The sequence below is a fragment of the Leucoraja erinacea genome, chromosome 25 (assembly GCF_028641065.1).
Source record: "Leucoraja erinacea ecotype New England chromosome 25, Leri_hhj_1, whole genome shotgun sequence".
In the NCBI taxonomy this organism is placed as follows: Eukaryota; Metazoa; Chordata; class Chondrichthyes; order Rajiformes; family Rajidae; genus Leucoraja; species Leucoraja erinaceus.
Genome location: NC_073401.1, coordinates 24,882,145 through 25,126,740, shown reverse-complemented (window position 1 = coordinate 25,126,740; position 244,596 = coordinate 24,882,145). Strand labels below are relative to the sequence as shown.

At 42.9% G+C, this 244,596-nt stretch overlaps 4 protein-coding genes and 1 long non-coding RNA gene across 9 annotated transcripts in view; 2 read left to right on the top strand and 3 right to left on the bottom strand.

Moving 5' to 3' along the window:
- Window positions 1–4,947: 4,947 nt before the first annotated feature.
- On the bottom strand, window positions 4,948–80,104 carry acads (acyl-CoA dehydrogenase short chain). The gene is made up of 10 exons (XM_055655267.1): window positions 79,920–80,104; window positions 76,384–76,547; window positions 68,346–68,495; window positions 66,479–66,590; window positions 63,445–63,596; window positions 54,355–54,525; window positions 37,361–37,498; window positions 35,170–35,265; window positions 15,721–15,777; window positions 4,948–6,536 (listed from the first exon to the last, which is right to left on the bottom strand). The coding sequence occupies exons 1-10, from the start codon at window positions 79,954–79,956 to the stop codon at window positions 6,384–6,386; spliced, it is 1,230 nt and encodes a 409-aa protein (XP_055511242.1). The 5' UTR covers window positions 79,957–80,104; the 3' UTR covers window positions 4,948–6,383.
- Window positions 80,105–87,701: 7,597 nt separating this feature from the next.
- On the bottom strand, window positions 87,702–121,801 carry unc119.1 (unc-119 homolog 1). The gene is made up of 5 exons (XM_055655266.1): window positions 121,466–121,801; window positions 97,086–97,199; window positions 94,809–94,917; window positions 92,185–92,357; window positions 87,702–90,886 (listed from the first exon to the last, which is right to left on the bottom strand). Exons 1-5 carry the CDS (start codon window positions 121,653–121,655, stop codon window positions 90,774–90,776), a joined length of 699 nt encoding a protein of 232 aa, XP_055511241.1. The 5' UTR covers window positions 121,656–121,801; the 3' UTR covers window positions 87,702–90,773.
- Window positions 121,802–121,984: 183 nt separating this feature from the next.
- LOC129709136 (uncharacterized) lies at window positions 121,985–137,621 on the top strand. Its single transcript, XR_008725465.1, has 3 exons — window positions 121,985–122,448; window positions 136,084–136,241; window positions 136,446–137,621. It is a non-coding gene; the product is annotated as an uncharacterized LOC129709136 (long non-coding RNA).
- Window positions 137,622–152,663: 15,042 nt separating this feature from the next.
- Window positions 152,664–196,679, top strand: mlec (malectin). Of its 2 annotated transcripts, XM_055655265.1 has the most exons (6): window positions 152,903–153,030; window positions 168,189–168,281; window positions 170,626–170,804; window positions 185,679–185,858; window positions 187,534–187,591; window positions 192,946–196,679. In XM_055655265.1, exons 3-6 carry the CDS (start codon window positions 170,640–170,642, stop codon window positions 193,170–193,172), a joined length of 630 nt encoding a protein of 209 aa, XP_055511240.1. In that variant the 5' UTR covers window positions 152,903–153,030; window positions 168,189–168,281; window positions 170,626–170,639; the 3' UTR covers window positions 193,173–196,679. The 2 variants fall into 2 exon arrangements, with proteins under 2 accessions (XP_055511239.1, XP_055511240.1); XM_055655264.1 differs by lacking the exon at window positions 168,189–168,281 and having other exon boundaries at window positions 152,664–153,030.
- Window positions 196,680–222,507: 25,828 nt separating this feature from the next.
- The window catches only part of LOC129709132 (calcium-binding protein 1-like), an 85,025-nt gene continuing 62,936 nt past the window's right edge, over window positions 222,508–244,596 (bottom strand). For all 4 annotated transcript variants that reach the window (XM_055655263.1, XM_055655261.1, XM_055655260.1 and 1 more), the window contains 5 exons: window positions 240,027–240,057; window positions 233,676–233,819; window positions 230,802–230,911; window positions 228,233–228,380; window positions 222,508–227,535 (listed from right to left, as the gene is read on the bottom strand). In XM_055655263.1, the coding sequence (XP_055511238.1) occupies window positions 227,510–227,535; window positions 228,233–228,380; window positions 230,802–230,911; window positions 233,676–233,819; window positions 240,027–240,057 (459 nt within the window). In that variant the 3' untranslated portion in view covers window positions 222,508–227,509. The remainder of the gene's footprint in view (window positions 227,536–228,232; window positions 228,381–230,801; window positions 230,912–233,675; window positions 233,820–240,026; window positions 240,058–244,596) is intronic.

Here is a 244,596-nt window from a genome sequence, read left to right as displayed (position 1 = left end):
TAATCGGTCTGCAAACTTGTCTTTGGAAAAGCGAGGATTTACGACATCATAGAAACTTACAAAATTCTTAAGGGGTTGGACAGGCTAGATGCAGGAAGATTGTTCCCGATGTTGGGGAAGTCCAGGGCAAGGGGTCACAGTTTAAGGATAAAGGGGAAATCCTTTAAGACCGAGATGAGAAAAACATTTTTCACACAGAGAGTGGTGAATCTCTGGAACTCTCTGCCACAGAAGGTAGTTGAGGCCAGTTCATTGGCTATATTTAAGAGGGATTTAGATGTGGCCCTTGTGGCTAAAGGGATCAGAGGGTATGGGAGAGGTACAGATACTGCAGGTATCAGGATGACCGAGTGCAGGCTGGATGACTCCTCAGTCAAGTCAATGTTTTATTTCTATAGCACAACTTTCAAAAAACATCCCACCTCATGTCACAAGGTTGCATTCTCTGATCTTCTGTGCAGGGTCCCGACCTACGTTGCTACATGCAGTGGTATGTCATTTTTGTAGATCTAACAATACATACGTCACAAATACAAAACACGTACTAGCTCTACCCTCAGAGGACCTCATAGCACATTTAAAACGGTCGGGAGTAGGTAAATAAGTTTTAAGATCTAGACGTAAATAAAGAAGCTCTCCCTCAGAGGATGGACGGGGGGCAGTAGGCTCGATGAGTTCTGATGAGGAGGGATGCTGTTCCATAGTCTAGGGGCTGCAACCGCAAAAGCGTGGTCACCCCTGAGCTTATACCTGGACCGCTGGATAGTCAGTAGCCCCAAGTCGACCGACCTGAGGGACCTGGAGGTAGAGTGGTGGGTTAGCAGATTTTAGATGTAGGTGGGGGCCAGCCCATTAAGGGCTTTGTATACATAAAGGAGGAGCTTGAAAATTATTCTGCCAGTGGAGAGAGGCCAGGATCGGGGTGATGTGGTCCCTTTTTCAGAAGTCTCGCTGCGGCGTTTTGGACCAGTTGCAGGCGGGACAGGGATGATTGGCTGATGCCAGTGTAAAGGGTAAAGTACTAAATAACTACGATACAACTATGTCCGTCTCTAACACCACCCCGGGCACCGACGTAACCCCGATAAAGGGGCAAGCATCTGACTCGGGCAAAGCCCTCTTCCGCCTGGCGCCGTGACTCGCGGATGGCCAGCTTGGCCAGGCCTAGGAGCAACCCAACCAGGACATCTCCGGCCCTGCCCACTCCCTAGATCCCATCACCAGTCCTCTGGTCTGCTGACAGCAGAGCCGCTCCTCCCCCTAGGGGCCAGAGGTGGAGTGGCGGTGCTCCTTGCCCTCCGGACCTTGGCCACAATGGACGCTCTACTGGTCCCTGGTCTTTGGCATGTGGGAATGAACCTACGCAGTCACAGAGAGAACGTGCAAACTCCATACAGACAGCACCAGTGGACAGGATCAAACCCGTGTGTCTGGCGCTGTACGGCAGCGACTCTACCCCCCCCCAGGTTGTTTAGAGATGCTTGTCTTTTTAAATGGTGTAGTGTGAGATTGTAAAGTTTGGGATTATCCCAGTGCTCCTGCTTGTGTGGCTTTTGTGCTCATTGCCTGGAAAGAATGGGGTACTGTGCCTAAAAAATCCAGATGAATAACCTCTAGAATCAGGAGTGCTTCATTGCCAGATGAACAATAAAACTCTTACTTGCCGCAGCATAACATGCCTGTATACACGATACACAAATAATATGTTAATTTAAAAAAAATTAACAACCATAATACTGGTGCAAAAACCAAAGCCCTCGTACAACCAAAGACCCGGGTTCGATCCTGACTACGGGTGCTGTCTGTACGGAGTTTGTACGTTCTCCCCGTGACCAGCCTGGGTTTTCACTGGGATCTCTGGTTTCCTCCCACACTCCAAAGACGTACAGGTTTGTAGATTAATTGGCTTGGTATAATTGTAAATTAGCCCTAGTGTGTGTGTAGGGTAGTGTCAGTGTGCGGAGATCGCTGGCCAGCACAGTCTCGGTGGACTGAAGGGCCTGTTTCCGCGCTGGATCTCTAAACTAAACAAAACAATCCATTGAAGTATATAGTTGGCGAGGTTAGTGTTGTGTAGTATTTATGAGTCTGATTATTGTTGCCTGCTCTAATGGTTGGCAGTGAGTGTTTGTATTTTAAACCCTTGAGTCCTTAAAATCTATTAAAGTATGATACAGGATCAAAGTTACAAATATAAATCAAATTGACAGACGGCACCAAGCTGTTCACCATCATTATAACTCGTTCACACCAGATACCAATCCTATTATTTCTGGTAATCTCTGAGACTCACAGCCTAATAATTATATTTTCGATTAACTGGGCATACATTCACTCCAACCTTAAATCAAGGGATTTAAAGTGAATTAAATCATCCATTATCTTTAATATTAGGCAGTTTCTATCTCTACGCCAGCTCACTTTCCATTACAGCATTGCTCCAGGATGATTAGATAACTTATGCTGCTGTACAGATATGTGAGTCTCCCGGTTTCCTCCCACATCACAAAGATGAGCGGGTTTGTAGGTAAATCAGCCTAGTGGATGCTAAAGTGGAGTAACATAGAACTGGTGTGAACAGCTCATCGATGGCCAGCGTGGATTCTGCGGACCAAGGGGCCTGTTTCCATGCTGTATCTCTAAACTAAAATGTTAAATTGCTGTTAGTACGAAATTAGTACGAAGGGACTGCAGATGCTGGTTTACACCGAAGATAGACACAAAAGGCTGGAGTAACTCAGCGGGGCAGGCTGCATCTCTGGAGAAAAGGAATAGATGACATTTCAGGCTGAGTCAGGGGAGAGGGAAACTAGAGCTATTAAAAGGTACAGGACAAATCTGAGCCGACACCGATAGCCATGGAGCCCACAATGGTCCATTGTTGGCTGTGGAGAAGGTGATAACGAAGGCATACAAAGAGTGAAACTGCTTCCTATTTACTGCACAGATGACTGCTGTGCAGGAGATTAAAACATCTCCTTTGTTTATTGCAGGCTTTATGAAAGATGCATTCAGCAGCGGGAAAAAAAGGATTTTCACTCGAGACCAAGTCAATGTTCATCCATCAACCAGCGGTGTTACAATCGAAAACGCACACATGTTCGACTGCGCTTCATGACAGACTTCCTGGGAAATGCAGTAATAGGGTGGTGGGTGTATGGAACGAGCTGCCAGAGGAGGTAGTTGAGGCAGGGATTATTGCAACATTTGAGAAACAGACAGGTACATGGATAGGACAGGTTTAGAGGGATATGGCCCAAACGCAGGCAGGTGGGACGAGTGTAGATGGGACATGTTGGCCGGTGTGGGCAAGTTGGGCCGAAGAGCCTGTTTCCACACTGTATCACTCTAGGAAGACAATGTGACTGAATCTTGCATGCACTGTTGTTGCCTGATACTTAAGTCTGTCACCAGAAACCTGAGAACTGGAGACTGGCCTGATCCTCAGTGCCTTCATCTGTTAACTGAACCAAGAGCGGAGGTCCACCTCTGAGCCTCTGCCTTTCGCTGGTGTGACAAAAGGAGGAGTGACCATGGAGAACATGATCGTGTGTTAATGATGGATGAATAAATAAAAACATGACTGAGCATATAAACTAAGAGACTTGGATCCAGTTACAAGTTAAACAGTGAAAGCGGATCATATCAATATCATGTGTAGGAAGGAACTGCAGCTTAAACCCAAGATAGACACAAAAGGCTCGTGTAACTCAGTGGGTCAGACTGCATTTCTGGAGTTTAAGAAGGAACTGCAGATGCTGGAAAATCGAAGGGAGACAAAAATGCTGGAGAAACTCTGCAGGTGCAGCAGCATCTATTCACCTATCTATCTGCCTTGTGATCTTATACATCTCCACACTCCAAGCCATATAGTCTCAGCCTGCCAAGCCTCTCCTTATATCTCAGCCCCTCAGGTCCTGGCAACATCCTTGTAAATCTTCTCTGCACTTTTTCCAGCATAACAACATCCTTCCTGTAGCAGGGTGGCCAAAACTGAACGCAATTCTCCAAACGCAGCCTCCCCATGACGTGGACAACTGTACGAGTTGTCCTGATGCCCTGCTTAAATGATAAGAAGGTGATTAAATCCTTAGAAGTAAAATGGGACATTGTGCACTTACTTCTGAATCTTCCAAGCATCCTTGATCCCTCTCCTGCTTCTGACGATCAAAATTCACCATCCAACCTCATAGATGGCCAGATAATGTTCCAATTGCATTCATCCTGCTTCTGAGAGCCCGTATGGAAAACCTGCCATCTTGTACCTCAGTGAGTAATCAATTCATGGACAGGAATTGTAAATTGACGTCTTTAGCCTGTTTGGGACAGCTAATATCAAGTGATTACATAATCCCGAATTCAATTATATCTTGGTTCAGACTCCCTCCTGATGCAAAACGTCTCCTAGTTTAGTCCGATCTGATTCAGTTCATGATTATTGGGATCATATACCAGGGTTTTGGGGAGAAGGCAGGAGAATGGGGTTGAGAGGGAAAGATTCAATCAGCCAAGATTGAATGGTGGAGTAGGCTCGATGGGCCGAATGGCCTAAATCTGCTCCAATAACATGAATTTATGAACCACCGCATCTGAAGAAGGGTCTTGACCCGAAATGTCACCTATTCCTTTTCTCTAGAGATGCTGTCTGACCCGCTGAGTTACTCCAGCTTTTTGTGTCTAACTTTGATCAAACAGTGTTACTGTTTATATCACTTTTGACTAAAGAGTTAGATTTAGCTCTTAGGGCTAAAAGAATCAAGGGACATGGGGAGAAAGCAGGAATGAGGTACTGATTTTAGATGATCAGCTATGATCATATTGAATAGTGGTTCTGGCTTGAAGGGCCGAATGGCCTCCTCCTGCACCTGTTTTTCTACGTTAACCCCAAAGATTCTGCAATAAAAATCGTTATTTAACTTAAAAAGTATATAAAATCAATAGTTTGCATGTCTGTTAAAATATATCGTTTATTTAATTTGTTCTTCAACAACACACAATATTTTCAATTACCGATTCAGCAGCAAATTCCTTTAAGTAATTATGATAATATGCTTTCTGCGACTTCAATGACATTTTAGTGGAAATTTCAGTTGCTAAATAATAACACCAAATTAAAAGATGTCAAGGGGAAAATATGTTTACCAGCTCCTTTCTGCCTGACTGAATAAGAACTCAATGACATTTTATAAAATATAAATTGATGTGCATTGGCAATGAAAATGAAAAATCAAACGGAATATCATTATAATATCCACAACATAGGGAAGATTGCCTTCATACGGTTTTGGCAACTTTTTAAAATCTTGTTTATAATTTTGGATCTCATGAGAAATCATCTCCATTGCTGATCCCTTCAGCTTCTGTACCTCTATACCATCGTGAAGTGAACTTTAGGGACTTCAGGGCCCATCTGGTATCCCAAGTGAAAGGAAGAGAGCAAATAACGTCAACTTTCCAGCTACACCAGGTTGTTGGCGGGGAAGAAAATAAATCAAGGTGACTTCAATTGGATCGAAAGCCACTGATGGTTTCAACTCAAAAAAATCATTCTTTCCTTTTGATTTGAAGTGTGATCAATATCCATGGAGCTCTCTCTTGCAACGTTTGACATCATAGTTCAGCCTGTGTTACCTCCTAACAAATGTATTTCTGATTTGCAAACAAACATCTCCATACTTGGGATGCTCAGGAAGCACCGGCCCGGACTGCATCTGGAGTACTGTGAGCAGTTCTGGACCCCATATCTGAGGAAGGATGTGCTGGCTTTGGAGAGGGTCTGGAGGAGGTTTATGAGAATGATCCCAGGGATGATTGGGTTAACTTCTGATGAGCGTTTGACTGCACTGGGCCTGTACTCGTTGGAGTTTAGAAAGACGACGGGGAGGGGACCCCATTGAAACGTACCGAATAATGAAAGGCCTGGATAGAGTGGAGGTGGAGAGGATGTTTCAATGAGTTGGATAGTCTAGGACCACAGGCCAAAGCCTCAGAATAAAAGGACGTACCTTTAGAAAGGAGATAAGGAGGAATTTCTTTAGTCAGAGGGTGGTGAATCTGTGGAATTCATTGCCACAGAAGGCTGTGGAGGCCATCAATGGATATTTTTAAGGTGGAGATTGATAGATTCTTGATCAGTACGGGTGTCAGGGGTTATGGGGAGAAGGCAAGTTGAGAAGGAGAGCTAGATCAGCCATAATTGAATGGCGGAGAAGACTTGATGGGCCGAATGGCCTAATTCTGCCCTGCAACTTTATAAACTTATGAACATATCAGAGTTTTATCACAGAGCAACAGTATTGGATTGGAATCACAGTTCCTGTCTATCATTACAGTTACATTAAACGTTTTTTAGGTTTGTTAATTGATTATTCACAGGGACATCCTTAACCTTGGTATGCTTTTAATAACTGGCCGGCTATGACCAGACGCTGGATTTCACTGGTTCCTTCATAGATCTCGGTTATGCGAGCATCGCGATAGTGCCTCTCTGCTGCCATGTCCGTTACGTAGCCCATACCTCCGAGAATCTGCATGGCCTAAACAAACGGGGAAACAGAAATCAAAACCAGTTATACAACCGACAACACAGTAAATAAGGCTGGCCTGTTAAATAGTCCAACGTGCATTTCGTAGGGGTTTTATGAGAATCAAGAATATATATTTTTTAATGCTATACTTAGAAGAAGGTAAAAGACACAATCGGGCTCTGTATATTAGGGACATGCTGGGGAACCCACAAATCTCATTTATCGATTACAAGTCGTTAATTTCTGTAACCATTGCTAGTCAAGGTGTTGGAACATTAATTTCAATACATTAACAGTAGAAATTAGGGTCGAACGGTGGCGCCGCGATAGAACTGCTGCCTTACAGCGCCAGAGACCCAGGTTCGATCCTGACTACGGGTGCTGTCTGTACGGAGTTAGCACGTTCTCCCTGTGACCGCGTGGGTTTTTTCCAGGTGCCCCGGTTTCTTCCCACATTCCAAAGACGTGCAGGCTTGTAGGTTAATTGGCCTCTGTAAATTGTCCCTAGAGTGTGTGGGATAGAACCAGTGTATGGGTGATTGCTGGTCAGCGCTGACATGGTGGGCAGAAGGGCCTGTATACACGCTGTATACTAGACTAAACTCATAGAAAATCACAGTGGGACCCAAGTGAACTGAGCTATATTTCATGAGCCCAGTTGTGAACTAGTGACGTGAAACTCTACAAGGAATTTAGAATCAAGTCACTTCAGTAGATTCTTGAGGTGAACTGCATTAACACACCTAACTGGAAACAGCTCAACAATATATCTAATTCAGAGCAAAATGTGAGGCATAGAAACTTGTTTCTTCCAACTTACTGTTCTATAAACTCAAATACTTTGAAACATTCCATAACTAACAATGCAAAGGGCACTTTAAAGCTGGCAAGATTACATTTTATAACTTTAAAAATATCCAGGATTTTACACATCAAAACACATAGTTGAAGTAACACAGTTGCCAAACTATGATTTATGTACATAAATACATGCAAACTCATCACACACTGCCATATTTGATTATTTGCATTGTGTTTTACAATCTTATTCACAGCAGCCAAGTAGTTTGAATTGCAAATGCTTGCCAACATCTGTAATGATCTATGAGCTTTATTATAGAATTTACAATTCAGAAATGTGTTACTTAGTTCTGCAACAAGGTTTTATAGTCCACTCGACTCCATTTTATAGCACATTTCTAGAGATTCCCAAAAGCACTTGTGTTATTTTGAAGTACAATTACTGCTTTTCACCCGTTTCCCACTGGTGAAAGTGCCACTTATAACCCATAGTCCATTCCATGCCCCTCCCCCAATCCTGCACTGAAAGGCAAAATAGATAATATGCTCAGACTCTCATACCCCTCAGCTTCCGATTTGGCACATGAGTATTCTTAACCGACAGTGAGTTACATATTCGTAGAACATAGAAAAGTACAGGCCCTTTGGCTAACAATGTCTGTACTGAACACAATGCTAAACTCTCTCAAAGAATCTCTGCAAACAGCAGATCTGTTTCAATTGTTCATCCCAGTTTGGCAAAAGAATAAATCAGGGAAGGTAGTGCATCCGTGGATAACAAGGGAAATCAGGGATAGTATCAAAACAAAAGATGAAGCATACAAATTAGCCAGAAAAAGCAGCCTACCAGAGGACTGGGAGAAATTCAGAGTCTAGCAGAGGAGGACAAAGGGCTTAATTAGGAAATGGGAAAATAGATTATGAAAGAAAACTGGCAGGGAACATAAAAACTGACTGCAAATGTGAAGAGAAAAAGATTAGCTAAAACAAATGTAGGTCCCTTGCAGTCAGAAACAGGTGAATTAATCATGGGGAACAAGGACATGGCAGACCAATTGAATAACTACTTTGGTTCTGTCTTCACTAAGGAAGACATAAATAATCTGCTGGAAATAATCTGCCGGAAATAGCAGAGGACCGGGGGTCAAATGAGATGGAGGAACTGAGTGAAATCCAGGTTAGATGGGAAGTGGTGTTAGGTAAATTGAATGGATTAAAAGCCGATAAATCCCCAGGGCTAGATAGGCTGCATCCCAGAGTACTTAAGGAAGTAGCCCCAGAAATAGTGGATGCATTAGTGATAGTTTTTCAAAACTCTTTAGATTCTGGAGTAGTTCCTGAGGATTGGAGGGTAGCTAATGTAACCCCACTTTTTAAAAAGGGAGGGAGAGAGAAAACGGGGAATTATAGACCAGCTAGTCTAACATCGGTAGTGGGGAAACTGCTAGAATCAGTTATTAAAGATGGGATAGCAACACATTTGGAAAGTGGTGAAATCATTGGACAAAGTCGGCATGGATTTACGAAAGGTAAATCATGTCTGAATCGAATCTTATAGAATTTGTGGTGTATCTGGACTTCCAGAAGGCTTTCGACAAGGTCCCACATAAGAGATTAGTATACAAACTTAAAGCACATGGTATTGGGGGTTCAGTATTGATGTGGATAGAGAACTGGCTGGCAGACAGGAAGCAAAGAGTGGGAGTAAACGGGTCCTTTTCACAATGGCAGGCAGTGACTAGTGGGGTAGCGCAAGGCTCAGTGCTGGGACCCCAGCTTTTTACAATATATATTAATGATTTGGACGAGGGAATTGAATGCACCATCTCCAAGTTTGCAGATGACACGAAGCTGGGGGGCAGTGTTAACTGTGAGGAGGATGCTAGGAGGCTGCAAGGTGACTTGGATAGGCTGAGTGAGTGGGCAAATGCATGGCAGATGCAGTATAATGTGGATAAATGTGAGGTTATCCACTTTGGTGGCAAAAACTGGAAAGTAGACTATTATCTGAATGGTGGCCGATTAGGAAAAGGGGAGCAATGAGACCTGGGTGTCATGGTACACCAGTCATTACAAGTAGGCATGCAGGTGCAGCAGGCAGTGAAGAAAGCGAATGGTATGTTAGCATTCATAGCAAAAGGATTTGAGTATAGGAGCAGGGAGGTTCTATTGCAGTTGTACAGGGTCTTGGTGAGATCACACCTGGAGTATTGCGTACAGTTTTGGTCTCCTAATCTGAGGAAAGACATTCTTGCCATAGAGGGAGTACAGAGAAGGTTCACCAGACTGATTCCTGGGATGTCAGGACTTTCATATGAAGAAAGACTGGATAGACTCGGCTTGTACTTGCTAGAATTTAGAAGATTGAGGGGGGATCTTATAGAAACGTACAAAATTCTTAAGGGTTTGACAGGCTAGATGCAGGAAGATTGTACCCGATGTTGGGGAAGTCCAGAACAAGGGGTCACAGTTTAAGGATAAGGGGGAAATCTTTTAGGACCGAGATGAGGAAAACATTTTTAACACAGAGAGTGGTGAATCTCTGGAATTCTCTGCCATAGAAGGTAGTTGAGGCCAGTTCATTGGCTATATTTAAGAGGGAGTTAGATGTGGCCCTTGTGGCTAAAGGGATCAGGGGGTATGGAGAGAAGGCAGGTACAGGATACTGAGTTGGATGATCAGCCATGATCATATTGAATGGCGGTGCAGGCTCGAAGGGCCAAATGGCCTACTCCTGTACCTATTTTCTATGTTTCTACGTTTCTATGTCCTCTGAGTTTGTTTCTCAATATCAGCAACTCAAAGGACTTCAGTAAACCGGGCTGTGCACATGCCCAAATCAGCATTAAGGAAAGTATCAGCAACAAACACATTGACATAAGAAAACACACCAATGTGTGGGAAAGAACTACAGATGCTGGTTTAAATTGAAGATAGACACAAAAAGGTGACCTGTCTTCTAAAGAAGGGTCTCAACCCGAAACGTCACCTATTCAAATGCTGGAGTAACTCAGCGTCTCTGGAGAGAAGGAATGGGTGACATTTCTGACTTCTTCGGACTGATGTCAGGGGAGTGGGCGGTACAGAGACAAAATGTAGTCGGAGACAGTAAGACTGGTAGGAGAACTGGGGAGGGGGAGGGGATGGAGAGAGAGGAAAAGCAAGGGCTATATGAAGTTAGAGAAGTCAATGTTCATACCGCTGGGGTGTAAGCTGCCCAAGCGAAATATGAGGCGCTGTTCCTCCAATTTGCGCTGGGCATCACCGACAATGGAGGAGGCCCAGGACAGAAAGGTCTGATTGGGAATGGGAGGGGGAGTTCAAGTGTTGAGCAACGGGGAGATCAGGCGGACTGACCGCCAATGCCTTCCTTAGCAGGCGAAGAAGCATGTCTGTACCAACCTGCTTCAATTTCTACATGTATTGCAGAAAGCATCCTATCCAGATGCATCACAACTTGGCCGAGAGAAATACAGAGAGTTGTGGATGCAGCCCAGGCCAACACACAGAGCAGCCTCCCCTCCATTGATTCCATTTCCATTTCACACTGCCCCCTGGGAAAGCAGCCAATGTAATCAAGGATCACTTACACCACCGTCATTCCCTCTTCTCCCTCTCCCGTCGGATAGAAGATACAAAAGCTTGAAAGCACCAACCACCAGATTCAGGAAGAACAATTTCCCCACTGCTATCAGACTACTGAATGGACCTCTCATAAGCTACGGGTGTAGTCCGATCTCTCAACCTACCTCACTGCCGCCCTTACACTTTAAAAAATATCTGCACTTTCTTTATACCTGTAACATTGTATGTTGTAATACTATATTCTGCACTATGGTTATTTTTTCTCTTTGCACTACCTTGTATATGGGTTGTTTGTACTCCTGCATGGTATGTTGACTGGATAGTATGCATACAACGTTTTCTCACTCGATCAGTGACAATATTAAAACAATTCCATTATTAACTGCGATTAGACTCCCAAACTAATCACCTCTTTCACACTCCCTTCCCAGAGCTGCTGCCACAGAATCCTACTCTTAACTACGCAGGGCGGCATGGTGGCGCAGCGGTAGAGGTGCTGCCTTACAGCACTTACTGCGCCAGAGACCCGGGTTCGATCCTGGCTACGGGGACTGTCTTCACGGAGTTTGTACGTTCCCACCGTGACCTGCGTGGGTTTCCCCCGGGTGCTCCCACACCCCAAAGACGTACAGGTTTATAGGTTAATTGGCTTGGTATAAATGTACAAATTGTCCCCAGTGTGTGTTGGATAGTGTTAATGTGTGGGGATCACTGGGCTCAGACACAGTGGGCTGAAGGGCCTGTTTCTGCGCTGTATCTCTAAACTAAACTGAACCAAACTACACCTCATTTGGTTATTCTGTTATTGCACACCAGGGTTAATTTCTGCGCGACTTTAGATTGCACCACAATCTCTGCACCATCTGCTGTTTTGCATTTGTCATTGTATTTATTACTTTACTTGTTATCTTTATAGTTTACGCTATAAGCTTCATACGGACAAGGAATTTCATTGCACCCTGGTGTACATGACAATAAACAAATCGAATGTATAGATAGACACAAAAATGCTGGAGTAACTCAGCGTGTCAGGCAGCATCACTGGAGAAAAATAGGTGAGGCTTCGGACTCAACGTAATCCGACCTGAAACGTTACCTATTCTTTTCAGATTCAGATTCAGATTCAGATTCAATTTTAATTGTCATTGTCAGTGTACAGTACAGAGACAACGAAATGCATTTAGCATCTCCCTGGAAGAGCAACATAGCAAATGATTTGAATAAATAATAATAAGTGTCCGGGGGGGTTGGTGATTGGCAGTCACCGAGGTACGTTGTTGAGTAGAGTGACAGCCGCCGGGAAGAAGCTGTTCCTCGACCTGCTGATTCGGCAACGGAGAGACCTGTAGCGCCTACCGGATGGTAGAAGGGTAAACAGTCCATGGTTAGGGTGAGAGCAGTCCTTGGCGATACTGAGCGCCCTCTGCAGACAACGCTTGCTTTGGACAGACTCAATGGAGGGGAGCGAGGAACCGGTGATGCGTTGGGCAATTTTCACCACCCTCTGCAATGCCTTCTGGTCGGAGACAGAGCAGTTGCCATACCATACTGTGATGTAGTTGGTGAGGATGCTCTCGATGGTGCAGCGGTAGAAGTTCACCAGGATCTTTTCCTCCAGAGATGTTGCCAGTTACTCCAGTATTTTGTGCCTATATTTGGTATGAGCCAGCATCTGCAGTTCCTTCCTGCACAATCTAATATAGAAGTAACTGCAGATGCTGGAAAATTGAAGGTAGACAAAAGTGCTGGAGAAACTCAGCGGGTACGGCAGCATCTATGGAGCGAAGGAAATAGGCAACGTTTCGGCCCGAAACGTTGCCTATTTCCTTCGCTCCATAGATGCTGCCGCACCCGCTGAGTTTCTCAGGCACTTTTGTCCACCTAATAGAGAGTGTCTTTCTTTTGAAGGAGGCTACTTTGGCCAATCTAACAATTTCACTGGCTTGTCAGAAAACGATGCTGATATCAAAAACATTTTTGCTTTTTAGCTCTTCCTATTTATATTACCGCACAATTATTTAAATTTAGTTTGGTTTAGAGATACAGTGGAGAAACCGTCTGCGGGAGTCTGCGAATCCCTGTACACTGGCGCTATCCTACACACTGGGGACAATTTACAATCTTTACCATAACCAAATAACCTACAAACCTGTACATTTTTCTGGAGTGGGGGAGGAAACTGGAGCACCCGGAGAAAACCCACGCAGTCACGGGGAGAAGGTACAAACTCCGTACAGACAGCACCCAAAGTCAGGATCGAACCTGTGTCTCTAACGCTATAAGACAGCACCACTACCACTGCACCACCGTGCCACCTCTGCATCTTCATCGTTTGCAGGTTCTCAGCAGGTTCGTTGCTCCAGTCCCAGGGTAAACTATCCAAGCGAATGCATTTTATGATATACTGTAAGTATCTACAGTCAGCATTACGTAAACCAAAGAAATAATGAGAGTCAAAATGCAGAAATCAGGGTTACATTCATTCGAAGGAGCTCTGTGTGAACAGAGATTTCATCATTCCTGTGTAATTAATCAAACTTTCTTGGCAATTGCATTTCATTTCGATTGTTAAGTGTTTCAAAAACCTTTCCTTTTTCGCTTTCAGATTTTATTAATGCGAGCCGCCAAAATGAATTTTCCCTCTCAGTATATGTTCCTTTTGTCTTTTTTGCACAATTTAGAATTCATTTAAACAAAAAAAAAAAATTTGAGCCAAATTTCTCTCATCGTCTGTTTCAGAGTCAGCAGATGCTTTAAATAAATTACAGGCAATACATTAGTTAACTCTAGAGAGGCTCTGGCCCATTGACTATTTATAGTTTTTTTTATGCTTCAAGAAGCGAACCAATATGCATTAAACAAAAACCACATTTATATCTAATCCAGCAGTAGATAGACACAAAATGGTGCAGTAACTCCATAGGTCAGGCAGCTTTTCTGGAGAAAAAGGATGGGTGACGTTTCTGGTCAGAGCCATTCTTCAGTCTTGAGTCAAAATGAAGGTCATCCATCATTTTTCTGCTGCCTGACCCGCCGAGTTACTTCAGCACTTTGTGTTTATCTTCGGTATAAATCAGTGTCTGCAGTTCCTTCCTACACATCTAATCCAACAGTGTTGGTTTTGAAGAAAGTATCCGGGCTGTAACGCGGAATAACGCATACCCAATAAGCGAGTTTGGTATCCCGAAAAACGCAAGGAAACTTTGGAGATTTGGCAAAGGTCACCGCGATAAACATTCTCGGGTGCTGAGCTGCTGCACGTATACAGAGCTGCGTTTCATCCGTGGTCAGGATCCAACCCGGGTCTCTGGCGCTGCAAGCGCAGTTGAATTGCTACTGGACCGTCCCCATCCCCTCCCGAGTGTCCCATCCCTGTCCGGGGGCGGCTGGAGATGTCCGCGATGACCCTGGCCTGACTGGACACCGGCCCGGAGCAGTGGCGGACCAGGCTTACAGCCAGCGCGGAGAAGGCGTGCTAACTTCCTGTCCCGCAGTGTTAACCGACAGCCCTGGGCTGACGGGACACAGGCCCGGAGCAGTGGAGTTAGCGCTTCTTCTCCAAAGAAGTACAGGTTTGTAGGTTAATTGGCTTCAGTAAAATTGTAAATTGTTCTGTGTGTGTGTGTGTGCGTGTGCGTGTGTGTGCGCGTATCCTGGTCGGCTCGGACTCAATGGGCGTGTCTCCACACTGTACAGTAAACTAGCATCTGAGAGATTATGTCTGAACGCCTCCAAGTCAGAACCCTACCCCAATGTTGTGCTCACCTATCATATTATTATCTGACAATTGTATTTGATTTTCTCTTTCATTTTAGCTTTTTTGAAGCTTTCAACGCCATTTCTGTTTTAAGTTGAGCTCAGAGATCGGGCCCTGTGTATCACAGAGAATCTGCTTCCAAAGAGCGTCCCAGACGTGAAGCAAATGCCGAGCATATTTGGAATTATGTAGGAGTGAAGTCGAGGGTGAAGATGTACAAATGTGAAGGCAAATTCACAGAACATTAAGGAGCTAATCGTGCATTTCTAATGGCTTGCCACTTTGCCGACCCTCAATAATTTTAGTGATGAAATCTAACATAATAGCCCAGAAAAACAACGACAGGATACAAACTTTGAAATACGTGCACACAGAACTTTCATAGGATTTCACTGTTCCCCAAAATATTCACCAGGTATCAGAGTGGGCAAATGCCACCAGCATTGCTCTGTAACTAGACGTGCAGAGATGGGGAGCAAGAACTGAACCATTCTACTATCTGAAGATGGGTCCCGGCCCAAAATGTCACCCATCCTTTTTCTCCAAAGATGCTGCCTGACCAGCTGAGTTACTCCAGCACTTTGTGTCTACCTTTGGTATAAACCAGCACCTGCAGTTCCTTTTCACCCTCTACCTTACTGGAAACCCTCAAACTATCTTTAATCGGACTTCACTGGACTTTAACTTGCATTAAACGTTATTCCTTTTATCCTGTATTTGTACATGGAGAACGACTTGATTGTAATCATGCTTAGTCTTTCTGTTGACTGGATAGCACCCAGCATAAAAGCTTTTCACTGCACCTTGGTACATGTGACAATAAACTAATCCAAATCATCTATATCCCATTAGACGCGTACCCTAACCATACTACAAATTCTGATTAAAATCAGAACTAGGGAATCAGATGAGGAACTCACTGCACGGGGAAATTCTGGTGAGAATTAGCAGCCACACCCTATATGGGCATACCATTTTACCACAAAATGCTACAACTGACCTAATGCATGTTGCAATCAAAACTAAGCAATGAAGAACCTCAACACTTACTTTATGAGCGATGGATGTTGCAGCCTCTGATGCTGCCAGTTTGGCCATTGCAGCTTCCTGTAAATGAGGAGGGAACATGTCAAAGCATCAGTAGCATTTTAATGCACGCACAATTTATACATTATGTTCAGACTTCACTGCCAGTTTCAACATTTATAGTAATGCTAATATTAAATATACTCTGCAACTATTTGAATACATTTCTACCCCGCTTTAAGTGGCAGGACCGGATCCGGAGAACGTGATGATGCCTTGGTCTCAGGTACCCGTTTCTTGGGTAAGAGACTCAATTCTACCGTTTGATGAATTCTGCAGTTGTAGCAACAGTGAACCAACTGCACAAGTGCCAAGGCTCTTCATGTTTTTTTTTTTTACGTTCAAAAGCTTTTGATCATCACTTTCCGTTTCTGGCCAGTGTTTGTCCCACAGGTCTGTACAGATGGTCTCGGATGCTCAGTAGGCTTGCAGCTGTAATAAAACAGTAGCAGGCGGGCGGCAGCTCTCTGTATGCACTATCAGTGTTTCTTGCAGTGGCAACATCTCATTTATTTTACAGCAAGTCAGGGCTGCCGTTAGTTATACAGCGTTATTAAATAGACAAGAGGATGCATTGCCTTTAACTATGTGTCTATTTTCCCCCCATTAGATGATACACTGCAACCTGGAATGCTCTGTGTATTTAGCAGCCTATTAAGAAAAACATAAAACCTTATGAAGACAATACAAAATGTCAGAGGTTCATTAAAGTGACAGGGGCTACAATAGCTCCTGAAACCAGAGCTGACAAATACCAGTCAATTAACAGGTTTGAACATATTAAAATTATAAATAGAAAACTGGTAAGGTAGTAAAATGTAATATACAGCTTTTCAAGATGATCACAAGGGCCTATAATAAATCGTGACCAAGCCGTGATTTCCTTAGAAGGCTTAAGAAGTCCAGCTTGTCCCCAAACAACCCTCGCTAACTTCTACAGATGCACCGTGGAAAGCATTTTATTGGATGCATCACAGCTTGGTTTGGGAACAGCTGCATCTCAGATGGCAAGAAATTGCAGTGATGCAGCCCAGACCATTGCACAGACCAACCTCCCTTCCATTGATTCTATTTATGGCTCATGCTGCCCCGGCAAGGCCAGCAGCATAATCAAGGACCAGTCGCACCCTCTTCTCTCCTCTCCCATCAGGCAAAAGGTATACATATTATGAAAAACGCACACCTCCATATTCAAGGATAATTTCTTCCCAGCTGTGACCAGGCGACTATCAACCAGAGAGTGGTGCTGAACTACTATCTACCTCATTGGTGAATCTCGGACTATCTTTGCAATCACGTATTGTCTTTCCACTGACCGGTTAGCATGCAACAAGAGCTTTTCACTGTACCTCGGTACACGTGACAAAAAACTAAACTGATTTAAAGATTTATTATGAAACTAAATGACCGCGTATTCTACACTTTGATCAGTAACAAAACAAACCCGGAAGTCCAAAACTTTTCAGTCACATTCATCATAAGGATGTGTACTCCACTTTAGTTTTTCTAAATTCGCCCATGAAGACCTTCCACGGTTCGAAATGAGCCCTAATTTTCACTTTTCCCCATTTTATTTTAAAGATCAATTTACGAAAAAGTCATTATTTGGGTGGAAATTGACATAGTACCTTTGGTGTATCTGAACGTAAAGAGAAACTGAATATTAGCGGACCAGTTTATGTGGGGGACGAGTTATAATTTAAACCAGTCATACAAATATATCAAAGAAAGAACCAAGTTGAGGAAAATATGCTTTGGATAATTTTACTGAGGCTGCTTACAATGACCAAGGAATTTTTGGGGGGGATGTTTTTGGTGGAATGGAAAATACACTCTTTATTATCTACCTTTGGTTAAAGTTTGAAAATAAAACATGGTTGTCTTGGCCATGTGATCATCAGGCATTGCTCCAGCACTTTTGATTGAGGGGAGAAACAGCACATTCGGCTTTTAAACCAGCATCTCACTCTATATCTCTATCGTCTTTATCTCTCATTTCCCATTCCCTGACACTTGGTCTGAAGAAGGGTCTCGACCCGAAACGTCACTATTCCTTTTCTCCAGAGATGCTGCCTGACCCGCCCAATTACTTCAGCTTTTTGTGTCTATCTTTGGTTTAAACCAGGATCTGCAGTTCCTTCCTACACACAGGAGTGGCACGGTGGCTCAGCGGCAGAGTTGCTGCCTTACAGCACCAGAGACCCGGGTTCGATCCTGACTACGTCTGCTGTCTGTATGGGAGTTTGTACGTTCTCCCTATGACAGCGTGGGTTTCCTACGAGATCTTCAGTTTCTTCCCACACTACAAAGGCGGACAGGTTTGTAGGTATATAGGCTTGGTGTAAATATTAAATTGTCCCTAGTGTGTGTAGGATAGTCTTAATGTGCGGGGATCGCTGGTCGGTGTGGACTCGGTGGGCCGAAAGGCCTGTTTCCCTGCTGTATCCCTAAACTAAATATTCAGCTTTTAAACTCCCTTTAAATGTGACTAAAATGTCTAGACTCGAACATGATATAGCTAGAGGGGCTAGTGGAATCAAGGGATATGGGGAGAAGGCAGGCACGGGTTATTGATTGGGGATGATCAGCCATACAGAATACAGTTCTCTGCTTTGGAATGTAACATGGTACAATGTCTGCAAAAGGTAGAAGTGAATTGGCCAGTACCCCAGCTTATAGGAGATGGGGAAGAAGCTGTTCCTGAATCTGGTGGTGCGTGCTTTCGAGCTTCTGTACCTTCTGCCTGTCTGGAGTGGGGAGAGGTGGGAATGACCGGGATAGGAAAAGTGTGGAGTTCAGGGAGAAAGTAATGGCCGGAAGCTTGTGGCCCACCACTTGGCAATTGATCAGCCATGATCCACTAGGGGCGCTGCCCTGGCAGCAGCCTCTACCTACAGCCTGTATGTCATTTCCATCTTTTTTTATTATTTTTAGTTAGTCTAAAGTCTGTTTTAGGGGGAAACTTTTACTTTTCTATGTGGGGGAGGGGGGCAGGGTAAGGGGGGAAACCGTTTCCCACTATTTCTCCGAGTCGCGTCCTGCCCCCCCACCTCGCGGCCTAGAAGTGGATTGAGCGGCCTTTCCTGCCGGGGACCGGGATCCGGACCAGGGCTGCTACAGCGGCGGCGCAGCGCTGGAGTCAACGCGGAGCGGGCGATGCTTACCCGGGTCGCCGTTTGGAGCTCCGGAGCATTGGGCCGCTGCTCCAACATCGTGGAGCTCTGGTGCAAACGCGGGCGGCGCTGAAACGGCAATCGTGGAGTCCTGGGGCGCTGCAGAGGGCCTACAGCAGCAATCTCCACCCGGCGCGGCCTGCGGACTTTGGAAGAAGCTCTGGGGCGCCTTGCAGAGGGCCACGCAGCAAATCTCCACCGGCGCCGCCGACTCCGGTAGGAGGGGGCCGACTCTGGTGTCCACGCCGCTGAGGACGTTCCCGCAGCCCCGACGTCGGACTGGTATCATCCCGGCGAGCGGTCCTGGACATCGGGCCGCCCGTAGCTGCAACTGCGGAGGGCTTGGGTAGACCCTGACCACGGGGAACAGTGGAGGAAGAGACTGACTTTGGTGCCTTCCCACACAGTGGGAAACTTTGGTTCTGCTGTGTGGGGATGTTTTGTGTTGAATTCTATAGTGTGTTGAGTCCTGTTTATTTTTATTGTATGGCTGTATGGGAATTAATTTCACTGTGCCATCTGGCACACGTGACAATTAAATCTATCTTGTATCTTGTATCTTGTATCATATTGAATGGCGGTGCAGGCTCGAAGGGCCGAATGGCCTACTCCTGCACCTCAGATTCAGATTCAAGTTTAATTGTCATTGTCAGTGTACAGTACAGAGACAACGAAATGCACCTAATTTCTATGTTTCTATGTTTCTATGATCACAATGAATGGCGGCGCTGGCTCGAAGGGCCGAATGGCCTCGTCCTGCACCTATTTTCTATGTAATGCTGGTCAGGAGCTGCAAAGAAACAAATGCCAGAAATTGTAAACATTGTCTTAGATGGAAGCGCTCACAAAGTAACCACTGAGGCATTCGATCAAACATTGCAGGATCTTAGACACAATAATAATTTAATGGGAGGTGTTACTTCAGTGTTAGCTGAAGATTTTGATCAAACGTGAGCAGTAATTTTACAAAGCAGATGGGACCAAGCAGATGAATTAAAAGCCTGTATTAAAGCATCACATAACTTGGAGAATGTTAAACAATCACACTTGAAGAGCAACATGCGGGGGCATTTGTCTAACAATCCAACTGTGAGAATTTGCTTTGAATTGACTGAAATTAGGAAATGTGGAAATTAAACAGTAAAGCTCAGCAGGAACCATTTTGATGAAAAGCTTGGGCCGAATTGCAGCATCCCTTCATGATCTGATGCACGCTGCTTTCACAAATGTCACCCAATGCTATTTGAATCATCAATGGTTGTGTGAAGGAGCAATGCAGTGCGGGCCAATGCAGTGCAACAATGAAGTCTCAAAGAGGCTGTCTGCTTTCAAAGTCTCCAAAAAAACTCATACGATATAAATCAATTAACATGGTGACAGATATTGATGAGGCTCTACATCTTCCTGTTTAATTTTTAGACACACTACATAACATAATCATAAACTAAACTCATGAGAGGAATAGATCGGGTAAACGCAGTCTTTTGCCCAGAGCAGGAATCGATAACCAGAGGGCATGCTTTAGTTTAGAGATACAGCGTGGACACAGGCCCTTAGGCCCACCGAATCTGTGCCGACCAGTGATCCCCGCACACTCACACTATCCTACCCTAGCGGGGCCAATTTACATTTATTACATGCCAGTTAGTCAACAAACTTGTACGTCTTTAGAGTGTGGGAATAACCGGAGTTCCCGGCGAAAAACCCGCAGGTTACAGGGAGAACGTACAAACTCCATACAGACAGCACCCGTAGTCAGGATCGAACCTGGGTCTCTGGTGCTGTAGAGCAGCAACTCTACCGCTGCACCACCGTGCCGCATACAAACAATGGGTTTAAGATGAGGTGGGAGGATTTCATAGGAATCTGATGAGTAACTTTTTTTACACAAAGGGCTGTGAGTGTATGGAACGAGCTGCTGGAGGAGGTAGTTGAGGCAGATACTTTCATAACATTTAAGCAGCATTTAGACAGGGAACCAGAGCCCTCGGAGGAAAACCACGTGGTCACTGGAAGAATGTGCAAACTCCGCAGAGACAGTACCTGAGGTCAGGATCGAACCCTGGTCTCCTGCGCTGTGAGGCAGTGGCTCTACCAACTGCACCACTGGGTCACCCCGGAAGCACAAAGTACTTTATATTCCATTAAAGACAAAGAGTCCTTTGAAAAGATACAGTGCACTTAAGTTGACTACTAAAAATGCCAAGATACAAATTGCATGAGACGGTGCAGTGAAATAACGGTCCAGTTGACACCTTTCACAGAAATCCTCTCTCAATTCCAATGCCTCCAATCCACATAATGGGCTTCTCTGATGTAATATAAAACCGACCCAGACAATCAGCCAGCCTCTCAACCCTTTGCAAGTCAGTCTATAAACGACAAAACAGTAATGATACAGATTTAGATGTTTTCACCAATTAAATTCATTCTGGGTAGATAAGGCATAGTTTGACCTTGAATCCCAGATGCAGCTTTAAAAACATCGACTTACTGTGAGTGTGTTATCTCCTTGATCACATATAATCCAAATAACAATCAGAGCATCTGAACTGCTCTGCTGCTAAGAGACATTACATTGTAAGAAAACATTACCCTTCTAATCCAAATGTAATACTTGAGGACGTAGGAAAGGCATGCTCTCTGTTAGATCATTGGAAAGAGGCGCAGGATCTGACCATTTAGCCCCTCGAGTCTTCTCTGCTATTCAATGAAATTTCAGCTGATTCTGATTATTGCTCTCAATTCACCTTTCTAATCCCTTTAACCCTTAATTTCCCTTTGGCCTAAAAATATTTCCAGACTTTTAGGCCCAAAATCCACGGCGGCAAGGTTTCCAGCGGTAGAGTTGCTGCTTTACAGCGCCAGAGACCCGGGTTCGATCCTGACTACGAGTGCTTGCGGTACGAAGTTTGGGCGTTCTCCCCGTGACAGCTTGGGTTTCCTACGAGATCTTCAGTTTCCTCCCACACTCCAAAGACGTACAGGTTTGTAGGTTAATTGGCTTGGTATAAATGTAAATTGTCCCTAGCGTGTGTAGGATAGTGTTAGTGTGCGGGGATCGCTGGTAGGCGCGGACTCGGCGTCAGCACAGCCGTCTGGATACTCCGCGCTGTATCTCTAAACTTAATTAACCTTGAATATGACTTGGAATTTAGAATTTTCAGGGAACTAGGGAATTCCAAAGCTGAAAATCCTCAGAGAAAAACTTACTCCCACTGTCTAGCATGAGACTATGTCCCCTGGTTCCAGATTCCCCATCAGGAGAAACATCCTCACTTCATTCAATGAATCTTGACTCAAAATGCTGGAGTAACTCAACGGGTCTTAGGTATGGAAGCCTGAGATTTCCTTGAAGTTGCTCTTGTAGCTTAGTTTAGAGATACAACCCGGCCACCCAAGTCCACATCAATCATTGATCACCCATTTATACTAGCTCTATGTTGTCCCAATTTGTCATCCACTCCCTACACATTAAATGCAATTTTACATTGGCCATATAGCCAACAAACCAGCATGTGGTTAAGATGTGGGAGGAAACCGGAGCACCCAGAGGAAACCCACGTGGTCATAGGTAGAATGAGAAAACTCCACACAGACAGCACTGGAGGTCAGGATTGAACCCAGGACACTGGCGCTGTGAGGCAGCTATTCTACCAGCTGCGCCGCTGAGCTGCCCCTGTTCTAGCAGAATTTAGAAGGGAAACCAAAGGGAAATCCTTTATAATGACCGGTACATTAGTGTTCATAGTCATCTATAATTGTGCCTCTGAATCATGGATGGATACACCATCCAGTTTGGTTTAGAGATGCAGCAGGGAAGCAGGCCCGTAGTCAGGATCAAACCCGAGTCTCCGACGTTGTGTGCGCTTCTACTTCTTCTTTCGTGTGGCGTGCACAGCCTAAAGTTGTTGGACAACTTGTTCTATTTGATCTTCCGTTTGTGCACGTCGAGTTGTTTGCATCAATCGAAACAGGGCGGACCACGTGAAGGTTGCAATCTTCCACCCCCTCTGTGCGCTGTAAAGCAGCAACTCTCCCGCTGTGCCACCGTGCCACCCAGATCTCTGTATCTCTGCTGGCTCTTTGAAAAAGCTATCATTCCATATCATTTCTCCTTAGCCTTAGAATTATCCCCTTTCCAAATGCACACTTTCAATTGATTCATGAAAAGCATTGTTGAAACTGCTTCTGTAACTCTTTTCAAAGGCAAGATCACCAAAGGCCAACTGTTATTCCAAGCCGAAGACAGACACAAAACGCTGGAGTAACTCAGTGGGTCAGACAGCATCTCTGGAGAAACGGAATAGGTGACGTTTCGGGTCGAGACCCTTCTTCAGTTTAAACCAGCATCTGTAGTTCCTTCCTACACATAGCTAACCCAAGCCACTGTTATTCAAAGACTGGAACGCACACAGAAAAAAAGGATCAATCATAGCAATGGTATTCATTGATGGAAGAGAGACCAGATCACTCATTCAGAATAACTAAAAGAAGAAAGATTTTCAGAATAGCTCACCGTCTTTACTAAAAGCCACAGGCAGGTGAAGCCTGCAAACATTTTTAAAAAAAAATCATATCTATGGAAGAAAATAACTCTTGGAAATAGTTAATGTCCATAAAAAGACATCACTGATCTGAATGGTGGGTGAGCCTTGAATGTGAAAAGAGCATTGTTGCTTAGAATTGTGAGTTGCATTTTCTAACGAGAGGCTCAAGTAGAGGGATCCGACCCGAAACGTCACCTATTCCTTTTCTCCAGAGATGCTGCCTGACCCGCTGAGTTACTCCAGCTTTTTGTGTTCATCTGAAGATAAAGGTACCGATAGATGCAAGGCATTACTTTACAGTGCAGTCTAGAATGTGAAGTTGCCTTTGCCTTGGGTTGAAGTCAAGGGGCAGGGGCAGGGGCACCGGGGAAGAACCTGGCGAGGAACGTTGTCTCTTCTAAAACACAATGGTCATGCAGCAAAGTATCTCTCGAAAATGAAATTAATAGAAGCACAAGTCAGCTTTTCCAGACTGAAGAAGAGTCACGACCCAAAACATCACCCATTCCTTCTCTCTAGAGATGCTGCATGTCCCGCCAAGTTACTCCTGCATTTTGTGTCTATCTTCAATTTAAACCAGCATCTGCAGTTCCTTCCTACAAATTAATTTGGACTGCAGCTTGCTACTTATCATTCACCTCTTTTTTTGAATAGGGGTATTATATCTGCAGTTTTCCAATTGCCAGCAACACTCAAGAAACTGGAACATTTTAGAAAATCACCATAAATATCATAAACTGGGTAAATATCATAAACTGGGTATTCAAATGACGTCACGCGCTCTAGACGGCTGTGCTGACGCACGAAGACGCGTGATGATGCGCGCGACCATCGCACGTCCGTCACTACCGGCCTGTCACGTAAATGACGGCCAAGTGGGACAGGCCCTTGAGAGCTCTGCAAATGTAATCTCGCGCAGGGAGGCAAAATTCCACTAACACGGTCTTCATAAGTAATTATGGTCCCTTGCTGTAGATGAAAAATGTGCAGATGCAAGCATGGTAGCACAAAACAACTCTTGAACAAATTTGAGGGACATAAGGAATTGCAGATGCTGGAATCTTGAAAAAAAATAAACAAAGTGCTGTGAGAAACTCAACGGGTCAGGCAGCATCTGTGGCGGGAATGGACAGGCAACATTTCAGATCAGGACTCTTCTTCAGACTCCAGATCTCCTTTAACTATTTCCCCTCTCACATTAAACCTAGATCCTTTAGGAACCGCAGTTTATGATTTATACCGAAGATAGACACAAAGTGCCAGAGCAACTCTGCGGGTCAGGCAGCACCTCTGGAGAAAAGGAAGAGGTGACGTTTCGTGTCGAGACCCTTCTTCGGTTTAAACCAGCATCTGCAGTTTTAGACTCCCCCACCTTTAGAAACTGAAGAATAATTGTAACTAAATAAACTTCCCTCCACACCATGACAACTCAAATTGTATCTCAGTGTGCCAGTTTGCCCCAAATAATGGACTGGAGCAGTAATCAAATCTTCAGTCAGCTTTCATTATGTTTCCAATAAGGGATGCTACCTGTGGTTACTGAAGCAGGCTTTATCTTGTCCCTTAAGGAGGGGATCCATCTTCTGTTTCAAAACCCCTTTGCAAAATACTGTCACCCGTTTTGATAACTGTTGCGCAGCTAAATTCTGGATGAGTAGGAAGGAACTGCAGATGCTGGCTTATACCGAAGATGGACACAAAGTGCTGGAGTAACTCAGCGGGTCTGGCAGCATCTCTGGAGAAAAGGAATAGGCGACATTTCGGGTCTGAATCCTTTTTCAGACTGAAGTCTGAAAGTCTGAAGAAGGGTTCCAACCCGAAACGTCACCTATTCCTTTTCTCCAGAGATGCTGCCTGACCCGCTGAGTTACTCCAGCACTTTGTGTCTAAAATTCTGGATGACGTTGATCACACTGAGCTTGCCCCTTTCATCGCAGAGGCCTTCTGCCAGTGGGTAGCTACGAAATGCTGGAGTAACTCAGCGGGACAGGCAGCATCTCTGGAGGGAAGGAATGGGTGACGTTTCGGGTCGAGGCCCTTCTGCAGTTCTTTCCTACACACATCTTCTGCCAGTAGGCTGTGCTATCTATCCGCAACACTCTGAATCTCTGCCTTAGATTTGAAAAAGTTTCCAAAGGGGCACATCACAAGGAAACGCTAAAAAAAACAATGTTATGCCTATGTTCCCTAATATTAATTTGTGCTCAGATCATTAATGCATCATTCCACAATGTGTGTTGAGATAAACAAAAACTTGAAGAATATAATCCTTACAAGCTTACTTAAACCTGGAGTATTATGATTTCTATATTCTGTCTGTGGAAGCTGAGGCAACAAAGATCAATGTTCCTGCTGTTCCTGGTTTCTTTTCGGCAATTCTATACAAAAGCCTTCAGATGGATGCCTTGGTATTATCTACAGTTCATGCTGGTATGGACTGAATAGTTTCTGACACAAAGAGGCCTCTGTAAAATTCAATGGCATGCTCAAGAAAAAATAGAGACTTAACTTGACTAAGCTCTATAGGTTTTTGCAATGAATGGTGGTGGTGGTTCTGTTAAATCGGAACGTTTGCTGGGGAACTCCGAGGCTTCTTATCTGCAGACAAGCAGAAGGGATGTGGTAGATTCTAAGGCAACAACAGGTAAGGAGGTGGGAAACTTTGGGGACAGTGCTTCTTTAACAACTGCAGGTGTTTGTAAGTGATTTAACACGCAGCTGCCTCCCGAGCACACAGCTGAGGATGACAAAGGAACAATTATACAGGGGTATCGTGAGGGCAGCTGTGCATTGTGACTGGGCACAAAGCCAGAGCAGATGGTTGTTCAAAGTTGTGTCTTTAGAAAAAAGCCGTGAACAGAAGACAGCTACTTAGATCATTTTACATTTGCATGATGATTGACTTAATGAGTTATGGATCACTGTGCGTGCTGTGTTCTAGTTTTAAACATTCATTCACAGGATGTGCATGTCATGATCAAGGCCAGCAGCAATTGCCCATTTCCAATCTTCCTCGTGAAGATGTCAAAGAGTCCGAGCTGATCGGCACAGAAACAGACCCTTTGGCCCACCACATCCATCGCAACAGGGCGCAGCGGTAGAGTTGCCACCTTACAGCGTCAGAGACCAGGGTTCCATCCTGTCCACGGCTGCTTGTCTGTATCATGGCGTTTGTACGTTCCCCCCGTGACCTGCGTGGGTTTTCTCCAGGATCTCCGGTTTCCTCCCACACTCTAAAGACGCACAGGTTTGTGGGTTAATTGGCTTAGTACAATTGTAAATTGTCCCTCGTGTGTGTGTAGGATAGTGTGAGTGTGCGGGGATCACTGGTCAGCGCAGACTCAGTGGGTTGGTTTAGGGGCCTGTTTCCACTCTGTATCTCTAAACTAAAGTAAACTTTTTGTCTATCTACATTGATCCCATTTGTTCCATATCCTTGCTTTTTTTAGTGCCTGTCTAAACCTCTCTCAAATGTAGTGACTGCTTCCGACTTCACCACCTCTTCTGCCGTGAATTTCAGAGGTCTACCATCAAAGGGATCTACAGGAAACGCTGCCGCCTCAGAGAGACAGCTAATATAATTAAAGATACACACCACTCTCATCTGTACCACATTCTCATCTCATTGGGAATGTGGTCGAGGCGCCTGAGAACTGTGACCTCCAGGTTCAAGAACAGCTTCTTCACATTAACCATCAGGGTACTGAACTGCATTTCACAACTCTAACTACAACCCTACCTCAGCCAAAAACTTAAGTGGGCTTTGTTTAGGTTGCACAATGTACTTCAGTTTATTTTTTTTTAGTTTCAAGATACCGAGTCACGCCGGCCAGCGATCGATCACCAGTATACTAGTTCTATACTAGTAAACAAAAGCATTTCACTGAACCTCGGTACAATAACCTAAACGAATTAACCTCATCTAAGTGAACATTATGTGAGGAGAAATCTTTGTTAAGAAGCAATAAATTACTATAAACTATCCTGTTAGTGACAAGAAATTGGCCACAGCCTTCAATTCCCCGAGATCCTGGAAAGTCCCCCAATACAGCAGCTTATGCATACATCAGTGTTTATTTTGTGAACCAGGTTTCAGTGCAATCTAAATATAAATTAATGGAAATGTTCCACCCACCCCTAGCTTATTTGAAAATGCAACAATGGACCTCACATCCCCTCATACTGCACAGACAAACTATTATACCGAAGTTTATATTTGACAATTTCAGTTTTTATTATCGGATTTAATCTGGTCTTGAGGAAATTGGTATTCCAGTCAACTAAGCACAGTTAATATTTTGCTGACAATTCTGAACTATGAAATATCTCAGTATCTGTTATGTATACAATGCCAAGGGAGCATATTGTCTGCATTGGCTGATTATTTTGCTGATGGGTTTCCTGAACTGGTCGACAGTAGATAAGTTGAACAGTTAATTCAACCTCCTAGCAATTTTCAGCTGCAACTTTACTAATTTAATTTCAGAATTTCATTGCGCTCTCTGTAATGTGTTTCCAACTCCACTATTTTCTAGATAAGACACAAAAAGCTGGAGTAACTCAGCGGGACAGGCAGCACCTCTGGAGACGAGGAATGGGTGAGGTTTTGGGTCGAGACCCTTCTTCAGACTGGTTAGGAATAAGGGAAACGAGAGATATAGACGATGATGTCTATTCTGGGCTCTGCCCCTATGCATCCTCAATTGTTGTTGCTCTGCCGTTAAGTCTTGGGCCTGAACCCTCTAATAACCCCTTAAAGTGCCACTGCATCCTTTAATATGTTCCTTTATGACTCTTCCCTTTCGTTTCATTTGGCTCTCCTGCTCAATAACACTTGCATGTAATACAATTTTCTATATTAAAAGCTGCTATAATGATGTACTTTATTGTCACAGTGAAGATCTAGGGGAAAGATGATTTTCTAAACGCTTTCAGTACTCACCTGAGATGAGATGAAAGCAATACTTGGGATTGAATAATATCCCCACAGAGTGCGACATGTGGAATGAGAACACAAACATTCTGTTCAAACTCGTCATATTATTAAATAACCCTATTCCCTCTTCTGATAAAATTCTGCCAGTTTGTATTCATTCCTCGAGTAAAGTAGGAACCAAATTGGAACTAAACAGATATATCTTTTCAATCCACTCGATTCTTTGCTCTAACGGTAAACCCTCTATACCGGAAAGTCAAACCTATTTTCTCATGTGTATAAGTAAGCACAAGCAGGGGACTACCATTCAGCCCATCTAGGGTGACATGATGGGGCTGATCATCATTTCTCTGCTTCATCACCATTTCCCTTGAATCTTCCAAGATCCAAAAAATTATGAATCTCTATTTTTGAATGCAATAAATGACCATGCAACTGGCAATCAGGTTATCAGGTAACTGAACCATCCTCACACAACTAGATAGCAGTTCTGTGGGTTTTCTCTGGGTGCTCTGGTTTCCTCCCACACTCCAAGGTCATACAGGTTTGGAGGTTAATTGGCTTTGGTAGAAACCGTAAATTGTCCCTATTGTGTTGGATATTGCTAGTGTACAGGGGTGATCGCTGTACGAAGAAGGGTTTCAGCCCGAAACATTGCCTATTTTCTTTGCTCCATAGATGCTGCTGCACCCGCTGAGTTTCTCCAGCACTTTTGTCTACCATCATTAATTATCTCTTTCCAGTTGCTACAGAATTAGACCTACACGGCCTGCACCTAGATGATTCCTCAACGTATTGATCCAGAAGTCAATTCTTTTTCTCTCCCTCTCCATCATTCATCAAGGAGAAATTTCTTATTCGAGGCAGTTAACTGAAAGCGAAACAAGTTGTCTCCAGCAGCAACGTGTGAACAATAATGGAATTTACAGAAATAGCTTTCAATCATACTTTGCAATGTCACAACTTTGAAATTGATCGTTCCTTTTCATTTCAGCAATGAGTGTTTTGTTATTATTGTGAGCAGGGCAGATCAGGAGCAATTCCATCCGGGGGGGGGGGGGGGGAAACACCCCGGCATTCGAATTTTCCATTTTGTCAGATTGCAAAAAAAAAAAAGATGTTTTCTGTGTATTATATAATTGCAGCTGTGTTTCTGTAGAACGCAGCATTGTAGCTTTGAAGATTATGTCAGAAATAATCAATTGCTTGCTCAGTTCACAACTGCTCCCTCAGTCGTCAAAATAAAAGGAACAACACTATTTTTGTAAATGTGATTAAACGGTAACCAAATTCCACATCCCAGACATTACTTATTAAGTTTAGTTTAGAGATACAGGGCGGAAACAGACCCTTCAGTCCACCGAGTCCGCACCGACCAGCGATCCCTGCACATTCACGCTGTCCCACACAGACTAGGGACAACTTACACTAACACCAAGCCAATTAAGCAATGTACGTCTGGGAGGAAAACGAAGATCTCGGAGATAACCCACACAGGTCACGGGGAGAACGTACAAACTCTGCACAGACAGCACCCGTCGTCGGGATCGAACCCGGGTCTCCGGCGCTGCATTCGCTGTAAGGCAGCAACTCTACCGCTGTGCCACCGTGACACCCCCTGGGGGGGGGGGGGGGGGGGCACAACTCAGTGCACATTCACCCGGTGATCATGTGGATTTATTCCCGATGCCCCGATTTCCTCTCACATCCTGAAGACAAGCGGGTTTGTGGGATAATTGGCCTCTGTAGATTCAGGGACAGTTTCTACCCAGCTGTTATCAGGCAACTGAACCATCCTACCAACAACGCGAGGCCATAAGGTCAAAAGGAATAATAGAATTAGGCCATTCGGCTCATCAAGTCTGCTCTGACGTTCAATCATGGCTGATCTATCTCTCTCTCTCCCAACCCTATTCTCAGTGAGTGAGCGGCCTAGTGAGGGACAGTTTCTATCCAGCTGTTATCAGGCAACTGAACCATCCTACAGGGTACCAACAACGAGAGGCCATAAGGTCAAAAGGAATAATAGAATTAGGCCATTCGGCTCATCAAGTCTGCTCTGACGTTCAATCATGGCTGATCTATCTCTCTCTCTCCCAACCCTATTCTCCTGCCTTCTCCCCATAACTCCAGACACTAGAGCAGCCCTGAGCTACTGTCTACCTCATTGGAGACCCTCGGACTATCTTTGATCGGACTTTACTGGACCTTATCTGGCACTAAATGTTATTCCCTTTATCATGTATCAGTACACTCTGGATGGCTGGATTATAATCATGTATTGACTTTCCGCTGCCTAGCTAGCACACAACTAAAGCTTTTCACTGTACCTCGATACACGTGACAATAAACTAAATTAAACTGAACTCTGTAAATTGCCCCCAGTGTGTAGGGAGTGGTCCATGGTCAGTATGGAGTCGGTCGCCTCAGGTCCTGTTTCCATGCTGTATCTTTAAACTAAACTAGTCATATTTCCTAGGTGGGACACAGTGGTGAATTACAATAAGGTATCCTGCTGCAGAGGGATCTCTGTCACATCCTATTCCATCCTTACCCAAAGTTAGCATCCAAGCTGTCTCAAACTAAAAGTTGGGCAGCACGGTGGCGCAGCGGTAGAGTTGTAGCCTTACAGCTCCAGAAATCCAGGTTCGATCCTGACTACGGGTGCTTGTCTGTATGGACTTTGTACCTTCTCCCTGCGACCACGTGGGTTTTCTCCGGGTGCTATGGTTTCTTCCCACAGTCCTGGACGTACAGATTTGTAGGTTATTTGCCTTCAGTAAAAATTGTAAATTGTAGGATAGTGCTGGTGTATGGGGTGATGGCTGGTCGGCGTGGAGTCGGTGGGCCCTAAGGCCTGTTTCCACGCTGTATCTCTGAGGTTTACAGTCTAAAGCAGTTTAAAACGAAGATCGAGGGTAACAGCTCAGATTGATGTTCATCAGAGGTAATTGCAGTTTCATTGTCACAGTGGTGTAGAACAAATGCCTCGGCACAAACTAAATTAGGATATTCTGGAAATAAGAACTATTTTTTACAGCACGCTATCAGGGAAGCTGCTAATGGCATTTTTTACTATCCAAAAACAGGATTAGAGTGCGAGGGCAGATCTTTAATTGCAAAAACATCCAAAAAAAAGCATTTGCAGCGAAGGTCATAGCATGGCAAATGGAGCAGAAATTTGGAATGTTATTTCTCCCTCCTAAATAGAAAGACAGACGTACAATTATACTGCACCTTTCACAATCTCAGGTTTTAACGTGTTTTATAAACATGTCATTTTAAATTGCAACCGCTGTTGTAGTGTAGGAAGTGTGGCAAGGAATTTGCACGCAAATAATATTTTGTGCTTTTTTTGGGAAGATAATTGTAAAATCGTAACTGCAACCCATCGGAGACTGATTAGTTCAGTACAAGACTAGCCTGCGCTAACAGTCACACTTTCCTCCACAATCCAACTCGTTATCACACCAGGGATAGATAACACAGTCCTCCAGCTGATTAGTGCACCAGTGACTGCATACTCTAACTTGTTGCCACGGGGCGGCACGGCAACGGGTGCGGCCCGGCAGGCAGGCAGGCAGGCCCAAAGATACCAGAGGAGCCGAGGCCCTGCACGCCGCGGACCGACGACGACAGAGGACGGCTCGCCACGGACCGGGAATCACTTGCCGCGGACTGTGGACCGGTAAGACGCATATCACGGACTCCGAACTCGGGCCCCAATGCCACCGGCAATGACCAAAATCGAGGAGGGATGTGGAACATGTCGGAGTCCCTGGGGGCCGAGGTCACGAACAACAAAGGGGACCCAGAGTTGGGGGGAGGGGGCCGCCGAGAATGAGACGGAGGAACCAACAATATTTACGGGTACTTTGTAACTTTGTCTGCGCCTTGTGGCGACTCTTTTGTGTACTGTGTATGCAGAAACGTAGAATTTCACTGTACCATCACGGTACATGCGACAATGAAGTGTCTGCCTATCTACAGAACCAGCGACTGCATTATTCTTCTTGTTACCACACCAGGGATTGCACAGTCCATCTCATTACTACACCAGGGGTCACACTGCCCATCTTGTTGCCACGCTAGGGGCTGCATGGCCTAACTCATCATCGTAGCAAAGACTGCAATGCCCAACTCATTACCACATCAAATGCAGAATCATAAAACGTACGCATTCTGCATCATTTAATCCCACTCCTCTGTTTCCTTGCTAACCTTTCAAGTTACCTACCTTTCAAAACTATTCCAATTGATTTTTGAAAGGTTCCATGGAATCCTATTTCATCAATCTTCTAAGAAGTGCATACTAAATCATAACAACCTTCTCTGAGGAAAAAAGCTTTCCCTCATTTCCACTCCTGTTCTTTTGCCATAGTTTTCTAACGAGCTCTGGTTATCAACCTTGGTTGGCAACAGTGGCGCAGCAGTACAACATAGAAGAATCGGAAAGCACTTTCGACCATTAGGGAGACTGACAAAAACCTCCGGGAACCGCACGGAAACCTTGGGTGGGGCGCAAAGTCTCCAGAGGTTTCCGTTCAGGTTTCCCAAGTGGGACAGGGGCATTCCAATGCTTACAGCACCAGAGACCCAGGTTCGATCCCGAGTAGGGGTGCTGTCTGTACCGAGTGTGTACTTTCTCCCCATGACTTGTGTGGGTTTTCTCCGAGATCTTCAGTTTCCTCTCACGCTCCAAAGATGTACAGGTATGTAGGTAAAATTGGCTCAGTAAATATTGTCCCTAGTGTGTGTAGGATAGTGTTAATATGTGGGGATCGCTGGTCGACATGGACCCGCTGGGCCTGTTTCCTCTCTATCTCTAAACTAAACCCACTAAAGAAGCAGTTTTCTTCGGTCAAAGCTCCTCTTGACTTTGAGTGCAAATACTTAGCTTCTCAATGATCTTCCCTGTTCCAGAGAACATTCCCAGCTTCTCCATTCTTCCACTTAAGTGAAATCATCCAGCTCAATATTACTTGAGAACACCTCCAATACCCTCTCTCCAACACTTTAACAAAGTGTGCTGCCCCAGAATTATACACAATGTTGCTAACTTGCTAAAGTTTTAATATAAATATCATGCCTTTGGTGTTCAATGCCCCATTTAAAAAAAAAACAAGATTCTCATATGCTTTCTAAACGTCCTTATCATCTCCCTCTGCCACCTTCCAACTTTACTGAATGTGTATCATGTCTCAGTACACTGGCAGCCCCAACCAAGCAGCATCATTTAAATCATCCACCTTCTTTCTCCAAAATGTCCATCATTTCACATATACACATTAAATTACACCTGCCATATGTTGGCCTATTACACCATCTGTCTCTATTCCGCTGCAACCTGCTACTATTTATTGTATTATCAAATAAACCATCTGCAAATTGATAAATTGAGTAGCTAAATTAGTTGCTTCTATTTTATAAATTCTTCACTTTATGCTACCAGTGAAATACTCTTTGAGAATACACACACACACAATATATATATATATATATATATATATAAACTTCTCAAATTAACTCATTTGTCTACGAGGACACTTTGCTGATTCTCTATCATACATTTTTATTCCATCATTTTCCAAATAATAAATAATTCTGTGCTTAACAATAAGCTGCGGTAATTTTCCATCACTGGTATGAGACCAAAGGGCAATCATTTTGTTTATCCCTTTTCTAGATAGACACAAAGTGCCAGAGTAACTCAGCGGGTGAGGCAGCATCTCTTGAGAAAAAGGATGGTTGACGTTCCGGGTTTGAAGAAGAGTTCCGATCCGAAATGTCACCTATTCCTTTTCTCTTGAGATGCTGCCTAGCCCGCTGACTCCAGCATTTTGTGTCTATCTGAAGGAAAAGGCAGCTTTGGGTGCCACACGGGTTTACAGTGGGTCAGACAGCGTCTGTGGAGAAAAAGGATGGGTGACGTTTCAGGTCTGAACTCTTCTTCAGACTGAAAGTAGAGGGGAGGGAACTAGAGGTAGGAAAAGGCCAGAACATATCAGGGCCAGCAACAGATGACCAAGGAAGGGGGCATCCACAATGACTAGTAGGATGGGTGCGGGGGGTGAGCGGAGGGAGGGAGTGCAGGGGTTACATGAAATTAGATAAATCAATGTTCATACCACTGGGCTGTAGGATGCCATGCAAAATATGTGCTGCCATTCTGCAGTTCCTTTCTACAGAAGGTAATACCTAATTGGGATGTGTAGGAAGGAACTGCAGATGGTGGTTTAAATCAAAGATAGACACAAAATGCCAGAGTAACTCAGCGGGACAGGCAGCAACTCTGGAGAGAAGGAATGGGTGAGAAGAAGGACGTTTCAGGTCGGGTCTGAAGAAGGGTCTTGACCAGAAACATCACCCATTCCTTCTTTCCAGAGATGCCCCGCTGAGTTACATCCTTTTTGTCTACCTAAGAGAGATAACAGTTTTGAGGTTCATTTTGGAAGGAGATGAGGAGAAATTTCTCTAGTCAGAGGGTGGTGAATGTGTGGAATTCTTTGAAACAGAAAGGCTGTGGAGGCCAAGTTAGTGAATATTTTTAAGGCATAGATATTCTTGATTAGTACAGGTGTCAGAGGTTATGGGGAGAAGGCAGGGGAATGGGGTTGGGAGGGAGAGATAGATCAGCCTTGATTGAATGGTGGAGTAGACTTGATGGGCCAATTGGCCTAATTCTACTCCTATCCATTATGACCTTATGAAGATCAAAGCCGTGTCATGGTTTAACATGAGTTTCTTGTATTACCTTTACATATGATTTTCCATTATCCTTCAGCATAGCTGCTCTCCACGTCAACAAGCGTGCACTCTCCAGCGCCAGGCCCATATCAGCTAATTTGAACTGTAAACAAAATAAAATTTAAGTCACCCGCACTGACTATTCCAAAGCACAGTTTTTTAATCAAAGATTTTGCAGATGTAGGTCAGCATTTGTGCGCTGGGTTTTCACAACAGGAATGGAAGCCTGGAATCTCAGTGATGGATCTTTCAGTCAAATCACAAGTTATTTCCCAAAAGGTCAGTGGGTCACAGTGAATTGGAAGGAATTCTGGACAGAGAATTATAGTGAAACGTGCAGCACAGAGCAGGTTATTTGGGCCACTGCGCCTGTGCTAGTTCTTTAGGTGGGGCTACCTAATGAGCACAATCAGCTGCCATGTATTATTTGTAGCTTTTAGTAATTATCCACTTCCTTTTTGAACGACAGTACTAGACACACTTTCCAACTTCCTCTCAGTGATACATTCCAAGTCGTGACTGGCTTCAAATAAGACTTCTTTTTCCACCAGATTCTTTTGCCAATAACCAGAGAAGTCTGGAGCACAGGCTCTCTTTTTTAAACTGCAACAAAGCAATTGAGAGTTTTGATCGTCAAATCTCCTCGTGATCTCAATAGACAATAGACAATAGGTGCAAGTGTAGGCCCTTCGAGCCAGCACCGCCATTCAATGTGATCATGGCTGATCATCCCCAATCAGTACTCCATTTCTGCCTTCTCCCCATATCCCCTGACTCTGCTATCTTTAAGAGCCCTGTCTAGCTCTTTCTTGAAAGCATCCAGAGAACCGGCCTCCACCTCCCTCTGAGGCAGAGAATTCCACAGATTCACAACTCTCTGTGAGAAAAAGTGTTTCCTCGACTCCGTTCTAATTGGCTTAACCCTTATTCTTAAACTGTGGCCCCTGGTTCTGGACACCCCCAACATCGGGAACATGTTTCCTGCCTCTAGCGTGTCCAAACCCTTAACAATCTTATATGTTTCAATAAGATATCCTCTCAACCTTCTAAACTCCAGAATGTATAAGCCCAGCCGCCCCATTCTCTCAGCATATGACAGTCCCGCATTCCCGGGAATTAACCTTGTAAACCTATGCTGCACTCCCTCAATAGCAAGAATGTCCTTCCTCAAATTAGGGCACCAAAACTGCACACAATACTCCAGGTGTGGTCTCACTAGGGCTCTGTACAACTGCAGAAGGACCTCTTTGCTCCTAAAATCGACTCCTCTTGTTATAACTTTTAATCTCATCCCTCCTGGGGTCCGTATTTTTCTGCACCTTCCCAAAGATAAAGACATCTTTCCTAATATGTAGCGCCCAAAACTGGCCACAATCGTTTGGGAACTTTTTTTTTTTTTTTAAATCAGCTTTTGCATACATTACCCGTATTATTGAGGACCAGGGGGGTCCTTTGTCTTTCCATCACTAAGGATTTTGGAACAGACCTTCGAGTTTTTATACTCTTGCGGCCTTTTTGCCAGACTATTTTTAACCTCTCCTCATAGTTCCTACAAATTTCAAATTTCTTTGGATGAAATTATGTCTGCAATGTTTCAACAAAATTCATCATTCCAACGTGAATGTTTTTACTCCCGCATATTACTTCCATGAGTTTTGAAACCAGTGATATTGTAGAGTAAAACAAAGAACTAAAGGGCTACGATCCAATCTAAGCCTTGCCATTGTTTTGAAGGAGATATGCCAACGTTGGAAAAAGTCACCAAAATGTATATTTTTGTAATACTAGAGTCTAACTTTGGACCAACTTGCCCACACCAGCAACATGTCCCATCTACACTAGTCCCACCTACTTGCGTTTGGCCCATATCCCTTCAAACCTATCCTATCCATGTTAAAACTGTCCTATCCACTACTTGAGGGTTTAAATTAAAATCTGTAGGTAAATCTCTTGCCGTGTTCACTGAACATCCTTTTTTCTGAAAACTTTCTAAACAACCTAGCGAGGGAGAGAGTCTGATAGTTTCTCCAAATTTATATTTTTGTGAAGGCAGGAGAATGGGGTTGAGAGGGAAAGATAGATCAGCCATGATTGAAACGTGGGGTAGACTTAATGGGCCATATGGCCTAATTCTGCTCCGAGAAGTTCCGAACAGAGAGGTGGGTGACCTTCCTCAGGAAAACTCGAGCTGATTTTACCTGTATGGCCTGGAGTTTGGAAATAGGTGAGCCAAACGCCATCCTTTTCTCAGCATAATCCACAGCACAGTCCAGGGCTGCATGTGCGATCCCGAGGGCCTGTGAGGCAATACCAATCCGACCAGCATCCAGTGTTTGCTGAAAGACAAATCGCAAAAACGTCAAAACGAGAAACACTGTTGTTCATTTGTGCACCAAGAACAAGAGTTGGACTGGATCATACATGCCTTTAGTCAGCACCAGGTTGTATGCTTATAGAACTGTAGAAGGGGCAGCACAGCGGCACAGTGTTAGAGTTGCTGCCTCACAGCACCAGAGACCTGGGTTCGATCGGTATGGAATTTGTATGTCTCCCTGTGACCACGTGTGTTGTCTCCAGGTCTCCCACATTCCAAAGATGTGCAAGCTTGTCGGTTAATTGGTTTCTGTAAATTGTCCCTAGTGCGTAAGAAAGAACTGGTGTCCGGGGGATGGTTATATGATCTAAACCTAAACGTCTGTGATGAATTAGAGGTCAGACGCCAATGCATGCCATCTCCTTCACCACTAATCACCAACACGTCAAGCTGAGAGGGAAAATGCGCTCCATTAATGTTAATGATGGTTGGCTTAAGAATTCTTAGAGGTGCCTCAGGATCCGTTGCCAGAGGATGTGTCACCTCCCGTGGTCCATTCTGTTTCATAGGATAACTCTTGGGCATGAAGGATCAGCTCAGCTGTAAACGTGACTATGTTAATGTGGGCGGGCAGACTTTGCAGTGTGAGGTTCACGTGGCCTGCCACAGCCAAGATGATCGACTCCATTATGGAATGTCCTGACAATTGACAAACTTAATTTCCTCAAATTAAAGGCAAACAAGTTTAGACACTTTGAAGTTAAATTCCTGTCACGATAGCAAGATGAATAGCTACTTTGGCCATTCCACTCACTCAGAAGATGAAATGATACAGATTCATGAGCAAAGCTGATCTGAGTGAGATGTCAGAAATGGTTCAGTAATATGGAAACGGATCAGTGCATGCAAACTGTAGGCACGGCATCAGGTGCCAATATTGAGGCAGAATATTCAGGCACATTTATGGGCAGCACAGTGGTAGAGTCGCTGCCTTATGGCACCAGAGACCCAGGTTCGATCCTGACTATGGGAGCTGTCTGTACGGAGTTTGTACGTTCTCCCTGTGATCGCGTGGGTTTTCTCCGAGATCTTCGGTTTCCTCCCACACTCCAAAAATGTACAGGTTTGTAGGTTAATTGGCTTGGTTGTAAATGTAAAATTATCCTTTTGGTGGCAAAAACGGGAAAGCAGATTATTATCTAAATGGTGGCGATTGGGAAAGGGGGAGATGCAGCGAGACCTGGGTGTCATGGTACACCAGTCATTGAAGGTAGGCATGCAGGTGCAGCAGGCAGTAAAGAAAGCGAATGGTATGTTGGCTTTCATAGCAAGAGGATTTGAGTATAGGAGCTCTTATGTCTTATGAAGAAAGACTGGATAGACTTGGTTTATACTCTCTAGAATTTAGGAGATTGAGAGGGGATCTTATAGAAACTTACAAAATTCTTAAGGGGTTGGACAGGCTAGATGCAGGAAGATTGTTCCCGATGTTGGGGAAGTCCAGGACAAGGGGTCACAGCTTAAGGATAAGGGGGAAATCTTTTAAAACAGAGATGAGGAGAACTTTTTTCACACAGAGAGTGGTGAATCTCTGGAATTCTCTGCCACAGAGGGTAGTTGAGGCCAGTTCATTGGCTATATTTAAGAGGGAGTTAGATGTGGCCCTTGTGGCCAAGGGGATCAGAGGGTATGGGGAGAAGGCAGGTACGGGATACTGAGTTGGATGATCAGCCATGATCATATTGAATGGCGGTGCAGGCTCGAAGGGCCGAATGGCCTACTCCTGCACCTAATTTCTATGTTTCTATGTTTCTATCCCTAGTGTGCGTAGGGCATTGTTAACGTGTGGGGGGGGGGGGGGGGGGGGGGGGGGGTGGGGGGGGGGGGGGGGGGGTGGGGGGGTGGGGGGGGGGGGGGGTGGGGGGGGGGGGGGGGGGGGGGGGGGGGGGGGGGGGGAAATCGCTGGTCAGTGCGGGCTCGGTGGCACCAACAGCCTGTTTCTGCACTGTATCTCTAAACTAAATTAATCTAAACCTAAATGAAAAGTCACACTACATACTATCAGTTCAAGTTAATTATCTGAAAAAGTGCTGTTCTTCCGTGTTCTGCACCCTACACATGTTAAAATAATGACCCCCTTGGATACGGTTCCATAATGGTTGGCTATGGTTCCATAAACACTGATCTTCCAGTTACCCATTCAGTAGCTGTCACTGAAGAGTGAAGACTGTTAGTGAACACAATAGGCTATTTGACTCCAGGAAAGAAGCACAAAAATTAAAAAGATGTAGTACGCTGAGATCATTCTTGAAAATATACCAGAATACCGACATAATTCCGCAGTTCATAGAGAATTTGGAACAGAAAATATAGGTTTAAATATCATGTAAAATCATTTATCAAATCTACAACTAAAACTGTTTGACCGCATGTGTAATCTTTGAAGCTTCAATGGTTTATAAATGAAATGGCAGTTATCTCAAGCTCTTGTTTTGGTCTGAAAGCTGGTAAAGTATGTTTACATTTGCAAACTTCTCTCCCTAAACACTAATTAAGCATGGGTTGGTCCCAGACTGCGCTTACTTACAGGAATTAAACTGTGCAGCGGTAAAAGGCTTGGCCAAAATCCACTGCAGCAATTGAAAACGCACAGGTCCATTAAATAGGATAATACTCCTGTTGTTACAAGAGAACATCCAATTTAATATAAGCAAGTCTACACCACAATTCTCTGGAATTGTATAAATCTATCTTCTGAGCTGCAATTACATTCAGCAATTTGTTGCAGGGCATTTATCAAAACAGGAATGGGAAAACAAAATCACAGGAAGTAATTTAGTTAATACTGAAGTCTATTCACTTATTATGCAGGTAATCTCCCAGCAAGGATTTCTGGATCTTGTTGCAAAAATACCTGAAAACAATCAAAAGCTCAGCTGTAATAATACAGGACGTACAAATGTTGTAAATGAAATCCTCTTTGCTGCACACACTATTATTTTTCATTTTCCATTTGTCTTTTCATTAGTATAATTGTATTTAGAGATCAGTATACTCAATTCTAGAATGAGCCTCAATACTTAAAAGTTCACATTATGAAATATTGTATTACTTTTCTATAGATGAGATTATCTTTTGAGGGAAAAAAAAGCCAACAGGTAAAATATAATACTCAGGTTGAAAGATTCCCTCCCACAGCATGCATTTGTGATGGTTACTAGATCGGTTCCAGTATTGTATCCACATTTGTGCGCATACTACACTGGACCATTATCACTGAGGGTGTTAGGGCATGCGTGGCTAAACCAGATAGATACAAAGTGCCCGAGTAACTCAGTGGGTCAGGCAGCATCTCTGGAGAAAAAGGATGGGTGACGTTTTGGGTTGGGACTCTTCTCCAGACTGGAAGAAATCATCATAAGATCATAGGATAGGACCAGAATTAGGCCATTCAGCCCATCAAGTCTACTCCGCCATTCAATCATGGTTGATTCTTTCCCTCCTAGCCCCATTCTCCTGCTTTCTCCCCGTAACCTCTGACACCCGCACTAATCAAGACAGGTTTGATGTCAATGACTGTGCAACATTGACTTGGTACCACCACTGTTATCTGGAGCTTAACATTCCAGCTGAACCCTGCACAGCTGAACATGGGGGGGGACTGCAGGCCAATTTATACATTATCAGATCCATGCAGGTTAATTTCTAATTTATTTCAAATGATTCTTGCTATGATTGTACAAGTGATCTCTAGAGGGAGCTGTGTGCCAGATGGTGACATCACTGCTCCAACTGCAGGCTATTATACAAACCAGATGAATCTCGACTGATCTGCATTAGTGGCCATTTCCCATGGCAACTGCACAAGAAGAACAAGCAGACATCCAAAGTAGTCAAGAGTGTTTATTGTCATATGTCCCAAACAGAAGGATGAAATTCTTACTTGCTGCAGCACAACATTGTAAACATTGTACTCTGTAAATAATATAATAAACGAGAAAAAGTTCACTGTGTCAAGTCAAGTCAAGTTTATTTGCCACAAACACATACGAGATGTGCAGTGAAATGAAAGTGGCAATGCTCGCGGACTTTTGTGCAAAAGACAAACAACCAAACAACCTATAAACACAATCATAACACACATATTCTTTTACATAATAAATAATGGAAGGAAAAACGTTCAGTAGAGTTAGTCCCTGGTGAGATAGGCGTTTACAGTCCGAATGGCCTCTGGGAAGAAACTCCTTCTCAACCTCTCCGTTCTCACCACATGGCAACGGAGGCGTTTGCCTGACCGTAGCAGCTGGAACAGTCCGTTGCAGGGGTGGAAGGGGTCTCTCATGATATTGTTGGCTCTGGAGTTGCACCTCCTGATGTATAGTTCCTGCAGGGGGGCAAGTGAAGTTCCCATAGTGCGTTCGGCTGAACGCACTACTCTCTGCTGAGCCTTCTTGTCCTTGGCAGAGCAATTCCCAAACCAGATGGTAATGTTCCCGGACAAGATGCTTTCCACCGCCGCTGCTTAGAAGCACTGGAGGATCCTCGGAGACACTCTGAATTTCCTCAATTGCCTGAGGTGGTAAAGGCGCTGCCTTGCCTTACTCACGAGTGCTGAGGCGTGTGATGCCCATGTCATATCCTCGGATATGTGGACTCCCAGATATTTAAAATAGTTCACCCTATCCACAGGATCCCCATTTATCCTCAATGGAGTGTACGTCCTCCTGCACATGTGTGTGTGTTTGTATATATATAGTCTAGAAGGGTCTCGACCCAAAACGTCGCCTATTCCTTCTCTCCATAGATGCTGCGCATTTTGTGTCTATCTTCGGTGCGATAAATATATTACACCGAAGATAGACACAAAGTGCTGGAGTAACTCAGCGGGAAGTAATGAGTGACACCTCAGGTTGAGTCTGAAGAAGGGAAGCAAACTCCTAAGTGTAGATGGCGTAGAGTCCTCTTAGCAAGTACCCTAATTTGTTCAATGTGTTCAGACAGCAAATCGTCTACACAAACCTCAGTGAAGAAACATTGTATAGATGTCCGTGCTTGACAAAGGCTCCTTCATCTTACTGCAGCCATACCTGCAATCTCTAAACAAGGCATGAAAGACGCTGCCAGTAACTGGTAATGCTTCTGTGACTATGAATGTTAAAGTATGGGTATTGCCTTCCAATTTTGCAGGGGAGATTAATGGCATTCTCCATCCAGAGATGTTGCTTTTTGTTTTCTCTTGTCGGAAAACAGCAGATGGAACAGCCACATGGCTTAGTGAGGATTGACTGCTTCTCCATGGTGCTGGAGCCAGCTAATGCTTGGAGGCACCACATGCCAACTCTGGAGAGGCACCACAAATTAAAGTCATTCCAATCCCATCATGTCCATCTGGTCTATGGCTGTAGGTAGACACACAAAGCTGGAGCAACTCAGCGGGTCAAGTAGCATCTCTGGAGAAAAGGAATAGGTGATGTTTTTGGTTGAGACCTTTCTGCATTTGGCTGTACTTGGTACATCATGCACATCAATGCTCAGTGCACTGACAACAGTCATGCTGCCTTCGTTTAGCAGATGACCACAGCAAACTGATGATTGTCTACCTGGCAACAAGGGCAATTCACCGATAACACATCCTAGATTCTGGTATCTTCATTGCCTTGATTACTTTGGAGGACCCAGCAGATTTATAACTAAAACCAGACCTAATTGAACACTCGCAAGACACCAACTATTGTAATGCTCCTCTGAGTTGTTTTCCAACCTACAATGCTGAGAACTACAGACGTTGAAACAAGGAATTGCAGGTGATGGTTTACACAGAAGGACACAAAATTCTACGAGTCAGGCAGCATTTCTGGAGAACATGGATAGGTGACTTTTCGGATTGAGACCCGAAGCATTACCTATCCATGTTCTCCACGAGATGATGTCTGACCCGCTGAATTACTCCAGCACTTTGTTTCATGTAAACTATATTCAGCACTCTCTACCTTTCCCTTTGCTCCATCATATAATACTTGAGTTTGATATTATTCCATCTATGTTTTGTATATCTGATCTGCTTGGATGGTATACATGGTGTCAACATTTTACTCTATCACCTTCCACGTTGATGAAGAATACACATGGATATAACCAGTAAACTGAAGCACAGAATTAGGACTCACTGTACTTTAAAAATGCAATCAGCAGATAAATGCATAATACTGCTGGGAAGTTGCAGATCTGGGCCCATCAGGAGTTGCTGGGCTACAGGTGGAGACTAATGCAGAAGATGTACATAATTTTTAGTTTTGTTTAGTTCAGAGATACAGAGCGGAAACAGGCCCGCTAGCCCACCGACTCCGCACCGACCAGCGATCCCCGCACATTAACACTATCCTACATACACTAGGGTCAATTTACATTCAATGCATGTGCCGCTGAGTTACTCCAGCATTTTGTGTCTATCTTCGGTTTAAACCAGCATCTGCACATCTGTTAAACCCTGATCTTGGGTACTGTACATGTGGAGTCTGCATGTTCTGGTTTCCTCCCTTGTCTCAAAGATGTGTGTGTGTTGGTAGGTTAATTGACCACCAGTGTAAATTGCCACTAGTGCGTGATAGAATTGGAAGGTGTCGATGGGAATGTGGGCAGAACAAAATGGGGTTAGTGTGCGGTTAGCATAAACGGGTATTCCATAGTTGCTGTGGATTCAATGGGCCACAGGGTCTGTTTCGACCGCTGTATGACTATGTTTGTATAATGGTTTTACAAATAAATGTATCCTATTGTGCTTCAGACAAAGCAACCTACCTTCCATAGACTCCATTTATTCCCCACGCTGCCTCGGCAGGGCCTCTAGCATAATCAAGGATGAATCGCACCCTGGCCACTCCCTCTTCTCCCCACTCCCATCAGGCACAAGGTACAGAAGTGTGAAAACGCACATCTCCAGATTCAGGGACAGTTTCTTCCCAGCTGTAATCAGACAACTGAACCATCCTACCAACGACGAGAGAGCAGTCCTGAACTACGATCTACCTCATTGATATGATATGCCATTTATTGTCACTATACATGTACAGTGACACTGAAAGCTGCTCGTACTCAGTGTATACATACAATTTAGCACAAAAAACAAGAAACAGAAAAACAAAAACAGAAGGGAGAAGGGGGGGGGGGGGGGGGGGATAGGTGCACAATTCTGCGGCGCTATATACATATATACAGATGGAAGTCCGGGTGTTGGGCTGTGAAGTCAGTGCATGTGTGAATTTGAATTAAGAGTAGTTATAATTTTCGGAAAGCAACTATTTCTGAGTCTATTTGTCCTGGATTTGATGCACCTATAGCGCCTTCCAGAGGGCAGCAGGTCGAACAGTCCAAACGCAGGATGGGAGCTGTCTTTGATGATCTTCTTTGCCCTGCTAAGGCAGCGGGAGGTGTAGATATCCATCAGGGAGGGGAGAGGGCAACCAATGATCTTCTGCGCTGTCCTAGTTACCCTCTGAAGCCTCTCCCTGTCTGCCATGGAGACCCTCGGACTAACTTTGATCGGACTTTACCGGCTTTATCTTGCACTAAATGCTTTTCACATTATTCCCTTCATCATATATCTGTACATTGAGAACGGCTCGATTGTAATCATGAATTTTCCTTCTGCTGACTGGTTAGCATGCAACACAAGCTTTTCACTGTACCTCAGTACGCATGACAATAAACTAAACTAAACTTATGATTTGTATTGAAAATAATGGTGGGACTAACAACATTTAATGTCATTATGGAAACAAGATGAAATGAAAAAAGGGAAAACTAGTCCAAGCTTCCCTGCTGCTTTATTGTTTCCATTCTAACAGTTGAAAGACCAACATTAAAACCCATACAATGGCATGAAGTACCTGTACTTCCCAGCTAAATGCTTCAGTAAACATTAGGGCTGGTGCGTTCAAGGGCTCTTCATTTTTAAATGGTTGATTCGTGTTTTATTTACAGATAACAAGTTTGCTGGCACTGAAAATGTTATTTTTGCCGTTGAAGAATATTTTGATCCGATTTAACCATTGTTGGATTATTTTCAAAAATGCTGCCCGTTCCGAGTAATTCCAGCATTTTACTGCTTTTGTTTTTAGCACTCACAGATCATGGTTTTCAGTCATGTTAATGTCCCAGCTGATAAAATTTTGTGCAATGACCCTCTAAAGCACACGATACAAATCTAAACAAAAAACACTTATGACAAGATTTCTGCATTCACTGCGGAGCCCCTCTATGCAAGAACACAGAAATAAGCAGGTTCTACTTCAGAGAGAAGAGCCTACATTGTGGGGGTGGTAACACTAAGCAAGAGGAAGGTCTGATTTCTGTACCAAAGGTTACAAATAGTACAAAAATGCAGGATGAGGGTTGATGGTTCAGAATCCTCCGAATAGTTCCCTTTGATAAAACAGAATTAAAAATAGTTGATTTGGCTCTTTGCTGCCAAACTCTTTTTTCCTTCTGCCCTGTGGTCACATATACACAGTTGAAAAGCGTGAGCAAAATATCAAAGTAAACTAGCACCATTTTCAACTGCTAACAATGGGCCCACTCTGTGAAAATCTATGGCAGCTGCTAAATACCATTCATAGATCCCCCTCCCCCAAACACCTTGACACACAAATTCTGCGCTGTGCTTTTCATTTGTTCTCTTTGTGTGAGTGCTGGTGCTTGGAGATTGAAGCATCAATTATTAACCTCAAGATTCCCAGATTTTATGTACCTCAGATAGATGCGGAATAAATGCAAGTCTGCTTTTCTCCCCACCCCGCATGTTTTTGTTTCTCTTTTCCGACACAACCATTTTAGGTCTGCCGGATTGCACTAAATGTTAGGTCAGTAAAGCCCCGAATGCAGCCGGTTTGCAAAAATGAATAGGAATAAGGATAGGGCTCGTCGCTGCGAAGGAGGGCCCGGCAGGCCGCAGCCTGCAAGGGAGAAGCCATCGAGCTCGGCCTCGAAGACAGAAGAGTTGAGGAGGAGGGAAACGTTGACGGAGGCGGAGGAAAGGGACCGACTGGGGAATTGCTCCGGTGTCTGCAAGGATGGCAGCAGGAGGCACCCCCGGGTCACAGAGGTGGTCGGGTGGGCGAGGAGAGGGACATCAGTTTGCGGGCCGAGCTGGTCGAGGGCGATGGAGGAGGCCCTGCAGAAGCCTGGGCCTTACCTGGATCGGGAGTCGCTCCAGTATATAGAGCGTGTCGGACGGACTTTGGACTTTTGCAAATGGTGCTAAAATATGGCGACCCGTCCATGTGTAAGCTACGCAAAAAAATGTCACTGTGCAGTGAACATGACAATAAAGAACTACTCAACCATTAAACCATTGAGATCAAACTATAAAATAAACTCCAGATCAGCAAAAAGGGAGGAAGTGCCACCTGTTGTATGAACACAAACAACTTAGTTGAGTTTAGACTAGAGATGCAGCGCGGAAACTGGCCCTTCGGCCCACCGTGTCCATACCGACCAGCGATCCCCGCACACTAACACTACCCTACACACACTATGGATCATTTTACATTTACACCAAGCCAATTAGCCTACAAACCTGTACGCCTTTGGAGTGTGGGAGGCAACCGAAGATCTCTGAGAAAACCTCCGCAGGTCACAGGGAGAACGTACAAACTCCGTACGGACAAGGACCAGTAGTCAGGATCGAACCCGGGTCTCTGGCGCTGCAAGGTTCTACCGCTAGGCCACCTTGCCACCCATGACAGCTAACGGACAGTTCCAGGTTGCCTCCACTTCCTTCAAAGCAGCAATATTTCACTACAGGATTGATGTTCTGGTGTGGCAAACAGTGCCTTCTTTTCCACATCAACAACTTTCATTTATCCGCTCCCTTCAATGTAATAAAACAACTCTTGACACTTCACAAGAGCATTGTCAATAATAATTTGACACCAAGCCACATTAGAAGTTATTAGGACAGATCATCAAAACATTGTTTGTGTGTTTTTTTAAAAGAGCAAAGCAAGAGAAAAAAAAGATATTCACGGTAGATGATGCCCCAAAGCGCTTTATCATTAATGATGTACTTTCATGCGGCCATTATTATCTCAGTATCTCCTTTATTAACTATCTAAGATCCTGTAATATAGTAAGCCATTGAATAAAAACAATGCTATGTAATGAAAGAAAGAGTGTACATTGCCAACCACCATCTCGAACTGTGACTTCCTTCAAAACAAGCGACCTGCCTTAGATCTTTCAAAATTGCACTTTTGTAAGATGTGATGCAATCCTTACAGAGTCGACAACATTAACGCAATTGTGGACGGCACAGTGGACTGGCGGTAGAGTTGCTACCTTACAGCGCTGGAGAACCGGGTTCGATCCCGACTATGGGTGGTGTCTATACGGAGTTTGTTCGTTCTCCCCGTGACCGTGTGTGTTTTCTCTGAGATCTTCCGTTTCCTCCCACACTCCAAAGACGTCCAGGTATGTAGGTTAATTGGCTTGGTGTATTGTGTAAATTGTCCCTAGTGTGTGGAGGATAGTGTTAACATGCAGGGATCGCTGGTCGGTGCTGATTCGGTGGGCCAACCACCGAGGTAACTCTGTACCTCGATGATTGACAGTCAGTCAACCCCCCCCCCCCCCCCCCCCCCCCCCACCGGACATTCTTCCCCCAGAAAAAATGCACTACTAAGACTGTATGTATGTATATATATTTATTGCTCGTATTCTATGTTCGCTCTTCTGGGGAGATGCTAACTTCATTTTGTTGTCTCTGGACTGTACACTGGACAATGACAATAAAGTTTGAATCTGAATCTGAAAGGGCCTGTTTCCTCACTGTATCTCTAAACGAAACTAAAATAATTGATGTCAGCCTGATATAAGCATGTTCACAAAATGATACTCTCCGGACAACGTACCTGACTCCTCCATCACAACCACTAGGCACATCCTATCCTAAAAGGAATGGTTGTACGGTGGGAAATAAGATGGGGGATCCTCCAAATCAACTCCAGATCCTATGAATCTCATGGCATCAAATAAAATATGGGTAAGAAAGACTCCTGCCGATTGCCACCTACTCTCCTCTCTCCCTTGTAAATATTAATCTCGAACTGTACACCTCTGCAACAAAAATGGACCCTTGGTTAGATACAGGTCCACTACTGATTTTCCAGCGCATGGAGGTCAGGCAACTCCATTATTCCGGACAAAATTACGACAGCATTGTGTGTGGCGCACTTTCTTGTGGGATAAGTGCCTCCATGGTGAAAGGGGTCATTTTTAATTGTTAATTCTCTATTTCTCCCCGTTCTGTTGCAACCTTGTCGTGGTCGGGGAGCTTGTGTGTCTCAGTGACGCCCAGACCGGGAGATCCATCTCCTGTTAGGGGTCTCCCATGCTGGACAGGTCGAAGGGTAGAGGCGAGACAAAGAGCGATCCACTGGTCCTCCAGGTTGGAGGTTGAGCACAGGGCTAACAACCCTGTCTCGTAAAACAAATATGTTACGGAACCAGCAACTGAAAGAATCAACACTACTGAGTGGAGGACCTTCATTGTTGCCCTACATGCCCGGAGACAGAATAAGGCAGTAGGTAAGTAGGTAAGTAAGTAATCCTTTATTTAGGTTTCTAGCAGTCAATGGTGCTTAAGAGACACGGGAGAGGTACAATTAGTTAGTGGGTCCGATTGTTGAACTATTATTACGTGGACCAGCAAAATGGAGCATCCGGCAAGGCTCTGGAACCAAGGGTGTTGGAAAATCCTTGGTGCACCAGTACCCATATTTTATACAAAGAGAGACTTGCAGGACATACAAAGCTCATTGCATCATGCATTGGTGTACAATAAATTGGAAAGAGTCTAATGGAAGGGAAGATAGAGAAAGGCAAGGAATTTCTCTCTCTGAAAAATCTTTGAAGAGGGTGCTAACAAATAACACATTGTAAAGCAAGAACAAGTCTAAGTATAGACCTTGTATAGTATGAACTGTGTATGACTCAGCAGTGACAAAGAATCCGAGAAATAGCACAAAAATAGAACGACAATCTCAGATTGGAAACTCTGTACCTTAGCCCATACCTCCTCACCAGGCAACTAAAATTAAAATCGTAATTAATGTAAGAAACTTGGCGAATTAATTCAGTTCCACTAGCTAGCTTTCATGCCCAAGAATGCTATAAAAAAAAAGTTTGGTGTACCAATAAAGATAGGATGTTAAAAAGAGCACAGAGGCATGCTGTACTGAACACTTAATCTTTTGAACATGACAATGAAATGCCTTGAATTATGATCCAGAGATTACAGATGCATTTTTTCAGTTGCTACACGGAGAATCCAACCAAGCAGTACTTTGTTTATGGTCTCTGGCTCCAACTTACATTCTCACGCCAAGGATAGATCTCTGAATGCATGGTTATGCTCGTTGTATTCCTTGTCTAACCCAAGAAATACCTAAAGCCATTTGACAGAACATATAGGCAGAGGTTTATGGAGTAAATATTGAGTGATACAGTGTAGAAACAGGCCCTTCAGCCCAACATGCCCACATCGGACAACATGTCCCCACTAGTCCCACCTTCCTGCATTTGATCCATATCTCTTCAAACCTGTCCTTTCCATGTACCCGTCTAACTATTCCTAAATGTTGGAATAGTCCCAGCCTCAACTACCTTCTCTGCAGCTTGTTCCATGCACCCACCACCCTTCGTGTGAAAAAGTTACCCCTCAGGTTCCTATTAAATCTTTTCCCGTTCTCCTCAAAACGATGTCCTCTGGTCTTCGATTCACTTACTCTAGCCAAGAGACTCAGTGTATCTACCCGATCTATTCCTCTCATGATTTTATACACCTCTATAAGATTACACCTCATCCTCCTGCTCTCCAAGGAATAGAGTCCATGCCTACTCAACCTCTCCCTATAGCTCAGGCCCTCCAGTCCTGGCAACATCCTAGTAAATCTTCTCTGTACCCTTTCCAGCTTGACAACATCTTCCCTATTGCTTAGTACCCAGAACTGCACACAATACTCTAAATGCGGCCTCATCAAAGTCTTATACAACTGCAACATGACCTCCCAACTTCTATACTCAGAATAGTTAAATTGAAAAACCAATTTGTAGCAAAATTAAAAAATTAAAACATAGCTTTCATGAAGCAAAATGTAATTTAAAATTATGCCTTTACAAACAAGCAACAACATTATATTACACCAGTCTGAAGAAGGGACCCAAAGCAAAACGTCACCTATCCATGCTCTCCAGAGATGCTGCCTGACCCACTGAGTTGTTCTAGCACTCTTTTTTTTCACAGCATTATATAATATTGTACTCTGTAAAATGATCAGAACAAGCTCATCTTAAAGCAGCACTTCTATACCTAGAAAAAAAAAATGCTGGAGTAACTCAGCGGGTCAGGCAGTATCTCTGGAGAACATGGATAGGTGATGTTTCGGGCCACTGTGTTACTCCAGTACTTTGTGGGTTTTTTTCCTGTCAATAAGCAACTGTAGTTCCTTGTGTCTGCACTTATACCTTGCCTTTTATTTGGTGGGTAGATCAGGATATGCCTACATGAGGTTTGCTGGTGTAAAGAAAATTATTTCAAAATTGAGGAAGATTGTTTTTATTACCAGGAAGCCTCAACATTTTCATGCATTAAACATCTCGATGTAAGCTTTTTCTTGCAATTAATTATCTTATTCAGGTCCCAATAAAGACTGTGACCTATTGTTGAGGGCATGCACTTGTTCCTCTCAGATGCTCAATTACACAAGTGCTTGGTTTGCAAGATTCCAACAACGGGACAACCAAACTTTATCCCAACCATGGATCGACTGGGCTTGTATTCACTGGAATTTAGAAGGATAAGACGGGGATCTTGTAGAAACATATACATTTCTTAAGCGATTGGACCGGCTAGATGCAGGAAAAATGTTCCCGATGTTGGGACAGTCCAGAACCTGGGGTCACAATTTAAGAATAGGGGGCAAGCCATTTAGGAGTGAGATGAGGAAACATTTTTTCACCGGTGAGTTGTGAATCTGTGGAATTCTCTGCCACAGAAGGTAGTGGAAGCCAATTCACTGAATGTATTCAAGAGAGAGTTAGATATAGCTCTTAGGGCTAACAGAATCAAGAGATATGGGGAGAAAGCAGGAATGGAGTACTGATTTTGGATGATCAGCCATGATCATATTGAATGGCAGTGCTGACTCGAAGGGCCGAATGGCCTATTCCTGCACCTTTTTTCTATTTCTATGTAACCACATTCATTCACTTAAAGCAGCAAAACATGGAGGCCATTTGCACAGCCCTATTGCATGCAGTACAGTTGTGCAGCAGCAGAACTGCTGCCATACACGCTTGAGACCAGGTTCGGTCGTCTGTTCCGAGTTTGCACGTTCTCCCTGTGACTGCATGGGTTTTCTCCGGGTGCTTCAGTTTCCTCCCACTTTGCAAAGGTGAGCAGGTTTGTAGGTAAATTTGCTTTTGGAAATTGTCCCCAATGTGTAGCATAGAACTAATGCATAGGAGATTGCTGATCGGTGCGGACTTGGTGGGCTGAAGGGGCTGTTTCTCTAAACTAAACTATTGGGTTTTTTTTAAATAGTTCCACAAGTTTGATAATCAGACCGCTGTAGATATCACCTTTATTTAAATAAATCATGATTGATATATCTCACAGATAGCTATTCGTCATACTCTTTGTGAAGTTCAGCCCTGAAATTTTGAACTGAAAAAACATAACAGCTTTTTGGAAGAGTAGAACAGCCTAATTTATGGTTATGTGCTGAATATTCTTAATTTCTGGCAGGGGGAACGTGCTCTCTCTAACTATGCTTTCAAATCCTATAACTCAGAGGCTTTCAACATTTGCTAATTTACACATCTAAAAATGTTCAAATGGAGAAGCAAATTGCTTTGGAAACGCTATCACAAGAAGACAAAAAAAGCTCAGTGGCTCAAGTAGCATCCGTGGGGACGGAAGCAGAGACAACGTTTCCAGTTAAGAAGCTTTCATCACAGCAGGCAAAGTGAGAAAGCAAGTGTGATTTAAGCTGTTTAAGAGGGGGGTGTGGAGAGAACCAAGGCAATGCCTGTGGTAGTGGGGTGAAGACTAACGTCATCAAAGTAACATTACTCAAAAACTGGCAGCTGGAGACAAAAAAGACAAAAACCCATCAAAATAGAAACATTCAGACACTAGTGAGGAGAGGAAAATAAAGTATGTCAGCTTTCTTCCTCTAGGCTCACCTATTATTTCCCCGTTTTTCTCTCTTACAGCTCCCTCCATCCTTCTCCTTCCCACGTGTGACCTCTATACTTTGACCCTGCGCTCTCACACTCCTTCCGTTTTTTCCCCTTTGATTTTTCATTCCTCCGGACTCTTCCCCTTCCCTCTCTCGCTTGTGCCCACTTCCACTTCTCGTCACTTCCTCGGCTCTTTCTCGCTCTCTCCTCTGCATCCCCACAGCCCACCCCACTCACATCCCCACTAACCCACTTGGCACCCTCTGTCCCTCAGGATTAGTTCTGTTTCGTTAAGTGCCCATTCATAAGGCCCTCAGTTTTGTTATCAACATCTTATGTGGAAGCTTATACAGATCCAGTTTAGTTTAGTATATTGTCACATGGATCTAGGTCCAGTGAAAAGCTTTTGTTGCATGCTAAATCATGAGAGGAATAGATCGGGTAGATGCACAGAGTCTTTTACCAGGAGTAGGGGAATCGAGGACCAGAGGACATAGGTTCAAGGTGAAGGGGAAAAGATTTAATAGGAATCCGAGGGGTGACTTTTTCCACACACAGGGTGTGGGTGTATGGAACAAGCTGCCAGAGAAGGTAGTTGAGGCTGGCACCATCCCATCGTTTAAGAAACAGTCGGACAGGTACATGGATAGGACAGGTTTGGAGGGTTATGGACCAAGCGCAGGCAAGTGGGACTAGGGTAGCTGGGATATTGTTGGTCGGTGTGGGCGAGTTGGGCCGAACGGCCTGCTTCTACATTATATCACTCTATGACTCTATGACCAGTCAGCATATATATCATCCTTAGACAAATGTTCATGTACCACGTTAGTTATTGCTTTTAAAAATTCAGCTAATCTCGTTAAGTTTGACTTGACATTTACATATCAATGTTGATACTCACACCTTTTCCAAGCACTGAGATTCAGGGGGAAAGTTTGCATACTTTGCTTACATTCTTATTGGTTTCCTAATAATATTAATAGCTAAACTGAAATAATACTGAGAAACTGTAGATGCCCTTTTCTTTTAGGTGTTAATTCTCATTGCATCAATTCCCGAGCAGATGCATTTTGTTACACATTTTGCACTATATTTGTGTATTTTCTTTGCATTCATACAAAGTTTACTAAAGAGGAAGTTATTCAGCCACCTCTCTTGGAACCACCTATCATTAGCTCTTGCCCCATCCCTTTCCCTCACCTCTCTCTACAACCTCCCTCTCTCTACTCCATCAGCCTGAAGAAGGGTGCAGACCCAAACATGGATAGGTGATGTTTCAAGTTTCGGGTCAGCACCCTTCCTCAGACTGATTGTAAGGGGGAGGAGGGTGTAAAGCTGGGAGAGAGGAGAAAGCAGGCCAAAGTGTGCCATCCCGAAATGTCGCCTTCCCATGTTCTTCAGAGATGTTGCCTACCTCACTGAGTTACTCAGGCACTTTGTGCTTTCTTTGGAAAACCAACATCTGCAGTTCCTGGACATGGTGCTGCTCACACAACGATTCACATTACATTGTTTTAGTGTTCACACCTTTGATTACCGAGGTGAAATTCCGAAGATTCGAATGTCAGTCTTGTGATATTCCAAACTTCAATCAAAACAAATTATATACATAGATGTTCAAATAGTATAAGCTCATACCATGGCTATTTTGAATCCAAGTCCTGGTTCACCCAATAGATTTTCCCGGGGAAGTCTGCAGTCTTCAAAAATCAGGTTTGCAGTGGAGGATGCTCGAATTCCCAATTTATCTTCTTTCTTTCCCAAGGAGAGCCCTGGTGTGGGCATTGGAACCAAGAAAGCACTTATTCCCTGTAAACATATTGCAAGAAAAACTCTTAATGTACAACAACATATGAAAACTGAATATGTAACATTTGTTTTCAGTTTCTCGCTCACAATAATCTGCAGCACACAATATTCGGTGGCAAAGTGGAGCAGTGTAGAGTTGCTGCCTTACTGCACCAGGAACCAGGGTTTGATCCTGACTATGGGAGCTGTCTGTACGGAGTTTGTACCTTCTCCCTGAGACCGCGTAAAATGTCTCCAGGTGCTCCGGTTTCCTCCCACTCTCCAAAGACGTACAGGTTTGTACTTTAATTGGCTTTGGTATAGTGGTAAACTTGTCCCTAGTGTGTTAGTGTACAGGACAGGGATAGTTGGTCAGTGTCAACTCGGTGGGCCGAAGGGCCTATTTCTGCACTGTATTTCTAAGGTCTAAAGTAAAGTCTTATTCACCCTTATCGCATCTCCCCCTTTAATACCAATCTCCTCTGGCACCATAAGCATCTCAAAATACCATTTAATCTAATTGCTTGCTTGACAGAGATGGATATTTATTCATTATGTGTGGAAGGCCCACCCTGGGCAAGTTTATTTATCAGTTTCTCGCTGGCAGGATCAAAGGCTGGGTATGCATAACTGATGCAAAGGACTATTAACGAGAACCACAATAAACAAATCGCAAGAATATTGATTGCAATCGATCTACGGTGTCCAGTGGATGTGACAATGTATCAATAATATACGAAAGAAGAAAATTAATAAATGTAAACAATGGACATAACCTGAGATTGTCGGCAAAGATTATTTTTTTAATACAAACATGTATTGAAGGCCAGAGCTATAGGGAGAGGTTGAGCAGGCTGGGACTCTACTCCTTGGAGCACAGGAGGATGAGGGGTGATCTTATAGAGGTGTACAAAATTATGAGAGGAATACACTGGGTAAACGCACCCTAGGAGTCTCTTTCCCAGAGTAGGGGAATCGAGAACAAGATGGGTGCATGGGTGAGTGGCGGAGGGGGGGAAATACTTAAAAGGACAAAGAGGGGAAACCTTTTTTACACAAAGGGTGGCCAGTGTATGAAACGAGCTGCTGGAGGAGGTAGTTGAGAGGTACTATCGCAACGTTTAAGAAACATTTACAGGTTCATGGATAGAATAGGGATATGGGCAAAATGCAGGTGGGTGGGACTAGTGTAGATGAGACATGCTGGTTGGTCGGTGTTGCCAAGTTGGGTCGAAGGTCCTGTTTTCTCACTGTGACTCTACGACAGACACAATCGGGAATATACAGACAGCACAAATTAGTGATGTAAGTGCATTGCAAAGGGTGGAAAAACATCAACAAGAAGGATAATTCTGGCATTAAGATTAGTGCCTAGCTGAAATGCCGAGGTTAATTAAAGAGCAATTTTTAACTAAACAATGTCAAAATCCAAGCAGCGATGTGTTATTCCGAGTCAAACAAAAAAACTGGGTTGAAACTGTGCCATTGCATTTTATGTGAGGACATCATTTACTGGTTTAAGATGAATTCAAACCAGTCTTTTTGAGGTGAAAAAAAAAATAAAGATCTCAGAAATGATAAGGCGAAGGATGCTAACCAGTCCATCAGCCTGTTCTGAAACAATTTACTTTAATCCACCTCAGCTCTGTATGTATTTTTTCATTTTCACATACTTCACAAATTCGATTTGAAACATTGTTAAATTGAACAGCCCTAGAAAATGTTCAGCGGGATCAAATGTGCAATTGAGCTGCCTACTCGTTATCCTGATTGCAGCATCCAGTATGCCTGACTGCCTTAGTGAATGTCCAGAGGCCCAGTGTTATGAGCGGCTTGCATTAGTTTAATGGCAGGCTGCACCTCCAAAATGGGAGATGAGCTACAGCTGGAACAAGTCATGGCAGTCAAGAGAGTCAGAGAGTATTTTATCGTCATACGTTCCAAAACGGAACAATTCAATTCCTACTTGCAGCAGCAGAACAGGTTTGTAAACACTGTACTCTATAGATAACACGACAAACTAACTAAAAAAGTTCAATAATAAAAAATGATATAGTGCTAAATTAAAATAAAGTCAGGTCCCAGTGCAATCCAGGCAGCTCTTGGTCATTTGGGAGTTTATAGTGTTCAATAGCCTGATGGTTGCTGGAAAGAAACTGCTCCTGAACCTTGCATTACAGTTTTCAGATTCCTGTACTTTCTTCCCGATGGCAGGAATGAAATGAGACATTGTCAGGTTGCGCAGGTCAGTATCGATGGAGGACTGGGCAACGTTCTTCACTTTTTGTGATTTATTTCGTTCCTGGGCATTGAAATTGCTGAACCAGGCCATGATGCAACCAGTCAACGTGCTCTCGACTGACCGTACACCTGTAGAAGTTCAAGGGGATCTTCAAAGGGAGTAGAGGTGTGGTTGGGCATTCAATAGTCATTGAGGCACGTCACCTTACTCTTCTTGGGCACCGGTATTATGGATGCCTTTTTAAAGCAGGTGAGAACCTCAGGCGTCAGTAATGAGAGGTTGAAGATGTCTCATTAGCCAGTTGGTCCGCGCAGGTATTGAGAATGCAACCAGGTACACCATCAGGTGCAGACACGTCATGAGGGTTCACCTTCCTAAAGTCACTCAAGAGATCCAGATATCAGTGAAGATCAATGTCAGAAGTTCGGTCCCAAGGACCTGGATGCAGGCTACACAGAAACCTGATAACAGAGCATATGCACAATCAACAAGAAGGAATAGATCTCCGGATGTCATGTCTGGCAAGCCAAGCTAAGACTAACTTTCTTCAAACATATCGGGCTTGAAGGGAATAAGAAGGCGCCAAAACATGGCGACTCTTGTGTGCGGACTTGGTGTGGTCTACTACCTTACTTAGTATGATAGTGGCTCATATATAGCAGGATTGTCACTGAACTGTATGCAAAATAAATAATAATTTCATTGCACTTAGGTACACGTGACAATAAAATACCATTGAGAGAGACATTTATATATTCCTTTAGATTTCTTCCCGCTCCATTAATGTTCATTCTCCACCTAGGTGATCCAAAATCCCCAAACATATATTGAAACATGCAATGGATGGGAAACCAAATTGCTACAATTCTGCATGCCTTTTGTGTTAATTTAACCAAGTGAAACTAATGCAAAATCATTACCAGCCGGTACCAACTAAAGCTTGGTATCATGGAAAAGGCATTACAGATAATGACCTTAAGGACTAACTGACTGTTACAGCACATTAAGCAGATCGACCCTAGAAAACACACTATAACAATAAAAGGACCAGTTAGCCAAGCTGGAGCGTGTATGTAATCAGAATCCTCTACCCTGTCCATTTATTTTCGAGAGGGAATGTCCTATCTGCCTAGCAATGAAATTACACAGTTTTCCATATCTGCCAATCTTGCATTTCGACATTAGACTTCAGAGATACAGTGCAGAAACAGACCTTTCGGCCCACCAAGTCTGCACCGACCAGCGATCACCCTGTACAGGAAGGGTCTCCACCCGAATCGCCACCTATTACTTTTCTCCAGAGATGCTGCCTGACCCACCGGGTCTGCGCCGACCAGCGATCCCCACATATTTACATCATCCTACACACTCTAGGGACAATCTTTACATTTACCAAGCCAATTTACCTACATACCTGTACGTCTTTAGAGTGTGGGAGGAAACCGAAGATCTCGGAGAAAACCCACGCAGGTCACGGGGAGAAAGTACAAACTCCGTACAGACAACACCCGTAGTCGGGATCGAACCCGGGTCTCTGGCGCTGCAAGCACTGTAAGGCAGCAACTCTACCGCTGCACCACCCAAGGCCTCTAGCTTTGAAATAAATGCAATTGCATCCAACAGTCCTTGCTCCCTGTCATGCTGCTATCTGTCTTGTCAACAGGGTTCTGGATCAACTTCCAGCCTCTCAGCTGCCCCACTACTGCTTTGGATCCCACACAATTGTCAATCTAATTCAAACCCTCCCGAGTAGCACTAACAAATTTGTCTGCCAGGATATTAGTCCCCCTCTAATTCATCTGCAGCCCGTCCTTCTTGAATAGGTCACCCCTGCCCCAGGTGAGATTTCAAAGATCCAAAATTTTGCACTCCTCAGTCATGCAATCATCTGTCCTATTCGTACACTCACTAGTACGTGGGACTGGGAGTAACCCTAATGTAACTGCACTCTGAGTCCTGATTTTTAACCTTTTGCCTAACTCCCTATATTCTCTCCGCAGGACCTCATCCCTTGTCCAACCTATGGAAAGGAATACTTTATTGTCACCTGTCACACGGCACACTGTAATTCTTTGCTTGCATACCCAAGGTATGCAAATAGCGGCCACCTACGGCACTGACAAAGTTACAACATGCGCTGGCTCCTTCTTTGCTCCCCCCCCCCCCCACTCTCCCCACACACACCGGGTCCCCTTTTGTTCCCCCCCCCCCCCACGTCGGTCACCTATACCGGGTCCTCCGTTGTCCATTGTCCTTCCCCCTCCCTCAAGACAGTGACCCATGTCATTTATGCACATCAATTTCCGCCTGCTCACCCTTTAGAATGTCCTGCAGCCGCTCAGAGACATCCTCGACCCTGGCCTCGACAAGGGAGGCAACTCACCACACTGAAGAAGGGTCTCGACCCGAAACGTCACCCATTTCTTCTCTCCAGCTGAATTACTCCAGCATTTTATGTCTATCTTTAGTTTAAACCAGCATCTGCAGTTCCTTCCTGCAACCCTCTCTGGAGTCCTGTTTGCGGCCGCAGAACCTCCTATCTGTTCTCCTATCAAGGCATTTGCCAATCAGTGTACGGGCACCGCAATATTTGGAGAAGGTTGCAAACAGTTGTACGATGCACCGATTTTAACTTATCCACATCATTGATCTTCCTATTGTTGCAAGAGTTATATCTCTTTGAGGGCGACGAAGTAGTTCAAAAGCATCTTGTTCTTTGTCTTAGTAATTGTTAATCTACTTCTAACTTGGCCTATAATAATATTGAATCCTCCAGGAAGATAAAGCTGCAATAGGTCACGTCCATGCCCTTTCACCATAACTTTTGATTCTCATACCGATTAGATTAAATTCTTGTTTTGCCAGTAACACCAGTTTGCATTTAAGTATTTAGGTTAATTTAGGATGAATGTCTCATGTGATATTAAATGAAAACTTTACAGAAATGTTTTTGATTTTTGAAGATTATGGAGTTTGAATAACACTTTAATTGGGCACATCTAAGGGCAATCTTATCTGTTGAACAAATGATACATCTTCATTTCCATTGTGATAAAACTAAACAACACGCTATTATTTATCACGTCTCTCAAGCTGATCTTCTGGGCCTCTCTGTCTGGACACACAATAAAAATGAGCAAAGGATTTTGTAAAACAATTATCAATCACTCCACCTCAACACAAAAGGCTGACCATCGGAGGGCATAGTGGCGCAACGGTAGAGTTGCTGCCTTACAGCCCCAGAGATCTGGGTTCGATCCTGACTATAGGTGATATCTGTACGGGGTTTGTAAGGTCCCCCTGTGACAGCTTAGGTTTTCTCCAGGTGCTCTGGTTTCCTCCTACTCTCCAAAGACGTACAGGTGTGTAGATTAATTGGCATCAGTAAAATTGTAAATTGTCCCTAGTGTGCAGGGTAGTGCTAATGATCGCGGGTCGGCGCGGACTCGGTGGGCCGAAGGGCCTGTATCTCTAACGTCAAGTCTGAAGTAAAGAAAATAAAGATTATACTGTGTGAAGCAGTAAAATAAAAGATTGTTGCTACTATCTAACCCTTTTCCTATTTTTTTTTAATTTGGCTCGTTGAGAATAAAAACCTGTCAGAGAGTGCCATCTGCTGGTTTTATTTATATAACCTCTATTGGATTCAGCAATGGGTTAGTCTTGGACTAATCTACAATTTAACAGTGAAGGAGCATCAAGTCTATCAGGACAACCAATGATGTATCATGATTACATTTATCGAAGGTGAGAGTGAGAAAAATAGTCATAAATAACTTTCGAGATTTGAAAAAGGGAGACTTTAAAGGAACAAGTCAGAAAATAACCACAGTGTAACTGTCAACAGGTAAAGGTAGAGATGATAGCGTTAAAAGGAACATCTGGTAGAATACATGATATGTACCTAATCCTAGCGGAGAAGTGCTCTACTTGGCTTACTAGGCAACTTCATTCATCTGGAGATGCGATACAAAGTGGGAAATGAAATTAAAAGGTTTATAAACATATCCTGTAAGAACATCTATATATATATACATTCATATATATTCTTATACATTCTGTACTGTGTTATATATCTTTTTAGCAAAGTATATAAAACACAGCATAGAACTACAAAGCTTCTATCAGAGCTGCAGAAAGAGAACACAAGAAAAAGTATCAATAGACAATAGGTGCAGGAGTAGGCCATTTGGCCCTTCGAGCCAGCACCAGCACTAACAAAGTACATGTGGAAAAAATTATTAGTGAAGTATGGGATGAAGAAGACAAGTCTTGCCACTTTAGTTTCCTTTACCTCTTCTGAATAAATTGCGTGGAGAATTAGAGATACAGCCCAGAAACAGGCGCTTCGGCCCAACGAGTCCACGCCAACCAGCTAGTCCCGCATGCTTACACTATCCTACACACACACGAGGGACATTTTACAATTATACCAAACCAATTAACCGACAAATCTGCACGTCTTTGAACTAAGGGAAGACACTGGGACACCTGGAGAAAACCCCACGCAGGCCACAGGAAGGACGTACAAACTCCGTACAGCCAGCACCCGTAGTCAGGATCGAACACGGGTCTCTGGCATGTAAGGCAGCAACTCTATCGCTGCGCCACACATGATCAACAAATTTCCTATGATCACTTCTTGAAGAAGCAAACTTATAATTCTGTGTCTGTCTTTTTAGAAAGAAAAATGCAAGGCATCACTTCCAGATCTTCATTGGCTTCCTGCATGTGGATTCACTTCCATTGTTTCTATTCCTTTGGCTTTTATATTCACACAAGGGAAATATGTATTGAAAAATATCAGAAAATGGAAGGGAAATTGGATATTTTTGAAGCAAAAATGTAGACATTCGGATGAGAAGAGTAATGCGGCAGAATGATTGGGGATGCAGAATCTTTGGAAGATGTCAAGTTACTTCCCAGGGGAAGAGCACCAAGCAACACTTCCGATGGGGTGGTTTTTAGAGAGCAATGCAACCTCCGAGATCAGTCGTTCTTTTTCAGATCCTTGATTAGTCAGCAACTGATGAAAGGCTCAGACTCACTGCTGGCAACTTAAATCTTGACTTTTAAAGGACTTTTTATCTATTTGATCTGAGAATTGTGTTTAAAAAATATCATGAAAATGTTCAAATGACACCAGTAATTTTAATTGACTGTTCCACATCATTAAGCAATCAAGCATATCAACATGCATATACTTTTGGTACATCTATAGAATAACTATTCACACTGTGCACAAACAGTATACCCATGTATAGTCACATATACTATCTCCAATGTGTACTGTCTCCTATGGTGTAGGAAGGAACTGCAGATGCTAGTTTACACCGAAGATCAAGATACAAAATGCTGGAGTAACTCAGCGGGTCAGGCAGCATCTCTGGAGAGAAGGAATGGATGACTTTTTGGGTCAGTCTGAAGAAGGGCCTTGACACGAAATGTCACCCATTCCTTCTCTCCAGAAATGTTGCCTGTCCTGCTGAGTCACTCCAGCATTTTGCGTCGATCTTCGATGTACTAACAATGGGTTACATACACACAGGTTTCTCTATTTTTTAACCAGTGCCATTCAACACACGTCTACCTACAGGGCAGGGGCAACAGCTGTATGTTATTCCTATCACTTTAAAGTTGCATACAATCTTGTTCATCCAATATCATCATCACTCTTTCATCATTCCGGAGTCAAAACATTGGAAACTCCCAGCTCTGCGACACTCTCAGATCGTCCAGGCAATATGGGCTACAATGGTTCAACAAAGACTGCAAGTGACTGAAGAACACAAGGCAGCGCAGTGGTAAAGTTGCTCCCTTGTACCTCCAGAGACCTGGGTTCAATCCTGACAACGGGTGTTGTCTGTACGGAGTTTGTTCACTCTCCCCGTGACCGTCTGGGTTTTCTGGTTTCCTCCCACATTCTAAAGACGTGTAGGTTTGTAGGTTAATAATTGGCTTCTGTAAATTGCCCCCAATGTGTAGGATGTGATCGTTGGTCAGCACAGACTCGGTGGGCCGAAGAGCCTATTTCCACGTTGTATCTCTAAACTGAATATCGGAGGATACTGGTCTTGTTGGTGATGCGTTCATAGAAAAATATATTTGAAACCATCCATACCCAAATGTGCAACTGCCCATACAAACGGTTACTGAAATCAAAATACAAGTAATTGGAAAGTTCTCACTATACATTATCCACACCTACCATGGCTTTTGCCCTACTCTTAGCTACAATTGCATTTTAATTCTCTATATAAAGAACAAAGAACCACAAACCAACGTTATTTTTCTACTTTCTCAGTATTTAGTATTTGGTTTGCAAAGATAAGTTCCTCACAGTGCACTATCAACAAAAAATACAGGGCTATTTCAAGACAGTAAAAAAAATATAGGAAATGGTCTACAACATTTTCACAGAAAGCACCCTGAAACGCAGGGGAATTCTTGCTGGTATGTGTAGAATTAAAAATAAATGGCATTATTAAAAAAAAGTCACTTCCTCGTGCAACTTCCTGGCGCTATGCACACTGCCAGCATTAACCTTTAAAAGAATATACAAGTTCAGTCATAAATCCAGCCCAGCAGTATGTTTATTTTTAAACTGCAATAATCTGTGTGCACCATCATTAGACCAATGCCACTTCCAAATAGCCCCTGCACTGGGGAATCTGCTACCACATGTCGCTTCCACTTACCTTGTGTTTGAGTGCTTTGTCTGTGGTGGCAAAGATAATCGCAGCAGAGGCATCCCAGCTATTTGTGATCCAGGCCTTGGTGCCATTGACAATCCAGTTGTCGCCATCTAGCCTGGCAGTGGTCGAGGCTGCTCCCGCATCACTTCCATTGCCTGAAAGCACAGGGCCACAGTGTTGTAAGGCTCTGTCAGCCTCTAGCAAATATTCATTTGCACATTGTACCTAAATTTACTTTTGGGCAATTGAAAGAATACTTTAAACTGAGCAACCGGATTGCTTTTTAAAAAAAAGTTAGGTTGTATCTTAGAGCACAAAATTCTTCAAAGTAAAAACATCCCTAAGCTAAAAAGCACCAGTTCCAAGTCTATCATATTAATTGGTTGAAGTAATTCCGTGATCTCTGTGAACTTATTATATAGCCTCTTCATGAGAGGACATTTAGCTGGACTGTGCATTTTTTCTCTCAAAATCGATTTTCTCTTTTGTTGAGTTTGAGGGTCTCCAATGAGGTAGATAATAGCTCAGCTCTGCTCTCTAGTTGTGGTAGGATGGTTCAGTTGTCTGATAACTGAGAAGAAACTGTCCCTGAATCTGGAGGTGTGCTTTTTCACACTTCTATACTTTTTGCCCGATGGCGGAGGGGAGAAGAGGGAGTGCCTGGGATGCGAATCGTCCTTGATTGCGCTGATGGCCTTGCCGAGGCAGCGTGAAGTATAAATGGAGTCAATGGAAGGGAGGTTGGTTTGTGTGATGGTCTGGGCTGCGTCCACAATTCTTTGCAATTTCTTGCGGTCTTGGTTGGATTTGTTCCCAACATGCTGTATATTTAAGAATCTTTCCAGGGATGCAGGACTCCCTCTGCAAGATTATACTGAAGATACAGGGATAGTTCGCCTTAGCATAACAAAGGTTGATTTGAGATTTGTTCAAGGCATACAAGATCAGGATGGGTTCAGGTAGAATAAATGGAGCGGAGCTGTTCCCAATCACGGATTCATGAACCAGGGAATTCAAGTTCATAGAAATATACAGGAGCATGCTTGAATTTGTTTTCAATATACAGAGAAAGGAATTGAATTTTGTATGGAATGTTCAACCTGTAACAGTGATGGAAACAATCAATGAGCCTTTTTTTTAAAGTTGGAAGAGCTGCTGCCTCACAGCACCAGAGACCCAGGTTCAATCCTGACCTCATCTGTGTGTGTGGAGTTTGCATGTTCTCAATGTGACCCCGTGTGTTTCCTTTGCGTGCTCTGGTTTCCTCCCACATCCTGAAGGCATGTAGGTTTGTAGGTTCATTGGCTTCTGTAAATTGCCCTTGGTGTATGAGTGAATGGGGTGAATGGGCAAAGATGGTCGGTGTGCACTTGGTGGGCTGAAGGGCCTGTTTCAATGCTGTATCTCCAAAACTAAAACTAAACCGATTGGCCTGTTGAGATAAAATAATCTACAGGACCTTGGGAAGCGTAAACAGAACATACTGAATTGCTTCATAGGGAATGAACAATAGATCTAATAGACTGAATTGTTTCTTTCTTGCTATAACGATCCTGTGATTTGACATACTTTACAACTAAACCCACATGCACAACACCACAACTGTTCAGTTCATTCCCTAATGCATTAGAATATGCCTTAGTCTACTTCCTAATACCGCACATTGTTCTATTTTGTAGAATCAAGGAAGTGCAAATGCTGGTTTAATGCACAAAAGAACATTCAGTGCTGCAGTAAATCAGTGGGTCAGGCGGTATCTCTGGAGAACATGGATAGATGCTGTTTTTGGGTCAGAGTGGGTAAGGGTCCTGACCCGAAACGTCACCCATCTTTGCATCATTTTATTTTCCTTGGTAAATAAGCGAGTTTGATAAACGCAAGGAATCATGGGATTTGTCAAAGGGTCAAATGCTATAAATAAATATTGAACAAAGCGCTGCAGATACAGTGAGTTTGGGTCCGATTTTTGGTCTTTATTCAAGCTTGTATTTGTCAGGGGACAGATAGAGGGGGCAGATGCTAGGGGAGATGGGGGGGGAGACTGGGCTGGCGGAGAGACATTCTCAGCAGCTGCATGCACACAGACCTGCGCGTCATCTGCAGCCAGGATCAAACCTGGGTCCCCAGTGCCGCAAGCGCTGCCGAACCGCCACTGGACCGTCCTGGTCCGGACCGATGGGACACCAGCCCCCAGGCCCACAGCCAGCATGGAGAAGCGCCATCCCCAGCTCACCTCCACCTCTCCCGCCGGGCCAACCGACAACACCAGTGGCCCCAGGCCCACAGCCAGTGTGGAGAAGAAGTGCCAACTCCAGCCCAACCCCGCTCCTACTAGAGGAACCCGCTCCTCGATGGGCTGCTACAGCGCCACGTGCCAGTTCGCCTACGGCCTGGCCAAGCTGTGCTCCCTCAACCGCCATGGCTAGTACAAGACGGAGTCGTGCCGCACCTTGCACACCACCGGCTTCTGCCCCTACGGTACCCGCTGTCACTTCATCCACAACCCCGAGGATGTGCGAGGGCCCCGGCCTCACCTGCACTAGAGAGCCAGGCTGGGCTCAGCCTCCTCTGGTCCAGCGCTCGACTGGGTCGCGCAGCAGACAGCCTTCAGCCCCGACCTGGAGTTGGAGCTGGCCCGGACTCTGGGCTTGGGGCTGGGCAAGGGAGGGGGAGAAGGTTGCTGCTACCGCCAGCACCACCAACAGCAGCAGCAGCTCCAGCGGGCGTCCGGCCTGCCCATGGCCTGCAGGAGCCCGTCCGCAGACCAGGACGACTCCAGCAGTAGCGGCCCCGAGTCGCCCTTCTTTGAGCAGGGTCGGCGGCTGACCATCTTCAGCAGGATCTTGGTGTCGGACTGAGGGGACGGGGGTGGCGGTGGTGGACTGCCGGCCAACCTGGCAGAGTTGAGTTGGAGCCACTGGCTGCAAGTCCAGGGCCATCCCGCCAGCCCAGAGCCCCCTCGGATACCTCCGGACAGGGACGGGACATACATGTATTGACTCATTGCACCTGTGCTCATGCATATACTATGACCTACCTGGCTCGCTCAGGCCAAAGCAGCCAATTTTGGTTCCATCTGCGAATGGGGTTACCCACTTGCGCTTTTGCTCTTCAGAACCAAATTTCAGAAGCGGGCCTAAATACAATGACTGGAAGAAGAGAAAAGCATGGATTTTAATGCATTTTCAGCAAATAACATAACAGCAAGCTGAACATAAATGCCAAAATGGCTGGGAACAAAATAAAGAGGAACAGCATAAGGGATAGTAAGGTTACGAGGCAGAAGATGGCTCGGAAACTATCCAAAGGAGCACATGAAGAATCTAATGGGCAGTAGAAATGAGCAGAAGACGAACAGTTTTAAGTTTTAAAAATACTTTGCGGCATCAAGTTTCTGGGAAACACCACCCAGCAAGGACCTGACAAGAGAGATTGGGAAGAAATTCTGAGAAAATAAACCAAAACTAAATCTGCATTGGATCACTTGACCTTGGCCTCAACTCTGCATTTTTGGCTATTTCCCATACTCTGCACTCCCCATCAGTTCCAAATACACCATTATCTCTGCGTCCATTCCTCTTAGTGGTATAGAATTCCAAAGATTCACTGATGCACAACACCTCTATTATTTTTACTTTATTATTTTTGTGGCACGGTGGCGCAGCGGTATAGCTGCTGCCTTACAGCGCCAGTGGCCCGGGTTCGATCCTGACTACAGGTGCTAGTCCGCACGGACTTTGTACGTTCTCCCCTTGGGTTTTCTCCAAGATCTTCGGTTTCCTCCCAAACTCCAAAGTTGTACAGGTTTCTAGGTTAATTGGGGCTTGGTGGAAATGTTAACGAAATGTCCCTAGTGTGTGTGTGTAGGATAGTGTTAGTGTGCGGGGATCGCTGGTCAGTGCGGACTCGGTGGGCCGAAGGGCCTGTTTCCGCACTGAATCTCTAAACTAATACTCAAATATATGCCATCTCTACAACAGTTTGTCTCTCTCTGGACCTTCTCACCACCTCGGGTATATTTGCTTCACTGTCACTCGCCTCCAGTACGTACACATTCAGTGCCACGGCAACTTCATCTAGTGCCCATGTGTGCAAGTTCAGCAGAAAGCTCAAAGTGTTTAGAACTTACAAGCCTAACATGTTTTTAATTTTCCAGCCACCTCTCCCCCCCCTTATTGCAACCTCTTCCAAACAATGGTACTCATACCAATTACAACATACCTTCTGCCTTACTGAGTTGCTCAGGTGCTCTAACCTTCTCACCTGAAATCATCGACAATGTTTAGACCTGTTAACTTCTGTAACTTTGTCGGCATCAAAACACGGCGTCACTTGTGTACTGCCGAGGTGAGGTCGTCTGTATGATTTTACCGGGTTGTATGCGAAGCAAAGCATTTCACTTTACTTAGGTCCATGTAACAATATTGAATCATTTAATCATCATTATTGTCACTAACATTTCTTAGTTTCTGTGTCTTTGCTCCTCACTTATAACCAAGTGATAGCACTCAGGGAAGTTAAAATAAAAATCTTTCTAAACAGTATCAGAAAAACATCAATAATTGTGAAATATTCAAAATGTAGTTGAACAAAAGGGTGGTGGGTGTGTGGAACAAGCTGCCAGAGGAGGTAGTTGAGGCAGGGACTATCCCAACAATTATGAAACTGTTAGATAGGTACATGGATAGGACAGGTTTGGAGGGATAAGGTCCAAACGCAGGCAGGTGTAGCTGGGACATGTTGGACAGTGTCGGCAAGTTGGGCCGAAGGGCCTGCTTCCACACTGTGTCACTCCATGACTATATGACTCTAAATTATTAATGACTCTAGTGTTCATTAAGAGAGTCCTGTGCTGAAACAATGCTTTGATTATGATTTTTGCTTGATAGACATGGCGGACTCACGTTATTTACACTCATGATGACGCCAGTGGAAGCACAGCCTCGGCTTATCTCTTCCATGGCAATGGCATATGCCAGATAATCCAATCCTGCTCCACCATATTTCTCCGGCACATCCATTGCCAAGAGCCCAAGTTCTCCCATCTTCTTTACCTGGGGAGAGCAGTATGAAAAGGTTCTTAGGATTGCAAAACCAAAACGCATTCAAAATTCATGGGTCATTCACAGCAGAGACAACTTGTTCAAGTCAAGTCAACTTTATTGTGATAAACACAAATACGGGAGGTATAGGTACAATGAAAAACGTCAGCAGCAGCATGGATCACGTAGTCCAACGGTACAATGGAATGGTTTCCACTTCTGTTAAAACAAATAGCATTATAGGACACCTTTCCGAACTTCAGGTCATCCCAGAAGCACTTTTCACACAAATAATTGTTTTGAAGGATAAGTATTGTTGCAGTGTGTTTGATACATCCTTTATCAATTCTACGTTTTGAAATGCAACCTATTGAATCACTTGCTCCAGTACATCCTTTCACGTCCACGGGGAATGTTCTGCCATTAATATTTTAACAATCATTATTATAAGACTACCTATTGCCTTCCAAGCAGCATCGCAGAAAATTGTGTAGACGATTAAATTATGTTTGCTGGGAGTGAGATGTACTTTAAAGCATGATGTGACAGTTGTTGCAATGTCATGTGGTAAATGGAATAAATGAATTCATGATAGTCTCCTCAAACTATTGGATCATAGGGTCATATAGCACGGCAACAGGCCCTTCAGCCCAACTCATCCATGCCGCCCAAGTGCATCTGTGGAGAAAATGGATAGGCAACATTTCAGGTGGGGACCATTCTTCAGACTGATGGAGTGGGGGGAGAAAGCTGGGAAATAAGTTGGGGTGGGACAAAGGCTGGTGAGGGATAGGTGGATACAGGGGGGTTTAGATAGGCAGATGAGTGGACAAAGGTTAGAAATGAAAAGGGGACTAAAGGGCGTTAGATATGAGAGAAGAGGAGTGAAATGTAAAGCCGAAGGCAAGGGTATAGGTGGAAGGGGACATGGGGAGAGGGCAGGATAGTGGGTGAAATTAGTGCATAAAGGGGTGGAAGGGTGGCACAGAAAATAGGGGAGGGTAAAAGAAGGGGGTTACCTAAAATTGGAAGATTCATTGTACATGCTGTTGGGTTTTAAGCTGCGCAAGCAGAATATGAGGCTCTGTCCCTCCAGTTTGGAGGAGACAGGACAGAAAGGTCGGCATGGGAATTGGAAAAGGAGTTAGCAACCAGGAGCTCCAGCAGGCATGGCGGACCGAGCGCAAAATTGGCCAAGTTTCTGTAAAGGAGGCCACAATGAGAGCACCAAATGCAGTAAATGAGGTTAGAAGAGGAGCATGCGAACCTCTGTCAGGTATTTATAAGCTGGGATAAACATAGAATTCCCAATTCCATGAAGAGTTTATTATTTCATTAAAAAGATTATTTAATATTTGCCTGAGGAGGAGCATCAAAGGGATTTGGGCATTGATTTTTTAAATGTTTATGCATTGTACTTTCTAATGGCACAGCAATAACTGATATAATTTGGCTTTGTCAAATGGGACTACTTATAAATTCTCTAGAGAGGACATTCCAACATTACCACAGCATATAAAGTCATGCAACGGAAGTTATTGACATGGTTTACACACATTGCACTCATATCAACCATGTTTCATCATCACCCTCCATGCTGGTTTCATGATCATTGTAAATTTCCGTAACGGCATGGCTCCCAAGGCCCTGCAGGAGTTGTTACTGCAATAATTACACCGTAAGTTGTGAATGGCAACTAAGCCACAGGTATACGAAAGTCAAACACCCGTGGGAGGCAGTGATTCAGTTGCTGCTGCCTTAGGACCAGGGATCAATCCTGACTACAGGTGACCAGGTGGGTTTTTCCCGGGTGCTCCGGTTTCCTTCCACACACCAAATATGTACAGATTTGTAGGTTAGTCGGCTTGGTATAATTGTAAATTGTCCCTAGTGTGTGTAGGGTAGTGTAAATGTGCGGGGATCATAGTTCGGCACAGACTCCATTGTCCAAAGGGCCTGTTTCCACGCTCTATCTCTAAACTAAACTAAAATCAGTTGAAGGTACACAAAAAAGCTGGAGAAACTCAGCGGGTGCAGCAGCATCTTTGAATTGAAGGAAATAGGCAACGTTTCGGGCCGAAACCCTTCTTCAGACTGATCGGGGGCGGGGGGGGGTGGGGACAAGAAAGGAAAAAGGAGGAGGAGCCCGAAGGCTGGGGGATGGGAGGAGACAGCAGGGGGACTGAGGAAGGGGAGGAGACAGCAAGGACTAACAAAATTGGGAGAATTCGATGTTCATGACCCCAGGATGCAGACTCCCCAAACGGAATATGAGGTGCTGTTCCTCCAATTTCCGGTGCTGCTCGCTGTGGCCATGGTGGAGACCCAGGACAGAGAGGTCGGAGACGGAGTGGGAGGGGGAGTTGAAGTGCTGAGCCACCGGGAGGTCAGCTTGGTTATTGCGAACCGAGCGGAGTCATAAAATCAGTTGAAATTCCTTCCCCACCCTATTACACGAAACGTTGGGCGTTTGCACATGGATCCTCAATGAGGATATAAGAGTCCATTCTAAAGCTTCTTGTTGTGATATCTGAGCATGGCAGTCCCTTTAAGAGAGTGCAAAGCCAGACCCAGTATCTAGTGTAAAGAGACTATATGCAAGTTCCACAAGCTTCTGCTTATTGTTCTTAATCTTACAACACAGAAAGAGCTTGGAAATAGTTGTTTTTTTTAATTATTAGTGGTGCAAAGGCAATATCTAACCAAATATCCCCCCACTTGTATAAATAGCCAATTTCAAAACTACACTTGGTAGGATACTGGTATCGTTGCTTCATTTTCTTAACCTCTTCCACACAGCATATTGTTCACACTTGTGAAAAAATCTTTTAATTCAATTCTTGTGGAGATTTCTTAAGCTTTCTATCCCTCTTTGGGTGATTCTATTTTTGTACACAATTAAGACAGGGATTATATTAAATAGGATTTCCCTGTTGCAGTTTCCATCTCAGGGTCATAAATCCACAGGGAGTGTCTCAGCAAGACGGTACATGTGCCATTTTCCCCAATCTGTTTATAAATTCATTGTTCTCTATTGAGATTTAGGAAGAAGCCAAGACTATTACTTGCTCCACACACAAAGGTCAAGCACCAATTTTCAAAGTCATTTTTGGCAACTGGCCAACTGTTCAATGCCCATGACCTATTATCTGCTCCTTGCTCTCAATCAGCTTTCTCCATGTACTGCTAGATTTGTGTCATGAAGGAAAGGAACATTCATTGTGTGTTTGACACACACATTTAATTACATAAGACCCGTCTGTGCACCCCATGCATATTTAATTCACGCAAGTGTTTTGGTCTCGTGAAAAGGCACTATGTAAATGAACTTTTCTTCCTGGCACATTTTGCTCTGGGTATTAAAAATGCTTGTAAAAATTCAAATTTATGACCTAATATTCAGTAGAATATAAGAATATATTAGAATGCATTTATTGTCATTCAAACCTAGGTTTGAACGAAATATAATTTCTACAGTTTTTTACATTACAAAGCAATCCAAGACCCACACTTAACACAGTTTACATAAACATCCATCACAGTGAGTCTCCAACATCTCCTCACTGTGATGGAAGGCAAAGTCTTTATCTCTACCGTTTGTTCCTTCTCCCGTGGTCCAGCAGTCCAACTGCAGTGTTGAGGTGAACTGGGGCTCCGATGTTAAAGCCCCCGGCGGGCGATGGTAAGTCCTGCGGCCGTTTAAGCCACGCCGGGCGATGTTAGGCCCCGGCTCCATGTCCTTTAAAACCCGCGATTCCAGCGGGAGAAGTCGCCGTTGCGGAGCTCGGAAAAGCGGTCTCCCACCAGGGACTTGGAGCTCCCGATGTTCCTGTTCACCGGGTCTGCGGCCGGTGCCTCCGAACTCCAAAGTCGGGTCGCAGCCGCACGCCACCACAGCTCTTCCCGCTCCGGAGCTGGCCAGCTCCGCGATCTCAGTTCCGCAGGCTCTGCAACTGTAGCCCTCGGCCGGAGGTCACCGCCGGCTCCACGATGTTAGGCCCAACGACATCCGAGACCCGACAGGGAATAGTCAGGTCCCCGCACAGGGAAGAGATTTAAAACGGTTTCCCCCACAGCCCCCCCACCACCCCCCACATATACACAACTATAAAAAAATAATAAAAACTAACTCAAGACATACATTTAACAGGACAAAAATAAAAGAAGACAGACGACTGTAGTCGAGCCGCTGCCGTTAGGCGCCACCACTCCCACATTAAGGCATAACCTAGAAATATAGTAGGTGCAGGAGTAGGCCATTCGGCCCTTCGAGCCAGCACCGCCATCCAATGGCTGACCATCCAAAATCAGTACCCCGTTCCTGCTTTCTCCCCATATCCCTTGATTCCGTTAGCCCTAAGAGCTAAATCTAACTCTCTCTTGAAAACATCCATTGAATTGGCCTCCACTGCCTTCTGTGGCAGAGAATTCCACAGATGCACAACTCTCTGGATGAAAAAGCTTTTCCTCATCTCAGTCCTAAATGGCCTACCCTTTATTCTTAAACTGTGACCCCTGGTTCTGGACTCCCCCCATCATCGAGAACATTTTTCCTGCATCTAACCTGTCCAATCCCTTAAGAATTTTAGATGTTTCTATAAGATGCCCTCTCATCCCTCTAAATTCCAGTGACTACAAGCCTAGTCGCCCCATCTGTGCTGGTCACCAGTTGTGTCCGCTGCGTGTCTCTGCGTCATCTCAGCGGGTGACTAAGATCGCCAGTTGTGTCTTCAACCAGTGATCTTGGTCACACACCACGGAAGCGGGCCAGTGGAAACAGGGAGTAGCATGGAAACTCTGGGAAAGTTGAGGAACGAAATAGGTGGTGGTGTGCACCACCGGGAATGATTTAACGGAGCCATCCTTCCAGAGAAGGAGAGAAAAATAATTAAGAGAGAAATTAAGTTTCAATTTAGCCAAGAACAAATGTACTGAATTTTGAAAAATAGCTATGATGTGTAAAACTCTTAAATAGCACTGTGAGGAATGTCTCTGGCAGATCATTGAGTCTGATCTAGCTAATGATATGCCATTACCCACAAGATGTCCATCTGATGGAATGATATATTAAAGAAAGAGGAGAAAAACAACTGTGCAAAAGGTGCAATGTTGAAAATTCAAGTCATGGAGTCATACAGCAAGGAAACAGGCCCTTTGGCCCAACTCACACATGCTGACCAAGATGCCCCGTCTAAGCTCACCTTATTTGCCTGCGTTTGTCCAATATCTCTCTAAACTTTCCCTACCAAGTGTCTTTTAAATGCTGTTATAGAAGTTATTGCAAATATCTCCTCTGGCCGCTCTTTCCATTAATTCACCACTCTCTGAGTGAACAAATTGCCCATTAGGTTCCTATTAAATCTTTCCCCTCTCACCTTAAACCTATGTCCACTGGCTTTTGATTCCCCTACCTTAGGATAATGACTCAGCGCATTCATTCCATCTATTCCTCTCATGATTTTATGTACAGGATTTTATTTTTATTTTATTATGTCAGAAGTTACATGCAGCATCTTGCATATTACACCACTATTTATTCACCTCTGTGACCTGGTATTATCCAACTGAAGCCCGATACTCCTTCAGACTGGACAGTCTGAAGAAGGGCCCTGACCCGACCAAAGATGCTGTCAGACCCACTGAGTTACTCCAGCATTTTTCTGCACACCACCATCTGTAGTTTAGTCTCTCATTCCTACAAGCCCAATACTGCAGGCTGTCCCCAAGTAATGGAACGGGATTACGATTAACAGGCCTCCATGTATCAATTTTATCCATGTCGGAAAATCACTCAGCAGGGTACCATTCAACCACAGCAATGTAACAAGTGGCATCAAAAGGGCGATTCTAACTTGTCTCTTTCAAATCTATTGCAGATTAAACCACCAGGCCCACTCTCTCTATCTCTTCCTCCATTTGATTGGAAGACTTGGTTTTCACCAATGCAACATAAATCTTTAGCTGAACGGAGAAAATTTTACGTCATGATTGTGAGAAATACAAAATGTTAAAATGTACCACGTTAAGCAGCATCTGATAAATGATTAGATTTGTAATCGAGATAGTGTTGATCCAAGGTTCGAGTGGAACTTAAATGTTCATTTTTTTCCTGTTTATATTTCAGATTTGCACCTTTGAGTCATTTTTATTCATCTCAACATCAGCTTTTACAGTATTTTGCTGCTTTTAATATCCTCCCGATCCTAGTGGAAGAATTTTAAGGTTATGAACTGTTGGTTCAGGGCAGCATGGTGACGCAGAGGCAGAGTTGCCGACTTACAACGCCAGAGACCCAGGTTCATAGAAACATAGAAATTAGGTGCAGGAGTAGGCCATTCGGCCCTTCGAGCCTGCACCGCCATTCAATATGATCATGGCTGATCATCCAACTCAGTATCCCGTACCTGCCTTCTCTCCATACCCCCTGATCCCCACAAGGGCCACATCTAACTCCCTCTTAAATATAGCCAATGAACTGGCCTCAACTACCCTCTGTGGCAGAGAGTTCCAGAGATTCACCACTCTCTGTGTGAAAAAAGAGTGGTAGTTCGATCCTGACTACGGGTGCTCTCTGTAAGGAGTTTGTATGATCTCCCCATGACCATGTGGGTTTTCTCCAGGGAGCTCCGATTTCTTCGCACACTCCAAAGACGTACAGGTTTGTAGGTTAATTGGCTTCTGTAAATTGTAAATCGTCCTAGTGCGTAGGATAGTGCTGGTGAACGGGGATCCCTGGTCGGCGCGGACTTGGTGGGCCAAAGGGCCTGTTTCTGGGCTGTGTCTCTAAACTAAACTAAACTAAGTTCGTTAGGGAAGTTAAAGAACAGTGCCAGCAATGGGCTCGCTATAATCTGTGAATGATTGAAGTCTGACTTACAGATGATGTTGGTGTGTTGTTCAATCTTAATTACTGGGAAAGACAGGAAGACAATAAGATCGGTATCTCTGTGGACAGTACCAACTGGTTGAGGAAAGATTAGACAGTGATTTAATAAATGAGAAAATCAATTGCTCCCAGCTAAATCAATCATGGACAGTAAATAGTTTACGACATCTATGAAACAATAATCCAAAGATTTTAACTCTGCAATTAAATAGCTTTCAAAAACAATCAACCAATCTCCCTTGAGAAATCAGTCAATGCAGTGTGGTATTAAACTAAACAGTCCATTTAGTCCTCACATCAAGCCAAAGGTCTGTGCTGGGTTAACAATGGGTTAAAGAAAAAATCTTTGTCCTGGCTAGAAATTTGAAAAAGTAAAAATCTCTCTCATTATTCATAAATGAGTAATTTGACCCTGCTGGAATGTAATGCGTCTGAAATCATATCTCGAGTCTGCTGAGAATGACTTCAAATCCTTTGATTGAAAAAACTCTGTTTATTCTGTGTCTGTTCATTTTAATCGGCCATTTATATCTTATAAAAAATCCTGGTTTAAAGAGTTGTGAGTCTGTGGAATTCTATGCCTCTGAGGGTGGTGGAGGCCGGTTCTCTGGATACTTTCAAGAGAGTGCTAGATAGGGCTCTTAAAGATAGCAGAGTCAAGGGATATGGGGATAAGGCAGGAACAGGGGTACTGATTGGGGATGATCAGCCATGATCACATTGAATGGCGGTGCTGGCTCGAAGGGCCGAATGCCCTACTCCTGCACCTATTGTCTATTGTTTATTCACCATCATCTATTTATGATACTGCAAGTAAGTTGCAAAATACATATTTTGCTGACATCATTCTCTCCAGACCACTTTCATGTTTAGAAATACAGGCATGAATTGAGGATGTGGGTTGACTGGGAAGGGAGAGCAATAGAGACCCAGATACCAATGGTGGTGGCGTGGGAAGGATTCCATCCTTCAGTTTCCGTCCGCATCCATGGGTTTGTTTTCAGAGATCGTTACCTGTTCCGCAGGAAATTTGTGTTCTCTGTCGAGCTGCGCAGCAACGGGAGCAAGTTCCTTTTCTGCAAAGGCTCTGCAGGTGTCCCTCAATAACTGATGGGTTTCTGGGAGCTCAGCCATCTGGTAGACAGTGTGCAGTCGGCGTAAACATATTGGTTTCACGGCTGGAAGGAGAAACGAAAACACACAAGATTACAAGAAACAACAGGTAACATTTGCATTGCCATCTCACAGCAAAATCATGAATATTCTGAAATTGTCCGATTCATTCATCCATGTTATGGTTAGCAGGACGATGATGGATGAAGATCAAGTATGGCTTCCACCGTCCTCTGAGGCAGACCATTCCATAGACTTGTACACCACTGAGAGAAAACAATGGCATTGTCCATCTTAAATAGCCAGCTCATTTTATGAACCCAACATTGTGTTGATCTAGGTAAGCCCACATGAGGAAACATGTCCTCCTTGTCAACACTGTCAATATCTCTTAGGATCTTATGTTTCAATCGTGTTTTGTGTCGTTCTTCTAAAGAATGCCAGTTACAAGCTTAACCTGCCCAACCTAGGCTCAGAGGTAACCTTCACTTCCCGGTTATAGTCTAATAAACCTTCTATGTTTTTTTTTATAGAAACTTACAAAATTCTTAAGGGGTTGGACAGGCTAGATGCAGGAAGATTGTTCCCGATGTTGGGGAAATCCAGAACAAGGGGTCACAGTTTAAGGATAAAGGGGAAATCATTTAGGACCGAGATGAGAAAAACTTTTTTCACACAGAGAGTGGTGAATCTCTGGAATTCTCTGCCACAGAGGGTAGTTGAGGTCAGTTCATTGGCTATATTTAAGAGGGAGTTAGATGTGGCCCTTGTGGCTAAAGGGATCAGGGGGTATGGAGAGAAGGCAGGTACAGGATACTGAGTTGGATGATCAGCCATGATCATATTGAATGGCGGTGCAGGCTCGAAGGGCCGAATGGACTACCCCTGCACCTATTTTCTATGTATCTATGTATCTATGAATACACACTTCCAGTCATGATCGGCCCTAGCACACTAGACATATGCTCAACAGGAGGTTGTACTTACTGACTTTAATTGCAATGTAATGTTAGTTTTAACCTGCATCAACATAAATTGGAACACAAGGGTCCAGACCACAACTGAATTGAAATACTCACAGGAGCCCAACACATCACTCCAAAGATGTACTGGTTTGCACACTAATTCGCTTGGCAAAATTGTAAATTGTCCTTGGTGTGTGTAGGATGGTGTTAGTGTGCAGGGATCGCTGGTTGGCATGGACTCGGTGGGCCGAAGGGCTTGTTTCCGCGCTATATCTCTAAACTAAACTAAACATTCCATTGACGTCAGAGAATCATGCAGGAACAGCTTCAGAAGTGACTTCACATTGTTCACACACCTCCAGAGACTACCCACACTGTTGTTAAAAACTGTCAGGGACACACGTGGTGCAGCTTCTAGCTGTCCATCTGCCTTTTCAGTGGTAACACTGCACACAACACTAGCACTATCGTACGTCCTAGGAACAATTTACAATTTACAGAAGCCAATTAACCCACGTCTTTATATTGTGGAAGGAAACTGGAGCGCCCGGAGAAAACCAACATGATAATAGCGAGCATATTATCTGGTTGCACCATGGCCTTTTCCGGCAACTTACAGTAAATGCCCAGGAGTGAAGAAGTGGTGAACACTGCCCACTATTGAAGGCATTTACACAAGTCGCTGCCTCAAAAAAACTGCCAGCATCATCAGAGACTAATACCACCCTGGCCACACACTCATTTCACTCTAGCCATCGGGAAGAAGATATAAGAGCCTGAAAACTTTAATATCCAACTTCTACAACCATCAGCCTATTTAAGGGCCTGTCCCACTTTCACAACTTAATTCAAAACCTCTGCCGAGTTTAAAGGACCTAAAAAAAAAATCAAGATCGTGGTAATCTACGAACTCCTACGACTTTCCACGACTATGTTCACAAACTTCTACGGACTACTACGAGTATGTCTGTGAATTCCCACGATTATTTCAATGCCCTCCTTATGAGTAAAAAGTTGCAATTTCTTTCATCCCGACCATTTTTTTTACTCGTGGACATTTTTCACCGGTCGGGAAAAAACATCCCGACTTACCCGATGCCACAGGCACCTACGCTGGCATAACAAGCCGCTACGATATATCTACGAACTCTTACGACCTCCTATGGACTTGTTACAAACATTCTGCAAGTTTGAATCAAGGGGAAAACTTGGGAGAATTTGTGAATAACTCGCGAGAGTGGGACAGGTCCTTAACACTATAACCTCCAAATGAGCTCTGAACTAGACTTGGGGGCATTGGTTTTGTATTTTTGAAGTATTATTGTTTGTTTGTTTGGTGTGTATATACATGTGTAGATATGTATATATGTGTGTGTGGGTGTATATATGTATATGTGAGTGTATACGTGTATGTATGTATAGGATGGAACTGCAGATGCTGGTTTAAACCGAAGATAGACATCCAGCTGGAGTGACTCAGGTGGTCAGACAGCTTCTCTGGAGAAAAAGAACAGTTGACGTTCTTTCGAAAAGTGTCCCAAGTCAAAACGTCACATGTTCCCTTTCTCCAGAGATGCTGTCTGACCCAATGGGTTATTCCAGCTTTTTGTGTCTATCATCATGTAGGTGCGTGTATGAGTATGTATAAAAAAAGAACTGCGGATGCTGGTTTAAATCGAAGGTAGACACAAAATGCTGGAGTAACTCAGCGGGACAGGCAGCATCTCTGGAGAGAAAGAATGGGTGATGTTTCGGGTCGAGAGTCTCGGCCCAAAATGTCACCCATTCCTTCTCTCCAGAGATGCAGCCTGTCCCGCTGAGTTACACCAGCATTTAGTGTCTACCTTTGTATGTATATGTGTAAATATATATGTGTATATATATATATGTGTGTGTGTGTGTGTGTGTGTGCATATATATATACACACACACATACATATATATGTGTGTGAATGTGTGTGTGTGTGTATATATATATATATATAAAACACTAAACAACCTGATTTGATGAATTAGGGCAATCACCACCGATTTAGACAATTAGAGATACACACGGACACACACATGTGTGTATATGTGTATATATATATATATATGTGTATATATATATATATATATATGTGTGTGTGTGTGTGTGTGTGTGTATTCTGATTTTTTTTTTAATTTATTATATTGTTTGCAGACAACTTTGTTTACTCTGTCGTGCTGTTTATTATATTGTTTGGGACATATGACACTAAAACACTCTTGACCTGAAGCGTGAGCAGTTTGTTCTCGCTCCACAGACGCTGTTTGACCGGCTGAGCGTTTCCAGCATTTCTGCTTTGACTTTTCATGGCCAGGCCTCGACAGAAACTGCTCGCAACCTCTCAGCAGCTCGCACTTCCATCCTCGCTCTCCGCCATTACCGACCCCGCGTCCCGGCCTCCCGCGTCCTTTACTAACAAGCCCGCTCCGTGGTGTCACACTCACTGGCAGCTGCGGCGACTCTACACAACAGTGAAGCCATCGGGCCGGGCCTGGGCCTGGTGCAACCAGCCGCGCGTTCCCCCCTCACTCCGCGCCCGGGCCCTGCGTTCCGCTCACAAACACTCGGCCTGAACCCTTGGTCCCTCTAGAGTTGCGGAATATCGCGGTGAAACTAGTTATTGACGCAAACAGTTTTGATTTCTCCAACTTCAAATGACCTTTGATTTCCCTGTCCCTCCCCCGCCCTAGTTCTCCCACTAGTTTCACTATTGGTCACATCCAGGTTCAGGAGCAACTTCTAATTGTCCTTCTGATTAATTTTTCTGTTTGTATGCCGGGTTGTCACCCCCTCAGCCAACAATGAACCATTCAAAAATGTCCATGAGCTTTGTCTGCTTTGATCTGTCGTTTTCACACCTTACCCTCCCATATCTTTAGTCTCCCCCTCCCGACTCTCAATCTGAAGGAGGGTCTCGACCAAATCTCCTCTAGTGTCTTTGGTCTCGACCTGAAATGTCATCCATTCCTTCCCTCCAGAGATGCTGCCCGGCCCGCTGAGTTATCAAGTCAAGTCAAGTCAAGTCAAGTTTATTCGTCACATACACATACGAGATGTGCAGTGAAATGAAAGTGGCAATGCTCGCGGACTTTGTGCAAACAAACAAACTTACTCCAGCATTGTGTCTTCTTCACCAGAGATGCTGCCTCACCTGCTGAGTTACTCCAACATTTTGTGTCTACCTTTGATTTAAACCAGTATCTGCAGTTCTTTCTTACACATCTACAGTACCTTCCTACACGTGACTATGCGTTGCTATGTGAAAAGGAGGGTCAGATAATATCTCGAGAACTGGTGTTGTAAAGCGAAAACAAAACATGCCCTACATCGATAGAACAGGTTTAGAGGGATATGGGCCAAACGGAGACAAGTGGGAAAAGGGAAAATAAATCTATCCTCTCCTGATGTGAATGTCCCATTTATAGATACGTAGAAAATAGGTGCAGGAGGAGGCCATTTGCCCTTCGATTGTGATCAGCCATTCTTTGTGATCATGGCTGATCATCTACAAACAGTAACCCATGCCTGCCTTCTCCCCATATCCCTTGATTCCCCTAGCCCCTATTAGATAATTCTCTTTTAGATTAGAGAATTAGATAAATTCATCCAGTGAATGGGCCTTCTGTGGCAGAGAATTCCACAAATTCACAATTCTCTGGGTGAAAATGTTTTTTCTCATTTCAGTTTTAATGGCCTCCCCCTTATTCTCACCAACAGACCTACCCCACCTCCTCTGCCCACCTGCCTGTCCTTTCTATAGGACGTATAACCCGGAATATTCAGCTCCCAGTCCCGATCCTCTTGTAGCTATGTCATCCCCACAATGTCATATCTACCAAAAGCTCATCCATTTTACTTCTTATACTTTGTGCATTCATATATAATAATTTTAATCCATTACTCACCTCACCTTTCACATTGATTCCTATTACACTTGACCATACTCTCCTATCCCTTCGTGAGCTTTCTTCCCCGTTAATTTTGGTGTCTTTCGTAACTTTTCCGATACTCTTTCCCTGTAACTCCATCCTTGTATTTCCAATTTATCTCCTCCCCCACTATCTAGTTTAAATCGACCCGTGAAGCAGTGGCAAACCTGCCTGCCAGAATTCTGGCCCCCTGCCTGTTAAGGTGCAACCCATCCCTTTTGTGCAATTCACCCTTAACCCAAAACAGATCCCAGTGGTCGAAGAATCTAAATCCCTGCCCCAACTCCTTAGCCACACATTCAGATCCCCTATCTCCCTGTTCCTGCCCTCACCAGCACGAGGAACTGGAATCAAACCGGAGATAACCACCCTGGAGGTCCTGCTTTTCAGGCTTCGTCCGAACTCTCTGAAGTCACATTGCAGAATCTTCCTCTTCTTCCCCACGTCATTTGTGCCGACATGCACTACCACTTCCGGCTGCCCACCTTTACCCATGAACATGGATGAAAACATGGATATCCATGAGGATGCCCTGCAATCGGTCCGTGACGTCCTGGATCCTGGCACCAGGCAAGCAACACACCATCCTTGAAACCCGCTTGTTGCCACAGAAACCCGTCCCCAAGCTTCTTTCCCTTCCACATCGTCACCCACCTTCTCTCTTCCAGTTTCTTCAGTGTAACGATCTCTCTGTAGGTCCTGTCCATGAAACTTTTGTTTTCCTGGATATTCCCGAGGTCATCCAGTTGCCTCTCCAGTGCCCCAACACAGTCCTTCAGGAGCTGAACCTGGACACACTTTCCACAGCTGTAGCAGCCAGAGGCACCATCAGTGTCCCAGACCTCCTACATCCTGCAAGCATCACACTGAATCAGCTTACCTGTCATTTCTTCACTGCGCCTCACCCTCTGCAACTTCTGGCGTAATCTCCTGCCTTAGCCTCCTCGCCGAGGACTCTCGAGCCAAAGACTCGCACTTTTCTCATAAGACTCTCAAACCAAAGACTCGCACTTTCCTCACAAGGCACTTCCCTCGACAAGGCCGCTCCACTAGAGCAAACGTTGCTTAGATGAGCTGATAATTTGACTAATTTGCTAACTTACCGATTTGCAAATTAAATTCCTCAGCCAATTCCCGCACTCACTCCTTCACCTGCCGCTCCTTTGCCGACCTTGACGGTATTTAAAGTTTTATAAATTGTTTCTGCATCCCCTCCAGTGTCTCTTTCTTAAACTGTGGTATGATAACTGCAGAGAATAGTCTGCAAGTGTGGTCTTACTTAAGACCTGCTCTCTTTATGTTTCAAAGCGAGTTAGTTTTCTATTCTGTCTCTTATCTCCCATTTCACTTATTCTGGCCTTATTTATTAATGCATTATTGGGTAGCTCAATGCACCCTTATAACAATTTGGAAACATTATTATCTTTCAAAAATGCAATAAGGCTAGTCAAACAATATTTCATCTTTTGACATCTGTGTTCAAAATTTATTATCATCATTTTCACCCTTCTATATTCTTTTATAAGGATTCCATTATTTTTTTTTCTGCCACCATTATCACTACACTGATTGTTCTGCAATTCCCTAGACATGTTCTGTCAGCCTTCCTAAATATAAGAATTGTTTGCTATCTGCCAATCCTCTGGCACAACACCTTTTACTGATGAATTATTAAATATGTATAGTATTACCTCTGTGCTATTTTCCCTAGATTCTTCTAAAAAGCATAAATGCAATCTATCTGGACAAAATGATTTATTCTGTGAGTTTGATTAGTGTATTAAATACGTCCCTTTTTTCTATTGAAAATGCACCATTTCATTATTCATCTCATCTTCCAATATCACGATTGCCTATTTAGCTCCCTGGTAAACATAAAAGCAAAATGATTTAATACGTCTGTCATCTTCCTGTGGTTATCTGTGGCATTGTGCTATCTGTCTTCTAATGGCCCCATTCCCATAACTATCTCTCTTCAATGTGCTTGGAAGATATTTTATTATTCCATGTTTCTTGATAAATAATTTTACAGTTCCTGAGCCCTCCCTAATATTATTTTACTTCTCCCTTGCTCTTTTCATCTTATCTATCATCCGCTTTCTACATACTCAATGTGAACCTCTTTCCATGTGTCAAATTTTTCCCATGTGTTTATTTATCCATTGAATCTTGCGTTGAGACTCAACACGTTTTTCCATCGTCAGAAAACATCTTTTCAGTTGAACACTTAAAAAAAAAAAATGCTTCCCACTGTTAAGTATGATAGTTTGCCTACACTGTTGTCATCATCAAGTTCTCGTCATGAGTATTTAATGTATTTGAGATTAAATATTGCATTTAATGGCCAATCTGGATTTTGATTCTGCAGGTAGACACAAAATGCTGGAGTAACTCTGCGGGACAGGCAGCATCTCTGGAGAGATGGAATGGGTGATATTTCAGGTCGAGACCTTTCTTCAGACTGGTGTCAGGGGAGTGTGCGGGACACAGATAGAATGTGGTCGGAGACAGTTAGACTGGTGGGAAGAACTGAGAAGGGGGAGGGGATGGAGAGAGAGGGAAAGAAAGGCTATTTGAAGTTAGAGAAGTCAATGTTCATACTGCTGGGGTGTAAGCTACCCAGGTGATATACGAGGTACTGTTCCCCCAATTTTTGCAGGGCCTCACTCTGACAATGGTGGAGGCCCAGGATAGAAAGGTCAGATTGGGAATGGGAGGGGGAGTTAAACTGCTGAGCAACCGGGAGATCAGGTAGGTTAAGGCGGACTGACCGGAGGTGTTCAGCGAAACGATCGCCGAGCCTGCGCTTGGTCTCACCGATATACAAGAGTTGACACCTGGAACAGCGGATATGGTAGATGATGTTGGAGGAGGTGCGGGTGAAAGTCTGCCTCGCATGAAAAGACTGTCAGGGTCCTTGGATGGAGTTGAGGTAAAGGAACAGGTGTTGCATCTCCTGCGGTTGCAGGGGAAAGTATCTGGGGAGGGGGTGGGAAGGGACGAGTTAACCAGGGAGTTGCGGAGGGAACGGTCTCTGCAGAAAGCAGAAAGGGGTGGAGATAGGATGGTGTTGAGGTATGTGGAAATTAATTCAGTGGGACATGAACAAGCAGAAACAATGGGTCTGCCGGGGCAGTTCGGTTTTTGGATTTTGGGAACAAGATAAAATCGGGCCATGCGGGACTGGGGAATGATAAGGTTGGAGGCTTTAGAAGGCAGAGAACCGGAAGTAATGAAATATTTTAATGGGGGGGGGGGGGGGGGGAAAGCAAGAGCAGTGGGATTTTGATTCTGCGGGATAGGTTAATAGGTTTATGCTCATAATGTTAACTTGAAACTTTAATATCTCATCAATATTAAAAAAAAGGTGCATTGTTCGAGTCTCCCACATGATTGTTTTTCATGATGGGATCTTGTCAAGCCTTCCATCCTGTGGTAGATAAGGTATGAGGAATTTGCAGAGATGTGATCTGTGAAGTGTTTTTTAATGTCTGGGAAAAGTGATGTTATAGGAGTACAAAACTTCGTAGAGAAGCAGACCAAGACAACAACAGCTGCTCAGATGGTCTTTACTCCTGCATCCCAAATGGGTAATACAAGTTTCTGCAGAAGTTGTCAGGGATATCACTTGCATGGTTTTTAATCTAAAATTAGATTAGAATTATATTCAGTCAGAAATCTCCATTGGCTATTATCACATAACTAGCAAATGCAAAGTTGAAAATGAAAAATCTTTATTACTATTCTGTTGTGACAAAATAACATTTTATACAAACAAGCCACCTATCACTTTAAAACATGAAAAAACTGATGCCGATGTTACAAAATACAGTTCAACATTCTAATGCAATTACAAAGCATTCAGTCACAGATGTGAATTTATGCATTTTACATTTCCTGTGAAAATATTAAACAAATTATCATTCAAAAATATAATATTTACTCAGCAACATTTATTACCCTTCATAAAAGCCCCCAAAATACATTTCACATCACCAGTTCAATTTGGTACCAATGTGGAATGGGCGAAGTTTTGATGGAACAATTAAAAAATAAACAGTGTTAAGATACAAGTGAAACACTAAACATATTAGGGATAGATTTTGAAAACCATTACATCAAGCACATCTCCAAACTGCCTTATTTTTCATGCATTCTCAATTAGTTTTAGCTTTAGAGACTTGTTCAAATGAACATTTTAGTTTCTGTGAAGTTTTGGTGTAAATAGCCCATGGGAAACAAAAACGAGTTTTCAATTTATATGTATAGTTTGAACAGCTTGTTCATTGCAGAGAATCAGACAAATGAGCGATAAATGTTAACTGCTCTCACTTGCTGTATCAAATCTCATCTATATTCTGTCAGCACATGCCCACTTGCCAAGGAAGAAGAAATTATACAGCAGATATTTGTACCCCTACAAACCTTTTCACCAACAGAAACAGCTCCACTTCATATATATGGCATTGTACCCCTCCATAAACAGAAGCCAATGGACACAGAGTCAACAATGCAACTGCAATTCAAATAGGCTAATGGTCACACCTGGACATTTCAGGCACACATTTAGCTATCCTCTGGAAATCTAGTCAATTGCGGTTGAAACTTAGTGGATATACTAGATATTAAAACAGGCGGCTCGATTTCACGTTGCATCATAATATCGGACCCATGCAGAATGAAGCCAGGAAACAACATATGAAGGTTAAATTATCCAAAGTTTCAGTCTTCCAAAGACAAGAAAGCAATCATGCGTTTTTTCTGAATGTGGACTTAATTTTTGCTGGTTTATGCATTGACTCCTTTGGTAATATAGCTTTGAAGCAGCAAAGTCGAAAATCTTGTACAACTCATTAGTTTCACTGGAATGCTAAATGCAATTATCTTCCCTGTGCGGGTTAACTGATTTGGAAGTCAACTTGAAAAGTAAATCAAATCAAAAGATTAAGATTTTAAATGTATTTGATGACTTTTCTTAATCTGTGGTAAATAATCTTAACTATTTTCCTTCCATGGTTAACAAAACATCTGAGCTGTCCTGGGCTTTTGTGATCTTGTCTTAAGATAGAAAAAAGTATTCAGAATTAAGTGGCAGGCATTAGTCCACTAGGGAATTAGGAAATATTAATCTCTAAGAAATTCATGGGTCAAGTACATTGCAAGTATCTCCACCTCATTTCCACTCTCTCAACATAAAAGTAAAAATTACATAGCTTTCCTATTACAAATAAAGCACTAAGTTGTTTTTACGCCTTGAAAACGTAACAAAGGTCTTTAAAGAGTAGTAAAACTATTATCTGATGGTCTATTATTAAAAGAATTGTAATGCTTAGTTGAAGACAAAATTCCACTGCAATGGTTATGGAACGGATATAACTGTTCTGGGATGAAGTGAATAAATCAATTAATCAATTAATCAAATTCATCGCAAAGAATTGCAATACACCAATGCAATTATAGAAAATAATAACTCTCCATCACTGAATTTTATATTTACTGCAGATGTTAAATTAATATAATTTGAAAAGAGTGGCTGGCCTACTCCATGACGCCAACGGCATCGCTGATCATACCTTTTCCGATTCTTGTCAGAACAATTTTTTTTTGTTTAGATTAATCTTTCTGAAAATAAGACAAATGCTGTTAACTAATGGCAACATACGCACAGAAAAATAACATTCATTTCCCACCAGCTGAAAAAACTGCTTAATGCTGTTCATGTTATAATTTAAATTGCTGCTGACAATATGTTTGCAACGAAACAATTTCATAAGCACAAGCTAAAAAAAAACACACTGGAATTTAATTTCCCCCCCTTTACTTACTTGTAAGACAATATTAGAACGCAAAGGGTAAAAAAAGCTGTTCCAGTGTGGAATCCACTTAATTCATGATGGGGAACAAAGTCTCAAATGGCACCAATTCAAGTCTCTCAACATGGAAAAATTCACATAAAGGGATAAAAATGTCATCAGAATTTGTAGTAGCAACTTGATGGAACAATACAAAAAACCCAACATCCACATTGGAAATATTCATAAATCGTTTATTAATTTGCATCAGGCTTACATTTGGAGGAAAAATTGAGTGAAAATGGAGAAAAAGATTCCAAATTGAGGAAAACTCCCTTAGGAAGCCTGTCCAATACTTCCAAATGAAAAATTGCAACTGAAAAGGTATCAGGTGAAGGAAGATACTCAATTGCTACTCTGGAATGTGTATAAAGGGGTCGTGGCATTTCAAATTTGCGTAAATATGTCTAAAGTTAAATGGACAAATAGGTGAAAAACAACCAAATCACACACATTGAATTTTATTATACAAAAAAAAAACAAAAGTAAAAAGAATAAAGCCCCTAATGCATTTCCTGCTGATTTCTGGCAATGCCAGATACAGCACAGAAATACTAGCAATATCCACAAAGTTTCTTGCCAGAGGTAGATGAGAAATCAGAAGTATACAGTAAAAAATATAAAAAGGTGCAAAACTACCACAGTGCACCAGCTGACACAATAATAATGTTCTTGATAAACTATGGAAAAGATTTTCTAAGTTTCCTTACCTGTCTAAACAAAATGTGTGATCAAACCAAAATAAACTGCAAGCTTCTGCACAAAATTTGTTTCACATGGGAATTATTATTTGGTGCTCAAGTAGATCGGTACAAGGAGCCATGACATTCAAACCCGTCCTAGATTAGAGAAGCTATTGAACAAATTGAATGGAGAATTTAAATTTTCCAGTCTTTTAAAATAAACTTATTTCCTTCAGCTCGTCATCAATTTCAAAAAAGCAGCAACCAGCCAACTTCAATATTTCATGCAGATCAGCAATTCCCCCAAACCCTTGGTTCAGCGGAAGTTTAAATTATCCACATTCAAGGTCTTATGGTTTTTTTAGTGGTGTTGGGTAAATCTCTTGGGATTTTCTTTTGTTGAATAGTATGTAGAAAAGTCAGCAACAGAAAGATGGAAATATGTGGCTGATTGGGGAAAAAAATGTTTTAATGGTTATAAATTTAAATGTTGTAACTTATTTGCCAAGATCAGTGGTCCCAAACTACTAAAATATCTAATTGAACTTGTATTTATCTTCAAGGGACATCAACCATTGTGATTCCTGCTGTGCTTACAAAAAAAGCAAGTACCAACAATATCAATGCACTTCTGGCTTCCAAGTATCAGGAAGTCTCAGGAAAATTAGCAAAATGCAATGGTGTAAAATGATAACATAAAACCATTGATAGCATTAAATCACACAGAGAAAGTTCTTAATGTCAACATCTCCAATAATATCAGCTTTCATTTTTGAAATTGAAATATTGTTTTAATTACCTAGAAATGATTAACATTGCTCCACCCCATCTGTACCTTGACTATTCAATGACCTGATGGTAAAATTGCCTATTTAAAATGCAAATGAAATCTGACTGGTGAAAATACTGGGTAGACACAAAATGCTGGACAAACTCACCGGGTGAGGCAGCATCTATGGAGAGAAGGAATTGGCGACGTTTCGGGTCGAAATACTGACAGGAATATCGCACTAACATGTTCAGAGATTCACATTTTAAGTTTAACCAAGTGTGAAACAACCATCCCACTATATTTAACAAAGCCCACAATGACTAGGGATTATCTAAACTTTATTTTAAATTGTTCACAGAACAAATGCAAGCAACTCTACATGTGAACTAAGATGAGCATCACTCGGACTGAACTGGCATTCAAAGTAGCCCCAAACAGCCTCTTTCTTCTATTACTGTAAATTGGAGAAATATAAAATTCTGCTCCATTCAGAATGATATCAGTGCATAGATACTTATACTAGACCTTTCTGGCACTTGCAGTCTGAAATTTAAATCAGAGTGGAATACCTTAAATTTCTGCAATTAGTTCTAATAACCCATAGGTTTAGAACTCTCAGTTGCTTCTCACTGCAAGCTAAAGCATGACATATTTAGCTTTAATCAGGTTGTATTGTTATAAGATGCAAACTAAAATTAACAAATGGGCCTCAAGTTTCAGGCAGATATGTTAAAAATATAAAAACTATGCTGTGTGCCAAAGATAGCTTTAACAGTTCTTTTAATTTAAAGCAGACAGACACTAAGAAATATGAAATTATTTAAGTTTTATCTAAATTGTGCCTTTAATATAAATCACTTACAACATTGGTAAATACATTCAAGTCATGTCAATGGAATTGTATGGAAATCAGTCATAGGCTAAAATAAGTACATCTTAGCACATTTTGACCATTTTCTTGTATCCCTTATAACCAACTTTTCTGAGTTGTGAACTACGGTACAGAACCTCATGGAATTAGAAGAGAGATTTGCAAGTGATAAAGGAAATTAATGAAGCTAATAAATATTATTATATTTCTGTTTTGAAACTTCAAAGGTTAATCTTGGATTGAGATATTGACTTTCATATAGCACATGCACGAAAATCATTTTCTCGCTGGTTGAGGATTGATAACTGATGTGGCAAGTAAGAAAATTAAATAAATCCACAAACCTTTGGTGGCCCACAATAGTTTGGACTATCACAAAACTATATTGCTCAGTAATGCTCTAAATAGTTTCTAATAGTGCTCACTTTGTTACTCACATTTAACAATTAATATGAAAAACCATACATGGACATAAAGGATTAGATCCTTAAAGGAAAATGATATACAATGTCTGATTTGGAAATCAGGACAAGCAGGTTTTGTGAAGAATGTTTTTCTATGTAAAAATAAACAATTTTGCAAACGTCTTTGCATCTAATTCTTTGAGAAGACTTAAACTCCACCTGGTGATAAATATGTAACATTCAATGTAAATATTCAAGTTCAGTCCTCGATACTGCTCCATGGAAGATTTGAAGTACTGCAGTGTGGTCACAAAATAAATGGATTCTTGTTAGAAAAATGTGCACTGTAACAGAAAGAAGGTGGCTAAGCAGCCTGTAACCATTTTTTGTTTAAATGGAAATTTATTTGGACCTCTAATCAAACTACGTCTAGAGTTTTCCACCCATTCTTGAACATAATGCAAGGCCATGTTCAAACTCAGTGGCGTGAATCTTTTACGATAAATACAGAAAAATATAGGTACTTCTCGGATGTGGAGTCTTTCATCACAACTAGGCATTCATTTTAGATATGGGAAACATTACATATACACCAATGGATGGAATTCCCATATCAAAATCTGAATCATCTTAGTAAACTTAACTGAATTAATTCCCTCTGGTGCAGAATGCATAGAAATGATAAAAGATAATTGATTCACACAGCCAAAAAGCCAACCTCTTCATTATCAGTGCAAACAAACTGAATGGGAGGTGTCGCTGCTGAAATATACATTTTGCAGATTCACTACTGTCCTCCATTATATGCATAATCAGCCTTGTTGTGCATGATCAACTTGCCATCAACAAAGTAAAAACTGTCGGATCGTGACTCATAAGGATTGTCCACCATCTCTTGAACTGCAAAGAAAGAGAACGCATACATTAGCAACGTAATAAAAGTTCATTGAATACATTAAACCCCCAAATGAAAATAATAATATTTTGAACTATTTAGAAAGCAAATACTTATTGTATAATAAAAAAAAGGGTATTTTGTCCTCTTATTAGCATTCTGCTACAGAGAACCCAGGATCCATCCATTGTCTCTGCACCTTATTGCCATTTTGGGCTGCAGGGTGGCACTACACCGTTTCCATAGCTCCAGCAACCCAGGTAATTTCTGACCTCCAGTGAGGTGTGTGGAATTTGTATCTTCCTCCTGTCCCCCCTTGTCTTTCCCCCTGGGTATTCCAGTTTTCTTCCACATCCCAAAGGTTAACTGGCTGCAGTTAAGAGCACCTAGTGCAAAGAATATGGACCAATAATAGTGCACGGGTTGCAAATGGGCATGCGTGAGGGGATACATTACAGTGCGAATGGGACTGATGGGATTGGTCTGAAAGCCATGATTTTAACCAGTGGATCTACAGTAGACCGAGCTTGAACAGCAGAAGCGCAGATGCATCAAATACACAAAATTCACGAATCGAAGTTACGAAATAATAAAAGTTATTCCAGGTCATTGAGTCTATGTACTTGCAATACTGCTGCAAGCAAGACCTGTTGTACCTGTACCTCGCTGCATATGTCAATAAGGATGACGTGACTTAAAGATTAAAAAACAGTTCTGCAATGAAAATTAATGTCAGATTTTCCCCCCCATAATTTAAGGTCAGAATAAGATTACATAACAACACTTAATGCAAATTAGAAGATGAAATTGAAGGTAAAAATCTAGTAAAGGCACCGAGTCAAACCATTCGTTATCTTGCCTCAATGAAAGAGGGCGGCATGGTGGTGCAGTGGTAGAGTTGCTGCCTTACAGCGCCGGAGATTCGGGTTCGATCCCGACTACGGGTGCTGTCTGTACGGATTTTGTACGTCCTCCCCGTGGCCGCGTGGGTTTTCTCAGAAATCTTCGGTTTCCTCCCACACTCCAAAGATAAAGGTTCGTAAGTAATTTGGCCCGATGTATGTGTAAATTGTCCCTCGTGTGTGTAGGATAGTGTTAAGGTGTGGGGATCGCTGGTCGGCGCCAGACTTGGTAGGCCGAAGGGCCCTTTTCCACACCGTTTCTCTGAACTAAACTAAACTAACAGATGAATTACCCACACCATAACTTTTTAAAAACAGACACCCGATATTTAAATGTTTTCTATAAAACACAGGTAAATGTTGTAAAGTTGCAAAGGTTTTTAGAAACTAGGAATACATACTGATTTCTTCAGAAAGTTGAGGGAATTCATATATGTGTTCGCATGTGTTTCTGCTGTTAGGAATACAGAATCCAAAGTCAAAATCGAAACTCTTCAACAGCTTCTCCCTGAAGTAATGTCTTTCAATCATTCTGAAGCTATTCACAGCCTTATCCCCAACAGTAAATTCTACCCTGTGAAAAAGGAAAAGGCAAAAAAAATACATAAGGAATGCAAGAACTTTGTAGAAAGCTAAAATGAAACAGTAACTACACGCATGTAAACAATACTGTTTTGATCACAAATAGATTTTTCAATACAATTATAATAAATCTGGGGTACAGGAGCTTCAGGAGAGACATGGGTGTGGAAAAAGGAGGAGGGGGGTTGCATTGTTGGTTAAGGAGAATGTCACGGCTGTGTTCAGAGGTGACATTATGGATGGTTTGTCCAGTGAGGCTATATGGGTGGAGCTGAGGAACAAGAAAGGGATGATCACCTTGTTGGTGTACTAAAATCATGAGAAGAATAGATCGGGTAGATGCACAGTCTTTTTCCCCCAGAGTAGGAGAATCGAGGACCAGAGGACATAGGTTCAAGGTGCAGGGAAAAGATTAAATAGGAATCCGAGGGGTAACTTTTTTTTACACAAAGGGCGGTGAGTGTATGGAACAAGCTTCCAGAGGAGATAGTCGAGGCTGGGACTATCCCATTGTTTAAGAAACAGATACATGGATAGGACAGGTTTGGAGGGATATGGACCAAGCGCAGGCAAGTGGGACTAGTGTAGCTGGGACATTGTTGGCTGGTGTGGGCGAGTTGGGCTGAAGGGGCTGTTTTCACACTGTATCACTCTCTGACTTACTAATCAGAATGCTTCTTAATTGAGTACCAATATGCTGCACAGGAGCAATAAAATCACAAAGCATCACCCTTGATTTAATCAAGATTAAGTTTTAATGTGACCGCTACAAATTATACTATATTTTGAAATTAAAGACTTTTTAATATTGAATGCATATTCTGAGAATCAGGTGGACCAAAATAACTTCAAGTACCCCCAGAAGCAGCAATGTGAACAACTTTAAGCATAAATAACACACTGTGCTTCTGGCAGGCAGAGAAGAGGGGTTTGATGTTGTTAGTGGAGAAGATGGGCATTATCCTTGATCTCCATAAATAATATTTGAATAAAGGAAAGCTTTTGGCAAAGATGTGCAAGGTTTGTTTAATGAACATCAGTCAGATTTAATCATGAATTCTATGCAACACTTGAGAGAAGAGATAAACAGCTTTTTGATTAAATATTTAACGGTAGAATCTATGATTAGCATTGTGTATATATCACTATCTTTCAATCTTCAAACATGACATTGACATCTCTCATCTTGTATTTATGTACAGTACTATGTGATCTGTTTGGATAGCTTGCAAAACAAAGCACTTCTCTGTAACTCGGTACAAGTGGCAGTAATAAACCTCTAGCAGTTCCCACCTCCCAAACTAGCTGCACCAGAAGAAACTGCACCAGAAGAAACTCACCACGACTTTGTCTGGGACAATTAGGGATAGGATATACATGAGGACCTTGCCATCAATGCCTATATTGCAAAACTGAATAAACTCAGACAATTTGTTTTATTATTTTAGATTTCCAGCATTTGCAATCTTTTTTTGATTTTCAGACCATGATAAATGGTTGTTTTTTTACAAATTGGAGGATGGAAGGCAGTGGTGTTCCCCAATGGTTAGTGAGTCTGTTTTGGGCATACAGAATGACATTTCAAATGTCCGATGATACCAAACAGAGGGAAAGAGATACAAATAAACGGCAACAAAACGCAAAAGCTGGCAGAGCAGCCAGGAACATGGCAAATGAGGCGATGCATTTTGGCAGAAGGGATTGGTGTAAAGGTGATACGAACTAAAATGGTGCGGCTCTGTTAAAAGGGGGAAAGCAATGTCACCAATGGCTTAAGTTTGCTGCAAACAGATTTGAACTGGCAGTGGCTGGACTACAAAACCTAGATGCAATTGATTGAGAGCTATTTCATCGTTGTCTGAAACGTGTTTTAGCACACCTGTAACTCATGGTGCAGCTCTATCAGTTTTGCAGCTCAGTTTTAGCTTCACTTACTGTTGTACACTGCACATCCCTTTGCACTCCCCATTGAAATAAAACTAGTCCCAAGGTTTGTGGATGATGGCAGAATAATGGATATGCCACCCATTACCAATCGGTGTTGAAAACAATTTTGCCCACAGGGTCCAATTCTGAGCTTCCAGTTCTGTTTTAAACCTATTCCATTAAGCATTGCAGCAGTTCCATTCAGTAGAATAATTATTCCCTCAATTTAAAGGCAGGACTGAGCATGACAATGTATGTTATCTTCCATAGTCAGGATTGTGAGGTCAACTCTTCTGCCAAATCTACTTTAGCTGTGTAAGAAGGCAAGGTGGGTGAAGTATGCTTTTCCATCTCTCAACAATAGGCTGGAAAAGGAATACACGTACTCCAAGATGGTGCTGGATATTTTCTCTAATCGCTGATATCACGCTGCAAACAGTCCAAACACGACTGTATGCATATGCCACAAGTAATTCTGACTCAATCTTAAGCGTGCAAAAAAAAGTGAACAACTCACGTTGCACCAACTGTTCTCAGTCTCAAGAAGGCAGGAGTGAACTGGTAACGAACAAACCGTCCAGAACTAGAATCCGTTCCGCCATTTTCATCGTCCTCATCTTCCAGCTCTGACAAAGTAAATTTGAAATTCATAGAGTACAGTAATATTTTGTAAACGCCCTGCTGCAAATTAAATAAAAAATCTATGACAAACTGATTATGACAAATTAAAATGCGATACAAGTAGACCACTGATTTTCCAGCACCCTTTGTTCCTGACTCGTGCCTGATTATCCGTCTTGCCGGATCAACGGTCACATAATAATAATACTTCAACAATATTCTAACCCACTAATTATATAACCCCCCCCCCCCCCTCCAATGTCTCTAAAACACCAGGAACTGCCAGAAATGTATATAATTATAATAATTAAAAACAATTAACTCTTTCGATACGGAGGCGGCATGTCTGTAAACTCATTTACATGTATACGTGAAAGAGCGCACGCCACGTGCAATGTCATCTGTGGTCGCCCAATGAACAAGTCTGGCAGTGGTGGGAATTTCAAGTGCTCTCTCCTAATTTTCCCCACCACCTCTATAAAATTTAAAAACACATGTTGAGAGCAAATTGTTTTAATTGTATGCAAGTCTCCACACCCCTAAGGGAGATCAGCCCATTTGGAGCAAATTTAACATTAAACTTGTATCATTTCCAAATAAACCAAGATTACTCTCCAATAATCAGCCTCACAATCAAATTAAATTTCACCCATGTTCTAATTTAGGCACTTTATTCCTAGAAATATATAATCCGTCTTCGTAATAGTCTGTTTAAACATTAAAAATTGGAGCTGGTATAGTCTGTGTGTAGCCTGTTGAATCTGCTCCAACATTCTGTCAGTTCATGGTGGGATTGATGGCTGGACATGATTCCTCTTTCCTGCCCTATTCCCATAATCAGAATTTCAGGTCACTGACCTCTCACCAGAACAGATGAAAGGTCATCAACCAACAACTTAAACTCTTGCCCTATTCCATGGCTGCAGCCTTACACAGTGTTATACTGCATTTCTCGGTTTTATTTAACAGTGTCACATCATTTAAATCTTATTACCATTGATTCATGTAAGACGTATAACATAGAATGAGGCCATTTAAACAACTACATCCACTCTGGTGTAAGATAAAGCTTCCTCACCTCATTCTTCAAGAGAAACGCTTAGTCCATATCGCTTCAATTCTCAACACTTCAAATACACACCCACTTATCTTTCAAATGTAATGACATCTGCACTAAAAACCCTTCAAGTCAGAGAGTTCCAAACTCCTACCCTCTAAGAAATATTCCCTTCCTAATATTCTTTCTACACATAATTTAAAAACTATGCTCCCTAGTAATATATAATCCATCATTGTAATAAACATGTCTTAAACATTAGAAACGAGAGCTGATATGGGCTGTGTGTATATCTATGGAAAACTGGTAGTTCGTATTTATTTGATCTTGATCCCTCAATTTGTTTTTAAAACACACCCACGTCACTCTTGAAAAGAAAATACCAAACGATCAGACGTTTCCACACTGCAGCAGTTTTACAGTCCTGACATCACTGTGCTGGGACTTCTGCTGTTCATGATACATATAAAGGTACACAGGTTGGCTGGTAAGTTTGCAGATTACACCAAGATCACTGGGGTCTTGGACTATGAGGAACACTGCCAAAGTATACAGCAGTGTATAGATTAGCTACAGAAATTAATGGAGAAATGGCAGATGGAGTTTGATCCAAGGAAGTATGACATTATTTAATCTTTTGAATGCTATTGGGCACATCTTATCGCTTATAAACTAGCAGAAACCAGGAAGAGGTGGGAAAAAATTTAAACATTAAGATTGAAAATACCTGTACTAAAATACTAAAACATAAGTATATTGAAGGAGAAAAACTGGACATGAAGAGATTATATTTACATATTTAAATAAGATCCAAAATTCAAAGCATATATTACAGCAATCGGATTGCTACCAATTTCCAAACAGTTTTGTTATATTTATTTTTCACCATCAATTTGGCAAAGTAGAACATAAAAACTTTCATCAAAATGTCAAACGCACTGAAGCCAAAAGTGCCATGTATGTAAAGGTGGATAGACACATCATGCAAACAATGAATAAAACTATCACTCTCAAAACTGGCACCATCAAACTCAAATATTGAATCACATGAAAGAAAGCTATCAACAATCTTTTGGCTTTAAAGATTGTAGGAGCGCACTCACGTGTGTTACATACCAGAGGATGGTGGCTTGGCAATTTCAAACAAAACGGTCCCAGTTTCCATATCTCGAATCTTAAACCGTGTGAAGTCAATACCATAAATGTTGTCTTCGGGCTTGCACAAGTAGGCTGGAAAATAATTTTAGTTGAAAGTTTGTCTGATGTAACAAAGTTACCCGAACTTGCAGCACAACTGAAAAGTATAAAACATTTTGTTAAACCTAATTACTCAGCTCAATTAATCAATATTTGTCAGAGAAAATAGTCAAGGCAGGTATAACATTTAAAAGACATTTGGACAGGTACATGGATTGCAAAAGTTTAGGGGGACATGGGACAAACAGAACTAATTTAGATGGGGCATGGACCAGTTGGGCTTAAAAGCCTGTTTCCATATTCTATGACATAATTAAAATGACTTTGATCATGCATGGCAAATTCAAACCAGTATGTACAGCACCCTCCATAATATTTGGGATAAAAGACCCATCATTTATTTATTTGCCTCTGTACTCCACAATTTGAGACTTATAATAGGAAAATAAAAAATAAAAAAAATCACATGTGGTTAAAGTGCACTGTCAGATTTTAATAAAGGTCATTTTTATACATTTTGGTTTCACCAAGTGTTTATACATAGTCTCCCCATTTCATGGCACCATAATATTTGAGACACAGCAATGTCATGTAAATGAAAGTAGTCACGTTTAGTATTTTGTTGCATTTCCTTTACATGCAATGACTGCTTGAAGTCTGTGATTCATGGACATCACCAGATGCTGGGTGTCTTCTCTGGTGATATTTTGCCAGGCCTGTATTGCAGCCATCTTTAGCTTATGCTTGTTTTGGGGGCTAGTCCCCTTTCAGTTTTCTCTTCAGCATATAAAAGGCATGCTCAATTGGGTTCAGATCAGGTGATTGACTTGGCCACTCAAGAATTGACAATGATTTAGCTTTGAAAAACTCCTTTGTTGCTGTAGCAGTATGTTTGGGATCATTGTCAAGTCAAGTCAAGTTTATTTGTCACATACACATACGAGATGTGCAGTGAAATGAAAGTGGCAATGCTCGCGGAACAACAAAACAACCAAACAAATTATAAGCACAATCATAACACACATATTATTTTACATAATAAATAATAGAAGGAAAAACGTTCTGTACAGTTAGCCCCTGGTGAGAAAGGCGTTTACAGTCCGAATTGCCTCTGGGAAGAAACTCCTTCTCAACCTCTCCGTTCTCACTGCATGGCAACGGAGGCGTTTGCCTGACCGTAGCGGCTGGAACAGTCCGTTGCAGGGGTGGAAGAGGTCTCTCATGATTTTGTTTGCTCTGGAGTTGCACCTCCTGTTGTATAGTTCCTGCAGGGGGGTGAGTGAAGTTCCCATAGTGCGTTCGGCCGAACGCACTACTCTCTGCAGAGCCTTCTTGTCCTTGGCAGAGCAATTCCCGAACCAGATGGTAATGTTCCCAGACAAGATGCTTTCCACCGCCGCTGCGTAGAAGCACTGTAGGATCCTCGGAGACACTCTGAATTTCCTCAATTGCCTGAGGTGGTAAAGGCGCTGCCTTGCCTTACTCACCAGTGCTGAGGCGTGTGATGACCATGTCATATCCTCAGAGATGTGGACTCCCAGATATTTAAAAAAGTTCACCCTATCCACAGGATCCCCATTTATACTCAATGGAGTGTACGTCCTCGGATGATGTGCCCTCCTAAAGTCCATGATCAGCTCCTTCGTTTTTTTGATGTTCAAGAGGAGGCTGTTCTCCTGGCACCAGAGTGCTAGATCAGCCACCTCCTCCCGGTAGGCCTTCTCGTCGTTGTCTTGCTGTAGAATGAATTGCCGGCCATGAGTTTTGAGGCATTTGTTTGAACTTGAGCAGATAGGATGTGTCTATCCACTTCAGAATTAATTATGCTACTACCATCAGCAGTTGTATCATCAATGAAGATAAGTGAGCCAATACCTTCAGCAGCCATACATGCCCAGACCATAACATCCCCACCACCGTGTTTCACAGATGAAGTGGAACGCTTTGAATCTTGGACAGTTCCTTCTCTCCTCCATACTTTGCTCTTGCCATCACTCTGATTTAAGTTAATCTTTGTCTTATCTGTCGACAAGACCATTTTCCAGACTGTGGTTGCTCTCGAGTACTTCTTGACAAACTGTAACCTTGCAGTGTAGCCTCAGTATTTATGCTCATGAAGTCTTCTGCAGACAGTGGTCATTAACAAATCCACACCTGACTCCTGAAGAGTGTTTCTGATCTGTCGGACAGGTGTTTGGGGATTTTTCTTTATTATAGAGAGAATTCTTCTATCATCAGCTGTGGAGGTCTTCCTTGGTCTGCCAGTCCCTTTGCGATTAGTAAGCTCACCAGTGCGCTCTTTCTCCTTAATGATGTTCCAAACAGTTGATTTTGGTAAGACTAAGGTTTGGCTGATATCTCCAACAGTTGTATTCTTGTTTCTCAGTCTCATAATAGCTTCTTTGACTTTCATTGGCACAACTTTGGTCCTCATGTTGATAAACAGCAATAAAAGTTTCCAAATGTGATGGGAAGACCGGAAGGAAAGACTAGGTGCTGAGAGCTCTCTTATACCTGCATGAATGAGGCAATTAAACACACCTGAGCAATTACAAACACCTGTGAAGCCACGTGTCCCAAACATTATGGTGCCCTGAAATGGGGGGGACTATGTATAAACATAACTGTAATTTCTACATGGTGAAACCAAAATGTATAAACATACCCTTTAATAAAATCTGACAACGTGCACTTTAACCACATGTGATTTTTTTATATTACAAATCTCAATTTGAGGAGTACAGAGGCAAATAAATAAATGATGGGTCTTTGTCCCAAACACTATGGAGGGCGCTGTACTTCAAACCCTGGATCAGGCTGGAGAAAAATTGCAAAAACATTATTCAAGAGCTTTGTGCTAACTATGGGAACAATTTTTGTCATGACTATTTTTCTGCAAATTACTTTTGAGGTTTGCAGGCTACAAATACGACTGAACTCTTAAATAAAAATGGAATTACTGAGGTAGGGAGGTTGGACAAAATGTAATCAGTCATGTTGTGCACACTTTCGGTACAATGGAATAGATTTGACCAAAGACAATTCCTATCATAGGTTTCGTGCAGGAAAATTGTACTAAAAACAGATTGGCAATGATTTTATTGAATCTTACAGCTGGAAAAGAAGCTTCTATTTCAAATGTTCTCATTTCCCAATAAATGGCAAGGCACTCTTCATGAGTTGCATTCAATTGAGAACACATATTTCCTGCCAGCATCTCACTGTGTGCAAACACCCTGGCAGTATTCAGCTCCAAGCTGAGGTGCAATTTTTTTTGCATGGTGCAAACTAATCTTTCAACATTCCAAGAAGTAAAGCAAGATTCTGCAGATGTTGGTCACAAAACAAGCTATAATCTTAATGAACAGAAGAGCAGATATTTAGGCTGAATCCTCAGGAGCTCCAGTTTCCTCCCACATTCCAAACACTTGCAGATTTGTAGGTTAATTGACTTCTGTAAATTGGCCCGAGCGTGTAGGATAGAACTAGTATATGGATGTTCGTGGTTGGCCCAGATTTGATTGGCCACTGGGCTTGTTTCCACACTGTGTCTCTAAAACTAAAAAAACTTTTTTTAAATTGCAGTAAGGCCATGCTGTTGTTGAGGAAGTCCTATTTATGGTTTAGTATTGCACTCACAACACAAGTTAATAGTTTCCAGATTCTTTGAGTCATTTCTTGCATAACTCTTCTCACTGTACTCTATGATCCATGCTTAATACTGACTGAAAGATCTCTCACTTCAGCAGTAGTGACTCACTTTTTCGAAGCTGACCTAGTTGTCCATAAGACCATTTCACCCTCCACTTTCAGATTTCTATTGTTAGTTAGGGGAGCTGAAAATAAACTTCCTGTTGAATGAAATTTGAAAGCTTCACAATTACTGGAAATATTTTGGCACCATTGTAATGATTCAATCTTTTTTTTTGATGTTTGACATTTGCAAACTTGCCATTACAAGGGATCAAAAGTATCTGAATTCCAATGTGATAATTCCAACATAATTGAAATCACTGGACTGGTTTTGCTTCAATGTTTAGATAGAAGACTTGGATGAAATCGATTCACTTTGAATCTGCAATTACATTGCATTCAACAGTGCATATAACATTAAAAGGCACATATTAGTTCCATTTTCATGTAAATACTTACCAAATCGATCTAATTGCTTCACCAGAATATTAATCGTCAGCATTTTCCAGCATGAAAGCTGGTTTATTTTGTTTCAACAGTAAATTTGGATTATAGCGTATGAGCTACCATAATTTATTATATTGCATTCAGGACCATGGCAGAGACAGCATTTTTAAAAAGATGATTTAATATATTTGATTCAGATGATATTTGTAGAAATCCCAGGAAATATTTTATCATGGAATGTACAAAAAAACATTAAACTTCAGCTTTAAATCTGATGACTAAATCCATTAATAATTGCCGACACCAGGCTCCCATGCCAAGATATATTAAATACATTCGACAAAACATGGAAATGCCTTTCTTGGTACAAAGCATAATACGTTATATTTCCTGCTTGGTACAGAAAGTATATTTTCTTCAGGTACAAGAATCCTGTTTTTTTTTTAAGAAACTATTTTCTGCAACCTTGTGTGTGCACCCGATTGTGAACAGACGTTATATCTTTCCTCAGCATCAAATATTATAGTGGTTTACCTCCCAAAGCAATCCTGGTATCAAACCTACCCAAGAACTGATTTCACAAGACTATTTTGACTGTAAACCGTTACGGTTAATGGGAGTTCTACAAAGGGGGAAAAGACATTAATTCTGCTTCTACAAATTAAATGACGATTTGTTCAAAAACAGCTTACATGGCAGGTGTCTCTTTATTTAGAGCAACTTCATGAATGGCACATTTTCGGGGGAACCAGCTCAATCACCAAACAACTCAAGTTCTTTTTATTATGAATTCTCTAAGCTGCCCAATCATTTGCTGTATTTACAGCCAAATCCAAATACACCATTCTGCAAACTTAACTTTACTTCATTTCTCCACAAGGCAACTTTAAAAAAAAAATCTAGTGTATTCTATTATATAGGACATGGACATCCAAGACTGTTCAGAGCTTTTGTTTAAATGCAAAATAAAAAGGTCTGGATTAAAAATTCATAATTACAATACTTATGTTTCTTTACCCAGTTAACCATGACAATGATGATCATTTATGCTTCATTACAAAGTCCAGGTTCTTATGGCGGATGGGGAGCGATATCATGAGAGAAGACGAACGACAGTATGTCCAACATCCAGCATTCATCGAATGTTACAGAAAATGTCACAACTATTTTCTGCCAAATAAATGTTGCTACTTTCCATAAAAATCACCTAGAATACACCTTCACTCATCATACCTTTTCAACAAAATTATTTAATTTCATTTCCTCACCTGCAACAATCCATCTTACCATTCATGAAAAGCACCACATAAATTCCATTAATATCTTTTTAAATTATTAAAACAGCTTATCATTGCTCAAAAACAATTTACAGTGAGGAAACATGGCTAACAAAATAATATCACCTATAAAATAAGAAAAACTTGCTCCAGTCAATGTTCCAATGAAATTGAATTATCTTAAATCATGACACAATGTGGCTCACGTTGCCTACTTCATTGTGGTGTGTACAGCTCAAAAAATGTATTTTCCGATGCGCAAACCTGTGAATGGGTGATATACATAATTGCACTGCAGGATACCTTTCAGTTTGTGGAGGCATTCTATAACCACAATTGTGCTTTACTGAAATTGCACATAAACGACTGGTTTTGTTAACCATTAAATTGTCATGACCCGAGTCAAGGCTGATTAATATCACAATGGATAACAACATAGGGCACTGAACTGGATTCTCTTGCCACCCAGCGAGATTGCAGCAGGTATTTGGAGTGACCTCAAACACTTACTGCAAGGTTATGTTCAGTACTGATAAGGAATCAAGGCTCATCAGACAAAGAGGATTTCTGAAATCCCAATTAATCAGCATCAGGTTTTTAGTTTAGTTTAGAGTTACAGCGTGGAAACGGGTCCTTTGGCCCACCGAGTCTGCACCGACCAATGATCACCTGTACACTAACTCTATGTTATCCCAGTTTCACATCCTACACACTAGGGGCAATTTACAGAAGCCAATTAACCTATGTACAAATTCTGTACTGACACCACCCATCCCGGGTCTCTGGCATTGTGCAAACATATTACAGGGACTGACTGTACCAAAAATAAAGCTCTGTGATGGATTCAGATACATGGTTTTGCAAATTTTTTTGCAAGAATTTCAACATAATAGAAATTGACATTAGTTTTCTCGTTCCAACTTTGCCCAATTCATTAAAAGAATACACCACAAACTGAAGTTACTTTGCATAGAGCAATGTTTAAAAAATGTAGAAACACTTTCTTCAGTTCTGTTCTCCGGAGATGCTGCCTGATCTCCTGTGTTACTCCAACCTTTTGTGTCCTATTGTTTAAAAACAGTTACCTTACCAGAAGATGGACCTCAGCAATCAAAACACTAAAGACCACAGATGTTGGGACATCTGAAAAAGTAAGAGAAAACACTACAAACACTCAGTAGGTCTACCAGCATTTGACTAAAGGTCTTCAACATGAAGTCTATGTCTCTTTACACTGATATCATCTGACATTGCATTAATATTCCTTTCACACAGTTAGTTACAAGGATTGATGTACATAGAATGAAAGTAGGTTAAAGATAGAGAAGGAATGGGTGACGTTTCAGGTAGAGACGTCAGACTAGCAAAGGCAGATTCGGGTCTCGACTCGAAACGTCACTCATTTCTTCGCTCCAGATATGCTGCCTGTCCTGCTGAGTTACTCCAGCTTTTTGTGTCTATCTTTGATTTAAGCCAGCTTCTGCAGTTCCTTCTTATACCTTTACATGAAAGTATATCATCTGGTTCAGGAAGTGAATTACTGGTCACTTGCTGAATGCGTGAATGTTGCATTAGTTTTAATCATAGAATAGTATAAATTTGTTCCAATGTGTTACACAAAGTTACATATTTCTGCTGTGAATTTTCTTGTTGCAACATTGAATCTCAACCTCCAATTTAACTTCTCAATGGAATGGAACAACTCAACAGGACTAACAGAAAACTGTTCACCCTATGTCACCGCTACTCGAAAGTGAAGGACACACCAACCTCTGTGGTAGAGCTGCAGTAGAAACATTGCAAGTCATTGGTGGCTTGATCACTGAAGCAAATGAAGGATTGTACAGCATCTGCACCATTAAGACCTTGCTGTACAGTGACAATAACTGCCCTCTGACAATAACTGTTCATGCCAAGACCCTGGAAACAGTCCTCTTCCCATACATCAGGAGCTGTCCCGCTGAGTTACTCCAGCTTTTTGTGTCTATCTTTAATCTGCAAAGGCAGATTCAAATTAGCATACTGTCAAACATACCATACACAGGGTACAATTAAATTCCTTGTTCACACACACCTCATAGTAAACAGTACACATAAAGTAAAGATAAATACAAAAATAAAAACAAGTGCAAAACAGCAGAGTAGTTCAAGTTTACAGAGTGAAAAATATTAGCTGTGAGCTGTGACGCTATTCCCTAGATTGATGTCTGGGCTGTTCTGTAATTCTCAGCGCCCCGAAAGTCATACCAATATCAAACTTGACTTTTTAGTATATTGAAGGTTATTCTTGAAACCTCAGATCTGGACTTTAACAGAGTGGGAGTTTCCCTAATCATCTAAGGTTTCTGGTTAAAATCGACCTTAACATACCAAACTAAAGAAAAATGCACCAATATGTTGAACTGATACATTTCTTTTGATTTCCAATGAATCCACATACATACCAGACAATAATACATTTAAAAATCAGGCCAGAAAATGAAACTCAAGCTTCAAATTTTAAAACTTATCTCACAGGGTAAAGTTAATTATTATACTCTATTAAACGCTGAAGGTAAATCTATAGCAATTTAGGAATGCAGAGCCTATTAATCTGAAACAGAGCTTCCTTTCTCTCTCATCCAGATTAATTTCACCTCCTGGTTGCTAATCATTTTACCTCCCCTCCCCATGTTGACTTTTCTGTTCTTGGCCCCTTCATCGCCAGAGCAAGGCCACACGCAAACTGGAAGAACAGTGCCTTGTATTGTGCCTGGGTAGTCCACAACCCAATAATCTGAACATTGAAGTCTCCAATTTCAAGTCATTCCCCATCCTCCAAGGAACGCATAGAATTATAAAAGGACTGGACAAGTTAGACACAGGAAAAATGTCCCATATGTTGGGGGAGTCCAGAACCAGGACCTTATTAAGAATAAAGGGGAAGCCATTTAAAACTGAGATGAGAAAAAACTTTTTCACCCAGAGAGTTGTGAATTTGTGGAATTCTCTGCCACAGAAGGCAGTAGAGGCCAATTCACTGGAGGAATTTAAAAGAGAGTTGGATAGAGCTCTAGGGGCTAGCAGAATCAAGGGGTATGGTGAGAAGGCATGCACGGGTTGCCGATTGCGGATGATCAGCCATGATCACAATGAATGGCGGCGCTGGCTCGAATGGCCAAATAGCCTCCTCCTGCACCTATTTTCTATGTTTTTATGTTTCCTAAGCCAGTGCACACACATTTCTCCCAACATCCTGCTCCCTTTCCCTCCTCTAGACACTCATCTTCCACCCTTGGCATTGCCAAGACCCCATTTCACTTTTATCCCCCTCAATCACCTTCCACCCATATCCCTCCTTCAGCTTCTTTTCCACCTCCAGCCTTTGTCCACCAACACCATCCATCTCCCCCCCCCATCATTTGCTAAGATCTGCCCCATCACCACCTCTCTTTTTCAGCTTTCACCCCAACTATTCCATCAGTCTGAGGAGTCCTGACCCGAAACGTCATCTGTTCATTCCCTCCACATATGCTGCATGACCCACTGTTCCCTCACTTTGCTTTTTGCTCAAAATTCCAACATCTGCAGTCTTTTATGTCTCCACATAGTGTGCATTATTCTCTTGATTCCAAGATAGGATGCAAGGGGGAAAAATGGTCGCAAGTGGCAATTATATTGCTACATTAAGTGTACAAAAATCAAAGTTTAAAAAGGCTGCAGTCAATAAATTAATAATACATGAATATAATAATGCATAAAATTGATTTACAGCTGAATTTCCAAACTCCAAAATTTACCTAGGTAAATGTACTAACGCCAACTCCGTGACTCAATATTCAACTGACAGCCTACAATACTATGCCTTGAAAAGTGTAAGCTGCTTTCCAAATGTTACACTTTATTGCAAGTGGTGGCATAGGCTTACTTATTGCAGTAATATTGATCCAAGTGTTCTTCAACCCTCATAAAATCTTCCTGTGCCATGGACTTTTTGCACTAATATTGGGGTTTCCAACGTATTGGGTTTTGTTTATTATGTTATCTAAAAGCACTGTATTTATTGATCTGTTGTACTGCAACAAGTAAGAATTTCATTGTTCCATTGTCGGCACATGACAATTAAACACTCGTGACAAAATTAAGCTTCAATTTTTTTTTTTTTTTTTTAAATGGACCAAAGAATGCCCTTCAAATTTAAAGAATTCATCTACTAACTTCAATTCGAATAAAATGTTAAAAACTAATAGAAAGTATAGGGGAAGGAAGTTTGGTTGTGCTAGCAATCTCTTCCTCTCTCAATTGATTCAAATCAATCGCAATGGAAAGTTTGCATCTCATTCCCACCTACTGGAAGATTTTAATGGAGCTACTGTATGATTTATTCTATAAAGTTCCAGCAAACATCGCAAACCTCTGCCAATCTCATATTCATTGGCAATCTTCTTTATTAAGGCATATCAGGATGACAAATGCGAGGCTCTTTTTCCATCCCCAACCTTGACAGATTTCACTCTGAAGATAAAAAAAAAGCTTATAAAACATTCCACCTTTTCTTCAAAAAGACACACAAAGTGTGGCACAATGTTAAAGATAACAATATGGGAAGGGACAGCAGATGCTGGTTTACACCGAAGATGGACACAAAAAGCTGGAGTAACTCAGTGGATCAGGCAGCATCTCTGGAGATAAGGAATAGGTGAAGTTTCGGGTCGAGACCCTTCTTCAGACAGAGTCAGGGGAGAGGGAACCGAGAGATATGAAAAGGTACTTGGAACAAATTAATGAAAAAATTGCAAAAAGGCAGATCAAAGCCAACAACGATGATCAAATAAAGATGGAGCCCACAATGGTCCATTGTGGGCTGTGGGAAAGGTGATGATGAGTAATAACTGGGTTTTGAGTTCATCATGTTAGCAAAATCACTGACGGTAAAGTTCACAATTTAAAGATTACATCTGGTACTAAACCACTTAATGGTTTGGTTGAAACGCAAGAAGCAATTGGGTTATTTTAAACATGGATGCAAATATCAGGCAGGTTTCATTGGTCACTTTATATTAAGAGCTATTAATGTTTAAAGTGTAATTAAGATTTTAAGATATCAATTCTGCCACATTGGCCAAGATCAGTTTAGAAGAGTTACTCATGTGCAAGCTATATTTCAACTGATGCCATCATTTATGTTGTATAAACATATTTAGGATATCGGCTTACAGAACACAAAGCTGGCTTTCAGTCATTGCGCGGAGCAGAAGGATCCAGATAGCCAGACCAATGTTTTGTGGAATAGCTACCATTTACAATGCGAGTTGACTACAGATGACCTTTTGAAAAACAAAGAACACTTTGAACCAAAACAGAAAATGCTGGAAATTCACAGGAGGTCAAACCACATCTGTACATAGAGAAACTGGGTCAACATTTTAATTCAGAGATATTTTGTCTCCATTCGAAAAACATCAATGTTGTTTCTCTTTCCACATGCCTCCTGAACTTGAGTACTTCCAGCATTATCTGTTTCAGTTTTAGATTTCCAGCAACTGAAGTTGTTTTGATTAATGCTCAGAACCAATTGAGAGCTATCTTAAATTTTTCTTCCAAAGTTGGTCCACAATTGAGCAAACATTAAATCCTAAAAATCTGAAATCTTGACTTGGTCTTCCCTCAATTCTATCATATGAGCTATTACGAGAGGTAGGGCAAGTTGTGACTATTCCTTGGAGCACAGGAGAATGAGGGCTGATCTTAGAGCTTTTACAAAATCATGAGGAATAGATTGGGTAGACACACAGAGCGTCTTGCCCAGAGCAGGGGAACGGAGAACCAGAGGACATACCTTCAAGGTGAGGGGGGAGAGATTTAATGGAAACCAAGGGATAACCATTTCACACACAGGATAGTGGTTGTATGGAACAAACTGCTGGAGGATGTAGTTGAGGCAGGTACTATCACAACGTTTAAGAAACATTTAGACAAGTATATGGATAGGACAGGTTTAGAGGGATATTTGCCAAACGCAGGTAGGTAGGACTAGTGTAGATGGGATATGTCGGTCAACGTGGGCAAGTTGGGCCTGTTTCCACGCTGTATGACTCTATGATTCTGACACTAATAATACACCCACCCATGATGCTCCCTTAGCCAGAGTTCAAATAAATCCAAATCCTAAGATTTATTTGCTCGACAGAATCCCTCTGGGCCATTATAAATATCTACATTGACAAAATTGCAGTTAGAGTTCACGCATTTTCTTTCAACTATTCAAATGGTTTGCAGGCTGCAGTTAAAATTGGAAGATATTTTAACAATCACTTACTGATCAGAGTTCAAGTCCTAGCAAAGCAGGTGTGGAATTTGAATAATCTAGAATTCGAAAGAAAATATCTCGAAGTAATGCAAAAGAAACCACCAGCCCGAATTATAATGTCTTCCTGCAGTGTGTGGTTGATCCCTGACATGGCTTCACATTTAGGGATGAGCAATAAATGCTGGATTTGCCATATTCTGAAAAGTAAATTATACTGCTTCCAGAATTAAAAAAATACATAAATATTGAAGTGAGGTGAAAGGGTGGAATTGAAGAAAGTTTCCAAAATTGGGTATAAACATTGGTGAGATAATCTACAAGCAATTCTCAGTACTCTCACTTGCTCTTATGCAAGCTATATTTCAACTCAGTCGTTCATTTTGTATAAACATATTCGGCATATCTGCTTTAATTACCTGAAGTACATAATCTAATTCTAGTGCATTCAATACTTTATGATCTCTGCTCTTCTGTATAACCTGCTTCATATTCTGCAGGGATAAACTCAAGCACTCAATTCATGGATTAATAAAAACATGTCTTACATGGCATTCAACATCAACGTAAAGATCCGTCAAAATTATCTTCTCCGGGTGCTCTGTCAAAGACTGACATATCCAAGACTTGGCTTTACATTAACATTCCTCTAGTCATAGTTGCCATGTAAACTATGTTTACAAGCCATAGCTTGCAATAACCATAAACTACAGTCTCATATGTGCTATTTAATGGTGAATTTTACGGCCTTGCAAATACTGCTACACGTTCAATTGTAGATAAGCATACATCATCATACAGAAGTGAGGCAATAATTTAAGCTTAAGTTCATTGCAATAACTTTGCTGTTGCCTTAATGGAACTGATGTCTTCAAAAGGCTTCATGTGCATTATTATATGCATCTATTCATTGAATCCCAACAATTCATTACACCAATGGGCTTGTAAGAAGGAATCACACACAACGAAAAGGATGTCGATGAATAATAAAGTGTTTTTGAAACATTTACTGTACATGAGGATGTGTAGAGTGAAATATACTCTGTTTCAGCAAGTAATTACACAATGTTAAAGCTGATCCTCGGAAAACATACTGGGACTACATTGCCAGTAACACCTCCAAGCTCCTGGACAGATGGGTCTGCCGCAGGATCCTCAATTTTCTGACCCGCAGACCACAATCAGCCATGATTGGTGATATCCTTCACAATATTTGTCAACAATGGTACCTCGCAAGGATACGTTCAGTTTCCAAGTTTTCAGATAACACCACCGTGCTGGTTGGATCATGAACAATGACAAGATGGAGTACAGGAAGGAAACTTAGTAATATGGTGTTGGAAAAACAACATCCCCCTCACTGCCAACAATGAAGGAGCTAATCATCGACTTCATGAACCCTGTTGGAGTACATGCCCGATTCAGCATCAATCATGCCAAAGTGGAAATGGTCGAGGACTTCAAGTGCCTTGGTGTAAATATTACCAACAATGTCGTGAACCTACGACATTGAAGTGACAGTCAAAAAGACACACCAACAACTGTACCTCCTCAGGAGTCTGAGGAAATATGCCATATCTCCAATACCTCTTATAAACTTTGACAGATGCACCGTAGAAACCATACCTTCAGCTTGCATCACAACTTGGTTTTTAACAAGCTCTTCTCAAAATTGCAAGAAATTGCAGTGTTGCAGATGTATTCCAGGTTCTCACACAGGCCAAACTCCTCACCATTGACTCCATCTACACTTTACACTTCCTCGGGAATACAGCCAAAATAAAAGACGTCTCCCACTCCAGTCATTCCTTCTCATTCCCGCTCCCACTGAGCAGAGGACATAGAAGCTTGAAAGCAAGCAACACCAGACTCAGGAACTGCTTGTTCCCCTCAGTTTCAGGCTTTTGAGTGGTCCTCCCAGGGTGCAGTTCTATTCTCCTCAACCTCTGGGCAGACTGATTCTCTTCTGTCTCATTGCGGACCTTGTCTCTGGAACTGTTGCGTTACAACGCTGAGAATTATATTCTGCCCTCTGTTTCTTTTCCGTCACTCTACCTATTGTACTTGAATTTGGCTTGATTATATTTATGTGCACTATTTGACTGGATAATAGGCAAAACAAAGATTTTCATTGTACACGTGACAATGATAAATCTAAACTGAGAATATCCACACATCAGCCAAGTGTAGTTTTGGATTAGCAGCATCAAATCATAGCGTGACTATTCTATTGAAAGGTCATCAGCCTGGAATGATAATCTTGTTCTTCTCTCCACAAATGCTGCCTGATCTGCTCAGTATTTCAAGCATTTTTTGTTTCCTCTCATAATTCTATTACCTATAGTATTTTGTTTGGGGGATAAAGTTTTGATAGCTTGACAGTAAGCCGCGCATATCAAGACGGTCAGCAATTGGCCTAGCAAGTGACCAAATCCACAGAATGCTACCAACAAAATTTGCAAACCATGCCAATAGCTGTGCTAACTACCTTCATAAGGTCCAACAGAACATAATAGAGATATTTGCTGTGGGTATAACTGCTGTTGTTATGCAGCAATATCACCAGATATATGTTTTGATAACATAAACCACTGCTGAAATTGCTATAGTTTCACCTCTTGCAAGAATTTGTGTAAATTCATGACATTAAGAGTTATCTAGTCAGCTGCCAGCAAATGCAAACATGTACATTAGGTTTCTATTACCTTCAGACTTGCCTGGCATTTTTAAGTACCCTCGTCTTCCAATCTTAATCAAAAGCATCTGACGATTATGAGCCTTTCAAAAGGCCTTCAAAATGCCTGGCTGCTTATGACATTTCCATTGAGCAGCCTCCTCATGTTAAATTTAACTTGCACAATTATTTTGCTCCCTTTAAACAAATTATCAGGACTGCCATAACTACAAATGGGCTTACCACAGAAATTTAAGTGCAAATACACTTCGACTTTATATTTGTTTAAAACCCATAACTATACATACTTCACACCAATACCAAAATAAAAATGTGTTTTCAATCATCAGTAAAAATTTTCATTTCCTAAACAGGACTACCACTTAGGAAGTTAGGTGTGTGAGGGTTGAAGAATCATATCAATGAATCATAGCATATGTCACATTAGGCAGCAAAAAAAGGGCTTACTTTTCAATAACCAAATATCAAAAGATAGAACAAGAATTAGAACAAAAATCATAAGGGCAGGTTGTGTATGATGTAAGAAACTACATGGATTGTAGAGTGCTGAGCTGAAAGGACCAATGCTCAAAGAAAAGTACTAACTTTAAACAAAATCTCCTCTGTGGTAACTATAATCATCTGTAAGCACAACTTTCTCTTTGGTATGAAGGCAATGCGTTTCAAGAACGGTCTCCTGTAGAATTGATTCACTGATTCTGTGACCAATCACACTCCCACATTTAGCTAAATTTAGTTGAGCAGTGTTAATTCCATTGTGATTACTGTATTTTTAATTACAACCTGGTTCAGAACATTTGATAGCTTGCTATTTTATGGCATTCCAATTCTCTGACATTTAAAAATCCACTTAAATCAATCTTACGGTACTGTTAAATGACAAAATTCATGCTTCAGTGTAAAATATAGCCCATAAATGCACAGTGACTCATTGTGGGTGATATTTCAATTAGCTACCAAATGTCAAGTTAAACTTGTCAGGTGCTATCAATGAAAATAAGGCAAAATAAATAAACATTATTTTCTGAAGCCATGGGAAATCCATCAAGAGCTAATCCCAATTTCTTTACAATGTACAAAACCATCTTCCAACACTATACATAATGTGATAATATCTTAACGTCTGTATTTGTAAGAGCTGTTCAGAGATGATATCACATATAGGGGTTAATATCAATCTATTAAGAAAGCTGCCATATCCAACTCTCACATATAACATTAAACATTCCAATAAGCTGCAAACCAAGACCTCATCCATTTCAGCATCAGAAAAATCAATACAAACTGATTTGTAGCTAACACAGGATTAATACAGAAATTAATCATCAGTACAGCATGGTCAGAAAATATTTTAACCATATAAATTAAAGTTGGTAATCAAATTATCTCAGATGTAATTAGACTTTTCAGTACCAAGACATTAACAAGCAGGTTTTACCCAACAAATCTGCAAAGATCAAGGGCCTATTCAACAACTGCATTATTTTAATTTAATTTTCTCACCTCTCCCAAAGCTGCATCATCATGGCAACTCATGATGCATCATCCAATTAACCTTTGTCTGTATGTTTAAGAAAGAACTGCAGATGCTGGAAAAATCGAAGGTAGACAAAAATGCTGGAGAAACTCAGCGGGTGAGGCATACGGATTTTTTCTGTGTGAAATCTGTGTAGCAATTGTCAATGACTAATTAGCTAATTGGATATATCATCTGACCAAAAGCCTCCATCATACACAAACAGGTATTTTCTACAGGAACAACTACATTGCAATCAGAAGCGGATTTTCCCAAGTAACTAAAATGCAAGCACACCCCTCCTCAAGATACGTTTGGTAAACTGAAAGTAGGCCAGCAATGGATTCTAGCCTAAATGTCACAGATTAGGCAGCTCTGGAAAACATGGATAGGCAACATTTCAGGTCGGGGCTCTTCTTCATACCGCATCTGCAGGTGAGGGGAGTATTTGATTGGCAAATGGTTGGACAAAGGCCAAAGATTTTTAAAACGTGAGAGATTATGTAGTGAGGAAAGATAATGCACAAACTGTGAAGCCACAGCAGGGAATGTAGGGGAAAGGGAATGGAAATGGAAAAGGGTGCACATTAAGATGGGGCACAGGGAAAAAGGGAAAAAGGGGAAGGGAGAGAGGGTTGTTTGTAGGCCAGTTACCTAAAACTGGAGAATCCAATGATCATACCTTTGGGTTGTAAGCTACTGAGGAAGTGGATATGAGGAAGTGGAATAACCTAAATATCATTTGTTATCACGCGCAAATTGTGTTTTCTAACCACCATTTAGGTACACAGCAACCATTCTACTCACTAAGAAATTTATTTCGGATTCAAAAATTAAAATCGAGATCACAGCAGTTAATCACAAATTGAACTTTCGCCCCCTACTCGGTTTTAGAAAGCATAAATGGAGCAAAACGTTTAATTTGCAAAAATAAAAGCATTGTTGATCTACCTCCAATTATCACCAAGTAAACTATTGCAAAAATAGGCTCAAATTTGCTAACATAAACACCAATGAATGGATCACAATTTTTTTTAACTGCTTGGCTTCACACGCTTGCATATATTTTATAACAAGCAGGTATTACAGGTACAAAACCACGTTCCAAAACTTAAATAATCAGATGCAAATTTCAACAATACATTGTTTTATATTTTTAGCATCATGTCAATATAATTACTTTTGCATATAAATTTAATAAAACAAAAATAAAATATGTTAAGAATAAGCAGTGTGTACTGCTTTGTACAAGACATTGGTGAGGCTACACTTGAATAACGTGTTCATTTTTTGTAACCCTGTTCTAGTAAAGTTGTTAAGCTGGAAGGGGCGCTGAAAAGATTTAGAAGGATGTTTCCAGGACTCGGGGGGCCACGCTATAGGGAGTTTGAACAGGCTAGGACTTTCATTCCTTGGATCGCAGAAGAATGAAGGGTAATCTTATAGCGGTGTACATAATCATAAAAAAATAGATTGGGTAAATGCACAGTCTTTTACCCAGAGTGGGGGAATTGAGAACCAGAGGACATAGGTTTAAGGTGAAGTGGGTAACATTTAATATGAACCTGAGGGGCAACTTTTTTGTTTACACAAAGGGCGGTAGGTGTACGGAACGAGCTGTCGGCAGAGGTAATTGAGGCAGGTACTATCACATTTTTAAGAAACATTTAGACAAGCAAATGGATAGGATAGGTTGAGGGATATGGGCCAAATGCAGGCAGGTGGGACTAGTGTAGATGGGACATTTTGGCTTGTGTGGGCAAGTTGGGCCAAAGGGCCTGTTTTCACATTGTATGACTCGCAGTTTTAGAAAGTGGTTCTGCACCAGTAACCATACCTGCTCATTAAAATAAATGCAAAAGTACGAAGCCAGGTAATTTATAAAAATATCGCGATCCTTTTTTATTGGATTTAGGTTGTCATATCTGAATATATCCTTTTGTACTCTCTCTCGTTTACTAGATGGCAAATGGAAATAGATCAGCAATGCCTTTACTTTTGAAAATTAAGTGTCTTGGTAAAGAGGTTCCAATTGCCTTTCTGATCCCAAAGGCATGCTAGTATGTAGGCTATTTGGTGGGTGCAATGTTAATTGGCATGTGAGAGAATGGAAAATAAGTATAGGAATGGAGTTAATGGGAATGTTTTAAAAGCCAGTGCACATTTTATGTCCAAATGGTCTTCCTTTAGTATTATTATTTTTTATATTTATTTCTATTTTTTTATTGGGGGAAAAATAAAAATAAATATGGATACAGAAAATGTAAGTTTAGTTTAGAGATAAAACTAAAGACTCTGCCCACAGAGTCCGGCAGAGGTAATTGAGACAGGTACTATCACATGTTTAAGAATCATTTAGACAATCAAATGGATAGGATAGGTTTGAACCAGGCCCGTCGGCCCACAGAGTCCGTGCCGACCAGCGATCCCCATACACGTTTACTATCCTATACACCAGGGACAATTTACAATGTTTTACCAAAGCCAATTTACCTACACCTTAAACGGGAACACCCGGAGAAGATCCACACGGTCATGGTGAGAACCTATAAACTCTGTACCGACAGCACTCGTGGTCAGGATTGAACCCGGGTCTCTGGCGCTGTAACGCAGCAACTCTGCTGCTGTGTCACCGTGCCGCCCCCATGTGACATGAACGTCTGACGCTCCATATCTCTTAATATTTGTTTGTATTTATGTCTACTATGAATAACTTTACATTTGATCTCCATTTGCTTTGACCATTGCATGCATTTATTCATTTATTTATATTTTAATGCTTCATTTGCCGCTTGGCTTTGAGTTTCTGACAAATTTGAATATTGGTTTCTCACCCATCTATTTGAGTATTCAGCAATTACCTCGTTATTCCATCCTGTCTCCTGCAAAGCCTAATCTAGTCAATCATTTTCCTTCAATTCTACAATCTTTAACTTTAGTTGATAGTTTGTTTTGAGCAAGAGGCTTTCTTTATCAAATTCCTTCTGAAACATGCTATAAATAACCATAGATGTTCCCCTGTTCATTTATATATTCATGACCATAGCATGATGGTGCAGTGGTTAATGCCTCACAGCTCGAGAAACTTATGTTCTGACACTCCCCGTGGATAGACCAATAGCAACTATGAGGAGTTGATGGAAATATGGGGGTAAACAAAATGGCATTAGTGCCGTACTGGTACAAATAGGTGCTCGAAGATCAGCATCGACTCAATGGACGAAGATCAGTAGGACTTTACAAATGTATACATTTCTCACAATCAGTGTTACAGAGTGGAAGGAAACCATTTGGCCATGTCAGCTCTATGCTAGAGCAATCCAGTTTATCTCACTGCCTCACTCTCTCCCAGAGGCCTGCAAATGCACTTTAAGCACTTTGCCTGCATCCTTTCAAGCACTTTACCTGCATCCTTAAAAAAAAGTTGATTGATTTTATACATGCAAACTTTCCTTTGTAATTCTTTGTTGATTTTATATAAAGCAGAATTTTTTTCCAAGAGGTTTAGTCTTCAATTACAAACTTTAATTTCCCAGTAGCAACAAGTCTAACTGATCTACAATTCCCTGCTTTGCTTTTCTCTTTTCTGAAAACAGGAAAGTGGCATTACACAAACATCTAATAATAAAACAGCGAACAGCGCAGCCAAGGAACAGGCCCTTCGACTCACAATGTCTGTGCCGAACATGATGCCAAGATAAACTAATCTCATTTGCCTGTACATGATCTACATCCCTCCGTTCCCTGCATATCCATGTGCCTATCCAAAAGCTTCTTACACACTACTATCAAAAGAGAGCTCTAAAGAACTTCAGAAGATTATAAGCTTGGGTGCTTGCAATGTGCTCACTGACCCCAAAAAACAAAAGTATTTATAAACTACTTTAACATAGCAAAGCATCCCTAGTCTTTTCTAAACTGCATAATCAAAATAAAATTTGACAGCAAACCACAAAAATGAAAACATGATTAAGAGTGTGGCCAGTAGGGTGACAATTAAGAAACAGCTTCAAGAAAACTACAGGTAGACACAAAATGCTGGAGTAACTCAGTGGGACATGCAGCATCTATGGAGAGAAGGAATGGTGATGTTTCGGGTCGAGGCCCTTCTTCATAGGAAACTATGGAGAGAATCACGTTTTTTTTAGATTATGGAAGCTGAATGAAATGCTACCAAAGTGAAACACTTAAATTTAGGAAAGCTCAGAGGGAGAGAGTTGGAGACAGCCACCTCAGAGATGCATAGTGCTGGAAGAAGTGACCAACAAATGGAGAGGGCAAAACCAAAGTGTCATTTGACGGCAAGTACAGGTATACAATCTTTCTCACTCAGGTAGGAACTTATGATTATGAATAAATGGAATGATAAATTAAATGAGGCAAAGAAAAGAGGATCATTGATGACATCAAGATGACTGTGGATAGTATGAAGGAGGGTGGAAAGAAAACAAAGGAATATAAGGTACCTGTGGTGGTTTCTGGCAAATCAAGGGGATAAAATAAACAGACTTATCGATGGTGTGGTCCAAAGATCATCTAAATATTCAAGGAGGAAATTTCAATTCTCATGATTTAGAGGCAGTGGATGAATGAGAATGGGGTAGAGATAAGTTAGACAAAAATGCTGGAGAAGCTCAGCGGGTGAGGCAGCATCTATGGAGCAAGGGAATAGGTGACCTTTCGGGTCGGGACCATTCTTCAGGCAAGAGATAAGTATCATCAGCAGGTTTGTGGAACATGATAATGTATGTGCTGGAAGACTAAGATGGCCACTGTGGCAAAGAATACAGCTGGACAAAAAAAGAGCAATATATATCCTGTGACAAACACCATCAGTAGGGACATGAGAATAGATTTAACAGTATGGTGGCAGAACGGAAACTTTATTTTGGAAGATAAAATTCTGGGAAAGAGGTGTTACATCACATTCAAAAACATTGAAGAAGCAGATATTAAAGGTGATGCTGTTTCTAAGAGAGTTCACAGGTTAATGGAGATTATAATTGATGAAAGAAAACTTTTAATTATAATACCTAACATAAAAACCAGCGAAAAGTTGAATGGTTAGCAGTTTAGTGAGAATAATGTCAAAAGAATAACAGATCGATATGTGAACAAGATTAACTTGGAATGTAGCAGAGAGAGTAGGGAAAGCTACAGTGCCATCTTAATGTTTGGGACAAAGATCCATCATTTATTTATTTGCCTCTGTCCTTCACAATTTGAGATTTGTAATTTAAAAAAAAATCACATGTGGTTAAAGTGCACATTGTCAGATTTTATTAAAGGATATTTTTATACATTTTGGTTTCACCAGGTAGAAATTACAGCAGTGTACATACATAGTCCCCCTAAGGCTAAGGAAGACCTCCACAGCTGATGACAGAAGAATTCTCTCTATAATAAAGGAAAATCCCCAAACACCTGTCCAACATTCAGAAACACTCTTCAGGAGTCAGGTGTGGAATTGTCCATGACCACTGTCCACAGAAGACTTCATGAACAGAAATAGAGGCTACACTGCAAGGTTAGTTTGCCAAGAAGTACTCAAAACAGCAACCATAGTTCTGGAAAAAGGTCTTGTTGACAAATGAGACAAAGATTAACGTATATCAGAGTGATGGCAAGAGCAAAGTATGGAGGAGAGAATGAACTGCCCAAGATCCAAAGCATACCACCCCATCTGTGAAACAGTGGTATGGGTGTTATGGCCTGGGCATGTATGGCTGCTGAAGGTACTGGCTCACTTATCTTCATTGATGATACAACTGCTAATGGTAGTAGCATAATGAATTCTGAAGTGTACAGACACATCCTATCTCCTCATGTTCAAACAAATGCCTCAAAACTCATTGGTCTGCAGTTCATTCTACAGCAAGCCAGTGATCCCAAACATACTGCTAAAGCGACAAAGGAGTTTTTCAAAGCTATAAAATGGTCATTTCTTGAGTGGCCAAATCAATCACCCGATCTGAACCTAATTGAGCATGCCTTTCATATGCAGAAGAGAAAACTGAAGGGGACTAGCCCCCTAAACAAGCATAAGCCAAAGATGGCTGCAATGCAGGCCTGGCATTGCATCACCAGAGAAGACACCCAGCAACTGGTGATGTCCATGAATCACAGACTCCCAAGCAGTCATTGCATGCAAAGGATATGCAACAAAATACTAACTATGACTACTTTCATTTACATTACATTGCTGTGTCCCAAGCATTATGATGCCCTGAAATGGAGGGAGTACAAGTATAAACACTGCTGTAATTTCCACATGATGAGACTAAAATGTATAAAAATGGCCTTTATTAAAATCTGACAATGTGCACTTTAACCACATGTGATTCTTTATATAACAAATCTCAAATTATGGAGTACAGAGACAAATAAATAAATGATGGATTTTTGTCCCAAACATTATGGAGGGCAATGTATTAGGTCAGGTTTAGAGCTGGTGTAATCTTAAAGTTTGATTCAGTATTGGTATCGATGATGCAGAGCAAGGGGGCAAGTGGCAGAAGCACTTGACAAGGAAGCTTCACATTTAGAGTAAAATAATTCCATTTTGCACATTATTGTGATGATTGGAGAATTCTGGTTCAGAAAGATTCAATAACAATTCTTCCTTCAGGGCCCTAGGATCTGAACCATCTGGGATTTGTTTCTTGTGTCATTATTTTCTTTATGACTTAAATATTTTAGCCATTTCCTTTTCCTTTTCCAACAGTATTTTCCATGAGATTTTCCTTTATGGAAAGGATAATTGTAATCTAATTTTTCAACATGTCTGCCATTTCTTTGTTTTTCAAGAACAACATTACATCATTTATAGAGTACTTCTCCCTACTGCTCAATTTCCTCCCACATCCCAAAGACCTGCTGGAGTGTAGGTTAATTATCTACTAAAAATTACTCTTAGTATAGGAGGGTGGCAGGAGAGTTGGGAGATTTGACGGAATAGGGAAAAAGTGGGGGAAACCAGACCAACAGCAATGCTCCAAGAACAGACAGAGATTCAATGTCCTGAATGCCATTCTATGTCATAAGAAATTATGGAGGACCAAACCACCTTTATTTTGTAAAAATAAAAATGTTTAAGATCATTGTATTGATTTTGATATTATCAATTTCCCTATTTTACTTTGATATCCATCCTCTGCTTCTTTTTCAGGGCCCACATCATATTAAATTGTTTTTTGATTACACAATGCTGATCTGTTTCATACATTAAGAGAGTTTTAGGGTAATTATGAATGGTCTTTATTCTACCAAATTAGAGTAAATTTTACTGAAATCCACAATCTTAGTACCTATTTTACCTTTACAAACATTAAAGTGAAGCTAATCATGAAGAAGTCAACTTTACCGACACCCAAAATATTGGTAGCCGTTTTATATTTTGTTTTCAAACACTAACTCCAGGTGCTAACCACAGGATAAACAATATACATAGCTGCTGAAACAACTTGAAAATGTAGTGAGATGCTACAAATTCTGCTTTCATTACTGTTTGTTCAAATGTTCAATTGTCATATCACCAACAGCCTGTGGCAGTATTAATAAAAAAGGACAGTGCTTAAATAACTTGTATTTTAAGTGTGTCAATGATGTCTAAGTGGAAGTTCTTCTATCTTTTATTGAAAAGGGGAGTACAAGAAACCATGCCTTGGTAAGATTCACAATAATTTGGCAGTTTCAAGTTTTGAATATGTACACCACTTTCCAACATTGAGCATAATTCATAATATCTTGCATGTTAAACACCAAATTTGCAAATTAGGTTGAAGGTAATTTTGATGTATTGACCAAGGCCAATATTGTTCTTTGATACCATATTCCCTTGCACAATTGCACTTGCACTTCCAGACTGGAGTCTGTAAACATTTTGCTATAAAATATTTTTAAATAAACTAATTTTTCCACGTTATCCTAGATATCTACTGTAGATTAGAGTGGATGAGTATGATTAAAGTTACATGCAACGCTAATTTATCAGATAACCTGATGCAGAAATTTAATTAAAAACAAAAAAAACCTGGAAAGGGCTGATAGTGGGAAAGGGTTGTTGCTTCGTGGGTGTCTTCCAGGACGTTTGAATTACTACCTTCCCGGTAGTTACTGGGAATAACCAAATCTGAACGGAATATGTATGTTGAGCAGCAGCGCGCTTCATTTAATGGATCGGAATAAATTAATTAATGTGGATGTACATCAAGAGTGCCAAATGGTGAGGAGAACTGCGGCTGCGTTACAAGCCATTTGGCATTGCTACCGAGTTTTAATGGGGATCTCCCCATGTCCAGGGCCTAATTGGGGATAGCCCTGGATACCCGCACACACCCACCCACCCAGCCAGACACCACCCGCCAGGCTGAAGCCAACTCTTACACTCGGTGGCATTCTGTAGGCACAGTACGTTGATCGGGCTGATGCAGTCCTTCTGCAACAACTCGGCTTCGGTGACCGGAGTCATCACGCCGTCGGGCTCCGGGTTCTTCCTGCTCTTTATCCTATTGAGCACGCTGCCTCCTTGCTTCTTCATCTCGTTATCGTCCGTCTGGTTCTCCGAGTTACTCATCGCGGCGACGGTGGTGGTGGTGGCGATGGCCCAGGGAGGAGGGGAAAGTAACTTCGAAGCGCTGGCAGCCGACGCTCCGAGCTATCCCCTCCCGGCCCTTGTCCCTCCACGGCGCTCACTGCCCGTCCTGCTGCCCAGTCCAGCGGCCCCGGGAGCCCGACTGCAAAATGGCGGCTGGTCGGTAAGGCTCGGTATCTATGGAGAGGCGGCGCTGGGGTCGCCGAGGGGTCACTCTCGCCCAATCAGACGCCGATCCCGGCTCGGCGCAGAGCAAGATAGGCAGTGGGGACCTGCTGGTTGCACAGGGCATCTGGCACTTTGCATCTTCCCAACACAAGTACCTGCCTACCTCCCTCTGTGCTGATTCTTCTTCTTCATTTTACTCTTAACTTTTACTCTGCTGGCTCAAGGATATACAACAAGCACGAGAGTAGCTAAAGTATGTGGAGAATTCGTTTCAAGAAAGGGGGAAATGACAGAAATGGTAAATAATTCTTTTGGATCAGTCTTCTGTGGTGATTATTCTTCTTCATTTTACTCTTAACTTTTACTCTACTGGCTAAAGGATATACAACAAGCACGAGAGTAGCTAAAGTTGTGGAGAATCAGTTACAAGAAAGAGAGAAATGACAGATTTTTAAAAAAATTACTTTGGATTGGTCTTCTGCAATGATTCTTCTTATTCATTTTACTCTTAACTTTTACTCTACTGGCTCAAGGATATACAACAAGCACGAGAGTAGCTAAAGTATGTGGATAATTCGTTTCAAGAAAGGGGGAAATGACAGAAATGGTAAATAATTCTTTTGGATCAGTCTTCTGTGGTGATTCTTCTTCTTCATTTTACTCTTAACTTTTACTCTACTGGCTAAAGGATATACAACAAGCACGAGAGTAGCTAAAGTTGTGGAGAATCAGATAATGGCACATTCATTCCACTAGCACTCTATGTGCAATGTGACGAATAAAACCGTATTGTATTGTATTGCTTCAAGAAAGAGAGAAATGACAGATTTTTTTTTAAAATTACTTTGGATCGATCTTCTGTATTGATTATTCTTATTCATTTTACTCTTAATCTTTACTCTTTGGCTCGTCAAGCAAGAAAGTAGCTAGAGTATGTGGAGAATGTGTTGCAAGAAAGGGGGAAATGACAGAAATGGTAAATACTTATTTTGGATCAGTCTTCTGTGGTGATTATTCTTCTTCATTTTACTCTTAACTTTTACTCTATTGGCTCAAGAATATATAACAAACACGAGAGTAGCTAAAGTGGAGGATGACTAGAAAGTTAGTTATGAGAAAGAGAAGTGACAGAATAATTAGATTGGATCAGTCTTCTGTAATGATTAATCTTATTCATTTTACTCTTAGTCTTTACTCTTTGGCTCATCAAGCAAGAAAGTAGCTAAAGTGGTGGACGTATGTGGAGAATTAGTTGAAAGGAAAATTACAGAAATTTTAAATAATTTTAGATCAGTCTTCTGTGGTGATGACACTTATTCATTTTACTCTTAACCTTTACTCTTTTGGCTCTTCAATATTATAACAAGCAAGAGAGTAGCCAAAGTGGTGGATGCGTGTGGAGAATTAGTTATAAGAAAGAGAAATGGCAGAAATTTTAAATAATTATCTTGGATCAACCTTCTGTAATGATTATTCATTTTACTCTTAACCTTTACTATGCAGGCTCAAGAATATATAACAAGCAAGAGAGTAGCTAAAATGTTGGATGAACGTGAAGATTTAAATACGAGAAAGAGAGAAATGGCAGAAATGTTAAATAATTATTTATTTTACTCTTAACCTTTACTCTTTTGGCTCGTCAATATATAACAATCTATTATCTAAATGGTGGCCGACTAGGAAAAGGGGAGATGCAGCGAGACCTGGGTGTCATGGTACACCAGTCATTGAAAGTAGGCATGCAGGTGCAGCAGGCAGTGAAGAAAGCGAATGGTATGTTAGCTTTCATAGCAAAAGGATTTGAGTATAGGAGCAGGGAGGTTCTACTGCAGTTGTACAGGGTCTTGGTGAGACCACACCTGGAGGATTGCGTACAGTTTTGGTCTCCAAATCTGAGGAAGAACATTATTGCCATAGAGGGAGTGCAGAGAAGGTTCACCAGACTGATTCCTGGGATGTCAGGACTGTCTTATGAAGAAAGACTGGATAGACTTGGTTTATACTCTCTAGAATTTAGGAGATTGAGAGGGGATCTTATAGAAACTTACAAAATGTTTAAGAGGTTGGACAGGCTAGATGCAGGAAGATTGCTCCCGATGTTGGGGAAGTCCAGGACAAGGGGTCACAGCTTAAGGATAAGGGGGAAATCCTTTACAACCGAGATGAGAAGAACTTTTTTCACACAGAGAGTGGTGAAACTTTGGAACTCTCTGCCACAGAGGGAAGTCGAGGCCAGTTCATTGGCTATATTTAAGAGGGAGTTAGATGTGGCCCTTGTGGCTAAGGGGATCAGAGGGTATGGAGAGAAGGCAGGTACGGGATACTGAGTTGGATGATCAGCCATGATCATATTGAATGGTGGTGCAGGCTCGAAGGGCCGAATGGCCTACTCCTGCACCTAATTTCTATGTTTCTATGTTTCTAAGAGAGTAGCTGAAGTGGCAGGTGAACATGGAGAATTAAATAGGAGATAGAGAGAAATGTCAGATATTTGTAATAATTATTTTGGATCAGTCTTAGTACAAGACATAAAAAATATCCCAATAATAATAATAGATTATGAAACCATATGATATGCTTGCCTTCATTGGTCGAGGCTTTCAGTATATGAGTCAAGATTTCATGAAGCAGCTTTCCAGGGCTTTTGTTAGGCTGCATTCAGAGCATTGTGTGCAGTTCTGATCACCCCATTTCAGGAAGGATATGGAGCCTTTGGAGAGTTTGCAGAGGATATTTACCAGATGATACGGAACTCTCGTACGAGGTAGGGCCAAGCGCAGGCTAGGCAATCGTTTCGCTGAACACTTCTGCTCAGTCCATCTAAACAAGATCTCCCAGTTGCTAAACACTTTAACTCCCCTCCAATTCCCACATTGACCTTTCTACCCTGGGACACATCCATTGTCAGAGTGAGGCCCAGCGCAAATTAGAGGAACACCTTACATTTTGCTTGGGCAGCTTATGAAACAGCGTTATGGTTTTGACTTCTCTAACTTCAAGTAACCTTGCTCTCCCTCTCTTCATCCCTCCTCCTCCCAGTTCTCTGACCAGTCTGGCTTTCCCTGATTACATTTTATCTCTGTTTGCTTTGTTGATGCTGTGAGAGGCTATTGGGAACAAAATTCAAACAATTGGGGAATGAGGAGAAAATTACTAGCTAAAATAATTGGGGTCAATGGCCTGGGCCTCCTGGCCTGCATAATTGACACTTAATGTAACTGGCTGCAGAGTTAGTGAATGCATTGGTTGTACTCAGTCAATGATGGAATCCATTATTAAGGACATATAGAAAATCATAACACAATAGGTTTAACTTTATGACAGATACATTTTATTTGACAAATTTGCTATAATTCTTTGAGGAAGTAGCAAACGGAGTTAGAGGGGAACTAGTAAATGTAGAGTTTGGTTTTGGTTTATAATTGTCACATATCCTGAAATACAGTGAAAAGGTTTGTTTGCACGCTATCTGGTCAAATCATCCCATATGGTGCACATGAATTGGTTCATATGTTTGCAGACAACACCAAATAACAACCCTTCAGACTGCCAAAAGCTTGTTGTTCTGCAAGTAAATAAGAACTGCCATTATTTTAACCTGCAGGAAAGAACTGCAGATGCTGGTTTAAATCAAAGATAGACACAAAATGCTGGAGTAACTCATGTAGCAACTCTGGAGAGAAGGAATTGGTGACTTTTTGGGTGGAGGCCCTTCATGTTGATTATTTAAACCTAATGAGTTTAGAGATCATGTTGGAGATTAATATTGCATGTGCATTATTTGTGATGCTGCATTTGGAAAAGCTGTGGGGATAAAGATACCAGCACAAACAAAAATCCTGCCAAAATATCAGGGTTGAATTTCCTGGTGAGTACTTAGACACCCAGAAATGGATACTATATTGCTGTACTGTGGATTAAGCCGATTTTCAACTGTTCAGCACCTGTTTTTAGAATTCTGTAAATGACCCTTTCTATCCACCCTCTCCTCCTCCATCACTGCCAATTTATATTCTACAACGGCAATATCTGTGCAATACAAAGTAGCATCTCAATGGGTCTTACATAAAACGAGGATGTTGGATCTAAATTTTCGATCCCAAGCATGCTATTGCTCCAATGCATGATACTGCTGGACTATTATCCTAATAGAAGCACTGATTCTGAAATATTTAATTAGTGTTCTCCGAATCCAATGCTGTGGTTTCTTCTAATAATATTTTATGCCCCTCCCTCCATAATTTCCCCGGTGGGATGTCAAGCAAGTTCCACTCAAACCAGTGGTTTTCATTAAGTGTTTGTTTAGAAAAGGCTGGTTCATCCCCTCTGGGAGTCTATTAGTTAGGTGTTCTTTATAATAAAAATCCTTAAGTGATTTCAACGCGACACACTGGTCCCTCAGCATCATCCACAACCGACTGTTGTGGTGATCATTCCTGGTGCTGATGAGAGTCACAGCAGGAATAAGTATTTTGCTGAACAGCTCTTACTCAAGGTTGTTAATTAAATCACCCAGTTCGAGGATGTTTCTGTCAAAGATGCATTTCCAGGGATTTGGAAGGACAACAAAAGACTAATTAAAGCTATAAATAGAATAATGTTCCAATGCTTAGGTGGTTAATCAGTGGAACATTGTACAGACATGTGAGAACGACCAGTTATGCATTGGAATAGTCAGTTCAGGATGAAGCTGTGGCCTGCATGGGTGATTTCAACAGCAGTTGAGCTAATATAAGGCAAGGATGAGAGTTTAATTTAGTTTAGAGATACAGCATGGAAACGGGCCCTTTGGCCAGTTACTATGCTGGCTATTCTAACAATTTCCACATCCAAAAAAAATGTTTAAATGATTAATTACTAATTATTTTCTACAAGCATATATAAGATTATCAATTTCTCTGATAAATATGTGCATTGACATATTGAATTTATAGATATAGATAAAATTGTAAGCACATTGTTGATGGAACCATACAAGGTTCAAACAGCACTGAGCTAATGAATTATCTTTGGTGATAATCGATAACAGACAAAAGCTGAACATGTTTTTTATATCATTACTTTGTAAAATTTTAACAGGTGTTAACTTGATCTCTGTTAAAATAACATACGGAAGAAAGCTGGCGTAATGTGTTAGCTGTTCATTCATTGATTCCACCAGCAGCAATCTCTAAATTGGTGACAATCTGGTGGTTAGATTGCCTATTTGTCAGGTGGAAAGTGGTTTTGTGGGGCCTTAGATAATCGGTGGGGTGGAAGACTGCAACCTTCACGTGGTCCGCCCTGTTTCGACGAATGCAATCAACCCGGTGTACAGAATCAAATAAGATCAAATAGAACAAGTTGTCCTACAACTTTAGGCTGTGCATGCCATACGCAAGAAGAAGAAGATGGTAATCGGTTCAAAGTTTAGTTTAGATATACAGTGCGGAAACAGGCCCACCGAGCTCACACCGACGAACGATCCCTGTACACTAGCACTATCCCGCACACGAGGGACATTTTACAATCTTTACCAAAGTCTATCAACTAATAAAGAAGAGTAAAGAAAATAATAAAGAAGATAGATTGGGCCGTACAGGCTGAAAGATTACAAGCTGGTCCCTCTCCAAGCACTTCATCCGTTGCGCTGCAACTGGTCCACGACTAATGTAAGAGTTACGTCTCACAGACCTTTGCATAAGACAGATGTTATGTGTCAGAAACAGAAGTGCTCCTGTGCACATGTAAATGTGTGCATCAACAGAGGTTCTGCTTTAAAACCCCGAGCTCCAGCTTCTACCACTTACCTCAAAATAAAGAGGAAGTTACTGAGGCACATAAACCTACCATCACATAAGAAACTGGAGAATTTGGATATCAGGAAGAAGATACAGGAGCCTGAAAACTGTAACGTTCAGGTTAAGGAACAGCTTCTTCCCTACAACCAGGCTATTAAACATTAAACCTCCAGATAAGCTGAACTACATAGACTTGGGGGCATTGGTTTTGTCTTTTTGCACTATTATTGTTTGATTTTATGTATACACACTGAAAATTTTCTCATATTGTTTACAGAGTACTATGTTTACATAATTTTCTGTTGTGCTGCTGCAAGTAAAAACGTCATTGTTCTACCAGAGACATATGACAATAAAATACTCTTGACTCTCAAAAACCCATGCAGTCACAGGGACAGTGCACACTCTACGCATACAACACTGGAAGTCAGGAATGAACCCAGGTCACTAGATTTGGTGTGACAACAGCTCTATTAGCTGCCATCTTGCTACTCCAAGCTTAGTTATTCTTTCTCTCTTAATGTACTTCTAAAACATTTTAACATTTTATTTAGAATCAAGGAACTGCCGATGTTGGTTCATACCAAAGATGGACATACAGTGCTGGAGTAACTCGGCGGGTCAAACAGCATCTCTGGAGAAAAAGGATGGGTGATGGGTCAGGACCCTTCTTCAGACACAGGCACACAGACTTAAACAAGCACACAAAAACATAATTTATACATAAATCACACGGAATTCTGCAAGACCAATAATAAAAGACTACAAAAACAAGTCTACTTGATAAACGTAGCACTCTTTAACTGTGGGGAAATGGCCAGAGGAACAGCACCTCATTTTGCTTACATCTCAGGAGTATGAATATTGATTTCTCTAACTTCAAGTAACCCCTTCATTTACTCTCTCTCCCCCCCCCCCCCCCAAATCACACCAGCTTTTCGTTATCACCCAGCAAACAGCTAACAATGGCCTGTTTCCTTTATCATTGTTACTTTTTTGCATTGCTTTCATTTGTTCTATATCTCTCTACAGCATCGTCTATATCTCTTGTTTCTCTTTCCTGTGACTTTCATTCTGAAGAAGGGTCTCGGTCCCAAACATCACTCATTCCTTCTCTCCCGAGATGCTGCCTGCCCCGCTGAGTTACTCCAGCATTTTGTGTCTATCCTTGTATCTACAGAAATATATAATACTTTGGAAACATAATCATTGTTGTTATGTAGGAAACACAACAAACAGAACATTTTGAAAGTAGAAAAAGTACCCCAGAAATAGCAATGACTAATGACCAGATAACTTGTTCAATTGCAGATGACTGAAGGATTAGCAATCTATGATGAACTTGGACAGACTCCAGTCCTCCCATTTAAATAGAGCCTTTGCCTCTTTTACATCTGCCTAAGAGAGCAGAGCAGGCCTTGGTAAACAAAAAGTTAGAAATGGGAAACGGCAACTTAATCGGCCTTGAACCCATCCCCTTTTGGTTTTAACAGAGACAGAATATTGCTACCAAACTATGCACTGTAGTTGGGCCGACTCTTAAAGCCTTTTCAAAGTCACAGACACTTCAGCACAAATAGTCCATGCTGACCAAGAAGTCTACTTGAGTTAGTCCCATTTGCCTGCATTTGTCCTCACAAACCTTTCCTATACCTGTCCAACTGTCTTTTAAATATTGTAAAGGTACCTGCCTCTAAAGCTTCATCTATCACCTTGTTCCATATACCCATCCATATACCACTGTGTGGTAAAAGCCCCTTGTCTCCTTTTTAAATCTGTCCCCTCTTACCTTAAATCTATGCCTTTAAGTATTAAATTCCCCCATTCTGGGGGAAAAAGACTGTGACCATTAATTCACCTTCTGTACGTCCCTTGTGATTTTATAAACCTCTATAAGGTCGCTCTTCAGCCTCCTACAAAACAGCCGCAGCCTCTGCAGCCTCGTTTTATAACTCAAGCCCTCAACAACTGGTAACATCCTTCTAAGTCTTTTTTTGCACTTTGCTACTGCTCAGCGACCAAAACTGCACACAGTACTCCAAATGTGGTCTTGCCAATAACATGGGCAGTTCTATGATGTCCCAACTCCTGTAGACAATCCCTGACTGATTAGGCTCACTTAAATAAGTTCATTTTAAATAAACACACAAGATTAGAAACCCTCCAGTCTTCTGCTACTCCCACTCTGTCTAATGATAATGCTAATATCTCCACTAGAGCTTCTGCAATTTCTTCCCAAGCTTCATACAATGTCCGAGGAAACACTTGATCAGGCCCTAGGATTTATCCAGCCTTATATGCCTTAAGATTTCCAGCACGTCCTGTTGTAATGTGGATATGTTCCTATTTTAGTGGTCCTTTGCCTTCTTGTAACATCGCTTCTATTTTTAACACTTGTTAGTCGGTTTCCCAAGTGTTTTCGGGTCTGAAAGATCAAAATGTATTCTTGTAAATCATAGAATTATTCACACTCATTTACTTACAGAAATCTTTCTGCTGCTCCACACACCACCACCAACCCCACAACTCCTTTCAGGAAATCTGAAAAAACGTACCGATGGCACATTTGTATATAATTCCTCTGTGTCTCACCATATCTGATCTTTTGTGTATTTCTATTTTTTTAAAATATTTTGACAGTATTTAGTTAAATTTGCAGAAAACCTGTACTGTGCTTATCTGTCCAGAGGCATTTCATAGCGTGCTACATCAAAGGCTTTATGGAAAATAAAGCTCATGGTGTAGATGGTAACATATTAGCTGAATAGAAGATCAGATGACTAACTGGAAAAGGTGAAGAGACATAAATGGACCTTTCTTTCTGTTTCAGTTTAATTTAGAGATACAACGCAGGCTCTTTGGCCCACCAAGTCCACGCCGACCATTGGTTCCCACACACACTGGGGATAATTCACAATTATACTAAGCCAATTAACCTTCAAACGTCATTGGAGTATGGGAGGCATCCGGAGATCCCAGAGAAAATGCACGCATGTCATGGGGAGAATGTACAAACTCCGTACAGACAGCACCCGTAGTCAGGATCTAACACTGGTCTTTAGCGCTGTAAGGCAGGAACTCAATGTCTCAATCTAAAAACGTTGACGGTCCATTTCGCTCCATGGATGCTTCATGGAGTACCTCCAGCAGTTTTTTTTTTTGCAGAATATTATCCTCTTTTGTTAAGGGAATTGATTAAAAAGGTAGGAATGCTTTGCTTCAGATATGTCGGACATTGGTGAGACCATATTTGGAGTACTGCAACACTATTGTTCTCCTTGTTTAAGGAAGGATACTAATGATTTTTTTCTGCTGTTCAGAGGTTTACCAGACTGACATCTGTAGTTTACAAGACTGAGAGGAGGACGAACCTTTGATGGCACTAGGCCTGTACTCACAGTAGTTTAGAAGGATGAGGGGAGACCACATTGAAACTTGCCATAATAATGACAGGCCTGGACAGAGTGGATGTGGTGAGGGTGTTTCCACCAGTGGGAGCGTCTACAAGGGCACAGCCTCAGAATTAGAGGACGTACCATTAGATAGGAGATGAGGAGGAATTTCTTTAGTCAGAGGGTGGGGAATCTGCAGAATTAATTGCCACAGATGGCTGCAGAGGGCAGGTCTGTCGCTATTTTTAAAGTGGGGATTGACAGATTCTTGATTAGCAAGGGTGTCAAAGGTTATGGTGAGAAGGCAGGAGAATGGGGTTGAGAGGGAAAGATTGAATGGTGGAGGGAACTCGATGGGCTGAATGACATAATTCTGCTCCAGTGATTTATGAACTTTATGAAGTTATGAGACTTGACTGAAAGATACGTGATCCTGAGGACATTTGACACGGTGAAGATATTTCCTCTTGTGGTTAGATTCTACATCTTGGGGTCACTGGGAGGAAGTAATCAGCGAAAAGGCAAGGATGTGTGGACGTTATTCATCCCCCAACGAACAGGATGCTGATTACTATTGAAAGTCGTGGTGAACTATGACTTCATATCTGTGCGGTTCCACCACTTGGGCATCGGCTTAGTTTAATTTAGAGATGCAGCATGGAAACAGGCCCTTCGGCGCAACAAATTCGAGCCAACCAGGGATTCCCGTTCACTAGCACTATCCTACACATTAGGAACAATTTACAATTTTGACTGAAACCAATTAACCTATAAACCTGTACATCTTTGGAGTGTGGAAGAAAACCGGAGCACCGGGAGAAAACACACATGTTCACAGGGAGAACGTTCAAACTCCATACAGACAATACCCGTAGTCAGGATCGAACTTGGGTCTCTGGTGCTGCAAGGCAGCAACTCCATCACTGCGCCACCGCGCTGGCCCAGGATATTAGCAAAGGAATATCATCATCATCATCATCATAATCATCCTTTATTAGCCAAGTACGTTTTGCAACGTACGAGGAATTTGATTTGCCATACAGTTTTGCTAATAAAAAGCAACAAGACACACAAAATACATTTTAACATAAACATCCACCAGAGTGACTCCTCCACATTCCTCACTGTGATGGAAGGTGAAAAATAAGTTCAAATCTTCTCTTTGTTCTCCCTTTGTTCTCCCAGTCGGGGGCCTCGAGCCTTCCGTTGTCAGGGTGATCTTGGCTCCCGTAGCAGGCGGTCAGGCCCTCCACGTCGGGGTGATCAAACTCCCGCAATGGGGGGGGGATCTCAGCTACCTGCGCCAGGCGATCAGACCCCTGGAGGGGCTGGTCAAACCATCTGCGACTTTGGAGCTTCCCGACATCAGTCTCTACCCAAGACAGTGAGCTCCTCGATATCGGAATCCGCAGGCCGCGGTTGGAGCGCGATCCCAGGCAAGGGGTCGCAGGCTCCGATGGTAAGTCCACGGCCCTGCGGTGGGGCTCGAACAAGGCTGCCAACTCCAAGATGTTAGGCCGCAGAGTGACTGGAGATACGATCCGGAAAACAATCGCATCTCCGGCAAGGTAAGAGATTGAAAAAAAGTTTTCCCCGACCCCCTCCCCCATCCCCCACATAAAATAAACCAGAGAACATGAACACAAACTTTTAAAAACACACTAAAAATAACAAAAAAGACGAAAAGACAGACAGACAGGTGAGGCTGCCATCGCCACCTGGTGGAATATCAGTTAGTGTTTTCGTGAGTAAGGTGTTCTGTTCCATTTAGCGTTTATTTCTGGAGAAAAGGCAATGCCACAGGGACTCTGCAGGGTCACCACAGAGAGTTGCATTTACTGTTGGCAGGTTATGTTTCAGTCTGAAGAAGGATCCAGACCCGAAACCTCACTTGTCTATCCCCTCCACAGATGCAGTGTGACCCGCTGAGTTCCTCCAGCACTTTGTGTTTTGTTTGTGTTCAAACAATCTGAGTTGGCAGTACCTCAAGAACACAAATTAATGAGCATGACATTATCCGACCAAAGGTAGACAAAAATGCTGGAGAAACTCAGTGGGTGAGGCAGCATCTTATATATACGGAAGGAAAATTGCCGTGTATGGCGGCAGATAGCCAGTCGGTATCTATAGTCCGAGCTGGGTCCGAACTGGGAGGTAGGGAACTGGAGCTGGAAACCATGAGGTACAAGATGGAGGCGCAGGCAAGTCCCAAGAAAGCATACGTGGCTGTGGTACCGGGTCTGGGTTAGGATGTGGTCATAGAGTTGGAGGGAAGGGGGAAGCACAGAGGGGGGGAGGCAGTGAGAGAGGTGGTTGTTAAACTGTCTTTGGAGGGAGGAGGAGAACTTCTTCAAAGTAGACATACCTTGAGGAGATTTCGCAGTGGAGTAGACAAAATGTTTAAGAAGGGACTGCAGATGCTGGAAAATCGAAGGTAGACAAAAATGCTGGAGAAACTCAGAGGGTGAGGCAGCATCTTTCCAAGGTATCCTAGCAAAGATACCTTTTACTCTTAAGTCTGCTCAGCAACCTCTGATAAGCAGTGGGGAGGAAGAGTGAAGCGAGTATTTGAACACTTGTGCATACGTAGGCAGACCACTGACATTTTAATATCAATTTTGATATTTTAATCAACTGTCCAAAAAGCCAGCTACGATTTTAATGGTGGATTTTAAGACCTTGGGTTTTAAGGTTTTAGATGCCAATTTTAATGGTTTAATTTAAAAACAAAAACTAAATTGTTTTTCGTTTGGTTTTCTCTGACCAAAATACTTACTCGCAGTTGCCTCTCACTATTTAGGTAGCTGGGTATCTAGCAAACTAACCTCCAAAACAACTTAACAAGCATCAGACAACATCAGACAAAGTGCTGACTTCATGAGAGGACGAGGGGTGCTTGAAGAGTAAATATCAGTTCTGATGAAAAAGAATAGATGACTCAGTTGTTAGCCATGATTCAAATACGGAAGAAACCTTTACTGCTATTAATTTTAATAATATAGTATTGGTTGCTGGTGGGGTAACTATCTGCATTTTCTGATAGAGGTGTAATTTTTTAGAACAGCTTGAGTGTAAATAAGGTCTCAATTGCGCTGCCTTTAAGTGGATTGTCTATTTTAGTTGACAGGAAAGGCACTGTTTGCGGTGTATAAAATCATGGTCGAAGATTTTGAGTTTACTGGTTGGTCCTGATACAATAAATGGTACTGGAAGTCTCCAGCGTGAATGAGGTAAAGCTAGATCCATCAAGAAGGAGAATTTTTGAGCCTAGAGATTCAGTACTTTGGCCCAGCGAGTCCATGCCGACCATTGATCAACCATTCATGCTAGTTCTATGTTATCCCGCTTTCTCTTCCACTCCCTACACGCATGGCGCAATTTACAGAAGCCGATTAGCCTATACACCCACATATCTTTGGGGACATGGGAGGCACACTTGGGAGGAAACTAGAGCACGTGGAGGAAAGCCACATGATCATAAGGAAAACATGCAAACTCCACATAGACAGCACCCAAGGTCACGATAGAACTGGGTCTCTGGTGCTGTGAGGCAGCAGCACTACCTATTGTACTGTCATACATTTCAATTCAGAGGCAAAGAGAGGGTTTGCTAGGCAGAGGGATGAATATTTAAAAACACAAAAACAATTGGCAGAGACTAAGAGAACACTAACTAGCCAGGTAATGGGCAATCCTGTTAACATGGATTGTCCTTCAGGTTGATATTTTAGAACAATTTTTTGAATCTCAATTTATTTTAAGCAATTACCAAGCAGATATTGCTAAGTTTAGCCTCTGTTTAACCCAGGCCAATAAAGAGGATTGATAACACCATGTAATGCTGCCAAGATTGCACTCGTGTTATGAAGCTGGCATCGATGATTTAGAATTGGAGGTCATGAAAATTGAATGAGATATTTTAGTGCAGCTTTATTTTTTAGAAGAGAAGACACTGATTGCTGGAGTAACTTGGTGGGTTAAGCAGGAACTCTGAAGAACATGGATAGGTGACGTTTTGATTCGGAACCCTTTTTTTAGACTGATTGTGGGGGGGGAGGGGGGAAGAAGGCTAGAAAAAAAGCAGGGGCAGGACAAAGCCTGACTAATGATAAGTTGTGAGATACAAGTGCGTGGGGTGGGGGGAGGTTACAGGCTGATGTTTGGACAAAGGCCAGAGATGGAGAGACAACATATGTAAAATAAGGATTGACGGGTTGCAAATTGTGAAGTCAGAAGAAGGAATGTAGGTGGAAAGGGAGGGGGAAATTCAATGTTACTAATACATAGAAACATAGAAATTAGGTGCAGGAGTAGGCCATTCGGCCCTTCGAGCCTGCACCGCCATTCAATATGATCATGGCTGATCATCCAACTCAGTATCCCGTACCTGCCTTCTCTCCATACCCCCTGATCCCCTTAGCCACAAGGGCCACATCTAACTCCCTTTAAATATAGCCAATGAACTGGCCTCAACTACCCTCTGTGGCAGAGTTCCAGAGATTCACCACGCTCTGTGTGAAAAAAGTTCTTCTCATCTCGGTTTTAAAGGATTTCCCCCTTATCCTTGAGCTGTGATCCCTTGTCCTGAAGTATTGTTCCTAATGCAATATTGTTCCTAATGAATACATACCCAGTTAAAAGTCATACAGTAAATAACTTTACTGTAAGGACTCCGCAAGGACTTTGTTCCATTCCCACAGTCCCTCCGTCCCTATTGCTTTTGGCCTGATGAGATATTACACACGGGTGCCTCTGAAACATCTTCCTTCTTCTTTAACCGTGTCTTCCTTTCCACCAGTTGCCTTTTTGAGCTTGCAAAAAGCATACACCGAGAAATCAATGAATATGCTCACCTGGATGCTGTCCTTGCACAGCAGTTTGACATTGTTCAGCTATCATTTTCTGGCTTCCTTGCAGGTGCAAGGGGACATGGATTTAATTTGAGTTTCCTTGGTGTCAAGAATTTTAAAAGATTTTTCCCTCCAAAGTATCCAGGGCTGCATTAATTGGAACAATAGTAATATTACGATATATTTATGGACACTTGATACATTACTTTCTTCTCTGAAGATAGACCCAAAAAGCTGGAGTAACTCAGTGGGACAGGCAGCATCTTTGGAGAGAAGGAATGGGTGACGTTTCGGGTCGATACCCTTCATCAGACTGGTACACAAAAATGCTGGAGAAACTCAGCGGGTGCAGCAGCATCTATGAAGCGAAGGAAATAGGTAACGTTTCGGGCCAAAACCCTTCTTCAGACCCCCCCCCCCCCTCATCAGACTTCCTTCTCTGTTTTATCACGTGAATTTTAATCTTAAAAATTAAAATGATGATGTTTTGAATTTTTGCAGTCATTGTGATTTTTCATTTTTATTGTTTCACATTGGGTAATAAAGGTATTTGTATTTTTTTCTCAACGCATCAAATGGCAGCATCAAAACTGATGATTGGTTCAAGCCCCTCCCTATCAGGCAAGAGGAACAGAAGTGTGAAAATGCACGCCACCAGATTCAGGGATAGTTTCTTCCGAGCTGTTATCAGGCAACTGAACCGGCCTATCACCAACTAGAGAGCGGTCCTGAACTCCTATCTACCCCTTTGGAGGCCTTTGAACTGTATTTAATTGGACTTTATTTTGCACTAAACATTATTCCCTTTATCCTGTATCTGTACACTGTGGACACCTTGATTGTAATCATGTATAGATTTTTCACTGACTGGAGAGCTCGCAACAAAAAGCTTTTCACTGTACCTTTGTACGCATGACAATAATAAACTCAGATAAACAAACCCTCATCTTGGTTGTCGTAGCTCTCTACACTAGAGCTTATGCCTCAAGATTTGATTCTGATGCAAGACCTGCTTGAAGGACCTGTAGAGAAACTACTTACAAAATCTGAACTAGTGTTGTGTTCATATAGAACATAGGATGGTACAGTACAGGAACGGGCCCTTTGGCCCACAATTTTGTGCCAAACACGACGCCAAGTTAAACTAATCTTATCTGCCTGTACGTGATCCATATCCCTGTATTCCTTGCACTTCCATGTGCCTATCTAAAAGCCTCTTAAATGCCACTGTTGTATCTGCCTCCACCACCTCCCTTGGCATTGCATTCCAGGGCCCCACAACAGGTGTGAAAAACCTGCGACACACATCTTCATTAAACATTCCCCCTCTCACCTTATAACTATGCCCTCTAGTGTTGGGCATTTCCACCTCTGGAGAAAGGTTCTGACTTACTGTCTATGCCTATCTATCTCTTATAATTTTATATACCTATTCAGTCTCCCCTGAACCTCTGACGTTCTAGTTTACAAAGTTTCAACAATCTTAGTTTACCAAGATCTCATTGAATTGTGAAGCAAACTTGAAGGGCCTACTCATGTAAAATACACATCAATTTTGAACTACAAGTGTTAAAGTTGTCTGGGTGGGTTTACAAGCCAGTCTTGCTCAGACAGAGGAATGTGTAAGGAAATAATAATGTTATGGTTCATGCTCTCACTGAAGTGGACGTTCGACTATTCTGCTCTCTCATTTATTGCCACAAATTTAATATTTCTTATTTACAATTTGGACCAAGTACTCGATCTTAAAATCTAAAATCCATCCACAGATCCGGTAGGCGGCGCGGCTCTGGCCAGCAGCGGCCTCTGCAGCCTGTCCGCGTTTTTTTTATTATTTTCTGTCTGTGGTTTTTTTATGTAGTTTTTGTTATTTTATGTTGGGGTGTGTGTGTGTTGGGGGGGGGGGGGGGGAAACTTTTTGAATCTCTCCCTGCACTGGAGACCCGACCTTTTCTCGTCGGGTTTCCATTGTCGTTGAGGCCGCAACGAGGAGCGGCCTCCAACAGGAAGAAGCCGGGGACTCAGGTGCCGACTCACCGTTGCCGTCGCGGAGCTGGCCGGGTCCGGAGCGGGTGGAGCGGTGGAGGAGCGCTGCTGCTGCTGCTGATGCTGTTGCTGCTGCTGCTGCTGCTGCTACCGGAGAGTCGGAGGCTCCAACGGCAGGTCTGTGGACGGCGGCGACAGGAGCCCGCGGGTCCCTGGAGGGAGACCGCTTTTCGGGGCTCCTGCAACGGCGAATTCTCCCGCCCGAGTTCCGGGGTCGAAGAGCTCCTGGAGCGGGGCCTACATCACCGCCCCGCGCGGCTGGAATGGCCGCGGACTCTGCGAGCGCACACCGGGGGCTCCAACACCAAGACCCGGTGTGCAACCTCGCACCACCCGGCGTGGCTTTAATGGCCGCGGGACAATCGCCATCGCCAGCCGGGGGCTATGACTTTGACTCTGACATCGGGGGGGAGAGAGTGCAGTGGAGAGATAAGTTTATTTGGCCTTCCATCACAGCTATGTGATGGATGTTTATGTTAAATGTAATTATGTTGTGTCTGGGGTCTATTTGTGTGTAATGTATGGCTGCAGAAACGGCATTTCGTTTGGACCTCCGGGTCCAAATGACAATTAAATTGACTCTTGACTCTTATTAGGATTAATGTTTTCAATTTCGGAAAGAATGTAGGAAACATTAAAAATGCATTAGAGGTGCAATAGAGGTCAGGAAATGGGGGAAAAAAGAGTGGGGAAAGGGGGAGAGGGTGGCACAGTCAGCCAACTCCAAGAGCTACTGCCTCACACTTCCAGTGACCCGGGTTCGATCTTGACATCTGGTGCTGTCCGTGAGTTTATACGTTCTCCGTCTGCATGTGTGTGACCTTGTTTCCTCCTACATCCTAAATATGTTAAACTGCCCTTCGTCTGTAGATGAGTGGTCGAATCTAGGCGAGAATTGATGTGAACCTGGAGAGAATAAAGTGGGTCAGTGTATAAAGACTCAACAGCCAAAGGTCTGTAGCCTCCTTTTGCTCTGGGATTTTATTTCATTCTTCACGTGTTTAAATTATAATGTTTTATTATTAATTGTCTACTGTATATCGTGTTGTTACTTGCGAGCAAAGCACCAAGGCAAATTCCTTGTATGTATACATACTTGCCTAATAAAATGTATTCAATTCAATTTAATTTAATATGAGGGCTTGATAGTTAATGTGGACTCAATGGGCTGCATCTCTCTTTAACTACTAACACTAAACAGACTCCAGTTGGTGATTTAAACATTCTTGTTGGTTATATTACGTAGGCTAATCCTTTCTATGTAACTTACATGCACATTGCTTGATTACATTTCCAAATCTAATTATCGCTGTTTCTTCTTCTTCTTGCGTATGGCATGCACAGCCTAAAGTTGTAAGACAACTTGTTCTGTTTGATCTTCTGTTTGTGCACGCCAGGTTGATTGCATTGAAACAGGGTGGACCACGTGAAGGTTGCAATCTCCCACCCCATTATCGCTGCTGTGTAAGTAACCATTATATGACTTTCATCTGTAGACAGATAGAAAGTCGTGTTCCTCTTACATGTCAAACAGAGAACAGCTTCCCATTTTCCATTTATATCTTTACAGTTAAGTATAGCCTTTCATGTGTGTCAGTATCTTTTACACCTCATCATGGTATTCAGTGCTTGCTGGCAAGAATACGTTTATAGCGTTTCTGATTTCTACGGGTATCATTTCAAAAATGTATTGACTTTATTCCTCCAGAGCAAACCTTCAGTGCTTTGCACCCAGCTGGTTCTCTAGGGTTTGTCCAAGATGAAGTTACTATTACTTGCACACAGACTCAGCAGAAATTCCTGGCTTAAGTGTCAGTAGTGACTCAGCTGGCAGCAATCCTCCCTCTAGTTCAGAAGGTCAAGAAAAGTCTGTCTCACTTCAAAAATGTTTGGAAGAGTTCCATTAATACTTGAAGAGGAGCGGGAGTTCTCCTTGCCATAAACAAAGGATAACAGATCAGATAACATCCAAATTGAATCATTTGAACAAGTGCTGTCTGTTGGAGCTTGTATTGCACAAAATGATGGCCGTGTTTCTTAAAAGTAAAAGTAGTAAGTAGAGGTGACGCAGCGGTAGAGTTGCTGCCTTCCAGCGCCAGAGACCCAGGTTCGATCCTGACTACGGGTGCTGTCTGCATGGAGTTCGTACATTCTCCCTGTGACTGCGTGGGTTTCTTCAGGTGTTCCCACACTCCATAGCTATGCAGATTTGTATGTTTATTGGCTTTGGTAAGTAGTAAAATTGTTGCTAGTGTGTATAGGTTAATGTATGGGGTGATCGCTGGTCGGTGTAGACTTGGTAGGCCAAAGAGCCTGTTTCTGCGCAGTATGTCTAAAGTAAAGCCTAAAACAGAGCTATATCAAAAGATACATCTGAAGAAGGGTCCCGAACTGAAATGTCACATATCCATGTTCTTTAGAAATGCTACCTGACCTGCTGAGCCACTCCAGCACTTAGTGATTTTTTTAATCAAAAGACATTGCTAGCTCGAAGGGCTGAATTTATCTTTTATCCATTGGTGTGAAACATTCTGAATGGATCACGATCTGGTATCAGAACCGGGTCTTCCCGCAATCAATTTTTCTTCTCAACCCAATCTACCTGCCCCGTCCCATCCCATGCATCCTCCTTCCACATTCCATCATTAGCCAATCCACAGTGATTCACGGCTTTCCCCGGGCACTCCGGGTTTCCTCCCACACTCCCAAGGATGTACAAGATTGTAGCCTAATTGGCTTCGGTAAAATTATACCTCATGCCCCTCGTGTGTATAGGATAGTGTTAATGTAAGGGAATCGCTGGTTGGCGCAGATTCGGTGGGCCGAAGGGCCTGTTTCTGTGCTGAATAGATAAACTAAACTAAATGAGGTGCTACCTCAAAAAGGTGCAATTATCATCAAGGATCCTCACCCTCTGAGCTACGGCCTCTTCATGCTGCTACCATCAGGTACAGAAACTCAAAATCACACACCACCAGGATTATGGACTTAAGATTTAACATATTTTATGAATAATAGAAAATCTTATGTCCATGGACAATCTTTTCCACTACAGGTGCACAACCTTTTATCCGAAGTTCCAAATAACGAAAAGCTCCGAATAGCGGACATTTTTTCAGTCCTTGAAGAAAGGTCCTTGAAAACGTTCACCGAGGGCGGCCCGCAGAGGTGACAGCGGAACCTCCGGTCGGGCCTCAAAGAAAGGGGAACTAAATCCCCATTCATAAAAGAGAAGGTGAGGGTATATTGCGCGGGAGGGTTAATAATTGACAATATGCTGCTGCCTGCCCGCTGAGTTAAAAAGTTCCCACGGTAGACTCACGATACACAGTGTATCGTGAGTCTTGCATGAGAACTTTTTAACTCGGCGGGCAGGCAGCAGCAAATTGTCGCTCCCTTAAGTTTCACCCCACCTACACCCCTCTGCTTCCCGGCCATGTGTGTGACCCCTTCCCTCCCCTCTCCAGCTCCCCGCCCATTGCATCGGCGCGGGGGTTTTGCACTGTCTTCACGTCGGAGCTAGTGCCAGTCACCGGAGACGTCAGGACCAACGGGACACCGGCCCCCAGGCACACTGCAAGCACGGAGATCCCAGAGACCCACAGCCAGCAGCAGCCCAGCCCCGCTCCAATTCCAGAGGAACACGCTCCCCGTATGGACAGAAGCTGATGGTGTGCAAGGTGCGTCTTGGTCTTGAGGTTGCGGATGAGGGGGCGCAGCTCGGGCTGTGGCCTCTCCGGCCACCCCCCTGTACAGGAGCTGTGACTGGGAACTGTGGGGTTGTTTGCAGTTGCAGAGGGAGGGGGCAAGGGCAGTACAGTTCCCAGTCTCAGCTCCATTCCAGAGGGGTGACCGGAGACGTCAGGACCAACGGGACACCGACTGCAAGCACGGAGATCACAGAGACTCACAGCCAGCAGCAACTCTAGCCCAGCCCCGCTCCAACTACAGAGGAACCCGGGTTGCGGATGAAGGGGCGCAGCTCGGGCTGTGGGCGAACTGCCACTTGTCGCTGTAGCGGCGCATCGGGGAGCGGGTTCTTGTTGGTCCTGACGTCTCCGGCCGTCCCCCTGGACAGGAGCTGAGAGATGTCAGGACCACCAGAAGCCGCACCCCGATGCGCCGCTACAGCGACAAGTGGCAGTTCGCCCACAGCCCGAGCTGCGCCCCCTCATCGGGACACCGACCCCCAAGCCCACTGCAAGCACGGAGATCCCAGAGACTCATAGCCAGCAGCAACTCTAGCCCAGCCCCGCTCCAACTCCAGAGGAACCCGGGTTGCGGATGAGGTGCCGCAGCTCGGGCTGTGGGCGAACTGCCACTTGTCGCCGTAGCGGCCCATTGGGCAGCGGATTCCTCTGGAGTTGGAGGGACAGGGAGACACAGCGGCTTTTGAGAATGGTGGGCAATCACTTCCAAAGTTCTGCCCACACAGTCAGTACACCTCTCCTACACTTGTCTCCCGCACTAAGATTATCTCGCAGAGAATGATCCCAGCCTAACCCTCCCTATTCTCTCCTATTCTGCAAGAAAAAACTACATTGAAGACTCAAACTCGCGATCGAGTAACTGCCGGGATCGAGGCGCAAACTCGCGACCTTGCGGATATGAGCCGAGCACTCTACCACTGAGCCAGCCGTTAAAATCTACGCTAAAAATCTTCCATTCCGAAAGCCGAAAAATTCTGAATTACGAAAAGTGTCTGGTCCCAAGGCTTTCGGATAAAAGGTTGTGCACCTGTATACGAGTTTATATTTTCAGATTTATATTTGAGTGAAAGGAGGTTGTGTATGGATGGATTGTAAAAATAAAAAATAATGTTTGTACTGCACATGACATACACTGTTAGTAAATGCAGAAAAAAACAAATGTAATGGATTCTCATTGCAATAATAACAAACTTGAACAATAAACGATGAACTCCCACTGTATTAATAATGAGTTCACATGATAAAAGAGATGGATCTCAAAATAAAATTGTTTGATTCCTAGCAAAAGCAGAGGATTCTCACTGTAAAAAATCTTGGATTCCCACTATAAATATAATAGGCTTTCACAATAGAAGTGTTGGATTGCTACAAGAAAAGTCCTTCAAGATTCCTTCAGGAAAAGTATTGAATTCTACTATGTATGACGGAATCCCTTCCATTGTAGAAATAAAATCTCACCCAATATTGTTATGATGGACAGTATGATTTTATCTGGTGAAAACAGCAGTTACAACACTCAAAATGATAGATCCTCAATCTATTTCTGATGGACTGTCATTAAAATCTTATCAACTTCATTGCAAAAGGATTTGAGTATAGGAGCAGGGAGGTTCTACTGCAGTTGTACAGGGTCTTGGTGAGACCACACCTGGAGTATTGCGTACAGTTTTGGTCTCCAAATCTGAAGAAGGACATTATTGCCATAGAGGGAGTGCAGAGACGGTTCACCAGACTGATTCCTGGGATGTCAGGACTGTCTTATGAAGAAAGACTGGATAGACTGGGTTTATACTCTCTAGAATTTAGGAGATTGAGAGGGGATCTTATAGAAACTTACAAAATTCTTAAGGGGTTGGACAGGCTAGATGCAGGAAGATTGTTCCCGATGTTAGGGAAGTCCAGGACAAGGGGTCACAGCTTAAGGATTAGGGGGAAATCCTTTAAAACCGAGATGAGAAGAACTTTTTTCACACAGAGAGTGGTGAATCTCTGGAACTCTCTGCCACAGAGGGTAGTTGAGGTCAGTTCATTGGCTATATTTAAGAGGGAGTTAGATGTGGCCCTTGTGGCTAAGGGGATCAGGGGGTATGGAGAGAAGGCAGGTACGGGATACTGAGTTGGATGATCAGCCATGATCATATTGAATGGCGGTGCAGGCTTGAAGGGCCGAATGGCCTACTCCTGCACCTAATTTGTATGTTTCTATGTAACTCCGGCACTATAAAGCATTGGTCTCCCAGAGAATTACTGTGGGAACCAATCATTTTTACAATAAGCAATGTGAAATACACCCATTCAGAGTCTTTTAAGAATGTCAACGTAGGATTGAGTAAACGTAGGATTGAGGAAAGTTTACAATTACTAATTTATTTGCAAGCCACTTAAGGCAAAGTTTGGTTTAGTTTATTGTTGTCGTATGTACCAAAGTACAATGAAAATCTTTTGTTGTGTGCTATCCAGTCAAAGAAAAGTTTATGACGATCATACCTACGTCTTCAGCATAGAGACGTAACCACAAAGAAGGTGTGCTTGTTCCTCCCCCTCCATAGAAGTTTAAAGACATTCGGCATATCACCAAATACCCTAACAAACCTCTTTGGATGCACTGTAGAGTATGCTGACTGGTTGCATCATGGCCTGGTAAATAATTTCAATGCAAAGCAACACTAGAAACTGTAGAGTGCTGGACTCAGTCCTGTCAATCATAGGCACAGTTCTCCCCACCATTAAAAGCATCTGCTTGATGCAGTTGTTACCATCAGGCAGTAGAAGCAGAAACCTGAGGCACCGGGGGACACCATCAGGTTCAAAAACAGCTACAGGTCCACCAACAATTTTCAGGCAACTGGTGGTCCAGCACCTTCTTTGATCCTGACAGGTCACCCCGAAAATGTGGCGCCGAGGCCACAAAGGGTGAGACGGCCAATCTCGACCTCATCGGGACTTTCTTGCCAATCCTTGACGGGTTGGATTTGCCCCCGGCATCCAGGGCTCTGGAACTCCAGCTTGGCTGAAATCGGCAGATCCGTTCCCATAGCTGACTTCTGCAGCTAACTTTCAATCTCAGCACCTCAGCAGCCTAGGCAGACCATCTTCGTACCGTTGGACTCCTTGTAGAGGCCATGACCTGTTTGTCCAGCAAAATGGAAAATCCAGAAAGGCTCTGGAACAAAGAATGCTAGAAAATCGGTTCTTGAACTAATCTCCATAATCATAGACCTACCCTGACAATGTACTGATGTCTTGTTGTTTGCAGTTTTTTTCTTTTCACTTGTAGAAATTACGTATAATTTATATATGATTTATGTATAATTGATATTTTCATATGTTGTCAGTCTATGTGCTTGTGAAGATGTGCAAGCAAGACTTTTCAGCATACTTGCGCATATAATAACAAACTCGACGTGAGTTGACAAATTTATTTTCAAGCCACCACACCATATTTTAATAGAATGTTCAAATCCGGTACTTTTTCTAAAGGAATCAATTACTTTTATTGATCGAATGAGTTACTTTCAACCTAAGAATTTCTCATTTTTACTAAGGGTTTTTATCACTACTACTGCATTATCTTCACTGATGTGAGAATCGTTTGCTGTCAGAGTAAATGGATATATGGTGTCTAGAATTTGAAAAAAAAATGCCTGCTGATACTTATGTCTCAATGTTAGCGAAGAATATATATTTTCCTTTAGTTTAGAGATACAGTGCGAAAGCAGGCTCTTTGCCCCACCGTGTCCGACCCCCCCCTAACATTAACACTATTCTACACACACTGGGGTTACGGTTAACCCCTTTTTTTCCTTTTTCAACCAGTAATAGCGATGAGTTGCTGAAGTGGAAGGTGATGGATTTCCATGGTGAAATAGATCGATCCACATAATAAAACAGATGGATTGCCATGGTACATGTGATGCTCCCTCAAAGTAAAATTGATGGATTCCCACTGTAGAAGTTACAAATTAAACAAGCAAAACTAATGAATTTCTGCAGAATTAGTGACGGACTGTTGCAATAAAAGTGATGGATTCAACACTGGAAAATGCTGGCCAGTCACGTTGTTGGTAATCAACTCATGGTAAAGCTGCAATTCTCTCAGTAAAGTGAACAGATCCAACTAATAAAAGTGATTGATCCACAAAGTTAGAGGTAATGAATCCTCACAGAAACATGTAGGAAGGAACTGCAGATGCTGGTTCACACAAAATGCTGGAATAACACAACGGGTCAAGCATCTCTGGTGAAAAGGAATGGGTGACGTTTCAGGTCGAGATCTTCTTCAGACTCTGAAGTTAGGCCTCGACCCGAAACGTCACCCATTCCTCATCATATAGCAAGTGGTGGACTCCCAGATTCCAGTGTTTTACACTGGGGGTCACTTGAAGATCCTTGATTAGTAAGGGCGTCAAAGATTATTGGGAGAAGGAAGGAGAATGGGGTTGAGAGGGAAAAATAAATCAGTCATGATCTAATGGCAGAGCAGACTCAAAGGGCTAAATGGCCTAATTCTGCTCGAATGTCTTATGGCCTTTTTGCAAATTTGCATTTGTAACCTTTTCCATAAGTCTCTCTCTAATTCCAGCTATTTACAATATATATTAATGATTTGGATGAAGGGATTAAAAGTAACATTAGCAAATTTGCCGATGACACAAAGCTGGGTGGCAGTGTGAACTGTGAGGAGGATGCTATGAGGATGCACAGGGTGCCTTGGACAGGTTGGGTGAATGGGCAGATGCAGTTTAATCTGCATAAATTCTGGCTGAGGCGGGGACTTTAAATCTTGACCGCCGGCCTGCGGCCTACAACAACTTAAAGCCGCGGTCTCCGGTGAGGAAGAGCCGATCCTGGACTGACTCTGGACTCTGGTCCTGTCCACGGGGGGGAAATGGAGGAGGACTGGCCAAATTTTTGTGCCTTCCACCACAATGATGAATGCTGTGGTGGATGTTTGTGTTACATTTTGTGTGTTCTTTATTATGGTATCGCTGCTGACAACCCAATCCTTGCCGGGTCACTGCTCGTGCGGTCGACCGGTAGGTGCAGAGAGTAGCTTTGAATGTTTGTCTCTTCGTTGATTGTGTCTCTTTCTTTTTTTTTTTAAAAAGCCACTGTAATGCGCCCTTTTAAATTGCCCCTCGGGGATGAATAAAGTGCTTGATTGATTGATTGATTGATTGATAAATGTGAGGTTATCCACTTTGGTGGCAAAAAACATGATAGCAGATTATTATCCAAATGGTGTCAAGTTGGGAAAAGGGGAAGTACAACGTGATCTGGGGGTCCTTGTTCAATAGTCACTGAAAGTAAGCATGCAGGTATAGCAGGCAATGAAGAAAGCGAATGGCATGTTGGCTTTCATAACGGGGAGTTGAGTATAGGAGCAAAGAGGTCCTCCTGTACAGGGCCCCAGTGAGGCCACATCTGGAGTATTGTGTGAAGTTTTGGTCTCCAAACCCGAGGAAGGACATTCTTGCTATTGAGCTAGTGCAGCGTAGGTTCACGAGGTTAATTCCCGGGATGGCGGGACTGTCATATGTTGATAGATCGGAGCCGCTGGGCTTGTATACTCTGGAATTTAGGATGAGAGGGGATCTTATTGAAACATATAAGATTATTAAGGGTTTGGACACGCTAGGCAGGAAACGTGTTTGCAATGTTGGGGTAGTCCAGAACCAGGGGCCATAGTTTAAGAATAAGTGGTAAGCCATTTAGAACGGAGATGCGGAAAAACTTTTTCACACAGAGTTGTGAGTGTGTGGAATTCTCTGCCTCAGAGGGCGGTGGAGGCTGGTTCTCTGCATTCTTTCAAGAGAGAGTTAGATAGAGCTCTGAGGGATAGTGGAGTTAAGGGATATGGAGAGAAGGCAGGAATAGGATACTGATTGTGGATGATCAGCCATGATAACATTGAATGGCTCGAAGGGCCGAATGGCCTTCTCCTGCACCTATTGTCTATTGATGTTGTTGAAATAGCTACAAGGTTTTTTTGTTTGAGTTTCCCAAATGATTAGCTCTCCTAGTAAAACAATTGTCCATAATGGTCCTTGAATGTGTGGATCTGCCACAGAATGAAGTCAAGTTGGGGTCCGGGTGAGCAAGGCCCGGACCTGTGTGAATCCCTGGTTGGAACATTATGAACTCTACCCCATCCTGAGGTCATTGCTAGCTCTAATTTGTTCTGGCCTTTTCTCACTTCCAGCTCCCCTCCCCAACCTCTATCTTTAAGTCTGAAGAAGGGTTCCGACCCAAAACATCAGCTATTTATTTTCTCCAGAGATGCTGCCTTACCCGTTGAGTTACTCCAGCATTTTGTGTCCGTCCCTAAGCGACAGTGGGTTATTGGATTTATCCTCAACTGAGTCGTTACACATTACAGTGAACAAGAAATCCACTACAGACAATTAATGGTTCATTTAATTTATTTATGATCACACATAGAGATACAGTGAAATGCTTATTCGGCACGATATCTATTCAAATCATACTATACACGAGTACAATAGAAGAAAGAGACAAAGTGTCAGATAACTCAGAGTGTCAGGCAGCATCTCTCGAGAACATGGATAGATATTTTGGGTCAAAACTCTTCCTAAACAGGAAGATCCCCTTGCTTACAAATATCTACATTCCCCTTGAACTTCTTTCACTTTGATGCCTCGGTTTCACACCATACCCTTCCATATCTTTGTGTCTCCCTCTCCCCTGACTCTCAGTCTGAAGAAGGATCTCGACCCAAAACGTCACACATTCCTTCTATCCAGAGATGCTGCCTGTTCCGCTGAGTTACTCCAGCATTTTGTGTCTATCTTTGGTGTAAACCAGCATCTGCAGTTCCTTCCTACAGGTAATACGTGAACACAGGTAAGGGGGGCCTTTTGATTGCCCGATGTAGGAGGAACCCAGATGCAACCACCTATCTGTCAATAACTCCCCTTCTGCCTGTGTTCACCTGTAAACTACCATGCTTTGTCCTGTCGCTCCTCCATTCTAGCTTTATGCCCCCTCCCACTAACCCCTTACAATGTCTGAAGAAGGGTCCTGGCCTGAAACATCACCCACCTATGATCTTCAGAGATGCTGCCTGACCTGCTGAGCTGCTCCAGCATTGTGCCTTTTTCCCCCATAGCTAGACACAAGAGACTGCAGATACAAACAAAAAGGCACAACGTGCTGTAGTATCTCTGGAGGACATGAACTGGCGCCATTTAGGGTCGGAACCCTCCTTCAGACAGGTGACCTTCTTTCAGGGGAACCTTTTTTCAGACAGGGCACCCTCCTTCAGACAAGAGTCCGCCAGCACATGAGAAGTTATCTCATTGAAACATACTGAATAGTGAGAGGCCTGGATGGAGTGAATGTGGAGAGGATGTTTCCACGAATGGGAGAGTTTAGGACCAGAGGGCACAGCCACAGAATTAAAGAACGTTCCTTTAGGAAGGTAATGAGGAGGAATTTCTTTAGTCAGAGGGTGGTGAAACTGTGGAACATTGCCACAGACGGCTGTGGAGACCAAGTCAATGGATATTTTTAAGGCAGAGGAGATTCTTAAGATAGACAAAAAATGTTGGAGTAAGTCAGCGAGACAGGCGCATCTCTAGAGAGAAGGAATGGGTGCTGTTTCAGGTGGAGACCCTTCTGCAGACTCAGGGGAGGGGGATATACTGAGATAAGGAAGTGCAAGGTGTGAGAACAAGACATCAAAGGGGGCAGAGATCAATGAAAATGTAGAATAGACCATTGTCAGCTAGGAGATAAAATGTAAGAAGGGACAGTTAGACTGGTTGGAGAACTGGGAAGGGGGAGGGATGGAGAGAGAGGGAAACCAAGGGCGACTTGAAATTAGAGAAGTCAACATTCATATTGCTGGGGTGTAAGATCTGTTTCATTTGTTGTTACCTTCTCCGAGCTAACAACAATCTATTCTGCATTTTCCTTGACCTTCACCTCCTTTGATGTCTCGTTCTCACTTCTTTATCTATCCGTATCTCTCCCTCCCCTGACTCTGCAGGTCCTTCCTACAGAGATAGATTCTTGAGCCAGAAATAAAAACAGCTTTTTTTGCACGAGCAGTAGCTCTACTCAACAGCCAAAAGTCTGTAGCCTACTTTTGCTCTGGTATTTTATTTCATTCATCACATGTTTAAATTATAATGTTTTATTCTTAATTGTTTACTGCATATCGTGTTATTACTTGTGAGCAAAGGACCAAGGCATTCCTTGTATGTATACATACTTGGCTAATTAAATTTATTCAATTCAATTGATTATACGGGTGTCAGGGGTGATTGCGAGAAGGCAAGAGAATGGGGTTAGGAGGGAAAGATAGATGAATGAATGAATAAGTTTATTGGCCAAGTATTCACATACAAGGAATTTGCCTTGGTGCACCGCCAGCATGTGACAACATGACATACAATTTAAGAAAGAACTGCAGATGCTGGAAAAATCGAAGGTAGGCAAAAATGCTGGAGAAACTCAGCGGGTGAGGCAGCATCTATGGAGCAAAGGATTAGGTGACGGGTCTCGACCCGAAACGTCACCTATTTCTTCCGCTCCAAATAGCGATGATACATAACCTACCTTCAGCGGCGCTCCAGATCTGCCACTGACAGTGTGTGCGACTCCGAAGCCTTTGAGGGGGGGACGGGATTAAAATGCAGGTTTGTGTTGCTTGTCGGAGAAGGATTTCCCTGGGCTGCTAGTTGATGAAGAAAAATCGATCGGACTTTCGTTCCCGTTTTTTGTAATAAATCGCTGGACGCCCTCAACGTCACGGATCGCAATATCAGGACAAAACAAACGGTAAGTTGTTTATTTCACATCTAATCTTGCTTCTTGGGGTGGCTTTAGTCTAATTTTACGATGCGAAAATGTTATTTAGGCCCCATACGAATCGGCCGTGTCTTGCCTGCCGATATGGGCTTAAAATTTACGGCAATGGCAACATTCCAATCGATCACATTCCAGAAACTTTCACATTAAAGATGATTAAAATTCTCTTTTTTTTTGGACAATCATGTCATAAGAGCATCTAAATCGTCTATATCTTGTGTTATTGTCTATCCGTAATCAATATTTTTATACTAAATAGCCACAACAGTTTTAGTCACATGTATTGTGCAAAAAATAATAATTTGATTATATTGAGAGTAGATGTTTCTAGATTAATTTATGGGAATTAAACATTAAATTCCTACCATTTGGCGTATGTTCATAACAGTGAGATTTAAAAATCATGTTATATTGTGAATTCTTGTATGAATGGGGTCAGTTTGTTATTTGGATACTTAGGCTATTTAAAAATGTTAGCCTTTTCTTAAGAAATCGATAGATGTTTAGATCTAGTTATTGAATTTAGATGAATTTAATTGATTAGATGAATTTAATTGTTTTGATGAAACTGATGAATATTAATTTTTTGTTGGGTATTTACTATTTGTTTTAGCATTTAACTTTATCATTTCGATGTTTTTTCTAAAACTGCAAATAATAACTTGTTTCTGTTAATGCTGTTCAGTGTTTTTTTTCCTTTACATTTTAAACAGATGTCTATGAAGAAGAAATGCAAATTGTCGATCCAAATGCCCAGCAAAAGAGACTGATTTAAACAAGATTCGCAGAGATTATTTGAATTTGGGCTACTCCAAATGTGATGATCTGCAGGACATTCTTAATGGGAAAGTAGTGGGCAGAAATTAAAGTTATTTTTTATGCTTTATCTGATGGGATCAATTACAGGCTTGATTTTTTAAATCTCAAAATATTGTAACATTCTTACTCCATGGATGCTGGAGTTCTCCAGCATGTTGTTTAAGAATAGTTAGAGATGAGGTTAGTCTAGAGGAGGTTAGACTCCAGCATGTTAGTCTACCTTACATGACATAAAGTGACAGTGAGCAATGACACATAAAACTTTAGATCAGCCATGAATACACGCTAGAATTCAGAAGATTGAGGGGGGATCTCATAGAAACGTACAACATTCTTAAGGGGTTGGACAGGCTAGATGCAGGAAGATTGTTCCCGATGTTGGGTAAGTCCAGAACTAGGTGGTCATAGTTTAAGGATAAGGGGGAAGTCTTTTAGGACCGAGATGAGAAAATCATTTTTTACACAGAGAGTGGTGAATCTCTGGAATTCTCTGCCACAGAAGGTAGTTGAGGCCAGTTCATTGGCTATATTTAAGAGGGAGTTAGATGTGGCCCTTGTGGCTAAAGGGATCAGGGGGTATAGAGAGAAGGCAAGGTACGGGATACTGAGTTGGATGATCAGCCATGATCATATTGAATGGCGGTGCAGGCTCGAAGGGCCGAATGGCCTACTCCTGCACCTATTTTCTATGTTTCTATGATTGAATGGCGGAGTCGACTTGATGGGCCGAACGGCCTAATTCTACTCCTAGAATTTAAGGACTTATGAACTTACTCTCTGGCCAGTTTTCTTTCTTTCTTGCTTGCTTGCTTTCTTTCATTCATTCATTCATTCGCTCCCGCCCCCTCTCTGCACCGCCATAAAGTGTGCGTTGGATCCCTCTGGTTGGCCGAGCGGGACCGCTTCACTTTACACAGAGGGGAGGGGGAAATGGAAAGGCAGAGTTGAGAAAATCGAGCAGAGAATGCCACAACATGCCTGCATCTCAGGAGAAAAAATCGGTACGAATTTAAATGACATTGTATTTTATGCGGGATGTCATTCACCAAAGCAATTCAAGAAGATGGGAACATGGACTCGTACTCCTCCCCCTCTCTCTCTCCCCGCGCCCTTGCCCCAGTGATCCCACTTCCGCATTCGGTTGGAACTTGCCAACGGCCGCCGCTCCCGCGCAACCGAACTTGCTCGCGGAGAGCCCGCCCCTCTCGCGCCGATTGGCCCACCCCCGCCCGCCCACGGCCAACCTCCGCGGCCCATTGGCCGAGCGCGCCGTCCATCACCCAAGCCGCAGGTCGACCCGCCGCTATCAGGTTAGGTTGAACTTTTCACCTCAGCCTGCGAAAAAAAAAAATCTTTTTTTTTGCACCGGGGCCTTCCTTGCAGCAAATAATACACCCCCCACCCCTCCCCATCCCACCCCCCTCCCCCCAAAGTCAAGCTTCAAACCGAACGTGGGGTTTTATTTGCTGTTTTTGGTCTTTGAATGGTGGAGACGGGGCGGCGGTTGCTCGGCTCGGCTGCTGCTCCCGCCGAGGCTGGTGGTGGTGGCGAGGAGATGAGGAGAGGGAAGCCATGCAGACGCAGCTCACATTGCCTGTGGTTGCTAACGGCGGCCTTGGCGACGGCTCGCTGCTGCCTCGGTGCGAGTGCCCAGCCCGACAAGGTGGTGTGGGCCATCAACGCCGGCGGGGAGACTCACACCGACGTCCACGGCATCCAGTTCAAGAGAGACCCGCTGGAAGGCAAAATCGGCAGGGGTAAGCCATGGTCCACGGTCGCAGGCCCGCGGGGGTGGAGTATACAACATTTAGTTTAGTTTTAGTTTGGAATATACAGCCCCTTCGGCCCACCGAGTCCGTACCGACTAACGATCCCCGCACGTTAACACTAACCTACACACACTAGGGACATATTTTTACTTATGTATGCCGAGCCAATTAACCTACATACCTGTACGCGTTTAGAGTGTAGGGGAAACAGAAGTTCTCAGAGAAAACCCACGGAGGTCACAGGGAGAAGGTATAAACTTCGTTTCAGACTACACCTGTAGTCGGGATTGAACCCGGGTCTCTGGCGGTGTAAGGCAACAACTGTACCGCTGCACCACTGTGCTGCCCTTAAATGTGAAGGGGCCGGGGGGAGAGTTGGGGTGGTGGTGGAGAGAGTATTTATCGCACCGAAAAGGCCATGTGTTTCTTCCCTTTACTAAGGGGGTCACAGCTTAAGGATAGAGGGGAAATCCTTTAGGACCGAGATGAGAAAAACTTGTTTCACACAGAGAGTGGTGAATCTCTGGAATTCTCTGCCACAGAAGGTAGTTGAGGCCAGTTCATTGGCTATATTTAAGAGGGAGTTAGATGTGGTCCTTGTGGCTAAAGGGATCAGGGGGTATGGAGAGAAGGCAGGTACGGGATACTGAGTTGGATGATCAGCCATGATCATATTGAATGGTGGTGCAGGGTCGAATGGCCTACTCCTGCACCTATTTTCTATGTCCAACCAATGCTGCTGGAAGACTTGCATGGTTGCAAAATCAATGCCCCCCCCCCACATAAAAAAAAACTTTCCAAATACTCGTGTGTAGATTAAAAGTAAAAGCTGATGGTTCCATGGAGAGAGAAGCAAAATCACAGATCAATTTTCCTCATTGATCAGTGAATCTCATGTGGAGATTGGTTTGTTATATAAATTGATCTACCCCCTTTTTATATGCTGCCAAAGGTTCAAAAGGTAATTGTTTTGGAGTCTCCAGTCTAATACAAGGACTGGACTATAAAAGAACTGGACAAGCTAGATGCAGGAAAATGTTCCCAATGTGGGGTGAGTCCAGAATCAGAGGCCACAGTCTTAGAATAAAGGGGAGGTCATTTAAGACTGAGGTGAGAGAAAAAACGTTTTCACCCAGAGAGTTGTGAATTTATGGAATTCCCTGCCACAGAGGGCAGTGGAGGCCAAGTCACTGGATGGATTTAAGAGAGAGTTAGATAGAGCTCTAAGGGCTAGTGGAGTCAAGGGATATGGGGAGAAGGCAGGCACAGGTTATTGATAGGGGACGATCAGCCATGATCACGATGAATGGCGGTGCTGGCTCGAAGGGCCGAATGGCCTCCTTCTGCACCTATTTTCTATGTTTCTAATACGGATGGAGCTTTTGTGTTGAAAATCTGCTTTGCAACTACGTTGTAAATGTAATAGTAATTGCAAATGTAAAAATGTTAAAATAGCCTGCAGATATATGGAGAATGGAACACGTGCATTAATAATTCTTGTATTTGCATATTAATCCTGTAAATGGAAAACTAGTTACTCTTGACAATTCTTACTGGATTGGCACACTACTGAAAACCATTCTCCTCTCCCCATTCTGTGCAGCATGGCATTCTTTTAATTGGCTGTTAATTTGCTTCCATGAATGGCATTTTGCTATTATTGATTATTGTGCAAAATACCATGACCATGACACTTTTCTTATATGAACAATCGCACCATCTCCACACAGATGTTAACTTGTAAGAACTTGTAAGTATTCCTTGGGATTACTCTGTCATTCACAACAATCATCTTCCCACTTTCTACTCAATTCATTGATAGAATTTTGCACACTAAGGTAATCAATATTAGTGTTGCTTTATTGTTATCACATTTACTAAGATATGGTGAAAAAACATTTTTTTCGTGCTATCCAGTCAATTCATACCAGATGCAAGTGCAACAGAGTGCAGAATACAGTGTGAGTTACAGACGAAGTATAGATAAGAAAATATGCAAAGGATACAACAAGGTTGATTGGAGACATGGACGATACTCCCAGTTTATGAGGAATCCAGTGACAAAGTAACAACAGGAAAAAAACTTATCCTCAATCTGGTGGTACATACTTTCAAGCTTTTGTATTCTCTGTCCAGCTGGAGAGGAAAGAAGAGGGAATGACTGGAATATAAGTAGTCCTCAATTCAGTTGCTTTCCCAAGGTGAAGTGAAGATGGATTCTGTGTTGGAGTGGGGAGAGGAAGGCTGGTTTTCATGACGGATTGGGCTGCATCCATAGATCTCTGCAATTTCTTGTGGTCTTGGGCAGAGCAGTAACCAAACCAAGTGGTTGTGATGCATCCCAGTAGGATGATTTCTACAGTGTATCTCTAGACATTGGAGATGCTGAATTTCCTTATTCTTCTGAGGAGGTAGAGGTATAGGTGTGCTTTCTTGGTGATAGGTTCAGTGTAGTTGGACCAGGATAAATGTTGGCAAATTTTTATGCCAAGGACCTTTTGCCATCTGCAATCTTGTAAAATGTGCTCCAGAGGAATTTGGCTGCACAGTCGAATGCATAAGGAGTACAGTAAGGAGCTGAGAATGCATCCTTGTGGGGAACAGGTGTTAAGAATTATCCATCTTGAGTTTTGAATGCAATTGCCGATTGAGTATACACAGCCATCTAAGATAATGAGTTCCGCACCCGTGCAGAACTCATGAATTTCATTAACTTCACCACTAACTTCCACCCTGCCCTCGGGTTCACTTGGGCTATCTCTGATACCACTGTCTCCTTTTTATTTTATCTCTCTGTTGCCGTCACACGGACAGTGTATTGATTAATGTCTAGCCCAAACCTACCGACTCCTACAATTAACTGGGCTATACTTGCTCAAACCCTGCCTCTTGCAAATACACTATTACCTACTCTCGATTTCACCGTCTCCATTGCAACAACTCTCAAGATGAGGCTTTCAATTTTAGGACATCCAAGATGTCCTTTTTTTTTTAGTAAACTTTGTCCCCCCCCCCCCCCTGCTGTCTTTTAGGCATTAGAGATACAGTGTGGAAACAGGTCATTAGGCACGCTGAGTCTGTGCTGACCAATGATTACACCAGCACTACCCTAGGTACCCTACACACACCAGGGACAATTTGCAATTTTACAGATACCAATTAACCTACAAACCTGTATGTCTTTGGAGTGTGGGAGGAAGCCGGAGCACCCAGAAAATACCCACGTGGTCACATGGAGAACGTACAAATTCCGTACAGGCTGTACCATAGTCGGGATCGTACCTGGGTCTCTGGCTCTGTAAGACAGCAACTCTACTGCTGTGCTGCCCAGATGGATCACTTGCCCGCGTCTCTTCCGTGTCCCGTAGCCCTACTCTCGCTGCCCCCCCCCCCCCCCCCCGGTCAGTAGGTCAAAGCCCCCTAGACCTCGCCTTTCACCCCATCAGGCTCCACAACCAGCACATCATCCTCTGACATTACCGTAACCTCCATTCACATCTTCCCATGCCTATCCCTATCCACCTTTTGCAGAGACTGCTGTCTCTGCAACTCCTTGGTTGACTCGTCTCTTACCACACAAACCACCCCCTTCCTGGGTAAGTACCCCTGCAACCGCATGAGATGTAAACCCTGTCCTTATAATTCCTTCCTCGCCTCTATCCAGGAACCTATCCCCATACCTGGAGAAAAGACTATGTGTTCATCCTATCTAATCCCCTCTTGTGTATATATACACCTCTGCACGATCACCCCTCAGTACCCTACCCTCCATTGAATTAAGTCTGAGCTTGCCCAAGCTCTTCATAAATATTTTTTGTATTCCTTCCAGTTTAATTCACTCAGTTCTAAATTGCCTGCTTTTACATTAGTCACTGCTGTCATCTCAAGACCAGCCTTTTACCTTCAGCTAAAATTTTTATCTGTTAATCCTTCCCTGTCTTTGTCTTAAAGCCCTATCAATATCCTTTGCTATTCAAGTTATCTGGATATTGGTCTCAGCCCAGTTTAAATCACATCCATCTGAACAAAAGACATCTTGCTTCTTCCCACTATTGGCGTCATTAACCTATGAACTGAAATCCCTACCTCTTTAAGGCATGTGTTTAAACGTTTAATTTGTTTGATGTGCCAGTTTCTGTGGCTTGAGCAGCAATCTAGAAATTCCTTTTTCAATTCTGTATTTTAGTTGTACTCAGCCTGTCAGATTGCCTCAGCAATTTATTTCTTTGGTACAGTTGGTTCCAAAATAGACCACCTCAAAGAATCCTTCAATCAATCCGAATCAGTTTGAAGAAAGGTTCCGACCCAAAACGTCACCTATTCCTTTTCTCCAAAGATGCTGCCTGACCCACTAAGTTACTCCAGCTTTTTGTGTCCACCAGTCCTCCTTAACTCTGAAATTATCCGGAATTAGCTGTGGAGAATAGTATTTTCCTTATTTTGTATTATTTCCTAGCATTTTTTTAATTTCACTTCTTTGCTCCCAACTTGTTCCATCATGTTATGGTCAACTTTGTATATCTGTACACAATCTTTACCAATTTTCAATGCCTGCTTAGCTATCCAAAATAGTTTTCTGTTACTGACTGAATGCCGAGGTGATTTCCTCCCACTCTCTGCCACCAATGATCTTATTTGCTCAAACTGCAAGAAAGAGTAACTACAATGTCGCAAACTGTTTCAAGATACTTCAACCGCGTGATTGGAAAAAAAACATTTGGTTACATAAGGAGATGTTAGGGCAGAAGAACCAAACGTAATCTAAGAAAATGAGAGCAGAAAAATTGAGAGGTTTCATTCAATACTTCCAGAGTTTGAATCTTTCACAGCTGAGGAAAATATAATAGTTGCTAGAACAATTAACTTCGTAGGTGGTCAAAAGACCTGTAAAAATTTGAAATCTGGAAAAGAATTGTAAATTTAAGCTGCCGCTGAAGAGAAAGTCAACATGTGTCAATAGGTGCCGGATTAGTTAGTGGAGTAAATCAGAGTGTAAACAGAAGGTGTTTAGATGACCTCCAGATTATAGAGAAGCAGAATAAGGAAAGTCAGTGAAAGGACATTGGAATAGCTGAGGCAGGAGATAAATTGGACTAGGAGATCTGTGGAAATGAAAAGAGTCCAGGGGTGTTTAATTGTTCTATGGACTGGGACCAGAACAATAAAATGCTTGCTCACTGCAGTTTTGTAGACATGTTAAAATGCTACAACACAACAAATAAATATGCAATAAATGAACAATTTTAACCAGGCAAATCAGACGATGATAGTGCAAGCTAAAGTGTGTAGTGTAGCCTCAGTATTGCAAAGTCCATTCTAGTTTGGTGCTATGGTATAGTTGTGGGTAGGGTTGGGCCTGCAGGTAATGGTTCTCAGGCTCCTGAACCGTATCCCCGGTGTGAGCAGTGAGATGAAAACATGGCCAGGGACTGTGTATCCTTGATATGAATTGCCGCCTTGAGGCAGCACCTACCGTAGACCCATTCGAAGGTGGGGAGTCAATACCTGTGATAGATCAGGAAATGTTCACCGTTTTCTGCAGCCTCCTGAGCGTTTTCGAAAGCTTATCTCGATGTCAAAATTGTGACCAAGTATGTACATTAACCGGTTTACTGTCAGATCATTGCCAGGGAGAAGCATGGAAGTAATGTCAAAGGAATGTATTTTCTGCTGCTTTGCTGGATAAGCATTCTGCCACTGTAAAGAAAGTGGAGAGCTTGAGACGTGGTGTTCTGGTATTGCTGATGATTTCAGAATAGATGTGAAAACTAATGCTGTGCTTTTGAATGAGGAACAAATATTTGGGGATATATATGGGAGGGAGATGAGAAGCAATGTTTGGTAGGGAAAGTCAAATTAACAATGTAGGAACAAGGATCTGTAGGTGCTGATTTACCAAAACAAAGACACAAAATGCTGGAGTAATTTAGCGGGTCAGGCAACATCCATGGAGATCATGGATAGGTGAAGTTTTGGGTTGGGGTCCTTCTCCAGACCGAAGAAAGGCCCCAACCTGAAACACCACCTATCCATGTTCTCTATGGATGCTATCTGACCCACTGAGTTACTCCAACCCTTTGCCTCAACATTGTTAAAAGATACAAACTACTGGAATAACACAGCGGGTCAGCCGACATCACTGGAGAACATGGATAGATGACGTTGTGGGTTGGAACCCTTCTCCAGACAGAAGAAGGGTCCCAGCCCAAAGTGTCACTTATCTGTGTTCTCCAGGGATGCTGCCTGACTCGCCGAGTTACTCCAGCACCTTGTGTCTTTTAACAATGATGGGGCCGGAATTGAATTCATTGCAGGTGATTCTTTGCCTATGATTGAATATAAGAAGATGTAACCAGTAAATGTAGAGCCACCCAGCCTGTTGAAAGTGGAGCAACAATAGAAGGTATAGTATGGCTAAGGATTTAGACTGCTAGTGGATCAGGAAGAAGATGATATGTAGAGTACCTCTGTCATGTTGCGTAAAATGTCACTACCCTGTACTGATTTTTGCTTCGTATTTTTTAATACTTTGGCATAGGCAGAACACCAATTGAAGGCAATCAAATTAGTAAGTCCTGGAATGATGGACACAAATGTAGACAGCAGCCAAGTGTTCAAAAGACTGCAAAAGATAAGGAACTGGGAAATGGGGCACTTGTTTCCTATGACAGAATGATAATTTTTGTTTTGAGAGGTGGTGATTACAGATTTATAGCTATGTAAAAGTAAAATATTGTAGATGCTGAACATAAAATAAAATCATAAATTGCTTCATATAAGCAGCCATTTGGGTTGTGATTTGTGTTCGAGGAAAGTGTAAATGTTTTAGTTCAACCTGAAAGTCATCTTTATTGAATAGTTCCAGTCTTAAAATGGGATCCAAAGTGGAGTGGATAGGTATGCACTTCCCCGGTGAGAAATTTAGTGAGACCAGTTTGTGGGGGGAAAAAACAGGTGGTGAGTCTTACGGCCAAGATTGTGAATTTGTAGTGAGCGTGAGAGGAGATTAAAGAAATTGGACAGGAAGCAGGGATTGTGGTCAGTGTTTTTTTCCATTGGAAGTCTGTGACCAAGTGGCTAATTGAGATGATCGATGTTGGAAACCCTACTTGTTATATGATACTTTAACAACCAGTTTATGCATAAAAGAGGTATGATTAGTAAGATTGCACTTGAAAATTTGTGATGTTGTTAATTGTGAGTCGGGTAGACTTTGGTTACAGGACAATTTAATGAGCTGATAAAATGGATAGAGTAATGGCAGATGGAATTTAATCCTGAAAATGTAATGCATCTTTGAGTGGGCAATTAAGGCACAGGGAAATAATTTGGCTATGAAGGTGCAAGGGGATACTTGCCTTCTTTGGGCATAGACTTGAAGAACAGGGAGGTTATGGCGCAACTAAACAAGGCATTAGGCTGGAGAACTAACTGTAGTTCCGGTCACTGAAAATGATGTGAAGGAGAATTTGCAAAGCAGATTCACCAGGACATTAGAGCATTTTAGCTATGAGGAATGATTAGACAGATTGTTTTTTTTCCCCCCTTCAAGTGGGAAGGTTGAGGGAGACCTGACTGAGGTATTCAAAATTGTGCAGAGTGAGGATGGTAATATAATGAGATTTTTACTTCCCCTTGTTAGTAGAGGTGCCTGTGACCAGTTGTCCAAGGTATAAATCAAGTGTTAGGATATTTAAAAATAAAGCTTTCATCCACAGGTTGGTTGAATCTCAAGTGCACTGAGTGCTGAGGTGGAGGAGGGAGCTACTCGCCAACAACATTTAAGAAATGTGTAGAAAGGAACTGCGGATGCCAATTTATATCGAAGACAGACACAGTGCTGGAATAACTCAGCGGGTCAGGCAGCATCTCTGGAGAAAAAGGATGTGTGGCGTTTCGGGTCGGTACTCTTCTCCAGACTGGAACGTTGCCCATCCTTTATCTCCAGAGACGCTGCCTGAACCGCTGAGTTAGTCCAGCACTTTGTATCTGTCTTCAATACTTCAGAAATATTTAGAGGAGCATCGGAAGTGAAAAGCATAGGAGGCTTCGGGCTGATTACTGGAAAATGGTTGTAGGTGTTTGATCTATCTGCCTTCCACAAATGCCTGGACAGTGTTGATGTGTCACTACCTGCACTGTCCTTGCTACCTCGTCTCGTTTGAAGTATTTAATTAAAGTTTTATGCAATTATTTTTCCCTACAGTTTTTTTAAATAAAAAAAACAATTAATGTAAGTAGTTTTAAATTATTCATTTGATATGGGTTTTCATAGGATCCTGTTTTTAAATACCTCATGAAAGTGATTGATGTGAACTGGCTTTTTTTGCTACATCACGTGCATTAGTGTTTGGTAGACTAAGAAGTTTACATATAATTACAATGTTCCTACTCATTTGAGTTTAATCAGTCTGTAGATTCATGAAGTGGTAAATACTAAACTGTCAATGCTGTATTAATTCATCTTGGCTGTACTGGTGCTACATTTGCCCTGCAGGTCTGCTTTGCAATGTGGCAGGGAGGAGTGGGTAAAATGAGGCTTCTACAAATATTTGTCAATGTTGAGAAATGTTTGGCTGATCGGCAAGATAAATTGGGTTTTGTTTATCTATTTTAAACTTGTAAATATATTAAAAAATGTTAATAAACATAGCCTCTGCCAAGCTTAACATTTTAATACAAAATTGTGTTGGCAGCTTTTAATTATTTGGATATTAATGGGACGTGTAGGATGAGGAACAGCTTCTACAATAATACCATCACATTGCTGAACTCGGAGTCCCACCGATAGACTTCTCCAATCTCTCCGTCCACATTGTTGGATTATTGTTTGATTATTCTGTATTTTTATTTTTATTTCTATATTGCACTATACTACGGATTGACTCTAAACTGCATTTCATTGTACCCATACTCGTATTTGTGCAATGACATTAAAGTTGAATTGAATTGTTACTCTTTTTTTCTATATCATTAGTTGCCAAAAGTGAAAAGCAGAATACAGAGAAAGAGAACAAATCGGTTGATGTAAACTGCATATTTTACCTTGCATCGGGAAGTTTCTGTTAATATTGATACTGTACATCAAGGAATCTCCTGGATTGATCATTAGATCATGGAATCACCATAGCAGGGAAGAAGGCAACTTAATCTATGTGGCTCTTGTTAGTCCTTTGTGGGACAAAGACCTTTGTTAAGCTTCCGCAAGGTAAGCTGCTCTGAAAGGTTAGATCGAATGACATCCAGGGAGAGGTTTCTATCAAGATGCAGAATTGACAATGGAAGGAAGGTGGTGGAAGGTTGATTTTCAGACCGGAAGCCTGTGATTAGTGATGTGCCTCAGGGATTGGTACGGGGCCATTGGTGTTTGTAGTTTATATCAACAATTTAAATGAGAATGTACAAGACAAGATTAGTAAGTTTGCAAATTACACTAAAGTAAGGTATTGTAGACAGTGAAGATGGTTATCAAAAATTACAGCACGATCGTGATTAGGTGGGCAACTGGGCTGAAGAATGGCTTCCAATGTTGAATGCAGACAAGGGTGAGATGTTGCATTTTGTGAAGTCAATCCATGGCAGCAGCTTCACAATGAATGGTAGGGGCCTGGCGAATGCCGTTGAGCAGAGGGATCTGGGGGTGCAGGTGCACAGTTCTCTGAAGTAGCATCAGAGGTAGATAGGTTGGTTAAAAAGGCTTTTGGTACATTGGGCTTCAACAGTAATGGGCCTGTCCCACTTTCACGACCTAATTCACATCCTCTGCCGAGGTTGCCCTTGACTAATACTCACAGCATGGTCGTCACAAGATCGTAGGTAGGTCGTAGCAGGCCATGATGCAAGTCGTAGGTATCAAGTATCAAGTAGTTCGGGGCATTTTTCTGGCATGATGTAAATTGTCCACGGGCAAAAAGGTTGTGAATTAGGTTGTGAAAGTGGGACAGGCCCTTTAGGAGTGTTGAAGTTCAGATGTACAAGATGATGAGTCCTTATTTGGAGTACAGTGTTCAGTTTTGGTTACCCTGGTGTTGGAGGATGTTAGTAAGTTGTGAAGGGTTTAGAAAAGATATATGAGGATAATGCCAATACACAATGGCCTGAGCTATTTGGCAAGCTAGGACTTTATTTCTTGGAGTGCAAGAGGCTGAAGGGTAATTTTATGGAATTGTCTGAAATCATGAGAGGAAAAGATAGGGGGAGAGCCTGAGCCTTTTATCCAGGGTAGGGGAATCGAGAACCAAAAGGCATAGGCTTATGATGATGGGGAAATATTTAATAGGAAACCAAGGGGCAACCTTTTCACTTGCAAGATGGTGGGTACATGGAATGAGCTGCCATAGGAGATAGTTGAGGCAGGTACTTTAAACAACATTTAAAAGACACTTGGAGAGGTATATGGATAGGAAAGGTCTAGAGAGATACGAGCCAAATGGGGTTAGCTTGGATGGGGCATCTTGTTTGGCATGGACAGGTTGGGCTGAAGGAGTTTTTTGATACTCCTGTGTAATACTCCAGAACCTGCTGCTTCCTATTTTCTTTGCCGCAACTTACACATTTTCTGTTTCATGCCTATCCAGTTGTCCGATGAAAGTCCTGATTTACTTTGTGCCTGCCATCCTTGTAGATAGTGAATCCCAGGCCATACGGTGACCTGCTTAGTGGTTTTATCCCACTCCTCGCGATCTTTAACCCCTACCTTTACATCCTTTAATCATTGAACTTCGTTTGTGGGGGCAGCTTCTCTCGATTTACTCTGCAAATTCAGAGATCAAATCTCCTCTGAATTTTCTTTGCTAGAGTGAGCAAACCAGTTTCTCCATTCCAAGCTTGTACTTAGAACACTTCCAATAACTTTTTTTAGCACACTCTTGATCCTCCACATTCTTCCTAATAGGTCTCTAGGTGTGAATGCAATGTTCCAGTTGTGGTTGTACGAATGTTTTATGGATGTTTGACGTAATCTCCCTATGTTTGAATCCTGTTCCTCTGTTATTAAACCGAGGGACACGTGTGCTTTACTGCTGCCATCTCAACATAAACCTGCTCCTTTTCATGATTTATGCATGTGTGGTACACCTCCAGGTTACAAGTGTGCCATTTAAAAAAAAAATAGTTTGTTCTAGGTGTCTCACACAGGTGAGCTTAAGGTGTTAATCACCCATCTTTACACATGGGTCTGCAGAGTTTTATGGTGTGCAGGTTTTGCAGAAAATTAATCCTTTACATTTTTGTTGTAAGTTCTGATCCAAGTAAAATGTGTTAATGGCATGAACCGATTTTTTAAAATTTCAATTTCCTACCCATTTATTATAGGCTGTTGTAATAATATTCTGACCCAGCTTGTCTGCCTAGCTTGGAATGCGAAATTTGTGTTGCCAATCCTTTAAATCCTTTCAAGCTGTTAATATGGAATTGGCCAAAATATGTTTTTGTAATAAAGAAATGTATTTTTAAAGATAATAATTTTGAATGGCATTAGGTCAGCACAATGGTGCAGTGGTAGAGTTAGTGATTTATAGTGCCAGAAACTACAGGTGATGTCTGTACGGAGTTTGTACGTTCTCCCTGTGACGTGTGGGTTTTCTCTGGGTGCTCCATTTTCGTCCCACGTTCCAAAGGTGTACAGGTTTGTATGTTAATTGGCTTCTATCTTACTCCCCAGGGATAATTTACAGAACAAGTATGCGGGTGATTGTTGGTCAGCATGGACTAGGTGGGCCGAAAGGACTGTTTCCACGCTGTATCACTAAACTAAACGTGGAAACTGAACTGTCGGAGCTCTGTTCTCAAGCACCTGGTGCAAATGTCCTTGATAAAATCTACATTAGTCATTCTTGTGCGTTAGAGCCATTCTCAGAATGGTATATATTGATCTGTCATTTTTTGATATTACCTTCTTAAAAAACCATAAATCCTTGTGATGAATGCTTTGATAGTTTTGGAGCGTACTGATTTTTTGATGAATATTTACGTTATATAATAGAGCATTTTGCAATTTCAAGTCACTTTATTCTGCATCCAGTACTGCTAGATCATAAGTAGCCCCTCCAGGTCCATTTACCCTGTTTAGCTCCAATCTTAAAAGATAACCAGTAAGGGAGTGTGACATTTTCCATTTACTGTACTGGGCACCTCTGCAAGAAATTACCAATCCAAGCACTTTATATTGGCATATCTCTGCTATGAGTTTGGTTGCGATAGACCCAACTTCATTCTCCATTATATCCTCAGAGTTGCACACAGGGAGAGGAATTTATTAGATCATCCTATCATTAGAACTGAATTTGAACCCTGGTCATGCTGGCTATGATGAAAGTATAGCGTCTAAAGTGTATATCAGTATGTCTTGCAGTGTCCGCACTTGGCTTGCTCTGTGCGAACAGCTACTTCATGTAAGGCAGTATGGTGTCTGTGAACAAAATCATGGAGAAGCCCTGGGCATGAAAATATCCAGTTGTTTAGTACATTAAATATACAATTGTTTTTATTAGAAACATAGAATCATAGAAAATAGGTGCAGGAGTAGGCCATTCGGCCCTTCGAGCCTGCACCGCCATTCGATATGATCATGGCTGATCATCCAACTCGGTATCCCATCCCTGCCTTCTCTCCATACCCCCTGATCCCTTTAGCCACAAGGGCCACATCTAACTCCCTCTTAACTATAGCCAATGAACTGGCCTCAACTACCTTCTGTGGCAGAGAATTACTTTGCTTATTAGTTACAGATGTCTTGAACCAATAGGTTTCTGGACAAGAAACGTAAATTTAAATTGCTTGTGACCATATTTTTCATTTTACTTTCAAAATTTAAATGTTATTACCAATACTTTTGGGTCATATAATATATTGGCTATTGCCTAGTATAATGATGTAATACCTCATTGGTTCAATTACAAGAACATGGGTCAAATGTAGGAATTTGATGCCCTTTGAAAAAATTAAAAGTGATTCCTTCAAATTTTGTTACATTGGTAGTCTACCTTTATGGTTCTGCAGATAATGGTGCTGTCTGTGTGATTGGACTTCAAGCCCATTTAAAGTTCAGGTTTAATTATTGATGTAATTGTCTGCAGAACACTTGCCCATGGGCTGTGTTGGGAGATGGAGATGAAATTAGTCTGGGTTTCTGTATTGCTAGCATAATTGAAAATGTGTGTTCAGAAAATACAGAATTGTTCTTAACTCTGATGACCAATTACCCATGAGACTTGTTGTCAGGCTAATGGTGTTGAATTGAGCAAGATACTAGGTGTTAAGGACAGACCATGAAACTATTACAGTTGGCTAATCCTTGTCTTTTGAGAACACCAAATGCGAGATTTCAGTGATGCAGTTAAATGTCAGCAAACATTATTGGCATGTTGCATTCAATTCTCTCTTTTAAAGAGGAAATCAAATAAAAGCAACAATTGTGCAGAGTCTGGCATAAATAGAACTCATGACATTTGAAACGGATAGTGATAGAAATGCAATTGAACTGATTCCTTGGTGGTCTTTTTATTCATTCAGATGGTTTGCTTTCATTCTCTCTGTTATCAATCTTGGGTTTTTAATTTTCCCCTTGCTCAAATTAGGTTCTGCAAGTTAACCACTTGCCACTTTATGCAACTGACTGTTCTTAACTGAACTGAGCAAGTGATTGGTGGCTGTTCCACTGTGAGGGGAGGTCTTGAACAAACCTGTATTCAGCTGCCGTGCAAATTAACTTTTAAAGAGATTCTGAGTAGCATTCAGCAGCAGGGATCAGAATGGACAATCCAAAGCCTATTTTAGCATCCTTGTCACGGTCTCAACAGAAATTGGGAAACAATCTTTGTACCCCTCTAACTTGTGGGTCACATATTGCAATTGCCTAATGTTGCCTCCAGTTAGGGATTTTAACAAAAAGCTGTTAATACGAGTTAATATTTTCAATTTAAAAAGACACAAAATGTTGGAGTAACTCAGTAGGTCAGAACGCAGTCCTGGAGCACATGGATAAGTGTTCAGGTTAGGGCCCTTCTCTGCCTTATTCTACTATTAAGTTGATCTGAAAGGTTTAATTTAGAAACACAGCACGGAAACAGGCCCACCGAGTCTGCGCCAACCACTGAGTCCGTACACTTGCATTATCCTACACACACACTAGGACAATTTACATTTATACCAAGCCTATTAGCCTACAAACCTATACATCGTTGGAGTGTGGGAGGAAGCCGGAGATCCTGGAGACAACCATGCAGGTCATATAGAGACATGGAAAATAGGTGCAGGAGTAGGCCATTCAGCCCTTCGAGCCAGCAACCCCATTCAAAATGATCATGGTTGATCGTCCGAAATCTGGCTTTTTCCCCATATCCCTTAACCCTGAGCTAAATCTAATTCTCTCTTGAAAACATCTAGTGAATTGGCCTCCACTACCTTCTGTGGCAGAGGATTCCACAGATTCACAACTCTCTGGGTGAAAAAGTATTTCCTCATCGTAGCCCTAAAAGGCCTATCCCTTATTCTTAAACTGTGACCCCTGGTTCTGGACTCCCCCAACATTGGGGAAAACGTGTCTGCATCTACCCTGTCCAATCCTTTAAGAATGTTATATGTTTCTATAAGATCCACTCTCTTCCTTCTAAATTCTAGCAAATACAAGCCCAGTTGACCCATTCTTTCATTATACGTCAGTCCCGCATCCCGGGAATTAACCTGGTGAACCTACGATGCACTCCCTCAATAGCAATAATGTCCTTCCTCAAATTAGGAGACCAAAATGCACACAATATTCCAGGTGCGGTCTCATCAGGGCCCTGTGCAACTGCAGTCGGACCTCCTTGCTCCTAAACTCAAATCCTCTCACAATGAAGGCCAACGTGTCATTGGCTTCCTTCACTGCCTGCTGTATCTGCATGCTTACTTTGATTGACTAATGTACAAAATCCACACAGACAGCGCCTGCAGTCAGAATCGAATACGGATCTAAGACAACAGCAACTCTTCCGCTGTGCCACCGTGTCGCCCATGAAAGATGTTTCTAGTGTTGCCTTCTGTTGAATACTAGATATGGATAACCTAGGGCAACAGTGAATATTTGGATATTCAAATATTCATTTGTGTGAGTAAGTATTACATGACATTGCCTCTGAACATTTTGTCTCTTGGCTTTGATCCAGACTCGTCTCCATGTAAGTTCTGTAGAGGATAAACATCGGGGACCGGTGGTTTACCGAAAGTGGAGTGGTACCGGTTGCACAGGCATGACTGAGGTATGGCGGCTGCAACACTAGTGGTTTATTTTCTGTAAACCACATTGTCCCCAGTGTGTATTCTGTTTTGTACAAAGTGCACGGTTTGCATTTCTATAGCCATTTTGGATATTTATTATATATATGAGTGCATATATGCGGACATTTATTTTTCTTGTAATACTGAAGGCACTGGCTCACTTGAGTCTGGTTTCAGTTTGTTGGCTATCTTCTGGGCACCTTAGCTAAGTTATTGCTAGTGATGTACATGCCTGCACAGAGAGGTCCAGTCTTTACATATTGTGCACACATTCCCATTTTAATCACTTGGATGCAGTGAATATGGTAACAGAAAGAGACAGAAGGTGGACTTTCTCAGGCACATTGTCCTCCCCACCTGATGGGTTTTTTAATCTACTGGGGATGGTCCAGTGCAGAAGGTACACAAAAATGCTGGAGAAACTCAGCAGGTGCAGCAGCATCTATGGAGTGAAGGAGATGGGCAACGTTTCGGGCCAAAACGTTGCCTATCTTCTTCGCTACATAGATGCTGCTGCACCCGCTGAGTTTCTCCAGCATTTTTGTGTGCCTTCGATTTTCCAGCATCTGCAGTTCCTTCTTAAACACGTCCAGTGCAGAAGGTTTAGTCCCAATGATTAGCTCGTGACAGGTCACAAACACCTGAAATTAACCATATGGACCCTTGAGTAGAATGTTAAAGTATATTGCATTGCACCTTATGCTGGAATATGAGGAAAATGGTCGAGAAGAGCAACAGGCCATGTGCAGTAGTTAGAATGGTTTAGTGATTCAGTGTGAAAACAGGCCCTTTGGCCCACCGAATCCACGCTGACCAACGATCACCCCGTGCGCTAACACTATCCTATGCATTAGGGACAATTAATAATTCTTACCTACGAACCTATCTCCAATGATGTATTATAAGTAATTCATTCCATCTTTTTTGATATTTGTAATTCTTTTTTTCTCTTTCTCTCTCATTCTATCTATATAAAAAAAACACGAGAAGCAGAATTAATCGACATTTGAAAATTTTAATAATGTATGATTGATGTATATGAAAAGTTTTTTTTACTATAATATGTAACTATACTTTATCATAATATGTTTACTTCTAATAAAAATATTAAAAAAAAATAATAATAATTCTTACCAGAGCCAATGAACCTGTACATCTTTGAAGTGTGCGAGGAAACCGGAGCACCTGGAGAAAACAGGGAGCCAATAAACACCGTGCAGACAGCACCCATAGTCCGGATCGAACCAGGGTCTCTGGTGCTGTAAATCAGCAACTCTACTGCTGCGCTACCGTGCCACTGCTCACCACTGTGCTGCCCTGGTGGTTGTGGTAGCAGCTCTTTGAAACGGTGAACCAATGCCAAAAATAACAAAATTTGCTGTCCTTCCATAAATACTTATCTCTATCGTGTATATACTCAGTGTAGCAAAATCCTGCCCAGTGAAACAAGACAGCATTTAGCAAATGGGCTCTTTTGCTTTTTCTCAAAATGCTAACTTTAATGGTGTTACAAACAATTGCAAATAATTTGTGAATATGAGAGGGAGTCTGTCTTGCCTTTCCTTCTTTGCAAAACAAGCAAAGGCAGGATATTATCCGATCATGTTTTATTTCCATATACCTTGTCTACACCAATAGACAATGGATTTCTATTTTTTCTTTGTTTCTTAAAACTAAATACTTGATAATTACTCAACAATTGCTGAAAAGCAAAATTCAATGCTTCCTGTTAAAAGAAATATGAGCCGTCACTCCTCTTTTGGAGCCTGGAGATTATCGACTCTCATATCAGTCCAGAAACTTGAGTTCTTAATCGATGCTGACATTTTGTAGTATCGGAGGTGGTGTCATTTGAGTGAGATGTTTAACTGTGGCCTCGTTGTCTTCTCGAGGGAATGCTGAAGAGTATATGGATCTTATGCCATAATTTCATATGTCTTATGAAAAAGAGCAGGCAATTGGCTCTGGTGTCATGCCCATTAGTTGCCTCCTGACCAATGTAACCCAGCGAGGTAACTGGTCATTATTTCATTTCTTGGGTTGCAGTTGGCTTGTTAGCAAGAACTTTGCTTCAAAATGCATCGTTGTGTATAAAGCGATTTAAAATGTCCTGAAATCATGAACAATTCTTAATCAATTCAAATTGTTTTACTTTGCCCACTATTTGTTGCCTAATTAGCTGACCTGGATTCTTGTAGATTTGTAATATTTTGCTTGATAATTAATTTAGTGCATACGAGTGAGTGCATATTAGTTAGCTGAGAGCTGGAGATTATTTTTTTCCGAATCCTTTGTAACACTTGGCCGTCTTTCTTTTTCCTCAAGCGTCAGACTATGGGATGAGATTACCTATTTTTCGATCAATGCCTGAAGATCAAATTCTGTACCAAACTGAACGCTACAATGAAGAAACGTTTGGATATGATATTCCAATTAAAGAAGAAGGCGACTATGTATTGGTTTTGAAGTTTGCCGAAGTTTATTTTGCTCAATCTCAACAAAAGGTAGTTTTATTATCTTTTTGGTTGTGAGATGGAGGTTTGGGGTTCTATATGCAGGAAGTATAGAATTGTTTAAAATATATATAAATTGGTTGTTAAAATGAACAGAATAATCTCTGATAATAATTAGTGAGTCAGGCAACAATAACATGGAAATTCACTGTGGTCATCCACAGAAGCATTTCATAACACTGGGAAAACTTGGCTCCAGTTTTTAAAATGTTCTTTTGATTCCCAGATTCCATAAAGTGGAAATACTGTAATTTCTTTCTTCAATAAATGTTGATCAAATCATTCCATTAGTTGTTATATTCCAGGGAACACAGCCCTAGTTTCTGAAATCTCACCTTATAATTTGATATTTTGGATCCCCGTATCATTCAGGTAAATCCATGCTGTTTTCCAAAGACAGTATGTTGTGTTGTGTTGTGTTATGCTGTGCCCAGAATTGCTCGAAGTGGACCAGCTGTATCTAACTTCCATCCCTTTTATGCTGCAGACATTAAGATGTAGGAATGGTCTTGAGGAATGATTGGCTTATTTATGTTTCCAATCAAATGTTATGCAGTTCTACTTCTAAAAAAGAAATCTGAAAAATAAATATAGAAATGAATTATTTTTCAATACCTGTGTATATGTTCCTTTCCATTGGAATATGGATAGTTGTGTGTATTATATTTTCAGTAAAATCTATTTAGCAATTATAATTGTTCATGTAGTTTATTTTGAAACACCATGTCATTTAAAATTATTAGTGCACTGTTACAGAGACCTTACTTATCTGTCATTTTATGCAATAAGGACCTTTCCATTGGGTTTCATTTCAACTACTTAATCTTCTTAAAATCCCGCCCGTCAACTCACCTGGATTCCAAGCCCAGTTCCAGACCGAGAGTCTGATTAAGGGTCCGACCGAAACGTTACCCATCCATGTTCTCTATGGGATGCTGCCCGATATATTGAGTTACTCCAGCACGTTGTGTCCTTTTGTGTTTTAACCAGCACCTGCAGTTGTTTGTTTCTACTACTAATGATAATACCATACTCGGTTATAGTGGATAATCACCAATAACGGACATCTTTATCCCCTCTATGATCCAATGTAATGACTGGTAACTATAATATGAATTAGGAGCAGACAATAGACAATGGGTGCAGGAGTAGGCCATTCGGCCCTTCGAGCCAGCACCGCCATTCAATGTGTTCAAGGCTGATCATCCCCAATCAGTACCCCGTTCCCAGGGAATATGGGCCTTCTCCCCATATCCCCTGACTCCACTATTTTTAAGAGCCCCTATCTAGCTCTCTCTTGACGCATCCAGAGAACCTGCCTCCACCGCCCTCTGAGGCAGAGAATCCTGTTTGATCCTGCTCTGCCATTTAAATCCTGCTTGATCCTGCTCCTTCCACATTGTCACTTGCAAAGCCACTATCCCCTGTTCTCAATTTTTCCAGCTCACCACATCTGCTCCTAAGATGATGCTTTTCATTCCAGGACATCAGAGATTTTTTTTTAGTAAATGTGGTTCTCCCCCTGCAGTCGTGGATGGATCCCTCACCCGCGTCTCCTCTGTAACCCGTATTTCTGCCCTCGTTCCCTCTCCCTCCAGATGGAACAAGGATCGAGATCCCCTAGTACTTGCCTTTCACCCTACCAACATCTGCATCCAACACGTCATTCTCCTCCAGCAGCCACATCTTTCCATCCCCACCCCTTTCTGCCTTCCACTGAGACCGCTCCCTCCACAACTCCACAGCCTTGGTTCACTCATCCCTTCACACTCAAACCATCCCCTCTCCAGGTACTTTACCCTTCTACTTGTCCCATACCTGCTCCTTCACCTCCATCCAGGGACTGCAGCAACCTTTGCAGGTGAGACAGAAGTTCATGTGCTCCTCTTCTAACCTCATCTGGTGCATCTGATGTGGTTCCTGATGTGGCTTTTTGTATATAAGGGGAACCAAGCATATACTCAGTGACAGCCTCACCGAACACGTGCACTCAGTCTGCCAAAGGCGACCAGATCTACTAGTTGCTAACTATTTTAGCTCATCTTCCCCACCCCATTTCCATACTGATCTTTCTGTCCTGGGCCTCTGCCATTGCCAGAGTGATATTAGAATGCTTTCTGGGCTGCAGTTTCAATGTGGTTGGATGTGGACATGTGGTCAATGATATTTTCACCTAGAAACTTGAAGCTCTTAATTAGCTCTATTTTGACACCATTTACGTGCACTGGGGCATGTACTCCACCCTGATTTCTGTAGTCGGTGATCAGCAACTTAATTCTGCTGACATTGAGAGAAATATTGTTGTCTTGATATCATGCTACTAAGCTCTCCATGGTCTCGTCGTTTGTAAATGGAGTTAAAGCGGAATGAGGTCACACAATCGTCAGTATGCAGGGAGTATAATAAAGGACTGAGAAAGCTGTTTTGTGGGACACCGACTGGTGTTGAGAATTGTTGTGTTGCCGATACTTCCTGGTTATAATCAGGAAGTTGAGAATCCAGGTGCTGAGGGGATCCAGGAGTTAGGAGAAGTGTTTGGTTGATGTTATGGCGTTGAAAGCAGAGTTCTCGTCTATAAATGGAAGACTGATGTCGGTGTCTTTGTTATCTAGATAATCCAGAGAGCCAGGGAGATAGCATCTGCCGCGGACCGGTTATGGCGGTGGGTGAATTGCAGTGGGTCAATGCTGTCCGTAAGGCTGGAGTTGATATGTACCATGACTAGCCTCTCAAAGCAGTTCATGATAACAGATGTCAGAGCCTCAGGAAGTAGTCATTAAGTCATGCTACCTTAGTTTTCCTTTGGGATCGGGGTGGTAGCAGTCATCTTTAAGCAGATGGGAACCTATGATTAGAAAAGGAATAGATTAAACAGCCACAGCCAGACATAAAAAACGTTTTTATACACGAGTAGTTGCTCTACTCAACAGCCAAAAATCTGTAGCTGTCACTATGTCATGTTGTTACTTGTGGGCGGAGCACCAAGGCAAATTCCTTGTATGTGAATACTTGGCCAATAAACTTACTTACTTAAAGATGTCTGCAAATACTCCTGCCAGCTGGTCTGTGCAGATTCAGAGGATAAAAGCTCACCCTCTGCTCTCAGAACAGGTGAAGGTCATTCCACTTACTTTCTGTTCAAAATGAGCGTGGAATCCCTCGGGGAGGGATGCGGTTGCCTTGCTGTAATCGCAGGTGACTTTGGTTAGTTTGGGATGCTAGCTTGGTTTGGAATTGTCTCTTGGGACCCCTGATGGCTTTGTACAGACCATATCTAGGTTTACTGTACCCGTTGGGATCCTTGGATTTGCCCTTCAATAGGGAATTGATCTTGTAGTATTTACTGACTGACTTACTGATGAAGTCTATGTTGGCAGTGACATACTCACTTAGGTTGGCTGCTGATGGACTGGTCCCCTGACACCAAGCAGTCCGGTAGGAGCTGATTGGGTTTTTTCTGACTTTGATTTTCTGTATCGGATCGTCAGGTTCCTACACACATATAACTCTCAAGATCTGTCTTGTGCCCAGCACATTGATGCAATAACGAAGAAAGCACATCAATGCCTCAACTTCAAGGATTGAAGGTGTTTGGCATGTTGCCAAATACACTATCGAACTTCTACAGATGTATTGGCTGGTTGCACCACAGATTGGTTGGGTAACTCGAATGCCCTGGAACGAAAGAGGCTGCAGAAAGTTTTAGACATGGTCTGGTCCATCACAGGTATTGACCTCCCCACCATTGAAGAGATCTATAGGAAGAGTTGCATCAAAGACCCACGCCGCCTTGGCCATGCTCTCAACTTACTGCTACCAGCAGGGAGAAAGTACAAGGACCCGAGAACCATTACCTCCAGGTTCAAGAGCAGGTTCTTGCCAGCAGCCATCAGTCTGTTGAACTACACTCCACACGCCTAACGACACCCCTACTGTAGCAACAATCTACTGTGGACTGAGTTTTCGGTTGCACTGTGTACTTTAGTTTTTGTACCATTGTGACATGGTTACTGAGTATTACTAGTTTATTAATTTATTGCTTTATTATTGCATATTCATTGCTGTGTTGTTGCATTAAAAGGTGTGGAAAGCTGTAGCAAGTAAGAGTTTTACTGTTCCATTCCCAATGCATGACAATTTGCATGAGAATTTTACTGTTTCATTCCCGATGCATGCTCTTGGCTCTTAATGTAAAAGTGACTTGTCAGCACTTTGTCTTGGTCCTCTGGTGCTTTGTAATGCAGAGAAGAAATGAGTAGTATCATGTCTGTTATCATCAGCTTTTGTTCCCAGAGGCTTTCTGCTCTAATCACTGGCCTGAAAGAAGCATGGCTATAATATTCCACATAGGTGGGCAGGGCAAGGCAAGGATCTCAGGCACGCCCAATGTGTTTGTATTAACTAATTTATTGAAGACATTGCAAGAGGATTAGAAGGCCATTGCTTTGCTCGCCCTTTTGCCTGAGGAGTGAACAGGGAATTATTAATTATGTAAAAGTGATTCATCTTGCTCCATGCATCTCCCATGATGTATAGTTCAATTATAAAGGCCACTTAATGGAAAATATAATCTGCTTTCATTGTCGAAACAAATGAGTGGAATTCTGGATTCTAATCCGTTTTCTGTATTTATGGAATAAATTTGATTTTACAGGATTTTTTTTAAAATATTTGTTTTCCCCACAGTAAACTTTAGAACCATTGTGGGTTTTTTTCTCTCCTTTTTTTAATCTTAATATTCATCTTTCTTGACAAACTTGTTGAGCACTTGTGACACCTGTGCTTTTTTTAAGCCAAATATGAGGTTCTTAGTCTCAACCTTCTCAGGCATGACTACTAAATACCATAGTTTGAATAGTTTTCAGTCCCAACCTCCAGAAATTCCTTTCCCAAAGTTGATTATGTAGCCTCGCAGATAAGTGCTTTGGAGACCTGTCTGTTGGAATTCAGGAGGGTCAGATCCTTTTTTGTGCATTAGTTTTTATTACATTTACAGAGCATACTACATTATTCCTGTATGCAGACATTCCCCCTGGTTTGCCAGCAAACCTTTCCCATGATTTTCCCTACCATCATTGGTTTTGTAAAATATTATCAAATTTCTCATCTCAACTCATTCTAATCGAGCTGAATTGGTACAGAGTTTTAAAATTCTATATTTATAGGTAAAACGCTATTAGGAAAATGTGGCATGATTTAATGCAAATTTAAAGAGATTTTGTAAACTGCTCTGATTTTTTTTTTTAAACTGAAAGTCTCGATTTCAGAAATGTTTGTAGTCCTTTTTAGACATGAATGTCCCAATGTCATTGAGTCATAGTTATTTCATGGAAATGAGCTCTTCAGCCAAATTGGTTCATACTGACCAATTTTCCTATCTGAACTTTTCCCATTTGTCCCATATCCCTATAAATCTTTTGTGGCCATGTAACTGCCTTTTAAACATTGTAATTGTAACCACTTCCACCAGCTCGTTCACATAACTACCAGCCCCTTTAAGTCATTTTCCCATTCATCTTAAATCTATGCATTCTAGTAGATTTCCCTACTTTTGGGGGATGGGTGGGGAGAGGGGGGTGGGGGAAATAGACGGTGACTATTCACCTTATGCCTCTCATGATTTTTATATACTGCTGTACAGAAACCCCTTGATCCCTTACGCTGCAGGGAGAAAACCCTGGCCTATCCAGTAGGTATGTTACAAAACGTACCTGAATCGTGGCTGAGCATCTGCCCCTCCCCTTGTGTGTGATTTTGGAGCTGTTTGGAGGGGGCGGGTTTAAAACCCGATTTTTACTAGGCTGTTCCAATCGCAGATGTTCAGCCTAGTAAATCATTAACGGAGAATCGCTGCAAGACCCGGTCCCAAAAGCTATTATTAGTTTTATAGGCCTCGAAGAGTAGATAAAATAAATTTAAAAGCTCTCGTTCATTCCGCAAGCTCTGGCAGCCCCAGGGTTTTATAAAGCAAACAATTAAAGGTATGTACCTTATTTTTACATTAAATGGGGCATGTATATAACCCTATAATTATAATTTTCTATAGCGAGTAGCTCATTTTGGGCTTTTTATATCCCCCAGTATTTTTCTCGGCATTTGAGGGCACTAATCCAGCGCGCTGTCAACATTCTAAACCTGCGCGTTCCACATGAACCCACTAGAAAACCGATTTATTTACAGCAATTGAACACTAAATTCCTTCCATTTGGCCTATAAATTAATGTAAATTAGATATAAAAATCATGTTATATTGTGAATTATTTGTGAATAATCTTTGGACACTTAGGCTATTTAAAAATGTTAATCTTTCCTTAAGAAATGTGCTTTTGACTATCTAAGATCACAGCTTTTTTGTAATGCCCATTGAAAATCAATAGGGAACAAGATGCTAATTTCCGAGTATGAAAATGGTCATAACTTTTTTAATACTTGAGATATGAAAGTGAATTTGGTGTCAAATTAAACTTATTGTTATGATTTATCTGATGGGATAAATTGCAGACTTGATTTTTTAAATCTCAAAATTTTGTAACATTGCTATATCCAGTCTATCCGTTTAACTCAAATCCTCCAGCCCTGGTTTTATTCTTGGTTTAGTTTAGAGATACAGCACGGAAGCAGGCCCTTTGGCCCACTGAGTCCGCACCGACCAGCGATTCCCGCAGATTAAAGTTATCCTACACACTCACTAGGGACATTGTACACTTATACCAAGCCAATTAACCTACAAACCTGTACGTCTTTGGAGTGTGGAGAAAACTGAAGATCTTGGGGAAAACCCACGCCGTCATGGGGTGAACATACAAACTCCATACAGACAACACATGTAGTATGAATCGAACCTGGGTCTCTGACGCCGCAGGTGCAGTAAGGCAGCAACTCTACTGCTGTGCCACCGTTCCGCCCACGAACGTGAATTCTTGCCCACGCCCATTCTTGTGAACCTTTTCTCCACCCTTTCCAGCTTATTGGCATCCGTTTCTCTAGCTCGGCGACCAGAACGGCACACAATTCTCGAAGGGTTGTCACGCCAACGTCTTATGCGGTTGTAACATGACATCCTGACACTGGGATATCTGATCCATTTTCTTACCATTTTCAGACTCTGAGAAGATCTTAAAGAGCTTGGCATTGTAAATGCTAATCTTGTGCCTATTGAAACTCATTGAATGCTGATGCATGCCTCAAGTTTGGTTAATACTAATCTTTTGTCTAAAACAAAAAGGTAATGGGTCAAGACGCTTTCCAGGATTTAAGAACGTTTAGACTGATGCGTGTAAGGTACTTGGTTGCCAATGGTGTTGTTATTTTTGTTTGGGTTCCATTTTTGTTGATAATGGTGTTGGCATTTAACTGGTCATAAGTACTATTTAAATAAATTCTGGTAAATGATGTTAAAGATTACATCATGTTGCTTGAAGAAGGATTAATGCTTACCCCAGCTTCTTGACTACCAACAAATACAACTTATCATGCCACATTTCTGAATGTTAACTGCAAGTCACAGTAATTCATTTTATTTCATGTGCATTGAGCCCTTTCTTTAAGAGACAAATGATGGTGTGTGAATGCAATTTTGTTCCAGGCTTTGACGGTTTTAATTTTGTACCTTTTTGGTTGTTGCGAAATTGGCTCTTTATTAGTTCCAGTTTAACTGGTTAAGCATGAAAATAAATACTGCTCATTCACTAAAGTGGCAGCTGGTGGGTGTATGATCCACGTATCAAATTCTTCGTATGTTGCAAAACGTACTTGGCTAATAAAGTATGATTATGTGCTGGAGATGAGATAGTTTTCCAACTCTGTTCCAATTTTCTGGTGCAATTCCCGTGTTGCTTTGTGTAGGAAGAAACTGCAGATTCTGGTTTACACTGAAGGTAGACACACATGCTACTGTAACTCAGCGGGTTAGGCCACATCTCTGGAGAAAAATAATAGGCGACGTTTCAGGTTGGATCCCTCCTTCAGACTGAAAGTAGAGTTGGGGTGAGAAATAAACCCCAGGACATATCAGGGTCAGCAAAAGATGACCTCAGGAAGGGTGGAGCCCATAATGGCCCATTGTTGGCTGGGAAAGGTATGATAACAAGGGAGTGTGAGGATGCAACCAATGGAACTGGTATGACGACTAGGTTCTGTTCGTTCCAGAATGCATGAAGATGTTTTTATAAAGTCGATGGGAAAAGTTGGTTGACCTGTTGGTGGAATACAAGTAAATATGCACGAGCTCAAATTAAATGCTGAGTCGTCAAAAGATGCAAAGCAGACTGATTGGTATAAGATATTCAGTAGGTACACAAAAATGTTGGAGAAACTCAGCGGGTGCAGCAGCATCTATGGAGCGAAGGAAATAGGTGACGTTTCGGGCCGAAACCCTTCTTCAGACTGATGGGGGGTGGGGGGGAGAAGGAAGGAAAAAGGGAGGAGGAGGAGCCCGAGGACGGGAGGGATGGGAGGCTGTTTAACTGTTGGTGATTCGGGCATTAAGCTGTGAATCTAGGTGCTGACCTTTCTATGTTACTAAGGGATTCTTGCAGAAAGTTAGCCCTGGTCAGTGGCTGCTTTAAAAACGGAATATTCCAGCCATCAAACAGAGAGGGAAATGAGGCGAAAAGGAACTAACTTTACTATCATGAAATATTTTAGGGATGTATTATTAATTATCAGGGCAATTCTGTTTTTTTAATCAACTTGGGGAGGCATGGTGGCGCAGTGGTAGGTTGCTGCCTTACTACGCCAGAGACCCAGGTTTGATCCATGCTTCTCTGTACGGAGTTTGTACGTTCTCCCCATGACCTGTGTGGGTTTTCTCTAAGAACTTCAGTTTTCTCTCATACTCCAAAGATGTACAGGTTTGTAGACAAGCTTGTATGAATGCAAAAATTGTCCTTAGTGTAGGATAGTGTTAATATGCGGGGATCTTGGTTGGTGTGGACTTAGTGGGCAAAAGGGCCTGTTTCCGTGCTATATCTCTAAAACCAAACTAAAAACTTCCATTGAGAAGAATAGACAAATCTCTACTAGTCATTCGAGAAACAAGGAACTACAGAAGTGGAGTCTGAAGAAGGGTTTTGGCCCGAAACGTTGTCTATTTCCTTCGCTCCATAGATGCTGCTGCACCCACTGAGTTTCTCCAGCACTTTTGTCTCCCAAGGAACTACAGAAGTGGAGTCTTAAACAAAACGCATCTGCTGGAGGAACTCAGCGGCTCAGGCAACATCTGTGGAGGAAATGGACAAGTGATGTTTCGGTCCGAAGAAGGGTTCAGATTCGAAATATCATCTGTTCATTCCCTCCATGGATGCTGCCTGACCTGCTGTGTTCCTCCAGTACCTTGTGTTTGGCTTTGTTCTGAGAGAGTGTATTTTATCCCCTCTAACTTTGTTTGTTGGATAAACAATTAACAATTAACTGCCAATTACTAAATATTGTATACACATTGAGATCCATCGATACTCATCAATATGCTAGTTAATAGTATTTGTCTTGGCCTAATAATTGTTCAAAGCCAAAATGCTGATGATATCTTTGAATAATCCATAGCTAAATATGAAGTAAATACTCAGCTTGATATTGCTTATTAATGTTATAATTAAATTGCAAAAACAGGTATTTGAGGTTTACTTGAAGACTGAGACAAGATAATTAAGTCAAATACAATATTGCATTCAATAGCTGTTACTGAATGTAGGATTATGCATTCAAAATTTATATTAATACATTGGACAAGATTGATGTTTTTGTTGACATTCAAGGCTCTTTGTGTTCCTAATATAGAAAATACTTCAGAGACCTGAAAATTTGAAATATGAGCACAAGATTCTGGAAACACTCAGCAAGCCAGCACCTAATGTGGGAGAGTTGCTGGCTTGGGTGATTGTTTCTTTGAATCGCAAATCTAAAATATTGGCGATTCCAACAGGTTTTGAGCAACATGAAAACAGGGAAATGTTAGCGGCATTGAAAATGGGTGATTGGGGAGGTGGGGGGGTGTGCATTTGGGACATGGTGAAGAAGAAAAGAAAAGATCATGTGTGGACTCCAGTGGAGGCAGGAAGGAATAAATTTAACAGCACAATCACTAACATCTGCTGTCTGAAAAATTGTATGCAGTAGCAATTATCTACAATTGTTGTGCTCAGGAACAGAAAGCTGTATCAGAAACCTTAATGCAGCTGGCTTGGGGGGCTGTTCGTGGTGAATTTTGTTGGAATTGTGTCAAAGATGGGAACAAGAATCAAAATCTTGGCAATGTAGAGTTTCTTACACTAGTGTGGATCAATGTGGAGGAATGGTTCATAAACACCCTTAAGATACTAATTTTCTCCCCTCTGGCTGAAAAGCCTCCTCTGTAGAGCCTTGTCTTTTCTTTGGTTCTACATTCAAACATAGAAAATAGGTGCAGGAGTAGGCCATTCGGCCCTTCGAGCCTGCACTGCCATTCAATATGATCATGACTGATCATCCAACTCGGTATCCTGTCCCTGCCTTCCCTCCATACCCCCTGATCCCTTTAGCCACAAGGGCGACATCTAACTTCCTCTTAAATATAGTCAATGAACTGGCTTCAACTACCTTCTGTGGCAGAGAATTCCAGAGATTCACCACTCTCTGTGTGAAAAATGTATTTCTCACCTCGGTCCTAAAAGACTTCCCCCTTATCCTTAAACTGTGACTCCTTGTTCTGGACTTCCCCAACTTCGGGAACAATTTTCCTGCATCTAGCCTGTCCAACCCCTTAAGAATTTTGTACGTTTCTATAAGATCCCCCCTCAATCTTCTAAATTCTAGCGAGTACAAGCCGAGTCTATCCAGTCTTTCTTCATATGAAAGTCCTGACATCCCAGGAATCAGTCTGGTGAACCTTCTCTGTACTCCCTCAATCAATCGTCAAAGCCACAATGTTTGCAACAACATGGTCATGCTAAAGTTTAACTGTATTTTCATTCAACCTACTTGCTGAAGACCTTTGAAACTTTCCTGTTAACCTAAGATAAAACACATGCAAATATCAGTAAGCTCTTCCAAAGCTGCACCCAGTTGATCAGTTCAAATATCAAATATTGTTGGGCAGTGGATATGGACTTTGAACCCATTTACAAAACATTATTTTTAGGTGTCTCTCAAAGTGGAAAGTGAAGTTCTTTGCTTATATCTGTCATCGCTTTACAAAACACTGGGCCGGATTATGCGGTAGCAGGCATTCAACATTATCCATTATTAAAAATGTTATTACAAGGGAATGTACAAATGGGACTTTATTATCCGCTGTGACATGTCACAGTGAAATTCTTTGTTTTGCATCCCATACGCAAAGTATGTAAAGTCACCATGTAAAGGGGACGGACAAAGTTACAAGTGTTTAATGTATATCCCAATGGCCCATCTTTGTTCTTGGCGGCCCCCAAAGCCGGGTCCCTCTTTGTTTTTGGTGGGCTCTCCTCTCCCTGGGTCTTTATTTTCTTTTTTTTTTCCTTTTTTTTTACGGCAGACTGAGTCCCTCTTTGTTCTCTTAGCGCCATGCCCACGACCGACCTCCTGCGCCCACCGCTGGCCCATCCGACCTCCGGCAGGGGAGATTAAAACTAGAAGGTATATGTTTAAAATAAGAGGCTTATATCTGAACATCTGAGGAGCAGACCTTTTCACACAGAGGGTAGTGGGTATATGGAACAAGCTGCCAGAGGAGATGGTAGAAACAAGTATTTTAAAAATCATTTGGACTGGTACATGGATAAGAAAGGGATAGAGGGATTATGGGCCAAATACAAGAATATCACAATAGCATAAATAAGCATTTCTGTTGGCATGGATGAGTTGAGCTAAAGGATCAGTTTCTGTGCCGTATAACACTAGCTCTATGATTTGCTAAACATAGAATGTAGTGCAGTACAACAGGAAATGGGAACAGGCCCTTCTGCCCATAATATCAGTGCTGAACATAATGCCAAGTTACACAAATCTCTTTTGCCTGCCTGTGATCCATATTCCCCAATCCCCAGCAAACACATGCACCTATCTGAAAGCCTCTTAAACATCATTGTCGTATCTGCTTCCTCCACCCTCCTGGGAGCATGTTCCAGGCTTTTGTCCGACACGTCTCCTTTTAAACTTTTTGCCCTCTCACTTTAAACTGCTAGTCCTTGCCATTTCCATCTGGGGAAATGTTTCTGACTGTCTACCGTATCTGCACGTAAACGCAGCTGAACCAAAGTCCTATAAAGGTGCAAGGTTGCTTCCTGACTTATGCTCAGTACCTTGACCAATGAAGGCAAGCATGCCACAGGCCGCCTTAACCACTCTATCCGTTTCCATTGCCACTCTCGGGGAACTATGGACTTGGTTCCCAAGATTTCCCTGTACATCAATGCCATCAAGGATCTTTCCATTAATTGTATTCTTTCCCCTTGCATTTGCCCTGTGCCAAAGTGCAGCACTTGTGTGTTGGTGATGGTGAGACGTGTCGTCTTGAGCAAACAACATGATATTGAGCAGATGATAAGTTGTGCAGAGCAATGCTAGATTGATTTTATTCTTGATAAGTTTACAGTATATAGATACATGATAAGGGAATAACGTTTAGTGCAAGGTAAAGCCAGCAAAGTTTGATCAAGGATAGTTCGAGCGTCACCAAAGAGGTAGATAGTAGTTCAGCACTGCTCTCTGGTTGTGATTGGATGTAGGTTTAAGATGAGGGGAAAGAAATTTTGAAGATATCTGCAGAATTATTTTGCACCCAAGAGGTGGTTGCTATCTGGAATGCACTGCTTGAGAATATGGTGCAGGCAGGTACTTTCATAGAAACATAGAAAATAGGTGCAAGAGTAGGCCATTCGGCCCTTTGAGCCTGCACCACCTTTCAATATGATCATGGCTGATTATCCAAAATCAGTACCCTGTTCTGGCTTTTTCCCCCATATCCCTTGATTCCCTTAGCCCCAAACGCTAAATCTCACTCTCGAAAACATTCTCTTCACTCTCTTCACAACATTTAAGAAGAATCTGGGCAAGCACATGAATCGCATGATGAGCAAAACATAAACTGCTGAAGGAACTCAGTGGATCAGGCAGCATCTGTGGGGGCAAAGGGTTCATTGACATTTTGGGTCGAAACCGTGCATCAGGACTGAGTGTGGAGTGGATCTGCCAGTATAAAGAGGCGAAAGGGAGGCATGTGGTAAAAGTCGCCCCTCGGATTCCTATTAAATTTTTCCCCTCTCAACCTAAACCTTTCCCCTCTCCTAAACTTGTCCTCTGGTCTGTGATACTCTAATGCGGCCTCACCATTGTGTTATACAGCTGTAACATAACATCCCAACCTCTCTACCCAATACCCTGACTGGTTTGAAAAAAACTGGGTCCAATACTGTCTGAATATAATTTTGTAAGTGAATAAATCTTTAAAAAAAAAAAAATACAATCAGTATTTCCAGAGTGCTTATTTTGATACAGATTAAAATTTTGTGTCGGTCATTATCCATGAGCAACATCTAAAATCTAAGTTAGATGACGTTTACTTATGAAATTAATTATATAAAGTGATATCAGAACACTTCGGAATGGTGACCCGCTGTGCTGTACAGGATCCAAGACAGGGAAAACTTTGGATACTCTCAATGTAGTTTTGAACTTGGGTTTGGAATAAACAGCCTTCCCCTTTATCTCATTTCATCACAACATTTGGTTGCCACATGGGTGTGGAATGTAATGCAACCGTCGCCTGTAGTTCGTGAGAAGCTTCTCAGAAGTATTATAAGCTAAATCTAACGCCAAGGCCATTTACAGAGTTATGTGTGAGAAAAGAGATAAGGGCATTGTTAACAAAGTGATGGAGGGGAGATGAGATACTTGAGAGATGGGGCCTTGCCAGCTGAAGGGGTAGCTGCCAATGATGGTTATTACATTTGAAGATGAGTAGGAGGAGCACAACGTTTTAGGAGATTGAATTTTCAGGTGATTCAACTGGACAGAGAATGCCACGGAGGGATTTTGTGTTGAAGTGGAGTTAATTTGTAACGTGTATGCTTTCACAGTTTATATGCAACGTGTATGCTTTCACAGTTGGACACAAAATGCTGGCGTAACTCAGCGGGACAGGCAGCATCTCTGGAGAGAAGTAATGGGTGACTTCAGAATTAAATCTGAAGAAGGGCCCCGACCCGAAACACCACCCATTCCTTCTCTCCAGAGATGCTGCCTGTCCCGCTGAGTTACTCCAGCATTTTGTGTCTATCTTTGGTTTAAACCAGTTCCTTCATACACAGGTACGATTCTCCAGCATCTGCAGTTCCTTCTTTCCTTCATACACATATGTTTTCACAGTTCTATAGCAGCTGACTGCCTTGTGTTATTGTAGCTCGGCGTTGATACGTATGCCAATAATTTATTATTTTATCTGTTCAATGTTAAGCAAGTTGTGATAAGCTCATCAGCATTTCCTGTGATCGTTGGAAGGAAATCTCTGTAATCACGTAACATCTCCTTTTCACTAAATCAGCCAAATTTTGGGGCTTAATTTTATGCACATTCATTTTTTTACTGGATAGCATGCAAACGAAAGCTTTTCACTGTACTTCTGTACACGGGACAATCATAAACTAAACTAATACAAAAATACTTGGATCGGTTTGCCATTATGGTAATGTTTGGGACATTTGTCTTGCAGTCAGAAGTGATATCTTAAGGTAAATGTTGTTTAAATTTTAATAAAACGCATACACAAGTTGTATTGTTAACTACAAGATCAAATTGTGTAGAAGTTTTCCTCTTATTTAAAAGCAAAAGAAAGTATTTATATATATATATATATAGTTGTGGCCTATTTATGAATAAATTGTTTGTAATTTCCCTTCTTTCTCTCTCTAGGTCTTTGACGTGAGACTAAATGGGCAGCATGTGGTGGTGAAAGATCTGGATATCTTTGATAAAGTGGGACACAGCACGGCACACGATGAATTGGTGACCTTCTCCGTCAGGAAAGGAAAACTCAGTGTTCAAGGAGAAGTCTCTACATTTAATGGGAAACTGCTCGTAGAATTTGTGAAAGTAAGAAAATCTTTTAATGCTACCGAATAGGACTTAACAAAAAAAATCAATTGATTCAACGTGTGTGTGAATGGATGCTGCAAGGCGCATTGTTGCGGGATGCTTGATTTTTTTGTTGTTGATTTCTTCGCTTTTTTTTACTCCAAAGGGTGGCACAGTGGTATAGCTGATAGAGCTGCTGTCTCTCAACACCAGAGACCAGGGTTCAAACCTGACCTCGTATGCTGTCTGTGTGGAGTTTGCACGTTCCCTCTGTGACCGTGTGGCTTTCCTCCAGGTGCTCCGGTTTGTTACTATGTCCCAAAGACGTGTGGATTTGTAGGTTAATTGGTCTCTAAAATTGTCCCTATGTGCAGGGAGTGGATAAGGTGAGATAACGTAGAACTAATGCAATCAAGTAATTAATGGACTCGATGGGCCAAAGGGCCTGTTTTCATGGTGTATCTCTTAGCTAAACTATACGCAAGGACTAAAATTCCTTTTATTGTTTCGCTTCATCAAATGGCTGATAAATATCTACTGTATATTTACAGAATTTGTATATTGGCTTGTGGTTCAGAAGTGCCTTTTAAAATAAATGTCAGGGCTGATAAATATTTGCAATATACCATTTTGTGGGCCACTGATGCAGCATCAAACGGCTATTTCCAAGTCCACATATCTAGTGAAAATAAGCAGAGGGTGAGCTAGATTTTTGATCCAGTGTTTTGTTCTTGCAGCACATGTTCCGCTTCATTGTCGGTAGCTTCATTTTATCTTATGCAAAACCTGTGGAACATTGTGCTGGGCATTGAATCTCTCTCACTATAGCAATGCTGTTCAAATATTTGTCTACTCATTCCTTATCCTGATGTGGTTAATTTCTGGCTAGGTACAGTTTATCAGAACTGTGTTCCTCTTCTAACTATTCATGTGTGAGATGTGATAATGACTATTAAAAGGCTATTCATTTTGGGGGAATATAATTGCTGCTGCATCCAATCCTGGGGAAATCCCACTGAGAATCTGGTATGAAACTGGATAACGTAGAACCCGTGTACGAATTGTCAGTGGGCGCGGACTCGATGGGCTGAATGGCCTTTCAACGCTGTATCTCGAAACTAAACTAAACTAAACACCACTGTTGATGTTCAATGTGTCATCATCAATATTAAGGTGGGATAGAGATAGAATGCTGGCACTACATTATCCACCTGCATCTGATTTTGCTGGATGGGCTTACACTCGGGGGCCCATTGTCGGTTATTATTGAAAATGCAACTGTCTGGTATGTATAATATTTTGTTTTAAGCGTCCAAATCAGCACTGAAGTCAATAGAGCAAAGATTTTGAACAACTCCCAGGACAAACTGCAGGATAGTTTGGACTGGAATTCCGAAAACAAGTTGAGGAGTGTTGTATGACGTTGTAAGTCTATTTCAGACGTTAGTGGAGAAAGATGAATCCACTTACATTTTAATATAAAGGAGCTTGCAAAACCAAGCCCATATGCTCCTCCCTGGAGTAGGTTTTCCGAATATTACAAATTACATTATCAATTTAACGTAACAATTACTTTGACTCTACCTATTATGCTATGACCTTGAAAATCTAATTGCATTAATTATTCTGTTGTAACATATAATGAAAACACTGACAACACTAATCTTTTCTTTATGTTGATTCTTTGTTCTAGGGTTACTATGACAACCCTAAAGTCTGTGCAATGTGCATTATAAAGGGATCAGTGGAGGGTAAGTTAATTATTGCAAGTCGTCTCACTACCCTTTCATACTCTGATTGTCAATAATGCCAATACTGCTGGAATTCATCAAGTTTAATGGTTTATTGAGAACGTAGCATCCCTGTCAAATGCATTACTAATTAAATCAATGTTACAATTGAATCAGTTAACATGAGAAAAGATAATTTATTTTATTTCCTTTGTTACTTGGCTTATATATATAATTATCTGGATTTCAAATCAAATCTATTGCATTGAGATGATTTTGGGGGGCGTGGGATTACAGTAAAATACTTCAAGGGATATATTGACAGCTCTTCTGTTCTGCAAATCAAATAGCATTTATCTTTAAAAACATTCCTCCAATTAATTAGTTATTAATTCAATTGACGCAACTTGTGGATTAATGGCTTAAGTATCGATCTTACTCCACGTCGTTCTCTCGCCCTCCTGATATCAGCACTTAAACAAAATATAAGCACAAAGGTGGAAGGGAAAGAATATTGAAAGTTAATGACGTGCCTTCATATTTTTGAAGGAGAATCAAGAATGTGATGCAGAAACTCCTTGTAAATGTAGATAAATTACCATGGAAGTAATTTATATAACAACGTAGGTAGTACCAAGCTGGCCAGTCAGTAAGTTATTCATTTGTTATCACATGGGCCTAATTCTGTAACCACTCATCGTCCACACGTTGATTGTTAGGAGGTTTCTTTGGATGAGTGCAGAATGATTTTCTTCCACCCCCCCCCACCCTTTGATAGCCAGAGTACTGAGAATATTCACCTCAACGCCTACAATCCTTCTTGGTCGCATTCATTGATCCATCGGGCTAATTCTATACACGACAACACCTTGTCCATAATTCTGCAACGGCAATATCTTTAATGGATGTGTCAGGAAATGAGCTTGCAAATGATTCTTTAACTCTAGTTTTTATATTGTAAACTGAATTTGCATGTCCAATCTCTGGGTAGAAGGAATGGGTGATGTTTCGGGTCGAGACCCTTCTTTCAGTCTCAGTCTGAAGAAGAGTCTCGACCCGAAGCATTACCTATTCCTTCTATCCAGGGATGCTGCCTGTCCCGCTGAGTTACTCCAGCATTTTGTGTCTTATCTTCGGTGTGAACCAGCATCTGCGGTTCCTTCCTGCACATGTCCCATTATTTACATGCATGAATGCGCGAGAATAAGAAAAGCAATAACATGAAAGAAATTTGCTCAGGCTTGGTTATGAAATTAAATTGGTCGCTGGTCAGCACGGACATGGTAAAAAATGTCACTTTTAAAAGAAAAAAAGACTCCCTCTTATAATTGGTTAAATTATTTCCTGTTCAAGTAAATTGGTAATAATTATCCTGATTATGGCTTTGAACTCCAAGCAATGCTGACAACAAATGATCACGTTACTTAATTATGAGTGGTCCTTCTCACTAACTTTGAGCCAACCATGGATGTCATTTTTTTCCCTTCTGTTCACTCCCCACCCACACTCCCTTGCCCACGACTAAGATAATTGATAATTTGCATAAGACCCCTGTAAAATATTGGAGTTTTTTTTTAAACTTTTTTAAAAGCGGCGTAAAATCTCCCCACATCTGATAAGGATTAAAGATTGAGATTACATGAATTGGAGACATCCTAACATACTTCCTCAAAAGGTGGATTATATCAATTTTCAGCAGAGTTGCATGAAAGGTTTCCTGTTCTAATAAGGAGCACCAAATCCTTTGTGGCCATTCGTGATTACATTACCAGTAAGCATCCATGTAGCACTTTATCGAATGCTTTCTGGAAATCTGGGTAATCAGAGTTTTTTTTAATTAATCTTGTTATGGAAGACCAAAAACAAAATGTGAAGCATTAAATGGTGAGACACTTGTAACTATTGGCATAAAGAGGGAAACTGGGTTGTGTTTGCTTGTAAAGTTGAAGTTGATCTGTGGGGAGAGTGCATAGTTAGGAAAGTAAATGTTCGGTTGGCTTTTACCACGAGGGGTTGAAGTACAAGTGTTGTTAACTTTTGCTGCAGTTGTACATGATCTTGATAAGATCAATTGGGTGTACCATGGTTTTATTTTACTTGCCTAAGGAAAGATACTTGCAAGCAATCGTTATAGATCCATTAGCGTGAGAACTGAGATGACAGTTACTGTTTCTCTGTGGAGAGTATGAGTAGTTAGGACCTATATTTAGTTCTCCTCTGTGAACAAGAATGGGAAGTGATCTCATTGATTCATAGAGAGGTTGGTGGGATAGATATTGAGAGGTTGTTTGTCGTCTCTGAATAGTCTATAATTCTGCACCGTCAAAGATGAAAGGGAATTCCTTTGTCGGGTGGATTTTACTTCTTTGGCATTCTTCTCTCCAGAGTCTTAAAATGATTTTGAGCACTAAGGAAATCAGAAGGCAGGAAGATTAGCTAAAAAAATGCAAAGAGGATCATGATTCTATAAGGTCCAAGCTGTTCTTCACTTATGGGGCTCAATCCTAGTTCTGTTCATTCTATACTAATTATGTACTGTTTCTCCTTGGAATAGAAAAGCTTAAAAGGCGATTTTAGTTGTTAAAATTATTGTGGGTTTACATTTCCAGTAAATTAAACGAAACAGTTTGCATTAGCTGAGCTTAGTCAACAGAGCGCACAAAATGAAGGTGATTGCCAAAAGTGAATACAACTGAGGAGATATCTTTGCTGTGGTTAGTTAACTCTTGGAATATGTGTCGGATACAATTGTGGATATGGATTGATATAATATAATGCATTTTTGACTCTGGTCCTAAACTCTCCCACCAGTGGAATCATCCTCTCCACATCCACCATCCAGGTTAATATTCTGAGGTGAGATGATTTGAGTTTTAACACCAGGAACACTGGCAGACTGGATGGTTATGAGCAAGACCAACTTCAGTATCACTAAGGATGTGTGCCACTCACTTGTTAATGGTATCTAGATACTTGTACTCTCTCTGGAATTCAACCCTGGTAATTCAAATAAATGTATTACTGGCCTGTAAACTATTTTACTGACCCCTTTTACCAAGTGATTGAAAATCTCCCTCCATCATTTGGTTGGCAATTAGTTTTGAGCACATGGGGACAGACACATGCCTGAACAATAGTGGGCGGCACAGTGGCGCAGCGATACAGTTGCTGCCTTGCAGCACTTACAGCGTCAGAGACCTGGGTTCGATCCCGACTATGGGTGTTGTCTTTATTACGATTGTGCCTTCTTCCTGTGACCGTGTGGGTTTTCTCCGAGGTCCACAGTTTCCTCCCACACTTCAAAGATGTACAGGTTTGGAGGTTAATTGGCTTGGTATTAATGTAAATTGACCCTTGGATGGTAATGTGCTGGTCAGTGCGGATTCGGTGGGCCGCAGGGCCTGTTTCCGCACTGTATTTCTAAACTAAACGAAAATATCCCTTTTTTCAGTTTTCGTTGCTAAAAAAATATTTAAGTAAGACGAGGGTTATTCTGGTCAATAATTAATCTGCACTAGAACTAACAGTGGAGGCAATTAGCCTATTTAGGTTCACTCATCCATTTAGTGATATTTGGAGTTAATCCAATTAGCTGAAGTCTATGCAGTCTTGCCTCATAACTAATTCTGGCATTTTTTAAAGTCGTTTTATTCTGTCTTTTTAAATTCATTTACTGGATTAAAATGTTACTGGCAAGACCAGCATGTATTGTTGATCCTCAATTGTCCTTCAGAAGATGGTGCTGACCCACTGCCTTGAGCTGCTGCAGTCCTTCAAGTGATGCTGCTGGTAGGGAATGTCAGGGTTTTTAGATCCAGCGACAGTGAAGGATTGGCAAGAAATGTCCAGGTCAGAATAATGTGTGACGTTGTGGGAAACCTGCAGGTGATGGACTTCCCATGCACTTGCTGCTCTTGCCCTCTTGATCATAAACATCAGGGGGTTTGGAGATGCACTCGCAGTAGTCTGTATGCGAACTGCAGTGCATCTACTACATCTTTGCAAGCTCTTGCATCTTTTTGTCTTGTGATTACTAGAACTGTACACTGCACTGCAGCTGACTACTGTAGCTGTAGTATTATTTTACGCAGTTCTAGCGTGACCTTCATGCTGCAGCTTTCCATGGCACAGCCAATAAAATCTAGTGCCCTATATCTGTCTTATCCACTCCATATGTTTCTCCAACCACTTTAGGGATCTTTCTAAAAATGTACCCATTATCAATGACTGGCCTCCACTTGTAGTAACTTTTATATTTTAATCAAAGACACTCTGTCAGCATTCCCCAAGTTCTCTGAGATTACGTCTATTTGAGGAGCATCAAATATTATAGTCTGAGCCTGCACTCTCACATCCTTTTGTTAAGAACTTGGGGGTACATGTCATCTTGGTCTGGCAATTTCTTAACCTCTTGCTAGTTGCCCTAATTTTAACACAATCACTCTCAGTACTTTGTATGCTACCCCCTTAATGCAAATGCCTACGATATCCCCATCTAATTAACAAAGTTAATTGTTTTAGCTGTCGGCATTTCAGAAACGATGAGTTGATTAGTTGATCTGGTTTGGAATCCCAAGCATGGCATGCAGGCCATTCACTTGTAACAAATGGGTTCCACTTTTACAGACGTCCATATATCAATTTTGTCCATAAGTTCGAAAACACACAAAAACATCATCCTGTGGTAAACATTCCTACCCCTGTTGTGATGAATGGTATCGAAAACACAAGACTTACTAAGTATAGAGAGAGAGAGAGGGGGAGAGAGAAAAAACTAGTTCTGTTGCTCATATTAATGTATGTTCATACATCAAACTTTTGAATGTCATAATATTAGTGGAGCTTGCTCATACATATCATGTCATGTGTTTAAACCCCGGGATTTTCCTGTAGGAGAGAATGTTAAAGAGTTCATAGCATCCCCTTTCCCATCAGAACTGCCCCCCCCATCGACTCTTTTAAGTCAAGACTAAAGACTTATCTATACTCCCAAGCCTTTCCTGACGTCCTCTGAGTGAGGGCTACATGTATATATGTATGTAGTTTGTTTTGTTGTGCTATTCTTATAACAAATGTAAAGCACTTTGGCCAACGAGAGTTGTTTTTTAAATGTGCTATATAAATAAATGTGACTTGACTTGACTTGACTAATAGTGTTTCCAATTGGGTTGCTTGATAATTGATAAACTTGACTATCAGCATGGCCTTTCTAATAATTATAATAAAATTAGTGGTGTGCGAATTGAAGAAAACAAATCTAAGGAATATGAAAATTGTTGAAGTTTTTTCCCCTCAGAATTTGAGCTTTACATTACCATGTACTGATTACAATGAGATCTCTTGTTTTAAAAAAAAAATCTTCTGCCGAATTACAGATGTCCCAAAACTCCTGCCTCACCCTGGTTTGGAAAAGAAGGAGGAAGAGGAAGAGGAGGAAGATTATGAAGAGGGTGCTGAAAGGAAGCCATTAAGCAAAAAGAAGGTGAAGTCAGGACCTCGAACTCCTGACCCATATGCCTCTGACAACAGCAGCCTAATGTTTCCAATCTTAGTTGCCTTTGGGGTCTTCATTCCCACTTTGTTTTGTCTATGTCGATTATGAGAGATAAACTTAGCATGTACAGTGGTGTGTGTGGGCGAGGAGCTATGTAACGGCATGGGGCAGTCTGTTTAAAACAGTATGTTTTTGTTCCCTCTATCTTCAGAATTGAGGGGAGGGGGAAAAGCGAAATGGTTTGTACTGACTTTTGAAGGTTTGAATTGCAATAATTTTTGTTTTTGTTAAAAGATTTTTTTTAAAGACTCCTCCAATAATTCTGAAGTGTAAAATTGAAAATCCCAAAAAGTTGAATGTTTGAGGCCAGTACTCGCTGGAGCAATTTTTTGCTGTGTTAAAGGTATGGTTTAATGGGCATCCAGGTTGGGAAAAAAATGTGCCTCAATGTGAAGACTGTACAACTAATATAGAACCATTTGCCACTAGTGTGTAAGGAAATCTACAATTCCACTAGTAAAACTTGAATGGAGAATTTTAAAAGAGAAAACGTACTGTAGGCAAATTAATGGTAATCTGACTGTACAAATTCCACCCCCTCTGCGGTAGCATGTCCACATGTTGACATGGGCATTATCCTTTTTTTTCCTTGAATAATGAGCTGACCATGAAAATCAGATTCAAGCTGGTTGTTTAGTAAATAATTGGGTGAGTATGAAATGTTCAGAGTGTGAAAAGGCAGTGTTTGTTTCACCAGCATCTTCAGATTTCACCTCTATGGCGTGGTGCAGTGCTCAAATGCTTTACACAATAATTTTTAAATCTTCTTTCTGTTGGCCAACTTTGCTGGATCACCGCAGCAAATTTCCGTAAAACTGTTATAATAAAAGCAAGAGTAATATGTAACGGTTTGTCAATAACTGAAAGAAAGAAAATGCTTCAAGCCGAATTATTTAATCAGCACAAAAGCTGTAGCCCATCCCCAAACTCTGTTTGAATGAATTTGCTGTGAACTTTTATCATTTTTCTTTGTCATATTTCCTAATATATGTAGTTTTAAAGAATTCCGTTCTCTATTTTTTATTCCTATTCCAGGGTTCCTCTGTGAAAGGTATTTGAAATGGATAGTATTATATTAGCAATAACATTTGAAACCCCTCCACACATTAATACATATTTTAATAAGGCCCTGCTGAGTGACCACATACCAATTGTTTGGCAGTGCTCACTAAAGCTCGCAAAAGATGTATAACTCTCAACAAAGGGAGAAACATTTAAAACAGTTACTTGAACCCTAAAAAGTTGTGTTTATTGTAACACCCTGCCATGGAGTCGGTATAATCTGTTAATCCCTTGGTGCTTAATACAGATTTTGGAAGCGTGTTGTGCTGAGTGTAAGATGTAGTGTCTTTATGAAAAGGGATTGTTGCCTGGATGAACTTGGCAGCAAGGGACTGCATTCATAATCTGAGAGAAAGTCTTTACCTGAAATCATGGCAGTAAAGTTCTCAATTGTATCTGTCTCTTCCCTCACTTTGTCCCATTCCCCATCTCACCGCCAACCTAACTCGAGCATTCCCCGTGTCTTTTCCCCATCCACTGTCACCCCTGCCATGTTACTAACATAACGGGCTAGTGCACAGCGTAACCATAAATCTGTTGCCATTTGATCTTTATTCCCATTCACTTCCACAAATTAACTGCAGAGGTTACTATGTAGATTACTGTTGAACCTGAGATTTGAAGGCTGTTACCTCTCGAGCAACTCCGAGGGAGGGGAAAGATTGATTTTAGCTCTTTTTAAGAAGTTTAGTTTATTTCAGGTAGGACAATGAAAAGGAGCCATTGCTGATATTTGATATTACAGTTTTAAAATTAGACGCTGTGATGCCTGCAGAGCACAGACGCAGCACTCCGAATACAAGCAAATCATAGAAATGAAACATTTCAAGTCATTTTATATAAATAATTGTATTATCTTTATAAAGTCCCACATACGGAAGAATCCTTTTGCCTTTCTTGGATAATTCTAAAAAGCTACTTTTGGATTTTAGAAATTAAATGTACAATTCTTGAATACAATAATCCAAGTGTGATATTAAATGACAGGAGAAACCCTGTACAATTTAGTCATTGCCAGTTTTAATGAACATTTGTACTATGGAATTAAAATGCTATATTTCCCCAAAATTATTTTGAGCATCATGCACAACTTGAATCTACATATTCACAAGCAGGCTTTAACTGTTTCTTTTCCTCGCGAAGAAAGGTGAGAAGGGAATAGATTTTTTTTTTTTTTTCGAAAGTGTTTGAAGTTTAGAGTTATTCATTCCAAAGAGAGAACTGCTCTTTACCTTTGGAGGTTCAATCAAAATGTTTTTTTCTTTTGTTGGCTAACTTGAATCCTGGACGGTGTAGGTAGAATTTGTGCTTTATGGTGTAAAGTTGATTTTTTGTGTGTCTGGCGTGTGTGTGTGTCTGGCGTGTGTGTGTGTGTGTGCGTGCGCGCGAGTGTGCGTGTTTTAAAAAAAAAAAAAAATCATTTCAATTTGTAGCTTGGCTTTTGTTTGGAGCTCTCAGGAACTTGGGTTGAGGGTATATTTGTATTAATTTGCACTCTGGTGGTTTTAATCAGCAGTATATAATGAAAAGGGAGAAGATAAAAGTTATTTTTATGTCACATGTGTTCAGACGAGCGAAAGACTACATTTTAGTCCCTGGATAACAGTACGTGTAAAATACTTAACCTGTCAACCCAGGATTTTCTGCCTTTTGGGTAGAAATATTTGTGTGCTGTGCACCAACTACAATGTGCTTAATTTTTTTCCGCAACTTTCTGCCTTTTTATTTTTTTGATAATATTGTGTTTGTGCCAGTGCAGCAATGGCCATATTGCCAATATCACCAAACAGACTTGCCTATACTTGTAAACTGCAATGGTGGGGCTGGAGAACAAAACCTGTTCATTGGAGTAGGAGAGCTGTCAGCTTCATCCATCCTGACTTGAGTTCGTCTTGATCAACCTAATATTATTTGAATAGATTAGTCAATAAGCCTAATTTTAAATGGATTCTGGTATGACAAATAATTTAACTGTAACCTTGAATTGATTATTGAAAGAACTGTGTCAATGGTTTGTGCACCCCAGTCTTATTACTAACAGTAATTCTGCACAACAAGGATCCCAAAAAGGTAGTATTTTCCCCCGAATTTTTCTTTGCCAATTGTTGTTTCCACCCGGTTTGTTAACAGTGTAAGCTTGGCATTCATCACTCTCTGCCTTCTGCGTGCCCGAGCTCAAGCTGTGACGGGCTCTTGGGAAACAGGTAGATGGTCGTCCTGAAGATGGAAGGTCCCCAGGCTGACTGGTAAGCCAATGTCCATCATGGGGGAAGAAAAATAAAGCAGACTCCGAGATCCATAAGCGTTTGCATTTAGTGGTGTCTGTTAATGGTTTATGCAATTGTTGCACAGAAGACATTGTATTAATTCCACCTGTTTAGACAAACTATTATTGAATGTCTGGAAATCTCTACATTCACCAAATAGCAACAAATTCTGCTCTGTTGCCATTACATTTTCTGCAATTTGGAAATAAAACTTTATTGAAACATGTTTTAGTTTCCCCCTTCTATGATACAGGTTCTGTAGAAAATTAAGTACGTTAAGATCATGTAACGATGGAGCCTGTATTAATTCTGACGGGCAGCTGTTTCCTCTGGTAAGTTGGCCAAATGACCAGTTCATCCTATTCACTGTACCTTGGTACACGTGACAATAAAAGAAAACTATTTGCAATTGTCCTGGTCAATTCCTCCGGCTCGACGATGATGTTTTAACCCGACCAACAATGGACCATTGTGGGCTCCACCTTTACTTGGCTATGATTTGTTCTAAACCTTTTCATATCTCTAGTTTAACCTCTCCCCTAACTCTCGGTCTGAAGAAGGGTCTCGACCCGAGACATCAGATATTTCTTTTCTCCAGAGGTGCTTCCTGACCTGCTGAGTTAATCCAGCATTTTGTGTCTACGATCTAAACTATTTGAGTTTTTTTTGATTTGTTTTCAAATTGGGGTGAATTCACATAGAGGTAAATCTGATTTTCAGGTTAACATTTGTAAACGGAAGATAAATTAGCCAAAATTTTTGAAAGAAACACAAAGTAAATTGAAGTGGTTAAAATAGTCTTCAGTGGGAGCTGTGTTCACTATCTCCCACAGTCCTTGCAGATGTATATCCCTGTCACAGGTAAGGATTATAAGGTCCACGCAATGCTGCTTAGAGTTCATGGCAAGCAAGCAGTAATATCTTTAATATTGATTTTTCTTGGGATCTCCCGAGATGGAGATTAAGAAATGATTAATTTGGACAAATACAGGGATTTTTCCTAATAACTTAGCCAGGCCTTCACAGGATCTTTTGGGATTTAAACTGGATGAGAGTAGTGGATGTTGGGCCCTCAATTCTGATCAACTAGGATAAAGGTTAATGGATAGACACAAAAAGGTGGAGTAACTCAGCGGGACAGGCAGCATCTCTGGACAGAAGGAATGGGTGATGTTTTGGGTTGAAGGGCCTCGACCTGAAACGTCACCCATTCCTTCTCTCCAGAAATGCTGCCTGTCCTGCTGAGTTACTCCAGATTTTTGTGTCTATCTTCGGTTTAAACCAGCATCTGCAGTTCCTTCTTGCACATAAAGGTTAGTGGTATTGGGTATTAGTTTATTATTTGTTGCATTTACGTGGATACATTGAAAAACTTTGAATGCTCGCCAGTCAAATCATACATCATAAATAAGTACAAAAGGTAATACAAAATCACCACAGTGCAGAATATAGTGTTGCAGTCTTATGGCGTGGCAATTACAGTGAAACGTGTGCAGATTAAAAAAAAAAAAAAATGTGTAAAGGCCACAATGAAGTAGGCTGGGAGATGGGGATTACACTCTTAGTTTATGAGATGACCCTTCCATAGTCTGTTTACAGCGGAAAAGAAACTATTCCTGAATCTGGCGGTATGTGCTTTCAAGCTTTTGTATCATCTGCCTAATAGACAATAGGTGCAGGAGGAGACCATTCGGCCCCTCGAGCCAGCACCGCCATTCACTGTGATCATGGCTGATCATCCACAATCAGTACCCCGTTCCTGCCTTCTCCCCATATCCCCTGACTCTGCTATCTTTAAGAGCCCTATCTTGCTTTCTCTTGAAAATATCCAGAGAACCGGCCTCCACTGAGAATTCCACAGACTCAGAACTCTCTGTGAGAAAAAGCGTTTCCTTGTCTCCGTTCTAAATGGCCTACCCCTTATTCTTAAACAGTGGCCCCTGGTTCTGGACTCCCCCAACATTGGGAACATGTTTCCTGCCTCTAGTGTGTCCAATCCCTAGTGGTAGAGTTTCTGCCTTGCAGCGCCAGATCCGATGGCGCCAGAGACCCGGGTTAGATCATGTTTACCTGTATGAAGATTGTATGTTCTCCCTGTGACCTATGTGGTTTTTCTCTGAGATCTTCAGTTTTCTCCTACATCCCAAAGGTACAGGTTTGTAGGTTAATTGGCTTGGTATAAATGTAAATTGTCCCTAATAGAACAGTTTTATAGTAGTGTTAATTTCCGGGGATAGCTGTTCTGCGCGGACTCGGTGGGCCGAAGGGCTTGTTTCCGCGCTGTATCTCTAAACTAAACCAAGACTGGGCTACATCCACGACTCTGCAATCTCTTGCATCTTGGACAAAGCTGATGCCAAACGAAGCTATGATGCATCCTAATAAAATGCTTGCTGCAACGCAGCTGTAGAAGTTGGCAAGAGTTGGTAACGCTGTGCTTGATGCTAAATACACTGGTGTTTTTGGATGGGATGCTATTTATTCTTAAGTAATGCTATTAAAAGAGACTTTGGCTTGTGACAGTGTATTGGTCAGATATTAGAGGCACTCTCTTCTACTTTAACAATTTTCCCGCCCATTTTTACCATGGATGTCCAATCCATCTACTGCAACCCTCACGGATGGCATGTGGGACCTTCGCAATACTTGAAGAGAGACTTAACTCATTACCCCACACCACCATCTTCTCTCACATGGCTGAACTCATTCTCATGAAAAAAATATTTTTTTCAATTGCACATTTCCTTCAGAACTGTGTAGCACCAAGTTGCATAATTCATGTTGTGGGGAACATAGTCCATTCCTTGCTTCAGCCCGAAGATAGACACGAAGTACTGGAGTAACTCAGCGGGCCAGGCAGCATCTGGAGAGAAGAAATTGGAGATGTTTCGGGTCGCAATCCTTCAGACTGAAAGATGGAGGTGAAGAGCAGAAACTGGAGGCGATGAAAGGCCAGGAACGAAACGAGGCTGGCAACAGATGACCTCGGGAAGGGTGGAGTCCATAATGGGATATTGTTGGCTGGGGAAGATGTGCTAACGCCAGGGATGCAAGGAGGCAAACATTGCAACTAGTAGGACAACTGGGGGTAGTATCCACTACAAGCACACAGAGTCCCACACCTAATTTGATTACAATTCTACCCACCAAACATCCTGTAAGTACTCCATTACCATCTCCAGCTTGCTGTCATTGCCACAACTGTTCTAACATTGCTACTTTCCACATCAGGGCTCCGAAAATAGATTCCTTTTAACTTAACTGGTGTTGCAAAAGATCTGCACCCGAATGTCTTAATCTCAAACTTCCCAGCTTTCTTGAGAACTCATCAGCCTGAAACTGACATTTTCCTTTCACCGCAGTTGCTAACTGACGCCACCCATCTCACCCTGAGTATTTCCAGCATTTTTTGTTTTTATACTCTAGTATTTTATTTCTCACCAACCAAAAAAAAACCTCAAACCAAAGCATTTCTCTGTGAATTGCCACAGAAAACAATCAAATATTCATCATTTCCAGAATGTCTACCAGAGCTATGATGGATGGAACGGAAGAATAACTTTTTGGGGGCATTTTCAGCTAATGTTGTTCGTTGATATTTCATAGTTGGAGAAAATAATTATACCACTTGTAATGCACGAATGGCAAAGGGGCAACATAATATCCCCCCCCCCCCCTTGCCTCGTTTGCCAGTCACCTTAAACATGCCCCTCGGAGATTAATCCTTGCACCGTTCCAAATTGTTTCTTATTTACTTTTTGTGAGTTTGAACGCTTCCTAAATGTTTTAACTTTCTTTTCTCCAAGATGAACAATGCCTGTCTCTCCTGTCGTACACCCCTCTCTGAGTTTCTTTTAATCTCTTCCCAAAGTTTAGTTTAGAGATACGGTGCAGAAAATGGTCCTTCGGCCCACCGAATCCGAGCCGACCCCGCACACTAAATCTATCCTACACACACGATGGACAATTCACATGTTTACCAAGACAATAAGCCTACAACCCCTGTATTTCTTTGCACTGTGGGAGGAAACCGGAGATTCTGGAGAAAAAGCATGCGGGATGGGGAGGACATACAAACTCCGTACAGACAGCAACCGTTGTCAGAATCGAACCCGGGTCACTGGCGCTGTAAAGCAGCAACTCTACCATGCTGCCCAAAGATCTTAACTTTCTATTCGGACCATCCTTTCTTTAAAATCATCTTGCTACTATTTGTATGGTTTTGAAAGACTTGATTCCCTTTGAGGAAAGGCTATGAAAGGAGTACTTTGATTCTGTCCGCCTTGCACATTCAGCTTGCTTTGTAATAAATGCAGTTTAAAACACCAGTCTTTCCTCTCTCCTTGCTCTCTCTTTGCCATGCTCCCGACTGTCGTGTCTGCTAAACCTGCTGTGTGAGAAGGAACTACAGATTGCTGGTTTACACCGAAGATCGACACAAAATGCTGGAGTAACTCAGCGGGTCAGGCAGCATCTCCGGAAAGATAGGAAAGGGTGATGCTTCGGGTCAAGACCCATCCACAGGGCTTGCTGTTTGACTGCCGTATTTACCCCCACAACCTCTTGCCTGCCTCATTCCTGTTCTTGGACTCTCCTTCCTTCCAATCGAGTTGAAACCTGCCTGAGTAGCACGAGTAAATCTCTCCCAGCATATTGGTCCCCCTCCAGTTCAGGTACAATTTTGTTTTATTAAACAAAGTCCTGTTTAAATACCGGTCATAAAGTTAACTCGTCAACTTTATTATCATTTGCACAAGTACAGTGACGTGCAGGTACAGTGGAAAACCTGCTTGCAATAGCATCATGGGCACATAATGTGTAGAAAGGCACTGCAGGTGCTGATTTATGCTGAAAACAGACATAGAATGCTGGAGTAACTCAGTGGGACAGGCAGCATCTCTGGAGAAAAAAAGATGGGTGATGTTTCGGGTCGGGACGCTTCTTCAGACACAGGCACATTAGACAAGCACGTCAAAACATAAATTATACATAAATCATTGCAAGACTTTTTAAAAAAAGACAAAAAATAAGTCTACTTGATAAACTTAGCACTCATTAACTGGGGAAATGGCCTTGATTTTAGTTCCCTTTTTAGTTTTATATTTAAAACCCACAGACTGCAGAATTATCAATTCAAAGGGTGGCGGGTGTATGTAACGTGCTGCTGGAGGAGGTAGTTGAGGTTGATACTATCGCAAAGTTTAAGAAAGATTTAGACGGCACATGGACAGGACAGGTTTAGAGGGACATGGGCCAAACGCAGACAGGTGGAACTGGTGTAGATGGGACACGTTGGCCAATTGGCCTCGGTAATCATTGCAATATGGGTTGGCCAGAACTGGTCTTAACTTCTATATCAGTAGACAAAAATCTGGTTAACCTTTCTTTCAGAACTTTCTGAAGAACCAGATTATCACCGTGGCGCAGCAGTAGAGTTGCTGCCTTACAGCGTCTGAGACCCGGGTTCGATTCTGACCACAGGTGCTGCCTGCACAGAGTTTGTACGATCTCCCTGTGTCCGTGTGGGTTTTTTTCTGGTTTCCTCCCACACTCCAAAGACGTACAGGTTTGTACGTTTAGTGGCTTTGGTAAGTTGCAAGGAAAATTGCCCCTAGTGTGTAGGATGGTGTTAGTGTATGGGGTGGGGTGGAAGATTGCAACCTTCACGTGGTCCGCCTTGTTCGACTAATGCAATCAACTCGACGTGCACAAACGGAAGATCAAATAGAACAAGTTGTCCAACTTTAGGCTGTGCACGCCACACAAAAGAAGAAGAAGTGTATGGGGTGATTGCTGGTCAGTGTGGACTAGATGGGCTGAAGGGCCTGTTTCTGCACTGTATTTCTAATGTCTAAACATCTTGCCACAATGCAGTTCACAGTCAAAGCCAACTCGCTACTTATTAAGACGATGTGCTGCTGATGTATATTCACTGTTAAATTGCAAATAATATAGCGCATTGCAATAGCCCACAATCAACAATTTAATCATAAATGGCTAATTTTATTAGTGGAGTGGTTAATTATTAGCCTTGAAATTGCCCAAGCGCACAGACAAGTCTTTATTCATGAAGAAAGGAACACTTCCGACTGCGGCACATCGAGATGAAGCAGATAAACGAGTCCTTTACAGTGGCGCAGTGGTAGAGTCGCTACCTTACAGCGCCAGAGATCCGGGTTTGTTCCTGACTGCAGGGAGTTTGCGTTTCTGTGACCACATGGGTTTTCTCCGGGTGCTCCGGTTTCCTCCCACACTCCAAAGACGTACAGGGTTGTCAATTAATTGGCTTGATGTTTGTGTAAATTGTCCTTAGCGTGTGTAGGATAGTGTTAGTGTGCGGGGATCGCTGGGTAGCACGGGCTAGTTGGGCCGAAGGGCTTGGTTTCCGCACTGCATCTCTAAACTAAACTAAATTGTGGTGCACAGCGGGTAGAGCTGCTGCCTCACAGCACCAGAGACCCATGTGGGTAGCTAATGTAACCCCACTTTTTAAAAAGGGAGGGAGAGAGGAAACGGGGAATTACAGACCAGTTAGTCTAACATCGGTGGTGGGGAAAATTCTGGACTCAGTTATTAAAGATGGGATAGCAGCACATTTGGAAAGTGGTGAATTCATTGGACAAAGTCAGCATGGATTTATGAAAGGTAAATCATGTCTGACGAATCTTATAGAATTTTTCGAGGATGTAACTAGTAGAGTGGATAAGGGAGAACCAGTGGATGTGTTATATCTGGACTTTCAGAAGGCTTTCGACAAGGTCCCACATAAGAGATTAGTATACAAACTTAAAGCACATGGTATTGGGGGTTCAGTATTGATGTGGATAGAGAACTGGCTGGCAGACAGAAAGCAAAGAGTGGGAGTAAATGGGTCCTTTTCAGAATGGCAGGCAGTGACTAGTGGGGTACTGCAAGGCTCAGTGCTGGGACCCCAGCTATTTACAATATATATTAATGATCTGGGTGAGGGAATTGAATGCAACATCTCCAAGTTTGCGGATGACACGAAGCTGGGGGGGGCAGTGTTAGCTGTGAGGAGGATGCTAGGAGGCTGCAAGGTGACTTGGATAGGTTGGGTGAGTGGGAAAATGCATGGCAGATGCAGTATAATGTGGATAAATGTGAGGTTATCCACTTTGGTGGCAAAAACAGGAAAGTGGACTATTATCTGAATGGTGGCCGATTAGGAAAAGGGGAGATGCAACGAGACCTGGGTGTCATGGTACACCAGTCATTGAAAGTAGGAATGCAGGTGCAGCAGGCAGTGAAGAAAGCAAATGGTATGTTAGCATTCATAGCAAAAGGATTTGAGTATAAGAGCAGGGAGGTTCTACTTCAGTTGTACAGGGTCTTGGTGAGACCACACCTGGAGTATTGCGTACAGTTTTGGTCTCCTAATCTGAGGAAAGACATTCTTGCCATAGAGCGAGTACAGAGAAGGTTTACCAGATTGATTCCTGGGATGGCAGGACTTTCATATGAAGAAAGACAAGATAGACTTGTCTTGTACACGCTGGAATTCAGAAGATTGAGGGGGGAATCTTATAGAAACTTACAAAATTCTTAAGGGGTTAGACAGGCTAGATGCAGGAAGATTATCCCCGATGTTGGGGAAGTCCAGAACTAGGGGGTCACAGTTTAAGGATAAGAGGGAAGTCTTTTAGGACCGAGATGAGAAAATCATTTTTTACACAGAGTGGTGAATCTGTGGAATTCTCTGCCACAGAAGGTAGTTGAGGCCAGTTCATTGGCTATATTTAAGAGGGAGTTAGATGTGGCCCTTGTGGCTAAAGGGATCAGGGGGTATGGAGAGAAGGCAGGGATGGGATACTGAGTTGGATGATCAGCCATGATCATATCGAATGGCGATGCAGGCTCGAAGGGCCGAATGGCCTACTCCTGCACCTATTTTCTATGTTTCAATCCTGACCTTGGTGCTGCCTTTTTTGGAGTTGACACTAACTTCCTGTTTCCCCAGGGACACCCACATTCCCCACTCATCCCAAAGTTGTACGAGTCGGTAATTAATTGGCCCAGTAAATTGCCCTTTGTGTGTAGGTAAGTTGTTGAATCAGGGGGAATTGATAACAATATTGAGAGAATAAAATTTGATTAGATTAATGGATAGGAATAGTGTAAATGGGTGGTTGATGGCCAGCATGGACTCAGTGGGCCAAAGGGCCTGTTTCTGAGCTATAATCTCTCCATATTGCAGATCGTGTGAGGCATTACATTTTGGGAAGTCTAACCACCACACAACCTTCGCTGCGAATGGTAGGGCAGCTGGGGAATGTCCTGGAGTAGCGGGGTCTAGGAGTACAGGTACATCCTGTAGTTCCCTGAAAGTGTTATCACAGGTGGACAGGGTGGTAACGAAGGCTTTTGTTACATTGGCCTTCATTAGTCAGAGTATTGAGTATAGAAGTTGGAATGTTATGTTTACAAGATGGGTGATGCCACATTTGGAGGAGTGTGGCCTGTTCTGGTCATTACGGATGTCATTAAGCAGGAAAGGGTGCAGAGAAGATTTACGAGGATGTTGCTAGGACTCGAGCAATGGAAAGAGGTTGGGCAGCCAAGGGCTTTTTTCCTTGGAGCGCAGGAAGCTGAGGGGTGATCTTGTCAAGGTTTATAAAATCAGAATTGATAGGGTAAATGCAGTGCCTTTTAACTGGAGGACGTAGATTTAAGGTAAGGGAGGGGAAAGATTTAATAGGAATCTGAGGCAAACATTTTTCACTCAAAAAAAGGATACAAGGAATAAGCTGCAAGAGGAGGTAATTGTGGCAGCTACTATAACAACATTAAAGACATTTGGACAGGTACATGGACAGGAAAGATTTAGGATATAGTCCAAATGCAGGCGAATGGTGCATCTTGGCCAGAATGGACGAGTTGGGCTGAATGGCCTTTTTCTGTGCTGTATGACTGTCCATATGAATCCGTGCTGAACATTAACCTCCCATCCCACTTTGTTCCCCATTCTCCACACATTCCCATTAACTCTCCCTGGATTCTACCAGTCGCTACCCCTGTCTCACTTGGGAAACCTGAATGGAAACCTCTGGAGACTTTGTGCCCCACCCAAGGTTTCCGTGCGGTTCCCGGAGGTGTTTGTCAGTCTCCCTCCCTGCTTCCACTAGCTGCAACCACATGCAACCTCCGGGAACCGCACGGAAACCTTGGGTGGAGCGCAATGTCTCCAGAGGTTTCCGTTCAGGTTTCCTAAGCCAGGGGCAATTTGCAGTGGCCAATTAACCTTAAAACCTGCATGTGTTTGGGCTGTGGGAGAAAACCAGAACACCTTGTAGGAAAACGATGCGGTTGTGAGTGCATGCAAACTTCACACAGGGTTGAACCCAGCCTCTGGCATTGTGCAGGAGCAAGTTGGACCAGCTGAACCACTATTGCTCCGTGAATGTGTTGCCCAAGTTAGAATAGAAACCAATAATCTGATATGGGAGTAAGAGAGCCTTGACCAGCTGTGCCTGGACCTACACTACATTTGTATTAGAACAGAAAATACGTCAAGGAGTAGGCCATTCGGCCCTTTCGAGCCATTCAATATGATCAAAATCAGCACCCCATTCCTGCTTTCTAACCAATATCCCTTGATTCCGTTAGCCCGAAGAGCTATGCCTCACTCTCTCTTGAAAACATCCACTGAATTGGCCTCCACAGCCTTCTGTGGCAGGTGTGGTCTCACCAGGGCCCTGTACAACTGCAGTAGGACCTCCTTGCTCCTATACTCAAACCCTCTCGCTATGAAGGCCAACATGCCATTTGTATTCATGGCAGCCTTTTAATTTGTAGGCTAATTTGTTCAGTGGTAGCCTGTTTCACTGGAGCCTCTGTCATGTTAACAGTGGTACTGTGACCTTTCATACAGCAGTGTGGATATCTATGTCCTTAATCTTGTGTGCGGCTGTGGGCATTGTGCTGTAGCTGCAATTTACTGCAGACCAGAAGGGTGAGTCAGCAAGCCAAAGTCTTAAATATTCAGACATTTGATGCCCACATCTCACAGTGTGGTTAAAAATATCTTCCCTCCCTGGACTGAAATGTCAGTCCCACGCTATGGTGGCTGAAATTTTGCTTGAGGAAAGAACTAGGTTGCACAATTGACCCGAGTCAAATGAGTGGGCTAAAGTATAACGTTATTTAAACATTGCACTACTTAATAGGCAAGAGTGCACAGATTGTCCAGTGATGAGTGTTTTAGGGGGGAGGGGGGAGAAAAAAAACACCCAGTGGCTGCAAACTTTGCAGCAATTTTAGTTTTAGAGTGACTGCGAGGACACAGGCCGTTCGGCCCACCAAGCCCATGCCATCCATCGATCACCCGGAAGCTAAATCTACCGTATGTTAACCCAGTTTCAAATCCTACACCCGAGGGACAAGTTACAGAAGCCAATTAGACTACAAACCTGCACGTCTTTGGAATGTGGGAGGAAACCAGACCACCCGGAGAAAACCCACCCAGGTCACTGGGAGAGCGTACAAACTCCGTACAGACAGCCCCCGTAGTCAGGATTGAACCTGCATATCTGGTGCTGTGAGGCAGTAACTCTAACGCTGCACCACTGTAATGTTAACTCAAATACAAATACATGATTAGATTGTGAAGTGCTTTAACATTTCCCCCCCCCCCCCCCCCCCCCCCCCCCATTGCAATTACTTTAAAACAATTGTTTTCTTAAAACACTGTATTTCAAATAATGCCTACATCATAGTTGGTGAATGTGCAGGCCTTCATCTGTAGAATTTATAGCCATCTCTTGAGAAGGCCGTCATGAACTGTTCCCATGAATTGCTGCAGTCTTGTTTATTTTTAGTTTAGTTTAGAGATACAGCGCAGAAACAGGCCCTTCGGCCCACCGAGACAGTAGATAATAGACAATAGGTGCTGGAGTAGGCCATTCGGCCCCATTCACTGTGATCATGGCTGAGCCTGTGCCCACCAGAGATCCCCGCACACTAACTCCGTCCTACACACACCAGGGACAATTTATAATTTTACTGAAGCCAATTAATCTACAAACCTTTACATCTTTGGAGTGTGGGAGAAACCCATGCGGGTCAGGGGGAGAATGTTCAAACTCCGTACAGACAGCACCCATCGTCAGGATCGAACCCGGGTCTCTGGCACTGTAAAGCAGCAACTCTACCGCTGCACCTTTTTAGTTTAAGATACTTCCACAGATACGGTCCCAGGTTAACCTAGGTTTTATAGTTAACCCCAAGGGGATGATAAAAGGAGGTGCATATAGTAAAATGTATAGTTTTCTCCACGTTTACAAGTAGATTGAGGGAGGTGGACGTAGATTTCTCTTGAGTTGAGCACTGCAAAAACATTTGGAAACACGAACCAGCAGATGCTGGTTTACCAAGGAAAAACACAAAATGCTGGAGTAACTCGGGCAGGATTTCTGGAGAACATGGGGAGGTGATGTTTCTGGTTGGGACCCTTCTTCAGTCTGAAGAGGCGTCCTGACCCGAAACATCACGCATCTTCTCCAGGGAAGCATCCCGACCCTTGAAGATGCTCCGGCATTTTGTGTCTTTCCACGGCAAAATAACTATTTGGAGATTTCAGAGGTGTTTGAGGACTTTGGTTCTGCACCAACAGATGGTTTGCAATAAAGGCCTATATCTAGTTGCTTTGTGACTTGAAAAGTAATTTGTAGGTAGTGATGTTACCAATTGATCACTGCTCATGTCCCTCGTGGTGGTAGGCATCATGGGCTTGGTAAAACTACTCAAGAAACATTGGGCTGTGACTACAGTGCATTTTGTAATACTAATCAAAGGTGAAAAGAGAGGGGGTTTAGAGTGGTAGACAGGCTTTGCCTGTTGTGGCTAGAAGTTCATTTACTGATAATGTTGGTGCTGCACTTATCCAGGCAAGGCACTCCTGACTTGTGATGTTGGAACTCAAGGTGGAATTGGCCAGAGAAGGTTGTCGGTGAGCCACACCACAAGAAACTCAGCCTCTGTTCTGCAATTGTCTTCACGGAATTGATGCAGTAAAATTACCTGGAATAATTCTGCAGAAACCCAGATGGTTGACGTGATGGTAGTTCTGCAGTGGGTGGTTAGACTTCCACATTCTCTCTCATCCAAAGAGACTGATTATTTCCAGGCAGTTGTGGATGGTCCAGCGGGCTAGTTTATTTATAGATGGAGAACCAGTTAGCGGGAATATAATGTACGGTATCAGAGACGCCAATGTTTGGCACGGGCTGGATTAGTTTAGTTTATTGTCACGTGTAGCGAGGTACAGTGAAAAGCTTTTTTGTTGCGTTGCTTCCAGTCAGCGGAAAGACTATATATGATTACAATCGAGCCATCCACAGTGTACAGCTACATGAAAAAGGGACTAATGTGAATAACATTTAGTCCATGTAAAGTCTGATCCAAGGTAGTCCGAGGGTCTCTTCGAGGATGTAACTAGTAGCGTGGATAGGGGAGAACCAGTGGATGTGGTGTATCTGGACTTCCAGAAGGCTTTCGACAAGGTCCCACATAAGAGATTAGTATACAAACTTAAAGCACAAGGCATTGGGGGTTCAGTATTGATGTGGATAGAGAACTGGCTGGCAAACAGGAAGCAAAGAGTAGGAGTAAACGGGTCCTTTTCACAATGGCAGGCAGTGACTAGTGGGGTACCGCAAGGCTCAGTGCTGGGACCCCAGCTATTTACAATATATATTAATGATCTGGATGAGGGAATTGAAGGCAATATCTCCAAGTTTGCGGATGACACTAAGCTGGGGGGCAGTGTTAGCTGTGAGGAGGATGCTAGGAGACTGCAGGGTGACTTGGATAGGCTGGGTGAGTGGGCAAATGTTTGGCAGATGCAGTATAATGTGGATAAATGTGAGGTTATCCATTTTGGTGGCAAAAACAGGAAAGCAGACTATTATCTAAATGGTGGCCGATTGGGAAAGGGGGAGATGCAGCGAGACCTGGGTGTCATGGTACACCAGTCATTGAATGTAGGCATGCAGGTGCAGCAGGCAGTAAAGAAAGCGAATGGTATGTTAGCTTTCATTGCAAAAGGATTTGAGTATAGGAGCAGAGAGGTTCTACTGCAGTTGTACAGGGTCTTGGTGAGACCACACCTGGAGTATTGCGTACAGTTTTGGTCCCCAAATCTGAGGAAGGACATTATTGCCATAGAGGGAGTGCAGAGACGGTTCACCAGACTGATTCCTGGGATGTCAGGACTGTCTTATGAAGAAAGACTGGATAGACTTGGTTTTATACTCTCTAGAATTTAGGAGATTGAGAGGAGATCTTATAGTAACTTACAAAATTCTTAAGGGGTTGGACAGGCTAGATGCAGGAAGATTGTTCCCGATGTTAGGGAACTCCAGGACAAGGGGTCACAGCTTAAGGATAAGGGGGAAATCCTTTAAAACTGAGATGAGAAGAACTTTTTTCACACAGAGAGTGGTGAATCTCTGGAACTCTCTGCCACAGATGGTAGTTGAGGCCAGTTCATTGGCTATATTTAAGAGGGAGTTAGATGTGGCCCTTGTGGCTAAGGGGATCAGGGGGTATGGAGAGAAGGCAGGTACGGGATACTGAGTTGGATGATCAGCCATGATCATATTGAATGGCGGTGCAGGCTCGAAGGGCCGAATGGCCTACTCCTGCACCTAATTTCTATGTTTCTATGTTTCTATGTCTCCAATGAGGTAGATAGTAGCTCAGGACCGCTCTCCAGTTGGTGGTAGGATGGTTCAGATATGCCCCTGTCCCTGAACTTAGGAAACCTGAACAGAAACCTCTGGAGACTTTGCGCGTCGCCCAAGGTTTCCGTGCGGTTCCCGGAGGTTGCAGGTGGTTGCCGGAGGTTGCAGGTGGTTGCCGGAGGTTGCAGGTGGTTGCCGGAGGTTGCAGGTGGTTGCCGGAGGTTGCAGGTAGTGGAAGCACGTAGGGAGACTGTCAAAAACCTTGGGTAGGGAGCAAAGTCTCCAGAGGTTTCCGTTCAGGTTTCCTAAGTGGGACAGGGGGCTTTAAGCGATAGCAGTCAAGCCGTCCACAGTGTACAAGGTACAAGATAATGGGAATCAAAGATTCCTCGATGGGAATAGCGATTAGTGCAAGATTTAGTGCCCTCTAGTGTTGGGAGTGGGCACAAATACAACCACCTGTATTTAGGATGGATGAAGATGATAGTTAATGATTGGGATGGAAACTTGTCAGGCTGTGAATCTTCCCACTGTTTCAGAATGTCGTCCAAAGCCAAAGTGCAAGAAGGATTATTCCACTGAAAATCAAACTGCGATTGCAAATTGGAAACAAAAGAGAAAAAGCTGGAACCACCCTGTAGGATGGGCAGTCTCTGTTCAAGTTGGAAGTTACTTTCAGCAGAAGATTCTGCCAAGTGGCTCCATCTCATCCCGCATGTATTCCAACTGGGACCCTACCCACAACTTGATGGCGACACTATCCAGTGTTTCTCAAGGCTCTGATCTCGTCACCTTAAGATCCACACTTAATGCCACGTGTAGTAGTGGTATTAACGAGGCTTTTGGATACTCACATAGATAGAGAGGGATATGAAGTACATGCAGACAGACTAGATTATGTTAACTTGGCGATAGGCACAAAATGCTGGAGTAACTCAGCGGGACAGGCAGCATCTCTGGAGAGAAGGAATGGGTGACATTTCGGGTCAAGACCCTTCTTCAGACTCTTGTGAATGGTGGCTGGAATTGGATTCTGAGCTGCTTCCTCTTGTCCACTTTCTGCTGGAAGGGGTGAAACAGAAATACCGCCCGTTCCAAATGGTTAACGAAAGCACCCTTTTGGAATGACCGTACACTGTGTGGACTCTCGCTGCCGCTCTTCTCATGAAGGTCACATTCACTTGGCTTAGTATAGTTTAGTTTGGAGATACAGCCTGGAAGCAGCCTCATCAGCCCACTGGTACCGTGCTGAACAGTGAACACTCTGTACACTAGTTCTATCCCAGGTGCTCGGGATAATTTAAAGATGCCAATTAACCTACAAACCCATATATTTAGATTAGTTTAGAGATGCAGCACAGAAACGGGCCCTTCGGTCCACCGGGTCAGCACCGACCAGCGATCCCCGCAGACTAACACCATCCTACACATACTAGGGACAATTTACAATTATACAAAGCCAATTAGCCCTGCACGTCTTTGTAGTGTGGGGCGGAAACTGGAGCTCCCTGAGAAAACCCACACAGGTCACGGGGGGAACGTACAAACTGTGCAGACAGCGCCCGTAGTCAGGATCGAACCCGGGACTCTGGCGCTGTGAGGCAGCGACTCTACCACTGCGCTACCATGAAGCATCTAGAGAATGGCATCATACGTATTGGTGGGAAATGCGAGGGGGAGGAGAGGCTGGACACAGAGGGGACGTATGAATAGACTTCAAACCCAAATAACGGCTCTACCATGAGGGCACTAAAATAAAAACTTCTACTTTCTCCATAGTGTGTGTCCCATTGTTTGAGCATTCGTTGGCTGGCTTCAATGGAGTGCCTTGCGCAGTAGTCTGTGTGAGCACTGGACTTCACATTAGATGTAGGAGCCATTCAGTCCATCGAGTCTGCTCTGCCACTCATTCATGGCTGATCTATTTTCCCTCTCAACTCCATCCTCCTGCCTTCTGCCCGTAACCGTTGATGCCCTTTACCAATCAACCTTTCACCATCCTGCCCCGGTCGAGCTCCACCCTGTTTCACCAACACACGCACACGCTCTTCTGTCTCTCAGGAGTGCCTGCAAACAGGAGCGAGGGTGGCACGGCTGGTAGTGCTGCTGCCTCACCGCGCCAGAGAGCCCGGTTCGATCCTGACCTCAGGTACTGTCTGTGTGGAGTTTACACGTTCTCCGCAGGGTGCTCTGGTTTCCTCCTACATCCCAAAGACGTGCGGGCTTTGTAGGTTAATTGGCCTCTGTAAAATTGTCCTGAGTTTTGGAGGGAGTGAATGAAAAAGGGGAATGGGCTTGGTGGGCCGAAGGGCCTGTTTCCGTGCCGTACCTTCCTATCAATCACACACTGACCTATGGTCACAGTGCACCATGAACATGGAAATCCCAGCACATGCAATTGCTAAATGTATCCCACAGATCAGCACCATTTTCAGTTTAGAGATACAGAGTGAAAACAGGCCCTTCAGCCCACTGAGACCGTGCTGACTAGTGATCACCCCGTACGCCAGTTCTAATCCCACAAACAGGAGACAATTTGCAGAAACTGTCAACTTGCCCGTGTTTCTGTGTGATCTCTTTATCAGTTGAGAACACGCCAATTGTAATTGCAAAGGGATGTCCTATTGACAAACCTCTTATAGCAGCCTTATCTGATTCTTTCTCTCCTCCCTCCTCTCTCCCTCTCCTCCACTCTCCCTCTCCTCCTCACTCCCTCTCCTCCTCTCCCCCTCCTGTCCCCCTCTCTGTCCCCCTCTCTGTCCCCCTCTCTGTCCCCCTCTCTGTCCCCCCTCTCTCTCTGTCCCCCTCTCTGTCCCCCTCTCTGTCCCTGTCTCTCATCATTGCCGCTTTCAATGTCCACCGCAGTAAATCAGAGTTAAAGCTCTGTGCTGCATCCTCTTGCTGGTTTCTATTGATAACCCAGTTTTCTTTACTGAGTATTTTTGGAAGGTCAAGTCAACAATTCAGAGAAAATCCAATCAAACAAATCACCTCAAATGTCTCTGATTGTGGTTGGTGCCGTGAGGTTGAGGGACTCCTTTCATTCTGTGCGCTCTGCAATGGTTTCATTTGCAATTTTATTGCTTGATGTTACAGCTGGGTGAACTCAATTTGAGTTTGCAACGAATCCCTAAATCTGCCTGATTTTTGGGATGTGCTCATTTTCTCACAAAGGGCCGGGATTAACTGCCTGTCACAGTGAGCTGGGATTAAGAACTATTGAGTCGGGTCGAGATGGTGCTGAATTGGGTGATATTTTACTGAGCCATGAAGAAAAAGGGGAGATAGACACAAAAAGCTGGAGTAACTCAGCGGGTCAGGCAGCATCTCTGCAAACACATGTAGGTGACGTTTTGGCACGGGGCGCAGCAGTAGAGTTGCTGCCTGGCAATGCCAGAGACCCGGGTTCGATCCCGACTACGAGTGCAGCCTGTACGGAGTTTGTACGCTCTCCCCGTGACCTGCGTGGGTTTTCTCCAAGATCTTCGGTTTCCTCCCACACTCCACAGACGTACAGGTGTGCAGGTTAACTGGCTTGGTGTATGTGTAACTTGTCCCTAATGTGTGTAGGATAGTGTTAATGTGCTGGGATCGCTGGTCGGCGCCGATCACTAAACTAAACTAAACATCTTCAGTCTGAAGAAGGAACCCGAGATGAAAGGTCACCTGTTGCTTTTCTCCATCCTACCCCATTTTAACCTCCCCATATTACCATCAACTCAAGAGGAAATTGGAACCTCCAGAGGAAACATACTCAGTTACAGGAAGGATAGGCAAACTCCACAGAGACAGCACCCAAAGGCAAGATTCAAACTGAAATTTTAAAGTTACTCTTGTAACTTTGTCTGCACCCTGTACTTTGCTTATATATGTGTATTATATGTGTACGGTATACAAATTGAAGAATTTCACCGTGACATGTCACATGTGATAACAAAGTATCAGTCTATCTATCCTCTGGTGTCCTAATTTGAGGAAGGACATTCTTGCTATTGAGGGAGTGCAGTGTTTGTTCACCAGGTTGATTCCCGGGATGGCGGGACTGACGTATGATGAAAGAGTGGATCGACCAGGCTTATATTCACTGGAATATTAGAAGGATGAGAGGGAATCTTATAGAAACATATAAAATTCTTAAAGGATTGGACAGGCTAGATGAAGGAAAAATGTTCCCGATGTTGGGGGAGTCCAGACCAGAGGTCACAGTTTAAGAATAGGGGGTAGGCCATTTAGGACTGAGATGAGGAAAAACATTTTCACCCAGTGAGTTGTGAATCTGTGGAATTCTCTGCCACAGAAGGCAGTGGAGGCCAATTCATTGGATGTATTCAAGAGAGAGTTGGATATAGCTCTTAGGGCTAACGGAATCAAGGGATATGGGAAGAAAGCAGGAACGGGGCACTGATACTGGATGATCAGCCATGATCATATTGAATGGTGTTGCTGGCTGGAAGGGCCAACTCCAGCACCTTTTTTCTATGTTTCTAATCACTTTCCAACACGGTAGTGAGAGGGTCCCAGCCTGAACGTCGTCTGTCCATTCCCTCAGCCGATGCTGCCTGAACCTGCTGAGTTACCCCAACACCTTGCGTTTGGCTCATACCCAGTGCTTAACAGTGACTTTTCTAGGCTCTGTTCATTCATTTAGTTGTGATCACTCCCTGAGTCTTCTGCTGAGATTGGACTGTCCCTGCAATGCAGAAGGTGGCCACTGGAGGGGGCTGTCCGCCTGCTGCTCTCTCCAGTCTGCTTAGAGTTTTGTAGAGGGTGATGTCAAACTCTTGTGGGAGAGAGGAGGAGAACTTCTTCAAAGTAGGCACACCTTGAGGAGAATTAGCAGTGGAAGATCTTCCCTCTCCCCTAAATCTCAGGGGAATGGGTGGCGTTTCAGGTCGAGACCCTTCCTCTGAAGAACGGTCTCGACCAGAAGCGTCACCTATTCCTTTTCTCCAGAGATGCTGCCTGACCCGCTGAGTTACTCCAGCTTTTTGTGTCTGTCTTTAGTTTTAACGCGACAGGGGGAAAAGAAAGAAAATCCATTAATTTTGCTTTGGATTTTACCGACTAGCGCTCAGAATCTGTCGCTGGCCTGGACAGGTAATTTAAGGTCAAAAGGGATAGTAGTAGAATTAGGGCATTCGGCCCATCAAGTCTAGTCCGCCATTCAATCATGGCTGATCTATCTCTCCCTCCTAACCCCATTCTCCTGCCTTTTCCCCATAGTCCTTGACACCCGTACTAATCAAGAATCTACCTATCTCTGCCTTAAAAATATCCACTGACGCAACGAATTCCACAGATTCACCACCCTTTGACTAAATAAATTTCTCCTCATCTCCTTCCTAAAAGAACGTCCTTTAATTCTGAGGCTGTGACCTCTGGTCATAGAGTCTCCCGCTAGTGGAAATATGCTCCCCACATCCACTCTGTCTATCCAAGCCTAAAGGGAAGAGCAAAATGGGGAAATGGTTTAGCTCAAGACACTCACGGCGCTACCCTGCATGTAAATGTGTTCGTCCGTCGGAGTGGAGTTTAGTTTAGTTTAGAGATACAGCGTGGAAACATAGAAACATAGAAAATAGGTGCAGGAGTAGGCCATTCGGCCCTTCGAGCCTGCACTGCCATTCAATATGATCATGGCTGATCATCCAACTCAGTATCCTATCCTTGTCTTCTCTCCATACCCTCTGATCCCTTTAGCCACAAGGGCCACATCTAACTCCCTCTTAAATCCAGCCAATGAACTGGCCTCAACTACCTTCAGTGGCAGAGAATTCCAGAGATTCACCACTCTCTGTGTAAAAAATGATTTTCTCATCTCGGTCCTAAAAGATTTCCCTCTTATCCTTAAACCGTGATTCCTAGTTCTGGACTTCCCCAACATCGGGAATAATCTTCCTGCATCTAGTCGGTCCAACCCCTTAAGAATTTTGTAAGTTGAAACAGGCCCTTCGGCCCACCAAGTCCGCACCGACCTGCGATCCCCACACACTAACACTATCCTACACACACTAGGGACAATTTACACATACATCAAGCCAATTAACCTACAGACCTGTACTTCCTTGGAGTGTGGGAGGAAACCAAATACATGACGCAGTCACGGGGAGAACGTACAAACTCCGTACAGACAGCACCTGTAGTCGGGATCGAACCTGGGTCTCTGGTGCTGTAAGCGCTGTAAGGCAGCAACTCTACCGCTGCGCCACCGTGGCTGCCCTGGAGTGTGGCCATTTGCAGTTTGATTACAATACCAGAGTGCTAGCGGCAGGCAGCTAAAAGTTAGTGTTCTGTCACGCAGGCTGATGATCGCTTTACACTCAAGGTTGTTGCAACCAAATGAAAACACAGATGGGTGGACCATCTGCTGAAGTCTCCCTGCATTAGTAATACCGACGTGTGTCCTAAAAGAGCAAGCGTTCACACACACAGCCCTCTGCTCCCCCTGTGGCTAACACTCAACCTATTCAATCGCAGGTTGGTTACAGCACGTTGAAGGAGGATATTCGGCCCATCGGGTTCATTCTGGCTCTCTGTACAGAAACTGTCCAGCAAGTCTCACTCCCTAGATAGACACCAAATGCTGGAGTAACTCAGCGGGTCTGGCAGCATCTCTGGAGAAACGGAATAGGTGAGACCCTTCTTCAGTCAGGGAGAGGGGAACTAGAGATATGAAAAGGCACAAAGAACAAATTAATGAAGGGAACAAATCAAAGCCAGCAACGATGATCAAGGTGGAGCCCACAATGGTCCATTGTTGGCTGTGGAATAAAGAGCGAAACTAAGCAGGACGACAGTGAAACTAGTAGGGCGACTAGGGTGGGGAGGAACGGAGAGAGAGAGAGAGAGGGAATGTAAGGTTTACATTTGTTCTATATTTGAGGTAACCAAGAGAGGTTCCGATGGAGTAAAAGGGAGAATAGTTTCACCCACAGCCGGCTGGGAGTTTTGAAGGCCCAGCCTGCGAGGTTGGTGGATGTGGAGACCCTCGAGCGCTTGAAAACAGCAAGACAGGAGGCGCTACAGGCCAAGAGCAGGTGAATGGGGTAAGTATGAATGGTACAAGTCACAGTGATGATCTTTGTTTTGTTTTGCGTGCCCAGGGTATGCAAACAGTCGCCACATAAAGGGCACCCACAAAGTTGCAAAGTATTCGTTTTTAACACAAACCGTTTTGAACACATTCCGTTTGTGGTCCCCCTTTTGTTCTCGGCGGTGGGTGCCGGAGGACGGCCCGCGCCCTCATCGACATAGACACGTAATGGTCAAAGCACGGACGGGGTGGGCTGAAGGGCCTGGTTCCATGCTGTATGACGCTCAGCTTCTATGAGCTGGCAAGTGAGGGGCGATCGATGGGTTGGTGGAACCTGCCCCGACACTGGACTGGGCTCAGAGATGTGGCGTCAACTCCCTGAGACTGGGTGTGAGACGGGGGGGGGGGGGGGGGGGGGGGGGGGGGGGGACCTCGGGGATACAGGGGATGTGCTGTCAGGTAAGAGTTCCCCTCGGAATCATGTTCTATTTCATCCTGTAATTGAGGAAGACCTTAATCGGAGGCAACTTTGGAGACTTTGCTGTGCATTCCAATATCCAGGTCATTTATTTCTATCTAAGAAAACCGTGATCCCAGCACTGAGGCCCTGGGGCATTGCTCTAACACCCTTTCATCTGCAAAGCAAACATTTAACTGGGACTTGCTATTTTCTATTTTTAAGAATTTTTTTAATCCACTGTCTCTGACCTCCCTCGTCCATAATCCTCGTTTTTTTTTAAACCGACCTTCGATTTGATATTTTGTCACTTTTTATAATATAGTAACCATATAACACTTACAGCACGGAAACACGCCATCTCGACCCTTCTAGTCCGTGCCGAACACATATTCTCCCCTAGTCCCATATACCTGCGCTCAGACCATAGCCTTCCATTCCCTTCCCGTCCATATAATAGGTATGTTACAAAACCTACCTGAATCGCCATTGGGAATCTGCCCTCAGCCAGGTCCGCGATTTTGGCGCTGTTTGGAGGGGGCGGGTTTAAAACGCGATTTTTACTAGGCTGTACTAATCGCACATGTTCAGCCTAGTAAATCATTAACGAAAAATCGCTGCAAGACCCGGTCGCAAAAGGTATTATTAGTTTTATAGGCCTCGATAATATAGTTCTAATAGATTTAAAATTACTGTTTCATCTCGCAACCTCTCGCAGCCCCAGGGTTTTATAGAGCAAACAATTAAAGGTATGTACCTTATTTTTACATTAAATGGGGCATATATATAACCCTATATATCAAATTATCTATAACGAATAGCTCATTTTGGGCTTTTTATATCCCGCAGTATTTTTCTCGGCACTTGAGGGCACTAATCCAGCGCTATGTCAACGTTCTAAACCGGCGCGTTCCACATGAACCCACTAGAAAGCCGATTTAAATGGGCATTTATTTACAGCAATTGAACACTAAATTCCTTCCATTTGGCCTATAAATTAATGTAAATTAGATATAAAAATCATGTTATATTGTGAATTATTTGTGAATAATCTTTGGACACTTAGGCTATTTAAAAATGTTAATCTTTCCTTAAGAAATGGCCTGTTGACTATCCAAGATCACAGCTTTTTTGTAATGTCCATTGAAAATCAATAGGGAACAAGATGCTAATTTCCGAGTATGAAAATGGTCATAACTTTTTTAATACTTGAGATATGAAAGTGAATTTGGTGTCAAATTAAACTTATTGTTATGCTTTATCTGATGGGATAAATTGCAGACTTGATTTTTTAAATCTCAAAATTTTGTAACATTGCTACATATAACTATCCAATTTATTTTTAAATGATAAAAACGAACCTGCCTCCACCACCTTCACTGGAAATTCTTAATCTTAAAATTCATGTTGATATCCTCCACATTTTCTTCCGAAAAGAACGTCCTTTAATTCTGAAGCTACGACCTCTGGTCATAGACTCTCCCACTGGTGGAAATAGACTCTCCCGCTAGTGGAAACATCCTCTCCACATCAATGCCTCTAGTTTCCCTCTCCCATGACTCTCAGTCTGAAGAAGGGTCTCGACCACAAACCTCACCTACTTCCTTTTCTCCAGAGATGCTGCCTGTCCCGCTGAGTTACTCCAGCTTTTTGTGTCTATCTTCGATGAAAAATAATTTCAATTAGGTTAGTCAAGCAAATGATGCCGCCTCTTCGTAATTAACTCAATCCTCCCTGGGTGCCTGTTCATTTTTCTATTGTTACTGTGTCTAAAATCCTGCTCCACACTTAGGCTAAACTGACCAGCCTGCTTGTACGTTCTCTCTGTGACTGCGTGCGTTTTCTCCAGGTGCTCTGATTTCCTCCTTCACTCCAAAGACGCGCAGGTTTGTAGGTGAATTGGTTTCTGTAAATTGTCCCTAGTGTGTAGGATCGTGTTGATGTACGGGGTGATTGCTGGTCGGCGCGGACACGGTGGGCCGAAAGGCGCTGTATCTCCAAAGTCTAAAGTTCTGGCAAACATGGTGTTTAATATGCACCCCTTCAATTATTCACCCTCCTCAATGTGATGCCAGCCACCAGGGTTTACCATCATGATTATTTCTCTTCTCTAGGGACACTGATGGAAGGTCCTCACCTTGACACGTTTAGCCCTGCCCACATGAGCCAAGCACCTTTGCTGTCCGCGGTCAAAGCATTTACGCAGCTCTGAATTGATTCAGTGATTCCCACTGCTACACTGGAAGGATTCCTATTCTTGCACCACTCGCACTATCCTGTGCCAATGTTCCTCTGGCATTTCCAGTGCCCACTTCCTTGTGTATCTGCTCAAACATTAGGTCCAGCACGTTTAGTACCTTGGATGTGATGTGGTCATCTCAACGTGGCCCAGACACTCATTTATCTCACAATATGATCCAAAAATGCATTAAAAGTGTAATGCCGCTTAGTGTGATCTTTCATAATGAGTGCAATAATCTCTCTTGGTCCCTGTGAATCAAAACCCAACCAAGTTTGGGCTGAAGGGCCTGTTTCTGTGCTGTGTGACTCTTAATGGTGAGACGAGTGTAGATGGGCACCTTGGTCGGCTGGCATGGGTAAGCTGGGCTGAAGGGCCTGTTTCCATGACTCTATGACCCTATCTATAACACTCTTCAATCTCAGAAGCTGCGTTGAAATGTCTTTTCCATAACCTTGTTAAATGGAACATCAACTCTCTTTAGGATTAGGTCTATTATTGTCACGTGTACAGTGTACAGTTTTGTTTTGCAAGCTAGTCAATCGAATCGGATAACATTATACATAAATATATTCAATCCAAGCTCACATCCAGTAGGTAGAACTAAGGGAAGAAGAGATACAGCTCAGGAACAGGCCCTTCGGCCCGAGGTGCCTGTGCTAAACATGATGCCAAAGTTAACTCAATCTTTGCCTGCACGTCTTGCACTCAACGTTATTCCCTTAATCCTGTATCTGTACACTGTGGATGACTTGATTGTAATCATGTATAGATCATAGGTTATAGGAGCAGAATTGGGTCATTCGGCCCATCAAGTCTGCTCCGCCATTCAATCACGGCTGATCTATCTTTCCCTCTCAACCCCATTCCCCTCCCTTCTGCCCATAAGCCCTGACACCCGTACTAATCGAGAATCTGTCAATTTCCGCCTAAAGAATAGTCTTTTCGCTGACTGGAGAGCATGCAACAAAACGCTTCTCACTGTATCTTGGTACATGTGATGATAATAAACAAAACATTGTCCATGTGTCTCTCCAAAAGTCATTTAGACGCCTTTCAGAGTTACGTTTGCCTTGTATAGCGAGTGTTACCCGTTTGTCACTATTAATGGTGACCTTCACAAACTCACTCCAGCAAGAGTCAGGTAGTCATGAGTGCTGAATGACGTGGCCACTGAGGGTGGGATGTGACTATTCACCATGTTGTCGTCGATGCCAGTGTACAGTCGCAGGAGCGTTCAATACGATCTTGAACTCGAACAAGATAAACAGAAGCTGAGACAAGGTCCTGGTTGTTTATTCAAAGACGCTTCATAGATTGCCGTTGGAACTTTTCATGCACATGTAGCGAGCAATCAGTCAAATGACACCAACCTTTGAGTGGGGAGCAGCCTTAAAGCAGAAAATATTGTCCTTAACCAATGTTGTATAAGTTGTGCGGTGTCAAACTTGGCTTTGTAACATTTTAATGTATGAATTGCAAGATGTTGCAATAGTCTCATGGACACAAGTGATCTTTGATCAGGTGGTCTTGTCTCGGCTGAATGGGTAGGTGAGTAAACTCTGCATTGTCCCAAACTGAGTTGCAAGGGAAAGAGAGTTGGGTTTGTAAGCCAAACGGTTCTGTTACTGAACCTACACTGCTGTCTAGCCCTGGGTTAAATGGCTTGGTATAATTGTACATTGTCCCTAGTGTATGTGGGATAGTGTTAACGTGCGGGGGATCACAGGTCGGCACAGACTTAGTGGGCCGAAGAGCCTCTTTCCACACTGTATCTCAAAACTAGACTAAATGAGTGCTTGATGGTCTTGCCTGGGTGAGGTGGGCTGAAGGGCCTCTTTTCAGGCTTCATTCCCTCATTTCCATGTGTGTGTGTGAACTTCCTTCTTAAGTTTTGAAATGAAATCTGGCAGAAAATGACTCATCGCTGGTGATTCATTGAAGCCAGGCTGAATGATTAAGAAAAGAGAATGGGACTCAGAATTAATCAATGTACTGAGTGCAATAAATGACGTCCATAGAATCAGTGACTGTTAGTCCTAGACTCTCCCACTTGTGGAAACATCCTCACCACCTCCACTCTATCCAAGCCTTTCACTATTCTGTACGTTTCAATGGGGTCCCCCCCTCATTCTTCTAAACTCCAGCGAGTACAGGCCCAGTGCCGACAAACCCTCATCATAGGTTAACCAACTCATTCCTGGGGTCATTCTTGTAAAGTACCAAAGTGGGTGGGAATGGCCCTACCTCCAAATTACTCAAGGATGTTTGAATATGATCACCATTCTTTAATATCACCATTCGTAGAAACATCGAAACGTAGAAAATAGGTGCAGGAGGAGGCCATTCGGCCCTTCGAGCCAGCACCGCCATCCGTTGTGAGCGTGGCTGATTGTCCCCAATCAATAACCCGTGCCTGCCTTCTCCCCATGTCCCTTGATTATTCATTCATTGTCGCTGGGTGGAAGGCTCCCACATAACACTTTCATTGCAGCACCATAATAAGGAAGAACGTATTAAGCAATGAATGGCACATTCAGCAGCGCCCAAAAGGTTCAACCAGAAATAAATGGACAGAAAAAGTAATCTGCATATCCAAAAGCATTAATCATCCTCGAGCAAGTATCGTTTATAAAGCTTAAAGTTGTTTTAATTGTTCAGTAAATATGTGTGTGACGTCCCAATACTCAACGGTTCAATGGTACTTTGTCACATGTACCGAGGTACAGTGACATTCATTTTTTTTGCATGCAGTTCATTAAAAATATTACTATATACAAGCACAATCTTAGTACTGGGCAGCATGGTGGCGCAGCAGTAGAGTTGCTGCCTTACAGCACCAGAGACCCGGGTTCGATCCTGACCGCGGGTGCTGTCTGTACGGAGTTTGTACATTCTGCCCGTGACCTGCGTGGATTTTCCCCGGGGCAGGTTTGTAGGCTAATTAACTTGATAAAATTGCCTCTAGTGTGTGGAGTTCGCTGGTCGGCGTGTACTGGGTGGGCTGAAGGGCCTGTTTCTCTAAACTAATCTAAATGTTCCCAACTATGTTTCTATTGAAGTTGAAAGGGAGGGGGTGGGGAGGGTGGCAGGGTGAAGGGAGGGCAAAATAAAACCTGTTTCAATCTCCCCTCTGACTCTGTCGAAGAGCACCAGACTCAGAACAAATTGGCTGGTTCTATTTCATTACTCATAACCCATCTGGTCTGTAATTCCCTGACTACTGCTTGGAAAGTTAGGACCTTTGATTAGTGTAATTACAATATTAGTTCCAGTTGTAATAACAATTTAAAAAAAAAACATGTTTGCAAACAAGAACAGGGGTCCATTATTCACGACAGCAAACAGCGTCACGGTGGCGCAGCGGTAGAGTTGCTGCCCCACAGCGCCAAAAAACCCAGGTTCGATCCTGACTATGGGTGCTTGTCTTGTACGGAGTTTGTACGTTCTCCCCGTGACCTGCGTGGGTTTTCTCAGAGATCTTTAGATTCCTCCCACACCCCAAAGACAAAGAGGGTTGTAGGATTAATTGGCTTGGAATAATTGCAAATTGGCCCGTGTGTGTGTGTGTGTGTGTGTGTGTGTGTGTGTGTGTGTGTGTGTGTGTGTGTGTGTGTGTGTGTGTGTGTGTGTGTGTGTGTGTGTGTGTGTGTGTGTGTGTGTGTGTGTGTGTGTGTGTGTGTGTGTGTGTGTGTGTGTGTGTGTGTGTGTGTTAGTGTTAATAGCGGGGATCATTGGTCTTTGCGGACTCGGTGGGCTGAAGGCCCTGTTTCCACGCTGTATCGCTAAACTAAACTAAATTAAACCAAGAAAAGAGAATCAACTTCAGGCAGAGATTCATAAATAAACTATTTTAGGCAGATTAATTATCAATTTAATTATCCTGCCAATTATCTGATCCCAACAGATTATAATTATACAAAGTGAATACTTGCTAGTCTTAAGAAATAGGTTGAAGTGTGATTTCCGTGATCATAGAGTGAAGCGGAATGAGGTTGAAAACGCAATTACCGTGCAGCCATCCAGTAACACCATCACAAGAGCTGCTTTTAGAGATACAGCGCGGAAACAGGCCCTTCGGCCCACCGGGTCCATGCTGGCCAGCGATCCCTGCATGCCAGCACCATCCTACACACACGCCAGGAACATTTACAATTTTACCGAGGACAAATAACCTACAAACCTGTCGCCTTTGGGATGTGGGTGGAGACCAGAGCATCCAGAGAAAGCCCACCCGCTCACGGGGAGAACGTGCAACCTCCGTACAGACAGCACCCCGTAGTCAGGATGGAACCCGGGTCTCTGGCACTGGAAGGCAGCAACTCTACCGCTGCGCCACCGTGCCGCTTTAGCTGCTCACCAACCAAGCTCTGTGTAGGTTGTTACTTTAAAGCCTTTCCCTTCAACTACTGGCCCCACTATCCTTGGAGTTACTTTCGTAAAATCGTGCAGCATGGGAACAGGCCATTCGGCCCAGCTCATCCATGCTGACCAGATGCCACCATCCATATTAACCCCGTTGTTCAGAACGTGATCCAGAGCCTTCTATGTCTAAGCAATGTGAAGTGATCCTGGAGACACTTGTGGAGTGCTGTCAGCAACACAGCTTCTACCACTCTCTCATAGAAACATAGACATAGAAAATAGGTGCAGGAGTAGGCCATTCGGCCCTTCGAGCCTGCACCGCCATTCAATGTGATCATGGCTGATCATCCAAAGGTGCGTTCTGGCACTAACCACACTCTGGGTGAAGAACGTCCCCTTCGCACGGCCTCTGAATCTCTTTCCCTCCACCCGCAAACCAATTGTATCCAATTTTATCCACCTCTGATATGGGGAAATGCTTCCTGAAATCTGGAGTAACTCAGCAGTCGAGGCAGCTTCTCTGGAGATATTGAAAGTAGACTTCTCCACAGATGCTGCCTGACCAGCTGAGCAACTCCAGCAATCTGTGTCTACGATGGCATCACCTTTGTCAATGGAACGTTAACATCAGAATTCTTCCAAATACTTTCAGAAAACGCTCTGTTATGTTTCTTTTGAAACATTTTGACCTGGATCATCGTCCACTCCCAACCTTAGAGGAAATGAGGAAAAGCAAATCACTGCCAGGTTGTTGAGCTAAAGTTGGCCTTTTAATATCAAGACCTGCGGCACAGTGATGCAGCGGTAGAATTGCTGCTTGACAGCACCAGAGACCCGGGTTTCGATCCCTGACTACGGATGCTGTCTGCGCGGAGTCTGCCCGTGACCTGCGTGGGTTATCTCCGGGATCACCGGTTTCTTCCCACGTTCTAAAGACATACAGGTCTGTAGACTTGGTAAAATTGTAAATTGTCCCTAGTGTGTGTAGGATAGTGTTAGTGTGAGGGGATCGCTGGTCGGCGCGGACTCGGTGGGCTGACGGGCCAGTTTCTGCGCTGAATCTCAAAATTAAAACTAAACCCGCCTTGAATTCTGAAGGCTACAAAAGTCTCAGTTTGTTTCGTGCATTACATGTGCATTATGGTTAGCACATTATATTCAAATTGTAGAACTCACCTCCTCTGTCCAGAATACAGCATTTCAGAGGCCAGCCTTGCACAAGACAGTCACAAAATGCTGGAGTAACTCAGCGGGACAGGCAGCATCTCTGGAGAGAAGGAATGGGTGATGTTTCAGGTTGAATCTCGACCCGAAACGTCACCCATTGCTTCTCTCCGGAGATGCTGCCTATCAATAGACAATAGACAATAGGTGTAGGAGTAGGCCATTCAGCCCTTCGAGCCAGCACCGCCATTCAATGTGATCATGGCTGATCATCCCCAATCAGTACCCCGTTCCTGCCTTCTCCCCATATCCCCTGACTCCGCTGTCTTTAAGAGCCCTATCGAGCTCCCTCTTGAAAGTATCCAGAGAACCGGCCTCCACCGCCCTCTGAGGCAAAGAATTCCACAGACTCACAGCTCTCTGTGAGAAAAAGTTTCCTTGTCTCCGCTCTATCCCGCTGAGTTACTCCAGCATTTTGTGTCTATCTTCGGTGTTGACCAGCAGCTGCAGTTCCTTCCTACACTTTACAGAAGACAGAATCCCCACTACTCGCTGATGGAACAGTTATAACATTTAGTTTGCAATTGCAAGCATAATATAATTGCAGAAGAAGGAACTGCCTCTCATCCATCATTCCTTCGAAATCACTCAAATGTTTGATCATTGTAGACAACTCCTTAACCCCCTGATCTCGAGTCATTCACTGTCCATTTCCGAGGGAGATAACCGGAGTGAGTTGTGACAAAGTTCTCTCTTGGTGTTTGGGGAAGAAGGGGTGCATGCAAAGCGGCAACATTGAAGTTTGTGCAGCAGCTTCAACCCGTCCAGAATGAATCTCCCTCCTTAATGTGCTCGTGGCAACAGGAGACCGAGAGCAACCAGGCTGTGAAGAAGTTGATGGGATATTCTTGAGCGTTTCATTCCAGCTTCACCACCGCTGAGTGTGCAGCAATCTAAGGCAGGTTGGTGCATGGAAAGGAGGAGGAATTCTGCCGTTAACATCCCTGACCTTGAAGCAGAGTAGACTCACAGAGCACAGGAGGGCCTTTAAGTTTGCGTCGTGTCGGCTCGTAGTGAATGAGCTAGCCAACTCTTAGTTGTCACACACCTCTCCTTTCGCTGTGCACCCTTCACTTCTTCCAATTGCCTTCTGAAATTCACGATGAATCTGTTTCCAATGCGTTACCATGTTTACATAGTATCCTGTTGTAAGTAAGAATGTCACTGTTCTGTTTGGGACTTGAGGCCACAATATCCACATTGTCAATGGACATGGCTGGGAGTGTTTAATCCAAACCAAACCCTTGGTCAAGATGCGGGTCACTCCCTGCATGATCTCCAGTGCTCGCAGTAAGCGGGAACGTTGTGGTGCCTTTCCATTGCATTTATCAGCGTGATATCCTGGGACTTCATACCCCAACTGATCACCGCACCATCGAACAACAGCTGGGGAGGGGGGGGGAGGGGCTCCTTCCCTCCATGAAGCTACGTCAGGACTTTGGTTACTGCGAGAATCCACCCATTTCTCGTCTCGAGTACTTCAATGCAACTCTCAACTGGTCTGTTTGAACATTGCATTAACAGCGCGCAGAGACAAACAGAACCCAAGGGCATCACTGTGATTAATGAACACAACAAAATAATTCTTGCCCTTGATATTCCGCTCAGCTAAAGGCCAAAGCCCGCAAAGCCTCAGAGAAGACGGACAAACTGTGAAACAGCTCGTTACAACTTAATATTTCACCCGTCAGTTATGTTACTGATTTTATTTTGAGCATTGCACACTTAAAGAATAATCTCACCACCACGTCCACATGTACACTCCTCGGTGGCGATCACTAGTGTATGATCCTGGGATGGTGTTTAATGTTGGATCCAAGCAGCGGAGGAGTAGAAAGAGTTGATTTCAGTTCGTAACACAATGCCCCGGCATGTTGGGACACTTAGCATTTCTTCAGAAGCTTGGAACGAAAATGGTTTTGCTCTGGAGGCGGCAAGGCTGTTTAATAGTTTCAAGAACAGTGTGAAGACACAGCAGTAGTCTGTGTCGTTTGGTGGCTATATGCCACCTTTTGCCCCGAAGGTGACATCCTCTTGGTCAACGAGACATCATGCGGACAAACTCTGCCGAGGGAGAAGAGTAGGTTAGTTTATTTTGTTTATTTTAGCGATACAGCGCAGAAACAGGCCCTTCGGCCCCACCGAGTCCATGCCAACCAGCGATCCCCGCACACTAGCAATGTCCACACGCCTGTACGGAGTTTGTACGTTCTCCTCGTGACTTGTCTGGGTTTTCTCCAAGATCTTTGGTTTCCTCCCACACTCCAAAGATGTACAGGTTTGTAGGTAACCTGGCTTGGTCTAACTGTAAATTGTCCTTAGTGTGTGTAGGATAATGTTAGTGTGCGGGGATCGCTGGTCGGTGTGGACTCGGGGTCCAAAGGTGCCAACTAATGGCGTTAAGTGAAGAACGTGATTTGAGGTGCTCGGATCAGATCACCGTAAAATGTGCGGCACAGTGGCGCAGCGGTGGAGCTGCTGCCTTACAGCACCAGAGACCCGGGTTCGATCCTGGGCACGTGTGGAGTTTGCACGTTCTCCCTGTGACTGTGTGGGTTTTCTCCGGGTGCTCTGGTTTCCTCCCGTATTCCAATGAGTTGCAGGTTTGTAGGTTAATTGGCTTTGGTAGAAATTGTAAATTGTCCCTGATGTTCAGCGTACTAGTGCTAGTGTACGGGGGATCGCTGGTCGGCGCGGACTGGGTGGGACAAACATTGGGCTGGTGAGGAAGTGGTGCTCAGTCCCACTGGGCCGATCTTACCTTCAAAGTCAACGCGCCCGTCCCCGTTCAAATCCACGTCCTTCAGTATTTCTTCAATATCCCGGTGTCCAATCTGTTGGCCGAGTAATTTCTTCATGGCTTCGCGAAGTTCCGTGGTGCTGATCTCACCGTCCCCGTTTGTGTCGAACTGCGCGTTAAGCAGACCCCGACTCAGTTTGGAGCAGAGTTGAACGAAACACGAAGCAGATAATCTGCCGTCCGACCCAACCGGTTCTGGCTAGGTTTGTCGATCGTGCAAGCCTTCAATCTGTTCTCCCCCCGTGATCAGCGACCCCCACCCCCACGTGTTTGTAACGGTCCACCACCGATTTTCCGGCAACTGCTGGTTTGGAACCTCCTTAAATCCGGACAAAATTATGAGAGCTCGCTTGAAATCCCCCTCGGACGTCCCCCTGAAAATGGGAGGCCTAGGCCCGGGGAGGCGGCCAATCGCGACCTCATCCGGAAATCCGCGGCCGATCGGCAGATCGAAATCCCCCCCGCGGCCGGGACTCAGGAACACCCGGCCCAGCCGGATCCGACAGATCCGCTCCCATAGCCGAATTCCGCAACCAGTTTCTCAGTCCCTGGGAAGCCTTGGCAAGCCGTCGCTGCACCGTTGAACTCCTCTCGGATGCCGTGACACCTGTCAGCCCGGCAAAATGGATCATCCAGAACGGCTCTGGAACCAAGGGTGCCGGAAAATCGGTGAAGGACCTGCACAACTTTCCTTTGGATGCCCCTGTACTATTTGCCCCATCACCCTCCCGCCATTAGGAAGGTCACCCTCACTGCAGTCCAAGTGCCAGTACATCAACCTCTCTCTCACGCCATGCATGAGTTTCCTCCTTATTCACTCTCCATGCTTCGGCTCAGCTGATGGAACGAGACCCAGAGATCAAATTGACCTCCCGAGATTTGAGACCATAAAAACAAGGAACTGCAGACGCTGGTCTCTGGAGTAAAGGAATGGGTGATGTTTTGGGTTGGGACCCTTCTTCACAGCAAAATCTGAAGAAGGTACCTGACCCAAAATGTGGCCTCCATCCATGTTCCCCAGAGTTGCTGCCTGACCCGCTGAGTCTTGTATATTTCTAAGGCAGAGATAGACATAGAAACATAGGAAACAGGTGCAGGAGTAGGCCATACGGCCCATCGAGCCAGCTGATCATCCAAAATCAGTACCCCATTCCTGCTTTTTCCCCACATCCCTTGATTCCATTAGCCCTTAGAGCTAAATCTAACTCTCTCTTGAAAACTTCCAGTGAATTGGCATCTACTGCCTTCTGTGGCAGAGAATTTCACAGATTTGTAATTCTCAGGCTGACAATGTTTTTCCTCATCTCAGTCCTAAATGGCCTACCCCTTATTCTGAAACTGTGATCCCTGGTTCTGGACTCCCCCAACATCGGGAACATTTTTCCTGCATCTGGCCTGTCCAATCCCTTAAGAATTGTATATGTTTCTATAGGATCCCCTCTCATCATTCTAAATTCCAGTGAATACAAGCCCAATCGACACATTCTTTCATCATATGTCAGTCCTGCCATCCCGGGAATTAACCTGGTGGACCTACGCTGCACTCCCTCAATAGCAAGAATATCCTTCCTCAAATTAGGAGACCAAAACTGCACACAATACTCCAGGTGCGGTCTCACCAGGGCCTTGTACAACTGCAGTAAGACCTCCTTGCTCCGACACTCAAATCTTCTCGCTATGAGGGCTGACATACCGACACATTCTTGATTAGAACGGGTGTCAAGGGCTATGGGGAGTAGGTAGAAAAATGGGATTAGGAGGCAGAGACCGGCCATGATTGAATGGGATTTGAGTATAGGAGCAGGGAGGTTCTACTGCAGTTGTACAGGGTCTTGGTGAGACCACACCTGGAGTATTGCATACAGTTTTGGTCTCCAAATCTGAGGAAGGACATTATTGCCATAGAGGGAGTGTAGAGAAGGTTCACCAGACTGATTCCTGGGATGCCAGGACTGTCTTATGAAGAAAGACTGGATAGACTTGGTTTATACTCTCTAGAATTTAGGAGACTGAGAGGGGATCTTATAGAAACTTACAAAATTCTTAAGGGGTTGGACAGGCTAGATGCAGAAAGATTGCTCCCGATGTTGGGGAAGTCCAGGACAAGGGGTCACAGCTTAAGGATAAGGGGGAAATCCTTTAAAACTGAGATGAGAAGAACTTTTTTCATACAGAGAGTGGTGAATCTCTGGAACTCTCTGCCACAGATGGTAGTCGAGGCCAGTTCATTGGCTATATTTAAGAGGGAGTTAGATTTGGCCCTTGTGGCTAAGGGGATCAGAGGGTATGGAGAGAAGGCAGGTACAGGATACTGAGTTGGATGATCAGCCATGATCATATTGAATGGTGGTGCAGGCTCGAAGGGCCGAATGGCCTACTCCTGCACCTAATTTCTATGTTTCTATGAATGGCAGAGTAGACTCGATGGGCCGAATGGCCTAATTCTACTCCTACAACTTGTGAACTTGTTACTCCAGCACCTCGCGTCTTTTGTTTTTACACTAATTTAACAAATTGTTGAAATGGTCACCTCCTTGAAAGCATCCCGTAGCTCTTTCACACCGATCATGTCAGCGGTCTCTGCCAAGAGCTTGGGTCCCATCAGTTCCAAAAAGTCATCAAAATCAACATGGCCGCCCACTGAAAATAAAACACAAAGATACAAGAATGTCTCGTGTTTAAGAAGGAACTGCAGATGCTGGAAAATCGAAGGTACACAAAAATGCTGGAGAAACTCAGCGGGTGCAGCAGCATCTATGGAGCGAAGGAGATAGGCAACGTTTCGGGCCGAAACCCAAGGGTTTCGGCCCGAAACGTTGCCTATCTCCCGCTGAGTTTCTCCAGCATTTTTGTGTACAAGAATATCTGGTTCGGTCACCAAACGATCTTACTCCAAATACATTCATTCTGTTAATGCTCAAGCAAAAATACTGGGTCCCAAATGCCGAGGCTCCGTAAAGCACTGGTCAGGCAGCATTTGGAGTACAGTGAGCAAAACTGAGCCCCACATCTGAGGAAGGATGTGCTGGCTCTGGAGAGGGTCCAGAGGTGGTTTACAAGAATGACCCCAGGAATGAGTGGGTCAGCAGATGAAGAGTGCTTGACAGCACTGGGCCTGTACTCGCTGGAGTTTGGGAGGTTGAGGGGGGACCTCATTGAAACTTACAGAATAATGAAAGGCATAGAAAGAGAGGATGTGGAATGGATGTTTCCAACATGGAACTCTCGGCTCAGGTTAGCACCTGCCATTGCACTCAGGGGTAGCAGCTCCCAACTGCACTGCAGTGATCGCGCATGCAACCATGCACCTGTCATCCTGCAGGCTGGAGGATGCAGGAAATGCATGCATTTTGCAAGATCTTGTATGTGGTCCAAACAGGCCACGCAGCACACAGCTCGGTGTGTAGAAAGGAGAACACCTTGCCCGCAGTGCAGTGCTGTGCTTCACATCTTTACATTCAGTGTAACACATCTGAGTCTGGTCACCCCAATACAGGAAGGATGTGGAGGCTTTGGAGAGGGTGCAGAAGAGTTTTACCAAGAAGAGGCCACCTGGAGTAGGTACTATTAGCTACAAGCACAGATTGACCAAACCTGGATTGTTTTCTCTGGAATGTAGATGGCTGAAGGGGAGATCTGATAGTGGTTCATAACATTCTGAGAGCCATAGATGAATGAATGAATTAATGAATAAGTTTACTGGCCAAGTATTCACATACAAGGAATTTGTCTTGGTGCTCCGCCCGCAAGTGACAACATGGAATGACACATCAAACATTAAACGTTAATAATAAATGATTATTTTAGATAGCGTAGAATCACCGACGAAGATAGGGACATAATCTTTTTCCCGGCGTGGAAATGTCAAAGACTCGAGGGCATAGGTCAAAAATGGAAAGTTTAAAGGAGGTATGCAGAGTATTTGTATTGTATTGTATTCAAATTTATTGTCATTGCCTCAATTTGAGACAACAAAATGAATTTCCCTTACAGGCAGTATCATAAAAAAAATCACCAAAAAATAAATAAATAATAAATAAATAATAGAACATATTAAAAATAAAATTGAAATTGAATTAAAAAAATAAAATAAAATAATAATAATTTTTTTTAATATAGAGATTGGGAGGTGAGTGGAACACACTGCCGGGGGTGGTGGTGGAAGTGGCTATGATAGCGACATTTAATAGACTTTAAGATAGACACAGGGATAAGTATGGAATGGAGGGATATGGGGCAGGTAATCAGTTCTGTATTCACTGTATTGTCATTTCACCAAGTACTTGCATACACTGAAGAAACGAAAAAATAGTTTCTCATCAGTTTTTGTCGTCAGTGCAATTAATAAAAACAGAAATAAATACTTACAAGTTAAAAATGATCATCTCTAAAATATAGCTAAAATAGAACTAAATCAGACATTCAGACAGAACAATCGTTAGATGTTAGACGTGGGGGTGTATGTGTATGGGGAGGGGACACAGTCCGTTAACCAGTTTTATTGCCTGTGGGAAGAAGCTGTGTGGGTTCCTGCTGGTCCTGCAGCTGATACTCTTGCACCTCTTCCCAGATGGCAGGAGGGAGAAGATGTAGTGGGAGGGGTGGTAAGGGTCCTTAATGATTGTATTGTATTGTATTGTATTCAAATTTATTGTCATTGTCTCAATTTGAGACAACGAAATGAATTTCCCTTACAGGCAGTATCATAAAAAAAATCATTAAAAAATAAATAAATAATAAATAAATAATAAAACATTAAAAATAAAATTGAAATTGAATTAAAAAAAAAAAGACAAACACAGAAAGTCCACGACACAACATAACATAAATGGCACCAAGGTGAGGATGGCACCATAGTCCAGCCAGCCTCCCCTCCGTGTTCATCCGTGGTCGGGGCCTTCCGAGCACCCGCAGTCGCCGCCCCGGGTGGCCCGATGTTCAGGCCCTCACGCCGGGCTGGTGGAACGCCGACGCCGAACCCCGACGGTGAGCATCCTCCTCCTCAGCGGCCCGGACCTCCCGATCAGCCACCTCCCGCTGCCGGAGTCTGCAGGTCCTAAGATGATGGAGATGGCTCTGCTGATGCTCCGCTTCTGGTAGATCTCCGACAGGAAAGGGAGGGAGGGGGGGCACCAATGATCCTATTTAGTCTTTGTTCGTAGGCCTTGCAGCTCCCAAACCAGGAAGTGGTGCCGTGGATCAGTATGCTCTCAATGGTACTCCTGTAGAAGGTGTATATGGTGAACAGTGGGGAGACCTGCTTTTCTGAGTCTCCGGAGGGGGTAGAGGAGATGAGTTTAATTTTAGCATCATGTGTGAAACAGGCATGTTGGGCTGAGTGGCTTGTTCCTGTACTGTAATGTTGTATATTCTGTGATTACGTCGCCATTGAATGTGAACTTACGGTTCATGTTAATCTGCTGGGAGAGTTCGATCAGCTCCATCTCAGTCGGCATGTAGCCCATGGTCCGCATACAGTTGCCCAGATCTTTGCAGCCGATTAAGCCGTCCTTGTCCTTGTCAAACTCTTTGAACGCGTCTCTTAGCTCTGTCAACAAAGAATCGCTTCATCAAAAATAGCACTTCATTGACGAGTCAAGTCAAGATACTGTGAGTCTGATAATCAGGTCTGAAGAAGGGTCGCGACCCGAAAACGTCACCCATTACAACCAAAAAGTAGTAAACACTGCCCAGTCTATCTTCGGCTCTGACCTCCCTACCATCGAGGGGATCTATCACAGTCAATGCCTCAAAAAGGCTGGCAGCATCATCAAGGACCCACACCATCCCAGCCACACACTCATCTCCCTGCTACCTTCAGGTAGAAGGTACAGAAGCCTGAAATCTGCAACATCCAGGTTCAGGAATAGCTGCTTCCCCACAGCCATCAGGCTATTAAACTCAACTCAAACAAAACACACACTGTGCTCAAATGCGTTGGTGGTGATCAGTCTACAAACAATACCTGGCTTTTGTGGTGCCTCAACCCACCCTCGCTCAACGTCACCAAGACCAAGGAACTGGGTGGTGAATCTGTGGACGCAGCTTTAGAAAGGAGAGGAGGAATTTCTCTAGCCAGAGGGTGGTGAATCTGTGGAATTCATTGCCACAGACGGCTGTGGAGGCCAAATCAATGGCCATTTTTCAAAGCAGTGATTGACAGGTTCTTGATTAGTAAGGGTGTCAAAGATTAAGGGGAAAAGACAGGAGAATGGTGGTGAGAGGGAAAGATAGATCATTGAAGGGCAGAGTAGACTCGATGGGCCGAATGGCCCAGTTCTGCTCCTACGTCCTAGGAATGAATCGTTGACCTCAGAGTGGGGAAGTCGAGAGGCCAGGCACCTTTTTTTACTGGTGGGTCGGGGGTGGAGAGTTAGTAAGCTTCATATTCCTGGGCATTAACATCAGGGATGACGTGCACTGGACTGCCTTGTGACAGACGCACACAGTCAGATGGGGCGGGGGACCAAATGGGACGTGTGAATATGTGGACCTCTGATGGAAAAGGAAAATGTACTGAACAGCCTGCAAATGATATCTGACTCATAGACACAAGGTGCTGGAGTAACTCAACGGGTCAGGCAGCATCTCCAGAGTGAAAGGATGGGTGACGTTTCAGGTAGGGACCCGTCTTCAGACTCGAAATGTCACCCACCCTTTTTCTACAGAGATACTGCCTGACCCGCTGAGTTGCTCCATCACTCTGTGTCTATCTTTGCTGTAAACCAGCATCTGCAGTCCTTTGTAGGAAGGAACTGCAGATGCTGGTCTACACCGAAGATAGACACAAAATGCAGGAGTAACTCAGCGGGACAGGCGGCATCTCTGGATAGAAGAAATGGGCGATGTTTGGGGTCCAGACCCTTCTTCAGACTGACCCAAAACGTCACCCATTGCTCCTATCTAGAGGTGCTGCCTCACCCGCTGAGTTTACTCCTGCATTTTGTGTCTATCTGCAGTTCTTTGTTGAAACATGTCTGCCTGCTACTTCTTCAAACACACTGTGTCGTTTATCCACTGATTTATTCCAGCCTCTATGATGTTCCCTGCATTAACGTTGACGCCAAGTAATTTAAAAAGAGGATTAAGATTTCGTGCATCAGACTCGGAATGGGGTTGTAAGAATTTAGCATGAGAAAAGATGAATGCTCAGGGATTACAACTGGACCAAGTTAATTTCTGTAACAGCAGGGTGCCCCAATGCCATGTAATTGGTTACAAACCCACTCCAAGCCTCGTCCCATATCAAATCCCTTGCTCATTTTCACTTGCAGGTTTCAATTTTCGCAGAGAGAAGGGTGCAGTGAAATCCTTAGGTTTAGAGAATTACTTTCTGGGCTAAGACCTGAATTCACGCGGTGATAATCTACACAGATGGGACGCTGCCCCCGGTGTTTGATTGAACTGAAATCGGTGGCAATAGATATCATTAGATGTTTAGTACAGCCAATATTGGGCAAACCTCCCTCCCCCCCCGACAATGTGCCTTCATAGAAACATAGAAAACAGGTGCAGGAGGAGGCCATTCGGCCCTTCGAGCCAGCACCGCCATTCAATATGATCATGGCTGATCATCCAAAATCAGTACCCCGTTCCTGCATTTTAGGGTCTCGACCCGAAACGTCACCTATTCCTTCGCTCCGTAGATGCTGCCTCACCCGCTGAGTTTCTCAATCAATTTTGTCTACCCCATATCCCTTGATTCCTTCAGGCCTAAGACTAAATCTAACTCTAAGTCTTAACTCTCTCTTGAAAACAACCTTTCATGACAATATTATATCTGGTATTTACCATCTTCTGGTTCCTTTCAATAAAGCTTGCCGCATCTGGGCCTAAATATTGTGGAGGGGGGGGGGGGTGTTTCTGTACATGACTCTTAGTGCATTGCTCTAGTTTAGACTGCAGAGATACTGCGTAGAAACCTGCCCTTCAGGCCTCGCCGACCAGCGATCCCAGCGCACCAGCACGAACCTACACACACTAGGGACACTTTACCCTTTTTACTGAAGCCGAAACGTCACCTATTCCTTTTCTCCAGAGATACTGCCTGACCCGCTGAGTTACTCCAGTTTTTTTGTGTGTCTATCCGCGGTTTAAACCAGCATCTGCAGTTCCTTCCCACACACCATGAGTGTATTAACCGGCCCAGTGCCTTACTCACCAGCTCACCAACATCACTAGCTCACTGACATCACCAGCTCACTGACATCACCAGCTCACTGACATCACCAGCTCACTGACATCACCAGCTCACTGACACTCACTGACATCCCCAGCTCACTGACATCACCAGCTCACTGACACAGCTCACTGACATCACCAGCTCACTGACATCACCAGCTCACTGACATCACCAGCTCACTGACATCACCACTCACTGACATCACTGACTGACATCACCAGCTCACTGACATCACCAGCTCACTGACATCACCAGCTCACTGACATGACATCACTAGCTCACTGACATCACCAGCTCACTGACATCACCAGCTCACTGACATCACCAGCTCACTGACATCACCAGCTCACTGACATCACCAGCTCACTGACATCACCAGCTCACTGACATCACCAGCTCACTGACATCACCAGCTCACTGACATCACCACCTCACTGACATCACCAGCTCACTGACATCACCAGCTCACTGACATCATCCAGCTCACTGACATCACCAGCTCACTGACATCACCAGCTCACTGACATCACCAGCTCACTGACATCACCAGCTCACTGACATCACCAGCTCACTGACATCACCAGCTCACTGACATCCCCAGCTCACTGACATCACTAGCTCACTGACATCACCAGCTCACTGACATCACTAGCTCACTGACATCACCAGCTCACTGACATCACCAGCTCACTGACATCACCAGCTCACTGACATCACCAGCTCACTGACATCACCAGCTCACTGACATCACCAGCTCACTGACATCACTAGCTCTGACATCACCAGCTCACTGACATCACCAGCTCACTGACATCACCAGCTCACTGACATCACCAGCTCACTGACATCACTAACTCACTGACATCCCCAGCTCACTGACATCACCAGCTCACTGACATCACCAGCTCACTGACATCACCAGCTCACTGACATCACTAGCTCACTGACATCACCAGCTCACTGACATCACCAGCTCACTGACATCACCAGCTCACTGACATCACCAGCTCACTGACATCACCATTTACGACTAAGCTGCTTTATTGTCCAGAGTAATGTTTCAGCCTTAATTACAACTCCTTGCGTCAGACTATTGAACGAATCTCTCTTAAGCTAAGTGTGTAGCCCCAATCTATTTTTTAAGCTGCACTTTCTCGAAAGCTGCAACATTCTGAGATTGCAGCATTACATTCTGCACTCTGGTTATTTTTCTCTTTGCACTGACTAACCTATTGTATGATGCGTTCAAGAGAGTATTGATGTATTCAAGAGGGAGTTAGATATATCTCTTAGCGCTATTGGAATCAAGGGATATGGGGAGAAAGCAGGAACGGAATACTGATTTTGGATGATCAGCCATGATCATATTGAATGGCGGTGCTGGCTCGAAGGGCCGAATCCTGCACATATTTTCTATGTTTCTATGTGTGGCGTGATTGTTCTCATGCATGGTTTGATTTGGCTGGGTAGCACGCGAGACAAAGGGGGGGCACTGTGGTGCAGCGGTGTGGAGCTGCTGCCTTACAGCGCCAGGGGCCAGGGTTCAATCCTGACAATGGGTGCTGTCTGTAAGGAGTCTGTACATTCTCTCTGTAACTAGGTGGGATTCCTCCCGGTGTTCCCGTTTCCTCCCCCATTCCAAAGAGGTGCAGGCTAATTGGCTTCTGTAAATTGCCCCTAGTGTGTAGGATGCAAAACTGGGCTAACATGGAACCAATGTGAAGGGGTGATCATTGATTGGCAGGCACACAGTGGAGGAGCCTGTCTCCACGCTGTATCTCCAAAACTAAAACACACTAACACTTTCACATTTCACTTCATGTTAACAGAATAGCCCCATTAAATGAAATAAATTGTCTTTCACACTTTTTACAAGATTAACCATTTCCAGCCATTCTGTCTATAAGAATGCATTATGTTTTGGCATCCATTGTGGTTTATTCAACAATTTGTGATGATCGGAAATGCACAGTCATAGATTCATAGAGTGATACAGTGTAGAAACAGACCCTGTGGCCCAACTCGCCCTCACCGGCCAACATGTCCCAGCTACACTAGTCCAACCTGCCCGTGCTTGGTCCTATCCATGTCCCTGTCTAACTGTATTGCAAGCGTTGGGATAGTCCCTGCCACAAATACCTCCTCTGGCAGCTTGTTCCATACACCCACCACCCTCTGTGTGAAAAAGCTACCCCTCAAATTCCTGCTGAATCTTTTTCCCTTCACCTTAAACTGTGTCGTCTGGTCCACTGCCTGGATGAGATGGGGATCTAGGTTTAATAATGATCTGGGAAGGTGCGTTGGATAAAACGATTTGAAAACAGATGGAAAGCACGACGAGGTGGGAGATGCAGTGGAGAGGGACTTGCTAAAGAGCTCTTACCAAGGTCTGACTCAGGAGGCTTAATGGCCTCCATCTGTGCTGTCTGGTTCAATGTGTTTGATTACTGCATTAAAATGCTGGCTCTTAATACAATAAGGATCTACAGGGACAGTAGACTGTGGAATTCAGATATACTGGAGTCGCAAAAGAAGAACTCAACCATTTTGGAAACTCATAATTTCCCCGATGCCAACACATTGAATGAGGGACGGGAAAATTTTACTATTTGTTCTGGACAAAGTAATGCAACGGTCTTGTTATCCGGCATTTAAAAAGCAATACTGTGCACATGAGAATTCAGAAACTAAGAAGTGCAGATACTGGTTTGTACCAAAGATAGACATAAAGTGCTGGAGTATGTAACTCAGCAGGTCAGGTGGTATCTCTGGGAAAAAAGGATGGGCTTGACGTTGACGCTGAGGGAGTGCAGCGTAGATTTACAAGATTAGTTCCCAGGATGGCGGGACTGTCATATGCTGATAAAATGGAGCGGCTGGGCTTGTACACTCTGGAGTTTAGAAGGATGAGAAGCAATCTCATTGAAACATATAAGATTGTTAAGGGCATGGACACGCTAGAGGCAGGAAACATGTTCCCGATGTTGGGGGAGTCCAGAACCAGGGGCCACAGTTTAAGAATAAGTGGTAAGCCATTTAGAACGGAGACAAGGAAACACTTTTTCTCACAAAGAGTGGTGAGTCTGTGGAATTCTCTGCCTCAGTGGGCAGTGGAGGTGGGTTCTCTGGATGCTTTCAAGAGAGAGCTAGATAGGGCTCTTAAAAATAGCGGAGTCAGGGGATATGGGGAGAAGGCAGTAATGGAGTACTGATTGGGGATGATCAGCCATGATCACATCGAATGGTGGTGCTGGCTCGAAGGGCTGAGTGACCTACTCCTGCACCTATTGTCTACTGTATTATTACAGGTTGGGACTCTTCTTCAGACCGTGACAATGTATTCCACGGATTCACCACCCTCTGACTAAGGGACCCTTAGTTAGATGCACGCAGACTGAAGAAGGGTCCCGGGCCAGGACGTCACCCGTCCTTTTTTCTCCAGAGACGCTGGCTGACCCACTGAGTTACTCCAGCACTGTGTGTCTATCCCTGAGAATTCAGTTTGTTTCTTAATTACACATTCAGTCCAATTGTAAAAGGTTTTGATGTACGATAATGACAATAATTACATACCTTCAATTTCTTCTGCTCCTAGTTCTCTGTCCTAGTGGCAAAACGAACAGTATTAGAAAGCTGGCACTCATGTTAACTTTTTACAATGCAAATGCTGTACAATTATGACAAAGAGGATTATATTACTTCATATAACGTTCCATTCCCTCCGACCTCAGAATCAAAAGAAGCAGCTTTAGAAAGGAGAGGAGGAATTTCTTTAGCCAGTGGGTGGTGAATCTGTGGAATTCATTGCCACAGACGGCTGTGGAGGCCAAGTCGATGGGCATTTTGGAAAGCGGAGATTGTCAGGTTCTTGATTAGTTAGAGAGCCAGGGGTTATGGGGAGACGGCAGGAGAGTGGGGTTGAGAGGGAAAGATAGATCAGCCATGATTGAATGGCAGAGTAGACTCGATGAGCCGAATGTCCTAATTCTGATCCTAGGACTTATGAACTTATGAACATTGAAGGATAATGACATGGATCCCAGAAGTATCAGTGACGGGATTACTTCTTTTAATTAAAAACTCCAGTTCATCTTTTAGTGGAGTGCATCTCATTGAGCCCATATGGTTGAAAGCAAAAAGAGCACTTAGTATTTCAAACTAATATTACTGACACCATCCACGATGCACTCTGATCCAACTAGTGTGTGATGTCTCTTGTCTCAATTCTCAAAGCTGATGTCTCAATTGTCCTTTGTTGAATTAGTTCACATGAACAAATTGCTTTTTGTTTCTGAATAAATGAGATTTTATTTCCAAAGCTTTGACCTGGTTGTGCAATTGTCATTAACAAATAACAGAACTGCTTCATTCGGACACTAAACAGCATGAGCACAAACGATGAGCAAACTGTTTGGTCAGAAGTTCACCTCATTTAAAAGGGAGAAATTCTTTAAAGTGTAAGAAATAAGGCAAAAGGAAAATGATTTCATAGAGGAAGTCTGCTTTGTAAGGAGAGAAATGTCCTTACAAAACAGAGACAAACAAGGTTGTACATAAAAGGGAAGAAATTAAATGTGCATTTATCCATTTGTGATCAGCATTTAAATGCTTCAATATAAATTGGTTCGGCCAAACAAGTATTTTTAGGCATTTGGCAAGAACATGAACAATATCTTCAAAAGTAACTATACATACGATAACAACACAGTGAGCAAAGTGCTTCTAGGTGGTGTGCAGAGAATCACTGAATCACAATGCAAGGGCACACAAAAATGCTGGAGAAACTCAGCGGGTGCAGCAGCATCTATGGAGCGAAGGAAATTTCCTTGGCTCCATAGATGCTGCTGCACCCGCTGAGTTTCTCCAGCATTTTTGCGTACCTTCGATTTTCCAGCATCTGCAGTTCCTTCTTAAACAATCCATAGTGGACAGATACAGGCTAAAGGGAATAACATGAATAAGGTCTGGTGCAAGTCAAGTCTGGTCAAAGATAACCTGAGGGTATCGAATGAGGTGGATAGTAGCTCAGGGCTGCTCCTTCGTTGTTGATAGGACGGTATTTACTTTCTCACCAGGTGCTGACCAACCTTTATTTTGCTTATTTTTCAAGCATTTCCTGGACCTTAAAAAGTATATTTGATTTGTGTATGGGGAGAGGCTAGCGATTTTGCTACGCGGTTATCTTGGGTTCAGGTTATTGGCTGCGCGGAGATTTAAACAGATTCAGATTCAGATTCAATCTGTATTGCCATTGTGCCGTGTACATACAGTACAGAGACTACAAAATGCAGTTAGCATCTCCCCAGAAGAGTGAACATAGAATATGAGCAATAAATATATATACATAAATACAGTCGTCGTAGTGCAATTTATTTCTGGGGTAAGGAGTGTCCGGTGGGGGGGGTGGGGGGTGACTCGCAGTCACCGAGGTACAGAGTTAAATAATGTATCAGCCGCAGGGAAGAAGCTGTTCCTGGACCTGCTGGTCCGGCAACGGAGAGACCTGTAGCGCCTCCCGGATGGTAGGAGGGTAAACAGTCCATGGTTGGGGTGAGAGCAGTCCTTCACAATGCTGAGCGCCCTCTGCAGACAGAGCTTGCTTTGGACAGACTCAATGGAGGGGAGTGAGGAACCGGTGATGCGTTGGGCAATTTTCACCACCCTCTGCAGTGCTTTCCGGTCGGAGACAGAGTAGCTGCCATACCATACTGTGATACAGTTGGTAAGGATGCTCTCGATGGTGCAGCGGTAGCAGTTCACCAGGATCTGAGGAGACAGATGGACCTTCTTCAGTCTCCTCAGGAAGAAGAGACGCTGGTGAGCCTTCTTGACCAGAGTTGACAGAGGTATTGTGGGTCCAAGAGAGGTCATCGGAGATGTTGACCCCCAGAAACAAACACAAACACAGACTGGACGTCAGGGAACGTGTTAAAGACCCAGCTCACAGTGGCAAGTAGCTCAACAGACCAGATGTAGCACTTTAGACTTCAGAGATACAGCGTGGGCAAAGGCCCTTCGGCCAGCGATCCCCGCACACTGGCACTAACTAACTGGGGATAATTTTACAATTTACAATTTTTTTCCCGCAAAGCCAATTCACCTACAAACCTGCACGTCTTTGGAGTGTGGGATGAAACTGGAGCACCCGGAGAAAACCCACCCAGGTCACCGGGATTATGTACAAACTCCGTACAGGCAACACCCCCTGTAGTCGGATCATAGAAACATAGAAAATAGGTGCAGGAGTAGGCCATTCGGCCCTTCGAGCCTGCACCAGCATTCAATATGATCATGGCTGATCATCCAACTCAGTATCCTGTACCTGCCTTCTCTCCATACCCCCTCACCCCCTTTAGCCACAAGGGCCACATTTAACTCCCTCTTAAATATAGCAAATATAGGATCGAACCCGGGTCTCTGGTGCTGTAGGGCAGCAACTCTACCGCTGCGCCATGGCTCGCACAGAAGCAAAATGCAGGACAGCCACAGGTGTAAGGGGGGAATACTCACACTTGGAAAGGTTTGCACTTCTATTGTGCCCTTTGAGCTCAGGCATTCACAAATCACTCTGAAGGTTCGGTAACCAGTGTTTATCACGGCTACAATGCAGTGTGTGCGGCAGCTCATTTATGAAGAGCTTGCTCACACAGAAGGCATGAGAAAGTGACTAAATAATCAATGTTGACTGCGTTACACAAGATTAGTTTTGGCGAGAAAGTCATCAGTATTTTTCTTTGTGATACCGACCGGCGTCTTTGAAATGTCGTCTGAGAGACGGTTTGGATGTGGGACAAGGACCAGAGCCTTGGCGGGGGGGGGGGGGGGGCACCATGAACAAAGCAGCGTGGGGGGGGCACCGACAACAAAGAGGGGCAGGGGGGGGGGGGGGCACCGACAACAAAGAGGGGGGCACCGTGAACAGAGGGGAACCAGATTGGGACTACATTGAACACTTAGTAACTTTGTCAGTGTCCTATACGTGGCATAGGAAGGAACTGCAGATGCTGGTTTAAACCGAAGGTAGACACAAAATGCTGGAGTAACTCTGCGGGACAGGCAGAGTTACTCTGGACAGGAGGCGAGCAGTCCAGCTAAAAGCATGCGCATCAATCGTCCCCTTTGATGTCTCCTTTTCACACCTGGCACATCCTTGTCTCTAGCTTCCCTCTTCCCTGGCTCTCAGTCTGAAGAAGGGTCTCGACAACATGTAAACTAGGGTAGGCAAGTGGCCAAAGTTTTTGGCAGACAAAACAGATAGTTACACCAAGACATTCCTCCTCTCCTAATCTTTTACCAGCTCAACTATTCTCATCAGGGTATTGTTATTAATAGGAACATGTTGGGCTTAATTATAGACTAACCCCAATTAGTTTTAACGAGTCTGCTCTCAATTGATAGTTGTTTGCAAATCTAAGGGGAGAAAACGGATTCACGTCAGAATAGACCAGCACTTCTGTTCTTCCCTGCTGGGGAGATGCTTCTTGGTAATTGTCAAATTCCTTCCCTAGATAGACACAAAATGCTGGAGTAACTCAGCGGGACAGGCAGCTTGTCTGGAGACAAGGAGTGGGTGACATCTTGGATCGAGACCCTTCTTCAGACTGATGAAGGATCTCGACCCATTCCTTCTCTCCAGAGATGCTGCCTGACCCGCTGAGTTACTCCAGCATTTTGTCTTTCTTCGTTTTTTAAACCAGCATCTGCAGTTCCTTCCTGCATATTCCTCCCCAAATCAGTTCTGATTTGTTGTTGTACAGATGCCAGCAGATCAGGTGTGACGACACGGTGGCGCAGCGGTAGAGTTGCTGCCTCACAGCGCCAGAGACCCGGGTTCGATCCCGACTACAGGTGGTCTGTACAAGATCTGTGCGTTCTCCCCGGGACCACGTGGGTTTCCTCCGGTGCTCAGGGTTCCTCACACATTGCAAAAACATACAGATCTGTAGATTAATTGGCATTGGTTAAATTGTAAATTGTTCCTAGTGTGTAGGATAGTGCTAGTGTACGTGGTGGTTGCTGGTCGGCGCGGACTCGGTGGACCGAAGGGCCTGTTTCCGCACTGTATCTCTAAAGTCTAAAGTAAAGAGAGCACAGACAGAGCCCCAGTTTAATGTGTCACCCCACTAGTCAGCACATTGGACTG

Coding starts and splice junctions, on each gene's coding strand:
- acads (XM_055655267.1), bottom strand. CDS start 79,956: ATGGCTTCACTGTTGTGTAGAGTCGCCGCAGCTGCCA. Junction 76,548..79,919: donor TAGAGTCGCCGCAGCTGCCA/GTGAGTGTGACA, acceptor TTCTCCTTCCAG/CCGTGAAACCAATATGTTTA. Junction 68,496..76,383: donor ACAAATTTCCTGCGGAACAG/GTAACGATCTCT, acceptor TGCTCTCCCCAG/GTAAAGAAGATGGGAGAACT.
- unc119.1 (XM_055655266.1), bottom strand. CDS start 121,655: ATGAGTAACTCGGAGAACCAGACGGACGATAACGAGATGAAGAAGCAA. Junction 97,200..121,465: donor CCTACAGAATGCCACCGAGT/GTAAGAGTTGGC, acceptor ATTATTTTCCAG/CCTACTTGTGCAAGCCCGAA. Junction 90,887..92,184: donor TCAACTTTCTGAAGAAATCA/GTATGTATTCCT, acceptor CTTTCTTTGCAG/TTCAAGAGATGGTGGACAAT.
- mlec (XM_055655264.1), top strand. CDS start 152,757: ATGGTGGAGACGGGGCGGCGGTTGCTCGGCTCGGCTGCTGCTCCCGCC. Junction 170,805..185,678: donor TTGCTCAATCTCAACAAAAG/GTAGTTTTATTA, acceptor TTCTCTCTCTAG/GTCTTTGACGTGAGACTAAA. Junction 185,859..187,533: donor TGCTCGTAGAATTTGTGAAA/GTAAGAAAATCT, acceptor TCTTTGTTCTAG/GGTTACTATGACAACCCTAA.